Genomic DNA, 276,639 nt, shown 5'->3' with positions numbered 1-276,639 from the left:
TTAAGGCTGGCCCTTTAAGCTGGTCCTCTAAGGCTGGCCCTTTAAGCTGGCCCTTTAAGGCTGGGCCTCTAAGGCTGGACCTCAAAGGCTGGCCCTTTAAGCTGGTCCTCTAAGGCTGGCCCTTTAAGCTGGCCCTTTAAGGCTGGGCCTCTAAGGCTGGACCTCAAAGGCTGGCCCTTTAAGCTGGCCCTTTAAGGCTGGCCCGCTAAGGCTGGCCCTTTAAGGCTGGCCCTTTAAGGCTGGCCCTTTAAGCTGGCCCTTTAAGGCTGGCCCTTTAAGCTGGCCCTTTAAGGCTGGCCCTTTAAGGCTGGCCCTTTGAGGCTGGCCCTTTAAGCTGGCCCCTTAAGGCTGGCCCTTTAAGCTGGCCCTCTAAGGCTGGCCCTTTAAGCTGGCCCTCTAAGGCTGGCCCTCTAAGGCTGGCCCTTTAAGGCTTGCCCTTTAAGGCTGGCCCTTTAAGCTGGCCCCTTAAGGCTGGCCCTTTAAGCTGGCCCTCTAAGGCTGGCCCTTTAAGCTGGCCCTTTAAGGCTGGCCCTTTAAGCTGGCCCTGTAAAGCTGGCCCTCTAAGGCTGGCCCTTTAAGCTGGCCCTTTAAGGCTGGCCCTTTAAGGCTGGCCCTTTAAGCTGGCCCCTTAAGGCTGGCCATCTAAGGCTGGCCCTTTAAGCTGGCCCTTTAAGCTGGCCCCTTAAGGCTGGCCCTCTAAGGCTGGCCCTTTAAGCTGGCCCTTTAAGGCTGGCCCTTTAAGCTGGCCCTTTAAGCTGGCCCCTTAAGGCTGGCCCTCTAAGGCTGGCCCTTTAAGCTGGCCCTTTAAGGCTGGCCCTTTAAGCTGGCCCTCTAAGGCTGGCCCTTTAAGCTGGCCCTTTAAGGCTGGCCCTTTAAGCTGGCCCTCTAAGGCTGGCCCTTTAAGGCTGGCCCTCTAAGGCTGGCCCTTTAAGGCTGGCCCTTTAAGGCTGGCCCTTTAAGGCTGGCCCTCTAAGGCTGGCCTTTTAAGCTGGCCCTTAAAGCTGGCCCTTTAAGCTGGCCCTTTAAGGCTGGCCATCTAAGGTTGGCCCTTTAAGCTGGCCCTTTAAGGCTGGCCATCTAAGTCTGGCCCTTTAAACTGGCCCTTTAAGGCTGGGCCTCTAAGGCTGGACCTCAAAGGCTGGCCCTTTAAGCTGGCCCTTTAAGGCTGGCCCTCTAAGGCTGGCCCTTTAAGGCTGGCCCTTTAAGGCTGGCCCTTTAAGGCTGGCCCTTTAAGGCTGGCCCTTTAAGGCTGGCCCTTTAAGGCTGGCCCTTTAAGCTGGCCCCTTAAGGCTGGCCATCTAAGGCTGGCCCTTTAAGCTGGCCCTTTAAGGCTGGCCCGTTAAGCTGGCCCTTTAAGGCTGGCCCTTTAAGCTGGCCCCTTAAGGCTGGCCCTTTAAGCTGGCCCTTTAAGGCTGGCCCTTTAAGGCTGGCCCTTTAAGGCTGGCCCTTTAAGGCTGGCCCTTTAAGCTGTCCCCTTAAGGCTGGCCATCTAAGGCTGGCCCTTTAAGCTGGCCCTTTAAGGCTGGCCCTTTAAGCTGGCCCTTTAAGGCTGGCCCTTTAAGCTGGCCCTTTAAGGCTGGTCCTCTAAGGCTGGCCCTTTAAGACTGGCCCTTTAAGGCTGGCCCTTTAAGCTGGCCCTCTAAGGCTGGCCCTTTAAGGCTGGCCCTTTAAGGCTGGCCCTTTAAGCTGGCCCCTTAAGGCTGGCCCTCTAAGGCTGGCCCTTTAAGCTGGCCCTTTAAGGCTTGCCCTTTAAGCTGGCCCTTTAAGGCTGGCCCTTTAAGGCTGGCCATTCAAGCTGGCCCTTTAAGGCTGGCCCTTTAAGCTGGCCCTCTAAGGCTGGCCCTTTAAGCTGGCCCTCTAAGGCTGGCCCTTTAAGGCTGGCCCTTTAAGGCTTGCCATCTAAGGCTGGCCCTTTAAGCTGGCCTTTTAAGGCTGGCCCTTTAAGCTGGCCCTTTAAGGCTGGCCCTTTAAGGCTGGCCCTTTAAGGCCGGCCCTTTAAGCTGGCCCCTTTAGGCTGGCCCTTTAAGCTGGCCCTCTAAGGCTGGCCCTTTAAGCTGGCCCTCTAAGGCTGGCCCTTTAAGGCTGGCCCTTTAAGGCTTGCCCTTTAAGGCTGGCCCTTTAAGCTGGCCCCTTAAGGCTGGCCCTTTAAGCTGGTCCTCTAAGGCTGGCCCTTTAAGCTGGCCCTTTAAGGCTGGCCCTTTAAGGCTGGCCCTTTAAGCTGGCCCCTTAAGGCTGGCCCTTTATGCTGGTCCTCTAAGGCTGGCCCTTTAAGCTGGCCCTTTAAGCCTGGCCCTTTAAGATGGCCCTTTAAGTCTGGCCCTCTAAGTCTGGCCCTTTAAGGCTGGCCCTTTAAGCTGGCCCTTTAAGGCTGGCCCTTTAAGGCTGGCCCTTTAAGCTGGCCCTTTAAAGCTGGCCCTTTAAGCTGGCCCTTTAAGGCTGGCCCTCTGAGGCTGGCCCTTTAAGGCTGGCCCTTTAAGGCTGGCCCTTTAAGCTGGCCCCTTAAGGCTGGCCCTTTAAGCTGGCCCTCTAAGGCTGGCCCTTTAAGCTGTGCCTTTAAGGCTGGCCCTTTAAGATGGCCCTTTAAAGCTGGCCCTTTAAGACTGGCCCTTTAAGGCTGGGCCTTTAAGGCTGGCCCTTTAAGCTGGCCACTTAAGGCTGGCCCTTTAAGCTGGCCCTCTAAGGCTGGCCCTTTAAGCTGGCCCCTTAAGGCTGGCCCTTTAAGATGGCCCTTTAAGGCTGGCCCTTTAAGCTGGCCCCTTAAGGCTGGCCCTCTAAGGCTGGCCCTTTAAACTGGCCCTTTAAGGCTGGCCCTTTAAGCTGGCCCTCTAAGGCTGGCCCTTTAAGGCTGGCCCTTTAAGGCTGGCCCTTTAAGCTGGCCCCTTAAGGCTGGCCCTCTAAGGCTGGCCCTTTAAGCTGGCCCTTTAAGGCTGGCCATTCAAGCTGGCCCTTTAAGGCTGGCCCTTTAAGGCTGGCCCTTTAAGCTGGCCCCTTAAGGCTGGCCCTTTAAGCTGGCCCTCTAAGGCTGGCCCTTTAAGCTGGCCCTCTAAGGCTGGCCCTTAAAGGCTGGCCCTTTAAGGCTGGCCCTTTAAGGCTGGCCCTTTAAGCTGGCCCCTTAAGGCTGGCCCTTTAAGCTGGCCCTCTAAGGCTAGCCCTTTAAGCTGGCCCTCTAAGGCTGGCCCTTTAAGCTGGCCCTTTAAAGCTGGCCCTCTAAGGCTGGCCCTTTAAGACTGGCCCTTTAAGGCTGGCCCTTTAAGGCTGGCCCTTTAAGGCTGGCCCTTTAAGGCTGGCCCTTTAAGGCTGGCCCTTTAAGCTGGCCCCTTAAGGCTGGCCATCTAAGGCTGGCCCTTTAAGCTGGCCCTTTAAGCTGGCCCCTTAAGGCTGGCCCTCTAAGGCTGGCCCTTTAAGCTGGCCCTTTAAGGCTGGCCCTTTAAGCTGGCCCTCTAAGGCTGGCCCTTTAAGCTGGCCCTTTAAGGCTGGCCCTTTAAGCTGGCCCTCTAAGGCTGGCCCTTTAAGGCTGGCCCTCTAAGGCTGGCTCTTTAAGGCTGGCCCTTTAAGGCTGGCCCTTTAAGGCTGGCCCTCTAAGGCTGGCCTTTTCAGCTGGCCCTTAAAGCTGGCCCTTTAAGCTGGCCCTTTAAGGCTGGCCATCTAAGGTTGGCCCTTTAAGCTGGCCCTTTAAGGCTGGCCAGCTAAGTCTGGCCCTTTAAACTGGCCCTTTAAGGCTGGGCCTCTAAGGCTGGACCTCAAAGGCTGGCCCTTTAAGCTGGCCCTTTAAGGCTGGCCCTCTAAGGCTGGCCCTTTAAGGCTGGCCCTTTAAGGCTGGCCCTTTAAGGCTGGCCCTCTAAGGCTGGCCCTTTAAGGCTGGCCCTTTAAGGCTGGCCCTTTAAGCTGGCCCCTTAAGGCTGGCCATCTAAGGCTGGCCCTTTAAGCTGGCCCTTTAAGGCTGGCCCTTTAAGCTGTCTCTTTAAGGCTGGCCCTTTAAGCTGGCCCTCTAAGGCTGGCCCTTTAAGGCTGGCCCTTTAAGGCTGGCCCTTTAAGCTGGCCCCTTAAGGCTGGCCCTTTAAGCTGGTCCTCTAAGGCTGGCCCTTTAAGCTGGCCCTTTAAGGCTGGGCCTCTAAGGCTGGACCTCAAAGGCTGGCCCTTTAAGCTGGTCATCTAAGGCTGGCCCTTTAAGCTGGCCCTTTAAGGCTGGGCCTCTAAGGCTGGACCTCAAAGGCTGGCCCTTTAAGCTGGCCCTTTAAGGCTGGCCCGCTAAGGCTGGCCCTTTAAGGCTGGCCCTTTAAGGCTGGCCCTTTAAGCTGGCCCTTTAAGGCTGGCCCTTTAAGCTGGCCCTTTAAGGCTGGCCCTTTAAGGCTGGCCCTTTGAGGCTGGCCCTTTAAGCTGGCCCCTTAAGGCTGGCCCTTTAAGCTGGCCCTCTAAGGCTGGCCCTTTAAGCTGGCCCTCTAAGGCTGGCCCTCTAAGGCTGGCCCTTTAAGGCTTGCCCTTTAAGGCTGGCCCTTTAAGCTGGCCCCTTAAGGCTGGCCCTTTAAGCTGGCCCTCTAAGGCTGGCCCTTTAAGCTGGCCCTTTAAGGCTGGCCCTTTAAGCTGGCCCTGTAAAGCTGGCCCTCTAAGGCTGGCCCTTTAAGCTGGCCCTTTAAGGCTGGCCCTTTAAGCTGGCCCTCTAAGGCTGGCCCTTTAAGGCTGGCCCTTTAAGCTGGCCCCTTAAGGCTGGCCCTCTAAGGCTGGCCCTTTAAGCTGGCCCTTTAAGGCTGGCCCTTTAAGCTGGCCCTTTAAGGCCGGCCCTTTAAGCTGGCCCTTTAAGGCTGGCCCTTTTAGCTGGCCCTTTAAGGCTGGCCCTTTAAGCTGGCCCTTTAAGGCTGGCCCTTTAAGGCTGGCCCTTTAAGGCTGGCTCTTTAAGCTGGCCCCTTAAGGCTGGCCCTTTAAGCAGGCCCTCTAAGGCTGGCCCTTTAAGCTGGCCCTCTAAGGCTGGCCCTTTAAGCTGGCCCTTTAAGGCTGGCCAGCTAAGTCTGGCCCTTTAAACTGGCCCTTTAAGGCTGGGCCTCTAAGGCTGGACCTCAAAGGCTGGCCCTTTAAGCTGGCCCTTTAAGGCTGGCCCTCTAAGGCTGGCCCTTTAAGGCTGGCCCTTTAAGGCTGGCCCTCTAAGGCTGGCCCTTTAAGGCTGGCCCTTTAAGGCTGGCCCTTTAAGCTGGCCCCTTAAGGCTGGCCATCTAAGGCTGGCCCTTTAAGCTGGCCCTTTAAGGCTGGCCCTTTAAACTGGCCCTTTAAGGCTGGCCCTTTAAGCTGGCCCTCTAAGGCTGGCCCTTTAAGACTGGCCTTTTAAGGCTGGCCCTTTAAGGCTGGCCCTTTAAGCTGGCCCTTTAAGGCTGGCCCTTTAAGGCTGGCCCTTTAAGGCTGGCCCTTTAAGCTGGCCCCTTAAGGCTGGCCCTTTAAGCTGGTCCTCTAAGGCTGGCCCTTTAAGCTGGCCCTTTAAGTCTGGGCCTCTAAGGCTGGACCTCAAAGGCTGGCCCTTTAAGCTGGTCCTCTAAGGCTGGCCCTTTAAGCTGGCCCTTTAAGGCTGGGCCTCTAAGGCTGGACCTCAAAGGCTGGCCCTTTAAGCTGGCCCTTTAAGGCTGGCCCGCTAAGGCTGGCCCTTTAAGGCTGGCCCTTTAAGGCTGGCCCTTTAAGGCTTGCCCTTTAAGGCTGGCCCTTTAAGCTGGCCCCTTAAGGCTGGCCCTTTAAGCTGGCCCTCTAAGGCTGGCCCTTTAAGCTGGCCCTGTAAAGCTGGCCCTCTAAGGCTGGCCCTTTAAGCTGGCCCTTTAAGGCTGGCCCTTTAAGCTGGCCCTCTAAGGCTGGCCCTTAAAGGCTGGCCCTTTAAGGCTGGCCCTTTAAGGCTGGCCCTTTAAGCTGGCCCCTTAAGGCTGGCCCTTTAAGCTGGCCCTCTAAGGCTAGCCCTTTAAGCTGGCCCTCTAAGGCTGGCCCTTTAAGCTGGCCCTTTAAAGCTGGCCCTCTAAGGCTGGCCCTTTAAGACTGGCCCTTTAAGGCTGGCCCTTTAAGGCTGGCCCTTTAAGGCTGGCCCTTTAAGGCTGGCCCTTTAAGCTGGCCCCTTAAGGCTGGCCATCTAAGGCTGGCCCTTTAAGCTGGCCCTTTAAGCTGGCCCCTTAAGGCTGGCCCTCTAAGGCTGGCCCTTTAAGCTGGCCCTTTAAGGCTGGCCCTTTAAGCTGGCCCTTTAAGGCTGGCCCTTTAAGGCTGGCCCTTTAAGCTGGCCCCTTAAGGCTGGCCCTTTAAGCTGGTCCTCTAAGGCTGGCCCTTTAAGCTGGCCCTTTAAGGCTGGGCCTCTAAGGCTGGACCTCAAAGGCTGGCCCTTTAAGCTGGTCATCTAAGGCTGGCCCTTTAAGCTGGCCCTTTAAGGCTGGGCCTCTAAGGCTGGACCTCAAAGGCTGGCCCTTTAAGCTGGCCCTTTAAGGCTGGCCCGCTAAGGCTGGCCCTTTAAGGCTGGCCCTTTAAGGCTGGCCCTTTAAGCTGGCCCTTTAAGGCTGGCCCTTTAAGCTGGCCCTTTAAGGCTGGCCCTTTAAGGCTGGCCCTTTGAGGCTGGCCCTTTAAGCTGGCCCCTTAAGGCTGGCCCTTTAAGCTGGCCCTCTAAGGCTGGCCCTTTAAGCTGGCCCTCTAAGGCTGGCCCTCTAAGGCTGGCCCTTTAAGGCTTGCCCTTTAAGGCTGGCCCTTTAAGCTGGCCCCTTAAGGCTGGCCCTTTAAGCTGGCCCTCTAAGGCTGGCCCTTTAAGCTGGCCCTTTAAGGCTGGCCCTTTAAGCTGGCCCTGTAAAGCTGGCCCTCTAAGGCTGGCCCTTTAAGCTGGCCCTTTAAGGCTGGCCCTTTAAGCTGGCCCTCTAAGGCTGGCCCTTTAAGGCTGGCCCTTTAAGCTGGCCCCTTAAGGCTGGCCCTCTAAGGCTGGCCCTTTAAGCTGGCCCTTTAAGGCTGGCCCTTTAAGCTGGCCCTTTAAGGCTGGCCCTTTAAGGCCGGCCCTTTAAGCTGGCCCTTTAAGGCTGGCCCTTTTAGCTGGCCCTTTAAGGCTGGCCCTTTAAGCTGGCCCTTTAAGGCTGGCCCTTTAAGGCTGGCCCTTTAAGGCTGGCTCTTTAAGCTGGCCCCTTAAGGCTGGCCCTTTAAGCAGGCCCTCTAAGGCTGGCCCTTTAAGCTGGCCCTCTAAGGCTGGCCCTTTAAGCTGGCCCTTTAAGGCTGGCCAGCTAAGTCTGGCCCTTTAAACTGGCCCTTTAAGGCTGGGCCTCTAAGGCTGGACCTCAAAGGCTGGCCCTTTAAGCTGGCCCTTTAAGGCTGGCCCTCTAAGGCTGGCCCTTTAAGGCTGGCCCTTTAAGGCTGGCCCTTTAAGGCTGGCCCTCTAAGGCTGGCCCTTTAAGGCTGGCCCTTTAAGGCTGGCCCTTTAAGCTGGCCCCTTAAGGCTGGCCATCTAAGGCTGGCCCTTTAAGCTGGCCCTTTAAGGCTGGCCCTTTAAGCTGGCCCTTTAAGGCTGGCCCTTTAAGCTGGCCCTCTAAGGCTGGCCCTTTAAGACTGGCCTTTTAAGGCTGGCCCTTTAAGGCTGGCCCTTTAAGCTGGCCCTTTAAGGCTGGCCCTTTAAGGCTGGCCCTTTAAGGCTGGCCCTTTAAGCTGGCCCCTTAAGGCTGGCCCTTTAAGCTGGTCCTCTAAGGCTGGCCCTTTAAGCTGGCCCTTTAAGTCTGGGCCTCTAAGGCTGGACCTCAAAGGCTGGCCCTTTAAGCTGGTCCTCTAAGGCTGGCCCTTTAAGCTGGCCCTTTAAGGCTGGGCCTCTAAGGCTGGACCTCAAAGGCTGGCCCTTTAAGCTGGCCCTTTAAGGCTGGCCCGCTAAGGCTGGCCCTTTAAGGCTGGCCCTTTAAGGCTGGCCCTTTAAGGCTTGCCCTTTAAGGCTGGCCCTTTAAGCTGGCCCCTTAAGGCTGGCCCTTTAAGCTGGCCCTCTAAGGCTGGCCCTTTAAGCTGGCCCTGTAAAGCTGGCCCTCTAAGGCTGGCCCTTTAAGCTGGCCCTTTAAGGCTGGCCCTTTAAGCTGGCCCTCTAAGGCTGGCCCTTTAAGGCTGGCCCTTTAAGCTGGCCCCTTAAGGCTGGCCCTCTAAGGCTGGCCCTTTAAGCTGGCCCTTTAAGGCTGGCCCTTTAAGCTGGCCCTTTAAGGCTGGCCCTTTAAGGCCGGCCCTTTAAGCTGGCCCTTTAAGGCTGGCCCTTTTAGCTGGCCCTTTAAGGCTGGCCCTTTAAGCTGGCCCTTTAAGGCTGGCCCTTTAAGGCTGGCCCTTTAAGGCTGGCTCTTTAAGCTGGCCCCTTAAGGCTGGCCCTTTAAGCAGGCCCTCTAAGGCTGGCCCTTTAAGCTGGCCCTCTAAGGCTGGCCCTTTAAGCTGGCCCTTTAAGGCTGGCCAGCTAAGTCTGGCCCTTTAAACTGGCCCTTTAAGGCTGGGCCTCTAAGGCTGGACCTCAAAGGCTGGCCCTTTAAGCTGGCCCTTTAAGGCTGGCCCTCTAAGGCTGGCCCTTTAAGGCTGGCCCTTTAAGGCTGGCCCTTTAAGGCTGGCCCTCTAAGGCTGGCCCTTTAAGGCTGGCCCTTTAAGGCTGGCCCTTTAAGCTGGCCCCTTAAGGCTGGCCATCTAAGGCTGGCCCTTTAAGCTGGCCCTTTAAGGCTGGCCCTTTAAGCTGGCCCTTTAAGGCTGGCCCTTTAAGCTGGCCCTCTAAGGCTGGCCCTTTAAGACTGGCCTTTTAAGGCTGGCCCTTTAAGGCTGGCCCTTTAAGCTGGCCCTTTAAGGCTGGCCCTTTAAGGCTGGCCCTTTAAGGCTGGCCCTTTAAGCTGGCCCCTTAAGGCTGGCCCTTTAAGCTGGTCCTCTAAGGCTGGCCCTTTAAGCTGGCCCTTTAAGTCTGGGCCTCTAAGGCTGGACCTCAAAGGCTGGCCCTTTAAGCTGGTCCTCTAAGGCTGGCCCTTTAAGCTGGCCCTTTAAGGCTGGGCCTCTAAGGCTGGACCTCAAAGGCTGGCCCTTTAAGCTGGCCCTTTAAGGCTGGCCCGCTAAGGCTGGCCCTTTAAGGCTGGCCCTTTAAGGTTGGCCCTTTAAGCTGGCCCTTTAAGGCTGGCCCTTTAAGCTGGCCCTTTAAGGCTGGCCCTTTAAGGCTGGCCCTTTGAGGCTGGCCCTTTAAGCTGGCCCCTTAAGGCTGGCCCTTTAAGCTGGCCCTCTAAGGCTGGCCCTTTAAGCTGGCCCTCTAAGGCTGGCCCTCTAAGGCTGGCCCTTTAAGGCTTGCCCTTTAAGGCTGGCCTTTTAAGCTGGCCCCTTAAGGCTGGCCCTTTAAGCTGGCCCTTTAAGGCTGGCCCTTTAAGGCTGGCCCTTTAAGGCTGGCCCTTTAAAGCTGGCCCTTTAAGCTGGCCCTCTAAGGCTGGACCTCAAAGGCTGGCCCTTTAAGCTGGCCCTTTAAGGCTGGCCCTTTAAGGCTGGCCCTTTAAGGTTGGCCCTTTAAGCTGGCCCTTTAAGGCTGGCCCTTTAAGCTGGCCCTTTAAGGCTGGCCCTTTAAGGCTGGCCCTTTGAGGCTGGCCCTTTAAGCTGGCCCCTTAAGGCTGGCCCTTTAAGCTGGCCCTCTAAGGCTGGCCCTTTAAGCTGGCCCTCTAAGGCTGGCCCTCTAAGGCTGGCCCTTTAAGGCTTGCCCTTTAAGGCTGGCCTTTTAAGCTGGCCCCTTAAGGTTGGCCCTTTAAGCTGGCCCTTTAAGGCTGGCCCTTTAAGGCTGGCCCTTTAAGGCTGGCCCTTTAAGGCTGGCCCTTTAAGGCTGGCCCTTTAAGGCTGGCCCTTTAAGCTGGCCCTTTAAGGCTGGCCCTTTAAGGCTGGCCCTTTAAGGCTGGCCCTTTAAGGCTGGCCCTTTAAGGCTGGCCCTTTAAGCTGGCCCTTTAAGCTGGCCCTTTAAGGCTGGCCCTTTAAGGCTGGCCCTTTAAGGCTGGCCCTTTAAGGCTGGCCCTTTAAGGCTGGCCCTTTAAGCTGGCCCTTTAAGGCTGGCCCTTTGAGGCTGGCCCTTTAAGCTGGCCCCTTAAGGCTGGCCCTTTAAGCTGGCCCTCTAAGGCTGGCCCTTTAAGCTGGCCCTCTAAGGCTGGCCCTCTAAGGCTGGCCCTTTAAGGCTTGTCCTTTAAGGCTGGCCCTTTAAGCTGGCCCCTTAAGGCTGGCCCTTTAAGCTGGCCCTCTAAGGCTGGCCCTTTAAGCTGGCCCTTTACGCTGGCCCTGTAAAGCTGGCCCTCTAAGGCTGGCCCTTTAAGCTGGCCCTCTAAGGCTGGCCCTTTAAGCTGGCCCTCTAAGGCTGGCCCTCTAAGGCTGGCCCTTTAAGGCTTGCCCTTTAAGGCTGGCCCTTTAAGCTGGCCCCTTAAGGCTGGCCCTTTAAGCTGGCCCTCTAAGGCTGGCCCTTTAAGCTGGCCCTTTAAGGCTGGCCCTTTAAGGCTGGCCCTTTAAGGCTGGCTCTTTAAGCTGGCCCCTTAAGGCTGGCCCTTTAAGCAGGCCCTCTAAGGCTGGCCCTTTAAGCTGGCCCTCTAAGGCTGGCCCTTTAAGCTGGCCCTCTAAGGCTGGCCCTTTAAGGCTGGCCCTTTAAGCTGGCCCCTTAAGGCTGGCCCTCTAAGGCTGGCCCTTTAAGCTGGCCCCTTAAGGCTGGCCCTTTAAGCTGGCCCTTTAAGGCTGGCCCTTTAAGGCTGGCCCTTTAAGCTGGCCCTTTAAAGCTGGCCCTTTAAGGCTGGCCCTTTAAGCTGGCCCCTTAAGGCTGGCCCTTTAAGCTGGCCCTCTAAGGCTGGCCCTTTAAGCTGGCCCTCTAAGGCTGGCCCTTTAAGGCTTGCCCTTTAAGGCTGGCCCTTTAAGCTGGCCCCTTAAGGCTGGCCCTTTAAGCTGGCCCTTTAAGGCTGGCCCTTTAAGGCTGGCCCTTTAAGGCTGGCCCTTTATGGCTGGCCCTTTAAGCTGGCCCCTTAAGGCTGGCCATCTAAGGCTGGCCCTTTAAGCTGGCCCTTTAAGGCTGGCCCTTTAAGCTGGCCCTTTAAGGCTGGCCCTTTAAGCTGGCCCTTTAAGGCTGGTCCTCTAAGGCTGGCCCTTTAAGACTGGCCCTTTAAGGCTGGCCCTTTAAGGCTGGCCCTTTAAGCTGGCCCCTTAAGGCTGGCCCTTTAAGCTGGCCCTCTAAGGCTGGCCCTTTAAGCTGGCCCTCTAAGGCTGGCCCTTTAAGGCTGGCCCTTTAAGGCTTGCCCTTTAAGGCTGGCCCTTTAAGCTGGCCCTTTAAGGCTGGCCCTTTAAGCTGGCCCTTTAAGGCTGGCCCTTTAAGGCTGGCCCTTTAAGCTGGCCCTTTAAGGCTGGCCCTTTAAGCTGGCCCTTTAAGGCTGGCCCTTTGAGGCTGGCCCTTTAAGCTGGCCCCTTAAGGCTGGCCCTTTAAGCTGGCCCTCTAAGGCTGGCCCTTTAAGCTGGCCCTCTAAGGCTGGCCCTTTAAGGCTTGCCCTTTAAGGCTGGCCCTTTAAGCTGGCCCCTTAAGGCTGGCCCTTTAAGCTGGCCCTCTAAGGCTGGCCCTTTAAGCTGGCCCTTTAAGGCTGGCCCTTTAAGGCTGGCCCTTTAAGCTGGCCCTTTAAGGCTGGCCCTTTAAGCTGGCCCTTTAAGGCTGGCCCTTTAAGGCTGGCCCTTTAAGGCTTGCCCTTTAAGGCTGGCCCTTTAAGCTGGCCCCTTAAGGCTGGCCCTTTAAGCTGGCCCTTTAAGGCTGGCCCTTTAAGGCTGGCCCTTTAAGGCTGGCCCTTTAAGCTGGCCCCTTAAGGCTGGCCATCTAAGGCTGGCCCTTTAAGCTGGCCCTTTAAGGCTGGCCCTTTAAGCTGGCCCTTTAAGGCTGGCCCTTTAAGCTGGCCCTTTAAGGCTGGCCCTCTAAGGCTGGCCCTTTAAGACTGGCCCTTTAAGATTGGACCTTTAAGGCTGGCCCTTTAAGCTGGCCCCTTAAGGCTGGCCCTTTAAGCTGGCCCTTTAAGGCTGGCCCTTTAAGGCTGGCCCTTTAAGGCTGGCCCTTTAAGGCTGGCCCTTTAAGGCTGGCCCTTTAAGCTGGCCCCTTAAGGCTGGCCATCTAAGGCTGGCCCTTTAAGCTGGCCCTTTAAGGCTGGCCCTTTAAGCTGGCCCTATAAGGCTGGCTCTTTAAGCTGTCCCTTTAAGGCTGGCCCTCTAAGGCTGGCCCTTTAAGACTGGCCCTTTAAGGCTGGCCCTTTAAGGCTGGCCCTTTAAGCTGGCCCCTTAAGGCTGGCCCTTTAAGCTGGCCCTCTAAGGCTGGCCCTTTAAGCTGGCCCTCTAAGGCTGGCCCTTTAAGGCTGGCCCTTTAAGGCTTGCCCTTTAAGGCTGGCCCTTTAAGCTGGCCCTTTAAGGCTGGCCCTTTAAGCTGGCCCTTTAAGGCTGGCCCTTTAAGGCTGGCCCTTTAAGCTGGCCCTTTAAGGCTGGCCCTTTAAGCTGGCCCTTTAAGGCTGGCCCTTTAAGGCTGGCCCTTTGAGGCTGGCCCTTTAAGCTGGCCCCTTAAGGCTGGCCCTTTAAGCTGGCCCTCTAAGGCTGGCCCTTTAAGCTGGCCCTCTAAGGCTGGCCCTCTAAGGCTGGCCCTTTAAGGCTTGCCCTTTAAGGCTGGCCCTTTAAGCTGGCCCCTTAAGGCTGGCCCTTTAAGCTTGCCCTCTAAGGCTGGCCCTTTAAGCTGGCCCTTTAAGGCTGGCCCTTTAAGCTGGCCCTGTAAAGCTGGCCCTCTAAGGCTGGCCCTTTAAGCTGGCCCTTTAAGGCTGGCCCTTTAAGCTGGCCCTCTAAGGCTGGCCCTTTAAGGCTGGCCCTTTAAGCTGGCCCCTGAAGGCTGGCCCTCTAAGGCTGGCCCTTTAAGCTGGCCCTTTAAGGCTGGCCCTTTAAGCTGGCCCTTTAAGGCTGGCCCTTTAAGGCCGGCCCTTTAAGCTGGCCCTTTAAGGCTGGCCCTTTTAGCTGGCCCTTTAAGGCTGGCCCTTTAAGCTGGCCCTTTAAGGCTGGCCCTTTAAGGCTGGCCCTTTAAGGCTGGCTCTTTAAGCTGGCCCCTTAAGGCTGGCCCTTTAAGCAGGCCCTCTAAGGCTGGCCCTTTAAGCTGGCCCTCTAAGGCTGGCCCTTTAAGGCTTGCCCTTTAAGGCTGGCCCTTTAAGCTGGCCCCTTAAGGCTGGCCCTTTAAGCTGGCCCTTTAAGGCTGGCCCTTTAAGCTGGCCCTTTAAAGCTGGCCCTTTAAGGCTGGCCCTTTAAGCTGGCCCCTTAAGGCTGGCCCTTTAAGCTGGCCCTCTAAGGCTGGCCCTTTAAGCTGGCCCTCTAAGGCTGGCCCTTTAAGGCTTGCCCTTTAAGGCTGGCCCTTTAAGCTGGCCCCTTAAGGCTGGCCCTTTAAGCTGGCCCTTTAAGGCTGGCCCTTTAAGGCTGGCCCTTTAAGGCTGGCCCTTTAAGGCTGGCCCTTTAAGCTGGCCCCTTAAGGCTGGCCATCTAAGGCTGGCCCTTTAAGCTGGCCCTTTAAGGCTGGCCCTTTAAGCTGGCCCTTTAAGGCTGGCCCTTTAAGCTGGCCCTTTAAGGCTGGTCCTCTAAGGCTGGCCCTTTAAGACTGGCCCTTTAAGGCTGGCCCTTTAAGGCTGGCCCTTTAAGCTGGCCCCTTAAGGCTGGCCCTTTAAGCTGGCCCTCTAAGGCTGGCCCTTTAAGCTGGCCCTCTAAGGCTGGCCCTTTAAGGCTGGCCCTTTAAGGCTTGCCCTTTAAGGCTGGCCCTTTAAGCTGGCCTTTTAAGGCTGGCCCTTTAAGCTGGCCCTTTAAGGCTGGCCCTTTAAGGCTGGCCCTTTAAGCTGGCCCTTTAAGGCTGGCCCTTTAAGCTGGCCCTTTAAGGCTGGCCCTTTGAGGCTGGCCCTTTAAGCTGGCCCCTTAAGGCTGGCCCTTTAAGCTGGCCCTCTAAGGCTGGCCCTTTAAGCTGGCCCTCTAAGGCTGGCCCTTTAAGGCTTGCCCTTTAAGGCTGGCCCTTTAAGCTGGCCCCTTAAGGCTGGCCCTTTAAGCTGGCCCTCTAAGGCTGGCCCTTTAAGCTGGCCCTTTAAGGCTGGCCCTTTAAGGCTGGCCCTTTAAGCTGGCCCCTTAAGGCTGGCCATCTAAGGCTGGCCCTTTAAGCTGGCCCTTTAAGGCTGGCCCTTTAAGCTGGCCCTTTAAGGCTGGCCCTTTAAGCTGGCCCTTTAAGGCTGGCCCTTTAAGACTGGCCTTTTAAGGCTGGCCCTTTAAGCTGGCCCCTTAAGGCTGGCCCTTTAAGCTGGCCCTCTAAGGCTGGCCCTTTAAGCTGGCCCTCTAAGGCTGGCCCTTTAAGGCTGGCCCTTTAAGGCTTGCCCTTTAAGGCTGGCCCTTTAAGCTGGCCCTTTAAGGCTGGCCCTTTAAGCTGGCCCCTTAAGGCTGGCCATCTAAGGCTGGCCCTTTAAGCTGGCCCTTTAAGGCTGGCCCTTTAAGCTGGCCCTATAAGGCTGGCCCTTTAAGCTGGCCCTTTAAGGCTGGCCCTCTAAGGCTGGCCCTTTAAGACTGGCCCTTTAAGGCTGGCCCTTTAAGGCTGGCCCTTTAAGCTGGCCCCTTAAGGCTGGCCCTTTAAGCTGGCCCTCTAAGGCTGGCCCTTTAAGCTGGCCCTCTAAGGCTGGCCCTTTAAGGCTGGCCCTTTAAGGCTTGCCCTTTAAGGCTGGCCCTTTAAGCTGGCCCTTTAAGGCTGGCCCTTTAAGCTGGCCCTTTAAGGCTGGCCCTTTAAGGCTGGCCCTTTAAGCTGGCCCTTTAAGGCTGGCCCTTTAAGCTGGCCCTTTAAGGCTGGCCCTTTAAGGCTGGCCCTTTGAGGCTGGCCCTTTAAGCTGGCCCCTTGAGGCTGGCCCTTTAAGCTGGCCCCTTAAGGCTGGCCCTTTAAGCTGGCCCTCTAAGGCTGGCCCTTTAAGCTGGCCCTCTAAGACTGGCCCTCTAAGGCTGGCCCTTTAAGGCTTGCCCTTTAAGGCTGGCCCTTTAAGCTGGCCCCTTAAGGCTGGCCCTTTAAGCTGGCCCTCTAAGGCTGGCCCTTTAAGCTGGCCCTTTAAGGCTGGCCCTTTAAGCTGGCCCTGTAAAGCTGGCCCTCTAAGGCTGGCCCTTTAAGCTGGCCCTTTAAGGCTGGCCCTTTAAGCTGGCCCTCTAAGGCTGGCCCTTTAAGGCTGGCCCTTTAAGCTGGCCCCTTAAGGCTGGCCCTCTAAGGCTGGCCCTTTAAGCTGGCCCTTTAAGGCTGGCCCTTTAAGCTGGCCCTTTAAGGCTGGCCCTTTAAGGCCGGCCCTTTAAGCTGGCCCTTTAAGGCTGGCCCTTTAAGCTGGCCCTTTAAGGCTGGCCCTTTAAGCTGGCCCTTTAAGGCTGGCCCTTTAAGGCTGGCCCTTTAAGGCTGGCTCTTTAAGCTGGCCCCTTAAGGCTGGCCCTTTAAGCAGGCCCTCTAAGGCTGGCCCTTTAAGCTGGCCCTCTAAGGCTGGCCCTTTAAGGCTTGCCCTTTAAGGCTGGCCCTTTAAGCTGGCCCCTTAAGGCTGGCCCTTTAAGCTGGCCCTTTAAGGCTGGCCCTTTAAGGCTGGCCCTTTAAGGCTGGCCCTTTAAGCTGGCCCTTTAAAGCTGGCCCTTTAAGGCTGGCCCTTTAAGGCTGGCCCTTTAAGCTGGCCCCTTAAGGCTGGCCCTTTAAGCTGGCCCTCTAAGGCTGGCCCTTTAAGCTGGCCCTCTAAGGCTGGCCCTTTGAGGCTTGCCCTTTAAGGCTGGCCCTTTAAGCTGGCCCCTTAAGGCTGGCCCTTTAAGCTGGCCCTTTAAGGCTGGCCCTTTAAGGCTGGCCCTTTAAGGCTGGCCCTTTAAGGCTGGCCCTTTAAGGCTGGCCCTTTAAGGCTGGCCCTTTAAGCTGGCCCCTTAAGGCTGGCCATCTAAGGCTGGCCCTTTAAGCTGGCCCTTTAAGGCTGGCCCTTTAAGCTGGCCCTTTAAGGCTGGCCCTTTAAGCTGGCCCTTTAAGGCTGGTCCTCTAAGGCTGGCCCTTTAAGACTGGCCCTTTAAGGCTGGCCCTTTAAGGCTGGCCCTTTAAGCTGGCCCCTTAAGGCTGGCCCTTTAAGCTGGCCCTCTAAGGCTGGCCCTTTAAGCTGGCCCTCTAAGGCTGGCCCTTTAAGGCTGGCCCTTTAAGGCTTGCCCTTTAAGGCTGGCCCTTTAAGCTGGCCCTTTAAGGCTGGCCCTTTAAGGCTGGCCCTTTAAGCTGGCCCTTTAAGGCTGGCCCTTTAAGCTGGCCGTTTAAGGCTGGCCCTTTGAGGCTGGCCCTTTAAGCTGGCCCCTTAAGGCTGGCCCTTTAAGCTGGCCCTCTAAGGCTGGCCCTTTAAGCTGGCCCTCTAAGGCTGGCCCTTTAAGGCTTGCCCTTTAAGGCTGGCCCTTTAAGCTGGCCCCTTAAGGCTGGCCCTTTAAGCTGGCCCTCTAAGGCTGGCCCTTTAAGCTGGCCCTTTAAGGCTGGCCCTTTAAGGCTGGCCCTTTAAGCTGGCCCTTTAAGGCTGGCCCTTTAAGCTGGCCCTTTAAGGCTGGCCCTTTGAGGCTGGCCCTTTAAGCTGGCCCCTTAAGGCTGGCCCTTTAAGCTGGCCCTCTAAGGCTGGCCCTTTAAGCTGGCCCTCTAAGGCTGGCCCTTTAAGGCTTGCCCTTTAAGGCTGGCCCTTTAAGCTGGCCCCTTAAGGCTGGCCCTTTAAGCTGGCCCTCTAAGGCTGGCCCTTTAAGCTGGCCCTTTAAGGCTGGCCCTTTAAGGCTGGCCCTTTAAGCTGGCCCTTTAAGGCTGGCCCTTTAAGCTGGCCCTTTAAGGCTGGCCCTTTAAGGCTGGCCCTTTAAGGCTTGCCCTTTAAGGCTGGCCCTTTAAGCTGGCCCCTTAAGGCTGGCCCTTTAAGCTGGCCCTTTAAGGCTGGCCCTTTAAGGCTGGCCCTTTAAGGCTGGCCCTTTAAGGCTGGCCCTTTAAGCTGGCCCCTTAAGGCTGGCCATCTAAGGCTGGCCCTTTAAGCTGGCCCTTTAAGGCTGGCCCTTTAAGCTGGCCCTTTAAGGCTGGCCCTTTAAGCTGGCCCTTTAAGGCTGGCCCTCTAAGGCTGGCCCTTTAAGACTGGCCCTTTAAGATTGGCCCTTTAAGGCTGGCCCTTTAAGCTGGCCCCTTAAGGCTGGCCCTTTAAGCTGGCCCTCTAAGGCTGGCCCTTTAAGCTGGCCCTCTAAGGCTGGCCCTTTAAGCTGGCCCTTTAAGGCTGGCCCCCTAAGGCTGGCCCTTTAAGGCTGGCCCTTTAAGGCTGGCCCTTTAAGGCTGGCCCTCTAAGGCTGGCCCTTTAAGGCTAGCCCTTTAAGGCTGGCCCTTTAAGCTGGCCCCTTAAGGCTGGCCATCTAAGGCTGGCCCTTTAAGCTGGCCCTTTAAGGCTGGCCCTTTAAGCTGGCCCTTTAAGGCTGGCCCCTTAAGCTGGCCCTTTAAGGCTGGCCCTCTAAGGCTGGCCCTTTAAGACTGGCCTTTTAAGGCTGGCCCTTTAAGCTGGCCCCTTAAGGCTGGCCCTTTAAGCTGGCCCTCTAAGGCTGGCCCTTTAAGCTGGCCCTCTAAGGCTGGCCCTTTAAGGCTGGCCCTTTAAGGCTTGCCCTTTAAGGCTGGCCCTTTAAGCTGGCCCTTTAAGGCTGGCCATTTAAGCTGGCCCTTTAAGGCTGGCCCTTTAAGGCTGGCCCTTTAAGCTGGCCCTTTAAGGCTGGCCCTTTAAGCTGGCCCTTTAAGGCTGGCCCTTTAAGGCTGGCCCTTTAAGCTGGCCCCTTAAGGCTGGCCCTTTAAGCTGGTCCTCTAAGGCTGGCCCTTTAAGCTGGCCCTTTAAGGCTGGGCCTCTAAGGCTGGACCTCAAAGGCTGGCCCTTTAAGCTGGCCCTTTAAGGCTGGCCCTCTAAAGCTGGCCCTTTAAGGCTGGCCCTTTAAGGCTGGCCCTTTAAGGCTGGCCCTCTAAGGCTGGCCCTTTAAGCTGGCCCCTTAAGGCTGGCCATCTAAGGCTGAACCTTTAAGCTGGCCCTTTAAGGCTGGCCCTTTAAACTGGCCCTTTAAGGCTGGCCCTTTAAGCTGGCCCTTTAAGGCTGGCCCTCTAAGGCTGGCCCTTTAAGACTGGCCTTTTAAGGCTGGCCCTTTAAGGCTGGCCCTTTAAGCTGGCCCCTTAAGGCTGGCCCTTTAAGCTGGCCCTCTAAGGCTGGCCCTTTAAGCTGGCCCTCTAAGGCTGGCCCTTCAAGGCTGGCCCTTTAAGGCTTGCCCTTTAAGGCAGGCCCTCTAAGGCTGGCCCTTTAAGGCTTGCCCTTTAAGGCTGGCCCTTTAAGCTGGCCCCTTAAGGCTGGCCCTTTAAGCTGGCCCTCTAAGGCTGGCCCTTTAAGCTGGCCCTTTAAGGCTGGCCCTTTAAGCTGGCCCTCTAAGGCTGGCCTTTTAAGCTGGCCCTTTAAGGCTGGCCCTTTAAGCTGGCCCTCTAAGGCTGGCCCTTTAAGGCTGGCCCTTTAAGGCTGGCCCTTTAAGCTGGCCCCTTAGGGCTGGCCCTCTAAGGCTGGCCCTTTAAGCTGGCCCTTTAAGGCTGGCCCTGTAAGCTGGCCCTTTAAGGCTGGCCCTTTAAGGCTGGCCCTTTAAGCTGGCCCTTTAAGGCTGGCCCTTTAAGGCTGGCCCTTTAAGGCTGGCCCTTTAAGCTGGCCCTTTAAGGCTGGCCCTTTAAGCTGGCCCTGTAAAGCTGGCCCTCTAAGGCTGGCCTTTTAAGCTGGCCCTTTAAGGCTGGCCCTTTAAGCTGGCCCTCTAAGGCTGGCCCTTTAAGCTGGCCCCTTAAGGCTGGCCCTTTAAGCTGGCCCTCTAAGGCTGGCCCTTTAAGCTGGCCCTCTAAGGCTGGCCCTTTAAGGCTGGCCCTTTAAGGCTTGCCCTTTAAGGCTGGCCCTTTAAGCTGGCCCTTTAAGGCTGGCCATTTAAGCTGGCCCTTTAAGGCTGGCCCTTTAAGGCTGGCCCTTTAAGCTGGCCCTTTAAGGCTGGCCCTTTAAGCTGGCCCTTTAAGGCTGGCCCTTTAAGGCTGGCCCTTTAAGCTGGCCCTCTAAGGCTGGCCCTTTAAGCTGGCCCTTTAAGGCTGGGCCTCTAAGGCTGGACCTCAAAGGCTGGCCCTTTAAGCTGGCCCTTTAAGGCTGGCCCTCTAAAGCTGGCCCTTTAAGGCTGGCCCTTTAAGGCTGGCCCTTTAAGGCTGGCCCTCTAAGGCTGGCCCTTTAAGCTGGCCCCTTAAGGCTGGCCATCTAAGGCTGGCCCTTTAAGCTGGCCCTTTAAGGCTGGCCCTTTAAACTGGCCCTTTAAGGCTGGCCCTTTAAGCTGGCCCTTTAAGGCTGGCCCTCTAAGGCTGGCCCTTTAAGACTGGCCTTTTAAGGCTGGCCCTTTAAGGCTGGCCCTTTAAGCTGGCCCCTTAAAGCTGGCCCTTTAAGCTGGCCCTCTAAGGCTGGCCCTTTAAGCTGGCCCTCTAAGGCTGGCCCTTCAAGGCTGGCCCTTTAAGGCTTGCCCTTTAAGGCAGGCCCTCTAAGGCTGGCCCTTTAAGGCTTGCCCTTTAAGGCTGGCCCTTTAAGCTGGCCCCTTAAGGCTGGCCCTTTAAGCTGGCCCTCTAAGGCTGGCCCTTTAAGCTGGCCCTTTAAGGCTGGCCCTTTAAGCTGGCCCTGTAAAGCTGGCCCTCTAAGGCTGGCCTTTTAAGCTGGCCCTTTAAGGCTGGCCCTTTAAGCTGGCCCTCTAAGGCTGGCCCTTTAAGGCTGGCCCTTTAAGGCTGGCCCTTTAAGCTGGCCCCTTAGGGCTGGCCCTCTAAGGCTGGCCCTTTAAGCTGGCCCTTTAAGGCTGGCCCTGTAAGCTGGCCCTTTAAGGCTGGCCCTTTAAGGCTGGCCCTTTAAGCTGGCCCTTTAAGGCTGGCCCTTTAAGGCTGGCCCTTTAAGGCTGGCCCTTTAAGCTGGCCCTTTAAGGCTGGCCCTTTAAGCTGGCCCTGTAAAGCTGGCCCTCTAAGGCTGGCCTTTTAAGCTGGCCCTTTAAGGCTGGCCCTTTAAGCTGGCCCTCTAAGGCTGGCCCTTTAAGGCTGGCCCTTTAAGCTGGCCCCTTAGGGCTGGCCCTCTAAGGCTGGCCCTTTAAGCTGGCCCTTTAAGGCTGGCCCTTTAAGACTGGCCTTTTAAGGCTGGCCCTTTAAGCTGGCCCCTTAAGGCTGGCCCTTTAAGCTGGCCCTCTAAGGCTGGCCCTTTAAGCTGGCCCTCTAAGGCTGGCCCTTTAAGGCTGGCCCTTTAAGGCTTGCCCTTTAAGGCTGGCCCTTTAAGCTGGCCCTTTAAGGCTGGCCCTTTAAGCTGGCCCCTTAAGGCTGGCCATCTAAGGCTGGCCCTTTAAGCTGGCCCTTTAAGGCTGGCCCTTTAAGCTGGCCCTATAAGGCTGGCCCTTTAAGCTGGCCCTTTAAGGCTGACCCTCTAAGGCTGGCCCTTTAAGACTGGCCCTTTAAGGCTGGCCCTTTAAGGCTGGCCCTTTAAGCTGGCCCCTTAAGGCTGGCCCTTTAAGCTGGCCCTCTAAGGCTGGCCCTTTAAGCTGGCCCTCTAAGGCTGGCCCTTTAAGGCTGGCCCTTTAAGGCTTGCCCTTTAAGGCTGGCCCTTTAAGCTGGCCCTTTAAGGCTGGCCCTTTAAGCTGGCCCTTTAAGGCTGGCCCTTTAAGGCTGGCCCTTTAAGCTTGCCCTTTAAGGCTGGCCCTTTAAGCTGGCCCTTTAAGGCTGGCCCTTTAAGGCTGGCCCTTTGAGGCTGGCCCTTTAAGCTGGCCCCTTGAGGCTGGCCCTTTAAGCTGGCCCCTTAAGGCTGGCCCTTTAAGCTGGCCCTCTAAGGCTGGCCCTTTAAGCTGGCCCTCTAAGACTGGCCCTCTAAGGCTGGCCCTTTAAGGCTTGCCCTTTAAGGCTGGCCCTTTAAGCTGGCCCCTTAAGGCTGGCCCTTTAAGCTGGCCCTCTAAGGCTGGCCCTTTAAGCTGGCCCTTTAAGGCTGGCCCTTTAAGCTGGCCCTGTAAAGCTGGCCCTCTAAGGCTGGCCCTTTAAGCTGGCCCTTTAAGGCTGGCCCTTTAAGCTGGCCCTCTAAGGCTGGCCCTTTAAGGCTGGCCCTTTAAGCTGGCCCCTTAAGGCTGGCCCTCTAAGGCTGGCCCTTTAAGCTGGCCCTTTAAGGCTGGCCCTTTAAGCTGGCCCTTTAAGGCTGGCCCTTTAAGGCCGGCCCTTTAAGCTGGCCCTTTAAGGCTGGCCCTTTAAGCTGGCCCTTTAAGGCTGGCCCTTTAAGCTGGCCCTTTAAGGCTGGCCCTTTAAGGCTGGCCCTTTAAGGCTGGCTCTTTAAGCTGGCCCCTTAAGGCTGGCCCTTTAAGCAGGCCCTCTAAGGCTGGCCCTTTAAGCTGGCCCTCTAAGGCTGGCCCTTTAAGGCTTGCCCTTTAAGGCTGGCCCTTTAAGCTGGCCCCTTAAGGCTGGCCCTTTAAGCTGGCCCTTTAAGGCTGGCCCTTTAAGGCTGGCCCTTTAAGCTGGCCCTTTAAAGCTGGCCCTTTAAGGCTGGCCCTTTAAGGCTGGCCCTTTAAGCTGGCCCCTTAAGGCTGGCCCTTTAAGCTGGCCCTCTAAGGCTGGCCCTTTAAGCTGGCCCTCTAAGGCTGGCCCTTTGAGGCTTGCCCTTTAAGGCTGGCCCTTTAAGCTGGCCCCTTAAGGCTGGCCCTTTAAGCTGGCCCTTTAAGGCTGGCCCTTTAAGGCTGGCCCTTTAAGGCTGGCCCTTTAAGGCTGGCCCTTTAAGGCTGGCCCTTTAAGCTGGCCCCTTAAGGCTGGCCATCTAAGGCTGGCCCTTTAAGCTGGCCCTTTAAGGCTGGCCCTTTAAGCTGGCCCTTTAAGGCTGGCCCTTTAAGCTGGCCCTTTAAGGCTGGTCCTCTAAGGCTGGCCCTTTAAGACTGGCCCTTTAAGGCTGGCCCTTTAAGGCTGGCCCTTTAAGCTGGCCCCTTAAGGCTGGCCCTTTAAGCTGGCCCTCTAAGGCTGGCCCTTTAAGCTGGCCCTCTAAGGCTGGCCCTTTAAGGCTGGCCCTTTAAGGCTTGCCCTTTAAGGCTGGCCCTTTAAGCTGGCCCTTTAAGGCTGGCCCTTTAAGGCTGGCCCTTTAAGCTGGCCCTTTAAGGCTGGCCCTTTAAGCTGGCCCTTTAAGGCTGGCCCTTTGAGGCTGGCCCTTTAAGCTGGCCCCTTAAGGCTGGCCCTTTAAGCTGGCCCTCTAAGGCTGGCCCTTTAAGCTGGCCCTCTAAGGCTGGCCCTTTAAGGCTTGCCCTTTAAGGCTGGCCCTTTAAGCTGGCCCCTTAAGGCTGGCCCTTTAAGCTGGCCCTCTAAGGCTGGCCCTTTAAGCTGGCCCTTTAAGGCTGGCCCTTTAAGGCTGGCCCTCTAAGGCTGGCCCTTTAAGCTGGCCCTTTAAGGCTGGCCCTTTAAGGCTGGCCCTTTAAGCTGGCCCTTTAAGGCTGGCCCTTTAAGCTGGCCCTTTAAGGCTGGCCCTTTAAGGCTGGCCCTTTAAGGCTTGCCCTTTAAGGCTGGCCCTTTAAGCTGGCCCCTTAAGGCTGGCCCTTTAAGCTGGCCCTTTAAGGCTGGCCCTTTAAGGCTGGCCCTTTAAGGCTGGCCCTTTAAGGCTGGCCCTTTAAGCTGGCCCCTTAAGGCTGGCCATCTAAGGCTGGCCCTTTAAGCTGGCCCTTTAAGGCTGGCCCTTTAAGCTGGCCCTTTAAGGCTGGCCCTTTAAGCTGGCCCTTTAAGGCTGGCCCTCTAAGGCTGGCCCTTTAAGACTGGCCCTTTAAGATTGGCCCTTTAAGGCTGGCCCTTTAAGCTGGCCCCTTAAGGCTGGCCCTTTAAGCTGGCCCTCTAAGGCTGGCCCTTTAAGCTGGCCCTCTAAGGCTGGCCCTTTAAGCTGGCCCTTTAAGGCTGGCCCCCTAAGGCTGGCCCTTTAAGGCTGGCCCTTTAAGGCTGGCCCTTTAAGGCTGGCCCTCTAAGGCTGGCCCTTTAAGGCTAGCCCTTTAAGGCTGGCCCTTTAAGCTGGCCCCTTAAGGCTGGCCATCTAAGGCTGGCCCTTTAAGCTGGCCCTTTAAGGCTGGCCCTTTAAGCTGGCCCTTTAAGGCTGGCCCCTTAAGCTGGCCCTTTAAGGCTGGCCCTCTAAGGCTGGCCCTTTAAGACTGGCCTTTTAAGGCTGGCCCTTTAAGCTGGCCCCTTAAGGCTGGCCCTTTAAGCTGGCCCTCTAAGGCTGGCCCTTTAAGCTGGCCCTCTAAGGCTGGCCCTTTAAGGCTGGCCCTTTAAGGCTTGCCCTTTAAGGCTGGCCCTTTAAGCTGGCCCTTTAAGGCTGGCCATTTAAGCTGGCCCTTTAAGGCTGGCCCTTTAAGGCTGGCCCTTTAAGCTGGCCCTTTAAGGCTGGCCCTTTAAGCTGGCCCTTTAAGGCTGGCCCTTTAAGGCTGGCCCTTTAAGCTGGCCCCTTAAGGCTGGCCCTTTAAGCTGGTCCTCTAAGGCTGGCCCTTTAAGCTGGCCCTTTAAGGCTGGGCCTCTAAGGCTGGACCTCAAAGGCTGGCCCTTTAAGCTGGCCCTTTAAGGCTGGCCCTCTAAAGCTGGCCCTTTAAGGCTGGCCCTTTAAGGCTGGCCCTTTAAGGCTGGCCCTCTAAGGCTGGCCCTTTAAGCTGGCCCCTTAAGGCTGGCCATCTAAGGCTGGCCCTTTAAGCTGGCCCTTTAAGGCTGGCCCTTTAAGCTGGCCCTTTAAGGCTGGCCCTTTAAGCTGGCCCTTTAAGGCTGGCCCTCTAAGGCTGGCCCTTTAAGACTGGCCTTTTAAGGCTGGCCCTTTAAGGCTGGCCCTTTAAGCTGGCCCCTTAAGGCTGGCCCTTTAAGCTGGCCCTCTAAGGCTGGCCCTTTAAGCTGGCCCTCTAAGGCTGGCCCTTCAAGGCTGGCCCTTTAAGGCTTGCCCTTTAAGGCAGGCCCTCTAAGGCTGGCCCTTTAAGGCTTGCCCTTTAAGGCTGGCCCTTTAAGCTGGCCCCTTAAGGCTGGCCCTTTAAGCTGGCCCTCTAAGGCTGGCCCTTTAAGCTGGCCCTTTAAGGCTGGCCCTTTAAGCTGGCCCTGTAAAGCTGGCCCTCTAAGGCTGGCCTTTTAAGCTGGCCCTTTAAGGCTGGCCCTTTAAGCTGGCCCTCTAAGGCTGGCCCTTTAAGGCTGGCCCTTTAAGGCTGGCCCTTTAAGCTGGCCCCTTAGGGCTGGCCCTCTAAGGCTGGCCCTTTAAGCTGGCCCTTTAAGGCTGGCCCTGTAAGCTGGCCCTTTAAGGCTGGCCCTTTAAGGCTGGCCCTTTAAGCTGGCCCTTTAAGGCTGGCCCTTTAAGGCTGGCCCTTTAAGGCTGGCCCTTTAAGCTGGCCCTTTAAGGCTGGCCCTTTAAGCTGGCCCTGTAAAGCTGGCCCTCTAAGGCTGGCCTTTTAAGCTGGCCCTTTAAGGCTGGCCCTTTAAGCTGGCCCTCTAAGGCTGGCCCTTTAAGGCTGGCCCTTTAAGCTGGCCCCTTAGGGCTGGCCCTCTAAGGCTGGCCCTTTAAGCTGGCCCTTTAAGGCTGGCCCTGTAAGCTGGCCCTTTAAGGCTGGCCCTTTAAGGCTGGCCCTTTAAGCTGGCCCTTTAAGGCTGGCCCTTTAAGGCTGGCCCTTTAAGGCTGGCCCTTTAAGCTGGCCCTTTAAGGCTGGCCCTTTAAGCTGGCCCTTTAAAGCTGGCCCTTTAAGGCTGGCCCTTTAAGGCTGGCCCTTTAAGCTGGCCCCTTAAGGCTGGCCATCTAAGGCTGGCCCTTTAAGCTGGCCCTTTAAGGCTGGCCCTTTAAGGCTGGCCCTTTAAGACTGGCCTTTTAAGGCTGGCCCTTTAAGGCTGGCCCTTTAAGCTGGCACTCTAAGGCTGGCCCTTTAAGCTGGCCCTTTCAGGCTGGCCCTTTAAGCTGGCCCTGTAAAGCTGGCCCTCTAAGGCTGGCCTTTTAAGCTGGCCCTTTAAGGCTGGCCCTTTAAGCTGGCCCTCTAAGGCTGGCCCTTTAAGGCTGGCCCTTTAAGGCTGGCCCTTTAAGCTGGCCCCTTAGGGCTGGCCCTCTAAGGCTGGCCCTTTAAGCTGGCCCTTTAAGGCTGGCCCTTTAAGCTGGCCCTTTAAGGCTGGCCCTTTAAGCTGGCCCTTTAAGGCTGGTCCTCTAAGGCTGGCCCTTTAAGACTGGCCCTTTAAGGCTGGCCCTTTAAGGCTGGCCCTTTAAGCTGGCCCCTTAAGGCTGGCCCTTTAAGCTGGCCCTCTAAGGCTGGCCCTTTAAGCTGGCCCTCTAAGGCTGGCCCTTTAAGGCTGGCCCTTTAAGGCTTGCCCTTTAAGGCTGGCCCTTTAAGCTGGCCCTTTAAGGCTGGCCCTTTAAGCTGGCCCTTTAAGGCTGGCCCTTTAAGGCTGGCCCTTTAAGCTGGCCCTTTAAGGCTGGCCCTTTAAGCTGGCCCTTTAAGGCTGGCCCTTTGAGGCTGGCCCTTTAAGCTGGCCCCTTAAGGCTGGCCCTTTAAGCTGGCCCTCTAAGGCTGGCCCTTTAAGCTGGCCCTCTAAGGCTGGCCCTTTAAGGCTTGCCCTTTAAGGCTGGCCCTTTAAGCTGGCCCCTTAAGGCTGGCCCTTTAAGCTGGCCCCTTAAGGCTGGCCCTTTAAGCTGGCCCTCTAAGGCAGGCCCTTTAAGCTGGCCCTTTAAGGCTGGCCCTTTAAGGCTGGCCCTTTAAGCTGGCCCTTTAAGGCTGGCCCTTTAAGCTGGCCCTTTAAGGCTGGCCCTTTAAGGCTGGCCCTTTAAGGCTTGCCCTTTAAGGCTGGCCCTTTAAGCTGGCCCCTTAAGGCTGGCCCTCTAAGGCTGGCCCTTTAAGGCTGGCCCTTTAAGCTGGCCCCTTAAGGCTGGCCATCTAAGCCTGGCCCTTTAAGCTGGCCCTTTAAGGCTGGCCCTTTAAGCTGGCCCTTTAAGGCTGGCCCTTTAAGCTGGCCCTTTAAGGCTGGCCCTCTAAGGCTGGCCCTTTAAGACTGGCCTTTTAAGGCTGGCCCTTTAAGGCTGGCCCTTTAAGATGGCCCCTTAAGGCTGGCCCTTTAAGCTGGCCCTCTAAGGCTGGCCCTTTAAGCTGGCCCTCTAAGGCTGGCCCTTTAAGGCTGGCCCTTTAAGGCTTGCCCTTTAAGGCAGGCCCTCTAAGGCTGGCCCTTTAAGGCTTGCCCTTTAAGGCTGGCCCTTTAAGCTGGCCCCTTAAGGCTGGCCCTTTAAGCTGGCCCTCTAAGGCTGGCCCTTTAAGCTGGCCCTGTAAGGCTGGCCCTTTAAGCTGGCCCTTTAAAGCTGGCCCTCTAAGGCTGGCCTTTTAAGCTGGCCCTTTAAGGTTGGCCCTTTAAGCTGGCCCTCTAAGGCTGGCCCTTTAAGGCTGGCCCTTTAAGGCTGGCCCTTTAAGCTGGCCCCTTAGGGCTGGCCCTCTAAGGCTGGCCCTTTAAGCTGGCCCTTTAAGGCTGGCCCTGTAAGCTGGCCCTTTAAGGCTGGCCCTTTAAGGCTGGCCCTTTAAGCTGGCCCTTTAAGGCTGGCCCTTTAAGGCTGGCCCTTTAAGGCTGGCCCTTTAAGCTGGCCCTTTAAGGCTGGCCCTTTAAGCTGGCCCTTTAAAGCTGGCCCTTTAAGGCTGGCCCTTTAAGGCTGGCCCTTTAAGCTGGCCCCTTAAGGCTGGCCATCTAAGGCTGGCCCTTTAAGCTGGCCCTTTAAGGCTGGCCCTTTAAGCTGGCCCTTTAAGGCTGGCCCTCTAAGGCTGGCCCTTTAAGACTGGCCCTTTAAGGCTGGCCCTTTAAGCTGGCCCCTTAAGGCTGGCCCTTTAAGCTGGCCCTCTAAGGCTGGCCCTTTAAGCTGGCCCTCTAAGGCTGGCCCTTTAAGCTGGCCATCTAAGGCTGGCCCTTTAAGGCTGGCCCTTTAAGGCTGGCCCTTTAAGGCTGGCCCTTTAAGCTGGCCCCTTAAGGCTGGCCCTCTAAGGCTGGCCCTTTAAGGCTGGCCCTTTAAGGCTGGCCCTTTAAGCTGGCCCCTTAAGGCTGGCCCTTTAAGCTGGCCCTCTAAGGCTGGCCCTTTAAGCTGGCCCTCTAAGGCTGGCCCTTTAAGGCTTGCCCTTTAAGGCTGGCCCTTTAAGCTGGCCCCTTAAGGCTGGCCCTTTAAGCTGGCCCTTTAAGGCTGGCCCTTTAAGGCTGGCCCTTTAAGGCTGGCCCTTTAAGGCTGGCCCTTTAAGGCTGGCCCTTTAAGCTGGCCCCTTAAGGCTGGCCCTTTAAGCTGGCCCCTTAAGGCTGGCCATCTAAGGCTGGCCCTTTAAGCTGGCCCTTTAAGACTGGCCCTTTAAGCTGGCCCTTTAAGGCTGGCCCTTTAAGCTGGCCCTTTAAGGCTGGCCCTCTAAGGCTGGCCCTTTAAGCTGGCCCTTTAAGGCTGGCCCTTTAAGCTGGCCCTTTAAGGCTGGCCCTTTCAGGCTGGCCCTTTGAGGCTGGCCCTTTAAGCTGGCCCATTAAGGCTGGCCCTTTAAGCTGGCCCTCTAAGGCTGGCCCTTTAAGCTGGCCCTCTAAGGCTGGCCCTCTAAGGCTGGCCCTTTAAGGCTTGCCCTTTAAGGCTGGCCCTTTAAGCTGGCCCCTTAAGGCTGGCCCTTTAAGCTGGCCCTTTAAGCTGGCCCTTTAAGGCTGGCCCTTTAAGGCTGGCCCTTTAAGGCTGGCCCTATAAGCTGGCCCTTTAAGGCTGGCCCTTTAAGGCCGGCCCTTTAAGCTGGCCCTTTAAGGCTGGCCCTTTAAGCTGGCCCTTTAAGGCTGGCCCTTTAAGGCTGGCCCTTTAAGCTGGCCCCTTAAGGCTGGCCCTTTAAGCAGGCCCTCTAAGGCTGGCCCTTTAAGCTGGCCCTCTAAGGCTGGCCCTTTAAGGCTTGCCCTTTAAGGCTGGCCCTTTAAGCTGGCCCCTTAAGGCTGGCCCTTTAAGCTGGCCCTTTAAGGCTGGCCCTTTAAGGCTGGCCCTTTAAGCTGGCCCTTTAAAGCTGGCCCTTTAAGGCTGGCCCTTTAATGCTGGCCCTTTAAGCTGGCCCCTTAAGGCTGGCCCTTTAAGCTGGCCCTCTAAGGCTGGCCCTTTAAGCTGGCCCTCTAAGGCTGGCCCTTTAAGGCTTGCCCTTTAAGGCTGGCCCTTTAAGCTGGCCCCTTAAGGCTGGCCCTTTAAGCTGGCCCTTTAAGGCTGGCCCTTTAAGGCTGGCCCTTTAAGGCTGGCCCTTTAAGGCTGGCCCGTTAAGGCTGGCCCTTTAAGCTGGCCCCTTAAGGCTGGCCATCTAAGGCTGGCCCTTTAAGCTGGCCCCTTAAGGCTGGCCCTTTAAGCTGGCCCTCTAAGGCTGGCCCTTTAAGCTGGCCCTCTAAGGCTGGCCCTTTAAGGCTTGCCCTTTAAGGCTGGCCCTTTAAGCTGGCCCTTTAAGGCTGGCCCTTTAAGCTGGCCCTTTAAGGCTGGCCCTTTAAGGCTGGCCCTTTAAGCTGGCCCTTTAAGGCTGGCCCTTTAAGCTGGCCCTTTAAGGCTGGCCCTTTGAGGCTGGCCCTTTAAGCTGGCCCCTTAAGGCTGGCCCTTTAAGCTGGCCCTCTAAGGCTGGCCCTTTAAGCTGGCCCTCTAAGGCTGGCCCTTTAAGGCTTGCCCTTTAAGGCTGGCCCTTTAAGCTGGCCCCTTAAGGCTGGCCCTTTAAGCAGGTCCTCTACGGCTGGCCCTTTAAGCTGGCCCTCTAAGGCTGGCCCTTTAAGGCTTGCCCTTTAAGGCTGGCCCTTTAAGGCTGGCCCTTTAAGCTGGCCCTTTAAGGCTGGCCCTTTAAGCTGGCCCTTTAAGGCTGGCCCTCTAAGGCTGGCCCTTTAAGACTGGCCCTTTAAGGCTGGCCCTTTAAGGCTGGCCCTTTAAGCTGGCCCCTTAAGGCTGGCCCTTTAAGCTGGCCCTCTAAGGCTGGCCCTTTAAGCTGGCCCTCTAAGGCTGGCCCTTTAAGGCTGGCCCTTTAAGCTGGCCCTTTAAGGCTGGCCCTTTAAGCTGGCCCTTTAAGGCTGGCCCTTTAAGGCTGGCCCTTTAAGGCTTGCCCTTTAAGGCTGGCCCTTTAAGCTGGCCCTTTAAGGCTGGCCCTTTAAGCTGGCCCTTTAAGGCTGGCCCTTTAAGGCTGGCCCTTTAAGCTGGCCCTTTAAGGCTGGCCCTTTAAGCTGGCCCTTTAAGGCTGGCCCTTTAAGGCTGGCCCTTTGAGGCTGGCCCTTTAAGGCTGGCCCTTTAAGCTGGCCCCTTAAGGCTGGCCCTTTAAGCTGGCCCTCTAAGGCTGGCCCTTTAAGCTGGCCCTCTAAGGCTGGCCCTTTAAGCTGGCCCTTTAAGCTGGCCCTTTAAGGCTGGCCCTTTAAGGCTGGCCCTTTAAGGCTGGCCCTTTAAGGCTGGCCCTTTAAGCTGGCCCCTTAAGGCTGGCCATCTAAGGCTGGCCCTTTAAGCTGGCCCTTTAAGGCTGGCCTTTTAAGCTGGCCCTTTAAGGCTGGCCCTTTAAGCTGGCCCTTTAAGGCTGGCCCTTTAAGCTGGCCCTTTAAGGCTGGCCCTTTAAGGCTGGCCCTTTGAGGCTGGCCCTTTAAGCTGGCCCCTTAAGGCTGGCCCTTTAAGCTGGCCCTCTAAGGCTGGCCCTTTAAGCTGGCCCTCTAAGGCTGGCCCTCTAAGGCTGGCCCTTTAAGGCTTGCCCTTTAAGGCTGGACCTTTAAGCTGTCCCCTTAAGGCTGGCCCTTTAAGCTGGCCCTCTAAGGCTGGCCCTTTAAGCTGGCCCTTTAAGGCTGGCCCTTTAAGCTGGCCCTGTAAAGCTGGCCCTCTAAGGCTGGCCCTTTAAGCTGGCCCTTTAAGGCTGGCCCTTTAAGCTGGCCCTCTAAGGCTGGCCCTTTAAGGCTGGCCCTTTAAGCTGGCCCCTTAAGGCTTGCCCTCTAAGGCTGGCCCTTTAAGATGGCCCTTTAAGGCTGGCCCTTTAAGCTGGCCCTTTAAGGCTGGCCCTTTAAGGCCGGCCCTTTAAGCTGGCCCTTTAAGGCTGGCCCTTTAAGCTGGCCCTTTAAGGCTGGCCCTTTAAGCTGGCCCTTTAAGGCTGGCCCTTTAAGGCTGGCCCTTTAAGCTGGCCCCTTAAGGCTGGCCCTTTAAGCAGGTCCTCTACGGCTGGCCCTTTAAGCTGGCCCTCTAAGGCTGGCCCTTTAAGGCTTGCCCTTTAAGGCTGGCCCTTTAAGCTGGCCCCTTAAGGCTGGCCCTTTAAGCTGGCCCTCTAAGGCTGGCCCTTTAAGCTGGCCCTTTAAGGCTGGCCCTTTAAGCTGGCCCTTTAAAGCTGGCCCTCTAAGGCTGGCCCTTTAAGACTGGCCCTTTAAGGCTGGCCCTTTAAGGCTGGCCCTTTAAGCTGGCCCCTTAAGGCTTGCCCTTTAAGCTGGCCCTCTAAGGCTGGCCCTTTAAGCTGGCCATCTAAGGCTGGCCCTTTAAGGCTGGCCCTTTAAGCTGGCCCCTTAAGGCTGGCCCTCTAAGGCTGGCCCTTTAAGCTGGCCCTCTAAGGCTGGCCCTTTAAGGCTGGCCCTTTAAGCTGGCCCCTTAAGGCTGGCCCTCTAAGGCTGGCCCTTTAAGCTGGCCCTTTAAGGCTGGCCCTTTAAGCTGGCCCTTTAAGGCTGGCCCTTTAAGGCCGGCCCTTTAAGCTGGCCCTTTAAGGCTGGCCCTTTAAGCTGGCCCTTTAAGGCTGGCCCTCTAAGGCTGGCCCTTTAAAGCTGGCCCTTTAAGGCTGGCCCTCTAAGGCTGGCCCTTTAAGGCTGGCCCTTTAAGGCTGGCCCTTTAAGGCTGGCCCTCTAAGGCTGGCCCTTTAAGACTGGCCCTTTAAGGCTGGCCCTTTAAGGCTGGCCCTTTAAACTGGCCCCTTAAGGCTGGCCCTTTAAGCTGGCCCTCTAAGGCTGGCCCTTTAAGCTGGCCCTCTAATGCTGGCCCTTTAAGGCTGGCCCTTTAAGGCTTGCCCTTTAAGGCTGGCCCTTTAAGCTGGCCCTTTAAGGCTGGCCCTTTAAGCTGGCCCTTTAAGGCTGGCCCTTTAAGGCTGGCCCTTTAAGCTGGCCCTTTAAGGCTGGCCCTTTAAGGCTGGCCCTTTAAGCTGGCCCTTTAAGGCTGGCCCTTTAAGCTGGCCCTTTAAGGCTGGCCCTTTAAGGCTGGCCCTTTGAGGCTGGCCCTTTAAGCTGGCCCTCTAAGGCTGGCCCTTTAAGCTGGCCCTCTAAGGCTGGCCCTTTAAGCTGGCCCTCTAAGGCTGGCCCTCTAAGGCTGGCCCTTTAAGGCTTGCCCTTTAAGGCTGGCCCTTTAAGCTGGCCCTTTAAGGCTGGCCCTTTAAGCTGGCCCTCTAAGGCTGGCCCTTTAAGCTGGCCCTTTAAGCTGGCCCTTTAAGGCTGGCCCTTTAAGGCTGGCCCTTTAAGCTGGTCCCTTAAGGCTGGCCCTTTAAGCTGGCCCTCTAAGGCTGGCCCTTTAAGCTGGCCCTCTAAGGCTGGCCCTTTAAGGCTGGCCCTTTAAGCTGGCCCTTTAAGGCTGGCCCTTTAAGCTGGCCCTTTAAGGCTGGCCCTTTAAGGCTGGCCCTTTAAGCTGGCCCTTTAAGGCTGGCCCTTTAAGCTGGCCCTTTAAGGCTGGCCCTTTAAGGCTGGCCCTTTGAGGCTGGCCCTTTAAGCTGGCCCCTTAAGGCTGGCCCTTTAAGCTGGCCCTCTAAGGCTGGCCCTTTAAGCTGGCCCTCTAAGGCTGGCATTCTAAGGCTGGCCCTTTAAGGCTTGCCCTTTAAGGCTGGACCTTTAAGCTGGCCCCTTAAGGCTGGCCCTTTAAGCTGGCCCTTTAAGGCTGGCCCTTTAAGCTGGCCCTTTAAGGCTGGCCCTCTAAGGCTGGCCCTTTAAGACTGGCCCTTTAAGGCTGGCCCTTTAAGCTGGTCCCTTAAGGCTGGCCCTTTAAGCTGGCCCTCTAAGGCTGGCCCTTTAAGCTGGCCCTCTAAGGCTGGCCCTTTAAGGCTGGCCCTTTAAGCTGGCCCTTTAAGGCTGGCCCTTTAAGCTGGCCCTTTAAGGCTGGCCCTATAAGGCTGGCCCTTTAAGCTGGCCCCTTAAGGCTTGCCCTCTAAGGCTGGCCCTTTAACCTGGCCCTTTAAGGCTGGCCCTTTAAGGCTGGCCCTTTAAGCTGGCCCTTTAAAGCTGGCCCTCTAAGGCTGGCCCTTTAAGACTGGCCCTTTAAGGCTGGCCCTTTAAGCTGGCCCCTTAAGGCTGGCCCTCTAAGGCTGGCCCTTTAAGCTGGCCCTCTAAGGCTGGCCCTTTAAGGCTGGCCCTTTAAGCTGGCCCCTTAAGGCTGGCCCTCTAAGGCTGGCCCTTTAAGCTGGCCCTTTAAGGCTGGCCCTTTAAGCTGGCCCTTTAAGGCTGGCCCTTTAAGGCCGGCCCTTTAAGCTGGCCCTTTAAGGCTGGCCCTTTAAGCTGGCCCTTTAAGGCTGGCCCTTTAAGGCTGGCCCTTTAAGACTGGCCCTTTAAAGCTGGCCATCTAAGGCTGGCCCTTTAAGGCTGGCCCTTTAAGCTGGCCCCTTAAGGCTGGCCCTCTAAGGCTGGCCCTTTAAGCTGGCCCTCTAAGGCTGGCCCTTTAAGGCTGGCCCTTTAAGCTGGCCCCTTAAGGCTGGCCCTCTAAGGCTGGCCCTTTAAGCTGGCCCTTTAAGGCTGGCCCTTTAAGCTGGCCCTTTAAGGCTGGCCCTTTAAGGCCGGCCCTTTAAGCTGGCCCTTTAAGGCTGGCCCTTTAAGCTGGCCCTTTAAGGCTGGCCCTCTAAGGCTGGCCCTTTAAGACTGGCCCTTTAAAGCTGGCCCTTTAAGGCTGGCCCTCTAAGGCTGGCCCTTTAAGGCTGGCCCTTTAAGGCTGGCCCTTTAAGGCTGGCCCTCTAAGGCTGGCCCTTTAAGACTGGCCCTTTAAGGCTGGCCCTTTAAGGCTGGCCCTTTAAGCTGCCCCCTTAAGGCTGGCCCTTTAAGCTGGCCCTCTAAGGCTGGCCCTTTAAGCTGGCCCTCTAAGGCTGGCCCTTTAAGGCTGGCCCTTTAAGGCTTGCCCTTTAAGGCTGGCCCTTTAAGCTGGCCCTTTAAAGCTGGCCCTTTAAGCTGGCCCTTTAAGGCTGGCCCTTCAAGGCTGGCCCTTTAAGCTGGCCCTTTAAGGCTGGCCCTTTAAGCTGGCCCTTTAAGGCTGGCCCTTTGAGGCTGGCCCTTTAAGCTGGCCCCTTAAGGCTGGCCCTTTAAGCTGGCCCTCTAAGGCTGGCCCTTTAAGCTGGCCCTCTAAGGCTGGCCCTTTAAGGCTTGCCCTTTAAGGCTGGCCCTTTAAGCTGGCCCCTTAAGGCTGGCCCTTTAAGCTGGCCCTCTAAGGCTGGCCCTTTAAGCTGGCCCTTTAAGCTGGCCCCTTAAGGCTGGCCCTTTAAGGCCGGCCCTTTAAGCTGGCCCTTTAAGGCTGGCCCTTTAAGCTGGCCCTTTAAGGCTGGCCCTTTAAGCTGGCCCTTTAAGGCTGGCCCTTTAAGGCTGGCCCTTTAAGCTGGCCCCTTAAGGCTGGCCCTTTAAGCAGGCCCTCTAAGGCTGGCCCTTTAAGCTGGCCCTCTAAGGCTGGCCCTTTAAGGCTTGCCCTTTAAGGCTGGCCCTTTAAGCTGGCCCCTTAAGGCTGGCCCTTTAAGCTGGCCCTTTAAGGCTGGCCCTTTAAGGCTGGCCCTTTAAGCTGGCCCTTTAAAGCTGGCCCTTTAAGGCAGGCCCTTTAAGGCTGGCCCTTTAAGCCCTCCCCCTTAAGGCTGGCCCTTTAAGCTGGCCCTTTAAGCTGGCCCTTTAAGGCTGGTCCTCTAAGGCTGGCCCTTTAAGACTGGCCCTTTAAGGCTGGCCCTTTAAGGCTGGCCCTTTAAGCTGGCCCCTTAAGGCTGGCTGTTTAAGCTGGCCCTCTAAGGCTGGCCCTTTAAGCTGGCCCTCTAAGGCTGGCCCTTTAAGGCTGTCCCTTTAAGGCTTGCCATTTAAGGCTGGCCCTTTAAGCTGGCCCTTTAAGGCTGGCCCTTTAAGCTGGCCCTTTAAGGCTGGCCCTTTAAGGCTGGCCCTTTAAGCTGGCCCTTTAAGGCTGGCCCTTTAAGCTGGCCCCTTAAGGCTGGCCCTTTAAGCTGGCCCTCTAAGGCTGGCCCTTTAAGCTGGCCCTTTAAGGCTGGCCCTCTAAGGCTGGCCCTTTAAGACTGGCCCTTTAAGGCTGGCCCTTTAAGGCTGGCCCTTTAAGCTGGCCCCTTAAGGCTGGCCCTTTAAGCTGGCCCTCTAAGGCTGGCCCTTTAAGCTGGCCCTTTAAGGCTGGCCCTTTAAGCTGGCCCTTTAAGGCTGGCCCTTTAAGGCTGGCCCTTTAAGCTGGCCCTTTAAGGCTGGCCCTTTAAGGCTGGCCCTTTAAGGCTTGCCCTTTAAGGCTGGCCCTTTAAGATGGCCCTTTAAGGCTGGCCCTTTAAGGCTGGCCCTTTAAGCTGGCCCTTTAAGGCTGGCCCTTTAAGCTGGCCCTTTAAGGCTGGCCCTTTGAGGCTGGCCCTTTAAGCTGGCCCCTTAAGGCTGGCCCTTTAAGCTGGCCCTCTAAGGCTGGCCCTTTAAGCTGGCCCTCTAAGGCTGGCCCTCTAAGGCTGGCCCTTTAAGCTGGCCCCTTAAGGCTGGCCCTTTAATCTGGCCCTCTAAGGCTGGCCCTTTAAGCTGGCCCTTTAAGCTGGCCCTTTAAGGCTGGCCCTTTAAGGCTGGCCCTTTAAGGCTGGCCCTTTAAGGCTGGCCCTTTAAGGCTGGCCCTTTAAGCTGGCCCTTTAAGTTGGCCCCTTAAGGCTGGCCATCTAAGGCTGGCCCTTTAAGCTGGCCCTTTAAGGCTGGCCTTTTAAGCTGGCCCTTTAAGGCTGGCCCTTTAAGCTGGCCCTCTAAGGCTGGCCCTTTAAGGCTTGCCCTTTAAGGCTGGCCCTTTAAGCTGGCCCTTTAAGCTGGCCCTCTAAGGCTGGCCCTTTAAGCTGGCCCTTTAAGCTGGCCCCTTAAGGCTGGCCCTTTAAGCTGGCCCTCTAAGGCTGGCCCTTTAAGGCTGGCCCTTTAAGGCTGGCCCTTTAAGGCTGGCCCTTTAAGCTGGCCCTTTAAAGCTGGCCCTTTAAGCTGGCCCTTTAAGGCTGGCCCTTTAAGGCTGGCCCTTTAAGCTGGCCCTTTAAGGCTGGCCCTTTAAGCTGGCCCTTTAAGGCTGGCCCTTTGAGGCTGGCCCTTTAAGCTGGCCCTTTAAGGCTGGCCCTTTGAGGCTGGCCCTTTAAGCTGGCCCCTTAAGGCTGGCCCTTTAAGCTGGCCCTCTAAGGCTGGCCCTTTAAGCTGGCCCTCTAAGGCTGGCCCTTTAAGGCTTGCCCTTTAAGGCTGGCCCTTTAAGCTGGCCCCTTAAGGCTGGCCCTTTAAGCTGGCCCTCTAAGGCTGGCCCTTTAAGCTGGCCCTTTAAGCTGGCCCCTTAAGGCTGGCCCTTTAAGGCCGGCCCTTTAAGCTGGCCCTTTAAGGCTGGCCCTTTAAGCTGGCCCTTTAAGGCTGGCCCTTTAAGCTGGCCCTTTAAGGCTGGCCCTTTAAGGCTGGCCCTTTAAGCTGGCCCCTTAAGGCTGGCCCTTTAAGGCTGGCCCTTTAAGCTGGCCCCTTAAGGCTGGCCCTTTAAGCTGGCCCTCTAAGGCTGGCCCTTTAAGCTGGCCCTCTAAGGCTGGCCCTTTAAGGCTGGCCCTTTAAGCTGGCCCTTTAAGGCTGGCCCTCTAAGGCTGGCCCTTTAAGACTGGCCCTTTAAGGCTGGCCCTTTAAGGCTGGCCCTTTAAGCTGGCCCCTTAAGGCTGGCCCTTTAAGCTGGCCCTCTAAGGCTGGCCCTTTAAGCTGGCCCTTTAAGGCTGGCCCTTTAAGCTGGCCCTTTAAGGCTGGCCCTTTAAGCTGGCCCTTTAAGGCTGGCCCTTTAAGGCTGGCCCTTTAAGGCTTGCCCTTTAAGGCTGGCCCTTTAAGCTGGCCCTTTAAGGCTGGCCCTTTAAGCTGGCCCTTTAAGGCTGGCCCTTTAAGGCTGGCCCTTTAAGCTGGCCCTTTAAGGCTGGCCCTTTAAGCTGGCCCTTTAAGGCTGGCCCTTTAAGGCTGGCCCTTTGAGGCTGGCCCTTTAAGCTGGCCCTCTAAGGCTGGCCCTTTAAGCTGGCCCTCTAAGGCTGGCCCTTTAAGCTGGCCCTCTAAGGCTGGCCCTCTAAGGCTGGCCCTTTAAGGCTTGCCCTTTAAGGCTGGCCCTTTAAGCTGGCCCTTTAAGGCTGGCCCTTTAAGTTGGCCCTCTAAGGCTGGCCCTTTAAGCTGGCCCTTTAAGCTGGCCCTTTAAGGCTGGCCCTTTAAGGCTGGCCCTTTAAGCTGGTCCCTTAAGGCTGGCCCTTTAAGCTGGCCCTCTAAGGCTTGCCCTTTAAGCTGGCCCTCTAAGGCTGGCCCTTTAAGGCTGGCCCTTTAAGCTGGCCCTTTAAGGCTGGCCCTTTAAGCTGGCCCTTTAAGGCTGGCCCTTTAAGGCTGGCCCTTTAAGCTGGCCCTTTAAGCTGGCCCTTTAAGGCTGGCCCTTTAAGGCTGGCCCTTTGAGGCTGGCCCTTTAAGCTGGCCCCTTAAGGCTGGCCCTTTAAGCTGGCCCTCTAAGGCTGGCCCTTTAAGCTGGCCCTCTAAGGCTGGCATTCTAAGGCTGGCCCTTTAAGGCTTGCCCTTTAAGGCTGGACCTTTAAGCTGGCCCCTTAAGGCTGGCCCTTTAAGCTGGCCCTTTAAGGCTGGCCCTTTAAGCTGGCCCTTTAAGGCTGGCCCTCTAAGGCTGGCCCTTTAAGACTGGCCCTTTAAGGCTGGCCCTTTAAGCTGGTCCCTTAAGGCTGGCCCTTTAAGCTGGCCCTCTAAGGCTGGCCCTTTAAGCTGGCCCTCTAAGGCTGGCCCTTTAAGGCTGGCCCTTTAAGCTGGCCCTTTAAGGCTGGCCCTTTAAGCTGGCCCTTTAAGGCTGGCCCTATAAGGCTGGCCCTTTAAGCTGGCCCCTTAAGGCTTGCCCTCTAAGGCTGGCCCTTTAACCTGGCCCTTTAAGGCTGGCCCTTTAAGGCTGGCCCTTTAAGCTGGCCCTTTAAAGCTGGCCCTCTAAGGCTGGCCCTTTAAGACTGGCCCTTTAAGGCTGGCCCTTTAAGGCTGGCCCTTTAAGCTGGCCCCTTAAGGCTTGCTCTTTAAGCTGGCCCTCTAAGGCTGGCCCTTTAAGCTGGCCATCTAAGGCTGGCCCTTTAAGGCTGGCCCTTTAAGCTGGCCCCTTAAGGCTGGCCCTCTAAGGCTGGCCCTTTAAGCTGGCCCTCTAAGGCTGGCCCTTTAAGGCTGGCCCTTTAAGCTGGCCCCTTAAGGCTGGCCCTCTAAGGCTGGCCCTTTAAGCTGGCCCTTTAAGGCTGGCCCTTTAAGCTGGCCCTTTAAGGCTGGCCCTTTAAGGCCGGCCCTTTAAGCTGGCCCTTTAAGGCTGGCCCTTTAAGCTGGCCCTTTAAGGCTGGCCCTCTAAGGCTGGCCCTTTAAGACTGGCCCTTTAAAGCTGGCCCTTTAAGGCTGGCCCTCTAAGGCTGGCCCTTTAAGGCTGGCCCTTTAAGGCTGGCCCTTTAAGGCTGGCCCTCTAAGGCTGGCCCTTTAAGACTGGCCCTTTAAGGCTGGCCCTTTAAGGCTGGCCCTTTAAGCTGGCCCCTTAAGGCTGGCCCTTTAAGCTGGCCCTCTAAGGCTGGCCCTTTAAGCTGGCCCTCTAAGGCTGGCCCTTTAAGGCTGGCCCTTTAAGGCTTGCCCTTTAAGGCTGGCCCTTTAAGCTGGCCCTTTAAAGCTGGCCCTTTAAGCTGGCCCTTTAAGGCTGGCCCTTTAAGGCTGGCCCTTTAAGCTGGCCCTTTAAGGCTGGCCCTTTAAGCTGGCCCTTTAAGGCTGGCCCTTTGAGGCTGGCCCTTTAAGCTGGCCCCTTAAGGCTGGCCCTTTAAGCTGGCCCTCTAAGGCTGGCCCTTTAAGCTGGCCCTCTAAGGCTGGCCCTTTAAGGCTTGCCCTTTAAGGCTGGCCCTTTAAGCTGGCCCCTTAAGGCTGGCCCTTTAAGCTGGCCCTCTAAGGCTGGCCCTTTAAGCTGGCCCTTTAAGCTGGCCCCTTAAGGCTGGCCCTTTAAGGCCGGCCCTTTAAGCTGGCCCTTTAAGGCTGGCCCTTTAAGCTGGCCCTTTAAGGCTGGCCCTTTAAGCTGGCCCTTTAAGGCTGGCCCTTTAAGGCTGGTCCTTTAAGCTGGCCCCTTAAGGCTGGCCCTTTAAGCAGGCCCTCTAAGGCTGGCCCTTTAAGCTGGCCCTTTAAGCTGGCCCTCTAAGGCTGGCCCTTTAAGGCTTGCCCTTTAAGGCTGGCCCTTTAAGCTGGCCCCTTAAGGCTGGCCCTTTAAGCTGGCCCTTTAAGGCTGGCCCTTTAAGGCTGGCCCTTTAAGCTGGCCCTTTAAAGCTGGCCCTTTAAGGCAGGCCCTTTAAGGCTGGCCCTTTAAGCCCTCCCCCTTAAGGCTGGCCCTTTAAGCTGGCCCTTTAAGCTGGCCCTTTAAGGCTGGTCCTCTAAGGCTGGCCCTTTAAGACTGGCCCTTTAAGGCTGGCCCTTTAAGGCTTGCCCTTTAAGCTGGCCCCTTAAGGCTGGCTGTTTAAGCTGGCCCTCTAAGGCTGGCCCTTTAAGCTGGCCCTCTAAGGCTGGCCCTTTAAGGCTGGCCCTTTAAGGCTTGCCCTTTAAGGCTGGCCCTTTAAGCTGGCCCTTTAAGGCTGGCCCTTTAAGCTGGCCCTTTAAGGCTGGCCCTTTAAGGCTGGCCCTTTAAGCTGGCCCTTTAAGGCTGGCCCTTTAAGCTGGCCCCTTAAGGCTGGCCCTTTAAGCTGGCCCTCTAAGGCTGGCCCTTTAAGCTGGCCCTTTAAGGCTGGCCCTCTAAGGCTGGCCCTTTAAGACTGGCCCTTTAAGGCTGGCCCTTTAAGGCTGGCCCTTTAAGCTGGCCCCTTAAGGCTGGCCCTTTAAGCTGGCCCTCTAAGGCTGGCCCTTTAAGCTGGCCCTTTAAGGCTGGCCCTTTAAGCTGGCCCTTTAAGGCTGGCCCTTTAAGGCTGGCCCTTTAAGCTGGCCCTTTAAGGCTGGCCCTTTAAGGCTGGCCCTTTAAGGCTTGCCCTTTAAGGCTGGCCCTTTAAGCTGGCCCTTTAAGGCTGGCCCTTTAAGGCTGGCCCTTTAAGCTGGCCCTTTAAGGCTGGCCCTTTAAGCTGGCCCTTTAAGGCTGGCCCTTTGAGGCTGGCCCTTTAAGCTGGCCCCTTAAGGCTGGCCCTTTAAGCTGGCCCTCTAAGGCTGGCCCTTTAAGCTGGCCCTCTAAGGCTGGCCCTCTAAGGCTGGCCCTTTAAGGCTTGCCCTTTAAGGCTGGCCCTTTAAGCTGGCCCCTTAAGGCTGGCCCTTTAAGCTGGCCCTCTAAGGCTGGCCCTTTAAGCTGGCCCTTTAAGCTGGCCCTTTAAGGCTGGCCCTTTAAGGCTGGCCCTTTAAGGCTGGCCCTTTAAGGCTGGCCCTTTAAGGCTGGCCCTTTAAGGCTGGCCCTTTAAGCTGGCCCCTTAAGGCTGGCCATCTAAGGCTGGCCCTTTAAGCTGGCCCTTTAAGGCTGGCCTTTTAAGCTGGCCCTTTAAGGCTGGCCCTTTAAGCTGGCCCTTTAAGGCTGGCCCTCTAAGGCTGGCCCTTTAAGACTGGCCCTTTAAGGCTGGCCCTTTAAGCTGGTCCCTTAAGGCTGGCCCTTTAAGGCTGGCCCTTTAAGGCTGGCCCCTTAAGGCTGGCCCTTTAAGCTGGCCCTCTAAGGCTGGCCCTTTAAGGCTTGCCCTTTAAGGCTGGCCCTTTAAGCTGGCCCCTTTAGGCTGGCCCTTTAAGCTGGCCCTCTAAGGCTGGCCTTTTAAGCTGGCCCTTTAAGCTGGCCCCTTAAGGCTGGCCCTTTAAGCTGGCCCTCTAAGGCTGGCCCTTTAAGGCTGGCCCTTTAAGGCTGGCCCTTTAAGGCTGGCCCTTTAAGCTGGCCCTTTAAAGCTGGCCCTTTAAGCTGGCCCTTTAAGGCTGGCCCTTTAAGGCTGGCCCTTTAAGCTGGCCCTTTAAGGCTGGCCCTTTAAGCTGGCCCTTTAAGGCTGGCCCTTTGAGGCTGGCCCTTTAAGCTGGCCCCTTAAGGCTGGCCCTTTAAGCTGGCCCTCTAAGGCTGGCCCTTTAAGCTGGCCCTCTAAGGCTGGCCCTCTAAGGCTGGCCCTTTAAGGCTTGCCCTTTAAGGCTGGCCCTTTAAGCTGGCCCCTTAAGGCTGGCCCTTTAAGCTGGCCCTCTAAGGCTGGCCCTTTAAGCTGGCCCTTTAAGCTGGCCCTTTAAGGCTGGCCCTTTAAGGCTGGCCCTTTAAGGCTGGCCCTTTAAGGCTGGCCCTTTAAGGCTGGCCCTTTAAGGCTGGCCCTTTAAGCTGGCCCCTTAAGGCTGGCCATCTAAGGCTGGCCCTTTAAGCTGGCCCTTTAAGGCTGGCCTTTTAAGCTGGCCCTTTAAGGCTGGCCCTTTAAGCTGGCCCTTTAAGGCTGGCCCTCTAAGGCTGGCCCTTTAAGACTGGCCCTTTAAGGCTGGCCCTTTAAGCTGGTCCCTTAAGGCTGGCCCTTTAAGGCTGGCCCTTTAAGGCTGGCCCCTTAAGGCTGGCCCTTTAAGCTGGCCCTCTAAGGCTGGCCCTTTAAGGCTTGCCCTTTAAGGCTGGCCCTTTAAGCTGGCCCCTTTAGGCTGGCCCTTTAAGCTGGCCCTCTAAGGCTGGCCTTTTAAGCTGGCCCTTTAAGCTGGCCCCTTAAGGCTGGCCCTTTAAGCTGGCCCTCTAAGGCTGGCCCTTTAAGGCTGGCCCTTTAAGGCTGGCCCTTTAAGGCTGGCCCTTTAAGCTGGCCCTTTAAAGCTGGCCCTTTAAGCTGGCCCTTTAAGGCTGGCCCTTTAAGGCTGGCCCTTTAAGCTGGCCCTTTAAGGCTGGCCCTTTAAGCTGGCCCTTTAAGGCTGGCCCTTTGAGGCTGGCCCTTTAAGCTGGCCCTTTAAGGCTGGCCCTTTGAGGCTGGCCCTTTAAGCTGGCCCCTTAAGGCTGGCCCTTTAAGCTGGCCCTCTAAGGCTGGCCCTTTAAGCTGGCCCTCTAAGGCTGGCCCTTTAAGGCTTGCCCTTTAAGGCTGGCCCTTTAAGCTGGCCCCTTAAGGCTGGCCCTTTAAGCTGGCCCTCTAAGGCTGGCCCTTTAAGCTGGCCCTTTAAGCTGGCCCCTTAAGGCTGGCCCTTTAAGGCCGGCCCTTTAAGCTGGCCCTTTAAGGCTGGCCCTTTAAGCTGGCCCTTTAAGGCTGGCCCTTTAAGCTGGCCCTTTAAGGCTGGCCCTTTAAGGCTGGCCCTTTAAGCCTGCCCCTTAAGGCTGGCCCTTTAAGCAGGCCCTCTAAGGCTGGCCCTTTAAGCTGGCCCTCTAAGGCTGGCCCTTTAAGGCTTGCCCTTTAAGGCTGGCCCTTTAAGCTGGCCCCTTAAGGCTGGCCCTTTAAGCTGGCCCTTTAAGGCTGGCCCTTTAAGGCTGGCCCTTTAAGCTGGCCCTTTAAAGCTGGCCCTTTAAGGCAGGCCCTTTAAGGCTGGCCCTTTAAGCCCTCCCCCTTAAGGCTGGCCCTTTAAGCTGGCCCTTTAAGCTGGCCCTTTAAGGCTGGTCCTCTAAGGCTGGCCCTTTAAGACTGGCCCTTTAAGGCTGGCCCTTTAAGGCTGGCCCTTTAAGCTGGCCCCTTAAGGCTGGCTGTTTAAGCTGGCCCTCTAAGGCTGGCCCTTTAAGCTGGCCCTCTAAGGCTGGCCCTTTAAGGCTGGCCCTTTAAGGCTTGCCCTTTAAGGCTGGCCCTTTAAGCTGGCCCTTTAAGGCTGGCCCTTTAAGCTGGCCCTTTAAGGCTGGCCCTTTAAGCTGGCCCTTTAAGGCTGGCCCTTTAAGCTGGCCCCTTAAGGCTGGCCCTTTAAGCTGGCCCTCTAAGGCTGGCCCTTTAAGGCTGGCCCTCTAAGGCTGGCCCTTTAAGACTGGCCCTTTAAGGCTGGCCCTTTAAGGCTGGCCCTTTAAGCTGGCCCCTTAAGGCTGGCCCTTTAAGCTGGCCCTCTAAGGCTGGCCCTTTAGGCTGGCCCTTTAAGCTGGCCCTTTAAGGCTGGCCCTTTAAGGCTGGCCCTTTAAGCTGGCCCTTTAAGGCTGGCCCTTTAAGGCTGGCCCTTTAAGCTGGCCCTTTAAGGCTGGCCCTTTAAGCTGGCCCTTTAAGGCTGGCCCTTTAAGCTGGCCCCTTAAGGCTGGCCCTTTAAGCTGGCCCTCTAAGGCTGGCCCTTTAAGCTGGCCCCTTAAGGCTGGCCCTTTAAGCTGGCCCTCTAAGGCTGGCCCTTTAAGCTGGCCCTCTAAGGCTGGCCCTTTAAGGCTGGCCCTTTAAGGCTGGCCCTTTAAGGCTGGCCCTTTAAGCTGGCCCTTTATGGCTGGCCCTTTAAAGCTGGCCCTTTAAGGCTGGCCCTTTAAGGCTGGCCCTTTAAGCTGGCCCTCTAAGGCTGGCCCTCTAAGGCTGGCCCTTTAAGGCTGGCCCTTTAAGCTGGCGCTCTAAGGCTGGCCCTTTAAGGCTGGCCCTCTAAGGCTGGCCCTTTAAGGCTGGCCCTTTAAGGCTGGCCCTTTAAGGCTGGCCCTTTAAGCTGGCCCCTTAAGGCTGGCCCTTTAAGCTGGCCCTCTAAGGCTGGCCCTTTAAGCTGGCCATCTAAGGCTGGCCCTTTAAGCTGGCCCTTTAAGCTGGCCCCTTAAGGCTGGCCCTCTAAGGCTGGCCCTTTAAGCTGGCCCTTTAAGGCTGGCCCTTTAAGGCTGGCCCTTTAAGCTGGCCCCTTAAGGCTGGCCCTTTAAGCTGGCCCTCTAAGGCTGGCCCTTTAAGCTGGCCATCTAAGGCTGGCCCTTTAAGCTGGCCCTTTAAGCTGGCCCCTTAAGGCTGGCCCTCTAAGGCTGGCCCTTTAAGCTGGCCCTTTAAGGCTGGCCCTTTAAGCTGGCCCTCTAAGGCTGGCCCTTTAAGCTGGCCCTTTAAGGCTGGCCCTTTAAGCTGGCCCTCTAAGGCTGGCCCTTTAAGCTGGCCCTTTAAGGCTGGCCCTTTAAGCTGGCCCTCTAAGGCTGGCCCTTTAAGGCTGGCCCTTTAAGCTGGCCCTTTAAGGCTGGCCCTTTAAGCTGGCCCTTTAAGGCTGGCCCTTTAAGGCTGGCCCTTTAAGGCTGGCCCTTTAAGCTGGCCCTTTAAGACTGGCCCTCTAAGGCTGGCCCTTTAGGACTGGCCCTTTAAGGCTGGCCCTTTAAGGCTGGCCCTTTAAGCTGGCCCCTTAAGGCTGGCCCTTTAAGCTGGCCCTCTAAGGCTGGCCCTTTAAGCTGGCCCTCTAAGGCTGGCCCTTTAAGGCTGGCCCTTTAAGGCTTGCCCTTTAAGGCTGGCCCTTTAAGCTGGCCCTTTAAGGCTGGCCCTTTAAGCTGGCCCTTTAAGGCTGGCCCTTTAAGGCTTGCCCTTTAAGGCTGGCCCTTTAAGCTGGCCCTTTAAGGCTGGCCCTTTAAGCTGGCCCTTTAAGGCTGGCCCTTTAAGGCTGGCCCTTTAAGCTGGCCCTTTAAGGCTGGCCCTTTAAGCTGGCCCTTTAAGGCTGGCCCTTTAAGGCTGGCCCTTTAAGCTGGCCCCTTAAGGCTGGCCCTTTAAGCTGGCCCTCTAAGGCTGGCCCTTTAAGCTGGCCCTCTAAGGCTGGCCCTCTAAGGCTGGCCCTTTAAGGCTTGCCCTTTAAGGCTGGCCCTCTAAGGCTGGCCCTTTAAGCTGGCCCTATAAGGCTGGCCCTTTAAGCTGGCCCTTTAAAGCTGACCCTCTAAGGCTGGCCCTTTAAGCTGGGCCTTTAAGGCTGGCCCTTTAAGGCTGGCCCTTTAAGGCTGGCCCTCTAAGGCTGGCCCTTTCAGGCCAGAAACATGTAGCAACATGTCAGTCCACTTTACAAAATTTACCGGTAAATAATCCAACACTTATACATCCAATTCAAGATGGCCATCCTTCATAGTTGCAGTAAAAGTTCACTATTGGCATTCATCCCACTCTACTGTCTAGCAATGTGTTTAGCAGTTGAAATATGCATGTGCTGGAAATGGTGTGTTCCTAACGTCCGAGTGTACTCGGAAGATGAAAACTTGAGCTTCGTTGTCCTTCACATTGTCCCGGAACACATTGGGAGCGTTGTCTCCGTCAAAGGCAATATTAGCGACATCTGGTGGAAGAAGGAAGGCAAAGCAATCTCGCTACAACGAGTGAAAGACAGATCGCCATTACAAACAAAAATGCTTTAATTAGTTCATGTCATTAACAGTTCAATTGCTTGGTGGTCATTATATGCACAAGTTAGCGCCAAAATAACCAGTCCGTTTCAATGCGCGCTGTGACATAAGATGCTCATGACGTCAGCGGTCACGTGATGAAATGGTCACCATTTGGAAGCAGTGTGACTCAGGAAGACTTGACACACTTCGAGGCTTCGGGCTCATTTCACCATCTCTACTAAAAACAAATAGTTGATGGAAAAGCAGAAATCATGAAAATAATGCGTGTAACATCTATTCGCCTTCTTACAGTGTGCATGTTCATCGTTTCGTCGCATGCTTGAGCTTCATGGCCAATTTTTACACGGATTTACGCACCACATTTCCCAAAACGGTGGAAACTTTGGGTCTTGGGAGTTAACTCGGAGTTATGAGGGTGTTAGCGGAGCAATGCTGTCACCTAGTGGCGTTATGGCAGTACTGCAGTGATTTCAAATTGTCACTTTGTTCCAACGATTGAGGGAAGGTTGTCATGTAGCTATGATACCTATTAAGTATCCTCCCTGCTGCGTTAGGAACCTTGGGGGCTGGTCTACAATTGGGTGTGGAGGGGGTGAGGGGTTTCCTTGGGGCTACTCCTTTGCCCTCGGCATGGTTCTGGCTCGGTCACCCTTCTATTTTAACCGCACTAGATACAGGCACGGGACCCACCATAGCCCAGCTGTCCTCCACCTTGAACTACTTGACCAACCCATATATTCATACCGTATATAAACCACATAGAGGCCAGCCCTTTGGAGTGGGTCTCTTTAGTTGACTTATTTTTTATTGCATAATATACACAATGCCATTTCATCACACACATGGGTGAGGCGGGCTTGGCTGGGGTTCCAAGCAGCAATTGAAGACAAGGACAATCCTCCATGTCCAAAGCAGGGATGTCAGAGAGCGGGCGGCAGCAAAGATACGTCCAACAGTTGAGAGTCAGTGAAAGGGCTGCTGGAGTACACGACATCCTCGTCTGAGTTTGCAGCAGAGTCGTACAGCATGGGGTCCACGTCGAGATCCAAATGAGTCTCTAGGATGTCATCGCTCAGTCCTGAACCAACCACAAGAAAGACAGAGGAAGCAAAGTGCACAGTACGGGTCAAAGGTCACAACAACTAACCTTACATGAGACGTCAACACACGTTTGTCTCCATGAAGGTACAGTGCATCCGGAAAGTATTCACAGCGCTTCACTTTTTCTACATTTTGTCATGTTACATTCATGTTTTGAATATATTAAAAATAGAAAACCAAAAAAATCACATTTACATAAGTATTCACAGATCTTTCTACAGCTCAATTGGAGTCCACCTGCAGTAAATTCAGTTGATTGGACATGATTTGGAAATACAATAACTGTCTATATAAGGTCCCACAGTTGACTGTGCATGTCAGAGCACAAACGCCAAGCATGAAGTCAAAAGAACTGTCTGTAGACCTGCGAGACAGGATTGTCTTGAGGCACAAATCTGGGGAAGGATACAGAAACATTTCTGCTGCTTTGAAGGTCCCAATGAGCACAGTGGCCCCCATTATTCGACTAGTCAGGATAGAAGGAAAAATGAATGCAGCAATATATAGAGATATCCTGGATGAAAATATTGTGGGACCTTATATAGACAGTTATTATATTTTCCAAATCATGTCCAATCAACTGAATTTACTGCAGGTGGACTCCAATTACGCTGTAGAAAGATCTCAAGGATGATCAGTGGAAAAAAGATGCACCTGAGCTCAATTTTGAGCTTCATGGCAAAGGCTGTGACTACTTATGTAAATGTGATTTTTTGTTTTCTATTTTTAATAAATTCAAAAAAGTAAAAAAAATACTTTTTCACATTGTCATAATGGAGTATTTTGAGGTAAGAGATTAAATTAATACAATTGGGAATGAGGCTGTAACATGACAAAATGTGGAAAAAGTGAAGCGCTGTGAATACTTTCCGGATGTACTGTATGTGCCCTGGGATTGGCTGGCCACCGGTCCAGGGTGTACCCCGCCTCTCGCCCCAAATCAGGCTCCAGCATACCCCCACCCTAGTGAGGATAAGAGACATAGAAAATGAATGAATAACTAAACCATGTTGGTGTCATTCAACAGCTGTACTGTAATCTTACCTTGTCTAAGCTGTTGGGACCAAATTCTTGAGCGTCAACATCCTTCAGTATTCTGTTAAATGGATGGTCAAATTTATATCTGGCCCTAACGAGCCCTAGCCAGCCCTAAAGAGCCCTGGCCCCAACTCGCCCTAGCCAGCCCTGGCCCCAACTCGCCCTAGCCAGCCCTGGCCCCAACTCGCCCTAGCCCCAACTCGCCCTAGCCAGCCCTGGCCCCAACTCGCCCTAACTCGCCCTAGCCAGCCCTAAAGAGCCCTGGCCCCAACTCGCCCTAGCCAGCCCTGGCCCCAACTCGCCCTAGCCAGCCCTAACTCGGCCCTAAAACCCTCCTCCAACCATAGCCCTAAAACCCTAACCCAAACATTCAAACGAGATCTATGTTGACTACTTACCCAACGGCGCAGCGCAGACTACTCATGTTTCCTTCGGTTAGCTGGTCCGTTGATACCACCATTCTCTGCCAGTCTGTCTTCTTCCTCTTTTGTTTCAACGCTCCAAGGCGTATTACTGCCCTCCACAGGTTGGGCACAAGTGTAAGAAGGCTGGGGGGGCTGGGGCGAGGGAGTGGGGGGCTGGGGTGTGGGACGGGGGAGGCTGGGCCTAAATGTAGAAGGCTGGGGGGCTCGGGGACTGGGGTGTGGAAGGCTGGGCCCAAATGAGGAAGGCAGGGGGTGAGGGAGGGGGGAGGCTGCTATTTCTACTTGCTATGTACTGCCAACTAGGGGTCACTTTAAAGTAATGCTATTCTACTCGGTAAATACCACCATCTCGTGGTCACTTTAATGGACTGCTGCTTCCAACAATGCAATCTCAATGGGCGACGTTTTTCGCCAGTAACTCCCCAACGAAAGGTCGTATAAACATAGAACCGACTTCTGCCTACACAAATTCAGCTGCAAGCTTTCCGTTGAGACCCCCAAGCCAAACAAACTTGGGTGCCCTCATTCCATCCCAAGACCTGCAAAACATCCTTACCGCCAAAGGACAAAACCCCTGAGACTCCAGCGCTACCCCCTGGGTCAGCACCCAGCGCAAACGCACGAGGAAAGAGAAAAACCTTGACCAAGGTCAGCCACCGGGAGAGGAATCCGGCGATTACGGTGACCAGCTGTCCCTGCTCTTGGATCTGATGGCGCGAGGGGAATCGGTTCCCCCCACTCCCCCACCAACCCGGGCCACAGAGGCCCTTCGGCGTTGGGAGTCAGAATTCGCTTTCTGTTGAGAACCCTAAGAAATTGAAAAATAGAATCCAGGAATCTGAACCTGTAAAACCTGTAAAACCTCATCCCAAGACCTGCAAAACATGCTTACCGCCGAAGGACAAAACCCCTGAGACTCCAGCGCTACCGCACGAGTAAAGAGAAAAACCTCGACCAAGGTCAGCCACCGGGAGAGGAATCCGACCATTACGGTGACCAGCTGTCCCTGCTCTTGGATCTGATGGCGCGAGGGGAATTGGTTCCCCCCACTCCCCCACCAACCCGGGCCACAGAGGCCCTTCGGCGTTGGGAGTCAGAATTCGCTTTCCGTTGAGAACCCTAAGAAAGTGAAACCTGTGAAACCTGTGAAACCTGTGAAACCTGTGAAACCTGTGAAACCTGTGAAACCTGTGAAACCTGTAAAACCTGTAAAACCTGTAAAACCTGTAAAACCTGTAAAACCTGTAAAACCTGTAAAACCTGTAAAACCTGTAAAACCTGTAAAACCTGTAAAACCTGTAAAACCTGTAAAACCTGTAAAACCTGTAAAACCTGTAAAACCTGTAAAACCTGTAAAACCTGTAAAACCTGTAAAACCTGTAAAACCTGTAAAACCTGTAAAACCTGTAAAACCTGTAAAACCTGTAAAACCTGTAAAACCTGTAAAACCTGTAAAACCTGTAAAACCTGTAAAACCTGTAAAACCTGTAAAACCTGTAAAACCTGTAAAACCTGTAAAACCTGTAAAACCTGTAAAACCTGTAAAACCTGTAAAACCTGTAAAACCTGTAAAACCTGTAAAACCTGTAAAACCTGTAAAACCTGTAAAACCTGTAAAACCTGTAAAACCTGTAAAACCTGTAAAACCTGTAAAACCTGTAAAACCTGTAAAACCTGTAAAACCTGTAAAACCTGTAAAACCTGTAAAACCTGTAAAACCTGCAAAACCTGCAAAACCTGCAAAACCTTATCCCAAGACCTGCAAAACATCCTTACCACCGAAGGACAAAACCCCTGAGACTCCAGCGCTACCGCACGAGTAAAGAGAAAAACCTCGACCAAGGTCAGCCACCGGGAGAGGAATCCGACGATTACGGTGACCAGCTGTCCCTGCTCTTGGATCTGATGGCGCGAGGGGAATCGGTTCCCCCCACTCCCCCACCAACCCAGGCCACAGAGGCCCTTCGGCGTTGGGAGTCAGAATTCGCTTTCCGTTGAGAACCCTAAGAAATTGAAAAATAGAATCCAGGAATATGAACCCTGTGAACCCTGTAAAACCTGTAAAACCTGTAAATCCTCATCCCAAGACCTGCAAAACATCCTTACCGCCGAAGGACAAAACCCCTGAGACTCCAGCGCTACCGCACGAGGAAAGAGAAAAACCTCGACCAAGGTCAGCCACCGGGAGAGGAATCCGACAATTACAGTGACCAGCTGTCCCTGCTCTTGGATCTGATGGCGCGAGGGGAATCGGTTCCCCCCACTCCCCCACCAACCCAGGCCACAGAGGCCCTTCGGCATTGGGAGTCAGAATTCGCTTTCCGTTGAGAACCCTAGAGAAATTGAAAAATAGAATCCAGGAATATGAACCTGAATATGAACCGACATTGCTTCAAACAATATTATGTGTGTTAGCCTGTTAAACTATTCAATCTGCAACATTTTACACACACACTGAATGTTGAACCTGAATTTGCCAACAAATAGTTTAACGTCTGTCACCCCCTTGTGACAGCTCTTAGTTTTCCTCAGTTCCTCGTTCATGCCCTTGTTTTGTATTTCCTTCCTGTGTTGCTCTGCTGTGTTTTCAGTTGATGTCCATTATCTCCCGCACCTGTTTCTCATTATTTGTGATGCCTATTTGGTTCAGGTGCGCGCTCCTTTCTTTGTTGGGTCATTGATGTTGTTTTCTCTGTTGAACATGCTAGTGCGTTGGTCTGCTGCATAGTATCAACAATAAATGCCTTTTTACCTGCTATTGGGTCCTCATCTCTGCATCCTGGGGTCGTGCCGTAAAGCTCCCAAGCCGGAACGTGACAACCTCTCTGTGCTAACCACAAAAAAGAAAAATAATTATCTAACCAGATCATTTAACTTTGAGACAGACAACATGTGGTGCTAAAGTTAGCTTTCTGCTTGTTTAAAGCATCGGCAGCTTACCGGAGCAAAGGTAGCTTAACACACAGCCAGTGCAATCCTAGCCTCAAGAGGCTGACACTGCACTTCCTGCAAGCCCTCCAAAATGCACGCCAGGTCCTCAACAACCAACCCCGCTGCAAATTAAAACAACCATGGCTGCGGTCACATGATGCACCGTCACCGGTACACGCCCAGTAATTTTATGCCTACCTTTCACATACGCTGCTGATGGCACGACAGACCAGAGCCCGCCACCGGAGCGCGCCAACACAGCCTCGACAGGTGAACAGCAAGGAACAATGAGCGCCCCGGTGACGCCAAGACCCATCAATAACCCTGGCACCGCCTCGCAATCGAGCCCCAACAGCTGATGCCAATTCAGGTGGAAGCGCAACAACGCTCAACCTACCAAAAATGCTGCACATGTAATTCATGTGGCAGCAAGAATATCTGTATTCATTAGTGCAGTTCATTAGTGGAGTGGAGTATTTTGAGGTAAGAGATTAAATTAATACAATTTGGAATGAGGCTGTAACTTGACAAAATGTGGAAAAAGTGAAGCGCTGTGAATACTTTCCGGATGCACTGTATGTGCCCTGGGATTGGCTGGCCACCGGTCCAGGGTGTACCCCGCCTCTCGCCCCAAATCAGGCTCCAGCATACCCCAACCCTAGTGAGGATAAGACATAGAAAAGAGTTTCTACCGGAGTGTCCACCAAACTTGACCTAAGAACCCAATGTAGCATGAAAACCAAATAAGACCTGAGACTAGTGTGCTTGGATATACGCAGCGCTCACTTTTGAATCACATCTGCCTCCCGTTTCTGCTGCTCAGTCGAGCGGTCGGAGTCTTTGGAAGTGAATTTAGCCTCATGATCACCACGAGGACATTTGCTCGGAATCAGCATCTGCAACAATTGCATGTGAAGTCTGGTGCGAGTTAAGACTAGAATGAGAGATCGCCTACCTTGAGTTCAGCTCGAAGAAGAATCTGACTCTCTGGGGAGGCGCCATCCAGATGGAACCACTGATCCAGGACCAGTTCTGGTTCCGAGAGCAGCTCTCTGATTGGGACGACTAAGGAACCCATGGGCAACGTCCAGCTGTGAGAGAGCTGGAGAAACAAAGTGTAAAGGTAGTAATACAAGTCAAGTTTGTTGATATCACATGGTGGAAATACTAAAAATAATATTGTTAACTTACCTTGACAACAACATTCTCTTCTCTAGGGTCATAAACCAGGAAGCAGAACGCCTCATTCCACTGAGGTGATGTCGTGCGATCACACACCTACAGCAAAGATGGACGTGTTAGTCCCGGATGCCAATACCCTGGTTATTATTTGGCTAGTTGCCACGCTTAGTAGTCTCACAGTAGTTTTGTGGGATGTTTTTCCAAGAAGCATATCCGCTCCCACTTTTGGCTCTTTTCCACTCTTTTCCACCTGTTGACACGCCACATGGGTCATAATAAAACACAGATCATGCCTCCTCAGTACCTCCTCGACTCACTTACTGGTAAACCATCTGCTTGTTCGATGAAGACAAACAAAAGTCCCACAGATGGAACGGCTTTGTTCTGGTAGGACTGCCTGGAGTAGAACTTGAGAATCTGAAGAGAATGGTTCGATATTAGTATTTTTTATAGTTGAATGAAGCATTAGTACGCTTTTTCTTCTTCTGGAAGCACCCCCCTTATCCAGTTGGTCTGCCTCCGAGGCTGTTGGAAGCCATTCCAGGATCAGGTGAACGCGACCTGACTTGACATCACTGAGCGTGTACTGATACACTGATACATAAAACACACACAATCCTTTGAATGCTTGAACAATTCAATGACAATAATATAAGCCGTTTCCATACCTGATCCGTGTACTGAGAATCAATTATGTCCTTCAGTTTGACCTTCAGCCTGCATGTTGAGAAACATGACAATTATTTCAACCACTTGATAATGGAATGGATTTCTTTTCTCTAATTCATGTTTATTTTTATTTATTTACACTGCAATATTTGATATTTATACATATATATTTAATATCATTTGCGTTCTACATGAATGTTCTAAATGATTCCAACCATATCAAATTCTACAACCTGTCTTTAATATACTGTAAGTGTGTGACATAATTTTTCTTGTGAATCGGACAATAAAGTGTAGATAAAGGAGGATGGCGGTGCTCTTCTCAATACTGGCATCGCTGCGCTGGAGGTAGTAAGCAGTATTATCAAGCAGTTGCAGTATGTGACAGTATCGATAATAACAACACTACTAATGTGTACTGGAAGCAGTACCTTCCCATAAAGTCATCCTTCATGTCCATGTCTTTATCAAACACCTCCAGATGTAACCTGATGGAGCAACAAAACTCATCATTTATCATCTGGTACATGTATTCATAATGTGACGAGTTGCTACTTTACTGTGGCCAGCAAGCTTTCTACAAATGGATTAAGGATTAAATATTCTAAAACAAAAGATGCAGATTGGGCATTGATACTTTTATGTTGAAAGAACTCAATTGTACATCAATAACTCCTGTAACCACAAATCTCACTCTCTCAATTTCTGCGGCAGTTTTTCCTTGTGTATGGAAGGCATCAGCTGTCATTCAATATATAAGAACGTAGATCCTTGTCCGTTTCCAATTTCAAACCAATCTTCGACTTGAAAAAAGGTTTTGACACTGTAAAGCATAGAATAACCTAAACCATGTTGGTGTCATTCAACAGCTGTACTGTAATCTTACCTTGTCTAAGCTGTTGGGACCAAATTCTTGAGCGTCAACATCCTTCAGTATTCTGTTAAATGGATGGAGAATGCTGCACATGTAATTCATGTGGCAGCCAGAATATCTGTATTCATTAGTGCAGTCCAAAAAAGGAAAAGCAAGGCGATGGGGGCAGAAGGCATACCATGGAGCAGTCCAGAGACAAAAGAACTCCCAAAATCAGCTGGAGGAGGTCGCGGTCCACTGGGCAGTACACTGAAAAAAAATTTGGAGTGCCATTTACTTGAGAAAAGCTAGGTAACAATTTGCACGCACAATTCCCAAGCAACTTTTCCTTGGGAAATACTCTGGTCAAATTTACTTTTTTTGAATGAAAAAGGTACTCTTTGCTAGTAAATTTGACCCCAAACTACCTTTGAATCTACTTCAAAATCCATATAAATGTACTCGCTTTTCAGGATTGTTTAACTAGTTTTCCCTGACTTTATTTGGAGCAAATTATAAGTAATATTTACATGATTTAAGCTACCACCTACACCACTTTTCTAATATGATTGTGTAGTATTTTTTTTAAGATGGCCTTCTTTGAATGAAATGATCTTAACACATCTTCTACAAAACATTATTTCAAACCAGAACAGCTTCACTGCATTTGTACTAAAGCTGTATTTACTTCCAGATGGCGGTGCACAAAAACACAACACAGCCACAGGTTGAGGCACCTGTGAAATTAATTCAACATTTCATAACTAAACCAAAGACCTGGGATTTATTCCCTTAATTGGGAATCGTATTATTAGAATGATTATTTTTGACTTCCACTTTCCTCATGCAGGTATGGACTTCCCACACTAGTGTGCCAGTCGCCTCCTTCTGGACGTTTGGTGTCTACTATACACTCAGTTGGAGTCCACCTGCAGTAAATTCAGTTGATTGGACATGATTTGGAAATATAATAACTGTCTATATAAGGTCCCACAGTTGACTGTGCATGTCAGAGCACAAACGCCAAGCATGAAGTCAAAAGAACTGTCTGTAGACCAGCGAGACAGGATTGTCTTGAGGCACAAATCTGGGGAAGGATACAGAAACACTTCAGCTGCTTTGAAGGTCCCAATGAGCACAGTGGCCTCCATCCCTACAGTGAAGCATGGTGGTGGCAGCATCATGCAGCAGCAGCAGGAACTGGCAGACTAGTCAGGATAGAAGGAAAAATGAATGCAACAATATATAGAGATATCCTGGATGAAAATATTGCTGCATTCATTTTTCCTTCTATCCTGGCTAGTCGAATAATGGGGGCCACTGTGCTCATTGGGACCTTCAAAGCAGCAGAAATGTTTCTGTATCCTTCCCCAGATTTGTGCCTCAAGACAATCCTGTCTCGCAGGTCTACAGACAGTTCTTTTGACTTCATGCTTGGCGTTTGTGCTCTGACATGCACAGTCAACTGTGGGACCTTATATAGACAGTTATTATCTCAAGGATGATCAGTGGAAAAAAGATGCACCTGAGCTCAATTTTGAGCTTCATGGCAAAGGCTGTGAATACTTATGTAAATGTGATTTTTTTGTTTTCTATTTTTAATAAATTCAAAAAAGTAAAAAAAAAAACTTTTTCACATTGTCATAATGGAGTATTTTGTGTAGAATTTTGAGGTAAGAGATTAAATTAATACAATTGGGAATGAGGCTGTAACTTGACAAAATGTGGAAAAAGTGAAGCGCTGTGAATACTTTCCGGATGTACTGTATGTGCCCTGGGATTGGCTGGCCACCGGTCCAGGGTGTACCCCGCCTCTCGCCCCAAATCAGGCTCCAGCATACCCCCACCCTAGTGAGGATAAGAGACATAGAAAATGAATGAATAACTAAACCATGTTGGTGTCATTCAACAGCTGTACTGTAATCTTACCTTGTCTAAGCTGTTGGGACCAAATTCTTGAGCGTCAACATCCTTCAGTATTCTGTTAAATGGATGGAGAATGCTGCACATGTAATTCATGTGGCAGCCAGAATATCTGTATTCATTAGTGCAGTCCAAAAAAGGAAAAGCAAGGCGATAGGGGCAGAAGGCATACCATGGAGCAGTCCAGAGACAAAAGAACTCCCAAAAACAGCTGGAGGAGGTCGCGGTCCACTGGGCAGTACACTGAAAAAAAATTTGGAGTGCCATTTACTTGAGAAAAGCTAGGTAACAATTTGCACGCACAATTCCCAAGCAACTTTTCCTTGGGAAATACTCTGGTCAAATTTACTTTTTTTGAATGAAAGAGGTACTCTTTGCTAGTAAATTTGACCCCAAACTACCTTTGAATCTACTTCAAAATCCATATAAATGTACTCGCTTTTCAGGATTGTTTAACTAGTTTTCCCTGACTTTATTTGGAGCAAATTATAAGTAATATTTACATGATTTAAGCTACCACCTACACCACTTTTCTAATATGATTGTGTAGTATTTTTTTAAGATGGCCTTCTTTGAATGAAATGATCTTAACACATCTTCTACAAAACATTATTTCAAACCAGAACAGCTTCACTGCATTTGTAGTAAAGCTGTATTTACTTCCAGATGACTGTGCACAAAAACACAACACAGCCACAGGTTGAGGCACCTGTGAAATGAATTCAACATTTCATAACTAAACCAAAGACCTGGGATTTATTCCCTTAATTGGGAATCGTATTATTAGAATGATTATTTTTTGACTTCCACTTTCCTCATGCAGGTATGGACTTCCCACACTAGTGTGCCAGTCGCCTCCTTCTGGACGTTTGGTGTCTACTATACACTCAATTGGAGTCCACCTGCAGTAAATTCAGTTGACTGGACATGATTTGGAAATACAATAACTGTCTATATAAGGTCCCACAGTTGACTGTGCATGTCAGAGCACAAACGCCAAGCATGAAGTCAAAAGAACTGTCTGTAGACCTGCGAGACAGGATTGTCTTGAGGCACAAATCTGGGGAAGGATACAGAAACATTTCTGCTGCTTTGAAGGTCCCAATGAGCACAGTGGCCCCCATTATTCGACCAGCCAGGATAGAAGGAAAAATGAATGCAGCAATATTTTCATCCAGGATATCTCTATATATTGTTGCATTCATTTTTCCTTCTATCCTGACTAGTCTGCCAGTTCCTGCTGCTGAAAAACATCCCCACAGCATGATGCTGCCACCACCATGCTTCACTGTAGGGATGGAGGCCACTGTGCTCATTGGGACCTTCAAAGCAGCAGAAATGTTTCTGTATCCTTCCCCAGATTTGTGCCTCAAGACAATCCTGTCTCGCAGGTCTACAGACAGTTCTTTTGACTTCATGCTTGGCGTTTGTGCTCTGACATGCACAGTCAACTGTGGGACCTTATATAGACAGTTATTATCTCAAGGATGATCAGTGGAAAAAAGATGCACCTGAGCTCAATTTTGAGCTTCATGGCAAAGGCTGTGAATACTTATGTAAATGTGATTTTTTTGTTTTCTATTTTTAATAAATTCAAAAAAGTAAAAAAAAAACTTTTTCACATTGTCATAATGGAGTATTTTGTGTAGAATTTTGAGGTAAGAGATTAAATTAATACAATTGGGAATGAGGCTGTAACTTGACAAAATGTGGAAAAAGTGAAGCGCTGTGAATACTTTCCGGATGCACTGTATGTGCCCTGGGATTGGCTGGCCACCGGTCCAGGGTGTACCCCGCCTCTCGCCCCAAATCAGGCTCCAGCATACCCCAACCCTAGTGAGGATAAGACATAGAAAAGAGTTTCTACCGGAGTGTCCACCAAACTTGACCTAAGAACCCAATGTAGCATGAAAACCAAATAAGACCTGAGACTAGTGTGCTTGGATATACGCAGCGCTCACTTTTGCATCACATCTGCCTCCCGTTTCTGCTGCTCAGTCGAGCGGTCGGAGTCTTTGGAAGTGAATTTAGCCTCATGATCACCACGAGGACATTTGCTCGGAATCAGCATCTGCAACAATTGCATGTGAAGTCTGGTGCGAGTTAAGACTAGAATGAGAGATCGCCTACCTTGAGTTCAGCTCGAAGAAGAATCTGACTCTCTGGGGAGGCGCCATCCAGATGGAACCACTGATCCAGGACCAGTTCTGGTTCCGAGAGCAGCTCTCTGATTGGGACGACTAAGGAACCCATGGGCAACGTCCAGCTGTGAGAGAGCTGGAGAAACAAAGTGTAAAGGTAGTAATACAAGTCAAGTTTGTTGATATCACATGGTGGAAATACTAAAAATAATATTGTTAACTTACCTTGACAACAACATTCTCTTCTCTAGGGTCATAAACCAGGAAGCAGAACGCCTCATTCCACTGAGGTGATGTCGTGCGATCACACACCTACAGCAAAGATGGACGTGTTAGTCCCGGATGCCAATACCCTGGTTATTATTTGGCTAGTTGCCACGCTTAGTAGTCTCACAGTAGTTTTGTGGGATGTTTTTCCAAGAAGCATATCCGCTCCCACTTTTGGCTCTTTTCCACTCTTTTCCACCTGTTGACACGCCACATGGGTCATAATAAAACACAGATCATGCCTCCTCAGTACCTCCTCGACTCACTTACTGGTAAACCATCTGCTTGTTCGATGAAGACAAACAAAAGTCCCACAGATGGAACGGCTTTGTTCTGGTAGGACTGCCTGGAGTAGAACTTGAGAATCTGAAGAGAATGGTTCGATATTAGTATTTTTTATAGTTGAATGAAGCATTAGTACGCTTTTTCTTCTTCTGGAAGCACCCCCCTTATCCAGTTGGTCTGCCTCCGAGGCTGTTGGAAGCCATTCCAGGATCAGGTGAACGCGACCTGACTTGACATCACTGAGCGTGTACTGATACACTGATACATAAAACACACACAATCCTTTGAATGCTTGAACAATTCAATGACAATAATATAAGCCGTTTCCATACCTGATCCGTGTACTGAGAATCAATTATGTCCTTCAGTTTGACCTTCAGCCTGCATGTTGAGAAACATGACAATTATTTCAACCACTTGATAATGGAATGGATTTCTTTTCTCTAATTCATGTTTATTTTTATTTATTTACACTGCAATATTTGATATTTATACATATATATTTAATATCATTTGCGTTCTACATGAATGTTCTAAATGATTCCAACCATATCAAATTCTACAACCTGTCTTTAATATACTGTAAGTGTGTGACATAATTTTTCTTGTGAATCGGACAATAAAGTGTAGATAAAGGAGGATGGCGGTGCTCTTCTCAATACTGGCATCGCTGCGCTGGAGGTAGTAAGCAGTATTATCAAGCAGTTGCAGTATGTGACAGTATCGATAATAACAACACTACTAATGTGTACTGGAAGCAGTACCTTCCCATAAAGTCATCCTTCATGTCCATGTCTTTATCAAACACCTCCAGATGTAACCTGATGGAGCAACAAAACTCATCATTTATCATCTGGTACATGTATTCATAATGTGACGAGTTGCTACTTTACTGTGGCCAGCAAGCTTTCTACAAATGGATTAAGGATTAAATATTCTAAAACAAAAGATGCAGATTGGGCATTGATACTTTTATGTTGAAAGAACTCAATTGTACATCAATAACTCCTGTAACCACAAATCTCACTCTCTCAATTTCTGCGGCAGTTTTTCCTTGTGTATGGAAGGCATCAGCTGTCATTCAATATATAAGAACGTAGATCCTTGTCCGTTTCCAATTTCAAACCAATCTTCGACTTGAAAAAAGGTTTTGACACTGTAAAGCATAGAATAACCTAAACCATGTTGGTGTCATTCAACAGCTGTACTGTAATCTTACCTTGTCTAAGCTGTTGGGACCAAATTCTTGAGCGTCAACATCCTTCAGTATTCTGTTAAATGGATGGAGAATGCTGCACATGTAATTCATGTGGCAGCCAGAATATCTGTATTCATTAGTGCAGTCCAAAAAAGGAAAAGCAAGGCGATGGGGGCAGAAGGCATACCATGGAGCAGTCCAGAGACAAAAGAACTCCCAAAATCAGCTGGAGGAGGTCGCGGTCCACTGGGCAGTACACTGAAAAAAAATTTGGAGTGCCATTTACTTGAGAAAAGCTAGGTAACAATTTGCACGCACAATTCCCAAGCAACTTTTCCTTGGGAAATACTCTGGTCAAATTTACTTTTTTTGAATGAAAAAGGTACTCTTTGCTAGTAAATTTGACCCCAAACTACCTTTGAATCTACTTCAAAATCCATATAAATGTACTCGCTTTTCAGGATTGTTTAACTAGTTTTCCCTGACTTTATTTGGAGCAAATTATAAGTAATATTTACATGATTTAAGCTACCACCTACACCACTTTTCTAATATGATTGTGTAGTATTTTTTTTAAGATGGCCTTCTTTGAATGAAATGATCTTAACACATCTTCTACAAAACATTATTTCAAACCAGAACAGCTTCACTGCATTTGTACTAAAGCTGTATTTACTTCCAGATGGCGGTGCACAAAAACACAACACAGCCACAGGTTGAGGCACCTGTGAAATTAATTCAACATTTCATAACTAAACCAAAGACCTGGGATTTATTCCCTTAATTGGGAATCGTATTATTAGAATGATTATTTTTGACTTCCACTTTCCTCATGCAGGTATGGACTTCCCACACTAGTGTGCCAGTCGCCTCCTTCTGGACGTTTGGTGTCTACTATACACTCAGTTGGAGTCCACCTGCAGTAAATTCAGTTGATTGGACATGATTTGGAAATATAATAACTGTCTATATAAGGTCCCACAGTTGACTGTGCATGTCAGAGCACAAACGCCAAGCATGAAGTCAAAAGAACTGTCTGTAGACCAGCGAGACAGGATTGTCTTGAGGCACAAATCTGGGGAAGGATACAGAAACACTTCAGCTGCTTTGAAGGTCCCAATGAGCACAGTGGCCTCCATCCCTACAGTGAAGCATGGTGGTGGCAGCATCATGCAGCAGCAGCAGGAACTGGCAGACTAGTCAGGATAGAAGGAAAAATGAATGCAACAATATATAGAGATATCCTGGATGAAAATATTGCTGCATTCATTTTTCCTTCTATCCTGGCTAGTCGAATAATGGGGGCCACTGTGCTCATTGGGACCTTCAAAGCAGCAGAAATGTTTCTGTATCCTTCCCCAGATTTGTGCCTCAAGACAATCCTGTCTCGCAGGTCTACAGACAGTTCTTTTGACTTCATGCTTGGCGTTTGTGCTCTGACATGCACAGTCAACTGTGGGACCTTATATAGACAGTTATTATCTCAAGGATGATCAGTGGAAAAAAGATGCACCTGAGCTCAATTTTGAGCTTCATGGCAAAGGCTGTGAATACTTATGTAAATGTGATTTTTTTGTTTTCTATTTTTAATAAATTCAAAAAAGTAAAAAAAAAAACTTTTTCACATTGTCATAATGGAGTATTTTGTGTAGAATTTTGAGGTAAGAGATTAAATTAATACAATTGGGAATGAGGCTGTAACTTGACAAAATGTGGAAAAAGTGAAGCGCTGTGAATACTTTCCGGATGTACTGTATGTGCCCTGGGATTGGCTGGCCACCGGTCCAGGGTGTACCCCGCCTCTCGCCCCAAATCAGGCTCCAGCATACCCCCACCCTAGTGAGGATAAGAGACATAGAAAATGAATGAATAACTAAACCATGTTGGTGTCATTCAACAGCTGTACTGTAATCTTACCTTGTCTAAGCTGTTGGGACCAAATTCTTGAGCGTCAACATCCTTCAGTATTCTGTTAAATGGATGGAGAATGCTGCACATGTAATTCATGTGGCAGCCAGAATATCTGTATTCATTAGTGCAGTCCAAAAAAGGAAAAGCAAGGCGATAGGGGCAGAAGGCATACCATGGAGCAGTCCAGAGACAAAAGAACTCCCAAAAACAGCTGGAGGAGGTCGCGGTCCACTGGGCAGTACACTGAAAAAAAATTTGGAGTGCCATTTACTTGAGAAAAGCTAGGTAACAATTTGCACGCACAATTCCCAAGCAACTTTTCCTTGGGAAATACTCTGGTCAAATTTACTTTTTTTGAATGAAAGAGGTACTCTTTGCTAGTAAATTTGACCCCAAACTACCTTTGAATCTACTTCAAAATCCATATAAATGTACTCGCTTTTCAGGATTGTTTAACTAGTTTTCCCTGACTTTATTTGGAGCAAATTATAAGTAATATTTACATGATTTAAGCTACCACCTACACCACTTTTCTAATATGATTGTGTAGTATTTTTTTAAGATGGCCTTCTTTGAATGAAATGATCTTAACACATCTTCTACAAAACATTATTTCAAACCAGAACAGCTTCACTGCATTTGTAGTAAAGCTGTATTTACTTCCAGATGACTGTGCACAAAAACACAACACAGCCACAGGTTGAGGCACCTGTGAAATGAATTCAACATTTCATAACTAAACCAAAGACCTGGGATTTATTCCCTTAATTGGGAATCGTATTATTAGAATGATTATTTTTTGACTTCCACTTTCCTCATGCAGGTATGGACTTCCCACACTAGTGTGCCAGTCGCCTCCTTCTGGACGTTTGGTGTCTACTATACACTCAATTGGAGTCCACCTGCAGTAAATTCAGTTGACTGGACATGATTTGGAAATACAATAACTGTCTATATAAGGTCCCACAGTTGACTGTGCATGTCAGAGCACAAACGCCAAGCATGAAGTCAAAAGAACTGTCTGTAGACCTGCGAGACAGGATTGTCTTGAGGCACAAATCTGGGGAAGGATACAGAAACATTTCTGCTGCTTTGAAGGTCCCAATGAGCACAGTGGCCCCCATTATTCGACCAGCCAGGATAGAAGGAAAAATGAATGCAGCAATATTTTCATCCAGGATATCTCTATATATTGTTGCATTCATTTTTCCTTCTATCCTGACTAGTCTGCCAGTTCCTGCTGCTGAAAAACATCCCCACAGCATGATGCTGCCACCACCATGCTTCACTGTAGGGATGGAGGCCACTGTGCTCATTGGGACCTTCAAAGCAGCAGAAATGTTTCTGTATCCTTCCCCAGATTTGTGCCTCAAGACAATCCTGTCTCGCAGGTCTACAGACAGTTCTTTTGACTTCATGCTTGGCGTTTGTGCTCTGACATGCACAGTCAACTGTGGGACCTTATATAGACAGTTATTATCTCAAGGATGATCAGTGGAAAAAAGATGCACCTGAGCTCAATTTTGAGCTTCATGGCAAAGGCTGTGAATACTTATGTAAATGTGATTTTTTTGTTTTCTATTTTTAATAAATTCAAAAAAGTAAAAAAAAAATTTTCACATTGTCATAATGGAGTATTTTGTGTAGAATTTTGAGGTAAGAGATTAAATTAATACAATTGGGAATGAGGCTGTAACTTGACAAAATGTGGAAAAAGTGAAGCGCTGTGAATACTTTCCGGATGCACTGTATGTGCCCTGGGATTGGCTGGCCACCGGTCCAGGGTGTACCCCGCCTCTCGCCCCAAATCAGGCTCCAGCATACCCCAACCCTAGTGAGGATAAGACATAGAAAAGAGTTTCTACCGGAGTGTCCACCAAACTTGACCTAAGAACCCAATGTAGCATGAAAACCAAATAAGACCTGAGACTAGTGTGCTTGGATATACGCAGCGCTCACTTTTGCATCACATCTGCCTCCCGTTTCTGCTGCTCAGTCGAGCGGTCGGAGTCTTTGGAAGTGAATTTAGCCTCATGATCACCACGAGGACATTTGCTCGGAATCAGCATCTGCAACAATTGCATGTGAAGTCTGGTGCGAGTTAAGACTAGAATGAGAGATCGCCTACCTTGAGTTCAGCTCGAAGAAGAATCTGACTCTCTGGGGAGGCGCCATCCAGATGGAACCACTGATCCAGGACCAGTTCTGGTTCCGAGAGCAGCTCTCTGATTGGGACGACTAAGGAACCCATGGGCAACGTCCAGCTGTGAGAGAGCTGGAGAAACAAAGTGTAAAGGTAGTAATACAAGTCAAGTTTGTTGATATCACATGGTGGAAATACTAAAAATAATATTGTTAACTTACCTTGACAACAACATTCTCTTCTCTAGGGTCATAAACCAGGAAGCAGAACGCCTCATTCCACTGAGGTGATGTCGTGCGATCACACACCTACAGCAAAGATGGACGTGTTAGTCCCGGATGCCAATACCCTGGTTATTATTTGGCTAGTTGCCACGCTTAGTAGTCTCACAGTAGTTTTGTGGGATGTTTTTCCAAGAAGCATATCCGCTCCCACTTTTGGCTCTTTTCCACTCTTTTCCACCTGTTGACACGCCACATGGGTCATAATAAAACACAGATCATGCCTCCTCAGTACCTCCTCGACTCACTTACTGGTAAACCATCTGCTTGTTCGATGAAGACAAACAAAAGTCCCACAGATGGAACGGCTTTGTTCTGGTAGGACTGCCTGGAGTAGAACTTGAGAATCTGAAGAGAATGGTTCGATATTAGTATTTTTTATAGTTGAATGAAGCATTAGTACGCTTTTTCTTCTTCTGGAAGCACCCCCCTTATCCAGTTGGTCTGCCTCCGAGGCTGTTGGAAGCCATTCCAGGATCAGGTGAACGCGACCTGACTTGACATCACTGAGCGTGTACTGATACACTGATACATAAAACACACACAATCCTTTGAATGCTTGAACAATTCAATGACAATAATATAAGCCGTTTCCATACCTGATCCGTGTACTGAGAATCAATTATGTCCTTCAGTTTGACCTTCAGCCTGCATGTTGAGAAACATGACAATTATTTCAACCACTTGATAATGGAATGGATTTCTTTTCTCTAATTCATGTTTATTTTTATTTATTTACACTGCAATATTTGATATTTATACATATATATTTAATATCATTTGCGTTCTACATGAATGTTCTAAATGATTCCAACCATATCAAATTCTACAACCTGTCTTTAATATACTGTAAGTGTGTGACATAATTTTTCTTGTGAATCGGACAATAAAGTGTAGATAAAGGAGGATGGCGGTGCTCTTCTCAATACTGGCATCGCTGCGCTGGAGGTAGTAAGCAGTATTATCAAGCAGTTGCAGTATGTGACAGTATCGATAATAACAACACTACTAATGTGTACTGGAAGCAGTACCTTCCCATAAAGTCATCCTTCATGTCCATGTCTTTATCAAACACCTCCAGATGTAACCTGATGGAGCAACAAAACTCATCATTTATCATCTGGTACATGTATTCATAATGTGACGAGTTGCTACTTTACTGTGGCCAGCAAGCTTTCTACAAATGGATTAAGGATTAAATATTCTAAAACAAAAGATGCAGATTGGGCATTGATACTTTTATGTTGAAAGAACTCAATTGTACATCAATAACTCCTGTAACCACAAATCTCACTCTCTCAATTTCTGCGGCAGTTTTTCCTTGTGTATGGAAGGCATCAGCTGTCATTCAATATATAAGAACGTAGATCCTTGTCCGTTTCCAATTTCAAACCAATCTTCGACTTGAAAAAAGGTTTTGACACTGTAAAGCATAGAATAACCTAAACCATGTTGGTGTCATTCAACAGCTGTACTGTAATCTTACCTTGTCTAAGCTGTTGGGACCAAATTCTTGAGCGTCAACATCCTTCAGTATTCTGTTAAATGGATGGAGAATGCTGCACATGTAATTCATGTGGCAGCCAGAATATCTGTATTCATTAGTGCAGTCCAAAAAAGGAAAAGCAAGGCGATGGGGGCAGAAGGCATACCATGGAGCAGTCCAGAGACAAAAGAACTCCCAAAATCAGCTGGAGGAGGTCGCGGTCCACTGGGCAGTACACTGAAAAAAAATTTGGAGTGCCATTTACTTGAGCAAAGCTAGGTAACAATTTGCACGCACAATTCCCAAGCAACTTTTCCTTGGGAAATACTCTGGTCAAATTTACTTTTTTTGAATGAAAAAGGTACTCTTTGCTAGTAAATTTGACCCCAAACTACCTTTGAATCTACTTCAAAATCCATATAAATGTACTCGCTTTTCAGGATTGTTTAACTAGTTTTCCCTGACTTTATTTGGAGCAAATTATAAGTAATATTTACATGATTTAAGCTACCACCTACACCACTTTTCTAATATGATTGTGTAGTATTTTTTTTAAGATGGCCTTCTTTGAATGAAATGATCTTAACACATCTTCTACAAAACATTATTTCAAACCAGAACAGCTTCACTGCATTTGTACTAAAGCTGTATTTACTTCCAGATGGCGGTGCACAAAAACACAACACAGCCACAGGTTGAGGCACCTGTGAAATTAATTCAACATTTCATAACTAAACCAAAGACCTGGGATTTATTCCCTTAATTGGGAATCGTATTATTAGAATGATTATTTTTGACTTCCACTTTCCTCATGCAGGTATGGACTTCCCACACTAGTGTGCCAGTCGCCTCCTTCTGGACGTTTGGTGTCTACTATACACTCAGTTGGAGTCCACCTGCAGTAAATTCAGTTGATTGGACATGATTTGGAAATATAATAACTGTCTATATAAGGTCCCACAGTTGACTGTGCATGTCAGAGCACAAACGCCAAGCATGAAGTCAAAAGAACTGTCTGTAGACCAGCGAGACAGGATTGTCTTGAGGCACAAATCTGGGGAAGGATACAGAAACACTTCAGCTGCTTTGAAGGTCCCAATGAGCACAGTGGCCTCCATCCCTACAGTGAAGCATGGTGGTGGCAGCATCATGCAGCAGCAGCAGGAACTGGCAGACTAGTCAGGATAGAAGGAAAAATGAATGCAACAATATATAGAGATATCCTGGATGAAAATATTGCTGCATTCATTTTTCCTTCTATCCTGGCTAGTCGAATAATGGGGGCCACTGTGCTCATTGGGACCTTCAAAGCAGCAGAAATGTTTCTGTATCCTTCCCCAGATTTGTGCCTCAAGACAATCCTGTCTCGCAGGTCTACAGACAGTTCTTTTGACTTCATGCTTGGCGTTTGTGCTCTGACATGCACAGTCAACTGTGGGACCTTATATAGACAGTTATTATCTCAAGGATGATCAGTGGAAAAAAGATGCACCTGAGCTCAATTTTGAGCTTCATGGCAAAGGCTGTGAATACTTATGTAAATGTGATTTTTGTTTTCTATTTTTAATAAATTCAAAAAAGTAAAAAAAAAACTTTCACATTGTCATAATGGAGTATTTTGTGTAGAATTTTGAGGTAAGAGATTAAATTAATACAATTGGGAATGAGGCTGTAACTTGACAAAATGTGGAAAAAGTGAAGCGCTGTGAATACTTTCCGGATGTACTGTATGTGCCCTGGGATTGGCTGGCCACCGGTCCAGGGTGTACCCCGCCTCTCGCCCCAAATCAGGCTCCAGCATACCCCCACCCTAGTGAGGATAAGAGACATAGAAAATGAATGAATAACTAAACCATGTTGGTGTCATTCAACAGCTGTACTGTAATCTTACCTTGTCTAAGCTGTTGGGACCAAATTCTTGAGCGTCAACATCCTTCAGTATTCTGTTAAATGGATGGAGAATGCTGCACATGTAATTCATGTGGCAGCCAGAATATCTGTATTCATTAGTGCAGTCCAAAAAAGGAAAAGCAAGGCGATAGGGGCAGAAGGCATACCATGGAGCAGTCCAGAGACAAAAGAACTCCCAAAAACAGCTGGAGGAGGTCGCGGTCCACTGGGCAGTACACTGAAAAAAAATTTGGAGTGCCATTTACTTGAGAAAAGCTAGGTAACAATTTGCACGCACAATTCCCAAGCAACTTTTCCTTGGGAAATACTCTGGTCAAATTTACTTTTTTTGAATGAAAGAGGTACTCTTTGCTAGTAAATTTGACCCCAAACTACCTTTGAATCTACTTCAAAATCCATATAAATGTACTCGCTTTTCAGGATTGTTTAACTAGTTTTCCCTGACTTTATTTGGAGCAAATTATAAGTAATATTTACATGATTTAAGCTACCACCTACACCACTTTTCTAATATGATTGTGTAGTATTTTTTTAAGATGGCCTTCTTTGAATGAAATGATCTTAACACATCTTCTACAAAACATTATTTCAAACCAGAACAGCTTCACTGCATTTGTAGTAAAGCTGTATTTACTTCCAGATGACTGTGCACAAAAACACAACACAGCCACAGGTTGAGGCACCTGTGAAATGAATTCAACATTTCATAACTAAACCAAAGACCTGGGATTTATTCCCTTAATTGGGAATCGTATTATTAGAATGATTATTTTTTGACTTCCACTTTCCTCATGCAGGTATGGACTTCCCACACTAGTGTGCCAGTCGCCTCCTTCTGGACGTTTGGTGTCTACTATACACTCAATTGGAGTCCACCTGCAGTAAATTCAGTTGACTGGACATGATTTGGAAATACAATAACTGTCTATATAAGGTCCCACAGTTGACTGTGCATGTCAGAGCACAAACGCCAAGCATGAAGTCAAAAGAACTGTCTGTAGACCTGCGAGACAGGATTGTCTTGAGGCACAAATCTGGGGAAGGATACAGAAACATTTCTGCTGCTTTGAAGGTCCCAATGAGCACAGTGGCCCCCATTATTCGACCAGCCAGGATAGAAGGAAAAATGAATGCAGCAATATTTTCATCCAGGATATCTCTATATATTGTTGCATTCATTTTTCCTTCTATCCTGACTAGTCTGCCAGTTCCTGCTGCTGAAAAACATCCCCACAGCATGATGCTGCCACCACCATGCTTCACTGTAGGGATGGAGGCCACTGTGCTCATTGGGACCTTCAAAGCAGCAGAAATGTTTCTGTATCCTTCCCCAGATTTGTGCCTCAAGACAATCCTGTCTCGCAGGTCTACAGACAGTTCTTTTGACTTCATGCTTGGCGTTTGTGCTCTGACATGCACAGTCAACTGTGGGACCTTATATAGACAGTTATTATCTCAAGGATGATCAGTGGAAAAAAGATGCACCTGAGCTCAATTTTGAGCTTCATGGCAAAGGCTGTGAATACTTATGTAAATGTGATTTTTTTGTTTTCTATTTTTAATAAATTCAAAAAAGTAAAAAAAAAATTTTCACATTGTCATAATGGAGTATTTTGTGTAGAATTTTGAGGTAAGAGATTAAATTAATACAATTGGGAATGAGGCTGTAACTTGACAAAATGTGGAAAAAGTGAAGCGCTGTGAATACTTTCCGGATGTACTGTATGTGCCCTGGGATTGGCTGGCCACCGGTCCAGGGTGTACCCCGCCTCTCGCCCCAAATCAGGCTCCAGCATACCCCCACCCTAGTGAGGATAAGAGACATAGAAAATGAATGAATAACTAAACCATGTTGGTGTCATTCAACAGCTGTACTGTAATCTTACCTTGTCTAAGCTGTTGGGACCAAATTCTTGAGCGTCAACATCCTTCAGTATTCTGTTAAATGGATGGAGAATGCTGCACATGTAATTCATGTGGCAGCCAGAATATCTGTATTCATTAGTGCAGTCCAAAAAAGGAAAAGCAAGGCGATAGGGGCAGAAGGCATACCATGGAGCAGTCCAGAGACAAAAGAACTCCCAAAAACAGCTGGAGGAGGTCGCGGTCCACTGGGCAGTACACTGAAAAAAAATTTGGAGTGCCATTTACTTGAGAAAAGCTAGGTAACAATTTGCACGCACAATTCCCAAGCAACTTTTCCTTGGGAAATACTCTGGTCAAATTTACTTTTTTGAATGAAAGAGGTACTCTTTGCTAGTAAATTTGACCCCAAACTACCTTTGAATCTACTTCAAAATCCATATAAATGTACTCGCTTTTCAGGATTGTTTAACTAGTTTTCCCTGACTTTATTTGGAGCAAATTATAAGTAATATTTACATGATTTAAGCTACCACCTACACCACTTTTCTAATATGATTGTGTAGTATTTTTTTAAGATGGCCTTCTTTGAATGAAATGATCTTAACACATCTTCTACAAAACATTATTTCAAACCAGAACAGCTTCACTGCATTTGTAGTAAAGCTGTATTTACTTCCAGATGACTGTGCACAAAAACACAACACAGCCACAGGTTGAGGCACCTGTGAAATGAATTCAACATTTCATAACTAAACCAAAGACCTGGGATTTATTCCCTTAATTGGGAATCGTATTATTAGAATGATTATTTTTTGACTTCCACTTTCCTCATGCAGGTATGGACTTCCCACACTAGTGTGCCAGTCGCCTCCTTCTGGACTTTTGGTGTCTACTATACACTCAATTGGAGTCCACCTGCAGTAAATTCAGTTGATTGGACATGATTTGGAAATATAATAACCTTTTTCACATTGTCATAATGGAGTATTTTGAGGTAAGAGATTAAATTAATACAATTTGGAATGAGGCTGTAACTTGACAAAATGTGGAAAAAGTGAAGCGCTGTGAATACTTTCCGGATGCGCTGTATGTGCCCTGGGATTGGCTGGCCACCGGTCCAGGGTGTACCCCGCCTCTCGCCCCAAATCAGGCTCCAGCATACCCCCACCCTAGTGAGGATAAGAGACATAGAAAATGAATGAATAACTAAACCATGTTGGTGTCATTCAACAGCTGTACTGTAATCTTACCTTGTCTAAGCTGTTGGGACCAAATTCTTGAGCGTCAACATCCTTCAGTATTCTGTTAAATGGATGGTCAAATTTATATCTGGCCCTAACGAGCCCTAGCCAGCCCTAAAGAGCCCTGGCCCCAACTCTCCCTAGCCAGCCCTGGCCCCAACTCGCCCTAACTCGCCCTAGCCAGCCCTAAAGAGCCCTGGCCCCAACTCGCCCTAGCCAGCCCTAACTCGGCCCTAAAACCCTCCTCCAACCATAGCCCTAAAACCCTAACCCAAACATTCAAACGAGATCTATGTTGACTACTTACCCAACGGCGCAGCGCAGACTACTCATGTTTCCTTCGGTTAGCTGGTCCGTTGATACCACCATTCTCTGCCAGTCTGTCTTCTTCCTCTTTTGTTTCAACGCTCCAAGGCGTATTACTGCCCTCCACAGGTTGGGCACAAGTGTAAGAAGGCTGGGGGGGCTGGGGCGAGGGAGTGGGGGGCTGGGGTGTGGGACGGAGGAGGCTGGGCCTAAATGTAGAAGGCTGGGGGGCTCGGGGACTGGGGTGTGGAAGGCTGGGCCCAAATGAGGAAGGCAGGGGGTGAGGGAGGGGGGAGGCTGCTATTTCTACTTGCTATGTACTGCCAACTAGGGGTCACTTTAAAGTAATGCTATTCTACTCGGTAAATACCACCATCTCGTGGTCACTTTAATGGACTGCTGCTTCCAACAATGCAATCTCAATGGGCGACGTTTTTCGCCAGTAACTCCCCAACGAAAGGTCGTATAAACATAGAACCGACTTCTGCCTACACAAATTCAGCTGCAAGCTTTCCGTTGAGACCCCCAAGCCAAACAAACTTGGGTGCCCTCATTCCATCCCAAGACCTGCAAAACATCCTTACCGCCAAAGGACAAAACCCCTGAGACTCCAGCGCTACCCCCTGGGTCAGCACCCAGCGCAAACGCACGAGGAAAGAGAAAAACCTTGACCAAGGTCAGCCACCGGGAGAGGAATCCGGCGATTACGGTGACCAGCTGTCCCTGCTCTTGGATCTGATGGCGCGAGGGGAATCGGTTCCCCCCACTCCCCCACCAACCCGGGCCACAGAGGCCCTTCGGCGTTGGGAGTCAGAATTCGCTTTCTGTTGAGAACCCTAAGAAATTGAAAAATAGAATCCAGGAATATGAACCTGTAAAACCTGTAAAACCTCATCCCAAGACCTGCAAAACATGCTTACCGCCGAAGGACAAAACCCCTGAGACTCCAGCGCTACCGCACGAGTAAAGAGAAAAACCTCGACCAAGGTCAGCCACCGGGAGAGGAATCCGACCATTACGGTGACCAGCTGTCCCTGCTCTTGGATCTGATGGCGCGAGGGGAATTGGTTCCCCCCACTCCCCCACCAACCCGGGCCACAGAGGCCCTTCGGCGTTGGGAGTCAGAATTCGCTTTCCGTTGAGAACCCTAAGAAAGTGAAACCTGTGAAACCTGTAAAACCTGTAAAACCTGTAAAACCTGTAAAACCTGTAAAACCTGTAAAACCTGTAAAACCTGTAAAACCTGTAAAACCTGTAAAACCTGTAAAACCTGTAAAACCTTATCCCAAGACCTGCAAAACATCCTTACCGCCGAAGGACAAAACCCCTGAGACTCCAGCGCTACCGCACGAGTAAAGAGAAAAACCTCGACCAAGGTCAGCCACCGGGAGAGGAATCCGACGATTACGGTGACCAGCTGTCCCTGCTCTTGGATCTGATGGCGCGAGGGGAATCGGTTCCCCCCACTCCCCCACCAACCCAGGCCACAGAGGCCCTTCGGCGTTGGGAGTCAGAATTCGCTTTCCGTTGAGAACCCTAAGAAATTGAAAAATAGAATCCAGGAATATGAACCCTGTGAACCCTGTGAACCCTGTAAAACCTGTAAAACCTGTAAATCCTCATCCCAAGACCTGCAAAACATCCTTACCGCCGAAGGACAAAACCCCTGAGACTCCAGCGCTACCGCACGAGGAAAGAGAAAAACCTCGACCAAGGTCAGCCACCGGGAGAGGAATCCGACGATTACGGTGACCAGCTGTCCCTGCTCTTGGATCTGATGGCGCGAGGGGAATCGGTTCCCCCCACTCCCCCACCAACCCAGGCCACAGAGGCCCTTCGGCATTGGGAGTCAGAATTCGCTTTCCGTTGAGAACCCTAGAGAAATTGAAAAATAGAATCCAGGAATATGAACCTGAATATGAACCGACATTGCTTCAAACAATATTATGTGTGTTAGCCTGTTAAACTATTCAATCTGCAACATTTTACACACACACTGAATGTTGAACCTGAATTTGCCAACAAATAGTTTAACGTCTGTCACCCCCTTGTGACAGCTCTTAGTTTTCCTCAGTTCCTCGTTCATGCCCTTGTTTTGTATTTCCTTCCTGTGTTGCTCTGCTGTGTTTTCAGTTGATGTCCATTATCTCCCGCACCTGTTTCTCATTATTTGTGATGCCTATTTGGTTCAGGTGCGCGCTCCTTTCTTTGTTGGGTCATTGATGTTGTTTTCTCTGTTGAACATGCTAGTGCGTTGGTCTGCTGCATAGTATCAACAATAAATGCCTTTTTACCTGCTATTGGGTCCTCATCTCTGCATCCTGGGGTCGTGCCGTAAAGCTCCCAAGCCGGAACGTGACAACCTCTCTGTGCTAACCACAAAAAAGAAAAATAATTATCTAACCAGATCATTTAACTTTGAGACAGACAACATGTGGTGCTAAAGTTAGCTTTCTGCTTGTTTAAAGCATCGGCAGCTTACCGGAGCAAAGGTAGCTTAACACACAGCCAGTGCAATCCTAGCCTCAAGAGGCTGACACTGCACTTCCTGCAAGCCCTCCAAAATGCACGCCAGGTCCTCAACAACCAACCCCGCTGCAAATTAAAACAACCATGGCTGCGGTCACATGATGCACCGTCACCGGTACACGCCCAGTAATTTTATGCCTACCTTTCACATACGCTGCTGATGGCACGACAGACCAGAGCCCGCCACCGGAGCGCGCCAACACAGCCTCGACAGGTGAAAAGCAAGGAACAATGAGCGCCCCGGTGACGCCAAGACCCATCAATAACCCTGGCACCGCCTCGCAATCGAGCCCCAACAGCTGATGCCAATTCAGGTGGAAGCGCAACAACGCTCAACCTACCAAAAATGCTGCACATGTAATTCATGTGGCAGCAAGAATATCTGTATTCATTAGTGCAGTTCATTAGTGGAGTGGAGTATTTTGAGGTAAGAGATTAAATTAATACAATTTGGAATGAGGCTGTAACTTGACAAAATGTGGAAAAAGTGAAGCGCTGTGAATACTTTCCGGATGCACTGTATGTGCCCTGGGATTGGCTGGCCACCGGTCCAGGGTGTACCCCGCCTCTCGCCCCAAATCAGGCTCCAGCATACCCCAACCCTAGTGAGGATAAGACATAGAAAAGAGTTTCTACCGGAGTGTCCACCAAACTTGACCTAAGAACCCAATGTAGCATGAAAACCAAATAAGACCTGAGACTAGTGTGCTTGGATATACGCAGCGCTCACTTTTGCATCACATCTGCCTCCCGTTTCTGCTGCTCAGTCGAGCGGTCGGAGTCTTTGGAAGTGAATTTAGCCTCATGATCACCACGAGGACATTTGCTCGGAATCAGCATCTGCAACAATTGCATGTGAAGTCTGGTGCGAGTTAAGACTAGAATGAGAGATCGCCTACCTTGAGTTCAGCTCGAAGAAGAATCTGACTCTCTGGGGAGGCGCCATCCAGATGGAACCACTGATCCAGGACCAGTTCTGGTTCCGAGAGCAGCTCTCTGATTGGGACGACTAAGGAACCCATGGGCAACGTCCAGCTGTGAGAGAGCTGGAGAAACAAAGTGTAAAGGTAGTAATACAAGTCAAGTTTGTTGATATCACATGGTGGAAATACTAAAAATAATATTGTTAACTTACCTTGACAACAACATTCTCTTCTCTAGGGTCATGAACCAGGAAGCAGAACGCCTCATTCCACTGAGGTGATGTCGTGCGATCACACACCTACAGCAAAGATGGACGTGTTAGTCCCGGATGCCAATACCCTGGTTATTATTTGGCTAGTTGCCACGCTTAGTAGTCTCACAGTAGTTTTGTGGGATGTTTTTCCAAGAAGCATATCCGCTCCCACTTTTGGCTCTTTTCCACTCTTTTCCACCTGTTGACACGCCACATGGGTCATAATAAAACACAGATCATGCCTCCTCAGTACCTCCTCGACTCACTTACTGGTAAACCATCTGCTTGTTCGATGAAGACAAACAAAAGTCCCACAGATGGAACGGCTTTGTTCTGGTAGGACTGCCTGGAGTAGAACTTGAGAATCTGAAGAGAATGGTTCGATATTAGTATTTTTTATAGTTGAATGAAGCATTAGTACGCTTTTTCTTCTTCTGGAAGCACCCCCCTTATCCAGTTGGTCTGCCTCCGAGGCTGTTGGAAGCCATTCCAGGATCAGGTGAACGCGACCTGACTTGACATCACTGAGCGTGTACTGATACACTGATACATAAAACACACACAATCCTTTGAATGCTTGAACAATTCAATGACAATAATATAAGCCGTTTCCATACCTGATCCGTGTACTGAGAATCAATTATGTCCTTCAGTTTGACCTTCAGCCTGCATGTTGAGAAACATGACAATTATTTCAACCACTTGATAATGGAATGGATTTCTTTTCTCTAATTCATGTTTATTTTTATTTATTTACACTGCAATATTTGATATTTATACATATATATTTAATATCATTTGCGTTCTACATGAATGTTCTAAATGATTCCAACCATATCAAATTCTACAACCTGTCTTTAATATACTGTAAGTGTGTGACATAATTTTTCTTGTGAATCGGACAATAAAGTGTAGATAAAGGAGGATGGCGGTGCTCTTCTCAATACTGGCATCGCTGCGCTGGAGGTAGTAAGCAGTATTATCAAGCAGTTGCAGTATGTGACAGTATCGATAATAACAACACTACTAATGTGTACTGGAAGCAGTACCTTCCCATAAAGTCATCCTTCATGTCCATGTCTTTATCAAACACCTCCAGATGTAACCTGATGGAGCAACAAAACTCATCATTTATCATCTGGTACATGTATTCATAATGTGACGAGTTGCTACTTTACTGTGGCCAGCAAGCTTTCTACAAATGGATTAAGGATTAAATATTCTAAAACAAAAGATGCAGATTGGGCATTGATACTTTTATGTTGAAAGAACTCAATTGTACATCAATAACTCCTGTAACCACAAATCTCACTCTCTCAATTTCTGCGGCAGTTTTTCCTTGTGTATGGAAGGCATCAGCTGTCATTCAATATATAAGAACGTAGATCCTTGTCCGTTTCCAATTTCAAACCAATCTTCGACTTGAAAAAAGGTTTTGACACTGTAAAGCATAGAATAACCTAAACCATGTTGGTGTCATTCAACAGCTGTACTGTAATCTTACCTTGTCTAAGCTGTTGGGACCAAATTCTTGAGCGTCAACATCCTTCAGTATTCTGTTAAATGGATGGAGAATGCTGCACATGTAATTCATGTGGCAGCCAGAATATCTGTATTCATTAGTGCAGTCCAAAAAAGGAAAAGCAAGGCGATGGGGGCAGAAGGCATACCATGGAGCAGTCCAGAGACAAAAGAACTCCCAAAAACAGCTGGAGGAGGTCGCGGTCCACTGGGCAGTACACTGAAAAAAAATTTGGAGTGCCATTTACTTGAGAAAAGCTAGGTAACAATTTGCACGCACAATTCCCAAGCAACTTTTCCTTGGGAAATACTCTGGTCAAATTTACTTTTTTTGAATGAAAGAGGTACTCTTTGCTAGTAAATTTGACCCCAAACTACCTTTGAATCTACTTCAAAATCCATATAAATGTACTCGCTTTTCAGGATTGTTTAACTAGTTTTCCCTGACTTTATTTGGAGCAAATTATAAGTAATATTTACATGATTTAAGCTACCACCTACACCACTTTTCTAATATGATTGTGTAGTATTTTTTTTAAGATGGCCTTCTTTGAATGAAATGATCTTAACACATCTTCTACAAAACATTATTTCAAACCAGAACAGCTTCACTGCATTTGTACTAAAGCTGTATTTACTTCCAGATGGCGGTGCACAAAAACACAACACAGCCACAGGTTGAGGCACCTGTGAAATTAATTCAACATTTCATAACTAAACCAAAGACCTGGGATTTATTCCCTTAATTGGGAATCGTATTATTAGAATGATTATTTTTTGACTTCCACTTTCCTCATGCAGGTATGGACTTCCCACACTAGTGTGCCAGTCGCCTCCTTCTGGACGTTTGGTGTCTACTATACACTCAGTTGGAGTCCACCTGCAGTAAATTCAGTTGATTGGACATGATTTGGAAATATAATAACTGTCTATATAAGGTCCCACAGTTGACTGTGCATGTCAGAGCACAAACGCCAAGCATGAAGTCAAAAGAACTGTCTGTAGACCAGCGAGACAGGATTGTCTTGAGGCACAAATCTGGGGAAGGATACAGAAACACTTCAGCTGCTTTGAAGGTCCCAATGAGCACAGTGGCCTCCATCCCTACAGTGAAGCATGGTGGTGGCAGCATCATGCAGCAGCAGCAGGAACTGGCAGACTAGTCAGGATAGAAGGAAAAATGAATGCAACAATATATAGAGATATCCTGGATGAAAATATTGCTGCATTCATTTTTCCTTCTATCCTGGCTAGTCGAATAATGGGGGCCACTGTGCTCATTGGGACCTTCAAAGCAGCAGAAATGTTTCTGTATCCTTCCCCAGATTTGTGCCTCAAGACAATCCTGTCTCGCAGGTCTACAGACAGTTCTTTTGACTTCATGCTTGGCGTTTGTGCTCTGACATGCACAGTCAACTGTGGGACCTTATATAGACAGTTATTATCTCAAGGATGATCAGTGGAAAAAAGATGCACCTGAGCTGGATTTTGAGCTTCATGGCAAAGGCTGTGAATACTTATGTAAATGTGATTTTTTTTGTTTTCTATTTTTAATAAATTCAAAAAAGTAAAAAAAAAAACTTTCACATTGTCATAATGGAGTATTTTGTGTAGAATTTTGAGGTAAGAGATTAAATTAATACAATTGGGAATGAGGCTGTAACTTGACAAAATGTGGAAAAAGTGAAGCGCTGTGAATACTTTCCGGATGTACTGTATGTGCCCTGGGATTGGCTGGCCACCGGTCCAGGGTGTACCCCGCCTCTCGCCCCAAATCAGGCTCCAGCATACCCCCACCCTAGTGAGGATAAGAGACATAGAAAATGAATGAATAACTAAACCATGTTGGTGTCATTCAACAGCTGTACTGTAATCTTACCTTGTCTAAGCTGTTGGGACCAAATTCTTGAGCGTCAACATCCTTCAGTATTCTGTTAAATGGATGGAGAATGCTGCACATGTAATTCATGTGGCAGCCAGAATATCTGTATTCATTAGTGCAGTCCAAAAAAGGAAAAGCAAGGCGATAGGGGCAGAAGGCATACCATGGAGCAGTCCAGAGACAAAAGAACTCCCAAAAACAGCTGGAGGAGGTCGCGGTCCACTGGGCAGTACACTGAAAAAAAATTTGGAGTGCCATTTACTTGAGAAAAGCTAGGTAACAATTTGCACGCACAATTCCCAAGCAACTTTTCCTTGGGAAATACTCTGGTCAAATTTACTTTTTTTGAATGAAAGAGGTACTCTTTGCTAGTAAATTTGACCCCAAACTACCTTTGAATCTACTTCAAAATCCATATAAATGTACTCGCTTTTCAGGATTGTTTAACTAGTTTTCCCTGACTTTATTTGGAGCAAATTATAAGTAATATTTACATGATTTAAGCTACCACCTACACCACTTTTCCAATATGATTGTGTAGTATTTTTTTAAGATGGCCTTCTTTGAATGAAATGATCTTAACACATCTTCTACAAAACATTATTTCAAACCAGAACAGCTTCACTGCATTTGTAGTAAAGCTGTATTTACTTCCAGATGACTGTGCACAAAAACACAACACAGCCACAGGTTGAGGCACCTGTGAAATGAATTCAACATTTCATAACTAAACCAAAGACCTGGGATTTATTCCCTTAATTGGGAATCGTATTATTAGAATGATTATTTTTTGACTTCCACTTTCCTCATGCAGGTATGGACTTCCCACACTAGTGTGCCAGTCGCCTCCTTCTGGACGTTTGGTGTCTACTATACACTCAATTGGAGTCCACCTGCAGTAAATTCAGTTGACTGGACATGATTTGGAAATACAATAACTGTCTATATAAGGTCCCACAGTTGACTGTGCATGTCAGAGCACAAACGCCAAGCATGAAGTCAAAAGAACTGTCTGTAGACCTGCGAGACAGGATTGTCTTGAGGCACAAATCTGGGGAAGGATACAGAAACATTTCTGCTGCTTTGAAGGTCCCAATGAGCACAGTGGCCCCCATTATTCGACCAGCCAGGATAGAAGGAAAAATGAATGCAGCAATATTTTCATCCAGGATATCTCTATATATTGTTGCATTCATTTTTCCTTCTATCCTGACTAGTCTGCCAGTTCCTGCTGCTGAAAAACATCCCCACAGCATGATGCTGCCACCACCATGCTTCACTGTAGGGATGGAGGCCACTGTGCTCATTGGGACCTTCAAAGCAGCAGAAATGTTTCTGTATCCTTCCCCAGATTTGTGCCTCAAGACAATCCTGTCTCGCAGGTCTACAGACAGTTCTTTTGACTTCATGCTTGGCGTTTGTGCTCTGACATGCACAGTCAACTGTGGGACCTTATATAGACAGTTATTATCTCAAGGATGATCAGTGGAAAAAAGATGCACCTGAGCTCAATTTTGAGCTTCATGGCAAAGGCTGTGAATACTTATGTAAATGTGATTTTTTTGTTTTCTATTTTTAATAAATTCAAAAAAGTAAAAAAAAAACTTTTTCACATTGTCATAATGGAGTATTTTGAGGTAAGAGATTAAATTAATACAATTGGGAATGAGGCTGTAACTTGACAAAATGTGGAAAAAGTGAAGCGCTGTGAATACTTTCCGGATGTACTGTATGTGCCCTGGGATTGGCTGGCCACCGGTCCAGGGTGTACCCCGCCTCTCGCCCCAAATCAGGCTCCAGCATACCCCCACCCTAGTGAGGATAAGAGACATAGAAAATGAATGAATAACTAAACCATGTTGGTGTCATTCAACAGCTGTACTGTAATCTTACCTTGTCTAAGCTGTTGGGACCAAATTCTTGAGCGTCAACATCCTTCAGCATTCTGTTAAATGGATGGAGAAATCATTTCAATTATGGCAACTACAAAATCTAAAATCATCACAATGGTTAGTAGTCCAAACGACAAAGCTGCTTGACAATATTTGTTGGGTTTTTTTTTTGTTTTTTTTTTTTTTTAAACAAAACACTCAAAATCAACTTAGTTCTTAACCCTAAGATGCATGAGTGACTGGACCCTACACTCTTCCATAAGAGTCCATATTTCTTGAAATGTATAAAAGGTAAGTTAAAAATTTGAATGGTATTATATTAAAAACATGTTTTTTTTTCGGAATAACTGGAATATGAAATGATAAAAAAAAATCATTATGAAGATATTTCAAGAAAACAACCTGACTGGGTCATTTTTGACCCACTTATGCATCTATGGGTTAATACACATTTTTCATCTGTGTCTTGAAACCTAACCTAAACAAAACTCTTTTTTCCTCACAACGGGATATCGTTGAGGAACTCCATTATCCAACTCTTTAAATCAATAAAACTTAAAAGGCTAAACTGCCATTTCCAGATTCAAATAACCATATACATATTGTAATGTTACCTTCTGTAGGGGTTGGCCACCTTGACCCCGGCGGCGGCCTCTCTGTGGCGCGTCCTTCACCCCAGGTGTCTAGAGATCGTGTATGTGTATAGGTGAAATTAAAGTTCCAAAATTCACTTCCATGGAATACTTGTCACAAACAAAAACTCCCGCTCCCCGACGGTATCCACAAGACTCAGGTCGCTAGCATACTTCAACAAATGTTTGCGCTACACGCGGTTCCCATGGCTTAGAGGACACTGTTGCTGCCAAAATAATCACATAACATATATAAAAGGGACGAATCCTTACACATTTAATAAACATAAAAATCTCCTGTTCTGCAACCGAAAACAGCTCGCAGTTGATAGCGAGCTAGCTAGCTAGCTAGCTAGCTGGCTGGCAGGCTAAAGGTAAGCTAATGCTAACGTCGCGTATGTCACATTATGACACTGACGTAAACATTGAACAGGAACAGGAAAGGTGACAGAAAACAAGTCAGATAAGCATATGACCTACCCATATGGCTCCACATCGATGAATTTCCTTGTTAAACGACTGTCCACGTCGTCTTCCGTCGTCTTCCATCGTCTTCCCGTGAAAACATGGCGCCCTCGAACTTCGCCTTGGGAAGTCTGAGCTCAAACGATCCTCTGACGCATGCGCAGAATGGCATGGCACAAGGTGGCCATGTTCACTGTGAGTAGCTGCTGCAATCAATTACAGGTGTGACCGGTGGACCAGCCTCCTGCCATAGAAGGGAGTTCTGTAAAACAAAAAAAGGAGGGAAAGCGCAGTCAATATGCTTTCAAACTATATAGAATTCAGCCTGCTGTCTGCTTTAGTTTTTTGAATATGAGCCTCTGAAGTTGAAGGCCGTGTGCTACTTAAGCTAGCTCAATGTATGCCGTTTAAAGGTCACTTAAAGCCATTTAACAATTATAATGTTTTAATAGCGTGTACAAAGAGTACAGAGAGTTTGCGTACTTACTACTCACACTTGTTCAATTTTCTTCAAAGTGCGTAAGAAGCAGGTTGCCCTCAGGCCGTCCCTCTTTTATTTGAAACCGCTCTATAGCGTGCCGGGCGGGGCTTCCGGCCGTCCGTGCTTCATCTGAATGTTGCGACCATCGTTTCCGGAAAGTGCGTCATGGCCCTTTAAGAAAAATGGCATTGTGGGAAGTCTGTGTGCTGTAGTTCTGCGTTTTTGGCACTAGGTGTCTCTGTTCTGCTTGTACACAGTGTGAACGCACTTAAGTGCAAGTATGCAAGTGTATGTTAAAAGTTGGCTTCTGCATGCATGTGCTTCTACCATATAAGACCATTCACTCGGGAAAGAGACGCCCACAGGAGGACTGAGGCTTCCAAAAGAAGACTTTGACTTTGTACCGCCCATAAGCGAGATAGGTCAGAGTCATCCAAGCTCTCGCCCACCTGTTATTTTTGGAGAAAAGGTCTCTGATTTGCTGTGCTAACCCACTGACCTTTGGTCAAGCAACTTTTTCCTACGGAGCGACAAATTCTTGGAACTCCGCACCAAGTGCCTGATCTACCCACTATTGCTTCATTTTCCAAGCATCTTCAACTTTGGAAAATCAAACCCGTTGCCACTGATTGTGATCATTTTTAACTTGTCCACTGCTGCTGATTTGTTGTGTGTTATTATCTATTGTATGTTATAATGTTGCATTTTTACATAGTTGGGTAGCCACAAATTATAACTGCTAATTCATTATTGTAGTATGTCATAAGTCTGTAATTCTGTCATCATTTATCTTTTATTCTTAGGCAGGAGAGCAACGTGCAATTCAACAAGCACTTTATATTTCTGTTCTATACACTCTAAAAAAAAATATAGTGGCTCAGCTTAATTCAATGAAGGTAACAATTTGCGTCAATCTTTTTAAGAAATTCCAACTAAAACCTTTCAGTAAATCCAACAAGTCTTTTAATGTTATTAACTAAGTTATTTAAGGACAACCGACATGATTTACTTCATCCTGCAAACAGTTAATTAAGGTGAACCAACTTCATTTTAATAAAATGGTTCAAGTTCAATTCAGGTGAACCAACTCAATTTTAATAAAATGGTTAAAGTTCAATGAAGTTGTCAATATAATTAATTTAAGCTATTCCAGCTCATTTGTTTTTCATTCCTCATCACAAATATTTCAAATTGTTTTCTCAATTGTTTTTTTTATCAATAACGTTAATTTTATGAACATAAATACAGTTCAGTCAGTTTAATGGTCAAACTTGTTTATTACATATAATCAGTGGTGGAAAGTAACGGAGTAAATTTACTTGAGTACAGATTTTAAGGATTTGTACTTTGTAATTTGTACTCGAGTAGAAAATTGATTTCATACTCTTACTCGAGTAACATTTTGACAGAGCTACTTTTACTTGTAGTGGAGTAAATTTGACAAGGAGGATTTGTACTCTTACTCAAGTACTGAAGTCGTGTACTCACTCCACCACTGCATATAATGGCCAACTTGTCCAACTGTTTACCATCAAATAAACATGGAGGAGCTCCAAATGAAGACATGAAATCAAATATTACATATTATACATATTTCTTCCTGAAGAATATTGAAACATATTTTACATAGCAGTCATACTTCTTCCAAAAAAGAACACAGAATATATCAAATGTGTACGTATGTATGTAGGTCTAAATATTGACAGCTAACAGCTCAAAAGTAAAAAAAAAATAATGACAAACTAGTCTTCAAAATGATCCTTCAAAGAAATGACTTGTATTAAACTGCATTAAACATAACAGTGAAATTAGAATGCAGCCTAATTTTCAGTGCAGCAGTTTAGCTTTTAGAGACATTACCTTGGGACTTGCTCTCAGAGCATCCAGCTCAAGGAATATCTTTTGAAATACCTCAAAAGTGCTTTTCAGGTAACTCTTTTGGGTAACTCAGGTTGAGTGCATACATTAGTCCCATGAGCAAGGCACATGCTCTTGGGACAGTCAGGCCATCCAGGACTTCTGCTCCCTCAATCACCACTGTTGCGTTGGCTGGTTCAGATGCCCCTCTGCTCACAACAATCTTCATCACTTCATCACCATTCTGGCATAAGTAGATCAGAGTCAACATCAGTGTTTTTTGTCTTATGTAAAAACAAGAATAATGTACAGTGAATCTGCACTTGGGTTAACTTCAGGATTTAACGTGGGCTTTGGGGACGGCTGTTTAGTAGCAAAACAAACATTTTTAATGACATACTTTTGACAAACAAACGCTGCCCATAAAGTTCTGATAAAACGTAGAAAACTTTCACTTTTCACCAAACTTCCTGAATATATCACTGATGGTCCTGATTTTGGTTCCTATCATTCAGTTGCACCCAGTCATTCAGTCTGCCACCCCTAAATACTGCCCAGGTTAAATCCTTGAAGTTGAAGTGTTGGATTACTTAGCAGCTGTTCTTTAAAGAGATCCTCCTCCTGTTCTCTCAGGTACACGATTAGGCTACGGATTGCAGCTTCTCTCCTACTTTCTACCGACTGGTCCTGTAAATAAAATAATACAAGAAAATGAAACAATCTTTAAAAAGATGAATTTATGATTTATTGATTGAAATATTTATTTAACTAACCCATCAACACCTCCTAAAAATAAAGTGATTTTTCTTTCTATTTGAAATGAACCTTGTTACATTTATTTATACCTCTAGCAGCATGTTCTTTATGTGCTGAATCTCCTCCTCTTGAGGACACCAGTGCCATTATTTTTGGGGTATACTGGTCCAGTTTTGCCATGAATGTTCTCTCAAGGCAACCAGCGGTGATCCTTCTGAATTCTTCATTTATCTGTGTAAAATACAAATAAAAAGGTGCAATTTGTTCATGTAGTAAATTGACTGACATAGCACATACTGCAAACCATTTTATAAAACAAGATTAACCTGAGTTGCATCGAAAAGAGCCGGCCATCGGTCTCTTATGTCACAGATTTGTGGTGCTTGTGGTGCAACTTCCTGCCTGCGAATGGAGAAAGTCTTTGCCATTTTCTCACTGATGACCTGGCAGTTGTTCCTCTTCTTTACTTCATCAAGGAGCTCCAAAGTTCCTTCTGTTTCTCCTTGTGGGTGAGGAGGTAAATAGTTCACCTCTGCCTGCCCTTCTTGGCTTTTTTTTTGGATATTCTTTGCAGGGGCTTTCTCATGCTCTATGCTCGCTTCTTTCTGAGAGAGTTCACATCAAGCTCAGGGCATCCTAGCCCTCTCCATTTAGATCTATAGCTGGCCATTTTATGTTTTAGTCTTTGTTGCCATGCGTAGCATCCATTATATGACCCTGGTTCTTTAAGGCAAGGATGCTTCTGAATCAGTGCCTCAGCAACATGGTTAAACTGCGCACTAGTGGGGTAAGATGCTTTCAGCCAGCTTCTCAAGGATGTCTGGAGGCAAAGGATTGTGGCAAAGTTGAGCTGAATTCCATCCTTCTTGAAAACTTCATTTCCTGAGGCCAGCACAAGCTCTGTGTCGTAAGCAAAATTAGGTACAGGAAATGTAGTGGGCCAACACTGTGTACGGTGAGTAACCTGTTCAGGTGATGAAAGTGTGATCAGTGTGTCCTGCGATCCAGAGGAACAGCTGCTGCTAGCAGGATGGACAGAGGTCTCAGAATTAGGGAGCGAGGCTACTGATGCACTTTCAAAGGAACTGTCAGTACCCATCAGTAAAGGTCAGAGTAACTGTAGGAGGTTCAACAATGTGAACCACCTTAATGGTATCCTTGTCCTTGGTGTCACTTGTTGAGGTAAGAGAAAAATATTCCTCTCCAAAGTCAGCATCCTTATAATGCAAGGTAAAGTTCCCATCAAGCCCAAATTTCTCCCTCACAATAGACTCAAGTTCATCAGGGATTCCATCCGGTAAGTCCAGTTTGCCAATTTCACGGTCCTGAAGAATGATCCCAAGTTTGGCTTGAGGAGACATCAGGGTATCTATTAGAGAAAACATGACATCAGTTTGGGTTCTAGAATACATGCAGACACATCATATAATCATCATCATTCAGTATGGGAGAAGAATATGACCACTAAAAATGACTCTAGATAAATAAAAGCTTTGGACTTTGAATTTTCATCACATTTATCATATAGTAAACTAGTATGCTGACAAGTACTGGTTGATTCAGTCTCCAAGAAATTTGACATCACACATCCGTGACATTTCCTCATCATCAAACTTCACACCAAGTCTTAGATTTGTGTCCATAAGTATACTTCTACAAAAGCCAATGCAAAGAATCCTATATGCCTGCTTATACTATGATTAAATGTTGAAGACTTTTATTTCTGTGGCAAAGACAAGGATAGGAACAAAGCTTTGTTCACTTGAACATTTCCCCCTGAAGAATAATGTCATAAAAGTCAAACTACAAAGATCTTGTACCATCTTGTTGTCCATCTCGTGTCAGTATTATGGAGCTCATATTTACAACTACTACTAATCATAATTTCAGATCTCCATATTGGCATAGTCATCAAGAGCCTAACATCCTCTCCTCAGCGAGAATCAGTGTGGTCTGGGTTTAAAAGTCTTACCATGCTTCTGGCAAATTGACAAACTAATATTGTCTCATGTTTGATTATAGGTTGAACATTATCACACTTCATCACAAAAATATGATTGGAATACACACATTCAAGGAGTTGTATATTCTCACTACACCTGCAAGTGAAAATGATCATTTGTGCTCAAGTGTGGGGCAAGCACGTTCATTGAAAAAAAACAACAACTTTGTTTTTGTAATGAGACAGTAACCCCATATACAGAGAGGATGATGCCATTTTTGAGGTCTCTCCTATAAACTCAAACAAATGATGAGTTATACTGACCCCTTTGCAATCTATGGTACATTCATGTAGCACTTCTGGGTCACCATACGCTTCCCTGCAACACCGTATGCTGCCATGGGGAAGATGTCAAACAACTTCGGATTTTGGGGATTTTCCAACAGGCATTAATAGCAGTCGCAGTCTGGCTCCTCTCTGTACGTGATTGCAGGATAAAACCAGAAGCAGGAGCAGGAGCAGAGCAGCTTCTGAAAGCTGTTGAACATTTGGCTCTAGCTGTGGGAATATGTCATTTCATCAAGTTTTAACAACCTTTTAAGTGAGAATGTGACCCTGTAGCTTACCTTCATCCAGAAAATTCGGAGAAACGTTTGGTCCTGACATCTCGGAGACATCGTACAATAGAACGTATTCCCTGTTTTTTTCAAAATAAAAGCTCCCATTACTATGAACATGAAACATGAGCGGTGCTCTTGTTTTGAAACGGCATGTTTAATGTGGCCTTTGAATTACCCCTGGGGACAGATAAAGTTTTTGTATTTGAATTTGTTCAAAAGTTTGGTTCAAAATATACATACATATTTAAGTTAACATTTCTATTTTTCTATTTTCAGCTGGGCCAACTTCTTCAAATAAGTTAACTTGTTTTAATAAGTCAGTGACACAAGTTTATCGTTTTATGTTGAAAAAGCTCTTGATTTTAACTCAACTCAACTAACTAAGCCCATATTTTCAGCTGGACCAACGTCTTCAAATAAGTTACCAACTTGTTATAATAAGTCCATGTAACAACCTTATTCTTCTTGAACAAGTCTTCCTACCTGTGAAGAACACCGACGCCATGTTGTTGATGGTCTGCCAACATGATTACATGAGTCCTTCCCCGGGGGCCGACAGACTGCTGATGGACGCAAAAGGTTGAAGCTCCAGAAAATGCCGTCTTGTGCGTGCAATAGGTGAAACTGTCCACTGGAGAACCTATGGCATCAGATGACGCTCCCATTTGGAGCTCATGTTGAGATAGATGCAGAGGGATCCCACGGGCTGTTAAGCGACAAGCGGCTTTTCATCTGTAACAGAAGTTGTAAGATTAGCTGCTATTCCTTTGCTGTAATGAAATACTCAGTTTTATAAAATTCATTCCTGCATTGAATACTTATAATAATAATAATACATTTTATTTGTATAGCGCTTTTCAAAATACTCGACACTTTACAGAAGAATGGAGTTGAATAAAGTAAGTAAACAGAATAGAAGACACATCAAAATACAACATTCATTGGTTATTACACAGTTAAAACATGAGTAAAAGCGGGGCGGGGCACAGCAGTCAGATATAAAAAATTTAGACATTAAAAACAGATTTAAAGAGGTGGGTTTTGAGTTGTTTTTTGAAGGTGGGAAGGTCAGGGCAAGCACGGAGTGAATGGGGCAAAGAGTTCCAGAGGGTGGGGGCAGCGATGGAGAAGGCTCTGTCTCCCCAGGTTCGGAGCTTGGTTATTGTAATGATGCGGTGTACAGAAGTAAGTTTTTTAGGCGCCATTAAAATAGACCGAATAAGGGAGAAGGGTTATGAGTGTGCTTTCTCTTCCGTTGTCACAATGATGCTCAAATATGAAATCAGCGGCTTACACTCACCTAACAGATGACTCGCCTCTGACGGCAACAGGTTCCGACACAAACTTAACACGCCATGCACGCGACGTAACCAGGACATTAAGGGATTTTCACGTCAAACGAAATATTTCCAAATAAACCGCTTTTAGCTTCAGTTGTCATAGACTATGACGAGGGTAGCGAAACATACTTTTAAAATATCGTTGTCAATTTGGGCCAAAGTTGTTCACATTATGTTATGGGTTGCAAATGAACCGCTTGAAACAATTGCTTCTGTCATTTCGAGCATTCTGCGCGCCAATTATGTCCACAAAATGGCGACCTCGGCTTCAGCTCGTCAACTTCGACGTCGTTTATATACTGTATATTGTCCTATTGTCGGAGCGAAACGCCACTATTCGTGCTTCAACGTGACTTAAAACTTGATACTGACCTTGTAGCTTTGCTTGTGCGTCGTCTGAGTTACATGGCAACTCCAGTGTTCTCCGTCAGGGTGTTGGAACGCCGACTCGATACCGAATTAAATTGGCGCCAATGATGAAAACGATGCTGTTGCAAGACAAACCGTTTACTTCGGCACTTCTCCACGGTCGTGGCGGTGTTAACTGTCACTATTTTCAGCCCCAAACCGTGGTAAGGGGCGGCCTGACTTCGTCAGAGAAAGACAGACGGTTGCCTGCTGCTTCCGGTCAAGTTTCTTTTTCGACGAGCCAGCAACGACAGAACAGCGCGCGCGCACACGAGATCCCCGCACTTCCTGGTTCACGCTCAACCCGCCCCACATAGCTGGCCAAACACATGCCTGAAACAGCGTTGAAAACTTCAAAAAATTAAGCAATACACATGTAATATATTCTCAAGCATTTTCAATAAAGAGTTTCAACAATCACGCCTCTTAGTTTTACAAACAGTAGACGGCATTCCCTCTAGAATACTTCAGCTTGGCTGCCAACAGGTTGACACAGCGTAATTGGGATCGTCGGCGCCATGATACGGACCAAACCAGGAAGTGCAAACAGGAAGTTACAGCGCGGATGTGACGTCGTGTTTCACAATGATTTTACACACTATAACAAGAGAAATAATACTTTATACTCCTGAAGCACCTTGGGCACCGTTCGTAGGGTGCTGTAAAAAAGGAGGCATTATTTAATTTGTTGGATTTCACGTAATGTCACCACTTACTGGCGGATCAGTACGGTGGCCTGTGACGGACATACATAGATGATATCAGCCTCTATCGCCCTCCTGTGGCCACTTCGAAAACACCCAAACGTCTTTTTGAAGTGTACTGTATTTTGGACTAACAAGTATATGTTGAAAGCACACAAATGACACATGATACAGATAACATAGCCAAGAATTGCATAAAAGTAATTTTTAAGGAGAAGAAATTCAAGAATTGAGGCCCTTATTTGACATCCTCCCTCGCCTGCATCATAATCAGCAGTTCCTTGTCCTCTTAATAATGTAGCCGATAGGCGCACATCCCAGCGTGCTTTGCGGTACTGTCTATGAAAGAAATAGCTGTTAAATTACTTGTTTTAAGCCACGTAAATAGGTTATTCGTGCACACGACTGGCCAAGTCTGTTCTAAATCTATCTATTGTGTTGATGTTTGATGGGATTTTTTCATGACACCGTGACTGTAATTGTTATGCTGGGCAATCATATACTGTGTTTTCTCAACGGTAAAGTCGTGGCTACTGTAAGCTTTGTCTTACTCTGCTGAAGAGTGTGGGACAGCGGACTGACGCTGACGGCAATACGAAGCCGGCGGCAGGGCGCAGACTGCAGCGGCTGGCAGGCAATCCGTTGTCAGCTGCCGGCCTGCGGGCAAACTGGAAACGGTGGCCGGCCGGTGGGCAAACTGGAGGCGAGGGTTGGAACCTGAGGCCAAGCATCAAGCTAGGTCCACCAATTTTTCACCATATCATCAGACAATTATTCTGCACGAGTGTGCAACATTTCAGGGACGGGACTCAACAGGAACCATGTTTCCTTTCCAAATAGATTGACCATGAAGCCGGTCGAAGGCCCTAAAAAAAACAAAACTTTAATAAATTCATCAAGCATCGAGCTAGGTCCACCAATTTTTCACCATATCATCAGACAATTATTCTGCACGAGTGTGCAAAATTTCAGGCACGGGACTCAACACACTCAAAAAATAAATGTTTAGCCTCAACAAAAAAAATCAACGCAACATTTCCATTAGTCTTTCTTAGTTATGACAACTTCATTTGAAATTGCTTTGAACCAACAAACAATATTGCCTTGCACGAATTAGCTTTTCCTCTTCACTCAAAGCTTATTTTAAGTAATGCTTACTGAATAATTGTTGTCATAGGGACAAGTTTTTAAGTTCATAACTCCAAAAATATGTTAAGTCAACTGACTTAATCATTTTATTCAAAGTAGTTTAATTTTTTGTTGTCTATTTTTTTGTGTACTTAATTATAATAACAATGCACACAGCTTTAGCAGTAACTTAATATATATATATATATACATACTTCATTTTTTCTTTTTGGTATTTGTGCTTTCAAGAAAGACAGTTCAACCACTGCTTTTGTGCAATTAACTGCATATTTTTATTTTGAACGCGAGCTTTGCAAAAAGAAAGTAAGAAAACAATCTTACATTTCAACTGCTCCTCTGTGACAAAAGTTTGTAATTCTTATGTATGTTTGTGTGAGCAGTTCAAAATAACCACATACAAAGTCTTCATAGATATATAACAGCAAAAGACAACTCATCCAATGTTATGGCAAGAGACAAACTGCAAAAGACTGAAAGCTGCATAGTAACATGAGTATAATCATAACTAAGCCCGCATCTGCCATTTGAAAACAAACTAAAAACATTCTCTTTGGGCTAAAATATGTGAGTGTAATATATATATATGTAAATGTATATATACTTTTTTGTTGCATCTTCAGTTCAATAAACAAACTTTGGGCTAAAATATGAACATATTTTTTTTAACTAATACCTTTTTGTCCACTGTCACAACTGTCATGAAGGTTGAGCATACTTTACAGCATAACACTAACTAGCCTAACAGAAACTCATTTTCAGTTTTTTTCTTTGTTGCCTCTTCAAAAATCACGTCACCTGAAGAAAATGTGACAGTGTCAGTGTTCTGAAACAGATGGATCTGCCATTTTTAGAAAACAATGTTTTTCAGACCCATGACTTTAGCGCTGCCTCTCAGCCCATCCAGGTCAAGAAACAACGTTTGAAAAGCTTCAAAAGTATATTGAAGTTTCTTGCAGTAGCTGAGGCTGAGGGCATAAATGACACCCATCAACAAGGCACAGCACCTTGGAATGTCTCTCAACCAAACATTTGGTTCCTTCCACAACAATTGCTGTTCCCCAGCGTTCTGATACAGAGGTAGACCTGTCTCCACCAATGGCGATTTTCATCATGTGACTTTCAAGGCTGGTCTCTAACTCTTTGTTGTCCTTTAAAAGGAGAAGAAAATGAATTTATTGTCAATCAATCAATCAATAGAAATGTAAATTTGTACATAGGAATGAATGGATGGATATACTGGCATGGTGAATGGCTTAGGAAAGAATGAAAGGACATTGGTTTTTCTTTTAAGTTTATTTTTGGCAGCAGACCAAGCCTATATAACAGAGGACTGGAGGAGCAGATGTTCGTTAGCACACCTTGTTTGTACATTTATTGTTTGTCTTTTTGTTTGTTTATTAAAAAAAAATAAAAAATACCAAAAAAGTACAAAAATATATATAAAATACATATTTTCTGCCCACTAGTAAGCACCCCATGGACGGAGAGTGGACGGTGGTACGTTACGGGAGGGGGCGCTCTCGTGGCGACCGACCATGGGGAGATCGTCCCCAAACAAGATACAGGGCGGGGAGCCGCAGGGCCCCTGCTTCCATGTCAAGCTAGCGGTATTGGGATCATTTCGGTGTGTAACGTCGTAAGCATACCTGTCAACGCTCCTGTTTTCACCAACAAATTATCATATTTTCTCCTTCTTTTCCGGCATCCTCCCGTTTTAATTGGTGTTGTGTCCAGGAACATTGACGCATCGGCGCATGTTTCCAGCTCCAAGAGCAAAGACCCTTGTTGGTGTGCGTATCCCTTTAAGACCCGCGACCCATACATTTGCAGTTTGCCTGACAGTGAAGCCAGTCTGACGTCTGTCTCTGCAATATGAAGAAATCTTTTGAATCCAGTGTGACATTTAGACTGAAATAAAATCAAGTTTTCAACCGTGTGGGACCATTTTGATGTTAAATAAAGTATATTTTCTCAAAAGTAGCTGATGTTAAAATAATCTACAGTATTGATTTGCTTTTGGTCTCACTTGGTTTGGTGATGCACACATGTAACACCCAGCAGCTGTCAGTATTCAGCCAGCCAATCACAGGGCACATATAGACAAACAACCATTCACACTCACATTCATACCTATGGACAATTTGAAGTCGCCAATTAACCTAGCATGTTTTTGGAGTGTTGGGGGACAACCCAGAGAAAACCCACACATGCACGGGGAGACCATGCAAAATCCACACAGAAATGCCCAAGGGGGGAATCAAACCCAGGTCTCTCAGCTGTGTGGCCTGCACGCTAACCACAACCCACCATTTGTGGGTCATTTGCTGCGACGCGTCACAAGGCCTCATCAACTATTACTACTTTTCATAATTTCCTGTCGTTGTGGCATATTTGAACTTTTGTAGGGTGGGGGTGGGGGTGGGGGGCAGCTTCCGTCCCAGCTTTCGGTCATCTCGCCCAAAGTCAGCATACCCCTGCAACCCTAGTGAGGATAAGCAGTATAGAACATGGATATAGAGTCCAGCAAAATCTGCTATAATGGCAGGCCAACATGTAATAATGTATATGATTATGAAAATAGCGATGCATTAGTTAAATGCTGTCATTCAATCTCCAGCAGTCGAGTCATATTGGGAAAGTGGACAGGTCATGGAGCACGTTGACAGGATTGTGACCACATTTCAGGTCGGGACATAATGACATTTCATTCCAGTTTCGGAGCATGCTTGCTGGAGTTGTTTGCTTATCCTTCACAGGTGATTGTAAAATAGAAAGAAAGTCAACATTTGACTCAAACACACAAAAACAGAACCTGTTGCTAATAGCGTAGTGGTTCACCGGGTAGACTTGGGGCAGCGTTAATTAATTGAGTGTGTGATAGACATGCGTTGGGGCTCATGGGAACTCCTTTCCGTGAATTCATTCACTTATTCACCCCTGCTAGAGCTAAGAGGCTATGCACACTGACAATTTTCAGATTAAAATAGTAAAGTACTTTATGGAAACGGTGCCTGGGTGGCTTGAAATGTTATATTTTTAAAACACCAGTATGTCATTTTGGTGTAAACAGCCGAACAATGTCTCTAGTAAATCAAGTACCCGATTCACGTGAGTTCATACACATGAGTTCATGTGAGTTTATACAAATGTGGCTCTGTGGCGGGTGACCCAAGTGCCCCATTCACAAGTTCTTGCACGTTCTTGAGTGACTCGAGTGACACGTGCCCCATTCAGTGTCAGTAAAAAGAACGGAGTATCCTATTGCTAGTGTGAACTATTGTCTGTGAGTATCCTGTGATTGACAGGAGACCGATCTCGGCTTGTAACTCGCCTTTGATGAGAAGTCAGCTGGGATAGGCTCCAGCTTTCCTATAGTAAACGAATGGAGAAGAAACACATTAGATTGCCGAATGTCACAGCCAGGTTGAGATGACTTCTTTCATCTCTGCCATCTTTTATTTGTCTTTTCTGTGGTCAGGGCGAGATAACACCCCAGCCAGATTGATGCCTGGTTAATGATACACGTTTCTGGGCACAGGTCAGCGAAATGAGGCCTTTAAAAGGAAGAGTCTGACGGTGGTCAGTCACATCCATCGCCATGAGGGTGTTCATCCTTGCCTTGGCTGTTGCCCTAGCGGGTATGTCTTTTCATCATTTCATATCATAGGACAATGGCATTTAAAAGTAGTTTTTCTATGAATCTAAAATGACTCTTTGTTCTTATATTTGTGATTTATCCAGCTGGCTCCCAGGTGAAGTTTGGTAAGTTATTTCATGGTTTTCAAAACCAAAACATAACATAAAAATTCAAAATGCTTCACTGTCTTGTTCCCCCATGTAATGGCAGCCCCAGAGTTTCCTGTCGGGAAGACCTACACCTACAAGTATGAAGCTCATCTTATGGGCGGACTTCCCGAGGAGGGCCTGGCTCGGGCTGGGTTGAAGATAAGGAGCAAAGTTCTGATCAGTGCATTGGCTGCCGACACCTTGATGCTCAAGGTAGAAGCCGTGTTCCGTCACCGGAAACACATTCTCACATGGACTGAACAATGAATGATTGATTTTGATTTGCTTTTCAGCTGATAGAACCGGAACTCTTTGAGTACAGTGGAATCTGGCCCAAAGATGCTTTCACCCCGGCTACCAAGCTCACCTCGGCCCTGCAAGCTCAGCTCTTGACACCCATCAAGTTTGAGTACGCAAACGGCGTAGTCGGCCAAGTCTACGCCCCGGCTGGCGTCTCTGCTTCTGTGCTGAATATCATCAGGGGAATCCTCAACATCTTCCAGATGAATGTCAAGAAGACTGTGAACGTCTACGAGCTTCAGGAGGTACCATCCGAATAGCTGGATTGCAATTTCTCCCACACATTACTTGAGCGTACACATATTCTTGTTTGTTTGTTGTCAACTAGCCTGGCGTACAGGGTGTGTGCAAGACCCACTACGTGATCAGTGAGGACACAAAGGCCGACCGCATCCTTTTGACCAAGACTAAAGACCTGAACCACTGCCATGAGAAGATTATCAAGGATATCGGCTTGGCTTACACAGAGAGATGCCCTGAGTGTGAAGCGGTGAGTGCTCTTTAAGCTAGGCAGCACCCACTACAGGGGTTCCCAAACTTGACCAACTCAGGGCCCACATGAAAATCTAAAAAATGTCCGCGGCCAACTTCATCATTTTATAAGGCTAATAGATGAAAGAAAAGACATCTAAAAATCTACACTAAAACTAAAATCTCTTACCATGCTGTTAACTACTCCCTTCAGAGAGCAGCACATACTGGGTCTAACAAGGACAGAAAAACGCTGCACAACTGTGCAAGAAGACAAATATCTCAGAGTGTGTAGTTTAAGAGGGGGTTAGGGTTAACCCTAACCCTAAGGTCGTCAGACAAGACAGAATTATCGTATTTTCCGGACTATAAGTGGCACTTTTTTTTCATAGGTTGGCTGTTCCTGCCACTTATACTCCAGAGCGACTTATACACTAAAAAAGTGTTTATGTTCCATAAACACTGGACACCTTTTGTGTTCATGTTTATTTTTTGTGTAGCTGAATAAGCATTGTGTTAGCATATCTTATACCTATTCAGCCTGTTCTCTATCCTTTTATTAATATTACAACTGGCCTTCCAAGATGACGTAATGTCTGTTTTGGTCAAGTAGTTTGGAAAATAAATTACCCGAAAAAAATTCGACTTATACTACAATGCGACTTATGTATGTTTTTTTCTACCTACTGATGCATTTTTGGCCTTCTGCGACTTATAGTCCAGAAAATATGGTAATTCTCATAGATTTCATAATTGCATCCAAGACTAGCATGACGACCAGAGAGCTACGTTCCAATAATAAACTGTATAAGGTTCCTAAAATATTATGACAGGTCAATAACACTCAATAGGTTATTACTTAGGCCTATAAATGTTTTTTAAACTCGTGTAATAAATATTTTACAAAAAATAATATTTACAAAAATCAATCATAATTTTAATGACCTCTCATGGCCCACCTGCAGTACCACCACGGCCCAGACTTTGGGAACCACTGACCTACTCCTTAAAGTGCCAAAATCATGATTTTTTTCTCGTGTGTAGCGTGGCAAAAGTCTGAAGGGAACAGCTGCCTTCAACTACGTCATGAAACCAGCAGCCACCGGCGCTCTGATCTTGGAGGCATTCTCGACCGAGCTCATTCAGTTCTCTCCCATCAACATCCTGAACGGTGCCGCCCAGATGGAGGCTAAGTATGTTGCTCGAGATGAAGAGTATTTTGTCGTATGGAGAGTTGAGTCAACAATGCATGCCTGTTCACAGGCAATTCTTGACCTTCCTGGAGTTTGCAAAATCTCCAGTGGAGCCCATCAGAGCTGAATACCTCCAGCGTGGATCCCTGAAGTACGAGTTTGGCAGCGAGTTGCTGCAGACACCCATCCAGCTGCTCAGGATCAGCAATGCCGAGGCTCAGGTACTTCAAATATCATAATCGATTCATAACGCTTTGAATCTCCCCACCGTTGCCACTCACTTTCATTTTGTTTACAGATTGTTGAGATTCTGAACCACCTGGTGTCCAACAATGTGGCCAAAGTACACGAAGACGCACCTCTGAAGTTTATTGAGCTCATCCAGCTTTTGCGTGTTGCCAGATACGAGAGTATCGAGGCACTCTGGTCCCAGTTCAAAAGCCGTCCGGACCACAGGTAGTTTATTTACTTTCTACAAATACACCCAATCTTGACTGAAGTAATGATTTGCTGATGATGTTCTATCTTCCAGATACTGGATAGTGAACACCATCCCTGCCATTGGCACTCATGCTGCATTAAGGTTCCTCAAGGAACAATTCCTTGTTGGTGAGCTTACACTTCCTGAAGCAATTCGGACTGCGATGATGTCCATACACATGGTGACTGCAGACTTGGAGGCCATCAGGATCCTAAGGGCAAGTCAATATTACAAGCCATATTCATTTATTCGTTCATTTTCTACTGCTTATCCTCACGAGGGCGGCGGGGGTGCTGGAGCCTATCCCAGTTGTCTTCGGGCGAGAGGCAGGGTACACTGTGATTGGTCACCAGCCAATCCCAGGGCACATATAGACAAACAACCATTCACACTCACATTCATACCTATGGACAATTTGGAGTGGCTAATTAACCTAGCATGTTTTTGGAATGTGGGAGGAAACCGGAGTACCCGGAGAAAAGCCACGCATGCACGGGGAGAACATGCAAACTCCACACAGAGATGGCCGAGGGTGGGATTGAACTAGTTGTGAGGTCTGCGCGCTAACCACTAGACCGCCGTGCAGCCCCACACGCCATTTTGGATCAATGAAAAAAAAAAAATATCAGGAGTTGTGACGTGTATTATTTCACCAGGACCTGTCTGTGGAGCAAAAGATTCGTCAAAACCCAGTCCTGAAGGAGATCGTATTGCTTGGCTATGGCAGCTTGGTTGCTAAATACTGCACAGAGAACCCAACTTGCCCAGTGGACCTCATCAGGGTACGTTTGCTTGACTACTGAACCTACTGTAGATGTAATATTCGGGACATTGTCATGTTTTTCTTTGCCCCCACAGCCCATTCACGATCAGCTGGTCCAAGCAGTTACCAAGGGTGACCGTGAAGAAATTGTTCTGTCTCTCAAAGTTCTGGGTAACGCCGGACATCCAAGTAGCCTGAAGCCAATCTTGAAGATCTTGCCTGGCTTTGGCGGTACCGCTGTGAATCTGCCACTGCGAGTTCACATCGAGGGTGTTCTGGCCCTGAGGAACATTGCCAAGAGAGAACCCAAAATGGTGAAGCTTTATCTCGTGGGTCCTTCCAATGGCAAAAATGTTGAAGTCTATTCATACTGTCCATGTGTGAACCAGATCCAGGATATCGCCGTTCAACTGTTCATGGATAGATCTCTCCACCCGGAGCTTCGTATGGTTTCTGCCATTGTGCTGTTCGAGACCAAACTGCCCATGGGTCTGGTGACTACCCTTGCCGACGCACTCTTGAAAGAACCAAATCTTCAGGTTGCCAGTTTGGTCTACTCTTACATGAAGGCAATGACGAGGAACACCGCTCCTGATTTTGCGTCCGTGTGAGTACCGCGAATCAGCCAGTTTCTATTTGCGATGATCAGATGTCAGCGTTGAGAGTCCATTGATTGTTGGGTTTTCTTTTTACCGTCGTGCTTGTAGTGCTACAGCGTGCAATGTTGCTGTGAAGATCCTCAGTCCCAAATTTGACAGACTGAGCTACCGTTTCAGCAGAGCTCTCCTGACTGATGGCTATTACAGTACGGCTTAACAATAGCACACGCACACACACACACACACACACACACACACACAAACATTTCAACTATGTGGCTTGATGGCTCCCACTTTGTGCTTTGCAGGTCCCTGGATGGTGGGTGCCGCCGCTAGCGCCTTCTACGTGAATGATGCTGCAACCGTTTTGCCAAGAAGTGTCGTGGCCAAAGCTCGAACCTACATGGCGGGAGCTTATGCTGATGTCATTGAGGTACGGTTATGGAGGCGTAAGCAAATTCCCAATGTACACTACCGCTCAAAAGTTTAGGATCACTTGCAAATTTATTTTTGTTTTTTCTGAAGAAAAACACACTTTCACACTTTCAAGACATCTAAAAATCTACACTAAAACTAAAATCTCTTACCATGCTGTTAACTACTCCCTTCGGAGAGCAGCACAAACTGGGTCTAACAAGGACAAAAAAACCATGCACAACGGTGCAAGAGGAAACAAAGAAACAAAGAAGAATTATTCCATATGTTCGGTGTCAGAATCGGTCAATTTCACTCATGGATGATTGGTATCAAAATGGGCAACATAAATCCCTCGTATTTACAAAGTCATAAACAGATTTTCCGTGCTCCAACTACAAAAATATTCCATGTATTGACTTGGAATCCTATATCGTGGAAATTAATTCATCGCTGGCAGGTCTGTAACCAATTAATTAAACCAGGGGTGACTAATCAGAAAGACAAAAAAATCCTTAGCAATAGCACAAACTGGGTCTAAGAAGGACAGAAAAACACTGCACAACTGTGCAAGAAGACAAATATGTGAGAGTGTGTAGTTTAAGACAAAGACGCCTCACAGGTGGTCACCTGGCACCAGCGTCAGTATCAACAGTGAAGCGGCCACTTCAGGATGCTGGACTTCATAGCAGGACTGCCAAGGAAAAGCCAGATCTCAGACCGGACTAAAACATTTCCAAGTCATCCCAAACTTTTGAGCGGTAGTGTACATTTACAGTATTTTTTGGAAGATGAATTACCACAATAAAGTAAATGTAATTGCTTTTACACCCGTCAGATCGGAGTGAGAACTGAGGGAATCCAGGAAGCCCTTCTGAAAATCAAAGATGTTCCTGCTGACGCGGAAAGGATTACCAAGATGAAAAGGGTTCTCAAGGCTGTAAGTTCCTGCTACCTCTGTTTGTTGCTCTTATTCCTCACAGAAACCATAACGTTCTTTCTTCTTGCAGCTTTCTGAATGGAGGGCCCAACCTTCCAGCCAACCCCTCGCTTCAGCTCACTTGAAACTCTTTGGGCAGGAGATCGCATTTGCCAACATCGACAAAGCCCTGGTTGATTACATGATGGAGGTATGTGTCTTGTTTTGTTTTTACTATTGCAGGTCATGTGACGACCCTGTGATGTTATGTGATGCTGTGTCAGTTCGTCACTGGACCAGCAGCCCAGGCGTACGGAAAGCGGGCTTTGGATGGTGTGTTGTCCGGCATTAAGATGAACTACGCGGAGCCAATGCTTCTTGCTGAGGTTCGTCGCATCTTGCCCACGGCTGTCGGTCTGCCTATGGAGCTCAGTTTCTACACATCTTCTGTGATCACGACAGCCATTGAATGTAAGACGGACGTCTGCCTGAAAGGCACGGATGTGATGAATGGATGATTACTATAGACTAAGCAAGAACGTGCTCTCCCTCCATAGTCCAAGCCACCGTGACGCCACCTCTGCCTGACAAATTCCATGCTTCCCAGCTTCTTAAATCTGACATCAGCATGAAGGCTGCATTTATTCCGAGGTACACGACTGACCTGAAATAGCGTCTCTTAGAATGCGCACTAATGCACACCCGAGTTCATCATTTCTGCCTCTTGCAGCGTGTCCATGTATACCTACGCGGTGATGGGTGTGAATACCGCACTGATCCAGGCTGCCGTGGTTTCAAGAGCCAAAGTTCATACAATTGTCCCAACGAGAATCGAAGCGAGAATGGACATGATTAAGGGCAACTTCAAGCTGGAGTTGCTGCCCGTCCAGGGTGTCAATAAGATCGCGTCTGCACTGTACGTCCATTTCTCCGACATCCGTTGCGGTGTTTGCGTCTCCTGATGTTCGGTTATGCTTTACCCACCAGTGTTGAGACCTTTGCTATTGCGAGAAATGTGGAAGATCTTACCGCTGCAAAGATAACACCGATGATTCCGGCCCAGGTTACGTCCCTGCTTTCAAGGAAGAGCTCATCTTCCAGGATTTCCAGAATGACATCCGCTCTAACTGATAGCATGGTGAGTTAGAAGTCCTTGTCCACCGTGTTGATTTCCGTTCCGCAAAGTAAAATCTCTCCATTTTGTGGCGGTGGGTGTTCCAGCCTGTGTCATCCGAGATCCTGTCTGCGGACCAACCAAGCAAAATGAGCAAACTGATCAGGGCGTTTGAGAAAAAGCTGTGTGGAGAGTTTGAAACGTTTGGAATCAAGGCATGCACCGTCATTGAATCTCGCAATGCCGCCTTCATCCGAGATGTTCCCCTCTACGCCGTCATCGGAAAACATTCTCTTTTGGTTGAGGTTCAACCAGGTGAGTGGCGTGAACTACTCATGATCAACGGCTACCCGATCATCTTATCCGGTTCAATCATGTGTGTATTTCTTTCTTTGGCGATAGCTGCTGGACCTGCCATCGAGAAGGTAGAAATTGAGATTCAGGTTGGAGAGAAAGCAGCAGAAAAGATCATCAAAGTCATTAACGTGAGCCAAGAGGAGATTCTCGAGGACAAGAATGTCTTGATGAAACTGAAGAAAATCCTGGTTCCCGGTCTAAAGAACAGCACCTCCTCCAGTTCCAGCAGCTCTCGTTCTGTCAGCTCTCGCTCCAGTAGCTCGAGCTCAAAACGCCGCTCAAGCGTTTCTGCATCATCATCATCATCATCTTCTAGCTCTTCGCGCAGAAAGAGCAAGATGGTTGACACCGTCACCACTGTCGCTAAACCATCCAAGAGAAGTTCCTCCAGCAGCCGTGTGAGCAGCTCCTCCAGCAGGCGTGTATCATCCAGCTCCAGGTCCAGGTCCAGCTCCAGCTCCAGCGCCAGTTCTCTCAGGTCCAGCTCCAGTGCCAGCTCTGTCAGGTCCAGCTCCCGCTCGGTTAGATCCAGGTCTAGCTCCAGCTCCAGTTCCAGCTCCAGCTCTCGGTCCCGCTCAAAGGTGAGGCATCATCTACTGGCGTGTGCAGCATCAAGTACGTGAGGCAACTAACATGCTTCTTCTTCCAATGCAGCAAATACTGAATGACATGAAGTTCACCAAGAACCACATCCATAGGGTACTCCTTGTTGCACACAATAAATCTGAAGTACTTTGCCTGAAGCAGCTGAATATATGTATATGAATATATCTTTTTCCCAGCATGCATTGTCTTCAACTCGTCCCAACAGCCACAGCAGTGCCGCCAGCTTTGAGGCCATCTACAACAAGGTGACTAGACCAAAACAAGAAAAGTAGCCTTGATGAACGTGTCTTCATAAAATCCATATGTTTTAGGCTAAGTACCTTGCTAATACAATCACTCCGGCCGTGACCATCCTCATCCGTGCTGTGAGGGCAGACCACAAAGTCCAAGGATACCAGATTGCAGCTTATTATGACAAGGCCAATTCCAGACTGCAGGTCATTTTTGCCAACCTGGCCGAGAAGAACAACTGGAGAATCTGCGCGGATGGCGTGGTGCTGAGCAACCACAAGCTGATGGTGGGAACACTGCAACGTATAATTTATTCTTTCTCACTTTGGGGAATATAATGTGATTCAAATGTTCTTAGGCCAAGTTTGCCTGGGGCATTGACTGCAAACAATACAAGACCGAGGTCACGGCTGAAACTGGTGTTGTGGGACAAGAGCCGGCGTTCCGCTTGAAGCTGACCTGGGACAAACTTCCGAGCTCTATGAAGTCCTACGCAAAGCGGTAATGTCACAGTCGGATTTGCATTTCATGTTATCCTCAGTCTGCATGCTGGGCAGTCCAATGACATTTCCTTTATGTGACACCCAGGTTGTCTGAGTACATTTCAAGAATCGCTTGGGAGACTGGAATCAGCCAGGCGAGGGCCAATAATGGTCGCAATCAGATCAAGTTGACGGTGGCTGTTGTTTCAGAGCAACGCTTGAATATTACCCTGAAGACACCAAGGGTAAGAGCGATGGATGCTTAGGAAACGTCCGTCACTAACCCTAACCCGACGTCCCATTTGCAGAGAACCATCTACAAAGAAGCCATGTATCTTCCGATTTCTCTGCCATTTGGAGACACGGCGTCTGAGCTGAAAGCATACGAGGAAAGCTGGGTGGACACCATCTCCTACATGGTCACCAAGGCTCATGCAGGTAAAAAAAAACCTAGTTCAAGCATGCTATTGATTCCAGTCAATAGAATCGAAGTGATAAATGCACGTAGTCTAGCTTGGTGATTTGAAGTCCAGGTCCGGTATCACATACACTACCACTCAAAAGTTTGGGATCACTTGCAAATTTATTTGTTTTACAAAGAAAAACTATTTTTTTTGCATTTCCCAAACAATGAAAATGAATGATATGATTTTGAAAGAAGGATGTATATTCTTGCATAGAGGCCTACTATCAACAACTGTCAGTCCTCTGCATCAATCTCCTGCTATGGCTGCTAATCCAACTTCATCATTTTATAAGGCTAATAGATGATTAGAAAAGACATCTAAAAATCTACCATGCTGTTAACTACTCCCTTCAGAGAGCAGCACAAACTGGGTCTAACAAGGACAGAAAAACGCTGCAGACAAATATGTGAGAGTGTGTAGTTTAAGACAACCCTGGCAGCTGCACTAAATAGTAGGCGTCAAACACCAGCGTCAGTATCAACAGTGAAGCGGCCACTTCAGGATGCTGGACTTCATAGCAGGACTGCCAAGAAAAAGCCAGATCTCAGACTGGCTGAAAAAAAAAAATTCCAGGTGATCCCAAACTTTTGAGTGGTAGCGTACTAATGAGGACTTTCTTCCCGACTCTTTCCAGCTGAGTGCAAGTTGGTCAAAGACACAGTGATCACATTCAACAACAGGAAGTTCAAGACGGAGATGCCTCACTCTTGCGAGCAGGTTTTGGCTCAGGATTGTTCGCAAGAACATAAGTTCATTGTTCTGCTGAAGAGAGACCAAACGCAGGAACACAACCTCATCAGCGTGAAGATTGCCGATATGTAAGAACGTACTCAAAGTCAATCACAGAAAAAGTCGACATTATTCATAGATCTGGTTTGTTTTTCAACAGCGACGTCGACATGTATCAGAAGGACCGTGTTGCCATGGTGAAGGTCAATGGCGTCGAAATCCCTCTCAGTAATCTGCCATACCAGCATCCGACGGGTATGTTCTTGGTGTTGGGGTCATTCCGACTGCTGTATGTGGACGCTTTATGGATATTCTTCTTTGGGGCTTTTAGCCAAGATTCAGATCCGACGAAGGAACGAGGGCATCACTCTCCATGCTCCCAGCCACGGTCTTCAGGAAGTCTACTTTGACATCAACATCGTAAAGGTGATCGGGTCTAAGGTCTAAGCGCAGTGAAACCGAAACAGTAACACAGCTAACACGGCGCTCTGCCTTCCTTTAGGTTAAAGTTGTGGACTGGATGAGGGGACAGACCTGTGGACTCTGCGGAAAGGCCGATGGAGAGATCAGGCAAGAATACCGCACACCCACTGGACGGGTGACCAAGAACGCAGTCAGCTACGCTCATTCCTGGGTTCTGCCTGCCAAGAGTTGCCGGGACAGCACAGGTAAACCAATTGTCTTCAACTTCATGAAGCATTTTTTACACTTTGCTACCATTCTTCCTTTCCAGAGTGTTTTATGAAGCTGGAGTCTGTGAAGCTGGAGAAGCAGCTGACAGTCCATGGCCAGGAGTCCAAATGCTTCTCTGTTGAGCCCGTGCTGCGCTGCCTGCCCGGCTGCATGCCTCTGAGAACCACCACCGTCTCTGTTGGCTTCCACTGCCTGCCTGCCGGTGAGTCCGCCAGCACGTTCATTGAACACTGCGCTCCCCTCACCATCACAGCTGACCACCTATGACCACCTTACAGATTCTGGACTGAATCGCGCCGAGGGTCTGAGCAGCATCTTCGAGAAGAGCGTGGATCTGAGGGACACAGCCGAGGCTCACCTGGCCTGCCGCTGCACTGCTCAGTGTGCTTAAACTTGTAGCCTTCAGTCCAGTCATGTTTATTTCCATTCATGCAACTATTTACCATCACAATAAAGTATAAACCTAAATCGCGGTCATGTGTGCTTTGTGGAGTTTATTGCAAACATGTTTTGCGGGTTGTCAAGAATTCTATGATGTTCCATGAACATGTCAGGGACAAAAATACAGATTTTTGATATAGGGGAAAAGTGTACTTACGATTCCCAAGCGGTAGTCTATATCGAATGGAACATGTTCTACATCACCTCGTTATTAGGCTGAAGCATGAAAGAGCTGCATGGGCGCCTATGGATGACACAAGAAAATACCATATTGGCATAAAAATGACATATAAATATCATTTTTCTGGCACTAATGAATCTACTCTAATCTATTTTTTAATGAATTTACTTGACTATTGCTAAGGATTTTTTGTCTTTCATGATTACAGTCACCCCTGGTTTAATTAATTGGTTACAGACCTGCCAGCGATTAATTAATTTCCACGATATAGGATTCCAAGTCAATAAATGGAATATTTTTGTAGTTGGAGCACGGAAAATCTGTTTATGACTTTGTAAATACGAGGGATTTATGTTGCCCATTTTGATACCAATCATCCATGAGTGAAATTGACCGATTCCAACACCGATCATATGGAATAATTCTTCCTTGTTTCTTCTTGCACAGTTGTGCAGCGTTTTTCTGTCCTTGTTAGACCCAGTTTGTGCTGCTCTCTGAAGGGAGTAGTTAAAAGCATGGTAAGAGATTTTAGTTTTAGTTACGATTTTTAGATGTCTTTTCTAATCATCTATAATCTATAATCTTCTAATCAGCCTTATAAAATGATGAAGTTGGATTAGCAGCCATACCAGGAGATTGATGCAGAGGACTGACAGTTGTTGATAGTAGGGCTCTATGCAAAAATATACATCCTTCTTTCAAAATCATCTCATTCATTTTCATTGTTTGTGAAATGGAAAAAAATGTTTGTGAAATGCAGGAAAATGTGTTTTTCTTTGGAAAACAAAGAAATTTGCAAGTGATCCCAAACTTTTGAGCGGTAGTGTATATTTACTCTATTGTTCCGTGTTTTTGCATTTTCAGTTACATAATATTCATCTTTCAAGTCAATGTTCTTCCCATAACTATGACTTAATTCCAATAATATTTTGACCTAATTGCATTAAAATTGCAACTCTGTTTTGTTTGTTTCTCATAATTCCTATTCGTAATCTCATAATTACAACTTTTAAAGAATTACATTTTTACTTTAATATTCCAACTGCATACTATTAGAATGGCATTAACTTTCTCGTTAGAATAACTTTTTTTCTCTCTTATTATTTGAATGTATTCCCGTAAAATTAGGGCACCATCCATCCAGCCCTCCGAGTCTCCAGCCACCTCTTCTAGTTCCACCAGGAGGACACCAAGGTGTTCCCAGGCCAGCTGTGAGACATAATCCCTCTAGCATGTGCTATTTCTCAACTGGGAGGCGTCCGGGAGGCATCTGAGCCCAAGCCACCTCAACTGGCCTCCTCTCCGTGCCGCACTTTGGACAGCCCTGGTTTACACATTTCACAGGGAGGCAGGGAGTGTTAACAAATGAGTGTGTGTCCATGCTGTGTTTTTGGAGCGCTATCACAAAACAACCCCTGCTATAAGCAAAGGCCGGATACACGCTTCCACATTGGCGCGCACATGCCGGGTTATGAAGGTGCGCTCCAGCAGCAAGCCTCTTATGATAATTACACAGTAAATGCATGACAAAAAAACACTTCTTTGTTTGTTGTTTTCATGCGCGCCGCGCAGGAATTTGAGGCGGGTTTACAATGCATACAAATTTGTATGCATTGTATCATTTGTCACTTACGTCACAGAGAGCAATCATCTTCCCTGCAACGCTCCAGTATCCATCTGATAATGCTAAGAGTCAACTGGGCCAACGCCCATTGGTGCCATTCATGCCAATGCAATTTACTGTGGCGCCTAGTGTCACCAATAGTGGCGTGCAGTGGCTCAAACTGCCTCCCAACTGGCTCGTGGTGGCCCGTAACGGCGGCAAAAATTGAGTTTGCCGGTAATAAAATTTCAAAATGGCACCAACTGGCGCCGGCCCAGTGGACTCCTAGCATAACATTAGCTAGTTAGCTACAAGTGCATCTGAGACATCATCGTGTGAACCAAGAAAAGTTGCAGTTTGATTCACTTTGTATGGACTTACTTCAGGAGCAAAATGCGAATGAAAGATTGAAAAGCGTAAGCGCACGAGTGCTCCCTTATGTACAGCTCCACTGTACAGCCCTGACATGCAGACACAATACAGACCAGCGAGCCTGTCTATGGAGGGGCGGGCACTGTGTGTGACTGGCCTATCACAGAGCGTGAAGAGTGAATATTGAGGATTTTATGCCATCACAAATACGCATAATCGGGATATCGGTATAGGATGTGATATCGCTCGATATCGGTATCGGATTTTTTCCTGATCATCAAAACTGATACTAAAAAAATGCACATATGTGTTTATTCCAACACAGGAGATATACACATATCGGTATTATATATATATATATATATATATATATATATATATATATATATATATATATATATATATATATATATATATATATATATATCTCGGTATCAGAAATTGGAGAGTTGGACAATATTGGCATATCGGTTTTCAGCAAAAAAAAAGCCAATATCAGACATCCCTACTTGCATGCATGCAATTTAGTACACTGGTTTAAATTAGCGGTCAACAGACTGTTGAATAAATTATTGAAATACAACAACAGGTAGTATGAAACACATAATGTACTTTTTTGTTATTTCATGTCATTTTTTGCATGTTTTTGCTCATACCTTTGGTTGTGTTACTCCATATGCTGGGATTTTCTGGGACAATCATACAATTGTAATTACAAATTTGTCAAATTTCCCACCCTTTTGGTCCATAGAGGACAAAAACTGCTGTCATAGTTACTCTCAATTTTTACATTTTTTTGTGACTGGGGTGACTCCTGGTGGGGGGGCGGTACTCATTGACATATTATTGACGTCCATGCCGACTATGAAAAGCAGAACAAATACATTTAGAAGTACAAAAAAGGTGAAAATTGTCAAATGTCATTCCAGATATCAGAAATCAGACTCATTTGAAAGAAAATGAAACCCTAAAATAAGCAAAGCATGCCTCTACTGTCTAATTACAATGGGGTGTACATTGGTTGTTTATAATGGAAGTCAATGGGGGATTTTCCAGTATGAAATACTACCACCTACAATGTGGTAATTATCCAATCTATAAACACTGAATATAAGACAAATTAGAGTATTTCCCAACAAAATTCATTCATTCATTTTCTGCCGCTTATCCTCACGAGGGTCGCGGGGGAGCTGGAGCCAATCCCAGGGCGCATATAGACAAACAACCATTCACATTAATACCTATGCACGGGGCGAACATGCAAGCCATGGATGGATCCAAAATAATAATAGTAATAATCAAAAGTTAAGTCCGATCTATTTTCCAGAGTCCTTGTCCCCTAATATTTATTATAAGAAAAATAAGTCATTATGTTTGTATTTTTTCTAAACAAAAACAGTGACCTCTAGGGACCCCATATGTTAATCAGCTGGGATAGGCTCCAGCCCCTCAGTGGCCCTCGTGGGGACAAGGACTATTTATTCAAGATGGTATTCCATGCCAGGTTGAAACACCTGATCATATTATGATCATATTTACTGATCTATTAGGGTCAGCGCATACGAATGAAGAATCTCATACGTGTGTTCAGCCTGTACATGAGCCAGATTAGAACATGGTTGCCAGGAGGACAAGATGACAACATCAGGCAAAAACACACACACAGAGACACATTCAGAAAAAGCATATGAGAAGAAGAACGCAATGTCAAGCACACCTGCTGTAATGTCATGTCATGGATGGTCACCCTGACAACAAATAAAAGTCAGCAAACACTCCTAGTCATAGTGCCCCATGGTGTGACCTTTAAAACACAATTTCAGCTCCGAGCTGCGTCAAACAGGCCCTCGCACCCCCACGCAACTTGACAGGATGGAGGACTCCACAGTAGAATCCTGAGTCTGAGGGAAATTTGGGGCGTCTTGAGAATTCCACACGCATATTACAGTATTCAGCCGCAAGGTGGCCAAGTGGTTAGCATGTAGGGCAGGAAGACCTGGGTTCAAATCTTGCTAGGTTAATTAGCCACTCCAAATTGTCCATAGGTATGAATGTGAGTGTGAATGGTTGTTTGTCTATATGTGCCCTGGGATTGGCTGGCTCGTGTGGATAAGCTGTAGAGGATGGATGAATGGATAGATGGATGGATGGATGGATGGGGAAACCGGAGTACCCGGAGAAAACCCACACATGCACGGGGAGAACATGCAAACTCCACAGAGATGGCCAAGGGTGGAATTGAACTCGGGTCTGCGCGCTAACCACTCGACCTTTACGAGAATAATGTTGCAAAATGATGAGAAAAAGTCATCTTATTTCAGTATCATTTATTAAAGTAAACTTTTTTTACTCATCTTACGATCCAAACCAACAAATAAATTTGTGATTTTTGGAAAATGACTTTGCAGAAAAAGTTGATGATCTATTTCTATAGATTTCACGTTATGTCAAATTGACACCAAATATTGAATTGAAAAAATGTCATTCCTATAATTTGATGCTTCATCAATAGTAGGCATCAACTTAAAAAGGCATAACTCAAAAGTTATTAAATACAAAACAAAAGTCCCAAACACCGAATGGGGTCAAAGTGCCCCCAAGGATGGTGGACCCAACTTACTTGGGTCTTGCTGTGTTATTTCTCGCCAAAATCCAAATAAAAAGTGCTTTAAGCACAAGCCGTGTATGGTGTGAATAATTGTGATTTTTAACCTGCGCCCTTTCTTGTAACGCCTCCAGTGTTTTGGGGCAACAGCAAATATTTACATACGACGCTTGACTTTGACTTGGTGTGTTTGCAGAGTTGGGCTTTGTCAGCGCAAATGTTCCCTTTAAAAGGCGGCGTGCTTCGGCAGGCAGGTACAACCCATCAGCCATGAGGGTGGTCCTGCTTGCCCTGACTCTAGCCCTTGCGGGTAGGTCTCATTTCTATTCAGCACTTAAAAAAAATCTTTATCTAGTTATTAGCAGTTTACTTTACTTTGTGTACTGTTACATCGTTTCTTCATCGTGTGTTTCTGTTTTCCTTTCAGCTGCTCAACATAACTTCGGTAAGTTTTTTTTACAAACAACGTATTGTTGCGGTACAAGAGTTGAAGTGGGTGTTTCTTGAAACAAGCATTTAAGGAAAAACGCACTTTTTTTTCTTATGTGAGACGTGAATTTGATCTTTTCTGTACATTCTAAAGATATAAAAACAGGTAAAAAGAGGCAGCTAAGAATGCACGTTACTGACACCTCACCACACCACATAGGCTAGCTTCACCACACATTCGCTCGAAATGTCTCAGGCCACTAGCGAAAGGTGACGCTACATATTGGAGCTGCCGCTGCCGCTGCCGCTGATGTGGTTTTCTTTTTGAGTTTGGAAACGTTAACGCTAGATAAAGCGTTCCTTTCTATGTTGCTATGTGAAATCATTGTATTCAGTAAAGAAGTTCCGCTAATGCATAAAATAAGCTAAGTACTGTAAGTATTACAATCTGTCATGACTGCTACTAAGACTCTGTATGGAAAAATCACACTTTGACTTTTCTAGCCCCTGATTTTGCTCCGGGTAAGACATACGTGTACAAATATGAGACACTGCTCCTGGGCGGTCTACCGGAGGAGGGACTGGCAAGAGCTGGACTCAAAGTCAGGAGCAAAGTTTACATCAGCGCCGTAGAACAGAACCTGTTCATGGTCAAGGTGAACATCAGTGTGGTATTCCGACAACACCTACACTACCGCTTAAAAGTTTGGGATCACTTGGAAAAAAATTTTGGGTCAGTGTTTGTGAGGCCTCTTTGTCTCAAACTACACACTCTCAGATATTTGTCTTCTTGCACAGTTGTGCATCGTTTTTCTGTCCTCGTTAGACCCAGTTTGTGCTGCTCTCTGAAGGGAGTAGTTAACAGCATGGTAGATTTTTAGATGTCTTTTCTAATCATCTATTAGCCTTATAAAATGATGAAGTTGGATTAGCAGCCATAGCAGGAGATTGATGCAGAGGACTGACAGTTGTTGATAGTAGGCCTCTATGCAAGAATATACATCCTTCTTTCAAAATCATATCATTCATTTTAGTTGTTTGTGAAGTGGAATTTATTTTTTGTGAAATGGACTAGCGCGCAGCCTATTCCAAAAACATGCTAGGTTAATTGGCCACTCCAAATTGTCCACAGGTATGAATGTGAGTGTGAATGGTTGTTTGTCTGTATGTGCCCTGTTGGCTGGTGACCAGTCCAGGGTGTATCTCGCCCGAAGACAGCATCCCAGCATCCCCCGCAACCCTCGTGAGGATAAGCGGTGGAATATGAATGAATGAATGAATGAATGTTTGTGAAATGCAGGAAAATGTGTTTTTCTTTGGAAAACAAAGACATTTGAAAGTAATGCCAAACTTTTGAGCGGTAGTGTACAAGGAAAGAATGGATGGATGGATGGACGGACAACTTACAGTGCTATCCGAAACCCCCAGCTTGTGGAACCGGAGCTCTTTGAGTACAGTGGTGTTTGGCCCAAGGATTCTTTCACCCCGGCCCCCAAGCTGACATCAGCCCTAGCACCTCAGCTCATGATCCCCATCAAGTTTGAGTACACCAACGGCGTCGTCGGGAAAATGTTTGCGCCCGAGGGAGTCTCCGTGATGGTGCTGAACATCTACAGAGGTGTCCTGAACGTGCTGCAGCTCAACATTAAGAAGACGCAGAATGTCTACGAGATGCAAGAGGTGAGTCAGAAAAACACGCCAACGTGTCTCCGTAAAAGGACTTTCTAAAAGCGACTCTTTGTCACAAGGACGGAGCTCAGGGTGTGTGCAAGACTCTCTACGCCATCACCGAAGATGAGAAGGCTGAACGTATCCTTCTGACAAAGACCAGAGAATTGAACCACTGTCAGGAAAGGATCATCAAGGACATCGGGTTGGCCTACACTGAGACATGTGCCAAGTGCCAGCGGGTAAACGCAGATGCATCTTTGTCATGGATGAGTCTATGAAAGTCATGAACTCAACTCCGGTGTCGGTCCTGTCAGGATTCCAAGAACCTGAAAGGAGCGACGGCGTACAACTACATTCTGAAGTCGGTTCCCAGCGGTGTCATGATCTTGGAGGCGTCTGTCACTGAGATCATTCAGTTCTCACCTTTCAACCAGAGGAATGGAGCTGCTCAGATGGAGACCAGGTACGTGAAGAGGAACTAACGCCTGAAAGAATAAGAGAATAATATTTGATCTCATTATTCCCCAGGCAAAAACTGGTCTTCCTGGAGGTCCAGAAAGTCCCCATGACACCAGTCAAAGCCAGCTATCTGCACCGTGGATCACTCAAGTACCAGTTCTCCACCGAGCTGCTGCAAACACCCATTCAGCTTGTGAAGGTCACAAACATCCAGTCTCAGGTATCCGAGAATCACCAAATCTAGACCGGGATGCGTGAATTCACACCACATGACACTTTCTTCATTTGGGGGAAGATTTCAGAGATTCTAAATCATTTGGTCATCCACAACGTGGAGCGAGTCCATGATGACGCCCCACTCAAGTTTCTGGAGCTCATTCAAATCTTCCGCATGGCCAAATATGAAGACCTGCAAATGGTTTGGAGGCAGTTTAGATCCAAACCTTCCCATAGGTGACTTCCCGCCCACTTTCCCATTACAGCAGCATTTAGTACTTCAAGTAGAAAGAACATATCTACGCTGGTTTTTTTCCCAGACAATGGATCTTGGATGCCATTCCTCCCATTGGAAGCCATGTTGCTCTGAAATTCATCATGGAGAAGTTTGAGGCTAACGAGGTGACGATGGCCGAAGTAGCCAAGGCTGTGATTTCATCCGTTCATCTGGTGACAGCAGACGCCGAGGCCATTAAGATGATTGATGTGAGTCCAAGCCATGCATGCTCGTGTCCTTTGGTTTGGCTCATCGTTGTGCATTGTTTGATTCCCTTACTCAATCCATTCCATAGTTTGATTCCACATACTGAAATGCTATGGCTAGCATAACGTAGTCCTAGCATAGAAGTGTTTCAAATGTACTTCTTCCCTGAGATCATATTTCTCCTCTCTTGTAGAGAAGTATTGGATGACATTTTTAGCTCATTGCTTATTTTTAGCCTTATGCATTATTTTAGCTGTTTGAAGATTAAGTTGAAGTATTTGTCATTTTACAAAGAAGGAGTTAGTATGTTCTCTGTAGGCGGCATTATGAATTATCCTTACTGGCCTTTTTTGCAGTCCATTTAGCCAGTGAAGATTGCTTTTATAGTCATTAGCCCATATTTCCACACAATAAGTAAGATATGGTAGAACCAGAGAGCAAAGTATGTGTCAAAGAGTTCACGGTTTGTCTTTTTGCAGCTCTTGTATGAAAAGAAAAAAGTGCAGCACAGCCTCGTCCTGTCCGAGGTGGTCTCCCTGGCCTACGGTACCATGGTTTACAAATATTGTGCCGACAAGCCTGTCTGTCCCGTTGAGCTGGTCAAGGTGAAATTATCTCAAAACTTTCAATTTCAATTTAATTTCTGGATCAAAAAATGACTGATCTTATCCCTCTGATCAAACAGCCCATCCACGACATGCTTGCGGAGGAATTGGCTAAGGGCAACGCGCAGGACATTATTTACATTTTGAAGGTGCTGAGCAACGCTGGCCATCCGATGAGCCTGAAACCGATCACAAAGATCCTTCCCATACATGGCACGTCAGCAACAAGCCTGCCCACCAGCGTTCACGTGGAGGCAATCATGGCATTGAGAAACATCGCCAAGAAGGAACCAAGACTGGTGAATTTGCAATCATACTCAAAATGGAATCAAATTTGACAATCAAAGATGTCTTGTATAAGATGTTCACATCGACTGGAGTCAGTTGAGGTGGCTCGGGCATCTAGTCCGGATGCCAGCTGGACGCCTCCCTGGTGAGGTGTTCCGGGCATGCCCAGCCGGGAAAAGGCCCCGGGGCAGACCTCGGACACGCTGGAGGGATTATGTCTCACAGCTGGCCTGGGAACACCTTGGTGTCCTCCCGGTGGAGCTGGAGGATGTGGCCGGGGACCGGGAAGTCTGGGCTTCGACCCGGACCCGGATAAGCAGAGGAAAATGGATGGAAGGAAGGAAGGAAGGATGGATGATGTCTTCTACTTTTCAGCAAATTCTTAATCCTAAAATTCCCCAAAATGTTGATTGGCACTCAAATTGTACAAACGCTGTCTCACCGGTATTAGGTCCAGGACCTGGTACTTCAACTGTACATGGACAAGGCTCTTCACCCGGAGGTCCGCATGCTGGCCTGCATCGTTCTCTTCGAGACACGTCCGCCGGTCGGTCTGGTGACAAATCTTGCCAACATCGTGAAGACGGAGGAGAACATGCAAGTGGCCAGCTTCACCTACTCTCACATGAAGTCCCTGACCAGAAGCACCGCCCCTAACCACGTTCCCATGTAAGATTCTTCTCAGATTGCACCCGGAGTAGTTTTTCTTGCAGACTCACATCGGCAGAACTTTGGTTTCAGTGCCGCCGCTTGCAACGTCGCAGTGAAGCTCTTGAGCAGAAGGCTGGAAAGACTGAGCCTACGTTTCAGCAGAGCCATCCAGATGGACATCTACAGCAGTAGGCCATACGTTTTACATACCACGCCCCTCTTTTGTAGCACTAACTACAGCGACTGCATTTGCTTAGGTCCCTTGATGCTCGGTCTTGCCGCTACTACTTTCTACATCAATGACGCCGCCACCATTTTGCCAAGAAACATCATCGCGAGGACCAATGGCTACATCGCCGGAGCTGCTGCCGATCTCCTGGAGGTGCCGGGAAATTCTCTTTCAATCAGTACTGCGTGAAATCATTTGAACATACGTACTTGATGTCTCTCTAGGTTGGAGTGAGAACCGAGGGGCTCCAAGAGGCGCTGCTGAAAAGCCACGCTTTGACCGACAACGTGGACAGGCTCACCAAGATGAAGCGCGTCATTAAGGCCGTAAGCCATTTTGCACTGGCCGGTAAATAAGAGGTGAAGCTGCGGGTTTTCACATTTTGTTTTCACAGCTGTCTGACTGGAGGTCCATGCCCAACACCAAGCCTCTGGTCTCCGTCTATCTCAGGTTGTTCGGCCAGGAAGTGGCTTTTATCGACTTTGACCAGAGCTGGATGAAAGAGGTCATTAAAAGCTTTTAATTCCATGCAAAATTAATTTCTAAGCATATTTCTGTTTGTGCCTTGGCTTCGGACTTGATTGTTTTTATTTTCTGCCAAACAGCTTGCTAGCGAGCCCTCCTTTAAGGACCTTGGTAGAAATGCCCTGAGCTCTCTGCTGTCTGGAGCTTCCTTCCACTTTGTTAAACCACTCTTGCTCACCGAAGTGCGTCGCATCATGCCAACGGCCGCTGGATTCCCGATGGAGCTTGGCCTCTACACTTCCGCTGTGGCCGCCGCTGCCGCTAAAGGTGTGTGCCGCCTCCCAAATGTTCGAGACTTCAGCATCTCACATAGTTAAAAATGGACCACTTTGATGTGGTTGGATACATTTCTTATGACGGGTTTATTCCCATAAAACTGAACTTTTTCCTCAACCTAATTTTCTCAAAATTACAATTTTATTTAGATTTTTATTGGTTTTTTTCTTGAATATTTCAACTAAAATTTCCTTGTAATATTACAAGTATGTTCTTGTTAAATTGTGACTTTAATTTCTATTTAAAATAGCACTTTTTATTCTCATAAAATTCCATGTTCTTTCCATTTATGCTGTCATTTATTCCCCTCCAAATATTTGAATTTTCTTCTTGTAGTTATGACATCATTGCTATGATAATTTGACTTTATTGTTGTAACATTGCAAGCCAATTTTCTCCACTTACAACTTTATTTTGTTTTTAATTAGGATTTTTTCTTGAATATTTCAATTCCACGCTCTAAAATTTCCTTGTAATATTGCAAGTTTGACGTCATTGCTGATAATTTGACTTTATTTTTGTAACATAGGGTTAGCCAATTTTTCGAACATTTACAACTTTATTTTGTTTTGTTTGTTTTTCATGTTTTAAAAATAACACCTTTTTATAAATATTTTTATTATTTTTTATTTTATATATATTATGCTTACATTGACTCCCTTTATTGTCATAATATATATATATATTTTATATTATCTCTAATATTCCAACTTGATGCTACTAAAATGGCATTATTTTTTCCTCATTACAAATGTAATCCTATTAAAATGCAACTTTTTTCTAATTTCTCTAAATTCAGCTGTTTCAACTTTTTTCTTGTGAATTTTCTTGTTCATTTTATACTCTTGTAATATTGGATTTTTTAATGTAACCTCATTTTCCAAAAATGCCAACTTTATTCAGTGTTAGTCCAAATATTAAATGTTATTTTTCCATATTTTTACATACGTTTTATATTTTTATACATTTTATATTACGTTATTCTTGTTTTTTCCTTCTTAGATTACACCATTTAGCTCTTCCTGTAAAATTACGGTTTAATTATTATTTTTTTAATGATATTTTTAGAATGCCAATACAAAACTTGCCATGGGCTGCCAATGCCCCCCCCCCCCCCCCAGGACACCCCTGCCCTAAAAAGTCTATCTTCCATTAGTCTCGGTCACCGCAACCCCAGCTCTCCCAGAACCCATCCAGTTCAGCCATCTCGTGAAGACCGATATGCAGCTGGACACTGAGATCAGACCAAGGTGCGTACAAAGTCCGACATCCAAATCAAACATTAGCCACTGAATCCTAAAATTGGAAATGCCGTTTGCCCCTGCAGCATCGCCGTGGAAAGCTTTGCCGTGATCGGAGTGAACACCGCCTTCATCCAGGCTGCCCTGGTCTCCAGAGCCAAGCTCAACTCAATCGTGCCTGCCAAGATTTCTGCAAGGCTCAACCTCGCAGAGGGACACTTTAAGATTGCGGCTCTACCCGTTTCTGTTCCCGAATATGTTGGTGTTGCTGAGTAAGTCTGCACTTGGCAGAGAATCGGCTTTTCCCACAGAGCCAACATAACCAAGCCCCACTTTTTAGCATTCAGAGTTTTGCTGTGGTGAGAAACATCGAGGAACTGAGCGCTGAAAGGATCACCCCCCTCATCCCCGCCAACATCTTCAAGCCCGTTTCAAAGGAGATCCTGACTTCCAGGATCGTTTCCTCTCAGGCTTCTAGCATGGTGATTTTTGTTGCGGGTGTAGCAAAATACCTATGAGCCACTTATGAGTCTTTTTCCCCCTCGCAGTCCCGATCTTCAGAGCTCCTTCAGGGGGACATCGGTCGAGAAACCAAGCCAATCCAACGCAAAGCGCTGGATAAGAAGTACTGTGTGAAAGCAAACGGCATGGGCCTGAGAGGCTGTTTCAAGGTGGTGTCAGAGAACGCTGCTTTCATCACGGACAATGTGTTGTACCGACTGGCTGGAAGGCATTTCGTTGCCGTGTCCGTCAAGCAGAGTAAGCGTCGGTGTGGATCCCGGGGCTCCAGGCTGACCGCACCAACCCACCAATTTCTCTCATGTTGCTTTCAGTTGAAGGGGAAGTGGTTGAAAGACTGGAGATGATGCTTCAGGTTGGATCCAAGGCTGCGGAGAAGCTCATCAAGAGGATCAATCTGAGCGAAGAAGACATCCAGGGAAGGCCGGTCTTGATGAAGCTCAAGAAACTTCTCAACAGCACCTCGTCCTCCTCGTCCTCGTCCTCTTCTTCATCGTCGAGCAGTTCCAGCTCAAGACAAGTGTCGTCATCATCGTTAGACAGCAGCAGCAGCAAACGCAGCAGAGTCAGCAGACGCAGCTCCTCCTCCAGATCCGTCAGCAGGAAGAACAAAAGCAGCTCTGCATCTAGTCTGTCTTCTCTCTTCAGCGCCAGCTCTAGCTCCGCTAGCTCCAGTGCTAAAACGTCAAAGGTAAGCATCCCCCAAAGGGCCTTTTTCAAGGATCTGAGGTGCCCAATCCCACAAGGAGGTAGAGGAGGCTCTCATGGTTTCTATAACCAGTCGCTGTTGTTGCGTCCACCATGCCCACACTGTTGTATGACCGTAGACTGTCAATGACTCATGAGTTCACTTGACTGTGAAACGTCTTGTGAAAAAGGCACTCTGTACAGTAGAATCAATCCAAAACTTTTGTCTTGACAGCGAGTGATTTACAGCCGCACCTTCCAGAAGAACCACAAGAAGGTAAGAACATGGAGCTTAGACACATTAGCCACGTATACATGGACCCAAATATTCCAATTCTATTCGGTTTATTTGCTCAACCGGAAGGAATCTAACCTTTGTATACACCTCATTCCCAAAGAAAACTGCCAATCCAAATGAACATATAATGGGATTCCCAAGGGTGGAATATTCCTTTCCCCAATCCGATTGAGGTATCTTGTACCTGCTCAAACGGAAAGTTGTCAGACTGCGTTCTTCTTCTTCTTCTGTTGTTTATTGGCGGTTGGCAAGCAGCTTTGGTGTGCATTAGCGCCATCTGTGGAACACAATCTAAACCCTTCTATACGCCATTCATAAAAAGAAAATACATATCTATATAATACATGTGCCGACTTTATAAAATATTCTGGTTGATTATAGCGGCGCATGGAGACAAGAGATTGGAATATTCCTTTCCATGGATACCATTGCTTTCGGAAAGATTCCATTTGGAAAGAGAAAAACTCCTCATGTACACGTGGCAATGACAATGACAAGTGGGTTTTTTTTTAACCCAAACTTTCGTGTTATATTGTTGCAGTCTCGTGCTACCTCAAGATCAAACTCCAAAAGCAGGAGCAGCGGCTCAAGCTTTGAGGCCGTCTACAACCAGGTAGACTGTTGATATGACTATTAAACTGTTGAATCCTTTGGAAGAAACACTAATGGTTGACCACTAACCACTTCCATGTCCTCCCTTAGAACAAGTTCCTTGGCAACCAAGCGTTTCCTGTCTTTGCCATCATCTTGCAAGCTGTGAGATCCGATAACAAACTCCAGGGATACCAAATCGCTGGCTACGCAGACTTGCCTACTTCCAGACTTCAGATCGTCCTGGCCGCCTTGGCTGCTGACAACAACTGGAGGTTCAGCGCTGATGGCGTCGTGCTCAGCAAACACAAAGTCACAGTGAGAGAACTTCCTGTCTGGCAATAAGTTATTTGGTGAATTGGTTAAGGTTTGCTACATTGGTTCTCCAAAGACTAAAATCGCTTGGGGAGAGAACGGCAGGCAGTATGACATGATGATCACCGCTGAAACCGGTCTTCTTGGTCCAAGCCCGGCCGCTCGCGTAAGAATGGCCTGGAATGAACTGCCATCTTACTTCAGACGCTACGCAAGGAGGTACGTACGCCAGCACCGAGTGTGGAAAAATGACTAAAATGTCTGGCACCGGAATTGTCCATTGCAGAGCTTATGACTACATTCCTGCTTCCGTGCTGGACAGCGTCGTTCAAGGGAAGGACAACAACAGCGCCAAGCAGCTGTCATTCACAGTGGCCGCAACATCCGAGAGGACTTTGGATTTGATTATGAAGACACCAACAGTATGAAACCGCACACAATCTTTGATCTCAATGCACCATTCCTAAACATTTTCAATATTCTCTTGACAGCGCAGCATCTATAAAGTGGCTTTGCGTCTCCCCATCGCTCTGCCGCTGGATGAATTCACAGGTCTGACGCCCTTCGATGATCTGGTCGATAAAGTCCATTATTTGATCTCCAAGGCTGGCGCAGGTAGCGTGCCACTCCATCAGAAAAACACAGATGGTGTGCGGTCCTTTTTCATGTCTCTTGTCCCGTTCAGCTGAATGTAGCTTCAGCAGAGACACCCTGACCACCTTCAACAACAGGAGGTACACCAACCAGATGCCGCTGGCTTGCTACCAGGTTCTGGCCCAAGACTGCACGCACGAGAGGAAGTTCATGGTCTTGCTGAAGAAGGACAGCGCCGAGCGCCACCATATCAACATCAAAATCGCCGACCTGTGAGTTGAATGCCAACTCTGGCGCACCCATTGATTCAAAATGAAAGTGCTAACTGTGCTCGAACTTTGCCCTTTTAGCGACATCGACCTGTACCTGAGGAACACCGATGTCATGGTGAAGGTTAATGGAATGGAGGTGCCCATCACCAACCTGCCATACCAGCACCCAACGGGTGACTCAGCATTATCACACTTAGGACGTGCACTTCCAATGCTTTTGCTAACCAGATGCATATATTGTGAAATTGTTCTCCAGCTAAAATCCAGATCAGACAAAACGGAGAAGGCATCTCGGTCTTTGCCCCGAGTCTGGGACTCCACGAAGTCTACTTTGACAGCAAATCCTGGAAGGTAAATGCAACATTTGGCGTTAACTTTTAGCCATAAAAGATGCGGCTGATTGGTGGAATGGACGTTTGTGTGCAGATTAAAGTTGTGGACTGGATGAGGGGACAGACGTGTGGACTCTGTGGAAAGGCCAACGGGGAGATCAGGCAGGAATTCAGCACATCCACCGGACGGTTGACCAAGAACGCAGTCAGCTATGCTCATTCCTGGGTTCTTCCCGCTGAAAGCTGCCAGGACAGCACAGGTCAGATGTGATGCGTGTATTAGTTTCAGAATCCTCAACTTGATCTTTCTACTAAGATAGACATTAAGTGCACTTTTTGGGCAATTTTGCCCATAATCCACAATCTGATGAACACGTCTCGTTTATGTGCGTTCTAAATACATTCATTCATTTTCTACCGCTTATCCTCACGAGAGTCGCAGAGGGTGCTGGAGCCTAACCCAGCTGTCTTGGGGCAAGATGCGGGGTACACCCTGGACTGGTGGCCAGCCAATCCCAGGGCACATATAGACAAACAACCATTCACACTCACATTCATACCTATGGACAATTTGGAGTGGCTAATTAACCTAGCATGTTTTTGGAATGTGGGAGGAAACCGGAGTACCCGGAGAAAACCCACGCATGCATCGGGAGAACATGCAAACTCCACAAAGAGATGGCAGAGGGTGGGATTGAACTCGGGTCTCCTAGCTAACCACTCGACCGCCGTGCAGCCCTTCTAAATATATAAAAACAGCTAAAAAAAAGGATGCCTATTCCGCCAAAAGCCTTGAAATTCCAAAAAACAAAGCACTTTCACTTTAAGGTTGTTAAGGCCTGTTTCCAAAACAAGTCCTCCACATGCTTACCACCTGATTCAAATAGCCTTGACTTCCCTCACAAATTTGCGATATTAACAAAAATTTCAGCATTATGAAATTGTAGCTCTAATTACTCGTCTCGTCTATTTTGAAGCGATCAGTAGAATTTCCTTTGACTCACCTCCATGTTTCCCCCTCCCAGAATGCCGCATGAAGCTGGAGTCCGTGCAGCTGGAGAAGGTGAACGTACACGGACAGGAGTCCAACTGTTTCTCTGTTGAGCCTGTGCTGCGCTGCCTGCCGGGCTGCTTCCCCGTCAAGACCACCGACGTCACCGTTGGCTTCCACTGCGTGCCCACTGGTGAGTACGCGACAAAACTAGACAAGCGTTTGGGAACAAAAAGCGCTCCTCAACGTTGCTCTGCTCTCTTCACAGACTCCACCATGATCCGCCAAGACTTCTACAACTACAGCGCGGACATCAGGGAATCAACACAAGCCCACCTGGCCTGCAGCTGCACTTCTCAGTGTGCATAAAAACATCACTTCTGTCTACGTTTGGAATGTCAATTTAAATAAAGTGCATCTCATCAAAACTTGTTGCTGCTGTGGATTCTTACAGGAGAGAACTATCCACCTCCAACTATCAAGCTAAAAGTAAGCTAAAAGTAATTAGTATGTGGAAGAATACACCAGAGATTTGAGGACCAGACAACGCCACCCTGGGAATTTCACCCAAAGAGTCAATTTCCTTTCCCTCCTAAAGCATACACAGGTTCATTATACTCATGAGGCTGGAGACATGGTTCACATTATAAAAACAATTTATAGATTTTATTAACAAGTTTTAACATCTTTTTAAAATACCACACACACAAGAAGGGGAAGAGGGAAACCTAATCAGGTGCTGAGGCTTACCAGGTGGACAATGGCCTAGTGAAGGGGGGGGGGGTGGATCCACCCCAAAACAACCCAAAAAGCACCCAGTCACACGTGACACAGGGTTGTGCAAAGAAAACCAAATCCCAGAAGAGCACCGCACACAGAAGGAGGGGATACCGCCACCCAGACCACCAGCACCACCACCGATCCTCAGCAACTGAAAACAATTAGTGGGGTCAAAAACCAAATAATAAAGCAATTAAACAAAAATAACAAAATTATACTAACTACATTGAAGGTTGAGCCAATAAACACACAAATTAAACAAGCAAAACAACATATGATAAACAAAAGAAGGAACAACAAGGAAAACCCACCCAATTCCCAAAATCAAATAAAGCAAGTGCGTTTGCCTGGCTAGCCTGGCTAACCTTGCTAACCAGGCTAACCTGGCTAACCAGGCTAACCAGGCTAACCAGGCTAACCAGGCTAGCCTGGCTAACCTGGCTATCAGCAGCTACTGTCCGGACTATGCATCCCTGGCTGATTCAATTCAGTGCAAGTCATCAAAGTAAACTCAGGTAATTAGAAAAAATGTTAATAGTTAATTATGTGTGTTTTGCAATATTGGCTCATTTGGTTATGTAAGGTACATCAACATACATTGTACGTACAAATAATCCTCAATACATTTGAAAATAAATAGATGTTTTGCATTTTTGTAGTGGGTAGATCATCATTTTAAAAGTAAGTGTGAGCACCCCTGGTCTAAGCAGACACACGGGCACATGGGAGGAGCGAGGGAGCGAGGGAGGGAGGGAGCGAGGGAGGGAGTAAACCCAGGCGGCTACGGGCGTCTCACCGATGACCACACTAGCATTAGCAAGCTACGAGCATGCACAGCAACGGAGAGAGAGGGAGAGATAACACTCACCACAATGAGACGCCGAAAGACGCGTATACCCCAGCAGCACACCGATCACTATGTCTCAGTCAACACTTGACCCGGAAGTACACAGACGGAAGTGCGAGGAGCGCTGCTTAAATACTCTCCTACACAATGATTGGCCAGCAGTGAGCTGTTTAACGGAACACGCTGCATAGGGAGATATGGATGTACTCCATGCTGCTACAAGTAGTTACTGAAGAACTAATGAGGAACCAGTAGGTCCATTTGGTAGACATCAAACTAAACCTTTAGGTCACAAAAAGTATCGCTCTGCCGTGTAAGCAAACATGGGTTTCAAAATAAAAGCTGGCTTTGGGTTAGTTTCATCACCTGGATAGTTGTCATGGAGCCCAAATGGCCAAAGGTCATGTCATCAGTGTCTGGGCGGATGGACGGTTGCTGCGAACTTGCCAAATGGACACCTTGGCCTTGTGTGAGCCGTTTGACAACACTCAAAAAAAGCAACATGGGTGTCTGCTTTATCGACAATCGGTGGAGAAGCGCCATAGCAGAAAGTTGGGGAGCTAGCCTATACTGCCTCACCACAATCTTTTTGCATCCATCAAAAGTTAAACCATCCCTGGTGGAGAAAGATCTTATTGGTAAGTTCACTTTGCCTTTTCATTCTGTGCTTTCTTTCCTTCGTATTTTAGATGCTTATACTGCTTGTTTTTGTGTTACCTTTTAGCTAAAACTAAATTGCTGCTAAATTGTGAAACACCACGTAGACAACACATACTAGACCACTTAAAGTCAATTTATTGGTAGGTGGAGAAAGGAACTGTTGTAAGACAATGTGCTAGGTGGAGAAAGGAACTGTTGTAAGACAATGTGCTAGGTGGAGAAAGGAACTGTTGTAAGACAATGTGCTAGGTGGAGAAAGGAACTGTTGTAAGACAATGTGCTAGGTGGAGAAAGGAACTGTTGTAAGACAATGTGCTGTTCACATGCCTGCAAAAATTAACTGGTGAATTACAGATCAGGTTAAAAAGGGTTGAAGGTAAAGTGGTCATGCTAGGCTAAATTGGTCATGCTAGGCTGAAATGGTCATGCTAGGCTAAAGTGGTCATGCTAGGCTAAATTGGTCATGCTAGGCTGAAATGGTCATGCTAGGCTAAAGTGGTCATGCAACCCATGCAAGCACGGGGAGAACATGCAATTGGTGGAATTGAACTCTGGTCTCCTAGCTGTGAGGCCTGCGTGCTAAACACTCCCCCACCGTGCAGCCTCATATCAGTATTATTCATTCATTTCCTACCATATCCATATCCTCACGAGGGTCGCAGGGGGTGCTGGAGCCTATCCCAGCTGTCTTGGGGCGAGAGGCGGGGTCCACCCTGGACTGGTGGCCAGCCAATCCCAGGGCACATATAGACAAACAACCATTCACACTCACATTCATACCTATGGACAATTTGGAGTGGCCAATTAACCTAGCATGTTTTGTACCCAGAGAAAACCCACGCGTGCACGGGGAGAACATGCAAACTCCACACAGAGATGGTTGAGGGTGGGATTGAACACGGGTCACCGAGCTGTGAGGTCTGCACGCTAACCACTCGACAGCCGTGCAGCCTGAAAAACTACAAATGAATCAATTAGATTTTTTAAGAAAAGTCTGAGAGCCAGACGCAGTCATCAAAAGAGCTGCTTCTGGCTCCCGAGCCATAAGTTCCCTACCCACCGTGCTTGCTTTGTTATGTTGTTAAGTGGCAGCGCGTCAAAGAAAAGGAAAGAAATGAGCATGGAAGTGAAAATGAAACACCCACTATTAATGGCTGCTGTGTATGCATCCACTTTATGTTTCTAAACACTCTGATGCTTGTTTGCTGTGAGGAGTTCAACCAACAAGTAAAAGGAGTATCTGATTCTTGGGGTGACATCCTGGATAGCTCCGCTAATAATAAATAAATACATTCAATCTCCCATAGAAAACATTGTGTTGACAAGACGACACGATGGCCTCAGTAGACCGCTTCATATAAAAGAATAGAAAGATAAGTCTCAGTAGTTTGGCATGAACTGAGAATTTTGGAAATTTGGTTCCATTCATGGTCCTGATTGCTCAAACTGAGCCCTTTTCTTCCCGCGTGAACATTAGGCCGCTTTGGTCGTCGCCGCTGATCCAACATCTGTGCTGGCCCGATGACGAGCTCGCGTCTCCTGCGTCTTCGGTCCTTCTCTTCGGTTTGGTGGAGCTGCGAGTCACGCTTGCATGTGTCACACAGGTGGAGGAATTGAGTAAAGAGATGGTGATGGACCTTACGTACCTGTTTTCACACATGAGGCTGAGCGTGTGAAGCAGGTTGCATGTGGAAGATGATGTGCTGGGGGCACATCCGGGGGCGGGTGCGGGTGCGGGGGAGGTGGCGCGCCATTCTGGAGGCGATGTTCCACTGAGCTCCATTTCGGCTGCAGGCAGAGATCAGGAAACAACATTGGTTGTCATGAGAAAATTGGATTATTGATCACATTTGAGGACAAATGTGTATATAACTCGGGCAAAGATGATTGAAAATAAACAAGGTTGTTCATTGGTTCCTGATTCCTTAACAATAAAGGAATATTTATGTTTATGACCTTCTAAAGCTTGTTTTTAATGGTATTGGAGTCCTCCAGATATGAAATAACACCCCTATGGTCACCCTTACACTCTTATTACTCACTATAGCCAAAGTGTGGGCCGCGGCCCCCTGGTGGGGCGTGGTGGTACTGCAGGGGGGCAATGAGAGGTCATTAAAAATATTCATTCATTCATTCATTTTCTACCGCTTTTTCCTCACGAGGGTCGCGGGGGGTGCTGGAGCCTATCCCAGCTGTCTTGATTTTTGCAAATATTATTTTAAAAAATATTTTTTTTAATATTTATTGCATGATTTAAAAAATATATTTATAGGCCTAAGTAATAACCTTTTGAGTGTTATTGACCCGTCACAATATTTTAGGAACACTTTTAGGAATACAGTTTATGATTGGAACGTAGCTCTCTGGTCGTCATGCCAGTCTTGGATGCAGTTATGAAAAGTATGAGAATTAATTAAGATGAAAAGTTTGGGCCTCCTTTATCTCCCTGCTTTCATTACAATCCTCAATCTTAATAATAATGATGATAATAAAATAAAATAAAATGAATAATAAGTGCTCTGAGCATTTCGTCTATGTACTGCTCATAGATTTTCAAGTGGGCCCTGAGTTGGTAAAGTTTTGGAATCCCAGCACTCTAGTAAACATAATAGCAGAAAATAAGACTTGTGTGAGTTGCTGTATTTAAACAAATTTGACGTAATTTTTAACAAAATCAAGCACTTTGAGGCATATAACTGGCTAAATGGAGTAAAATACAAATATAAGGCATTCAGAAGACGCCTTGAGAGCCACCACAGGAAGTAGTGTACATAAACCACAATAAAAAAGGAACAAGGGCCTCTCCCAGTGTTAACGTGTGAGTCTCCAGTATAATGTCGTATGTCCCCTTATTATGTCGACTATTTTGGGTAATAAGAGTGGAAAGGTGACTATAGGGGAGTTAGTTCATGTCTAGAGGTGTCTAATAAAGCAAAGAGGCTTTCTGTGCAGTTATTCCATTCATTAAAAAGGAATCAGACTTCAATCATCATGGTCGGGTCTGGAACCAACGAACCACAATAAAGGATGGATGAGTGTATGCATCACGGGTATCAAGATAAATGCTTAAAAACTAATCAAAATGCAAAAAAAAAGACTATTTTCTTCTCGTGTACAACCCACAAGGCATGCTGGGTGTACTCAGCATATACATACATTTGTATTTGTATACAGTTAAATCGGCCCAAGTAAAATGGAGGAGGAAGACACTCACATATCTGAAAGGCACACTGTGACCTGGACCTGGTGGGTTTCTTTGAGTCACCTATAGGGTGCAAGTTTAAAAACTGGTGCTTGAACCACACAGCACGCTCCTCCTCAAAGGTCTTTCTCTGTGACCAAGCAGAAGCACGCGTTAGGACCAAATACTTTCAGCTAAATTCAACACAATCACCTCTTGGCTCAGTCTAATCGCCGCCTCTGTGAAGTTCCTCCTCTCCCGCTCAAACATGTTTCTCTGCTCCTCGAGGATCTTCCACTCATCGAGGAGGCCATCTTTCCCTTGCGGTATGTAGCAGTCGCACGGCACTGTGGTCGTCCCCGTTGTGGTCTCATCGCACTGAGAACAAAAAACCCACTAACAACTATGGCCGTCGTCATCCAAATTGAAATGTGTGCTCTGTCACCGTCAGGATGTAGTCTTTGCACTGCTGCACCTCCAGCTTGAGTTTGTCCAGTTGCTTTGGCGAGTCCTGGGAAACCGTGTCGGGGCTTTCGCTCTCACCTGTCGATGATGCCAATGATTCTGGAAGACAAGAGTCATGGAGGAAAGTGGTATTGTCCACATATGCCCTGAGCAACATTAATAGTACAAGTCCTCATTACATGAAGCATTCTTTCTCAAAAAAAGACTTTTTCGACTTTATTCGTGTGGAATTACAGCGGGGTTTTTTTTTTTTCCGATTCCTGCTGCTGTTTTTTCTTCCAACAATTTCAACTTTTCTTCTTGAAAAAGAAAATGATGACCTTATTCCCATATTATTTTGGTTTTATTCACCTCGTACTTCGGTACATGATAAAAAACGTGATAACAAAACAAACAAAAAAAACTCTATATTAGGAAAGCAGGAAGTGAACAAATGTAACAGTTAGTGATTGTAAAAGTACCAGATGGAGGGGTAGGATTTAATAAGCTTTGCTTCTTCCTACTCTTTTTGGACATGTGGAACTGGGAACTGATTATGGGATGCACTCAATTGGAATCTGATGCATGTTCAAATGAAATTAAACCATTCCCATTATTCCCATAATATTACCACTTCTTCCCTAACCTAATTTTCCATTTATTTCATTTTTGTTCATTTATATTAAGACTTCCTGCGACCCTCGTGAGGATAATCGGTACAAAATGAATGAATGAATGAATGAATATTAAGACTTTGAAAAAAAAATTCTTTAATATTTCAACTTTATGCGACTAAAAGTTTACTCATAATTTATTGTATTTCTTATTTTGGTGGGAAAATTGAAACTGTTTTGGCTAAATATTTTTGCTATTGTATATTTTTGTAAAATTACTGGTTTGGCAAAAAAGCCAACTTTTACACTATTGCTCCCAGTATAAGGGGGGCAAATAGACAAATAGATGTGTTCCCACCTCGGCTGTCCAGTCTGTCCACATGGTTCTGTAGTTGTCTCCACTGGCGTCGAACACTGTTGGTTAACTTCTCCCGTGTGTGAACACTGAACAGCTCCACTGTCTCCTTACCGGAGTCAACCTCTTCATCTCCCTCATCCGAGTCCACCTGCCCAACCCCCCAACAAATATCATCCGTTAGTAAATCCTCATTGGATGAGGACGAAACGTCTTCTGTTTGTTTTTCCACCTACTTCTACAGCACCGTCGTCATTTTTGTCTTCGTTCACAGATGACTTCCTGGAAGCCAGAACGACCGCCATGTCTTTTTTCATCTGCTTCAACACATTTCTCAGTTCTGCATTTTCCAGCAGCAGTTCCCCCTGCCGGTTCTCGTAGTCCCGGAGCAGAGTTTTGTACATGTCGCCCTCATGCCTGCAGAGACGGACAATTCATCCAAGATCAGGTTAAACACTATCGCCCTACTATCTAGAACAGTCCATGTACAGAAGTCAAATGTTCAGCCTACTTTGCTTCAGTCTTTTCAGTCTTCCAGAGGCTCCTCCTGCCGTCAACTCTTCCCAGTTTGTTTGAAACGTCGATGGCTGGAAGCAATGTAGCGCAGGAGGGAAAAACAAGTCAATTTCTTGGGCAAAAGTGGTTTGGTTTGCTTTTACGTGACTTTGCTGGAGATTTCACCTAGTTTCTTCTCCTTCTTGTCAACCAGGAGCTGATTCAGTCGCTCTTTTAGTTTGTTCAGTTCTCGCTCCTTCCTCTTCATCTCGTGATTGTACTGGCTGGCCCGGCTGGAGATGACGTTCTGCAGCCTGTGGATCTGGAACAAAAGAAAATGGGCAGTTTCGTGGGTTAAGATCTCCTATGTGGATCCTATCATATCATAATACAGCAGGCTTTACTAAACGTGCAGTGCCTTGTCGTGCACCAGTTAGCTCTTATTTTTCACATTTTTAATCATTTACAGCTAAACTTTGCAAAAAACTCAAGCACACGTGCGTTGTTATTGCAAGCGGCAACGAGTCAGTTTGCCGTATTTACATATAGCCACTACCGCTCAAAAGTTTGGGATCACTTGGACATTTTTGTGGCTTTTTCCTGGCAGTCCTGCTATGAAGTCCAGCATCCTGAAGTGGCCGCTTCACTGTTGATACCGACACTGGTGATTGACGCCTACTATTTAGTGCAGCTGCCAGGTGACCACCTGTCTTAAACTACACACTCTCACATATTTGTCTGCAGCGTTTTTCTGTCCTTGTTAGACCTAGTTCGTTTTAAGCCGAAAAAAACGGTGCATTTTATCAGAGCTCGGCCTGCATCTTTCCCATTGAAATCCATGCGCCGCAGCAGCCAGGAAGTGAAAAGGCATCTCACCGTGTTATGCACTGAAGGGACATTTTTGGGCATGCACACATGTAAATGCACACACAAAAATGTGCACACACAGTTGAGTTGCAAATTCATTCATTTTCTACCACCTATCCTCACAAGGGTCGCAAGAGGTGCTGGAGCCTATCCCAGCTGTCTTGGGGCGAGAGGCAGGGTCCACCCTGGACTGGTGGCCAGCCAATCCCAGGGCACATATAGACAAACAACCATTCACACTCACATTCATACCTATGGACAATTTGGAGTGGCCAATTAACCTAGCATGTTTTTGGAATGTGGGAGGAAACCGGGAGGAAACCGGAGTACCCGGAGAAAAGCCACGCATGCACGGGGAGAACATGCAAACTCCCCACAGAGATGGCCGAGGGTGGAGTTGAACTTGGGTCTCCTAGCTGTGAGGTCTACGCGCTAACCACTCGACCGCCGTGCAGCCCGACTAACTAGTTCATGGTTATATTAAATTTATGGATAGGCTCCAGCACACTCGTGAGGAAAAGCGGTAGAAAATGAATGAATGAATGGTTCTATTTCTAATAAAATGTTTATGGTTCGAATGAGTTAAAAGAGCACCTCTTCTTTTTCGTTTTTCAGGCAATTCTGCAAGCTCTTCACTTTCAGCTGTAGTTGTCGTTCTCGTTCAAGAAGTCCCGTGTTCTCTCTTTTGGAAAGTTCAAGCTGTTCCTGTAAGAACATGAAATTGGGATCAGTCAGATACTATGGAGGGAAGTGATGTCGTGTATCCCTTTTGTCACCTTCAGCCGTGTGCTGGTGAGCTGCAGCGAGTCCACGTTGTTGCTGGACTTCAGGTGCTCCATCTCCAAGTTCTCCAGGGTTCGGAGGCCCCTGCGGTGCAGCTGAACCAGCTCGTACATGCAGTTGAGCACCGTCACCACGTTCATGTCACAGCCGTCGCCTGACTGCACCCAAACCGGCGCAAGACCGAGCGATAACACCTCCTGAGGGAGGAGGGAAAGCAACATGGCGTAAATCACTGCTTCTCACAGCTTTTAAAGGGGATCTATTGTGTTCATTTTTCAACCATTTGTATTGAGTTGTGGACTCCTATAGAGCAGCTACACACAATAACCTGCAGAGAAAACTTTATATCTTCCAGAATCTGCACCTATTCCAGTTGTATTTCCTTGGATTTGTGCTTCCCTCCAAAACGGTCTGTTTTAACTTCCAGTGTGTCCGACATTAATGCACCTTTATTTCTCGTTCAAGTCCCGTGTGAAATGCCATTGACAGATGAAAATATTTTTATTTGCTCCGATTAATTCTGCCTGAGCTGGCCTCGTAAACGCAGAAGCAGAGCTTGGGAGAAGGGCAGAGAGTATCGTGCCTACAGCCACGCCCACAAGGAAGCCCGCTCCTATGTGACATCACAAAGGAACACTTTTTGCAACGCCCTCTGAAAGCGAGTGTTTTGAGCCATCCCAACTTCATTCAGCACTCACTTCCAAATGTTGCAAACGTCGTTATTTAAAACTTTGGCATTATTTAACATGAGAATAGAACATTCTAACTACTTTTATAGGACAGAAAAGAGGTAAAAGCATAATAGGTCCCTCTACACAGAAACAATACAAGCACTTGATGTTTGCTAAATCCAAGGATGAAGAGTCTTGAACCAGTCATGATGTGCTATATATATCACTATATTGACACGCACTATGGTACCCATTATGGCATTGGATGCTCATATCACCCAGTACTTCGCTACGGGACAAAAAAACAAACCTAAACTATATTAGGAAAGCAGGAAGTGAACAAATGTAACAGTTAGTGATTGTAAAAGTACCAGATGGAGGGGTAGGATTTAATAAGCTTTGCTTCTTCCTACTCCTTTTGGACATGTGGAACTGGGAACTGATTATGGGATGCACTCAATTGGAATCTGATGCATGTTCAAATGAAATGAAACCATTACCATTACACATTACCATTACACATTACGCTTCAATGTACACTACATTACATGATGTTCATATAGTTGATTACGTCAGCACATGTGAGCTCACATGTGAGTGTGAATGGTTGTTTGTCTATATGTGCCCTGTGATTGGCTGGCCACCAGTCCAGGGTGTACCCCGCCTCTTGCCCAAAGACAGCTGGGATAGGCTCCAGCACCCCTGCGAGGTGAGGATAAGCGGTAGAAAATGAATGAATGTGAGGTCACCAACCTGATTGATGTGTGACGCGCATTCCTGCACGTTGTGCTCGGTGCAGAAGTTGGCGAGGACGGAGGACTTCCGGTGCAGGGGCGGCAGCGATTGGTCCGAGTGGCCCATCATGGGGAGCGTTCCGCATTCGACAGTGATGCACTGAACGTCCTTAACGTCTGAGAGAGCAAAGTCGATTAAATGCATGAAAGAGCATGCAGACGGCATGTGGATGGATTGCATCTTTATCATGTTGAACAAACAAACAAAAGTCATGCAATTCAGAAATTGGCCAAAACGTGAGAAATATGCAACCAGCGGATGTTCCATCTATTGGAATGGATGGATGTTCCATCTATTGGAATGGATGGATGTTCCATCTATTGGAATGGATGGATGTTCCATCTATTGGAATGGATGGATGTTCCATCTATTGGAATGGATGGATGTTCCATCTATTGGAATGGATGGATGTTCCATCTATTGGAATGGATGGATGTTCCATCTATTGGAATGGATGGATGTTCCATCTATTGGAATGGATGGATGTTCCATCTATTGGGGTTACTACAGACACATACACTAAAAATAGATGATCTGTGTCTCCTAACAAATGGCTGGTAGCCACTTTGATTCATTATGTCAAGCAATGAAATAACTAACTCACCCAAGGAGAACTCTGGCATTGTCGCAGTGCAGCTTCCAGTGTCTCCAACATCCACTACATGCACACAAGTTCAGTCGTGTGTCCCAGTATCCTCCTACGCAGACCGATCCTGGAATGGAGGGTCAGATTAGCGACACGTAGCCAAGTGCAGCATGGATTACTAGGCTGGTGTGTGTTTCCATGAAGCAACATACTCTGAATGCAAAAAAACAACAACAAAAAAACACCAGACTGAGTGTATGAAGAGGGCAAGAGGGCAGAATCAAGACATTTTATTTCTGCTACGCGTGCAGGATTGCACCAGAATACAATTAAATGCAATTAAAAATACAAAGCAATCAAAAATAACATACACTTGTTGGTTGTTCTGTCAATGGGTCATCATCATCAATTCATTAGAATGATTTCACATTATTTACGGCATTTCAAAATAAAATTCATTCATTCATTTTCCACCGCTTATCCTCGCGGGGGTGCTGGAGCCTATCCCAGCTGTCTTCAGGCAAGAGGCGGCGTCCACCCTGGACTGGTGGCCAGCCAGCCAATCCCAGGGCACATATAGACAAACAACCATTCACACTCACATTCATACCTATGGACAATTTGGAGTGGCTAATTAACCTAGCATGTTTTTGGAATGTGGGAGGAAACCGAAGTACCCGGAGAAAACCCACGCATGCACGGGGAGAACAGGCAAACTCCACAAACAGGGTGGGATTGAACTCGGGTCTCCTAGCTGTGAGGTCGTGCTAACCACTCGACCGCACTAAAAATCCATTTTTGGTTTTGGTTGTGTGGAAGAGATGCACTGGATTTCCTATGGGAATAATTCATTAGCAACGTCGTTACTACGCAGGCTGACTACTTAACAGGTCGGGACTACAGCATCTTACCTGAGTGCTCTAATCCTTGTCTAATCAGGGTGGATTACCCTGATTAGACATATGTTATGCAATATGTTGCTTAACAACAATATGTGCACAGCAACACAATAAATAGAAATATTTTGCACACCTCAAGTTTTGGTAATAATATTTATGCGTTTACTGTTTATAGCTTTCATTCTGTTCCAGTTGGCGAATGAAGTCACCTCAACTTTGCCGAAATGACAAAGTGCAGCGGAACCTCGGTTAGCGTGTTTGATAGTTATTGTTGAAGATTTACGGCCTCGGTTTGAGTATATTTTCCGCTCATCTTCCAATATGGTTATTCATGTTATGAATACACCGCATGGGTCCGACTGTTCTTAATGGATTTTTATCACTAAATAAAATCTTGTTAGCAGCCTATTAGCTTGCTGACACATGGAAAGAGGAACACCCGTCGTTGTAGAATTGCACTTTTATGTTCCTGTAATTCTGCTTATACTGTTTTCTACAATTGAAGTTTGTAATAAAATATATATTTAAATTTAAAAAAAAAGAAACACTCTAGTTCTTTGCTAACTCACGCTGTTATGTGGCTGCAAGCTGAAACAATTTTTCTTTTTCTGCAAATCCCGGTTGCATCTGTGTTATGCCGTTTGTGTTTTTTTGCTTTTGGGCCTGTCACCGTAGCGGTAAACGCAACTGATAACAATCCAAAAAGCAATTTAAACGTACCTTTTAGTGGGAATTGTACAAACAAGGTGAGGAAACGCTTAAACTACAATGAAGCCGACAACTGCTTTTAAGCTAGCTAACTAACTTTCCAACAAGGCAAGAATGCGACATAATACGTATTTGTTTGGGACAAGTGTGTCATTAAACGTGACGTGGTTGATGTCATGAGGTAATAAGCGTGAGGTAAGGACTCATCTTGTCACAATCATCACATTTTACAACTTTAACCAGAGCTGGAAAAAAGGCTAATTTGAGTTCAGGTTCAGGTTGGCTTCGACCCCTCCATGACTGGAATCTTTCTATTATTGTTCGCATAATTAGGTGTGTACTCAAATACACATTTTAAAGATGGAAAAAAGCAAGTAAAAGAGGTGTTTGTATACTTACAAAATATCATTTTTCGTTGCCTCGCCTCTACCGGCTTCGTGAGCAGGTCTCATCCTTCCCAACGACATGACGTTCAGCCTGGAGTCCATTCAGCCTGGAGCGAGGCAAGCGGCGCGCGGATTGGCTGTCACGACGCCTAGCAACGAACAACAAACCATTTGATTGGTTCGTGGATTTAGCGCCCTTGCAGTATCAGTGCCTTCTTCAAATAACCTTTTCACTTGGCCTGAGAGTGCTTAACAAACTACACATTACAACCGTTGATTGTTGAAGGTGGTATCATTTTAATATTTATATTTATTACGGTTTACTGTGTGTACAGAAATGATGTACTCATATTTCAGACAAGACACCATATGTCAATATTGGCTATTTGAATATGATCTCTGTAAATTGAATTGATACACTGTTCAGACAGAAATACATTTGTTAAAATGAATATACATTGCAGATAAATACCAAAGTTAAATTATGTCTCAAAAGTTATTTCATATGTATTTTTGTTTACATAAAAAGTCAGTGTGGAAATAAAAATACAATTAAAATAATTGCTAAATAAATAAACGATCATTTTAACTAAATTACAAAAATGGTTTGTGCACACAAAATAATATGAGAAATAAATAAGAAAAAACAAAAATAAATGAAATAATAATAAATTGATAATAATTAGGAAATAATTAACACAATTATGAAAGAAAAAGCTTAGTGCGCATAAAATAATTTCAATTTATTGTGACATGTTAATAAAGATGTGTTCTTCATGTTATCATTTCATCGTGTATGTTTTTAAATGCATGAACTTAATGTACAAGAACAAAGCAAAGCACCCACCACCGAAAACTACAACCACAATAATAAACAGCCGGTTACATGAAAGTTAAATGGCAGGTGTCGCTAATGTTGCGGTAATTCAGAGAGGAAAAGTACACACAGAGGAATAAAACTAGAAGTGGCCGGGCTTTGGGTTACATCAAATCAGCAGAAGAAGGAGACAACGGGACGACGGGACAACGGGTCAACAGGACAACGGGACAACAGGACAACGGGTCAACAGGACAATAGGACAACGGGACAACAGGACAACAGGACAACGGGACAACAGGTCAACGGGACAACGGGACAACGGGACAACAGGACAACAGGACATGGCGTTATTGCACATGATGAAACAGTACATCATCTCCACATGGCGCTACACTGGCTTTCAGTCACTAACTGGCACGGGACCATCTCTGGGCGTGCTAAGCAGCGGATCTGTGCGCTGGTCCCTCTTGGCCTCCAGCCACCATGTTGTCATGTCACCTTTGCCCTGTCGGAGGTCGATAACAACAATGAGAGCAAGGCCGGGGTCGTGTTGGTGCTTAGAATTTTCAATAAATCAATAGGCTCTTAATGGAAGGGCGGGGCAGGTCACGCCCGACCCTTCCCCCTCCTCCACAAATCACACGTGCAACACCCCAAACGGAGCTCTTCTAAGCTTACAAAGACAAGACCTGCTTGAGCATTCACACGAAGGAGTACCTTGACATTTAGTGTTCCTCTGCAGGTGAGAATGTATCCTCTCAAGGTGTGGAGCAGGTCAGCAGTGGCCCCGCTCACCTGGATCTTTAAAGCTTGGCACGACCCCCCAAAAAACAAACATCCATTTGGGTAGGTTAGCTCATTGCTGCTGTGTGTGTAGTGCAGAGTGTTGAGTGTTGGTGAGCTTTGAAGACCAAATGCCGACCACAAAGTGATGGAAGTGGAAAAAAAAGACGACTTATATTTTTACATTCTTTTTTAAATTATATAGACATAATATATAACATCCTTGTATTTTTGTATTATACATGTAGTTTTTATATCTTTATTTTATTTATATTATATGTATTTATATGTACATATTAGATATATTATAAATATTTTTTTTAATACTATACATAGTAAAATATTGAATATATATACATACATACATATATATATCACATCCTTTTCCCTAACATCATTTTTTAATATATATGTAGTTATTCTATTTATATTTTATTATATTTATTTATTGTTATACACATATTAGATATGATTATGAATATATTTCTTATTTATATTTTTAAAGTATACATTATTAGTATAATATTGTATATATATATAATGTGTATATGTACACATTTATGCATGCAATTGATGGCAAAAAAACTTTTTAAATTATATATACATAATATATAACATCCTTGTATTTTTTTAATATATATGTAGTTTTCCTATTTTTATTTTATTTGTATTATATTTATGTGTTTATTGTTATACACATATTCAATATATGATGAATATTATTTGTTATTTATATTTTTATTATATATTTATTTTTTATTAGTATATATAAATATGTACATGTACGTATACATTTATGCATTATAATTGATGGCAAAAAAACCCTCAAATCATAATAGCCAGAATTTTTTTGTAAAAGACGGGAAAAAAGGAATGTCAATTGTATATTCTAAAACTTTAACGTCATCATCCACTATCATCCACCAAGTAAACTAAAATTGAAGAACTGAAGGTGACTAATGTGAAGGTCTACATATTTATGATATTGTTTATATTTCCTCTTGATAAAAGTTGACTTCTTCATTACCTTCGCTGGTTGATTCCATCCGTGACGCCGTGTTGACGGTGTCCCCAAACAGGCAGTAGCGTGGCATTTTAGTCCCAACCACACCAGCCACAACAGGTCCTGATGGAACAAAGATAGAATCTGCATATGAAGAGGAAGAGGAAGAGGAAGAGGAAGAGTAGGTGGAGTGGAGACGCAGGTGTGAAGGTACCTGAGTGGATGCCTGCACGGATCTTCAGCTGGGTGTCGGGCTTGTGTGGGATCTTGAAGGTGTGGCAAACGTTGACGAGATCCAAGGCCATGCTGGCTATCTCCCCCGCGTGATTGATGCCATTCTCTTGGGGGACGCCCGAGACCACCATGTCTGCGTCGGCCAGCGATGATGATTATCCCACATCCGTTCCAACATTTATAACGGCTAACTCGTGGTTTTTCCAGGACGAAAAAGGAACGTGTAATTAGGCAAACATCCACTTACAAGCGTCGCCGATCGTCTCCACTTTGTAGACGTCGTAATTATCGATGATGTCGTCGAAAGTGGTGTAGAGCTGGTTGAGGAAGTCCACGACCTGATGGGGTGTGCTGGCCCCCGACAGCTGAGTGAAGCCCACAATATCGCTGGCAGAGGAGACCAATGGTGAGGAGGTCTGTTTACCACCTTATGAATACACTAGTAACATTATTAGAGCCCCCTGGACATGAAATAACAGCCCTACAGTCACATAACATAACATAGACATTAAAAAAGGTAACCTGTGTTCTACCGCTGATTACTAAAGACTGGAAAAAGGCAGAAACTTTTTTTAGTCTAATGCTTCTTTTGGTATGTGCCATATCTAGCCATATCATACCTAGAACACAATATTACGTGTGCCTTGAAAAATAGGTCAAAATCATCACTAATGGCCGACGCGTGATATTCAGAGCTGCTCCCAAACCTGAAGTAGACAGTCGCATTGGAGAAGCTTTGCGCTTCTGCAGTTTGGCCTTGGCGGAGGTCATCAGCCACCGGCTTTGGTAACATGCCTGCAGGGGAGAGTTGCAATGGGGAAGTTGATTCACCACTGGGGGGCAGCAAAGTCAAGTCTGTCCTGAGACATTGTCTTTACTGGCTTTAGATACGGTGGATTTATATATGATGGATTATATACGTTGGATTTATACACGATGGATTTATATACAGTGGATTTATATATGCTGCATTATATACAGTGGCTTTATATGCAGTGGATGTTTTATGGTGGATTTATATACAGTGGATTTATATATGCTGGATGTTTTATGGTGGATTTATATACAGTGGATTTATATATGCTGGATTATATACATTGGATTTATACACGATGGATTTATATACAGTGGATTTATATACATTGGATTTATATATGCTGGATTATATACAGTGGATTTATATACGGTGGCTATATATACAGTGGATTTCTATATGGTGAATTTATATACAGTAGATTTATATACATTGGATTTATACATGGTGGATTTATATACAGTGGATTTATATACGGTAGATTTATATATGGTGGATTAATATACAGTGGCTTTATATACAGTGGATTACGGTGGCTTTATACACAGTGGATTTACGTATATACAGTGGCTTTATATACAGTGGCTTTATATACGGTGGCTTTATATACGGTGGATTAATATACAGTGGCTTTATATACAGTGGCTTTATATACAGTGGATTACGGTGGCTTTATACACAGTGGATTTACGTATATACAGTGGCTTTATATACAGTGGCTTTATATACGGTGGCTTTATATACAGTGGCTTTATATACGGTGGCTTTATATACGGTGGATTAATATACAGTGGCTTTATATACAGTGGATTTATATACAGTGGCTTTATACACAGTGGATTTATATACGGTGGCTTTATATACAGTGGATTTATATACATTGGATTTATATACGGTGGCTTTATATACAGTGGATTTATATATAGTATATTTATATCAGGTGGCTTTATATACATTGGATTTATATACGGTGGCTTTATATACAGTGGATTTATATACATTGAATTTATACACAGTGGCTTTATAAACGGTGGATTTATATACGGTGGCTTTATATACAGTGAATTTATATACAGTGGCTTTATATACGGTGGATTTATATACAAAAATATACAATGTACAATAATGGGCAGTTTTTCAAATATAATATTATACAGTATGCAATACATTACTACCATAATTGGTATGCTATTTTTGGTCTTTGCAGCCAACCCTCCCTATCCTTTCTCCACTGTTTGGGGGCAGCAGTTTCCAAAGTCTACAGGGTCAAGTGCAACAAATTCTGCCTATCAACAAAATGGTGACAGGCGGATGACTGCTTTTCTTAAGGATTGGTGCAAAGCTTGGTCGGAAGCGTGCGGTTCTTACTGTACAACAAGCGGTCCGTCTTCTGTTTCTCTTGAAGAAGGTCTTGCGTTCTCTCAGCAACGATGGCCTCCAGATGTTTGCTGTACTTCTCCATCTGCAGTGGGCCAAAGCCTTGCTGTTGCGTAGCACGGAACAAGTAGGCAACGTGTACGAGAAGGACTTTTACCAGGTTCATCATCATGTCCACGGGGCTGACTTTATGGGGGTTCATCTTGTCCAGCATCTTCTTCACCTGCTCGAACGTGGGCCTCGTGGCGATGTTGTGAGACCAACACCGCTTGATAAGCTGGGGGGGGGGGGGGGGGGGGGGACTTCAAGATACTTTTATGCTACTACGTGATATTATTTTGTGTATTCTATAAATAAAACTTTCTGGTCATATTTTTGACGTATCCTCATAGAATTACAGGTGCTAAACCTCAGGTGCTTATATTTATATTCAAAAACACGCATGTCGTTAAAAGAAGAGGCTTCGCTACACATCTTAAAATGAGTTCTGCCAACTACCATTTTGGTCTTCAGCAAATAGACTAACCTAGCATGATGCTAAACTGTGACTGTAATGTTGGTAGTACCGCAGCTACGCACTGCTGTACCTAATATAATGGACTGTGACGCACCTCACAGTAGTCTTCCTGGCTGGGACAGTCCAAGTCGCTTTTCCCTGCTTTGAGTTCCGGCAGAGGGGGGCGCCACGAGATATCCATCCTCACTCCCTCCACCTGGTCCTGTTGCAGGCAAGGCCGTGAAAGAATGGGTCCCGATGCCAAGGGGAGGCCGCCACACTCACCGAGATGAGGTCGGAACGCGTGGCTATCTCAATCAGGATCATGGCGTAGCTGAGAGAAAAAAGGCCAAAAGGTTGACGCGTCTCACGCCTCTTTCAACATTCTTCCACCGCAGGAAGTATTGTGCACAACAGGGCTAATTTGTGACATATTATGTCTCATATGTCTTATTTTCTCTTATTTTGTCCACTATGTTGTGCAATAGGAGGGTAAAGGTGACTATAGGGGTATTATGTCATGTCTACAAGACTCTAATCATTTTAAAAAGCAGATTTAGAAGGTGGCTAACAGGTTTTCCATGTCTTCTCTTCTCTTATTATGCTTACTTTATTGGGTAATAGAAGAGTAAAGGTGACTATAGGGGTGTTATTTCATGTCTATAGGGCTCTAATGTTAAAAAGTGGATTTAGACCATTATAAACAGCTTTTGTATGCTCTAACCACAAAGACAATGTGATATGTAGTATTCTACACTGGTCACTAGGTGTCAGTAATGTTACATTGATGAGATAATAGCCACCAGAACAGGAAGGACCTCTCCCGGTGCTAATATGTGTGAGATGTTATGTCTCATATTTTCTCTTATTGTAGCTACTATATTGTGCAATAGGAGTGTAAAGGTGACTATAGGGGTATTATTTCATGTTTATAGGGCTCTAATAATGTTAAAAAGCAGATTTAGGGAGTCATGCTCTAAACACAAAAAAAGTATGATATAGGGCAGGGGTGCTCATTAAGTCGATCGCGATCTACCTATGGACAATTTGGAGTGGCTAATTAACCTAGCATGTTTTTGGAATGTGGGAGGAAACCGGAGTACCCGGAGAAAACCCACGCATGCACGGGGAGAACATGCAAACTCCACACAGAGATGCCCAAGGGTGGAATTGAACTTGGGTCTCCTAGCTGTGAGGCCTGCGGGCTAACCACTCAACAATTTCCGAGTTATTTTCTCTTATTATGCCTACTGTACTGTGATTGGTTGGCGACCAGTCCAGGGTGGAGCCCGCCTGGGATAGGCTCCAGCACCCACCCTCGTGAGGATGAATGAATGTCTACTGTATTGAATAATAGGAGTGTGAATGTGACTATAGGGGTGTTATTTCATGCCTGGAGGGCTCTAATCATGTTAGAAACTGTGTAGTACAACATGTATAGTACACGTAGTACAGGCGTATTTTTACTCTAAACTTGGGTGAAATGGAGCAAGCACTTTGCCGTGAGAGGTCTGCCGGATAACGTAGCATTCCAAACCAACCTGTAGACGTCTGCCGCTGCCGTCCCGGTCACGCTGCTTCCCAGGAAGACCTCTGGAGCGTAGTAGATGTGGTTGACGTCCCTGCAGGTGAAGCCATTACCGACGGCATCAAAGTCCTCCTTCCTGTACAGCGTGAGGCCGTAATCTGAGGAGTCCAAGCAACCACCACGTCGCCAGCATGCGGTCAGCGTGTTATCGGTCAGGTAAGTAATAGCGTAGGCAACACAGTGGAGTGCTAAAGTTTCTTTGACATACCCGAGATCTTGCACACCCAGCGGTCATCAATAACACAGTTCCTGGAGTGGAGCCTCCCATGAAACATCTTGTGTTGGTGCAGGTAGGACATCCCACGGGCAACATCAGTAGCGAAGGAAAGTCTGCGTAGCACCACCATCTTTTTAAACGTGCATTTGTAAGGGCTGCATTAAAAAAAGAAAAAGCCCCCCCCCCCTCACCTGAAACCCCAGTTGATAGGAATGTCATCGTTGAGGAGAACATCAGACAGGCTTCCTTTGGGGCAGTGCTCCGTGATGATGCTCACATAGGGAACCTCAATGGAACCCCCGATGAACTTACAGATGTTAGGATGGTCCAGCTGCCTGAAAGGGGGACCAGCATCGAACCGCTGTAGAATCCTCCAATGTGTCACATGGTATCTTCCCTCACCTGACCTCTTTCACTTCCTTCCTGATGCTTTTGGAAAGAGTGAAGTGTTTCTTTTGGACGTGTTTGACTGCGACGGTTCTCCCATCGCTAGAAGAACATTGAAATGGAAGATCAAGTAGAACGTCAAGCAAATTGCATTCAAAGTAGAAATAAATGAAAAGGCTGAAATGGAAAATCCATGACTCCACTGGATGGCTTCATTCCAAACTACAAGACAAGGTCAAAGATCCTGCTGCCTTTTCAGGACTGGCTGCAAAGCCACTAGTCAAAGATCCTCTACATCACAGGAGTGCTCTGGTCATTTTAGGACTTCCTGCAAAACTGGCCGCCAAAGATCCTCTATGTCAGTCATTCCCAAAATGTGGCCGTGGTGGTACTGCAGTTGGGTCATGAGAGGTCATAAAAATACGATTTATTTATTTATATTAGTCATTTATTTATTCATTTAGTTTTCATTTGATTCATTTATTAATTTGATAATTTAATGATTTATTCATTCATTCATTTTCTACCGCTTTTTCCTCACGAGCGTCGCGGGGGTGCTGGAGCCTATCCCAGCTGTCTTGGGTGAGAGGCGGGGTACACCCTGGACTGGTGGCCAGCCAATCCCAGGGCACATATAGACAAACAACCATTCACACTCACATTCATACCTATGGACAATTTGGAGTGGCTAATTAACCTAGCATGTTTTTGGAATGTGGGAGGAAACCGGAGTACCTGGAGAAAACCCACGCATGCACGGGGAGAACATGCAAACTCCACACAGAGATGCCAGAAGGTGGAATTGAACCCTTGTCTGCGCGCTAACCACTAGACCGCCGTGCCGCCCGTTTGGGAAGCCCCGTTCTAGATGATGACAGTCCTCTATTGTTTTTCAGAAGTGACTTCCAAAGATCATCCAAAGATCATCTGTATAACAGGGGTGCTATTCTGGTTTTAAGGACCTAGTCAAAGATCTTCTATCGCGCTCTGCCTTGTTTTAGTACCGACTGCAAAAATGTGAGTCAGAGATCCTCTATGATGACAGACTATTTTCAAGAATCTATTGCAAAGATCCTCCTCCTTTAATGACTTAGTGCAGAGTGGTGTGACGTCATTGACGGGCCTCCACATGAACAGGCCTGCTGTCTTAGCAGCGAATACTAAACCTCGGTCCCGGGTCTGGGTCTTACTAGATGCCAGGTTGGATGAAGCCTTGCTTGAAGAAGGCGTTGACGCCGGTGCAGAGGGTAATGTCCGTCAGCTGACTGACATTGGAGGTACTCTTCCCGTTGTGGGGAGTGTTTGCACTGCCAAAGTCTGTACCACACAGTCTACCTGCAGCATCAACACAAGTACTGCACTAAGTACCCACAATGCATTTCATAAACTTCTTCTTCCTCACCGAATATTAAACTCTTGTAGTTAATGATCCAGCTTTCGTCCCAAAACATCTTCTGCTTCTGGTACTGGAGCCACTGCAGGGAAGGAAGGACGTTAGGATAAACATTTACACATCTGTGTGTGTGTGTGGGAGGGGGGGGGGGGGGGGGGGGGGACTTAACACGCTCACCACCATGGTTAGGATGAAGCCGGCGCTGAAAAGAGCGACAGGAAGGCCGATGGACACCTTGATGGCAACGGACATGGGACAGATGCCGCAGTCCGCAGGACAGTTGAGACAGGTCTCCTCCACCTCGCAGACGTCATCGCCGCACACTGACCGTACAGTGGAAAAGTGGTGACAACAATATGGCGTCACGATGACCGGACTGGTCAAATACGCGTCATTCTACTTCATCACCATGCTGGTAGTGCTAGCATAGCACAACATGATTATGATTATGATTATGATTATGATTGTGATTACGATTGTGGTTATGATGATGATTATTATTATTATTATTATTATTATTATAATATTATTATAAGAAACAAACAACACAATGAATATGGTTGTCATTTTTGGAAAATTATAACTGCAGAAAAAAGTTCAAATGTTACAAAAATAAAGTAAAAATATTATGAGGAAAAATTTATTCATTTTTGTAGAATAGCATTGAAAAATGTAAGACAAAATATGTTATTATTACTATTATTATTATTGTAAAATTTTGTAAAAGTTGGTAAATTATGAGAAACAAAACTAAATACATTTGTAATTCTTAAAAAAAAATCCAAAAAAAAGGTTGAATATTACGGGAATTAAGTCATATTTATGAGACAAAAATTTAGAAGAAAAACGTGGAAATAGTTGTAAAAAAATGTAAAAATCAGAAATGGGGGAGGGGGGAAGACTAGTAAAGTGACCCCTTTGCCACTTTGTTGGTCAATGACGTTACCACGGTTACATAAACGTACCCCCAATCAAGCACGAGGAATAATACAATGGGTTGGCCTGCAGGCCCATAATTCCACCCAGTGAGTCGGACTAAGAATCAGCAAGGTCACACTGACCTTGAGCGCTAACAACCAGCACTTTGGATTCCAAAGCTGCGTGCATCTTTCCAATTTTGATGTGAGCGATGACCGACGTGACTCCCACATGGATCAGCACCACCTGGACGGAGACCCCCCCCCCCCCCCGCCCCACACACAGTCATGTGACAACCCACATGGTGAAAATGTGTGAAATGCTAAAAGTATGGCTATGTACACACAATATGAAAAAATGCTGTTCACCTTTGACGTCCAATATTTCTGACTCATCCTGCCGGCTTTGGAAACGGTATGCGTGACTATTTTGCCGTCGTCAGGAATCCAGGGGCCACAGATGCCGCCTTGTTTCTGTAAAAAGTTGCTCAGAAATGTGTGCCTCACTCCCGGGACAGGTGAATTGTTCCGATAAAAGAGTCAACATTTGTCTGAAAGGTATTCAAGGAAGAAAAGTGTCTCCAAAGGGAGGTTGCGCAACACTGACCATGAGGCCCAGAGGACAGGAGTGAATGTTGGCGTGATAGACGCAGCAGTTGATTTCGTTGGCGTTGTTCCAGTTTGACGGACACTCGTGCTCGTCGCAAAACCTCTTGGCCTCCGCAGCGTCACTGGGGCGCAAAGAATGCTACCAAGATTAGCCATTTGGTAGCAATCACCAGGTCAGCTACAGTACATACCCATGTCATGTATCATCATATTTGCACCACTCCACATCACCATTACATGCCATGTATCATCACATTTGCACCACTCCATATCATGCTTATATAAAATATATCATCATGTGTGTCGTGTATCATCTATTTGTACCACTTCATGTCATGTATCATCATATTTGCACCTCTCCACATCATGATTACATGTCATGTATCATCATATTTGCACCACTCCACATCACCATTACATGCCATGTATCATCACATTTGCACCACTCCATATCATGCTTATATAAAATATATCATCATGTGTGTCGTGTATCATCTATTTGTACCACTTCATGTCATGTATCATCATATTTGCACCTCTCCACATCATGATTACATGTCATGTATCATCATATTTGCACCACTCCATATCATGTTTACATGTCATGTACCATCGTATTTGATCCACTCCATATCATGAGATGTTATATATCATGTATGATTATATTTGTACCACTCCATATCATGTTTACATGTCATGTACCATCATATTTGCACCACTCCATATCATGAGATGTTATATATCATGTATGATTATATTTGTACCACTCCATATCATGTTTACATGTCATGTACCATCATATTTGATCCACTCCATATCATGAGATGTTATATATCATGTATGATTATATTTGTACCACTCCATATCATGTTTACATGTCATGTATATCACATTTACAACGCAGAACATATTTACACATTTGGGAACCCACCAAGCAGTGTGCCGTGTGTGGTTGTGTGTGTGGTTGTGTGTGTGTGTGTATGTGAACAATGTGGGCGTGGTCGTTTAAGATTGCAGGTGATTACATAACACGCTCACCTGAACTGGAAAATCTTGTTGCTGACGGCGTAGTCGTAGAAAGAATCTGAAGCTGTGACGGTGTACGAGACGTTGAACTCCTCGCCATTGGTGACTTTCTCCGGAGGACGTTGCACCCAAGCCATCTCCAGCCCTGACGCAACAACAGCAACATTAATAAAACATTTATACATACACACAGAAAAATATGTATAAGATGTATAAGCTTAAGAGTAACAATTGTTTTCTATGATCACATTACTCGGGAAGTTGTTCCAAGTGACAAAAAACATTTCTGGTAGCTGCTCAAATAATAATAATCATCATCATATGAACACATACCACCGCAGCTTATCATGTTGTAATCATTGGGGTTGTTGATTGGCCAGCAGTCGTACTCGGTGTTGTCCAAGTCATGCCAGCAATGAACGCCCTGCGGACGGAAAGACGAGGAAACAAAGATAAACAAAGATATGAACCCCCCATATCTTCCTGTTAGCTTCTCTTAGGAATGGAATATTTTCAAGCGTTTACTCAAAACGGTGTGGAAAATATAATAAGTCTAATAAGTCTAATAAGTCTAATTACTATTTACATAGTAATTAGACTTTTACACATATAAAATATAGCAGAGAACTGAAAAATATCAATGTTACCATGTTAGTATGGTTTCATTACTGATTACTACCCTCGGTATTGATACACCCACTCCAAATTCCTACTAGCCAACCAGCAAAGAAAGGTGACATATAGATGTCCAATAAATATTGGCTGATTTGAAGTCAGATACACACCACATATGCACATAAAATAGTACTTAGCATTGTATCTATGTTGCAAAAAAGATGACCAGACATGGAATGAGACAATAAAAGGGTGACAACTCACCAGAAGGAAGAGCAAGTACAAGGATGCTGTTCTCCACATAGCCATCATCAGTCTGGAAGCCTTGGTGGAACACCTCAGACGTGACTGAGACGCTGACCTAATGTGTGTGTGTGTGTGTGTGTGTGTGTGTGACCTTTTCCACCTGCACCAATCTCTTCTGTGCCCCCCAATTGTCCAATCAGATGAAGTGGCCCTCCAATCAACGTTCATCAAGTTACGAAAGGAGTGTTTGTGTTTGTGTTTGTGCGTACACGACTTTGGCTGAAATGCTCACAAATGATTGGCTTTCATCCAAATCAACAACTCCATTGGTGGCATTTATCCCTGCTGAACATGATTAGAATCCCTCCTCCATTTTGCTCACAGCGCATGATGATGATGATGAAGATGGTGAGGCTCAAGTTAAGCATCCTTTCCATCTGTAGTCCTTAATGTGAGCCAATGGCGCTTAAAGGGATTCCTTATTGTGTCCATTTTTATTTTTACCTTATTAGTAAATATATACATTTAAAATGTATTTAATACACTTTCAATAAAATAAATGGAAAACTGAAAAGCAACATTTACTGTATTTGTGACTCGCCCCTGAGCAATCACAACAAGGCAGGCGTGGTCGGTGAACGAGGCTGCGGAATCAGAGCGTGTTAGCCAACAGGAGAAGAATGCAGATTTGTTCTAGAAACTTACTATAGTACCCCACTGGGATTTGAACAGAAAATGGGTGGAATTCCAGCCAATGTTCTAATTAGTAGCGTCCACATGCAGTAAAAAGTCCACCACCGCAGTTTGAAGTTGATGTCTGGAAGGCTTTGCTCCTCTGGTGCAGCATCTTCTGCATGGAAAGCACTTGAATGGCGCACCAACTCCACACGCTGACCTTTTACGAGTCAACTGCGGCATGGAAAAGCCTCGACTTAAAAGGATTACAACCAAAGTGCCTTTTTTGTTTGAAACGATAACTCTTCAAAGCACTTTAGCCAGAAAAAAATTCCGTGGTTGCTTGTTTGATGTGAAGTTCAACTGAAGCACTTTGTGTCGCTTCCACTTCAACGGAACGAGCGGAAAACGAAAGGTCAGTCAATAAATAGCCCGAGCAGACGCAAACTACACCCGAATGTCGACTCTTGAGTGGAAGATATCTCGAGGAGTCTGGTGTGATTGACAGCTGATAATTGGGAATGGCTGTTGTTTTTCTGCAAGATGCATCACAACAAATTCACACATTCGCAAAGACTTTATCGTGTTCGTCAAGGACTTGAGTCAACAAAACTCGAGTCTTTGTCGAGCCCCGGTGAGTCAGTACCCGTCAAGTAACTAAAGTACCCGTCGAGCACTCGTCAGTCAGGGAAACTCGAGTACTCATCAAGCACTCGTGAATCAGGGAAGCTCAAGTACCCATCGAGCACTCGTGAGTCAGGGAAAGTCGGGTCTTCGTGGAGGACCCGAGCAAGTGGAAACAAGTATCTTCAAGTACCAGACCCGTGACCCAGTGAAACGTGAGTCTTTAATCTTTAGTGAAACGTACAACTCTGGGTCATAACACTAGCATTTGTGAAGAAATTGAAATTGAAGTCTTTGCTGAGCACCTGTGAGTTTATGAAATTTGAGTCTTCTTCTAGCAGCCATGAGTTCATGAAACTCGAATATTTACACAGTCTTTGTCAAACACCCGTGAGTCAGTGAGTGGAGTCTTGGAAGACTCGTGAGTCGGTGAGTGGAGTCTTGGAAGACCCGTGAGTCAGTGAGTGGAGTCTTGGAAGACCCGTGAGTCAGTGAGTGGAGTCTTGGAAGACCCGTGAGTCCGTGAGTGGAGTCTTGGAAGACCCGCGAGTCCGTGAGTGGAGTCTTGGAAGACCCGTGAGTCGGTGAGTGGAGTCTTGGAAGACCCGTGAGTCCGTGAGTGGAGTCTTGGAAGACCCGTGAGTCAGTGAGTGGAGTCTTGGAAGACCCGTGAGTCCGTGAGTGGAGTCTTGGAAGACCCGTGAGTCCGTGAGTGGAGTCTTGGAAGACCCGTGAGTCAGTGAGTGGAGTCTTGGAAGACCCGTGAGTCGGTGGACTCATGGGCTAAGCGGGTGAAATGTTTGTTTTGTGGCGTCTATGGGCAGGAAGGGAAAGGAGAACTGATTGGAATCAAGGAGCAGTTTGTCCATAGAAGGAGCGAGTAAGTGAACAAGTTAACAGAGACCAGGAGAAAAAAAAGTGGATTATTAAAATAAAAAAAGCTGATGATTTTTGTGTTTTTTAATGAGGCCATCCTGCGTGAAAAAGGCGGAACTAAAGTGTAAGCAGTTATTTATAGCTGTGTCATCTGAGAGACATGCAGTCATATCCTCATTGGTTCCCGCAGGTCGGCTATTGTATGACAAACCTCCGACAGGAATCCAGTGTGTTGCCACATCTTTGTTTTTTTTTTTTTTTACAACCCGGCCTTTGTTTGGTCCCAGCAAAGCAGCCAGGGACTTATGGCGGATATCAGGAAATACAGACACACAGGGAGAACAAGTTCTGCTCCATCAGGTGATGAGTGCAGGACAGGTGGAGAGTTTGAATAATAATAATAATAATAATAATAATAATAATAACGTGGGTTAGATTTATACAGCGCCTTTCTCCACACCTAAAGAGCTTTCCATCCACCATTCCACAGTCACAATGGTGGTGGAAACCATATTTCGGGGTGCTCATGTCTGGGGCGAAGCGCCCCGCCAAGGATGGGGTGGAAGATTCCTGGGCAACGTGCTCCAGCCGCTGAGGCACCGTGGGGAGCGCACGTACACTTGAGGTAGTTTCACTTCATCTGGGAAACATCTCTGAAGTCCCACGGGAGAAAACCCACGGAATACGACAGGATGCCAGCTGTTGGGGAACCTCCAAGTTGGCAGCGCTCCCTGGATGACAAGCTGACAGCTGGGGATTTGAACTCCGGTTTGAGATAACTCAAGAGTTATGTTTCCAAAACGATGGGATTCTGACGCAAGTGGGACGATAGCGGGTGGCGTCAAGTTTCTTTGGCCTGACATGGCGGCTCCCTGCTGGCGCCCCCCCCCCCAACAATATCCCAGGTGAAGATCAAGACACCAACCAGTCTGTACAGTGTCTTCATGTGGCGGAGATGTTGTTCAAAGATCATAAAGTCCAGGTCTCAGGTCTGGTAGACATCCTTGTCGCTGCTCTTGGCCTCCTCGGACGGAGGCTGGCTGGTGCCTGTGTCCTGGTTGGAGCTCAGGGGCCGGGTGTTGGCTCGCGTGGACCGCTGCCGGCGCGTGCCGTTGCCTATGCATCGCAGGAGGTTCTTGAAGGTGGTCCACATTTCCTCGTCCTTGTAGGAGTAGATGCAGGGGTTCATGACGGAGTTGAGCACGGCCAGGAGCAGCAGCCAGCGCTTGAGTTTCATGACGTTGCAGCTGGTGCAGTTGAGTCCGTCCAGCAGCAGAACCACCAAGCCGGGAGTCCAGCAGATCACAAAGGCTCCTTTACGGAAAAGGTGGTGACATTTAAAAGACATTATTATCCTCCATTTGCATGTGATGGGGGGGGCATGAATGCAGGACCACAAGGAGAACGGGTGATGAAGGACGGCATTTGATTGACATGCCTTTCATAGATTTGACTTAGATTCTTGTGGTTCTTTTTTCTAATAAACAGAAAATAAAGGACGTTACGGAAGTTGTTTGCACGCATTTGCTAATTTATATTAGCCAGACGGTAGCAGGTTGAACCCGTACTCATTCAACTCTCATAGAAAATATCTTTAGTCCACTTTCAACTGGGCAGGTGGAAAATACATCAATCATTGCTTATCATCAGTGTCGTTCAATATCGCCTACTATCGCCTCAAATTGGTCCAATTTTTTCCTAAAATTTCAAGTGAATTGTGGAGATTTGGAATGTGGGAGGAAACCGGAATTGAACCCTGGTCTCCAGGCTGTGAGGTCTTGACGGATAAAAAACAGGCTTGTCAACTGAAACCTAGCCTAGCATGAAGTGCTATAAACGGCAGACGCCCCCGAAGCAAACAATTATCCATCTACGGCATCTCCAACATGTCTGGGCAACACCAAGGCGGCAAAGGAGATTTCAGGAACTGAAAGCCAACCACAAGCTACAACTTGTCTACACCGGCAACATCTCCTCACCTTCTCCAACAAAACAAAGTCTTTATTGTTCAAGCTGGAGTTGAGAAGACTCTTAAAAGGTCCTTATCGATGTGTGGTATTTGGTCGAGGTGAAGGGGTGAGGAAGTGGTTTATGGTCCCAACACTCACATCCACTCCCAAACTGCGGCAGCGGGACATGAAAGCGATAGTTGGGACTTTTTGCCATGACATCATCGATGGCGGTGTAGTGCATTAGCAGTGACTTGCCCGACACTTCATCCCGAGTCCGGTTCTGGTCAGATTTCAGTGATGAGGAAAGTAGTTCCGGTTAGTTGGTGGGGCCACTTAGGCAAAGTGTTTGGCATCTCCAAACAAAAAAAATAAATCAGACCTGTCAATCACTCTGCACTCTGTTGGTATCACTGATGGAGATCTGAAAGTTCTCTTTTAACGATGTGGAAACCAGTACCCTGGTTAGTGGAAGTCAGAAACCCCAACAAGACGTGAGGCTTGTCCACGCAGGAACATTATTTGGCAGATTGAAAAAAATGTGCATCCACAATTGTGCCGGATTAGTAAATACTGTATTTTCTGGACTAGAAGTTGCTCCGGAGTAGAAGTAGCACAGGGCCAAAAATGCATCATTAGGTAGAAATATAACACACCGTATTTTATAAGTCACACTTTTTTTCCTAGGTTGGCTGTTCCTGCCACTTATACTCCAGAGCGACTTATACATGAAAAAAGTGTTTATGTTCCTTTTGTGTTCATGTTTATTTTTTGTGTAGCTGAATAAGCATTGTGTTAGCATATCTTATACCTATTCAGCCTGTTCTCTAGTCTTTTATTAATATTACCCAATAAAACCCATGCAAGCAAACTCCACACAGAGATGGCCGAGAGTGGGATTGAACCGCCGTGCAGCCTTTATGAAACATTTTAGGGAATAAGTACAAGAAAATATTGTGAGAATGTGGACTGCGGTGAGTAACATTATGTTGGCTGACTTCTGGTCATGTGACGACGACGGCTCAGTGATGTCTTCATTTCCCAACATTCATCGATTTGTTCGTCTATATGGAAACGGCAAGCCAGCATTTTCAGATTTTCCCACTCCGGAAGCCATTTTCAAAAGATATCATTTCTGTTTTGACCTGAAAATGTTCCCGTGTGTACCCCCCCCCCCCCCCCCCCAAATCCCAACTTGCGGTCCCGTTGCACTGATTGGTCTGTTTTATTCTTTCCGTCATCGAACACGCGTACTGCACCGACCCGCCTTACTACACATCCAAAACTCTTGCAGTCGTTCCTTCTGACTGGACCCAAGAAGCATGCCGAGGTCCCAGAACCAGTTGGTCCAGTTTCCACTTCCAGCCAGCCAACAAGAGGAAGGGTTAACAGTTTCACTGCCAAAGCTAGCAACCCTCCCGGCAGACACCATGCTAACTTCAATGCTAGCATGAAGCTAGGATGTTTGTGCGCCATCCAAAGGATGCATATCGTATCATAGCCAGGGGCAACGCACACCAGTGGATGTTTAACTTTGCTTTTCCTGTTTGCTTGGGCGGAGGACGGACACTCGTTGAAAGGAAGGTCACAGAATGTTTGGAGGACTGGCGGAGGAGCAGAGTCCTTGCAGGAGAACATAATTACACGGCAGTTTGGAATAGTGTGTACACACACGGCAAGGCAGCCATCTGGATGCTGGATCAGCAAACACGGAACGCATGGAGACCAGGAACAATGAGAGTCCAGATCTTACAAGACTCCCGGATGTTTCCCCTTTTTTCCTGGGAATGAAAGTCCTGGTATCACACGAATCCCAGGTTTGACCGTCAATAGGGTTACAGTACAACAGTTGGGGGGACGTCCCCGTCTACTCTTTCAAATTCTGTCCTTGGACAAAAGCATCTCCATCATGAACTTTAAAGTCCACGGCAACCTGAGCAGGAGGACCAACCTGCATGCATCCGGCCACCCACCCATCCATGTTCCTCCACTGTGTGGGTTCAAACATACAGTTTTTTGGCAAACTCTTCCCCTCATAACATCTCACCATGGTGGCATCAAGACACGGCAACTGGAGCCTCTCCATGTAAACAAGGGAGCAGTGGCCCTACTGTGAGCCCCTCACCCTCTCTTCCAGGATGAGTCCAGTCACCCTACAGAGGAAACTCCTTTCAGCCACTTGAGTCCAAGATCTTACTCTTCCGTTCAAGACCCAAAGCCCCTGACCAGAGCTGAGGGCAAGAGTAGAATGTAGAATGAATCTTTCTGTGAACTCCAATTGCAGTCAAGAAGAGGTCCTGACTCTAAGATGTATCACAGTTCTTTCTTAGCATGTTATGCTAAATGTCTTTGGAGGATTTCCAAATAAGGAGTAAATCCTTTGCATCCTTAAGGACTCCAAGATGACTTATTTGATTTCATCTTTGACTGGTGATATTAACTTCTCCTTGCTTGAATCAGCCAGTCCAGACCGGCTTGTTCCGCTTTCATCCCTGTGCTACCATTCCGTAGAAATAAGTCCCAATTCCGCTCTTTTGGTCTTCATAGTACTTCCTCTTTTAAATCATAGTACCTTTCTTCTGTGGTGCCACACAAACCCCAGAATACCACGTCTGTGGAGTTAAGCCTAAATGCTAATAATGCCCTTAAGTCAATGCGCTACCAAAATAGCCAATGGGAACTTTAGGGCCTTTAGCCCAATTTCCACTACATTTGGTCCACACCTTTAGTGGGAAAGGTTGGAAGGTAAAGGTTGGAGAAGCTTAGCAGCATTGCTTGAAGAACATGGCTGCCATCAAGCATTGGTCTAACAATGTCAACTACATTGATCATTGACTGTCCCGCATAGCAACCTGTATCGTTTGGTAAGCCAGGAATCTTTGGTCCGATTCCACATTGTACAAGTTCAGAAGTTCCACTCTATGAAATAATAATGACTTCATGATCTTCATCTTGCCTCCGTCAGGTAATGTTGCGGTCTCCCGTCCAATAAAGAAAAGACCGGGCGGGGACGGGTTTGGGTACTGTGACTCCATTAAGATATTGAGTTGCAAAGCACCCACTCAGACAAACAGCATGATCAACTTATCCCACTAAGCTCATCTTGGAAGGAAGTCATCAGGAGAAGAGAAGATTCCTAACGGACATTCGACCCCAAGTGCTAGCGGCAATCGTGTCTGAGTCCAAACCCTCCCTGATGTTGATGCTCTCTTCACATTTGCAATAAACATAAGTTGTAACTGTTGTAATGATTAGATTTGTCTCTTCACTTGCCGTTGTTCATGGTTGCTTTCCTATCACAGTCCAAACTATGCACCACCCACTTCTGAAGTATCAAATGTAGTAAGTATAGCTACTTGCGACCCATGTATGCGCTGAATGGAATCGGCGTCACGATGTAGCCTTTAGCATGGCGGTCATCATGTTGTCATTCCAGTTAGGACTTACCATCACATATGAACTTGTGTTTTCAGGACAGATGGACCGACGTTGCCAACGAGCTTGAGGGATAAATATGACCAGTGAAGTGTAAAAACATAAACATGTAAGCTCCAATGAGGTGACATTAACTTTACTCTGTTGGTGAGCAAATCAAGTGCTCCTAATTTCTCCTGCCTGTGACGTTAACGACATGTCCTAATTTCCCCTAAGATCACCTGTCAACAAACATTAACTGCTCGGAGCGTGTGCCCGAGTACAGTGCACCTCTCTGGGCCACAGCAGGCATCTCCCTGCCCTCCATACTCTGGTTCTCCCGATGGTAGTGATTTTTTAAAAACATTTTCTTTATTTAACAGTAGTGATAATGTGAGTGTGAATGGTTGTTTGTCTATATGTGCCCTGGGATTGCCTGGCCACCAGTCCAGGGTGGACCCCACCTCTCGCCCCAAGACAGCTGGGATAGGCTCCTGCACCCCACGACCCTTGTGAGGATAAGCGGTAGAAAATGAATGAATGAATGAATAGTAGTGATATCGTGGTATTTTGGAAAAATATACAGGTATATTTTTGCGTCAGTCTTACCTCAAAATGTAAAAAATAATAGACATAAAAAGTTATTAGTTATCGGTATCGGTCTTGAAAACATTTATAGTATATACGTCATGCATCCCTTAAAAAACACCTCAAATTATTAGAAATGATATCCAACTTGGGGTGAATGAAGCATTTTATGTGGAAAAAAGGGCCTATTTTTGAAAAAAACAAACACATTTTCTTACCAAAAACTGGCAAATTTGCGGGGCCTTGAATGCCGAATATGCAGGAATCTGCTGTGCTTCCGTCTATTTACTTGGTTTTTTCCATCATCGACATACAGTACGGTTGTGCTATCATTCACAAAAAAAGTTTGCGGTGTTCCTGATTCATATGAGGAAGTCATACAGGAGGTTTTTCTTGCTCTTGCTCTGTGGAGCCATTTCCTGGACGATACTGGATAATTATAATGTACATATTGTGCTACTCACCAAGGTTTATGGATAATTATAATGTACATATTGTGCTACTCACCAAGGTTTATGGATAATTATAATGTACATATTGTGCTACTCACCAAGGTTTATGGATAATTATAATGTACATATTGTGCTACTCACCAAGGTTTATGGATAATTATAATGTACATATTGTGCTACTCACCAAGGTTTATGGATAATTATAATGTACATATTGTGCTACTCACCAAGGTTTATGGATAATTCTAATGTACATATTGTGCTACTCACCAAGGTTTATGGATAATTATAATGTACATATTGTGCTACTCACCAAGGTTTATGGATAATTATAATGCACATATTGTGCTACTCACCAAGGTTTATGGATAATTATAATGTACATATTGTGCTACTCACCAAGGTTTATGGATAATTATAATGTACATATTGTGCCACTCACCAAGGTTTATGGATAATTATAATGTACATATTGTGCTACTCACCAAGGTTTATGGATAATTCTAATGTACATATTGTGCCACTCACCAAGGTTTATGGATAATTATAATGTACATATTGTGCCACTCACCAAGGTTTATGGATAATTATAATGTACATATTGTGCTACTCACCAAGGTTTATGAATAATTCTAATGTACATATTGTGCTACTCACCAAGGTTTATGGATAATTATAATGTACATATTGTGCTACTCACCAAGGTTTATGGATAATTATAATGTACATATTGTGCTACTCACCAAGGTTTATGGATAATTATAATGTACATATTGTGCTACTCACCAAGGTTTATGGATAATTCTAATGTACATATTGTGCTACTCACCAAGGTTTATGGATAATTATAATGTACATATTGTGCTACTCACCAAGGTTTATGGATAATTATAATGTACATATTGTGCTACTCACCAAGGTTTATGGATAATTATAATGTACATATTGTGCTACTCACCAAGGTTTATGGATAATTATAATGTACATATTGTGCTACTCACCAAGGTTTATGGATAATTATAATGTACATATTGTGCTACTCACCAAGGTTTATGGATAATTCTAATGTACATATTGTGCTACTCACCAAGGTTTATGGATAATTATAATGTACATATTGTGCTACTCACCAAGGTTTATGGATAATTATAATGTACATATTGTGCTACTCACCAAGGTTTATGGATAATTATAATGTACATATTGTGCTACTCACCAAGGTTTATGGATAATTATAATGTACATATTGTGCTACTCACCAAGGTTTATGGATAATTATAATGTACATATTGTGCTACTCACCAAGGTTTACCAGTAAAGTGACTAAATGCTGAATCATGACATTTTTTGGCTAAGAATGAACACAGTAGGGTTAGGGTTAGGGTTAGGGTTATGGCCGAAGAGAAAGAACCAGAACCAGGACCAGACGCTTACCCAGGACCACCATGACCGTTTTGATGAGCTTGATGGGCGTCCTCTTGCGGTTGATGGAGCCGCTGGTGTGCGGCGTGAGCAAGGACGTCTTCTTCTTGACGTAGGCGTAGATCCTCATGTAGATGGCCACCATCACCAGAAAGACAACCAGGTTGGACGCCGACCAGAAGACCAGGTAGCTTCTGCTGAAAATGGGTGCCAGCTGGGAGCAGTCGCTCAGGTTGCAGATGCAGTTCCAGCCCAGGCTGGGCACGGCCCCCATGAGGATGGAGATGGCCCACACCAGAACGATGAGCAAGGTCACCCGTCTCTTGGTCAGGTTGCTGTGGACTTTAAAGTTCATGATGGAGATGTAACGCTCCAAAGCGATGACCAGCAGGTTAGCCAGCGAGGCGGAGAGGCTGATGTCCAGAAGACCTTGCCGGATGAAGTACCCTTTCACCGTCAGCTTCCGGGATATCTCCCCGGTGTTGAACATGAGGTACACGTACGCGATGCCCGCCAGGAAGTCGGAGGCGGCGAGGTTGGACAGGAGATAGTAGAAAGGGTAGTGGAACCTCTTGTTGGTGATGACGGCGGCGATGACCATGGCGTTGGAGACCAGGATGAAACAGCAGAAGAGCGAGCCCACCACTTGGACCAAGATGAGCTGGGTCTTGTCCCATTTGTCGTCGGCGCCGCTGTTGTTGTAGAAAAAGCTCATGGGCTCGTCGTAATGGCAGCTGAGGTTCTGCGGGGCCATTGTTCTACACAAACCAGACATATCCATTACTAATACTGTACTTACTAATAAGTGTCAAAAATCCCATGTACCTTGGAAATATTTCAATACTGCAAAGCGAGGGTGTCCTTTTCCATCAACGTTTTCCATCGAGCGCCCTTTTTACGATTTTTCATTTACTAACAATGTTTTTTAAATATTTGCATATAATACATACTTATATATTTCTTTGCGATCATTTATTATTTACATTTTTTGATTTAGTAACAATGTTTTTTTATATTTGCATATAATAAATACTTATATATTTCTTTGCAATCATTTATTATTTTTTTATTTAGTAACAATGTTTTTTTATATTTGCATATAATAAATACTTATATGTTTCTTTGCAATCATTTATTATTTTTTATTTAGTAACAATGTTTTTTTATATTTGCATATAATAAATACTTATATATTTCTTTGCAATCATTTATTATTTTTTTATTTAGTAACAATGTTTTTTTATATTTGCATATAATAAATACTTATATATTTCTTTGCAATAATAATGTATATGGCATTATAATTTAACAACAAAAATAAGCAAAAAAAAACTGCAGTAAAAATTGAAAAATCAGCAGTATTTTCCCCAGAATAAAGTCAAAATATGAAGAGGAAAAAAGTATAAAGCATATAACAATGAGGAAAAATAATGTCATAAAAATGGAATTAACATTACTGTGTCGTATTCCGATGAGTACTATGAAGGAAAAATGTCATTTTAGTAGCACAAAGCTGAAATATTAAAAGAAAAAAACACATTTTTTAAGCCCTAAGGTTGGGGAAAATATTTGAATATTATGGGGAAAAATAAAGTCATGGAAATGTACAAACATTATTCCATATTCATTAACATTGAATATAGAATGAAGTCAAAATATGATGGGAGATGAAGTCAAAATATGACGGGAATAAAGTCATAATTACAAGAATAAAACGTCTGAAATGGAAAAAGCATGTGGAGATTTTTTTTTAATAAAACCAAAATAAAGACAAAATAGTCATATTCTGACAATAACTTTTCAAAGAAATTGTAATATGAGAAACAAAAAAATATATAATTTGGATTTTTGGGGAAAGCTTAAAATGTTTTGGAAAAAAATACAAAAATGATCAAGAAGAAAGTTGAAATATTTGGAACATTTATAAAAAAAACCAAAGAGCAAAGTTGATAAAAGCCTTTTTTCACTGAAATAACACAAAGCTGTGTGGATGTTTTTCCTCCCAGAATGTATGTATACCTCGTTAGCATTACGACATATCAAAGCGCCTCTTGCATCCTTTCATTTCCCCATGATACAGACCTGATCAAAGATGTTGCTCACGACTGAGGGCCCTGGTCTACGTTAACAGTTGGGTCATTCAACAGGATGTTGGCAATCGTACCTCCACTTAAAACCTCATTAATTGTAGCCATTTTTCAACCTGTCTCTTTTTAAAATGCCAATAAAATAAAAACAAGCTGCGTACCGCAAACGGCCCCTGGGCTGCACTTTGGACACCGATACAGTAAAGCGTTTCCTTTGATTAGCATGGTGTGGCAATGTCAACCATTTACAGACACATTCGTGTCATAAATGTAAAAACCAGCATTAAAAACACTAAAATAAGATTGCCAACAGCGTCCCTGATGAAATCACACCGAGGGTAAAGTACACGTTTGTCAAACAGTTTACAGGCTGTTAGCTTATGATTAGCATACAGCATACAGCGTGAACACAATGCTAGTGGTGATAAAAGGAAAGAAGGAAGGTGCGCTCACCTCAGGTAAGCGGCCGCGTCACGGCACCGAGAGAGCGGGAATGTTCCTCGGCGAGGAAGGGAGCATTTCCCCCCCTCCTCCAGCAGACGACCCACGCAGCTGTGGACTGAGGAGGGACCGCAGAGGACGAGCGTGTGGAGCACAGTCGCGCAGGAGTCGAGTCCTGACGAGATGGAGTCCTGGCGAGTTGGGAGTCCTGGCGAGTTGGAGTCCTGGCGAGTTGGAGTCCTGGCGAGTTGGAGTCCCGAGCGCCGCGACACAGAGGGCGGGTGTCGACACCAAGTCGGTTAGGTTAGTTAAGTTGGTTAAGTCGGTTAAGTCGGTTAAGTCAGTTAAGTTAGTCCGTCGGCATCATCGCTTGAATTCCTCCGCGCTCCTTTCGCTCACGAGCCGTCACCTAACGCGCGTGCGCAACGAGAACGGTTGTCACTTGAAACATCCTGCCAGGAGTCGGAACATTTAAATCAGAAAACCCTGCAATACATTCTAATGAACACTAGGAGGCACTAAGAACAGCGGCGTCTTTCTAATCCAGCAGATGGGGCTGTTTCTTTCCGCTGTGACGTTTTTTTACAATAAAAGGTGTACGCAGTCAACTCTTAAGTTTGACCCGATTTTATTGATTCTTAAGTTTCAGCTCATCTTCATCTCCCATCTTAATGTCTCCAGTGCCTCCCCCTCCCTGGCTTTGGGGTTTCTCTCGGATGGTGTAAGTCCATGTCTAAGTTGTGAGTGCTAGTGGTTTGATAAAAAACGTTGAGAATTCAAGCAAAGCACAGTAGCCATCTGACAAGAATGATATCCGCATGTTGAATTATCATCGATTTAATTCGTTAGTTATTGTTTTCTGCATGTAAAACAATAATAATGCTCCAAAAAATATATATTTCGAGGTGTCTAGAATAGATTACTTGGATTTCCATTATTTGTCATGGGAAAAATTGCTTTGGTTTTTGAATAAATTCATAGGAAAAACTGAGTTTTGACTGTATTTGATCACACAGCAACGTGCCATGGCACTAGCAGGAAATGAGGGTAGAAAGCCAGCTCACTAATTCACTTTTTTGCATCAAAATGTAATTGACAAAAGGCCAAAGGTCGGCCAGTGACTTCCGATGATGCAACTTGACCGCACGAACGACAAAAAGCCTCTCTATTGGATGGTCATGTGATGTGTGTTTTCCTTGCTGAAGTGATGCTAGACGCCATTGCTTTTAATGGAGGATACAGCACATGTAAACATTGATGGGCTGCAGCAAGAGGCATGTAGCCTCTAATCAGTCATCACTGGGTGTGACCGCTGTTCTCCCACAAAGGCCTTTCAGTGCTCTCAGAGCAGAGGAGCCCACGCCAAACCTCAGAGGCTGCTCCCTGATGATAGGATGGGCTCGTAGAAAAGGAGAAAAAAATGCTGCAAAAATGCTAACTCTAAAATAGCAACCCCAAAAAAGGAAAAATGTGAATTTCCGGTAAAAGGGTCTGGAAAAACGCTTCAAGAATGAAAGGAATGGCTGAAAAATTCTGAAAAAATGCACAATTTTATTTCAATACGCTGACACTATTATTTTATGCAAACGTGCAACCCTTTCACCACCATGTCCCCACGCCGTGATCGCCGGCAAACGCTGTAAAACCTTTCCATCTTGGCTTGAAGACGTACAAGCCCCGCCTCGTGTTCCTTTGCGACTAACAACTTTGTTCCTGCGGGAATGAGCGAGCTGTCACACGCGTGTAGTCCTGTTCCCATCGTCCTTCTTCCCGACACCCTCGATCGGGACGTGCCACATTTGTCAGCTGATGAGGGTGACTTCATCGTTTTCATGGGCTCTGTCAGGAGGGAAAAGGATAGAAAAAGTTAGTCAAGTTTTTTATGCAGGGCTGCACTGTGATCGAGTGGTTGGCGCTCAGGCCTCACGGCTAGGAGACCCGAGTTCAATTCCACCCTCGGCCATCTCTGTGTGGAGTTTGCATGTTCTTTTCTCCGGGTACTCCAGTTTCCTCCCACATTCCAAAAACATGCTAGGTTAGTTGGCCACAGGTATGAATGTGAGTGTGAATGGTTGTTTGTCTCTATGTGCCCTGTGATTGGCTGGCCACCAGTCCAGGGTGTACCCCGCCTCTCGCCCCAAGACAGCTGGGATAGGCTCCAGCACCCCCGCAACCCTGGTGAGGATAAGCGGTAGAAAATGAATGAAAGTTCATGAAAGTTTGGAAGTGAGCACATAAATCCTAACCTGGACTCCAGGGGGTTAAGGATCCGACAGCTAGCCTTCAGACATGGTTTGAGTTTTGTTTGTTTTTTTAAGCATTAATAAATATTTGAGGCCTTAATACGTATTTGAATATGGGAAAAATACATAACATTTTCTTCATTTTACACTTTTTTGTCTAATAATATGCATATTGAAGCAATTGTTATGCATTTTCAATCATAATAATAGCTAAATAAAGCCAACTACAAATACAGTATAAGGCATAAAGAAGAATGATATGTAGTATTCTTCACTAGGCCACTAGATGTCAGTAATGTTACTGTAATGTTCGGACTCGATTGCCACAAGAGGCTTTTCTTTGATTCTATTGTCGCTGTCCTAGCCCATGCCCAGCTGAAACTCTACGCCAAACCCCAAAACGTCACTTCCTGTCCGGCCTCCACTCAGCTCCTCCGAGGGAAGACATTTCTAGCAACACTAGTCTTATTTATGCCTTAAATGTCTACTAAGTGAGATAATAAGAGCATAAGGATAACAAAGGGTTTTCATGGTGTCTAGAAGGCTCTAATAATGTTTACAATTGTATTACCTTAATACCCCCCCCCCTCACAATTGGAGCCCAGTATGCTACCTTTCACAGCAGCAGAAGACGGGGTATCGGATGTGGACGTCCGTTTGTCTGCTCTCCTCTGGAGCTAGCGTATCTTTCTGCTCGCGAAGGAACTTGTGCAGGTCTGTCAGCGGGAAGCCGTCCCTCTGGTAATTCTGCAAGTACGTAGGTGAAAACGTGAAAAACGGTGAAAAACCATGCAGAGACGTGGAGAGGAGGTACCTTGATGGTCTCGTAGGCGTCGGTGATGAGGGCGATGAAGAGCGACAGCACCATGTAGATGAAGAGCGAGATGAAGGAGTAGAGGTAGGCCCGACTGAAGAGCCAAACCAACGTGTTCTTGTCCTTCAGCTGGGCGAAGGTGGTGAACATGTCGTCGCCGTTCAACAAGGAGAAGAGACACTCCGCCACCAGGCTCAGGCCCTCAAACTGGGAGAGATGGGAGAAGCCCTGGCATTATTTGACACTAGGTTTCAGTTAATCAGGTCTACGCGTCAGAAAGTGAGCCCTGAAAGAAGTTTGGGATGCCTCAAAACGTTCGGTTCCAAAGGGCGTTGCAAAACTCTTCCTTTGTGATGTCACAGAGGAGCGGGCTTCCTTATATGGGCGATAAGCTCTCTGCCCTCCCCCAAGCTCTGCTTCTGTGTTTATGTTGCTAGCAACGGCTCCTAAAAAGTGTTTCTATGGACTGTAAACATTTGTTGACAATTCCTAAAGATTCCACCATCAGGCACAAATGGTTGCACTTCCTGATTCCCTACCAGCAAAACAAATGCTGGACGAGCCCACAGACTTGCTGAAGCCCAACGACGTTACTTGGTCGCTTGGACGAGTGAGAAGAGTAAGCAGGAAGTAACAATTTATCAGTGTGCAGGGTTGCTAATTGCTGTTTCCCACCACAATTTGTGGGCACATTACACGTTACCAATGCTGCAGAAAACCTGACGCTAAAATGCTAAAGCTACTTAAGCTACTTAAGCTTTGAGAGAAGTCCTGAAGTAACCGCTTTTGAGAAACTTCCGATTGTCCAGTCTCTACTTGAGGGACCAAAACCCATACTGTATGCTAAAGGCGGACATTTTGAAAAGATGAATCGCCGTTTAGCTAGCAGAACAAGTCCAAAGCACTCGGGAGTGTGACCGTACATATTTCACTCCTTTCCATTGTTGGGCATGTTACTTTAAAAAAGTAATTTGTTATAGTTAATAGTTACTTCTCAAAAAAGTAACTGAGTTACTTCACTCCAAAAGTAACTAGTTACCAGTAAAGGTAACTATTGCCCCTCCATTACAGAGGTTAGCGTGTGGGTTTGAGTTGCTCACACAAGACGTGGACAACGTTTTTTTTTCCCCAGGGACATAATGTACATTTTACCTTTGACATCAACGAGGTTAAAGTAGTGTCTGTACTTCCATTTGGTAAACGCTGTCTTCGCACTAGAGTCCTCCTAACTCGCCATCTCTCGCTAAGGTGTATCGCACTTTAGACGTGCTCCAAAGACCCGCCCACCCAAGTTCTCTGATTGGCTGAAGACGCAATCTTACTAAACCTTAGCCAATCGTCATTGCTTATGTGCTTTAAACACCCGCCCACCCAAGTTCTCTGATTGGCCGAAGACGCGATCCTACTAAACCTTAGCCAATCGTCATTGCTTATGTGGTTAGCTCACCCCTTCCCTTGTCACTCTGCAACACTCTCACTGCGATGCAGATTAGTTATGAAGTCGGTGATTTTTAGGCGGCTTCTGTAACGTGCAGTAACGGGGTGTCGAAAATGGTAACGGAGTTATGCTGACAGTAAAAGTAATTAGTTAGATTACCCATTAATCAAAAAAGTAACTTTTTAAACGGCGTTATTCCCATCACTGCTCCTTTTAACTGTTACAAAATTAAAAAAAGTCAAATACTGTACATAAAAATGAGCATGAACTCTAAATGGTTACAATTTAAAAGGTGTAATAAAGACAAAAAAGTATGAGAGGGAGCTAAGCACAAGCTGTCCCTGCAGAGTGTGACAGCATCTAAGCAACAACATCCTACTGCAGTACACGAGCATGCAGTGCATGCAGTACACGAGCATGCAGTGCATGCAGTACACGAGCATGCAGTGCATGCAGTACACGAGCATGCAGTGCATGCAGTACACGAGCATGCAGTGCATGCAGTACACGAGCATGCAGTGCATGCAGTACACGAGCATGCAGTGCATGCAGTACACGAGCATGCAGTGCATGCAGTACACGAGTATGCAGTGCATGCAGTACACTGGGCCCCAGGAGGACATGAGGGAAGCCAAGTACTGCAACATCCTCTGTTTATTCCTTGAGCAAATACACTTGGCGTTGTCACGAGTAGACACATCACAGTGGGGCACATCCGCTGTGAAATGAAAAATATGAAGTGCGGACTGCATGAAGGGGAACAGAAATCACGATGATGATACTTCCATTTCAGGATGAATAAAAACTGTGCTTTGCGAGATAAACGTGCGTCCTGCACGCCAAAGATTGCACAAGCGTGTAAGTAAACACGGACATCTCGTGTCAACACCGCATGACTCCGCTACAAGCGGGGTTTCCTACGCTCCTGCTGTGTCATTGAAGGCGTTGTGGCGACAAACGACTTACCTTCTCATGGTACGGCCCCAGCACGATCCACCCACAGAAGGTGTAGCCCAGGTAGATCATGCCAGCACAGCAGCAGAAACGCAGCACCTTAGGAAAGGCCGCCTTCATGGTCAGAATCAGGACCTGTGATGAGGCTGGGATCCATGAGAATCACACGGAAACACACCAAAAACTAAGACGGGACCAGGACCGGTAACTGAAGACTTACATTATATTTCTGGAAGTAGCCCAGGTACCTGATCACACCCACCCACACTAACAGTGTTGACGTTCCCAGAAATATGCTGCACACGTCGTAGCTGGTCAGACTCTGGAGAAATACAACGCGGATTATGGATTATATTTACGTATGAGAGATGGAGACCCAGGGGCGTCACTGGGTTCTGAGGACCGGGGAGGGGTGGGGGGGCAATCAGATTCCAATTGAGTGCATCCCATAGTCAGTTCCCAGTTCCACATGTCCAAAAGGAGTAGGAAGAAGCAAAGCTTATTAAATCCTACCCCTCCATCTGCTACTTTTACAATCACTAACTGTTACATTTGTTCACTTCCTGCTTTCCTAACATAGTTTACGTTTTTTTTATTTTATTTTTGACACATACCGAAGTACGAGCTGATATGACCATACAATGACATAATCATAATTATATTATTAATTAGTTATTATTACAGGTATGAATGTGAGTGTGAATGGTTGTTTGTCTATATGTGCCCTGGGATTGGCTGGCCACCAGTCCAGGGTGTACCCCGCCTCTCGCCCCAAGACAGCTGGGATAGGCTCCAGCAGCCCCCTGCGACCCTGGTGAGGATAAGCGGTAGAAAATGAATGAATGAATTATTATTAGTATCATTATCGTTATTCTTCTTCTGATTATTACTACTAGTAGTAGCACTAGGCTACTATTAGCCTGCTTATTGGCTTGCTTATTAGCCTGCTTTTGCCCTATTATATGAAATTTGTCAGATTTTTTTGTAAAAAAAAGAGAATTTAAAAAAAATGTAATTTTAAAAAAAATCAATACAAAATTTTTTTAAATCAATAAATATCAAATGATTTAGGGGGGCTTAAGAACATTTTAGGGTTTGAAGTCCCCCTAAAATGGGCCTAATAAGGCCACTGTGGGAGCCATGCCACACTAACAACAATGAAGATGTATGGGTACGCCATATAGTACGTGTATATGTGTATATGTATACGTATATGCATATATGAGAGGTACCTACCTTCACAGGCAGCAACAGATGGATAGGTAGACGGTCCTATATCTTCAGTTGCTTACCTTTGCCTGTATTTCCATCTTCAGTATGGATCCAATTATGGTCAGGAGGTCGCTGACGATGACCAGCACGTACCAGCCGTTGAGGAACTCCCCCTGGTCGTCCTCGCACACGTTTCTGTTGTGGTTTTCATGGAGAAACCTGGAAAACCTCTGACATGGAGCACGAGAAGATGAATAGAACGTGTGTGTGTGTGTGTGTTCATCACGTATTGTGCCAGCTCAACCTGCAGCAGCCTGACGGCGAGCACGATGGAGCGCGTGCACAAGACGGCGGAGGTGAGGCAGACCAGGATGACAAAGCCGTCGAACACCAGGAGATAGTGCGTGTTTTTCTCAGCTGAGGGCAAGATAGCGCAAGACCTTACAAACTGGAAGCTCCTGATAAAGAAGGAGGAGGAACGCCCTCGCTGGAACCAGGAGGCCTTCTCTACCTGTTCCGGATATCTTCCAGTCCCGGCAGGCGCTGCTCTGTGCGTCGATGTCCAGAAAGAGTTTGACCTTGCCGCTGTGACACTGGTTGTCAAAGGTTATCTGGGGACGGCGCACCACAGCTTGTCCCTACTGTACTTACAGTATGTGCTCATCATGGAGAGGAAGAAGCTGAGGCGTACCGTAACGGAGAAAGAGTAACAGTCCGGTAGCTCTCGTGAGCGGACGGTCTGCAGGTTGATCCCTTTTAGCTTGAAGGTGACTTTCACGTCCACCAACCTGAAACGGATGATGACTTATACAGTATGTACGCTATAATGCATAAACACACACACACACATCATGTACACTGAAAACTTGGTCCAGCAAGGTAGTGAAAAATGAAAGGATGCAACTTTGCCACTGATATTTTGTCAAAGAAACACATGCTGGGATGCCAAGAATAAGAAAAAAATGCACTTATTGTATCAAATTCACTCTCAAATTCTTTTGGTGCAATTTTTATTTCATTTTCCAAATATTTATTTATTTATATATATATATATATAGTGTGTGGGTGGAGCACCTGTAAAAGTCAAGGTCAAAGAAGGACGCGTTGTGGGTCCTCCAATGACGCGCCGTCTTTGGATGGAGTGACAAGCAAACTGACGGAGAAGAAAGCATGAAAATGAGACAAGAAGCACGGATCCGCATCTTTTCCCGCTTCCCATCTGATCCCGGTACCTCAACTTCTTGATGCCCGACTTTGTCAGACAACACAGAACTCGTCAATAACGCCATCTTTGGTTGTTAAATAAGGTTTAAAAACCTGACACGATGGCATGCATATTTTTTTATTATTATAATTATGATTATAATTGAATCAATTCAGTTTAATTCACCAAGCGTTTGATTGTTCACCCACTAAAGGGAACGTGAGCTGGGATTAGACGTCGTGAGTCAGGTTAGTTTTACTGATGATGTGTCGTTGCAACAGTAATGATAATAATAATCATTAATAATATTAGTATTAATAATAATTAATATTATTCATGTTATTAATAACAACAATAATAATAATAATTATTATTATTATTCAAGCCAAAAAGCTCAGTTTCTGTGACAAACCACCACGAATAGATGACAGTCCTGCGGGAAACGGTACGCTAAAGACGGGATGGATGTTTACCGGTCTCCAGCTGGGCATCGATGTCGTAGGCCTCGTCCGAAGGCTGGAGGCTGCCTTTCCTGTAGAGGTTTTTACAGACGACCAGAGCCTGCAGGCCGCCATCTTCGTCCTCGGCGTAAGCGATGGGCCCCACGGCGAGCCGACCCAGCTGACCGTACTGTAAGCACATGAACTTTTCCCAATCACGTTTCACTTCGTTTAGTCACACCAATGATTACAAAGGCGACGCCTTGCCTGATCCAGCACGTGGAAGAGGCTGTCGTACACGTCTTGCTGCGTGTACACGGCGACGCAGTAGTCGTCCTCGTCCGTGCCGCCGTAGTCCTTGAGGAACAGGTTTTTCAGGGCCATGGCGTTCTCCTCCTTGTAGGACACCACCAGCTGGTTGTTGAGGCCGAAGAGGACCAGCTGAAGGGGGCGGGAATACTTTTATTTGGATTTTCACATTTTCACAGGAGCTTGCACTCATGTTGGTCTAACAACTTTAGAGCCTGACTTCCTGTTTGGCGGAAGCAGCTTCCTGGGACTTTTTTTCTGCTCATATAGAAAAAAAAAACGGATCTTCTGTGGTCATTGCCACATCGGGAGGAAATCAGTTGAACGCTGTCAGCAGCAAACGCTATCAAAGTTCATGTTTGCGGGGGTGGGACGGGGCGGGGCGGGGCGGGCTTATGTCACCCAGCCATAAAGTATACACGCCAGGGGACCTGAGATGGGGGTCTGAAGAGTCCATGACTGAAGCTCTCGGGTACGTACTTGGGTGGTGATCATGACTATCTTGAGGATCTGCACCGCCAGCTTCCAGGGGATGTGCCTTCGGGCCCGGTACTTCTCACACGGGCTCATGAAGTAGTACTTCAGGTCATCCCGCAGCTTCTCCTCCTTGATTACGTCAAGCGTCGTGGTGGAGCTACGGAAAAGGCAGCCATGTTATTTACACTTGCACAACGGTGGTTGCTTCACTTCCTGTTTACCATCTTGCTGGGGATTCATACAGTAAATACAGTAAATACATCGGAGCTCCGGAGTTTCTATTGTATTCATTTGTACTTTGAATTCTTATTAGGTATTTTTTACTAGTATGTGCAGCACTTTGGAAAATGCATGTATAAAATAAAATTAAGTGAATTGGTTTTTTTTGTTTTGTTTGTCGTCTCCATTAAATCCGGTAATTAGTGAAGCCCTAAATGAAGGGTGTCTAAAGTGCGGCTCAGGGGGCATTTGCAACCCGCGGCACATTCTAAAACCACACAAAAAAAGGGCAAAAATAACAAAAAAAATCAATAGTAAATTCACAAGAATAAAGTCAAAATATTAAGAAAAATAGAAAAATGTAATATTATGAGGGAAAATAATTTTAGTAGCATAAACAAATGTGTTTTTTTAACAAGAATATTATTAAAAACAAACAGAACAACTAATAAAGTGGGCATTTTTGGAGAAATACATTGCAAAAAAAAACTAGGAGAATAAAGTCAGGACATTACAGCAGGGGTGGGCAAACTACAGCCCGGGGGCCACATGCGGCCCAGCAATCATTTCAATCCGGTCCTCCATTTGCTTTCAAGTATTAAACTTTTAACATACAAGACTTTCAAGTCTTATTCAGTAAAAAAAAAACGCAACAAAACTGTAAAAGTCAAATTGGTAGTTATTGTCTGATGTCCAAAGTGCTCCGGAAAAAAGGGACATGAGAACATAGAGCTGATAGTATGACACTTTTATGAGGGATTAAGTAAGAAACTTCAGCAACGTACTAAGATGAGCCAATTCAAGAAACAATATAGGCAGCTGATGTTTACATAACGCAAGGACAGTCGTGAACTTATGTCATGTTTATCTCCATTTATTATTACTTATCACAAGACTGATTATGGTGGTCCAAAATCTTAATGACATCACCATCACATTATCACATTACACCGTCACACTTATCAAGTCATCTTATCACTTCTTATGTGTTACAAAATGGCAAAACCTTTTGGACCTGGCGAATGTGAGCTAAATGATGGGATGTATTTCTTTGGAACTCCAAGAAAATTAAACCAGCAGCAATTTTACCAAGTATTTCCGCCTTGGACCTCCATTTTGTCTCTGTAGAATACATGTACATGTTATATGTAGTACTGTGGTCGCTGTAGATGGAGGGGTAGGATTTAATAAGCTTTGCTTCTTCCTACTCCTTTTGGACATGTGGAACTGGGAACTGATTATGGGATGCACTCAATTGGAATCTGATGCATGTTCAAATGAAATTAAACCATTACCATTGCAAGGCTAACTAGTTAGCTTGCTATACTGTTGTTATTTCACGCCTACAGGGCTGTAATAATGTTTAAACCCACATTTACAGAGTCAAACGGCTTTTCTATGCTCCAAGTATGGAAATATTCCATTTATTTATTGACTAAATCGCAGAAATTCATTAAAAACATTAACATGAAAAACATATCAACGTTTTGGCCAATTATGCAAATGAAACACGGACGCCACAGGTAGATGAAAGTCCTGTGGGAGTTCCAAGGACATAGACGGGTCGGTGTTATCCTCGTTGGAAGTAAAACCTGACAATTAAGATGCTATTTACACAAGTCATGCAAATAAAGAAGTCCGTTTTTCAAAAGGGAAACCTTCATCAAGTGAAGCCAAGACAGCCGATGCGAGAGTCCAAAGTTTCTTCAGGAAGTTCAATATTTACCGCCAGTGTTGACTTTTAACGTCACGACATATTTATCGGTTATTTCCGACTATCTGTCGTCGTCGCCATTAGCTTGATAACTGACATGTAGCAGCGATATTACGTCATTCCATCAACTTTGAAACTTCCACTTTTCTAGCAGCGGCGGGGGAGAAAGACGCCTCAAAGCCAAGCTTACCTGACTGAATTGCTCCGGTCAAGATATCGGCTCAACAGCTCCATGACGGACGATCATCCACGCAGTCAATCACCCGGCGTGTCCATCACAGTCTTGACAGGTAGCAGCTGTGTTCTCCGCCAGACCGCGCACCTGCCAGCCAATCAGCGAGCGACTTTCCAGGCACGTGACTGGCAGCCAAACTACGGGCGGAAGTATGCCCCCCGCCCCCATTTTGAAAAATCCAGCTGTTTTGAAAACATTTTTGCAAAAGATCTTCTCACGGGATCTTTGATGTGTTGATGATTTGTGTTGTTGCTTTTTTTGCAGGTCAGCAGATCCCAAACTATTTGGATTTCTACCCTTGGCTTTAAATCGTAAATGTATTGATTTTTTATGATAAAAAGTGTTGCAGCTCAGAATCCAGCAGATGGCGCTGTCTCACATTCAATACGTTTTACCAGCAGGAAGCACGCCTGTAATTATTTCATAGTACAATATATTTAATAACTATGAAAGCCACATTATAAGCTTTACAGAAGTCTGCAGCAAAATTAGGGAGAAAAAGGCAACAAAAATAGAAAAATCTGCAGTAATTTTACAAGAAAGAAGTAAAAACATAATCTCATAATAATAACCTCATAATATTATGACAGAAATTATGCAATTCTTGTAGCATAACACTGAAATATAATAAAAAACATGAGAAACAAAAACAAAATTTAAAAAAGTGAAAATTATGTTAGAATATTGTAAGAATAAAGTCATATAAGTCATATATTATAAGAACAAAATTCACAACTAACTGAAAAATAAAACACCTGTTATGTTTCCCTGAATAAAGTCAAAATATTAAGAGAAAAAGTCATACTCCAACAAGAAAAAAGTTGCAATTTTACAAGAAGAATATATAAAAAAGGACGTTGACACTAATAGTTCTTGAAATAAATTAGCTCTGAATGACTATGGATATCGTATTTTAATGCATCTTTTACTCTGTTTTTACTCAACTCTATTTTTATTTCTTTTTCTCTACTGTAAAGCGTCTTTGAGTACTTTGGAAAGCGCTATACAAAAAATGTATTATTGTATTAAAATGTATTATTATTATTATTATTGTTGTATGTAGCGACCTAGCATATCTACATGTGTTGCTTTACTAAATATTTGAGCTACCATTGACATAATTGTACTTTTCCCAGGAGAAGCAGTGCGCTCCTGTCATATAGACGATCTTTGACTAGCATAAAACAGCTTGTTTGAATGATTTTATTTCTCAATATATTAGCCAAAAAGTCATTACATTCCAAATAAGATCAGAAGAACGAGACTGAATATATATCCCTTGTAGTGCAATATTATTATTTATTGATTGAACTCGCTCGTTTAGATTATGGGCAAGAAAAAAAAATGTGGCTAAATATTTTGAAAAGCGTTGAATAAAAACAAAGCTGCCAGACGCCAAATACTAAAAAGTATTGAATGAGGGAATGGTCATAAAGTGTAGCGTTGTGTCAATGTCCACTTCCAAAAAACAATTAGTGTCCATTTTCTGTGTGCAAAGTTCATATCACACGGCAATCTTTTGCATCAAGCGTCGTTTGACGGCATGTCGGCTGCTGTTGACTCTTGTGCAGGTGAGCCAAGCGTTTCTACGTCTGTCGAGGATGCCGAGTCGCCAGCTGAGGAGGTCTCCCGGTCCTGGGAGGGCAGACATGAGGTGTATCAGCGATTGGAAAATCTACACGTGCATCCGCCTCATCAGCGGATTCATCATTTGAAAAGCATTGATCATGGAATATTTAGGAGACGTAAGACAAAGCTTTACACTCCTATTCCCAATATAGTGGACATAGTAAGAGTAAGAGCTGTTTAAGAACTTCTAAATACGCTTTTTTAACATTATTAGAGCCCTCTAGACATGGTATAACACCCCCACAGTCAGTGAAAAGTGAGTGTGACCTTACCTCCACCCCGTCTTCATCTGGTGAGCGTTTGCACGTAACTGAAACTCTCTTCCTGCTGCCGTCGTCTTTTGGAGGTTGCGGAGGAGAAGATTGGAGTTCACCAGGTAGGCGTTTTGTTTTGGCGGGTCTTTCCACTTCCTGCGACTCTGCTTGAGGGTCACTCCCGTCCCCCTGACCTTCCTCGGCACGCTGACCCTGCCGGCCCCCGTCCAGGTGGTGGTGCTCCCTGCAGGTAGACGCGTTGGCGTAGTGTAAGGTCTCCACTAACATCCCGGCACGTTCTTCTCGGCAAACACGATTCCTCGCCGGTCTGGCCTCATTCCGTGTCCGTGCGTTCCTTCCTTCCGTGCCGTCGCGGCCCTCCGCTGGTTGGAGACGAGGCTGATCCGGTTCTGGGAGAGGTGGAGGATTTCGATGGCGTAGGGGTGCGGTGATCCCGTACTGGAAGGTGGCCTGCACGCTTCCATACACGCACACCTGGAAAGATCATTCCTCCTCAATGGATGACATCGGCACCTCACACTGACAGCATTCCAGGAGTGCTTACCACAACGCCAAGCACGATGGTGAGGAGAACCGGGATCTGCAGGGTAATGGGGAGGTCTTTCAGGAGCGCTCGGAGGAACTCGCTGATTCCCTGGCCGACGTGCTTCAGCGGCTCCGTGACAAAGGTCGTGAACGTCACTGAAATGGCCTCAACGCAAAAGGAAGGAAAAAGTGGAAAACTCAAAAAAATGCTGGGCACATTTATTGGACAAACACAATGTGGGAATTGTGGCTCACGGACAACATATTACGGAGTGATAGTGGGAATTTTTTGGAATACGACAGTAGATAGCCGATATTTCATGAAGGAAATGAACATTTTCACTTTGGAATCAGTACAATTATGAATAACTTATTTTTCCTCCAATATGGTGACAATATTCTCCTAAGATGATTATATTACCTTATGAGATTATAACTCCTTTCCCTTCATATTTTGACTTGATTTAAACTTGACCTTTTCCTGTGGAATGATTTTTTTGAAATGTGCCAGGCCAAAAGCAAAAAGCCACGTGCTTTCCGAAAGTGGGAATTTTCGGAATCCCAAAAGGTCTTGAATGAGTTGACCATTTTGAGGCTGGAATGTGTAAGGAAATGCAAATTACGTATATGAATTTTGGGAATTTTGGACATGGAAAATGTTGAAAAACAAGGGGGAAAAAATGGGAATTTTTATGAATGTGGACGTGAGTTTGACCTTTTGAGGTTGGAATCAGTCGACAAATGTGGTTGCCGGAAGATTTGGGGAAATTTTGGTCACGGGAAAATGTGGAAATCCTGGGGAAAAAGTGGCAGTTTTTGGAATGTGGAAGTGAATATCCAATGGGTCTTGAATGAGGTTGGAATGCATATTTGGGAAATGTTGGTACCGTAGTATTGAACACGAGGAGCACGACTAAAACGCTAACTGGGAGCTGCTGGTGTGTACCTTGGTGGGAGGCACCAGCAGGATGGGGTTGACCATCAGGACTTCATAGTATTTCTTGCATGGGTCGTCCTGCAAAGTCCAGGTGCTTCTGAACCACTCTGTAGGATGCAGGACGTAGGACGTAGGACGTAGGATGCAGGATGCAGGATGCAAACAACACCAAAGTCATTATTTTTATGTAGGCTGTATAATACAACTCATAGAAAGTCAACATTGACACAAAGGAGGAGGAAGAGATGCGGAGAAATGCTGCCACCTTGTGGGGGTAGCTGGAATGGACACATGGGTGCAACCACACTTGTAGTCCGGTACCGTCAGTCATTCATTCATTCATTCATTCATTCATTCATTCATTCATTCATTCATTCATTCATTCATTCATTCATTCATTCATTCATTCATTTTCCAATCCCAGGGCACATATAGACAAACAACCATTCACACTCACATTCATACCTATGGACAATTTGGAGTGGCTAATTAACCTAGCATGTTTTTGGAATGTGGGAGGAAACCGGAGTACCAGGAGAAAAGCCACGCATGCACGGGGAGAACATGCAAACTCCACACAGAGATGGCCGAGGGTGGAATTGAACTCGGGTCTCCTAGCTGCGAGGTCTGCGCGCTAACCACTCGGTACGGTCATTAAAAAAGTTACTTTGAAGTAGTACTTTTGTGTGGTTTGGTTAGCGTTGATGGTTGTATTTGTGTCAGCGGCTCAAATAAAGCTGATCAGTTCATAACGTTAGCTCCCATTCAACTTTTTCCTGATTTTTACTCAGCTTCCTGTTGGATTTTGCTAGCGTAGCCTGCTTTTGGTGGCGTTTGGAGACATCAATACCTGACTGTGACTGTGATCTATCTGTGGCAGAGGTTCATATTAGTGACAGATACAAATTAACTTCTTTCTGTGGATTTTTTAATGTCACAAAGAAGACGGATAATAATCTTTTAAGGAAGAGTACGGACCTTTCAAACTGTCGCTCCAGTCAATGGTCTTGACTCCGGTGCATTTGTTGTTGACGCTGTCCATCTTGGCCATGTTGCTTTGGTGTTCAGCAAAGGCAATCTGATGACAAAAGAAATGCGGTTAAAACATTTTTTTTAAGTTGCTGGATGAGCAGAAAGTGACTTGTTCCTCACCTTGTAGAGATACAACCAGTTCCAGACGATACTGACGAAGAAGCAGATGACGAAGAAACGTCTGAACTGCAGCAACCAGGAGATGCTGGACCACAGCGGCGTGCACACCATCACCACCAGGCACGCCACGGCCAGCAACAACTGCAAGTTAGAGACGCTATGAGGTACGCCGGCTTTGTCACATTAGCCCAAATGTTTATTATTAACATCAAGCTCACTCTTTGCCACCATGTTTGATGCTTTTTGTTATCATTTTCACATTTTTTCTTAAATGATCTTAAGATTATGACTTGAGTATTACTCCTTTATTTTGTTTTGTTTGTTTCTCATAATATTATGGCTTTTTGTCCTCATAATATTACAAGTTTGTCATAAAATGGCAACTTTTTCCCTTACTTTTTAACGTTATCCCCTAACTAAAGTCATATTATGATTTCAAAAAATAATTGTCTTTTCTTTAATATTTCAACTTCATCCTACTACAGAGATATTATTTTTCCCCCATAATATTCTGATATTATTCTCATAAAATCACAGCTTTTTCTTGTTTTTTTTCCTCTCCATATTTTGGCATTTTCACAATATTGGGACTTTTTTTCCCCAACCTAATTTTCAAAAAAAAAGACATTTGTTTGAGTTTCTGCTTTGATAGGACTTTCTTCATTTTTGTTTAATATTCCACGTGTATGATAATAAAAAATACCTCATAATATGGTGACAATATTCTCCGAAAATTCTGACTTTTCCTCATTAGATTATAACTCTTTTCTCGTAATATTTGGACTTGATTTATACTTGAACTTTTCCTGTCAAATGATTTTTGGGAACGTGCCAGGCCACTAACAAAAAGCCCCAGGCTGCACTTTGGACACCCCTTCTTTACCTTTAAAATGATGTCCAGCTCCACGCCGAAGGTGTCTTCAAAGCGCCACCTCCAGGCCTCGTGGTCATGGGGTCGGAGGTCCACCAGGATCTGACTGACGGCGTTGTCCAGAGCTCCCGTCCTCCAGCTGTCTTCCCCGCCGTCCAGGAGCGTTTGAATCTCTGACACGGCTTGTCTGGACAGTCGGATCTGGGCGTCATAGAGGACGTCTGTGGAGTCTGGGGGCTGGGGCGAGGAGATGCATTCTAACATCAGACCTACATTTCATTCCTTATGGTGTGAAATAGCAACGTACCAATCCGAGTCTGTGAATGTCCTTCAGTAGTCTGCTCAGGAACCTTTTGAAGACTGGGTTGCATGTGGGCTGCTGTAAAATGTGCTTCATTCTCTTCTCTTGGACTTCAACCTGATTTTTAAAAAGTCGCTACTGAATTGCTGCGTCTCAATTAATAAAAGTGAAATGTTTCAAGCTGATTTCCTAACCTGACTTTGTAAGAGAGCCAGTTGTTTGTCGCAGCCTGTCGCCTTAGCTTGGCCGGAGTCCTCAACGTCATCTCGACTTGAAATTTGGACATCTGAAACGCTCATTAGCTGGAAGAAACATGGTTACATTGAGGGTTTCAATTCTGTGGTGATTATTCAGCACATATTTTGAAAAAAATGCCAACATCCGCTCCTAGCTAGTGGAGTCTTTGAGTACTGCCACTCAACAGCAAATACAACAACGAGCCATACATCGGATGCTTTCACTTGTGTGCACTGCTTGTCTAATAAGTAATAACAGTCATATCAGAAACTCAACCACTGTACAGCTCTTAATGTGAAGTTTCAACGCAAACATCCGCTCTGAACACGGAAGTAGCAGAAGAACAACAACGCTGTTAGTGACGTCATAGCGCTGAATGTAAAATACATTTGACATTTTTCCACAAGGTGGAAATAATTATGATTTTCATGTTACTACTGGTATGTAAATACATAATTTCATGTTAAGAACACAAATGGAACAAGGTGAGGTCATTTGTGTACATCACGTACATGTTTTTGACACATTCTGCGTGTACTTCCAAGCTATTGTTGAACGTACTTCTAAGCTATTGTTGACGTATTGTTAGCTAGCTCATAACAGATCTCGCAAAAACACAGCATTTTCCCCCATGTACCCCCTGGTGCTCCGTATATCAGTATATGTATATGTTTAGTTGGAAATAATAACAAAAAAACTCAACCTCGATTAGCTTCCTCATGGTTTTGCTGGTCGCGTCGTAGTTGAGCATGTCATACGGATCGATCCAGTCGTCGTCCGCTTCCTGGCTAGAAGTCAGGGCCAGGAAGGCGAACAGGACGACGAGGAGCATCCTGATATCAGAGTGAAAGCAAGATTATTCCCCCGCGTACCGCCTTTCTTTTCGGATTATTCAGGCTTGGAGAACTTGAAGGCAGTCCGAGCAGCTAACAAAAAATGTTACAAAAGTAGTTTAGGTCGGTTTGAGTGTCAAATTTAAACTGAAGTACTTATCATAATGTGAGGACTGCTCATCATACTTTCATTTTTGTCGAAACATAACATGACCCGGAAGCGCTCTTTCTTCGTCGTCAGACGAGTCGACACGTTCGGTGTTGCAACCAGCGCCACCCTCTGGTTGGAAGTGAAACTTGCCTCCTTTAACTGGTGTTCAATGTCAATTTGTGACGGCCGCACGTTCTATTCGACTCTCGTGAGGATAAGCGGTAGAAAATAAATGTGTATATATTTTTTTTTACCTGAGATGCAGTAGGAAATATATACATATATATATTTTTTTCCCACCTGACATTTGCTTATCCTTTCATTTTTCAGTATGTAGCCCTCAGTGGAAAAAGTGTGGAGACCCCTGCTTTAAAACATTTATTGCAAAAATGTGTATAGAATATTTACAAAAAAACTGTGGGTTCAAGATGGCAACTTTCTTTGATACCATAAACAGCTTAATTTGATCATGTCTATTTTTAAGATTGCGCCGGTAAGGTCAAGCAGTTCATCAAGCTCAAAGTTTGAAAGCGCTCAAAGTTTATTTTGCTTTTCGCCCTTTACCAGTTTTCGCTCCTTTATTGCCGCCTTTTGCTGGTCTTCCTTTCCCTTTGCCGCCCTTTGCTTTCTGTTCTTTCCTCTGCATCCCCCGCATGTCTTTCTTCATGCGACCATCCACCACTTTGAAGACGCCTTTGACGCCGGCAGGCCGCCTCACTTTCTTGCCGGCTCCCTTTTTGGCGACGACGTACGTCACCTCTCTCTTTTCTTTTCCCACGCCGGCTTTCTTGTAGATGCTGACGCGACGAAGAGCAACAAAATACTGTTATTGATGCTGTGCTCGAACAGGAGTGCGGTCGGTGAGGACAAACCTTTTGAGTTGAGCCATCTTCTCCCTCTCAGAAATGTCCACGGTGTTCACGACTGCCTCTGCTTTCTTCTTGGCCTGCTCCATTTTCTTCAGCATCTAGTGAGGAACCAACAAATGTCCTTATCTGGAGCTGCCACATCCAAATATTAAATCAACTGATCCACATTTCAGCTAAAGATGCACAATATCAGATACCTTTCAAAACTGATATAATGCTGATATATAATAACCTTTTACATCTACTTAGTAAAAATGTTTGTGCACACCTGGGAGTATGAAGGACCGGAACAAATCATAATATCATGGCATCACTACTATCAGGAGAACCAGAGTATAGAGCAGGGGGGAGCCACATGCTGTGGCCCAGCAAGGTGCACTGTATTCAGGCACACACTCCGAGCAGCCAGTGCGCCACCACGGAGGTGTCTAACAAAGCATCTGCACTTTTACATCTGGCTGATCGTCTTACCCTCCTCTTCTTCCTGGCCTTGGCTTCAGCGACTCTCTTAATGGGCCGGGCATTGATCTCCTTCCACTTCTGTTTGTACTCCTCCACCATCTCTTTGGTGACGGGCAACGGCTTCCTCCTGTGTTTGATCTCGTCTTTCATGAACCACTCGGGCACCTCCCACGGCTTGTCGGACGACGCAAACCTGCAAAAGCATGAAGGGGATGCTGGCTGTCAAAGCGTAGGAGGTCGGCATCATTAGGACTCCAGCACCACACACCTGTGGAAGGAGTTGTCCAGCAGGTCTCTGGCTTTCTTCTTAGATGTGGCGATCTCGCAGCCAAGGGCGAGGCCTTCTGCGTCCAGGATGCGGGCTTTCTTGCCTTGGCAAAGCAACAGCGTGTGTTGTAATAGGATGTTGCCTTAAGAAATATATATATAAGAAATATAAAATGACATATACTCACTGGTGCTTTCAACGGGAACGACCTGGAAGTCGGTGTTGTTGTCGTCGTCATCATCGGCTTGGCCCGTCCCGCTCCCACCTTTGGCTTTCTTCATCTTGGTTATGCATCTGGAAGAAGCGGCAGACTGTCGGAGATCGTCCACAGACAAAGCAACGAACGACGATCAACTAAATCCACTTACTCCTCATCATCGCTGCTGTCAGAGTCGCTGTCGCTGTCTTTTATGACTTCCTGTGAAGGCCCCGCTTCTTCTTCCGCTTCTTGCACTGGAGCGGCCTCCTCCTTTTCCGCTTCCACTTCAGCTTTCCTCTTTTTGCCTTTTCCTTCAAAAATAAAAATCCCTTCAAGCACATGGAAGATGAACGTAGCCTCTCTTTTGGTAGGTTCCATGCCATAGAGCTAAATATTCCGTACTGATGGGGTTGTCTTTTGTGCTCATTTTCCTCCCTTTGTATCGAGCTGTGGACTCCTTTAAAGCAGCTACACATGATAACTCACACAGAAAGCTTTCTAGATCTTCCAGATTCTGCTGTGATTGCCTGCGTTTACTGAGAGCAGGCAAGCTGCAGCCCATATAAGGAAGTCAGGGGTGCATTGACGTTGGCAGAACTCTGCTAGAAGAGCCAGAGCCATGAAAATGTCTTTCAGAGCTCATTATCTTACTACATGGCATCATTTAACACCACGATACAACATTCTAACGACATTTATAGGTCAGAAAAGTGGAAAAAACATTTACATTTTAGCAGGAATAATTACGTCTTCTCTAGCGCAGGGGTCCCCAAACCAACTCAGGACCCAAAATCCCAAAAATGTCCACAGCCCACCTTTGTCCTATAAACAGTACATAGACAAAATGCTGCCTTCTCAGAGCACTTCACTTATAATAATTAATATAATAATTATTATTTCTATTAATTATTAAAGTATTAATAATAAATAATAAAATAAAAAATAAAACATAATTATTGTATAATTAATAATTACTAATTATATAGTGACTATTATATTAATTATTATAATAAATCATATTATTATTACTAGTTTTTATTAACGTATTAATAATAATAATAATAGATTATTATTATTATAAAGATTCAGGACTGAAATGAAAACTGGGGGATGAAGGAAGTCCAAACTTTTAATCTGTGGTGTACACACAAGACAGAATTAACTGTCATACTTTTCATAACTGCATCCAAGACTAGCATGATGACCAGAGAGCTACGTTCCAATCACAAACTGTATAAGGTTCCTAAAATATTGTGACAGGTCAATAACACTCAATAGGTTATTGCTTAGGCCTATAAATATATATTTAACTTGCGCAATAAATATTTGACAATAAAAATAATTTGCCAAAATGATTCATTTTTAATGAGCTCTCATGCCCCCCCTGCAGTACGAGCCAAGCCCACACTGGTCTGTTCCTCATTCTTAAATAACTTGTCTCATCTCTTATTCTCTGGTCTATTGTGGAGCTAGCAGCAAATAGCAAATAGCTAGCAGCTCCTCCCAAAGATTGTCTCATTCCACAATAAGCGAGAGCTGTTATGTCACCAGGCGGCCAGCCTACTATCAAGCAATTCAATTGGACGCTGACCTGCTCGTTTGCTTTGGAGCCACTGAGTCTGCCTGAGCTCGTTCTCGGCGTCGCCTTCCAGCTCGAGCTCAGAGAAGATGTCCTGCAAAAGAATAGAATGTCGCTGGGAACCGGCTCAGCCACAGCAGCGCCCGCCCCCCGACCTTTCTGACGGACAGCAAAGCGTTAGCCGTTCCCGTAAGGGAATAACTAGATCTTCTGGCCACAGGTACACTGTCATGTACAAAGAACAGATTGAGTATAGAAAACCTGTTGAGATCCTTTTTAAAATGTTTCAAATGAATGACTGTTTGTCTGGGGACCCTGCTCTACACAACAAGTGGATGTGTTGGATTATGAACGGAGAAACCTTGCTGAACCACAAGTTGGTCTCATTCTCTCTCTTCTCATCCTTCCCTTCCAGCTCCACCAGCAAGCCACCGTCTTCCCCTTCGTCCACCTCCTCTTCCTTGGTCAACGGCACCCTGAAGACAGGCGGACCACGCATTACTAAAAGGGCGGCTGTGGTTTTTCCCACAGCTTTTTACCAAAATGGCATGAAAGTGTGGTTGCGGTTCTCACTCACTTCTTCTGCTGCTGCTGCTGCTGCTTTGCCATTTTCTTCTCCACCTCCTTCTGACGGTGCTCCACCTCTTCCATGTCTTCGTCATCCAAGTCAGAGGCCAGGGACATGTTATCTGCTTCGTCCTTCTCGTCCTCAGACAGGTAGAGGTCATCCTCGCCGTCCCCGAGTTCATCTGCAGCCTGCATGTCTCCCTTGGATATGTTGGCTAACTCCTAATAGAAAATACAATAGACGTCAAGTGTGTGTGTGCGTGTGTGTGTGTGCGTGCGTGTGTGCACATCCCTCACCTGCTTCTTCTTCATGGTGTGTAGGGAGAAAAGGCAGACGTCCATGTTGTCAGCAATAGAGACACCCGGAAGATCCATCTTCAGCTCCACCCGTTCTCTCTGTTTCCTGCGCTCTTTTAGCAGCTTCCTCTTCTTCCTGACTCCAAACAACCCAAATGCTCCATTTAAATGCTTGGAAAGATGACATTCTGTAGCGTCAATCTGCTTGGTGACGACCAGCTTGATCACATTTCAACGCTTACTTTGTATAGAAAAGCCAAGCCAAATGTGCTTTTTCTGATTGCGTGTCAATTAAGATAGCATCGGTTTAAAAGAACTACGACAACTACGACGTTCCTCGCTATATCACGGTTGGGATATTGTTATTGATATATATATATGGTCACATGTTGTTGATGTAAACAAAGAACAATGGGAGTGTAAAAGTTTCATGTTTACAGGGCACTAACAGATGTTAAAAACCATACTGATGAAGTCATGAACAGGTTTTCTATGGCATAACTATGAAAATACTCAATTTATTAATATTTCTTTGTGAAAATTCACTTGTGGTCAGGTCTGGAACCAATTAACTGTGATAACCGAGGGATGCCTGAATTGCACAGGAAAGGTATCACTACTTCGGGTTCTATGGTTCTAGTCACATTTTCCCCTCATTGTAATAATTGACACATTTTGTGCTGACATCACAAAAAAAGAAAAGTCGTGCGTTACCGCTTGAGATCAGCCACCTCCTCCGCTTTCAGCTCAGCCAGTTTCTTCTCCATTTCCTCGTCCTCGTCCTCGTTTTTATTGCCGGGTTCGTCGTCTGAACTGCCCCCCTCTTCTTCGGAACTTAAGCTGATGATGAACCAGAAACATGATTAGCTTTGTTCATCTACTACATCACTGGTATTACCCCCCCCCCCCACTAGAGGGGGTGATGATTTCTTATTCAGAAAAAAAAACATCTCGTGGGCACACAGCCTGGAACAATATCAGATAGTGAAATGGATACAAATGTTTGTGAAATGCATGAAAATGTGTTTTTCTTTGGAGAACAAAGACATTTGCAAGTGACCCCAAACTTTTGAGCGGTCGTGTAAGTTACAACAACAACTAAACTCATGGGTACCAACCAATCATTTTCCCCGTTGCATATACATTTTCTTAATCTCATGCACCCCCTGGAGTGCCTTCCGGTACCCCCGAATGCGAAGCAGCTTACGAGAGCACACACTGAGATGGAGCATCATTCCGGCGGCCTGTACCTGATCCCGTGGTCCAGCTGCTTGGCCTCCTCCTTCAGTTTCTTGGCCAGGTATCTCCTCATCTTGGTCCTCCAGTTCAGCAGCAACCTGCGTTAAAGAGTTGGAAGGAACATCCTGGTTATTTAATCCACTTCCACTGGTGTGAATGAAATATCAGTCGTAGATGTGGAGATGGGGTAGAGTGAAATGAGCTGTGCTTCTTTCTACTCCTGAATTGTGCTGAACGTGCTGAATTGTGTAATGGCAGCCTAGTGATGTCCTTCTGGTAGGTTATGAACAAATAAAACCATACCATGCCAATCCTGACATGGTGGCTCTTGCTAGTCGATTTGGCCAGAACGTTTGTTTTACCGGAGTTCTTTGCGGCCCAAAACTTTGATGTCGCGACAGCACTCCTTGATCTCATCGGTGGTGGTGGCGTGAGCTTCCAGGTGGGGGTTGTCAAAGGTAATCTAGAAAGAACAACAGGGTTGAATAGGAGCAAGACTTCCTTCTGCGAGGGATGCAAAACCATTATAAAACCAGGAAGTGTCACTCTTACAGTATATTACAGTACATAAACGTGTGAATCATATCCCTAAGCATACTGGAAGGCAGTGGTCCTAAACGCTCGGCCGGAAAAAAAACACTTAAAAAATTAATTTGTAAATAAAGACATGCAATTTTACATAAAGGGATGTCCATTTTTTAAATATGGGCTCAAGAAATAATATAGAGTTAGAAATCCCACAGTTTTTGCATGTTTAATGCAAGCAGCGACCTGTCCCATTTTGCTGGACAGTCCTTGAACGCACCATGATAGCTTGTCCCAAGCTATACAGACTACTCCACCGGATTTTTAGCCTTTTTCTTTCACCTCATATTTACTCCCAAAATGCTGACACCATATGGGACTGCATAAAGGTCATTTTATGGCTGATTCTTAACCACCCGGGAGGCTGATATCAATGCAGCCACATGTCTCGCTTGTCAATCCTTTTTAAATATCAGCGATTTATCATTTATTGCATCACAAACGCTGCCATTTGACTCAATAGACCCATGATGTCATGATTCGCATTCTTTGCAGAATCATGCAGCCCTGCTGTGAAAAAATGCTCACCTCACTGGCTTTTCCCAGAAAGTCCACAGGGTTCTCAGCTTTGAGAAAGGCGGTCGCAGTGAAACTGTGGAAGAGTGTCAGGTCACCATCTGTGTAGCCTTCCGCCTGAGGTACAAAAAGAGCATCCGGGTCAGGGATACAGACGCCTAGAAGCACTGGACTGCTCATGTTGTCCAAAGACTCCAGAAGTGACTTACGAACATATTATGACATCGAGACTACGAGGGGAGCTTGGCCGTACAACAGATAGCATACCTCAACTTGCTTCAAATTTGCTTCAATGTGCTAACTGGAGGTATTGGTCAACCACAAAAAAGGAATATTTTAAGACTAAATATATTAACAAAAGACTGTGACAGAGTGGGGCTGCACGGCGGACGAGTGGTTAGCGTGCAAACCTCACAGCTAGCCAAGTGAATTGGTATGCCAGCATCCTGTCACTCATCAAGAGTTTCAAGTGCAATCCAAGATGATTCTTGTTTAACTGACACGATCCACACCTACCTTTGGCTTCTTGTCGGGAATCAGCTCCTTCACAGTTTTGGCCTGCACCTCCACCTCCTTAAAGGCATACTTCGGATCAAAGAACTTTGTATCAATCTTGTCAGGAGCTAGGAAACCTGTCCATAGACGAGTGATCAGATCATATGTTGTAATGAGTCCATTAATGAGGGGCGGAAAGGGGGTGTATCCAAAACAAGCGTCGCACTGACCCTGGCAAATGACGAATATCTCAGCCGACTCATTCCGAGAGGCTTGGGGCTTGGTGGCCTGCACCTTCTTGAAGAACTGCTGGAAGATCCACATCAGTGGCTGGTAGTCTTTGGAGCGGAAGACCTTTGTGACGAACGTGCCACCTTTATTCAAGAAGTCGCAGGCCAGCTTCAAGGCCATCAGGGTCAGGTGTGCTGGGAGAGAAAGGAAGTCCTACAATTTCACACGCGGCTAATTTATATTACATACTGCAAACGTTAACATTGTGGTTTAACATGTTTCACATTAACCGCAAATAGAATTTCATATAGTCATTTTTCCTAGTGACCATGTAATAAACCTGTGAAATACCGAACACCGCGTCAACGGTCTATGCGGTACCTTGGGAGAAAGCGTCGTGCAGCCAGTTGGCTCCCACGTTTGGAGCGCCATCATTCAACACGACGTCAACCTTCCACGTCTGCAGCTCCTTTCTGAGGGCCTGTGGGGTGGGGGGGAATCATAAACAATGTCGTTTCAATTAGATCTGTGTGTGAAAATTGACAAAAAAAGAATAATAAACATTCACGGTAACGTCCGTGTTAAACCATGCCAAAGTTTCACATAATGAGGTTTGTGCATTTGGAAGCGAGTCCTGAAAGACGTTTTGGGGTGGCTCTGAATGTTGGGTTTCAACAGGGAGCCAAACTTCCTAATAAGGGCATGCCCGGGTACAAGCTGAATGGGAGCAATCAGAGCGGGGTGGGCGTGCCCAGAGGCGGAAATACATTCAAACACACCATTATGGAAATCCAATGAAATACAGCTGGAATAGGTGCAGATTCTGGAAGATCTAGAAAGCTTTCCGGGCGGGTTATTGTGTGTAGCTGCTCTAAAGGAGTCCAAAACTCAATATAAAATAATAGGTTCCCTTTAATAATATGCATTTTTACCTATATGACAACGCTGAGATGCATTTTGAAAATGTTTATTATTTCCACTGCGCGGCCCTCGCTGGACAGCCCCGTCTATACAGTAAAACCCAGCCCAGACTTACCTGTCTGCATTTCTCCGTTGTGATGTCTTCCTGGAGGGTGACCACATTAGGGATAGGCTTGATGGGCACCAGGTCAACACCTAAAACCAGTTTACACTTGAGAATAGAATTCTGAGTGAGAAGAGTACGGCTGGATTCGTAGTGGAAGGACTCACCAATGACAAGGCTTGAAACGGGCATAAATTTGGACGCCACTTGCAGCCTGTAAAGAGATAATCCAATAGGTCAGATTGCACGTTATCAGTTATCGAATATCAAGCTTTGAATGTCAGCTGACTAACCATCCGCCAGGCGCGGCGCACAGATCCACCAGAGCCCTGGCTTTCTGTAGAAACTGATATTTTCTGTTGAGTTGGATGAGTTTGAATGAGGAACGGGATCTGTAGCCTGTAAAGAGACGCAGACATTAAGTGCGAAGGGGGAATGGCTAGCTGGCTAGCATGTTGCTAACGTTCATAAACTAGTGTCGTGTTGCGGTTTTCAAACCTGTTTCTTTGGCTAAGTGGTAGAATTTATCCTTCCGGGTCTTTCCGACTTTGAGCTTCTTCCCCATGTTTGTAATAGCGGAGACCTTACGGTTGAATTTGGCACAAATGTGCAACAATTTCACACGGAAAAACAACACGTGTGGCTCGCTCGTGCGCAGATATTCTACGTCACGCGTTTGGTCTTCTTCGCCTGTGGTTGGCCGCCGGCCGCACTGGTGCTCAACAGCGCCACTCTCTGGCGGCACATGAAATACTTTCAATACAAATGATACAGCTGTATTGTTACTTGTACTTATTTGCTAATACTTGAAAAATACCCCATTTATGTAAAACTATACTCAACTATTAGGTCTTAAGAAGTAAATTAACAGAACACATCCGTTATTTTTAATTAGTTTTAAATTATTGCAGTTTTTCTGTGGATTTTGTTACATTGTTTGAGTATATGGATACTGATATGTTGTTCACAATTGGTTTGGTTTCTGATTATAATCATGGTTACAAAATTCAAGGCAAAAATCTGACATTTCCCATATCTGTATTGGCCTTGTCTTTACTTGGTATCACTTTGATACCAGCATTGGCAGTATCACCCACACCAAGAGATCTGATAAGCAAAAGTGTGATTTTTTCATATTTATTTTATTAATGATGCATTTTGACTGCCGACTTTCCAGGATTTCCTGAAGCCCGGTTGGAAAACATCTCCAGGATCCCTTGGATGTTAGAAGGGCCTGTTCCTGGATCGAGTGTTTATCAGTCCCAGCACAGAGAAGGCACTCGCTGCTGCCGTCACCAAACTGATGGCCCCGATGGCCCTTGTAGCCTGGCGGTGATAAGAGGGGCATGAGCATGTCAATGATATTTGATTATTTATTACACTATCTGGACTAAAGTATAGATATCAATAATTAAATATATAATAATAAATAATATAATTATATATATATAAGTATACCAATAAATTTGATATATCCATCATCACCTGCTCAGACACTCCCTCGCCGTAGCGCAGCAAGGTGACAAAATGCTCGCAGTTACTCCCCAGCAGGTCGTACGACACCTCCTGGCCAATCAGGACTTGCGCTCGTTGGATGATCTCGCAGACCGGCAGCGGCGTGTGGTTGTGGTCGTACTTGTTGTTGACGCGGTACGAGTCCCCGCCCACCACTTCCTTCAAAAGCTGCATGCGCACCACCGCCTTCCGGCTGAACACGGACTTCACGCTGGACATGGCGGCGGCCTGGCTCTCGTCTGGAGAAGAGATTGTGTTCACGTTAGCGGTCTACATTTCATCTGAGTGTTCCGCGGGTCCGCCGGAACCTTGGTTAGCATCGTGTATCCCTTGGTTAGCATCGTGAATCCCTTCGTGAAGGCCCCGCTCCAAACCAAACAAACCATTTCTACCCCCACAGCAAATCATGTACATATTATCACATTCATACATTTTACATGGCAAAAATAGCAGAATAAAGTCAAAATATAATTTTTTTAAAAATAGATTATTATATAATGAGGAAAAATAATGTCATTTTTCGAGCATAGAGTTGGAATATTAAAGAAAAAAACAGTTTTATGATAAGAGTTATTTTTTGAAAACTGGGTTGCGACAAAAAAGTTTTAACACTGTAAAAATAAATTCAAAATATTATGGAAATAAAGTCATAGTTGCAGGAAAAAAATGTATAAGATTAAAGCTGGACAAAAACAAATGAGCAAAACAGCCATAATTTTACCAGAATAAAGTCAAAATATTCAAAGGAAAAATATCGGATTTTAAGGATACAAATTTTGTAATTTTACAAGAACAAAAAAAGAAAAGTTGGTAATATTATGCATAACCAAAAAAAAACGGAATAAAGTTGTGATTTTTGCGAAATAAAAGTTATAATATTGAAAATGGAAAAAGCAGCTGTAATTTTACAACATAAAGTGAAAATATTAAAAAAAATAGTTAAATAACGACAAAAAAGTTGCAATTTTTACGAGAATAAACCTTGTGGAAGGGATGGGTGACGCGAAGCGAGGCTACGGTCGCCACGGTCGCCACGGTCGCCACGGTCGCCACGGTTACGCATGTAAAGCCGTGTGAGACGCTGGTTGCGGTGTGCACTGACCAACGGGTGTCAGGTTGATGATGTAACCGTCGCCCAAATAGAGCGCCCAATGCTGATAGGCCGGTCGGAATATCTCAATGAGGTCACCGGGTTGGGGGTCGGCGGGGGAGTCGGCGAGGTCGGGGTCACTGGAGGCCATCTGCACACACAAAAGACAACAAGAGACACAAACGTCACGTGTCACGAGATGCTTCCATTTTTAATCAGCGGCGACTCACGCTCGATCTTTGCTGTTGATGATCCATCCCGTAACATGCTTCCACAACTTCTAAGGAGGGAAAGAAAGCACACTGGTGTCAGGCTGCAAAACAAACGGCACATTACTTACAGGCAGTATACTCCATTTTCGTGTTTACATCTTAAACTTAATCATTCTTGTAAATGTTCCTTTCTTCATATTATGACTTCATTGACATCATGTTATAGCTTCTTCCTCAACCCCCATTTTTGTTGTCTTTTTCTGATGAACCTTTGTGTTTCAAATGTCCCCCAGACCAGACTTTGCCGTAAGAACAGCGCCGTGTTGCGAGTCCTTGGGAATAAGTGGCAGAGAATGCTGGATGGGCTTCCATGCGATGCAAAGCTCCCTCTTACATACGTCCACACAATAGCACACAATACCCAGAGCTGCACCTTTGCTGCCACAATAGCGTGGACACAATGAGGAAGCCCGCGGAAAAACAGCTTGATGTTATGTTACATGGAAAAGACAAATAAATGACACCTTCTTTTCACCTCCAGGAGAGCGGCGTGGTTAATATGCCACACGTACGCGACATGTGTTACAATACACTCAAAAGTTTAGAGACGCCTTGTCATCCAATAGCATGATAAAGTGGCTCTAAACTTTTGCTCTCTAACGTTACATGAGGAAAGCAACAGGAGCCATACTTACTCAAACACCAGCACTTTTTTCTTCCTCGCCATTTTAATTCTCCATCATAAGTCCACGTCTAACCATAAAAAAACAGTACTCGTCCAAAAGCGCCAGCAGGGACAGAAAAGAGATGGATTCCACGTCTCTGTGATGACAAGCTGGAGTTCAAGCCAAAGTAGAAGTTGGAGGTCGCTCGCCCTCTCTCTCTCTCTCTCTCTCTCTCACACACACACACACACACACACAGAAAGAGGCGTTTCCTCTGGTATTGTCCCCTTTGGACGATGGCGGAAATGCAAACTAAGTATAGAATTTGGACCAACCAAATGTTGCAATTTTTGTTTCCAACTATTTTCATTTCTTGTTCATTTTCTTCTCATAATTCTGGCTTTATTCCTGTAATATTATATAGCCTTTTCCTCAAACTGATTTTTTTCTCCACAAAATATTACAAACTTGAATAACTTAAAATCATTTTTCCTCATAATACTAGCGGTTTATTCCCGTAAAATTTCAACTTTGTTCTCACAATATTATGACTAAAAAAAGAGCATATTCTGGTAAAATTGTGCATTTTTTTGACTTCTCTTTTCAAAAATGAAAGCTTCATTGTTTTGTTTGTTTCTAATGTTACAACATAAAAAAATATTTACTTAATTTTATGCTACTAAAATTGTTATTCTTTCTCAGAATAGTATAAATATAAGGTATTTTTCTGAAATATCTAAACTCTGTGCTACTAAAATTATTAGTTTTTTTACTTTATTCTCCTAAAATTCCAGCTGTTTTTTTTCCATATTACATTTTTTCCCCACAGTATTATACCTCCCCAACCTCATTTTCCAAAATAGACAACTTTATTTTGTTGTTTTCCCTCAAAATATGACAAAGTTTTTAAAAAATATGCAACAAAAACAACATTATTTTTCCTCATAATATTATGAGTTTATTCCTGTAAAATTGCATTTTCTTTCTTGTTGGTATACCATCTTTTCCTTGTAATTTTAAGACTTTTTACCCATAATATTACTACCCCCCCAACCTAATCCCCCCAAAATGATAACTGTGTTTTGTTTTGGTCACAAAATTATGACTACATACCTCATATTGTTTCTTTAATAATGAAACTTTGTGCTACTGAGACATTATTAGTCCACATATTATGCTATTCTCGTAAAATGACTTTTTCCTCAATAAAGTACACTCTTTTTCTCTTAATATTTGGACTTTATTCTTGTGAAATAACTAGATAATTATTGGTACCGATAATTATCGGTATTTGATTTTTTTCCCAATCATGAAAACCGATGCTGCGTCATGTTACACATATCGCCCTCAGCTGATATCGGAAATGGAAATCGGTTTTCAGGGGAAAAAAGACATTCCAAATGTAGCCATTGATTTTTCTTATGAAATTATATTTTTAGAATGTGCCACAGGCTAATAAAAAAACAGCAAAGAGCCGCAGTTTGGACACCAATATAGAATATAGAACTATACTGGGCACTAAAAGACTAGCAAGTTATTATGTATATTTACATATATAAACATGATTGTTTCATTCGGTTTTTGGCCAGGGGGAAACGTATTGGCATAAAAACATTACAAAAATTTTTCCTGAAACATTTGCATGAAGTCTAGAAATTTCCGACGACCCGCGTCGCTCTTGGTTTTGTCCGTATTTTCCTCAAAGGCCTCTTGCGTGAATTGTGTATCCAAGGTTTTCTTTCTGAGCGCTATTAACTGGACGGCCATCGCTTTCAGTCCATTTTCCATCCTTTCGATTTCAGCCATGGTCAGATCCGTCTGGCAACCTGCGGCGGCATTTTCTGCGCCTGGAATCACAATATTTGCGTCAGTGTTCATATAAGACAATTGATTGACAGTTGATAAATAGTCACTTCAGCCAAACAAACTATGTGTTGAATATACCTTGGCCTTCTGGATCTGGATCTGGATCTAGGATGTGCTCCACCACATCTGCAGCTTCCGGTTCGGGCTGATTGTGAAGCACGAGCAAAGCCTCTGCGCCTTCAGTGCGTCTGCGTTTCTCCTCACGGAGCTCAGTGTGATCCCTCCTCGGGTTGGGCAGCGTTGCGTTTACTTTCACTTTCTTGCGTCCGAGGTTTTGTGTTGGAGCCCAGTCTTGGTTTTCCACGTCGTACAACGCGCTCGGTTTCCCTGCAAGGAAAACATCGGCAGATTCATAAATCTCTCGTAGGCAGGTTAACAAACAAACCCATTCCATTCCGTGTTGGAGGCTGGTGAAGAACACGGATCTTATGGATGTTTTATAGCGTCACTCTACTACAGTTTAGCAAAACAAAGAAATGATCAGTTTTGTGGTTGACCACGGCCTATTAGTCATAAAAAAAATGCATATTGAATCAAATGTTACATATGGTTGGGCTACATTAAGCATTTTCAGGCAAAAAATGGCTAAATGAGGCATTCAGGACATAATATAGTATTCCACACTGGCCACTAGGTGTCAGTAATGGGGAATTAACATGTGAGGATGCTATATTATGTCAAATTTATGTCTAATATGTCTTATTTTATGCTTTTATGTCTATAATATCGGGTAATAGAAGTGGGACTATGGCTATAGGGGTGTTATTTCACATCTGAAGGGCTCTAATAATGTTAAAAATTGTATTTAGAAGGCTGTAAACGGGTTTTCTGTGCTCTAGCTACAAAGATGTTCCATTTATAAAGAAATAAATCTGACTTAATTCACCAATTAACCACGATAAACGAGGGACTACATTATATAGACAATTAAAGTATGAACCTTACTCCAAATGACATGTTTTGAAACCAAAACTATAACACCACCAACACAAAAGTTCCAAACAGTGATTTAAAAGACAATGTATGCTATGCTAGCTAGCATTGCTAACTGCACAGGAGCTGACGACGCGCAGCCCTCGTGCGTGCCTTACGTCGGCGGCGTCGACCAGCGAGAACCGGAAGTCGCCGCCCTCGAGGCAGCTGGGGGAACCCGCTGCAAACGGCTCCTTTTCTAAACAGGGAGTTTATTTTCAAGTCCATACGAACCTTGAACAAAGTGGTCGCTGCAAACTCGAGCGTGTACGGACTCGGCTCCGCTCGACGAGAGCGACAGGTTCAGTAGCCACCTTTCTCGGCGTTTTTGGGTTGTTTCTTCCACTTTTTTCCCTTTGTGGTAGATTATCTTAGGAACCCTGTAGTAACCTTTGCCGTAATTCCTATTTGAACGATTCCCACACGCGAGAACAGCGCATGTATGCGGCATTTTCGCTCTGATTTCACTTGACGTCTCGCTACGACGGCGCTTGTTTGCCCCCCATCTTCTCCAACCCGTGACTGACGACGGCAAACGGACGTGACGCCACGAATTTCCCGCCGTCTGATTGGCTGCTGTGTGGTGTCGCAAATAGTGTCAAGCTAGCATAACTAACGCCGAAAATGATCATCTTTGGTATGTAACGCTATCCATCTAATTGGTCGTAGTATGACAGCAATGACTCAGACGTGGTTTTCAATGTTTATTTGTTGTATATTGCTAAATTCTTACTTTAAAAGTAGTTAATGCAATGAAGTGGTAGACGTTTATTTTGAAACGTCGCGTAGTAGGTTTCCTGTAAGTCTATCTGGCCTGACAACACGGGACCGCACAACAGAAGGTTAGCGAGATTGACAAGAGTCATCGTGCAAACACGAACAGGGATTAACGACATTGTCGTAGGGAAGCAGTTTATGTTTTTGTTATGACAAGAGGCCGCTGGCTGTCCTAGGACTGTGGTAATAACTCCGTTGCGCTGTATTTCCATGAATAATAACTATATAATCACAAATATTTGCTCGTAGCATGTAGCTAGCTTAATCAGCTAGCTTTACTTGGGCAGGTGTCATGGTTTACATTGTTATTATTGGTTAGATGATAACGGTTTGGAAGTGAAGGCCATCATAGTCTTCTTCGGAGCTCCTCTTGTTTACGTCCACGTTGTCTCATCTTACAGTTAATTTTGTCAATAAATAACTTGGAGCTCATTCATGCAAGGAATGCTATCAAACCAAAAAAGAGCACTGATGGTTCCACCGGCTAGGCTCTCAGCACAACGGCTTTCAGGTCTATGTGTTGTATAATTAGTATGCCCTTTAGTGACCCCTGTGTGTGTTGACAGGCCACAGAGCATGGCGGCGGTTCCTCCACTGCTCCGGACCGACTCGGCCCGCGGGGAGTTCTCCCCCCTGAAGCATTTCGTGGTGGCCAAGAAGACTATAAGCGGCGTGTTTGAGCAGCTACTCGATTACGTGACCGAGACCTCCAAGTTTGTGGAAGGTGAGATGCTTTGTCCAACTAGGAACGTCTTCCGTCCTCCACAAACCCGGAGTATGCGTATGGGTATGTGGGATCATGCAGGAAATGTGTCCATGTGCAACATGGTGGCGTTTTCACTCTGTGGATTATTATTATTATTATTTTGAAGTCTTTATATTATGAAAGGTGGCGGTTCGGGCTGCACAATTCTGCAAAAAAGAGCAATGGCGATTTTCCTGCCGTAGAATTGTGATTGCAAATGTTTTGGTGCCGCCGAGCTGTGACCGTTGAGGAGCAATTGCGCTACAGTTGGCATGTGTGCTGGAGTTAATACGGAAATTAATATAGTCATATTTATTTGGAATGCTAAAGGACGATGATGTTGTTTTGGTCCAACAGAAACATGCGAGAACAAAGCTCTGGAGCACATTGCAAGTCCGGACCAAAAGTCTGAGATCCAGGCGTATGCAGACAAGCTTGCCGTCATCAAGGAGGTGCTGGCTCGCAGGCACATGAAAGTGGCCTTTTTTGGCAGGTAAATACACTCGGAACCCGCAGTGGAAACCTTGGGGTGTCCACTAAAGCTGTGGTTCTCGAATGGCAGGTCAGTAGCCAAAAGTGGGTCGCAGACAGCAAGTCAAAAGTGACATTAAAGTATGGAACATACAGCTGATATGACATATTTTCCTCCTTGGCATATGTACATTGCACAGTTGGAAGTTAAATACCTGATTTTGTGGTCCTTTTGATATTTCATTTTATTTAATGCATTGTTTGTATCCATGCAGTTCGTCCTCATTTCCTTGACAAAATGCATATTTGTAAAATAAAAATCACATTAATAAAAGTGTACCATAATAATAAATGAAATAAAAGTGAAATAAATTAAGATAAAAAATAACTGAAGTAGTGTAAAAAATCAAAAAAAAAATAAATACAAATAAAAATTACTGAAATAAAATGTTTTAAAATGTAATAATAATAATAATAAATAAAAATAAAATAGACTTAAGTAAAAGTGTAAAAAATTAAGATAAATAAAAAATAACTGAAATAGTGTAAAAAAATAAATAAAAATGACTTAAGAGTGTAAAAAAATAATGTGTAAACAATAAAATGTAAATAATAATAAATACAAATGAAAAATTACTGAAATAAAAATGTTTCAAAAATCCAAATAAAAATCACTTAAATCAAAAGTGTAAACATAATTTTAAAAAATATGTAAAAAAAACCATCTACTAAAAATGTGGGTTCAAGGTTGCGGTCATTTGAGAACCCCGCACTAGAGCAGTCTGATGTGTACCCTCAGGACGAGTAACGGTAAAAGCACCGTGGTCAACGCCATGCTGAGGGACCGCGTGCTGCCCAGCGGCATTGGCCACACCACCAACTGCTTCCTGAGCGTGGAGGGTACAGATGAGGACAAGGCCTACCTCAAGACGGAGGGCTCAGAGGAGGAGAAGAGCATCAAGGTATTATTCCCAAATGTGTAAACGTAGACCTCAAACAAATAGGAGTTGTAAGTATACATACCGTATGTCTCCATACAATATGTATAATTGTGATTCCAGTTTATACTGTGGGAAGTTCTACTTCCTGGAAGCATGATAACCAGTTTGACTTGATGAAATTATGGCTGCGTTTTCGCAACGCTGCTGCCAAAAAATAATATTCCATCTTGAGATTTGGTTTGTTAAATGAACACAAATTAGCAGCTCATCCATCCACTCATTCCTTTGCTAGCACAAGCTGCACCCCGCATTGGGTGCCAGCAATTCGCAACAACAACCATTCACACACTCTTACGCACAAAGCTCGGTTTATGCTTCTCGCTTCATCACTGAGCAGGACTAGATCCAAAGACGCTTGCACAAAAGTCAGTGACCTGGGCAAATAACTATGCTGTGAAAATGTATATTTGCATATTAAATGTACGCTTACCAACCCTGCAGACCGTCAACCAGCTGGCTCACGCGCTGCACATGGACGAGAGTCTGGACGCCGGCTGCCTCGTTCGTGTTTTCTGGCCAAAGACCAAGTGTGCCCTGCTTCGGGACGACCTGGTGCTGGTGGACAGGTATGCACATCGTGCAGGGCTGCAGCAGGAAAATGTCAATGGCTGTTATTCCTGATCACAATTGCCCACTGACAATTTTCCCATTGAAAATGAATTTATGTGGCGCCCCCTGTTGGTAGAAATTCATTTTCTATTTAACATGGCATGGCATTGTGCTTCCTCTGCATGGAGCAGGGATGTCAACATTCATTCTACAGTTCAGTTCAGCAATCACAAGCAATTTGTTGCTCGCTCCACAGTGTATTCATACACAAAGTCAATGAATCCATGCGATTGCTCCTCCCGTGAGCTGATGAGTACGAGTCATGGGTAGAAGCACCATTCACGTCTTTGTTTGTAAAGTGTATGTTTTGGCTGGTAACATAAGTGCCCCGTCATTTCCCAGCCCAGGAACAGACGTCACGTCAGAGTTGGACAGCTGGATAGACAAGTTTTGCCTGGACGCTGACGTCTTTGTGCTGGTGGCCAACTCGGAATCCACGCTCATGAACACGGTAACGACTCTGGTTGACTTCCGTGATCTCTGGTAGCTGCCTCACTACGCTTGTGCGTGGCCCCCGTGTTCCTATGTAGCTTGTCATCCAGTAGATGGCTGGTATGCCCTTGGTCTGCCAGGTAGTACGATGCCGTAGCGGTGTACTGAAGCCAAAGTAACCGGTGTGCTTATTTGGGACCGGTTGCAGATGGTGGAATGGGACTGCTCAGGCATTCGTGCTATGCGGAGCCAGCCGGGCCATCCATCACAGAGCTGTTCGAGCAGGCAGACGCTGTTAACTTGGAGATGACGCACACACATTCTTTTGCAGGCTCTTCCATGGAAATAAGCATCCATACTCAGAATCAGTCTTAAACTACACACTCTCACATATTTGTCTTCTTGCACAGTTGTGCAGCGTTTTTCTGTCCTTGTTGGACCCAGTTTGTGCTGCTCTCTGAAGGGAGTAGTTAACAGCATGGTAAGAGATTTTAGTTTTAGTGTAGATTTTTAGATGGGTTTTCTAATCATCTATTAGCCTTATAAAATGATGAAGTTGGATTAGCAGCCATACCAGGAGATTGATGCAGAGGACTGACAGTTGTTGATAGTAGGCCTCTATGCAAGAATATACATCCTTCTTTCAAAATCATATCATTCATTTTCATTGTTTGGGAAATGGATACAAATGTTTGTGAAATGCAGGAAAATGTGTTTTTCTTTGGAGAAGTGACCCCAAACGTTTGAGCGGTAGTGTACATCCACCAGTCCTGTTATTTGTTTATGAGCAAGGGCCAACAGGTAATTGGGGCGGGGCAAATCTATTGGTGGTGGGCCTCCACATATACATTTTTTTTAGAAGAAGCTAAAAGTTTTTTTTTGTTTGTTTTTTTGAAGTGCCTTCCTATGTCCCGTCTTGTAGGAAAAGCACTTTTTCCACAAAGTGAATGAACGCTTATCAAAGCCCAACATCTTCATCCTAAACAATCGCTGGGACGCCTCAGCAAACGAGCCGGAATACATGGAGGATGTGAGTGACGCACACGTTCACCGTGTCCTCATATTTTTGATGCTGCGGTTTTATTCTCAATCATTAAAAAAAATGTCATTCTCCAGGTGAGAAAGCAGCACACGGATCGTTGCGTGAACTTTCTGGTGGAGGAGCTGAAGGTGGTGGACCGCGAGCAGGCGCCCAATCGCATCTTCTTTGTGTCCGCCAAGGAGGTGCTCAACTCCCGCATGCAGCGGGCACAGGGCATGCCCGAGACGGGTGAGGCGGCGAGCGTGCTTGTGCGGCGAGCGAGCACGCCGTGCGCTCTGACATGGAGTTTCTGACTTTCATCAGGTGGCGCCCTGGCGGAAGGCTTCCAGGAGAGATTAAAGGAGTTCCACAGCTTTGAGAGGAGATTTGAGGTCTGTACGCGTACGCGTGTTGACATCGTCGCACTTCACTAAGATCAATAGTCTGGCTGGCGTGAACAACCGTTTTCCGTTAGCAGACACGGACATACAGCATACTTGCACTCGGAATCATTCCATTTAGGTAAAAGTGTCATGAACACTCCAGGTTCAATCAACATCATATTTGTGCTAATTTGTGAACCGTAGAACACACCCGTATTTAAGCCGCCCCCGCTAAATTTAGCGAAGCTGCACCAGGCTACAAGCTCATGTTTCCACACGACATCCCATATTTAGTACACACAAACAGGAACGTCTCCGTCTTCATCCACACACGGAGTTTAGGGCTGCCAGGGTGGAGAGCGGATGGAGCCACCTGGCGTGGCCCCACGAGGAGAACCGTGGTCGGACACACTCTCCGAGCAGCCCTGGTGCGCTGCCATGTTGTCATCCCATAACCGCTCTTCTTCAGACATTAGAGCATATAAATACTTCTACTGGTCACGTTCCACCCCACACTTTGCTCACTCCTTAGCTCCTCCCATCAAGCACCTCCTCAAACAGGGCCGGCTCCATCTTGGAGAAGAACCACTGTGCTTTTCCGTCAGGCTGCGTCTTCATTGTTGAAGTCTAGATTCACTGAGGCGAGGGCATCGCTTGTCTTGCTTTCTGTCTTGATTTCATTGTGTTCTTATGCGGCCAAGCCGTGTTTTACCCAGCCTTCATTCCACTACAGTAGATCCACGCTATTCACGCCCCGTCCACACGTGGGCAGCATCTCATCAATAAGAATCATTTTTACACCATTTGGCAAATCATCCACCCAAGGCAGCAGATATTACTAAGTACTAAAAATACAACTGTTCAAAACCTTTGGAGAAAAATCAGATGATGTTTGGGTCTTTTCCCCGTCGTCACTACCTGCGTCGTCACTACCTGCGTCGTCACTACCTGCGTCGTCACTACCTGCGTCGTCACTACCTGCGTCGTCACTACCTGCGTCGTCACTACCTGCGTCGTCACTACCTGCGTCGTCACTACCTGCGTCGTCACTACCTGCGTCGTCACTACCTGCGTCGTCACTACCTGCGTCGTCACTACCTGCGACATGTTTCCATCAGAAACAACATGGATGCCCTAAAAACCGTCTTGCTTGTGGCCATTTGCCGAGTGCTTTTCGCTTGCTTGAATTTGGAAGCCCAAATATTGCATGACTTTAAAAGGAGCAAAGGGGAAGAATCCCTTTAAGGTCGGCCATCTTCACTCAGATAACAATTTCCCATCCGACGCATCCTCCGCCGACTTGCTTTGGCAAGATTCCCATCACCATTTTCTTGCGTCTTGTTGACTTTGTATTCTAAAACAACGTTTGCTTGCCTATGACTGTGATTGGCAATGCATTTATACGGTTACGTGTGAGCGCATTTTTTAATACGGTTACGTGTGGACGCCATTTTGTTCATAAACGTAGAGGTGAAATAATGCGCTTTTAAAAATACCCTGCTACGTGTGGACAAGGCCTCAGGGATATAATGGACTCACCAGCTCCATTTTTTCTCTTCAATGGCTTTAGATGCCCTGGGCCAATAAAAATAGCTCCCGGGCCACAGTTTGGGCACCTCTGGTTTGTGTCAACCACACACAAACGCTAATTGTTGAATAAAGGAGGATCTACTGTATTAGAATCTTTATCTTCTTTTCCTTTCAGTGATTGTTAGTTCATGTTGATTGACATGTTATCATTCTATCATTTTGCTTCGCCATCACGCTACTGTGACCTTTGAAGATCGGGGGTGGGGCGGCGGGATGTGCGAGACGCACACACACACCTTTCCTTTGTTTCAAAGCAGCAGGTGTGTGAGGGCGTCTCGCCCGGTTTGGCTGTCCCATCAGCAGCCCCGGGCGCTTTAAACGTCACAGTAACGTGTGTGTGTGCGTGTGTGCGCGTGTGTGGTGGCCTCGCAGGAGTGTATCTCGCAGTCAGCAGTGAAAACAAAGTTTGAGCAGCACACAATCAGGGCCGAGCAGATCACAGAAAAAGTCAAGTGCATCATGGACGCCATCAACATCGAGGCGGCGGAGAAGAGGTGGGTTGCTTACGTTGTGCTCGTCTTTTGGCGGCCGTTCAGATGTGAAATGCAGGAGGAGGTACAGTAGGGGGGGCTGTCAGCTGCGTGGGTGGTCCTTTAGATGTTCAAAGGCTTTTCTGTCGGGCGGCGCCTCAGGGTTGCGGCACTGGAGGAGCGAGAATATCAGCTGGATCGGCTGGATTTTGTACAAAATCAGCTTCGGCTGCTGATTGACGACATCAACAAGAAGATCAAGGCCATCAGTGAAGACGTGGAGTCCAAGGTATCTTCCAGTGTGACCCCCCCCCAGCAACAAATAATGCAGTGTCATTTTCAACCTTTTCAGGTGTCCAACGCCATGGGTGAGGAGATCTGCCGTCTGAATGTCATTGTGGACGAGTTCCACGCCGACTTCCACCCGTCACCGCATGTTCTCAAGCTCTACAAGTCTGTAAGTGGACGCCTGTGGACATCACATGTCTCTTTAATGCAATGACCAATCCAAGCCCCCGACAGCAATAACCAACCAAGCCCCCAACAGCTATGTCCAATCCAAGCCCCCAACAGCAATAACCAATCCAAGCCCCCAACAGCTATGTCCAATCCAAGCCCCCAACAGCAATAACCAATCCAAGCCCCCAACAGCAATAACCAATCCAAGCCCCCAACAGCAATGTCCAAGTGAGGCCATGGTCCATCTTTGGGACCCACTCTCTGAAGGAAAAGCTACGATATTGTGGCAATAAAGTCAAAATATCGTGATGAATTTCACAACAGTAGCGCTGAAAAAAGCGTCAAAATAGCATCATTTTACCAGAATAACATCAAATATTAAGAGAAAAAAATATTCAGACTAGAAAATAAGTTGGAGAGGAAACTGTACAAAGATTATTGATGAAATGTTTGGAAAATTAAAAAAAGCAAAAATGGGGGGAACCCCAAAGTGCCGCAAGGCATGCTGGGAAGTAGCTATGAGATTTTTTTTAATAAGTCATTAATAGTGTAATGTATGTAATGTTATATATATATATATATATATATATTTAATGGTAATACTACAAGAGCATGTTTTTACCGAGAATAAAATTGTCACTATACAAGAAATGAGTATAAAAAGGTAGTCACCATAAAAAAATAGTACAAGAATAACATAATAATAAAAATATATATTTTACCCCCAAAAAAGTGGTCATATTTTTATAAGAAAAAAATCTAGTCATATGAATACTACAAGAAAGTGTTTTTACTATTACCAAAAAAAAAAAACCCAAAGTGCCGCAAGGCCTGCTGGGAAGTAGCCATGCTGTGGACTAGGAAGCGCAGCACATGTTGTCAACTGCTAATAACAAATTGGATCAGTTGTTGTCGTTATGGAATACTTGAGGCCGCTCTAGATCCCCCCCCCCCCCACTCGTGGCACCATAGCGGCGCCATAAACTAGACGAGGACCAACATCTGGATTGTTGATACCGTCCTGCAGGAGCTGCTGGCTCACGTGGAACAGGGAATGGGCAAGAACCTGGCCTTTCGCTGCTCCGATGCCGTCAACGCCTCGGTCCAGTCCACTCAGAGATACATGACAGGTGGGTTCTATTCCCTGGAGCGCACCATCTGGATGATGACGGGCCGAATGTGGCGTCATTCCCTCCGCAGACAGCATGGTACCTTTGCTGCCCTCCGCCAGCCAGAGCCAACTCCACCTGCTGGTGCCCAACAGGAAGCTGGACCTGAGTTACGACCTCAACTGCGCCTCGCTGTGCAATGACTTCCAGGAGAACATCCAGTTCCGGTTTTCCTTGGGATGGACCGCGTTGGTGCACCGCTTCCTGGGGTCCGTCCATGCCGAGAGAGCCCTCAAGATGGTGGACCAGAAGTTCCAGGTGGGTCAACTGGAGCGTATGATCAGAAATAACTTCTTTTCTTACCACACATGACGCTCCTTCCAGGCCTCCCTACCAGCCCCGCCCCCGGCCGCCACACCCTCCTTGGGACCCCCTTCCGTAGCGCAGCCCAACCAGGACACGGCACTAATGACGCAGGAAGACTTGATGGTAGCCATGGCGACCAACGTGGCCTCCATCACCTCCCGCACGTCCATGAGTGCTCTCGTCGTGGGAGGCGTGGTACGCCGTACGCTCGCCCGCTTGAACACGTCCGCAGCGTGACCAACCCGTGGCTCCTTCACGTGTGTTCAGGTGTGGAGGACGCTGGGCTGGAGGCTCATCTGCACGGCGGCCTCCCTCTACGGTCTGCTGTACCTGTACGAGCGCCTCACCTGGACCACCAAGGCCAAGGAGCGCACCTTGAAGCGCCAGTTTGTGGACTTCGCCACCGACAAGCTGCAGCTCATCGTCAGCTTCACCAGCGCCAGCTGCAGCCACCAAGTGCAGCAGTTCGTACCTCCTTCCATCGCTACCTCCACCAATACCTCATATTTTATATTAATAATCTTCATTCATTCATTTGGTGCTCATATGCTCCAACGTTCATCCACCAATATGTCATATTTTACATTAATAATCTTCATTCATTCATTGGTGCTCATACGCTCCAACGTTCATCCACCAATATGTCATATTTTATATTAATAATCTTCATTCATTCATTTGGTGCTCATACGCTCCAACGTTCATCCACCAATATGTCATATTTTACATTAATAATCTTCATTCATTCATTTGGTGCTCATACGCTCCAACGTTCATCCACCAATACCTCATATTTTATATTAATAATCTTCATTCATTCATTTGGTGCTCATACGCTCCAACGTTCATCCACCAATATGTCATATTTTATATTAATAATCTTCATTCATTCATTTGGTGCTCATATGCTCCAACGTTCATCCACCAATATGTCATATTTTATATTAATAATCTTCATTCATTCATTTGGTGCTCATACGCTCCAACGTTCATCCACCAATACATCATATTTTACATTAATAATCTTCATTCATTCATTTGGTGCTCATACGCTCCAACGTTCATCCACCAATACCTCATATTTTATATTAATGTTCATTCATTCATTTGGTGCTCATACGCTCCAACGTTCATCCACCAATACATCATATTTTACATTAATAATCTTCATTCATTCATTTGGTGCTCATACGCTCCAACGTTCATCCACCAATACCTCATATTTTATATTAATGTTCATTCATTCATTTGGTGCTCATACGCTCCAACGTTCATCCACCAATACATCATATTTTACATTAATAATCTTCATTCATTCATTTGGTGCTCATACGCTCCAACGTTCATCCACCAATATGTCATATTTTATATTAATAATCTTCATTCATTCATTTGGTGCTCATACGCTCCAACGTTCATCCACCAATACCTCATACTGTGTGACGCTGTTGCCCCCCCCCATGTGTGCGTTGGCAGGGAGATGGCAACCACCTTCGCCCGCCTGTGCCAACACGTGGAAGTGACGCAGCAGGAACTGGAAACCCAAATCCAGCAACTCTCAGCCAAGATCGATCAGCTGGAGGCCGTCCAGAACCACTCCAAGACGCTACGGTTCGACGCTCTTCTATTCTACCGTTTAGTTATTGGATTGGTACTATTGTAGTAGTACTAGTGTACTGGTAGTAGCGTCAATATATCTTTATTTACACGGTGTCGTTGTATTTGAATTTTAGAGAATAAGAATAAAGTCATCTTATTATGACAAATAAGTCCGATACTACAAGAAGTAGATCCTACCTGTTCATTAATAGCAAATAAGTTGCAATATGACAAGAATAAAGTTGTCATTTTGTTAGTATTATGAGTATATCGCTGACTTCCTACATTTTATCTAGCAACTATACATCACCAGAATAACATCATTTTTACTAGAAAAAAGGTTGCATTACAAGGAATTTTTTAATAAGGCATTAATAGTGTCATGTATGTAATGTATATATATTTTAATGGTAATACTACAAGAGCATGTTTTTACCATTATGAGAAAGTTGTCTCTATACAAGACAATATTAGTATAAAAAGGTAGTCATTTCCATAAAAAATAATTATAGTACCAGAACAGTTGTGTCCTATTTGGAGAATGAAATGATGTCACAAGAATATATTGTATATTTTTACAAGAAAAAAAGTAGCTTCATGAAAAATCTAGTCATGTGAATACTAAGTGTTTTTACTATTACCACAATAAAGTCATTTTACAAGCCTAAAACACATTACAAGAAAAACAAAAAATGTGTACAGAAAAAATGGAATATGAGAATAAATGTGCATTATGTAAAAAATGTTTCACTGTTATAATTTTTCTTTTTATTTTTTTTTACAAAAATAACGATGATAATCATTTTGACCCGATGTTTGTGTGTGTTGCGTTTAGGCACAAGGCCAGCCAGCTGGAGGCGCAGTTGGAGACTTTTTCCAAGCAGTACCTGCAGCATCACCACTGAAGATGAACTATGGATTCATTTCTAGCATATTTCTACCTTCAAGTCCAGCCCTCCTTGAATACCATCAAGGCTGCTAACCAAGCAACTAACCGACTAACCGACTAACTAACCAACCGTCTGGGTGCTACCTTTGGACACTAACTGTGAATACTGTATGCCTTTTTTTCTCATGTCAGTTTTCATCTTTTATGTGACGCAGGAATAAGAACACAAAAGATCCGTGTCATTGTATAAATCACTTGAATAAAAGGATCATATTTTCTCATATTCTGTCTGGGCCCCCATTTAGTGACTATTAGTCTAGTATTTCAATCCAATTTTCATGGCATAAATATCTGCACTTTTCCTACAAAAAAATACACAGTCTAAGTTGGAATTTTACCCGTATTTAATAGTTTTACTGGAAAAGTCAGAAATCGTGGCACTTTTTTTCCTAGGTCGGCTGTTCCTGCCACTTATACTCCAGAGCGACTTATACACTAAAAAAGTGTTTATGTTCCATAAACACTGGACACCTTTTGTGTTCATGTTTATTTTTTGTGTAGCTGAATAAGCATTGTGTTAGCATATCTTACACCTATTCAGCCTGTTCTCTTTCTTTTATTAATATTACAACTTGCCTTCTAAGAGGACGGAATGTCTGTTTTGGTCAAGTCGTTTGGAAAATAAATTACCTGCAAAAAATGCGTCTCATACTCCAGTGCGACTTATGTATGTTTTTTTCCACCTAATGATGCATTTTTGGCCTTGTGCGACTTATACTCCAGAGCCACGTATAGTCCAGAAAATACGGTATTTATTTTAGTGATGCCTGATATCAGCATAAAATGTGATATCAGTTGATAGCGTTATCTGATTTTTTTTTCCTGATGATAAATATATAAAAATATTTTTATAATGCTGTTTACAACACGTGTTCATTCCATCACAGCAGATATGTCATGTTACACATATCGGTAACTGCATCGGCTGATATCGTTTTTTGGGCAAAAAAGCCGATATTGGACATGTATAAATATGGATACAAATGCATCATTTATCATTTATTTTATGAATAAATTTGTACTTTCACAACAGTCGTAATTTGGCAAGCATATAAAATCTGAATTTGAAGAGACTAAAGTTGTATTACTGGGGGGAAAATGTGAAAGAAACTCAGCATTTTTTAATGTAATTTTTTTTTAATTGTAATGCAATAAAGTTGCACTTTGACAGCAACTGTAATTTGACAGGAAAAGGGTATAAAGTAGGAATTTGACTCAAAAAAGTTGTAGTCCCTGAAAAAATAGAATTAGTATTAATAGAATAAAATAGTCTGAAATATACACGAGTAATGTCATATTAGAAAGAATTTTAAAATTCTGACTTTTCCGAAAACTACAATTTGACAGTTGTGATTTTACAAGAAAATTGTTGACAAACATGGCAGTAGGTTGTCAACATAAACGGGTTGTCCACCAACTGATTCGGAGAATAACATGTAGAAAGGTTGCCGACGTAAACGGGTTGCTGACGACCTAACCGATGACAAACATGTCAATAGGTTGACAACATAAATGTGTTGCCAATTGACTGGTCGGCGACATAAACGGGTTGTCCATATAAACAGGTTAACATGTCGACATAAACGTGTTCCAGTGTGAAAAGCATCCAAACCACAACATGAGCTTGTTGTTTTTATTGGTTAAAAGAAGTGATCACCAAGCCACTCTACATTGACAAAAAAGGAAGCATCCATTATGAGGGCAAAGGGCTATGACGTCATTGGAATGTGACGTGTCGGCGTGAGAGAATCGTGACGTCACCCAAAAAGTCCATTTGTGACGAGACCTTGCTTTTGTTTCCACTTCACTGTTGGCACTGAGGCTGACACGCGTGCACGTGCGTGATAAGATCGATATTTCACCATTTGTACAAATGTTGTCATTTCCATCAATAGTTTTAAATTGTACTTTTTGTTCAAAAAACTGTACAATGTTTTATTGTGATGACAAACATGATGGATCATTTTGTGATTTTTACCGAAAATTTTATGACGGGAACATTTTCAAATATAACGTATCGGCGATACTGTCCCTGTGTTTGTTTGGTATCTAATCGACACCAAAGTGTGCAGTATCGCGCCTTTCACACAGATCAACCGGTGGAAGTGATTTTTGGACAAACAAAAACATTCATTTGTTATATGAATATGGTGGGATTAAAGGCTGCGCGTGCTAAGCTAGGCTGCTAAGCTACATGCTAAAGCTAACGGACGCTTGGGTGCTCTTCACCCCAGAATCCTCAACGACGATGCTTCAAAGTGTCAAACAGCTCCCGAATAAGATTTGTCACCAGTGACGACGCTTAAAAGCGATAGCAGGACTTTTTTGACGTGAAGTTGTACGACTTTGCCATCCGCAGTGATTTACCTGTCGGTCCCGTGAGTCCGGTTCTGGTCGGATTCGGGTGATGAGGAACGTAGTTCCGGTTAGTTGCTGGGGCCACTTAAAGGGTGTGGCTTCTCAAAACAACTGCGTTCAAGAATAATACGTTTGCATCACAAAAATGCTTCTTCGAAAAAAAAAAACTTACCTTACTAAGCGCTCGGCGTTACCGGCTTTCCTCTTTAGTCGGAAGAAGATGGCGGCCATCTTGTATTCAACAGCGGATGAAGATGCTAGCGTCGCAGCTACCTTCACCACACACGAAAGGGCAGCACGCAGCGCGCAGTGATACGAAAGAGCGATTTATGAGGTTTGATTTTTTTTCGAGGCAAACTCTTAAATAACCGGAACTACGTTCCACCTCACCAAACCAGGACCAAGTTGGGGTTAAGAGACTGCCATGCCAGAACCCAAGACCTAAGCCAACTAAGCACCTGCTCAGGGCCCTGTGATCACCGGGGCGCCCCCCAAGAGCAACGAACTTCAAAAAGACAAAGTCATTGTTTTTTCTGTGTGTTAGTAAGGGTGTGTAAATCTAATTTAGCTTAGGGCCCCATGGAGACTTAGGCCGGTTTAAGTCGCCTGGTCCATGCGCTACACTGCTGATGGAGATGTCAAAAGTGCCTTGGAAATTTCATCCCGATTGTGTTGGCGCATCCCCCCCCCCAAAAAAAAAAAGCCAGAAGAAAGGTTAAATGGATACAAAGCTGGAATATAGCCTGATGGATTTCCTTCCATCATGAAGTGTGAGTGCCTTTTACACAAACAGTGGGCATCTGATATTACCCCCCCCCCCCACAAGATAGAAAAATGCCTGGTCACAATTCCCTCCTTTTATTGTGTTGGTGACTTTTATACAGAACAGCTACACAGAAAAACATTTTATCCCCTTATTCCGCGTCAGTGCTGTTCACACAGAACAGCAACAAGGACAAAAAGGTGGCAAAATGGCAGCTGGCAGTGTAGGGGGGGGGTGGGGGGGGGTCTGATACAACGGCTCATGGTGGAAAATGCCTGGAACACAGACCCCCGACATGGAAAAAAGGCAGTAGAATGCCACCTCTGCAAGAGTAAAACTGCCTAGTGGTTTTCGTGCCCTTATTTGGTGTTGTCGTCGTATGAAAAGGGTTTCTGGTTCTACGTCCTCAGGCGGGAAAACTGTCCAAACAGATACAACCACCCAAGTTGGAAAACTACCTGCTTCATTTCCTCCCTAATGTGTGCCTTTCATACAGAACAGCAACTCAGACCAACAGGCTGCGTAAAAGGAACTTATGCCAGAATATCAACATTCAACTAGAAAAAGCAGAATTTAGTGATAAAAATGATACAATCCCTCGTTCATCATCCGCTCCCAGGAATTTCCTTAAAGTAGGAATCCTTATTGGAATATTTACATAGACAGGGATGCTCCCATCCATTGGCCAGTTTCCATGAAATGACCTACTTTTGGGCACCTTAGCAGTTAAGCTTCCTTAGACTTGTCCTAACGCCCCCCCCCCCACCAGGGCCCCCCAGCCAATGGCACTCATCATAAATAATTAGATACATAATCTTTGTGGTTGGTACTGGAATCAGCGGCAAAAACCCCTCGTCAGAGCATCCCTACTACTTAGCACATAAAAAAACCTGGAACATTATCAGAGCCCTCTAGACATGAAGTAACACCCCTATAGTCACCTTTCCACTGCTATTAGCCGATATAGTAGACAATAAGACATAATGATTTACACCTTGTTGTTTTTTATCATTACTGACACGTATCATGACTTTGAGTGCATCTTCCGAATGCCTGATATTTGTAGTTTTTCTGTATATTTGTATTTGACTTCATTAGCCATGTTTGTGCTTGAAAAGCTTTCATTTAGACCAAAACACATAGAATTAGCTTAAATACGCAGATTTTGCCACCATATTCCATCTACCAAACAGCTGATTCATTAACATATTTTGGAAAACCCGTGCTAGAGTGAAGTACTTGGTAGTATTTGTAGCGAATACTGCTTTCTGTAAGGCAGAATGGAGAAGTAGCGGTACAGACGTTTGTTGTTTTTTGTGTTTTTGGTGGTCCAGGCACCTGAGATGACACGAGAGGTCCAAGCATCCAACAAGGGACGCTTCAGGGGGCAAAAAGGAAAGTGAAAGTAAGTCACATGTACTCAATTGTGGAGTCAAAGTACAGCTTACTAGCTTTCAGCCCAAAGGAGAAGTACTTAAAGTTAGGTACTTCTCCATTGATGGCACAGGAGTTCACGTCCTTGTAGTTCACGCCTTCTTGAAAACCAGGACTTGTTGGTACGTCTGTTTGGATTTGGAAAGAGTCCTCCATGTCATTCCGTGTCCCTTCCCACGTTTGGGGCGTAGGGGCTCCTTATTTGCTATGGAGCGTTGGTCTGGAACTTTATGCTGACGAATGCCAGAGGTCCTCTTCTTCTAACCGGCCTTTTATAGGCGCGCACACGCACACACGCACACGCACACACACACATACACACACACACACACACACACACATACACACACACCATTACGCTGTTTAAGCCACTAGCTTGTGTCAAAATGTGAATAAGTAGAAAGCAAACATGAACCCTAAATGTGATTATGGAAAAACAAATCCATATGATATATGATGCATACACACATTATGCTATACATATAAACTGTCTTTTATATATAAATATACATGACTTGGTTAGCACGCAGGCCTCACAGCTAGGAGACCCGAGTTCAATTCCACCCTCGGCCATCTCTGTGTGGAGTTTGCATGCGTGGCTTTTCTCCGGGTACTCCGGTTTCCTCCCACATTCCAAAAACATGCTAGGTGAATTGGCCACTCCAAATTGTCCATAGGTATGAATGTGGGTGTGAATGGATAAGCGGTAGAAAATGAATGAATAAATGACTTAATAGAGGAATGAGTGAATGAATGACTTAATAGAGGAATGAATGAATGACTAAATGACTAAAATGAATAGCCATCACCCTACGGGAATAGGATGAGGATTTGGGTAAATTGGGCCCTCCTACAGTTTAATGTTGTTACAAAGTATTTCCCCTCATCTATTTTTCGACATGGTGGCCAAAGGTAGATAAAAAGCGGGTAGAGAGATGGTAGAGGTGTTAGCATCTCACGGCGCTGACACAGTGAAGGGGGGGTTGTGGTGAAGGAGGCCGGCCGGGACGAGGGTTGGTTTAGTTCCAGATCCGTAGGAAACTGTCCCAGGAGCCGGTGGCCACGGCCATGCCGTCCTCGGTCACGCCCAAGCAGCTCACTCGGTTGTCGTGGCCCGCTAGCACACCTACGTGACGGGAACAAGAGTCAAAACCCGCTAGCACACCTACGTGACGGGAACAAGAGTCAAAACCCGCTAGCACACCTACGTGACGGGAACAAGAGTCAAAAGGTAAAGTGTTGTAGCCCGCTAGCACACCTACGTGACGGGAACAAGAGTCAAAAGGTAAAGTGTCGTAGCCCGCTAGCACACCTACGTGATGGGAACAAGAGTCAAAAGGTAAAGTGTCCTTCAAAAATAAACTTGACTTGAAGTATAATGTATAAAAGTACAATGAAAAGGCCACTGATGTCCTACAGGCTGATGTCCATCCAACCTTCTTATGTTTATTATTACATACTAAATAGATTGCAGATGTTATCCAATGAAATTAACTACTAATAAACCCCAACAAAATATGATAAAGAAGCAAATGAATAACTAAGAAGAAAAGATTATCAAGTAATCCAAAGAAAACAACAACAACAACAAATAAATACTATGGTAGCCATTATTGGACGTCATTGGACGGTCATATCACCTCCTACTTCAGTACAGGACAAAATAAAATAAAATAATAATAATAAAAAAACTTAAACTATATTAGGAAAGCAGGAAGTGAACAAATGTAAGAGTTAGTGATTGTAAAAGTAGCAGATGGAGGGGTAGGATTTAATAAGCTTTGCTTCTTCCTACTCCTTTTGTAGGTATTGTATTGTAAGTATTGACGGCATTCCCAACATTTTGTTTAGTTGCAGCCTAATTCCCAAATGATCCTCCAAATTCTCCTGCTAGCACCTAATGGCAACATGAAAAAGCCTTCCCAATAATCCCAATCATTAGTATTCCCATCCATGGGCGTGAAGCTGGAAAGTGAAAGTGAAAGTGAAAGTGAAAGAGTGGCGTGGGGGCGTACCTGCCCGTTCGCCTTTCAGAGTGTCCCAGACGTTGCAGTTGAAGTCGTCGTATCCCGCCAGCAGCAGACGGCCGCTCTTGGAGAAGGACACGGATGTGATGCCGCAGATGATGTGGTCGTGGCTGTACATCATCAGCTCCTGGTCGGCACGCAGGTCGAACAGCCTGCAGGTGGCGTCGTCCGAGCCCGTGCCGAAGGCGTTCCCGTTGGGGAAGAACTGCAGCAAAACATGAAAATCATATTTTCTTAGGAGGCTGCTTGTGTTCAGTTGTATGATTGACAGGCTTTGATGCATCACAGCAATAGATGGAAATATATCTGCTTCATACTTTACACCAGTGAGTACGTTTGTATGATTGACAGGCTGTCATACATGACAGCAATAGATGGAAATATATCTGCTTCATACTTTACACCAGTGGGTACGTTTGTATGATTGACAGGCTGTCATACATGACAGCAATAGATGGAAATATATCTGCTTCATCTGCTTTACATCTGTATACTTTACACCACGAGAAAAAGCAAGCTGTGAAAATGTCGTGTTTACCATTAAGAACCACGTGCGTGTGCGTGCGTGTGCGTGCGCGTGCGAGACTCACGCTGACGGCGTTGATGTCGGACACATGTCCGGTGAAAGACTGCCTACACATGCCATCACGAATGTCCCACAGCTTGGAGGTGGCGTCGCAGGCGCCGGACACGAAGGTCTTGTAGTCCGGGCTCAGGGATAAACTCATCACGTCTCCCGTGTGGCCGCTGAACGTCGTGGCCTGCTGGCCCGTCTCGATGTCCCACAATGCACTGCAACAATGGGAACGATGTCACAATGCAACTACAACTACAACTACAAGAAGAAGAAGAAGTAGAAGTATTAGGAGAAGTACAAGAAGAAGTATTAGTATTAGGAGAAGTACAAGAAGAAGAAGTAGAAGTAGTAGAAGAAGAAGAAGTATTAGTATTAGGAGAAGTACAAGAAGAAGAAGTAGAAGTAGTAGAAGAAGAAGAAGTATTAGTATTAGGAGAAGTACAAGAAGTAGAACAGGTAGAAGTACAAGTAGAAGTAGAAGTACAAGTACAAGTAGAAAAAGTAGAAGAAGAAGTAGATGTAGAAGTAGAAGAAGAACAGGTAGAAGTACAAGTACAAGTAGAAGAAGTAGAAGAAGAGGTTCAACAAGATATCTAGAAGATATATACATAATATTGCAATATACATATATTGTGATGGAAAGGAAATATTGTACATTTGCATGACGCTAATGACCGGCCGACTTCAGGGTGATGATGATGATGATGAAATCACCAAAGGCTTCGCTACACATCTTAAAACAAAAGCCCATCAATTCCAGCTCTTGTATTGTTGTCATTGTGTCATAGGCTAGCCTAGCATGTTAAGATGTAAGTGTCATGTTAGCACGTTAGCCGTTGCTGCATGCGCCATGCGTCATGGCCGCCACGGGGGCGTGACGGCGTCCATTTAAAGGTGGCTAAGATGGACCCTCACCAGGTGGTATCTCCAGAGCTGCTGAGGATCTGGTTGTCATCCAGGAAGCGACAGCAGGACAAATAACCTGCAGGAGGAGACGCATCCGTGAGTCGTGTTGACGTGGCTTGGCTGCACCGACACCATCCCATCCAGGAAGTAGCGCACGCAGGCGAGGGCTGCGCGTGTGCTGCGCGTGTGCTGCGCGTGTGCTGCACGTGTGCTAGATTTCAACTTGCCTGTCTTTGAAGGCAAATGATTATTTGAATAACTACATTTATTTTTCTTGTTTGCTAAATGTATAGGAGCTTTCCCAATGCTATGTTTGATATTTGCATATGAAGTTATGACAAATAGCGTTCATTAGACATGTTTACACTATGGTCGCAATAACGCAGGGGTGAGCAAACTACAGCCCGGGGGCCACATGAGGCCCACCAAGCGTTTGAATCCGGCCCGCCAGTTGCTTTGTAAGTATTTCAACTCGGATGTCTTATTTAGTAAAAAAAAAAAAAACTGTAAAATGAAATGACATAGTTTGATGTGGTGTGATGTTTAAAGCACTCCTGAAAAAAGGGACACGAGAGCTAATAGTATAACACTTATAATATAGTACTGCACTTATATAGTATATATAATATATATATATATATATATAGTATAACACAGATGAAATGAGACTAATCATTCAAGGAAAATTATGTGTTAGATATATGTTCTGGCCCCTCCTGGACAATTTTTGTTAACTCAATATTTGCCCCCCCCTGCAATAATGTAACATTACTGACACCTAGTGGTCAGGGTATTGTTTGTTTCTTTAGGCTTTTTCCTGATTTGGGAGTCGCCACAGCGGATCTTTTGATCCGCATCCTGATGCCTGGCTTGAGCACTTTGTATTTTGGATGGAGATTCAAACCCTGGGGCATTTGCTCCAAAGTTCAGAATGATAATTATCGGCACCAATACCGATATTAACCGATATTGCATTGTTCTGCTCATATTGGGCCGCTAATTGTGAGTACCAATGATTATGGGACGTCCCTAATTAGTATAAACGGTGAAGTATAAACTGCAACAGCATGCACTCCAAGGTCTTGGCCATTCCTTGGTTTGGCCCACCTGTGTGTCCGGGTAGCTCGCGGGTGACGCGCACGTTGCCCTCGCGGGTTTTCAGGCTGTATATGGAGCAGATGTTGTCCAGGCCCCCGCAGGCCACGTAGTTCCCAGAGGGGGCGTAGGCACAGGTCATCACCCAGGAAGAGCGCAGCGGGATGGCATGCATCTGTGGGGACAATGGTCACTTGGAGGCCAGTGAATAGAAAATAAAGCTACGCCAACGACGGGCCAATCTCCGACCTTATTTGTGGTGTAGCTGTCCCAGATGATCAGCTTTCCATCTTGCGAGGCACTGACCAGCAGCCTGAGGGAAATGACAGCAAACGTCAATGAGGAGGATGTATTTTGGAATAACACAGTGCCCTATGGAGCATGCATGCCGTGCTTCCGAAGCAAAGCCAGTCAGCTGCTGTTGTTCCAGTCATCGTTTGCGGTCGGCCGGCGTCTTACCGCTTTTGGTGGTTAGCTAACTTTCTACCATGAAGCCCGTCTCTCCATCTTTTGCAACACCCCCAGTGATGAAAGCAATAGTTTGTATATCCTTCATGTCTCCTGTGTAGAGTGTGAGTGATGGGGTGTAATTGACGTCGTGGTTCCCGCTACGGAACGCTCATGTGGTTTTCCTTATGGACATTTGGTTTACAAAGTAAACATTGTCAGTACAACTAAAGAAACGGCACATGTGAGAGATCAGACGAAGAGGAGGAGGACATAGAAGGAGAGACGACAGAGTGTGGAAACGCCCAGATCACGTTTCCTGATTTCTAAGGAAAGGAAGTGCCCCCCCTCCCTCCCTCCCTCGGGCTTGGGGCTGTGCTCCAATCCAGCGGAGAGGGACCAAGCGCTAATGTCAGTAGCTGTGTACTAAATAACCCCCTGCTGGATCACACACACACACACACACACACACACACACACTGAAAAGATAAAATAGTCCAAAGTGGTTGCACCATATATATATATATATATATATATATATATATATATATAAACATTTGAGATTGTGGAATTCCCCAGAATCATAAAGTCGAGGGCAAGAGTGTCCAAAGTGTGGCCCGGGGTCCATTTTTAGTCCGCAGCTAATTTTTATATACAGTAATCCCTCGCCACTTCACTCAATTCCTGTTTTTTTGACCAAAATATATTCATTTGTAAATCAGCGCTGTCTCACAGTTGAATGAGGCAAAATATGACTTATGTGTCAAAAAGCATTTTTAGTCTAAATGAAGCAAAATCAAGCCTAAAAATGTCTAAATGAAGCATGATACAAATATAAAGCATTCAGAAGAAACAAGGACATTGTGGTATGTAGTACTGGACACTGGTCACTAGGTGTCAGTAATGCTGCAGCTTATTACGCCTACTATATTCGGTAATACCAGTGAAAAGGAACCGATGAATCACAATAAACGAGGGATTACTGTACTGTAAAAATAAAATGTAGTCATTATTAATGGGACATAATATTATATATAATACTTTATTAGCATATACTGATATACGCGAGATCGGTGTCCTTCATTGTTCTGCATGCGGAAGGAGTGGAAGCGGCAGTGGAAGGAGTTCGGACAGCCCTGGTCTCGGGGAACTTCATGCATCATGTGTGTTGTTCATTCTTGGTGCAACGGTTAAAAACGCAGTTTGCACATTTTTAGGATGCGCCAAATCCTTGTGGTGTTTGGTCTGACTCATCATCACTCAATAGTTCAACAAACTGCATCTTTAAGGTCACACGGAAATATTAATCCATGTGGTCGCAATGAGGAGGTACGGCAAGTAGGAGGTGCCAGTCAGTGATGGCGGTATTAGTCATATTAGTGGAGGAGGTGGTGGTGGTGGTACTAGCAGTAGTAGCCGTATGGCCCCACACCTGGGACTCCCTTCACTGGCCCGGCCCAGTGCATGGCATTGGGAGACAGATGGACAGAGAGAAAGATTTAGAAGCCACAGGTATGCAGATTACAAACATATACGTAGATAGCAAGTCATACAAAGGTGGAACAAATATGACAACTATGATACTTTTCATCTGTTAGGAAATGAAAAAAATGCATTTTGGAGGCCATCCAAAGTCCCCTCCCAGTCAAAAGCCAAATGCATAGGAAGGTTGATAGAAGAGCTAACGTTTGCATAGATTGAGGAATAACTACGCTACCTGGAGTCACTCCCCCAGTGCATTGCATAGATCTTGGCCAGGTGGCCCCTGAGAGTGCGCCGCGTCCGCATCTGTATCCGGCCCACCGAGTCCAGACCAGCTGTGATCTGCCACAAAACGGGAAGTACTGTCAGCGGCCACGCAAACGCACACAGCGCCCCCCCCAGTACAAACTAGGAATGCTCCGATCAGGGTTTTATGCTGCCGGTTCCAATCTGTTACACCACAAATTAGCACAAAGAAAAAGACACAGCAGGTCCAAGGTGGGCAGGTTGGGAGGAGCCAGAGATGGGAGGTGCTCCTTCTGCCTCCAAGTGTGCAAGACTCTTTTTTTATTTATCTAGGATGGATGTCAGAACAATTCCAAGGCCCCCTTAGAATGTTTCATTTTATTGACCTGTGGTACATCGTAGAAATAAAATAAATCCAGAAAAAATAGGTGCAATACTTTGATTTTCCGTATGCAGCCCTAATATCAGAAAATGTATTTTTTTTTCATTAAAAAACCCCAATTAATCCAATACCAAGAAAGAGGTCAATTAATCATCAATTCATTTGTTGCAGCTCTATTCCACACAATTTGGGTTTTCTTACCTGGGACAAAGTGGAGTCACTGCAGGCTTTCCGGGCATCCTGCAAACAAATGTACCACATGTAACAGCGTATTGGCTGGATGAAGTACACGTGTAACAGCGTATTGGCTGGATGAAGTACACGTGTAACAGCGTATTGGATGGATGAGGTACACGTGTAACAGCGTATTGGATGAATGAGGTACACGTGTAACAGCGTATTGGATGAATGAGGTACACGTGTAACAGCGTATTGGATGGATGAATGAGGTACACGTGTAACAGCGTATTGGATGAATGAGGTACACGTGTAACAGCGTATTGGATGGATGAATGAGGTACATGTGTAACAGCGTATTGGATGAATGAGGTACACGTGTAACAGCGTATTGGATGGATGAATGAGGTACACGTGTAACAGCGTATTGGATGGATGAATGAGGTACACGTGTAACAGCGTATTGGATGAATGAGGTACACGTGTAACAGCGTATTGGATGAATGAGGTACACGTGTAACAGCGTATTGGATGAATGAGGTACACGTGTAACAGCGTATTGGATGAATGAGGTCAATCAGAGTCTTTGTGCCATTCATCATAAAAACAGCAAACAGGATGCGGCGTGCGTCACCGTCTCATCTCTAAGAGTCTGCGTCACAATCGGCGAGCACGTGTGATGATGGTGATGATGGTGATGATGGTGATGATGGTGATGGTGACGCTCGCGTGCAAGCAGTCTAACATCATACACGTTAAGGCACGGCGTGGTCCTACCCGGATTTGGTTGCGAAGCTGGTCCGCCTCCTGCCGCAACTGTTCCAGCTCACTCATTGTTCCTCGGATGTGTTCAGGTCACACCACGATCCCAACGCTGACCGAGCGACCCTCACGCACACGCACACCCACGCACGCACACATGCACACACCCACGCACACACACACACTCACACACACACACCCACGGCCTCGCTCACTCACCAGCTGACACCTGCAAGAAAGTGAGAGAGAAACAGGATAAATGTAGCAGGTAGTACTACTACGGTACACGCATCAAACAAATACTGGATCCTGTTTAGGAAGCAACAAAGGGTGGAGCAGGTTGGGGGGCCGCTGGGGGGTCTGGCTCTTCAAACAACCCCAGCAGGGCTCAAAAAGGCCACCTGAGCCAGCTCTGACCTTTTCCTGAGATGCTTGAAATATGTCCCACTTAGGACACCAACAAACACTAAATACTTACTTACTCATGAAATATGTCCCACTTAGGACACCAACAAACACTAAATACTTACTTACTCATGAAATATGTCCCACTTAGGACACCAACAAACACTAAATACTTACTTACTCATGAAATATGTCCCACTTAGGACACCAACAAACACTAAATACTTACTTACTCATGAAATATGTCCCACTTAGGACACCAACAAACACTAAATACTTACTTACTCATGAAATATGTCCCACTTAGGACACCAACAAACACTAAATACTTACTTACTCATGAAATATGTCCCACTTAGGACACCAACAAACACTAAATACTTACTTAGTCATGAAATATGTCCCATTTAGGACACCAACAAACACTAAATACTTACTTACTCATGAAATATGTCCCACTTAGGACATGAACAAACACTAATTACTTACTTACTCATGAAATATGTCCCACTTAGGACACGAACAAACACTAAATACTTACTTACTCATGAAATATGTCCCACTTAGGACATGAACAAACACTAATTACTTACTTACTCATGAAATATGTCCCACTTAGGACATGAACAAACACTAATTACTTACTTACTCATGAAATATGTCCCACTTAGGACATGAACAAACACTAAATACTTACTTACTCATGAAATATGTCCCACTTAGGACACCAACAAACACTAAATACTTACTTACTCATGAAATATGTCCCACTTAGGACATGAACAAACACTAATTACTTACTTACTCATGAAATATGTCCCACTTAGGACATGAACAAACACTAAATACTTACTTACTCATGAAATATGTCCCACTTAGGACACCAACAAACACTAAATACTTACTTACTCATGAAATATGTCCCACTTAGGACATGAACAAACACTAATTACTTACTTACTCATGAAATATGTCCCACTTAGGACATGAACAAACACTAAATACTTACTCAATTATAATACTCAATCATGCACAGTGCTTGGATGCATTCATTCATTTTCTACCGCTTATCCTCACCAGGGTCGCAGGCATGCTGGAGCCTATCCCAGGGTACACCCTAGACTGGTGGCCAGCCAATGGCAGGGCACATATAGACAAACAACCACATTCATACCTATGGACAATTTGGAGTGGTCAATTAACCTAGCATGTTTTTGGAACGAGGGGGGGGGGCATGCAAACTCCACACAGAGATGGCTGAGGGTGGAATTGAACATGGGTCTCCCAGCTGTGCGGCCTGTGCGCTAACCACTCACCACTCGCCAGAGACTTGTCCTATATGTTTCTTAGCTAGCTTTTGAGTGTTAAGTTGCCGTGTGATGATTTTAGCCTTCTATCCAAGATGACTGTTATATTGAGTTCTGATGGGTGGGTTGACAACTTCGTCGCGAGTTCCCTTATAGCTTGTGATTGGCTCCTGCCAAAGAAAGCGCTATCGTTTCCTCACTGATTCTACACTGGAAATTGGGGTACGTTTTTGCCAGGGACCTTTGAAATTGTCCAACTGTGCCCCTGACCAACAGCATGTAACCTAACATTAACCTAGCATGTTTTTGGAATGTGGGAGGAAACTGGAGTACCCGGAAAAAACCTACGCAGTGCACTTTCTATGTCATGGCCGTGTCACTCATGCACACGCACACACACACGCACACACACAAGAGGATTTGTGTGTGTAACAAATGAGGATGTGTGTTATTCCAGTTAAACATTCCACTTGTGCACGTCCATCCCTGTGCACGTAGCCTCTTGCTATAGCTTGGGGAGCCCAAAAGTGGGTCACGCAGCACTTAGCAAGCCCCCCCCCGCCCCCCCCCATTTCCATCCAACCCTCTGAGATGACATTTTCACATCCATTTTCTATAATTCAACAATTAGTCCATCCCTTCCTCTGCGCTGTGAAACCCTGCAAAAGTCGGGACTTTGATTGTGTGCAGACGCTTTTAAATTGTCCCACAACCAGTTGGATTTCAAGTTGGACACGTTGTTACGCAACGCATACGCCGGAGAGGAGTTTGATGCTAACGATCATCAGTGCGGCCAGGCCGTCACATTGGTTCAGCTGCCCAGCAGACACGTCACACTCCCCCTGGCTGACGCAACCCCACCAGAGGCTCTTGGCATCGGATCAGCTGGGACGCCAGGAAGGTTATGGCCGACCCTGGAAGCACAGAGTCAGTCGCCCAGAGCAGCTTTTACACATATGGGCGGCCATGACACCAAGGTAGCGTCTTTTATAGCTTTATCATTTACTTTTAGTTCGTGGGACATAAGCCACCTGGGGACAGAGCAGGACCAGGGTCTACAAAGTGGTCTTTAGCAGGACCAGATCCATTCTAGTACTGTTTGTTCATTGACCTGACATGAATGTAAATATATGTCACCAGCCTGATTTGAATAAATTGTTGAGTGTTTCTTGAGCCAGGCAGTAGAAAAGCAAACGAGACAGATGATTTTATCAGGGTATAAAAAAGGTTATTGGTAATAAAAGTTCCTGGAAAAGCGGCTATAAAGGATTCACTGACAGGATGCAATATGGCCGCTTGTTTGTGGTCAGTTGCCAAGACGTGAAAAGTAGGAAGGGGTGGGCAGATTACATCCAAATATTGATACCGATGGTAGTATCAGTATTGGAGCTGATCAATATGTTTCACTTCTCTTCTACTCTGTTTCTTTTCACAAGATGTGTTTTTGTTGTTGTGCTGTTGTTCATTTTGTTCCACTGTTGACTGTTGATGATTTATACATTCCTAGAATATTTTCCATGATGGTGTTTGATTCCCAGCTCGGGCCACAACACCCAGCCTCTGGAGATGTCCGATCCCAAACCCTGATGAATGAAAGGCTTGTGTCGGGCATCTGGTGTAAAAACTAAGCCAAGTCAATTCATGCCTTTGACTCACTGTTGACCACTCGAAGGAAAAGCAGAAAAAATATTAAAACATATTTTGATGTATGATTACACTGCATGAAGGCAGTCATGGCATGCCCCACGTGATAGAGTGGGAAAAAAGTTCTCCTCTCATCTTGTGTGGAAGTGGTGTTTTTTTCATTTAAGAAATATATTTGAGACAAACTGGTTAGCTCATTAGCTAGCAGCTGTCTTGAGTCCCTGCAGCGTAAAAGTTGCCTAATGTGATGTAAACCGTGATTAATAGGAGTGTAAAAGCAACTATGGGGTTGTTATTTCATGTCTACGGGGCTCTAATGTTATAAACTATATCTACAAATTCAAACAGGTGTCCTGTGCTCTAACTATGAAAATATTCCATTTATTCATATCAAATGCTATATTGTGCTCAAACAAGGGCCGGCTTTATATATATTTGTGATATTGTTTACAAAGTGTTACCTCAAGGAAGACAAAATAACTCAACTTTGATTTTGTTTTGTGACATAGAACATTGAACTTTATATTTGCCCTGATACTTGTATGTAATTATGGTATTATTTTGTTGATATTGTGATGTCTCCTATTGTTGTATTGTTAAATCTGTGTTTTCTTTTGATGAATAAAAGTGAAAAGCCTAGCAAACACAAGGAGGCAGTTCTAACATACGTAGAGAAGTTTATAGAACATATAGGGTTAGCAAAATGACATTTTGTTGTTGTCGATATCTTCCATGCTGTTGAACTCAACAAGATGACATTTTGTGAAGTGCCATGACAGGAGTGCCAAAGCAGGAAACTGCCATCAGCACAAATGACACAAGACTGCACGTCCTCACCTGAAACAGGCTTTTTCTCCTCCTCAGTCCTTTTTACACCTCTCCGTCATCACACGACAACCATACCAAAACCTGTGAGCGGATGGAAAGGTTCTTATCGGGGGATTCGGGAGGCTCTCCGGGCTCCGGAGCTCACGTCACTTTGGCCAGATTTGTCAAAAATGTCCCCAAGCAAGCTAATCACCACACCCATGAAAGCGGGAACATGGCAACAGCCGACGCAGAGCGGGGGTCCAATGTCGGGAAATGTGTGCACTTTTCTTTGTCCCAGCACAAAGTAACACATTGTAGCCATCGGTAATCGGGGTTATTACTATCATATTCAGGTTTCTACATTATCGTTTCAATAATACCATTTGATGCAGCTAATGGAAAAAGCTAAAAATACGCAAGTGCCCCCCATTTGCAAATGGTACAGTCGGTCAGCCCCCCTTCTGAAAAGGAAACCGACTAGGATACAGGAAGCAAATCATAAACACATGGGAGATATCGACTTTAAACACTGATTCATTTGTTCAAATACCAAGGAGCTGCTTAAATGAGAACGATTTGTAAAATATAACTATGTCAATCAATAGATCAAATATGTTTTTACTTCCGTACTTACTGTACAGTACTCACACTGCGTACTTACTTCCTAAGCGCCCATTTGTCGATGGTTGGTTTCCAAAAGAAATGTTTCACTAAACAAAAGTAAGCACACAGAATATAATAACTAATATGGTGACATTTTGAGCAAGGTTGCTGCAGTGAGTCTTATGTGACACATTTCTGATCATTTTAGATAAGGTTGCTGTTATTAATTACTAACAAGGGGTGATCACATGAATTATATGACACCTTCTGTTGTATTACTGCAATTTCTATGACTATATGGATTATTTCCAGTCTTATTTGGTGTCTTTATGATTAGTTAGCATTCATTACTTGAAAGAAGAGCATTCATTCATCAAATGAAACATTTTATTCTGCAGTATCACTGCGATTTCTTTGACTATGTGGGTTATTGCCATTCTTTTGTGGTGTCTTTATGATTATTTTGCAATATTTTGAATTCTATTTTTGAATTAGTGGGAAGTGAGGCAATGATGAATGAAATGAAACGTTCCATTGTGGTGTATCACTGCAATTTCTATGATTTTGTGGATTACTTGGCAAACCAAGGCAAAAGTTGAGCAAAAAGTTTGAATGCTAACCAGGGCAGACATTAACCGAGGTAAAAATACAATAATGTTGCTCATAATTGATAAGCAATAGTGTTGTTTTCTCTTTGGTGCTGGGCTGACACAACATGTCACCATTGAGATTGATCTCCAAACTGCCAAATTTCCTCTAAGCGTCCATTCTGCAAAATGGCAGCATGGGAACAGATCTCTTTCCGTTAGGCCAAGATGAAATTTTAATGGGGCCAATGAAAGCGAGCAGCGGGGTAGGATTTTCCCCATCTCCGCACGAGCCATAATCAATGGGGGGAAGATGAAAGTGTTTCCTTTGGCAAGGGGCATGGGGGTCAGATGAAGTCCTAATTGAATTGACACACAGCAGTGGTTTAGGTGTGTCAAACTGGTTTCCCTCCAAACACGTCATTAGTACGGTACAGTCCTTTTGTTCTGATCGATCCGTTAGAACCGCTGGTTCACCATGATCGCTAGCCTCGGGTATGCACCATAATAAAGCTCTCGTATGGAATATCATGTTTTAAATTCAATCTGAAATTGCTCAAGGATGAAAAATGATGCATTTCCTTTGTGAAGTCAGTGAAAAAAAGGACGAAGCCGAGATTCCGAATCAGTGTCCAAAGGCACATCCTCGGCCAATCAGGTCCCTCAGTCCATTGCTTGGCAACCAAAAGGGGAGGGGGCAAATTGACACTATAAAAATAGAACATCAATAGCTCAGGTTTGAAAAAAAGAGAGAGACAGACACATGTGGGCTGGGCTTTAAATAGCACGGCGGGTCATACTGTACGGTCGCACAACCCTATTGTCGCCTACACGCCACATGACAGCATTTGCATCGATGCAAAGCCAAGCATGCTAACTGTCAAGATCATATTGACTATGCACAAACAAAGCTAACAAGGCTTAGCCTTGTACCCTGGATGCTGTTTTGGATGAATGCAAATCACGCCGGCATCCGCTCCGATCATTCATCATTCAATGCAACTGGAAGAACGGAGTCCAAGAACTACTATGCTGGAACGGCTAAAAATAATACCAATGTGTGGGTGATTAAAAGGAGATGCTGAAGGATGATGGTTTTTCTTCTCATCTGCACCCGTGAACCCCGCCATCCCCGACAAACACCACCACCCCGCCACCGTGCGATATTTCCATTGTATGAAAGGCAATTAGAAGGTGGAGCAACAGCAGGGCCTTAAAAGGCTTTATCGGGCCCGTCTTATCCAACAGACATCGCCTGGGGAGGCTGGCCGTTGCCAGGGTAACCCTCACAAATGGCTTCTGACGTCAAGAAGGTAGGAGAAATACCAGGGAGAGCCACGGCTTCCGTGCCACATGGATTATTGACCGAGGGGGAAAAAAAAGTCCCCAAGAGGGTGGAGCGCTCCGCCAACCACTTCTTTCTCTCATTCATTCATTCATTCATTCGTTCATTCATTCATGACACCTTCTCTTCTGCTGGACCACTGGCATTTCTATGACTACGTGGATTATTTCCTGTCTTACTGACTAGTTTGCACAAGGTGGCCGCTATCATGAATTACCTTCAAGACGGGGCAATCATATTAATTCAATGAACAATTCTGTTCTGCTGTATTACTGACATTTCTATGACTTTGTGGGTTATTTCCAGTCTTTCTGATTATTATGTACAAGGTTGTCGCTGTCATTAATGAGCTACCAGTATGAAGGGCGATCGCATGAACTACACGACACCTTCCATACTGCTGTGTTAATGCCATTTCTATGACTTTGTGGGTTATTTCCAGTCTTTCTGATTATTATGTACAAGGTTGTCGCTGTCATTAATTACTAGTAAGAAGAACAATCGCATGAAGTACGTGACACCTTCCATACTGCTGTGTCAATGCCATTTCTATGACTTGGTGGATTATTTCCTATCTTTTGTGGAATCTTTCAGGTCCTTCTTTTATACCAGGAACGATCTTAAGTGTACCAGTGCAATTTCTACGACTTTGTGGATTATTTGCAGCCTTTTGTGGAGTTTTTCTGATTCTTTTCTCCAAAGTTGTCTTAATTTTCCCATTAATCACATGATACCTTCTTTTCTGCCGTTACTGTCATTTTGATGACTATCTGGATTATTTCCACACTTGTTGGGGGTCATTCTTGCACAAATTTGCTGGTGTCATCAAGACGGACAATCGTATTAATTAGATGCTTATTTTGCTTTGTGGATTATTTCGTCGTTCTGATGATTTGTACGCCCCAAGTGGGTCAGACCTTGTTGTATAATTTTCCATGCTTTTTATTTTACAGTTAAACCTTGAGCGAGGCCACAATGCCACCAATGCCACCAATGCCACCAATGCCACCGGGTTTCTCCTCCTCAAAGGCAGCATTTGGAGTTCCCAAAGAAGTTTTCTGTATGTTTCCCCGTGAACTTAGTTGTGTTGTTGGTGCCGTGCGAGGGGAGATCTGGTGAAGAGCCCTCAACATTTCTGTGACTTACGGGATACGATCTGATCATTTTCCTAGTGATATACTACATGCTTACTAACACAATCCGGAAAAATCCGCTTCATGTCAAAGACGCTGCACTAAGACGTAAAACACGGATGGCTTCCGTTGTGCTCGGTGAGGGGAATTCCTGGGACTTCTGCAATCGGAGTTGCTGCAAACAACATAAAACATGAACTGACGTGCTCTTCCATTTCCAGAAAATGAATCAAACAGGAAGTACGGGAACAGCTCTTGCTACACAGGAACAACTCATTTAGTGGCAGGTTCCAACATTGACCCATTGTGGGCAAGGCATTCCTGCTATGGAATATTCTTGCATCCTGCCTAAATTGCCTCACTTTCACTCTTCAGATACAGTAATTATTATTATTATTATGGGATACAGTAATTATTATTATTATAGTGTTGTGTAGTCCTTGCAGTCTTTACCAAAAATACAGTAATACATTTATAGGAAAAAAAAAATTCCAAGCTTTCATACCGTGTTGCAGCGCAGGAAGTGTGTGTTTTCCGTCTGTGTCCGTCCAAACGGAATGGGTTCTGGCTTGAGGAGTGCAATGGTTGGAGTTCTTCCTTTGGGGCTTGAAGGAGGAGTAAATGGAGAGAAAGCAAGGCAGAGCAGGACTATGAAGCTGCTGGGGGGGGGCATATGAGAGATGGAGCAGCGGCTCTATTAAAGGGACAGTGTTCCATAACAACACTGACTACGTCATCTTCAGGTACCAGTTGGAGTATTATTATGGGGGCAGCGGGTTTTCAGGATATCAACAAAACAAGGGCAGTCCCCAGTTTTGGACCTTTATTAAAGTCAAGTTACATTCTGGCCTGAGAGTTATGTTTATTTATCATTTATTTATTGGAGTGGATGGATTATTTTCGTGTCATCTCCCCAACACTGCGCACAAAGTCCAACCCGTGCGCCTCTAACAAAGCTAAAAATCCAGTTACCAATACATGTATGGTTACACCTACTGAAAATCCAGTACTGCGCTACCCCAATAATCGCTCATTTCTTCCAAAAGTACAAAAAGACAAGGAGAATTTTTCCCCACAGGAATCAATTCCACTCAAAAACATGAGCAAAAAATATATTTATAGAAAATAATTAGTTGTACATGCAGAAAATGCCATTTTTGGAGTTGGTAATTACCGTATTTTCCGTATTTTGGAGCATGGAAAATCTGGTTATGACTTTGTAAATACGAGGGATTTATGTTGCCGATTTTCATACCAATCATCCATGAGTGAAATTGACCGATTCCGACACCGATCATATGGAATAATTCTTCCTTGTTTCTTCTTGCACAGTTGTGCAGCGTTTTTCTGTCCTTGTTAGACCCAGTTTGTGCTGCTCTCTGAAGGGAGTAGTTAACAGCATGGTAAGAGATTTTAGTTTTTTTTCTTCTAATGATGCATTTTTGGCCTTGTGCGACTTATACTCTGGAGCGACTTCTAGTCCAGAAAATACGGTAGTCCTTTCTTGAAAGAGGTTCTCAACAAATCTTTGGCCCCATGGCAGCTTATTTAGCAGTCGCACTCATTCAATTGTGCGGAACAATACGGTACAGAGCAAACAACCTAGCTCGTTACATGCAATATTATACGAGTGTAAGAAAAGCGAATGGTACAAAAAAACGTGACGTCCAAACAACGATTGCCCCCAACACACGGCAGGTTACGCCAAGGTTACGCCGGGTTAAAGGTCAACCAAATGGATTTGCTGGATAGAATAATACGTCTGTAATTTTGGCCTCTTCACTGATTATTTCCATGTGAAGTAAAAACAAACATGGTCCGTTCTATTGTTTGGGTTGCAACAACAAGTTAGATTTATTTCTGACAATCTGGTACATGAGGTCATTTATTATACAAAGTCCATTTCTAAGTGCTTGCAGAAAACCTTTTCAAGTTGAAAAAGTCCACATCTAATCTCCAAATCATATCTACTCCATAGTAACCTTGGATGACCTTCTCTACGTCAGGTATCGGTGGAGTGACGCAAGGCAGCCATGAATATTCACGGCAGGAGGTGTCACTCGAACTTAATTCCCTGCGCAAGAGGAAGATCCTTGCTGTAGTTGATGGTGCACGTGGAGCGCCGCATGTACTGCTTCCACGAGTCACTGCCGGACTCCCTCCCTCCCCCGGTGTGCTTCTCCCCGCCGAACGCGCCTCCGATCTCGGCGCCGCTGGTGGGAATGTTGACGTTGACGATGCCGCAGTCGGAGCCCTTGGGTCCCAGCCAGCGGAAGACCCGCCCCATATCTTTGGTGAAGATGCTGCTGGACAGGCCCTGCTTCACCTCATTGTTCCAGGAGAAGGCCTCCTCTTCGCTCGTGAACTTGAGGACGTAGAGGATGGGGACGAAGGTTTCCGTGTGGACGACGGCAGAGTCGTGAGGCAGCCCGGCGATGATGGTGGGCTCCACGTAATTTCCGGGACGGTCCATCACGTTCCCTCCGCAGACGACCGTGCCGCCTTGCTGCTTGGCCTCCTCGATGGCGGCCAGGTACTGCTGCACGGCTTGCTTGGTGTGCAGAGGCCCGTACAGGGTACTGGGGTCCCAGGGGTCTCCGATGCGGACTTGTTTGTAGGCTTTGGCGATTCTGTCGATCACGGCGTCATGGAGACTTTCGTGCAGCATCAGCCTCCTTGTGGTGGTGCAACGCTGCCCGGCGGTTCCGACCGACGCAAACACGGCCGACGGCACCACCAGATCCAGGTCGGCGTCCTCAAACACGATGATGGCGTTGTTTCCACCCAGCTCCAGCAGACTGCGGCCGAAGCGCTCCTGAACCATCATGGCCACCGTCTTCCCGACTTGGGTGCTGCCGGTGAACGACAGCAAGTCCACCCGCTCATCCTTGGACATGGCGGTGCCGATATCAGCGCCCCCACAGGCCATGGAGCAGATCGCCCCCGGGAGGTTGTTCCGCTCCAGCACCTCGGCCACAATCTTGGTGACGGCCACGCTGGTGAGGGGCGTGGTTGGGGCTCCTTTCCAGAGGCAGACGTTGCCGCAAATCAGCGCGATGGCGTTGTTCCAGCCGTAGACGGCCACCGGGAAGTTGAAGGCAGTGATGACGCCAACCAGACCGACGGGGTTCCACTGTTCGATGAGGGCGTGGCCCGGTCTCTCCGAGGGCAGGATGGGCCCGCCGATCATTCTCGACAGGCCGACGGCGTAATCGCACACGTCCACGTACTCCTGAACCTCCCCCACCCCCTCCACGTAGATCTTCCCCATCTCCAGAGACACCAAGCTGCCCAGAACTTTGATTTTCTTCCTGAGCGCATCCCCAATCTGCCTGACGATCTCCCCTCGTTTGGGGGCAGGGATGTCGGCCCACATCTCCCAGGCTTCCCTCGACTTCGCAACGCTTTCTTGGTACTCGGCCAACGTGGCTTGGGTCACTCTGGCGATGGGCTCGTTGTTGGCAGGGCAGTACGAGGTGACCACCTCCCCGCTGCCTCCCCAGCTGCCGTTATAAACGCCGGGGTTGTCCTCAGCCAGACCCAGCTCCTTCAGCCAAGCGTATTTAGGCTGGTTAATGAGGAGACCAGACATTCCGGCGGACTGGTGGTGCTGGACGGGTGGGGATTTGGTCCTCAAAAGAAGCCTGCTGTGCCGGGCAATGGTCAGGGTGAAGCAACGATGCATGAGTGCTGCCGGTAAACATACAAAAACAAGTATTTACTTGCAACTTGTGGAGTTTTTTTGAGCTGTAATCATCTAATAGTTAAGATATTCATTTGAAACCCAGAGGAAATACTACACATTTTAAAACAAAAGCTGTCAACCGTCCATCCTTTTTCCTCAGCAAACAGCCCGACCTAGCATGATGATGCTAAAATGTAATGTTAGCACAATAGCATCAAATCGCTATGCTGGAGTTGCTCCTGTCCCACTCCTTCACGTTAGCACATTGTTAGCATGTGACATCTATTATGTTGGACAAGAGCAGAGTTACGGCGAACTGGAATCACTGCTTTCATTTCATTGCTTCTAGTCTCCACCCTGACTTCCGTCAAGTAGGAGTCCTGCTTCATAAATGGAATAGTTTCACAGTTGGAACGCAGAGAACCTGTTTAGCACCTTGTAAATACAATAAAACATTACAGCCTTCTCGACATGAAATATCACCCCGTAGTCACCCTTACTGTACTTTTACTCAATATAGTACGCATAATATCACAAAATAGGACATATGAGACACAATGTAGACTTGCACACATTAGCCTTGGGAGAGTTCCTTTGTTTTTTTTTTTTTAATTCTGGCCTCCATACAATACTTATTTATACTTACTTAAGCTTGAAAATGCTTAATTTAGGCAATAAATAAATCAAGTACGTATACTTTTCATATTAATAATAAGCCGGAGTCAACCACAAACATCCATGATTTCATAATTAATGAAAGCTTCAAAATGCAAAGTACATGTAAAAAGAGACAAAAAAAGCTGTTCCCAGCAGGACTTCCTAAACGCACTTTTAAAGTGTCTTTTTTACAATCTGAGACAATTCAAATGGTAGAAAACAATTCAACAATATTGACCTTTAACAATAACTTGAATGCTGTGGCTGTTGGGTGCAAAGGTGTGGAACTACACAATGTTTGGAATAGCAACAGCTATTTTTCATGACATGTCATGTCATTATTCCTTGCAGGCGGCCATAATGTTGTTAAATAAGAAATAGTTTTCAATGCGAATATTATCATTTCATCCAGGCACCATGTTTTGTGTGTATGTGATCCCTAATGCTAACTCCAAAGTGGAAATCGTGCAGTTTAATCACTCCCAAAACGCTCCATTTAGCGTCATAGCCAGCAGGTTTTCTGGCAGCAACAAGTGTCATATCATGTGGCCTGAGGCTCGTTTGGCGTTCTGGTAACATGCCCGCGACTCAAGGTCTTGCGTGTTCTACTAACTGTCTCCGTTTCATCATTTCATGATAACGGTGTCGTATTAATTCACAAATAAATTTGAAACACAAATAAGAACGTTGAGGAACCATCGGGTCAGCTTTGACTTACTTTTCCGCAATGTCCGAAGGTCCACGTCCACTGGAGAGCACGCAGCTTATTATCTGGCGTCTCTTGAATTATACGTCATCAATCACGCCCTGTTGTAATGCTCGCTGATTGGACGGGAGGATATGACGCTAAGTGGCGCCCTGCTTCGCTGTACACTCCTGCTCCATGCTAGTGCTGCTCCTTTGTTGTGATTAGCCGTCCAGCGGTTTGGATTTTTCAACAATATTCCACATTATTGCACAAAAGCGCTGTTGTGAATATTACAAAGATGAGCGGCGGAGTGTACGGCGGTGGTGAGTGGCTTTTGATCACCTCCGAAATGAATCAGCTACCTCTATTCCTTAATGTTAGCATTGTTCGTAGCTAGCGAGCTACGCTAGCCATGCTACCGGTTAGCTTTATAGTTCGCAGCGTGCGAGTTTATTTATTGTAGCTTTATCCATCGTAGCTTATAATGTGTCTGTATTTACGATTATGCCATATGCAACAGGCCGTTTAGGGGGTTCAGTTAACTTCCGTTCATGTAGTCAGCAAGTTGACGCAATGAATGAATGAAAGTGAGATGGGCGAAACTTCGCCGAGTTGTTTTGTTGAGTAAATTGTTGTTTACATTTGTAAATCGATGACTGTACTTACTGTTAAGAGTAAGACTTTGAACAAACGCCTTTATCAAACATTAATGACAGTATTTACTGATAACCTTGCAGCGAACACATATCATGTTCATATAGCAATAACATTTGACGACGTTCATGCTAATATTATATAACATTTTCATAACCTGTACTAGGAGATAATCCAATAAATGGTCAAACACTTCAAGTCTTACCTGTTGTTTCCCAAGGATCGAAACTAATTACACACATAAAACTCATGCAAGAGGGGAAAAGCTGCAATCACATTATCACTGGTCAATCAAAAACAAATGCCAAAAAAATGCTGCAAATTGCGAAAACGCACACAAAGCAACTGCATGAGATAAATACTGCAAGGTCCAACAAGACTACCATCTATCTGTGACAAGGGGAAATGATGATGTCAAAATCTAATTTGCAGAAGAACTTTCTCTTTTGAAGTCACAAGCAAGACAGCCCACTGCTCATTGAGAAGAGAGATACATGCTTTAGTCTCCAAAAGTGCCCAGTAAAACCAGAAAACCAGTACCAGTAGACCAGTACCTAGAGGGCTCTGAATACTTGCTAAATATGGCGACTGAGGAGGGAACACTGATCCCTCCGGCTACATGTTCTTATTCTCTGACAAAACAGGTGTGATAAGAGGCAGAGTTATGAGGTCATCTGTTGTACAGAGTTGGAACGACAACCAATGTATGGGAAACCCAAATTCATAAATGATGTTTTGTTTTTCCAGATGAGGTGGGGGCACTGGTATTCGACATCGGCTCGTACACTGTGAGAGCTGGCTACGCAGGAGAGGACTGTCCCAAAGTAAGCAGTTGTTCTGTCAAATAACCTAATTCCACTTGTCCCTTTTTTTTACTTTCTGTGTGCGTCTTCATCTCTTGTCGCGAAGGGGGTCAGCCGCTGATGCCAAGAAATGAGGTCTGTCACCCAGGAGACGGGCAGTAGAAATGGAGTACACTTTATTCTAGATCTTTTGTATGAACATGTGTGTGTGTTCGTTTGATGCAATTAGTTATAAGTTGTTGCAGCGGAACCTCTAAACTTGAACACTGTTCATTCTCGGATGCTTCATTTTGTTCTGATAGGGAAGTACAGTTTCCCAATCTGAACACTCCATCACTCGATGTGGAGTCCGGCGTCCGTCTCTTGTGTCACTTCAGGGATGCCGTAGCCTGCACACAGGCAGTACGCAATGTGATGTACGCAAAGCGAGCAGTACAGTCAGAATGTACGTCTATGCATAGCAGACGTGTGTCAGACTGGCCTGATTATATCAGTCAAACGACAAGTGTTGTAGTGTAGTTTTTTAATGAGGTGTGCGATCAACACAGATTTCTTTTGAGATACTACAACAGGAAGGAACTTTCTCAATGCTAACGGCCAGTTCTGTCTTTCAATTGCAAGTCATGTTTACTATATACGAGTATGAAGATGACTGTTGGGGTGTTATTTCATGTCTGCGTGGTTCTAATAATGTTAGAAACGGTGTTTAGAAGTCCATAAACAGGGTCTGGATGCTCTAACTAGGTGTGGTTTCCACCACAAACCCGCTGGTTCCATCAAGCATGAGTGTTACTTTTTGTGTGAGGTTGAAAACTAAAGGCCTGTGTTTTGCTTTGGCGAAGGCCGACTTCCCCACGGTGATAGGCGTGACCCTCGACCGAGAGGACGGCACCACTCCCATGGAGACGGATGGCGACAAAGGAAAGAGCGGGACCACCTATTTCATTGACACCAACCAGCTGAGGGTCCCCAGGGAGAACATGGAGGTCATGTCACCCCTCAAGAATGGCATGAGTGAGTATTCCTGTTGATGCATATAAAAATGATACCCATAAAGTTGCACAAATCTTTGGAATTCGAATGAGTGACCTCAGCAAAACCTAATTTCAGCCTCAGATCGAGTCTGAGCACGACTTGTAGGACTTTTAGTTTCACTCATTCTGTCATCAAGCATTGCTTTTTCTTTGGCTTTTTGTGACTCTCTTACCACACAACAAGGGCTTTTATGTCGAGAACAGGCAGTAAGAAAAAGAAAAGGGGTGGTTGTCAGCTGGAGATGGTAAGGATGGTAAGTGTAGCTGATGATGCTAATCAAAATGAGGGTCCGCAGAGAAGAGGCTATTTGGAGGCGATTGTGACACCAATCTAAATTGCAGCAGAGCGGCAGAGTGGGACGGCAGCCCCCCTTAGAGGACTGACCTGGAACATTGGTGGATGCTGCTCAAATTGCCATCTAAAAAAAGATCCTCGTTGGTCCATTTTTTGTTAGCAATATGACCCAGTGCTGATGATTTTTACATACAAACACAGCAAAGACCTTGGATATTCTTTGGCAAGGAATGCTGTGGTTGTGCCCTCTGTAGTGCCGCAATCATGTATTTGCCGTCAGCACTGGCACAGTCACATGATAGGGCGTGGACGTACGAGTCATGAACGAGTCGTTCAAAACTTGCGGGTTTTATAATAAATCAGGACTCTGCTAAAAAGGAAACCAGGTCACATGTCAAGTTGGGGTGTCTGTGTTATGGGTTTGGAACATGTTGAAGATGCGCATGTGCCGAGTACCCGGGTATACCCGAGTACCCGATTGACACAAGTCTCTGTGACGGCTGACGCAAGTGTATCGAGTACCTGATTCACAACTTGTTGAGCATGTGCGACTTTGTGGATTTGGATGTGTGTGGCGACTCAAGTACCCGACTCAAGTGCATAGAGTAGCCGACACTTCAGTGAGTGGTAGGGATTCACGTTTCCCATCACTAGTGTTCACAGGCATGACAGCAGAGGTTAAATAAATTGTTGTGTGTCTCCGATGTGATACATTGCAATGTCATGTTTTTTTATTTATATGTATATATATTTTTTTTTTTTACTTTGTTTTTTTAATAGTTTTTTTAAACAAAACGTCAACATTAATACAAACAAACTCAAAACAAAAATGGGGCACTGGACATACACGGTTATTTCCCATTCCTTGTCATGGTGCAATTTGAGTCATTTCCTAGGTTTCTGTCCGTGAACAGCGTCCATTTCCGCCATTTTTCTCCACACATGTCTTGGATTTATAAGTAGGCGTTGTCATTTGAATCAGCCCATGTCTTCTTCTATTCATCAAGCATTTTATTTTCCTGTCATAGTCATTTCTCAATTGTATGTATCGAAAAGAATGGTTTTGGCCCAGGTCGTACATTGGTTGTAGTTCTTGGAAGCTCATGAATTTCCCCTTGTTTACTATTCTACACCATGCGGTTATACCTCTTGGGATCCATTGTTGAAAGGTCTTATCATGACTCGTTTTGCTGTTTTTTCTCCTGTACAGTTGAAGACTGGGACAGTTTCCAAGCCATTCTGGATCACACCTACAAGATGCACTTCAAGTCCGAACCCAGCCTGCATCCGGTGCTCATGTCGGAAGCATCAGTGAGTTCTTGTTTTCCCAGCAGCGGACACTCTGGGGTTAGTGATTTCATCTGATGTTTGAGGACCTGTGTTTTTGTGTCCGCAGTGGAACACGCGAGCCAAGCGAGAAAAACTCACCGAGCTGATGTTTGAGCATTACAACATTCCCGCCTTCTTTCTCTGCAAATCGGCCGTGCTTTCCGCGTATCCTTTTCCGCTTTTCCATGACGGTCATGCGTTGAGCGTGTCATACGTGGGCGATTGTTGTTCCCTTTACTCTGATAATGTCAGCTTTGCCAACGGGCGGTCTACGGGCTTGGTCCTGGACAGCGGCGCCACACACACCACAGCCATACCGGTGCATGATGGCTATGTGCTGCAGCAAGGTAAGACCTTATCTTCTCTCAAGCACACAGATTTTTTGGAGCTTCAGTCGACCCCTGACCAATGGCAACATGGTTTCTGGAAACGTAAGGTTTTCAAATAAAGTTATTTGAACATAAGTTATGATTTTCTCTTGACAGGCATTGTCAAGTCTCCCCTTGCCGGAGACTTCATGAGCATGCAGTGCAGAGAACTTTTCCAAGAGTTAAATGTTGAAATAATCCCTCCTTACATGATCGCATCAAAGGTGAGCTCGATTTTACGCGTGTCATTGAAGTGACGTACCTGGCATACCGTAGTTTGGGAATGGTTTTATTTCCTTTGAACACGCATCAGATTCCAATTGAGTGCATCCCATAATCACTTCCCAGTTCCACATGTCCAAAAGGAGGAGGAAGAAGCAAAGCTTATTAAATCCTACCCCTCCATCTGGTATTTTTACAATCGCTAACTCTTACATTTGTTCACTTCCTGCTTTCATAATATGGTTTAAGTATTTTTTTTTTTATTTTATTTTATTTATTTTTTGATTTCACATACTGAAATGCTATGCTATGTTTCAAATGTACTTCTTCCCTGAGATCATATTTCTCCTGTCTTGTAGAGAAGTATTGGATGACATTTTTAGCTAATTGCTTATTTTTAGCCTTATGCATTATTTTAGCTGTTTGAAGATGAACTATATCAGCAAGTTGAAGTATTTGTCATTTTAGAAATAAGGAGTTAGTATGTTGTCTGTAGGCGGCATTATGAATTATCCTTACTGACCTTTTTTGCAGTACATTTAGCCAGTGAAGATTGCTTTTATAGTTATTAGCCCATATTTCCACATATTTGTGTTGCTTAGTCATCAACTAACATCTTTGGCGGCATTGAAGTGAAAGACTAGCGTTCAAGTGTTGTGCTTTTGTTGTTTTTTTTTTTGAGTAAAAACCTTTGCAACTTCACCGTTTACCATTCCAGGATGGCGTGCGAGAGGGATCGCCCGCCTGCTGGAAGAAGAAAGAGAAACTACCACAAGTCACTCGCTCGTGGCATAACTACATGTGTAATGTCAGTAGCAGCACCAGGACAACACAATGTTCATTGTTCATTCAAAATGTCTTTACCAGCGTCTTTGTGGTCACAGTGTGTCATCCAAGACTTCCAGGCATCGGTGCTGCAGGTGTCTGACTCGCCATACGATGAACAGTAAGAAAATACACGTTTTTGAAATGAAAGCCAGCTTGGGTTATGACCTTTGGCTTACAAAATGGCGCTTATTGGCATTTGACCTGCCCATTGTGTAGCGGATGTACTGTCCTTAAGCTATTTTCGACCATTTATTTACTTCACTTGTTAAAAATGTCACCATGCTTACGAAATGCTAAAAAAAAGTATTTGTCTTCTTTTAGGGTTGCCGCCCAGATGCCCACAGTTCACTACGAGCTGCCCAACGGCTACAACTGCGACTTTGGTGCTGAGAGGCTCAAAATCCCAGAGGGGCTGTTTGACCCCTCCAACGCAAAGGTGCACTTTGCCTCATTTGTAGAGCTTATCGACAGAAAAGTCATCCTAGTTACTCACAGCTGAAACACGTCACGTGACTAGCCCACGCACGGGCTAGTAACAACATGGGACGTGATTACTGCCATTATGTAATCCACAGTAACAGAACAGACTGAACACGCTAATAATATACCTGCATTCATACCCTGCAAGGCGTGGGCTTCCCAGCATGCCTTGCGGGTTCTATACTAGTGGTATTTGTGTTAGTGCAATGGTGTGTTTGGATCGCCACCGTCAGGGCTTGTCGGGAAACACCATGTTAGGAGTCGGACACGTGGTGACGACCAGCGTGGGAATGTGCGACATCGACATCCGGCCGGTGATTATGGACCCTTGGATTCTTTTTATTTTGACGTGCAAGGTGAGATTAATTTAGAAACCAATCTGATGTCGGACTTGTGTATCAGGGTCTGTACGGCAGTGTAGTGGTGACCGGGGGAAACACGCTCATTCAGGGCTTCACCGACCGCCTCAACAGAGAACTCTCCCAGAAAACGCCCCCGGTGAGTGAATGGGTGACGTGTACAAAAACTATGTTGAATCCGCAGGTTCATGGTTGTTGTTTTTTTTTGCATTTCTAGAGCATGCGACTGAAGCTGATCGCCAACAACACCACAGTGGAGCGTCGCTTCAGTGCGTGGATAGGAGGCTCCATCCTGGCATCACTCGTAAGGACACACAAACACGCGTGCTCACAATATGATATGATAGATATGACTCTGGCCTTGACTCCAACTTTAGTCTGACTTGAAAATGTGTCCCCACGCAAACTATCCATCCAAGCCACATCGTATTTACTCGGGTTTTAACACCTTCTCTGATGTTTCATGGTAATGGTTTCATTTCATTTCAACATGCATCAGATTCCAATTGAGTGCATCCCATAATCAGTTCCCACTTCCACAGGTCCAAAAGGAGTAGGAAGAAGCAAAGCTTATTAAATCCTACCCCTCCATCTGCTACTTTTACAATCAGTAACTGTTACATTTGTTCACTTCCTGCTTTCTTATATATATATATATATATATATATATATATAATTTTATTTTATTTGTATTTATTTTTAGCCCCGTGTCGAAGTACTGGGTGATATGAGCATCCAATGCCATAATGGGTACCATAGTGCGTGTCAATATAGTGATATATATAGCACATCATGACTGGTTCAAGACTCTTCATCCTTGGATTTAGCAAACATCAACTGCTTGTATTGTTTGTCACAATCGGTGTTCCTCATCTTCCAGGGAACCTTCCAGCAAATGTGGATCTCCAAACAAGAGTACGAGGAGGGAGGAAAGCAATGTGTGGACAGGAAGTGCCCTTGATGTAACAGCTCACCTTGGCTCTCGTGTTGATGAATCTCTCCTTTTTTGTATGATTTTTTTTTTAAGTTGGACACGTACACATCTACAGACATGACATTTCTTTTGACAGTACCATCATGGTCAGGTGGTTTGTGGAAACATCCATCAACAAAATATCATTGTAGTACGCTCATGCTCATGCGGCGGCAGCCCAAACTAAATATTTTCTACAGCACACCGACCAAGAACTTTTGAAGTTGGATTTCAGGATTTTGTGTTTTGTAAGAACTTTGAGTTGGGTTAAAGTCGTAATAAAACTGTATTTAATTCTTAACGTTCAGCGGCTGGATTTTATTGTGATTGTTGAATTAACAAGCGAGGGACAAAAGGCAAAAATAATTTGTTATGTCATTGTTTATCTTCCGTGATCACATACATAAAAAGCTGTATCCACTTTCACTCATTCAACAAAGTAACCGGAGGAAATTGCTTGGACGTTTCAGGATGCTGGAACCTTCATCTGAGGAAACCGTTCTTGAAGTTTGGCCAGCTTTTTCTTCTCCATGTTGGATTTCCTGTACTGTGCTCGAATGTACTTCTCGATACGTAACCTGCAGACAAACAGGAAAAGGTACAAATATATCAACCTCTTCATGTCCATGTGAGAAACCCAAACCACTTTCCTACATTTCTGCTTATTTTTATTCTGTATTTTCTTTAATCCAACACGCTGCTGTGCTGGTTTGCTTGTATGTCTCGACTACAATAAAGCTTCAGTGCACACGCGAATCACTCTCAAATAATGAGTGCATTGTGTCAGGTTACTACTGTCGTGCTTTTATTTAGAAGCTTACTTTGCACTGAACAGGAAGTCACCATGCACCAATTTTAATGCTGGGAAACTAAACCGTATTTATGCTGTTGTGTAGCAATACTACAAGACATGTCAACAAAAACTGACCCGGTTTTCGTAGAAACGACCCCTTTGGCGCTTAAATTTGACGTCAACATAAGCGGTCAACCATGTATGTCAAGGCCAACTTAACCAGGGATTTTTTTTTTTTAATCAGAACATGGTGGACCACGACCTGACGAGTTTGTTGACATATGATACAACACATGACAAACGGATGATTTTATGTTGACAAAAAGTGTTTTGACCATGTCATGGTTATGTCGACGTCAACTTAAGCAACCGCTTTTTAGCAAGAGAACATGGTGAACCAGGACGTCATGCGTTTGTTGACATATGATGACAAATGGATGATTTTACATCCATACATCAACATAAGCGGCCACTTTTTTGAATAAGAACAATGGTGAACCAGGACTTGATGTGTTTGTTGACATATGCTACTACAACAAATGTTGACATAAACCGATGATTTTACGTAGACAAAAAAGGTTGACCATGTATGTTGACGTCAACATAAGCGGCCACTTTTTTGAATAAGAGCAATGGTGAACCAGGACTTGATGTGTTTGTTGACATATGCTACTACAACAAATACTGTATGATACTATAACACATGCTGACCTAAACAGATGATTTTATATTGACAAAAACAGTCAAACACCAAAACAAATGAACACAATTCCTGTTTAGTGCAAAGTAGGCTTCAAAATAAAAGAATGGCAGTATTAAACAGGATTCTACCATAATCCTGTGTACTTGTCCTACCTGATGTGCGGCTCAACAAAGTGGGGCGTGTAAAACTTCTTTCGCTTGTATCTTCTATTCATGTACCAGGGAATGGCGTACTCTTTGAATCGATACCTGGAGGGAGGAGCGTTTTGATGAGGACACGATGATAATTTGAATTCTTTCCGTTAATATTTGCCTACAAGCTCTCACCAGTACGCAAAGCCAAATACGTTCCTCCTCCAGGCGCCTGGTCTTCCTCTCTCCTGACCCGTCTGGAGCAGACGCAGTGAAGTCTCTCGCTCCTTCACCACCGTCTCCAACCGGATCATGGAGCGCTCCACCTGGGAAGAGAATACATTTTTCATCAGTTTTTTTTTTTTTTTACCATGGTAACAATAACTCAGCCCCAAAATCCACCAACCTTCCTGATCCTCTCTGGACTGGGCATTTGAAGCCTTTGCCTTCTTGATTCCTGCTGCAGTGTGAGCAGCATGTTCTTTTCCTTCAGCAACACATACCACAGTTTGTGTAAATCCTCATTGCTCTTTGCCCTCAGTTGTTTGGCCGTCCACGGTGCTCCTGCAGCAGGATCGCACAAACACAAATGAGACGCCGACACAAGCACACCGTTTGGTCCATTTCGTTTCACCTGATTTGACTGTGTTCTCTCCCCAGTTCTCTGGCAGGTCGAAGAACTCATCCAGCCCCCTTCTGTTGACAGTTGTGTGCAAGGACCGACATTGAAGCACAGGCCGGCTGAGATTGTACCAACATTGGCCGACCAGCGGAGACTTTTCCCTGCTCGGGGCAAAATAAAGTGAATTAATTGTTTAGTTATGCTTTAGAAAGAGCTGCCGCCAATATCGGTAAGACACACAATAAATAACCCCGAACGTAAAGCTATTTATGAATTACATTTGCTCTTACCTGCAAAGATAAGAGCTGAAACTGGTCCAACCGGTATATTTTTTAACATTTATCTGTGAGGCTATCCGGCAAACATTCTGAAATTGCTTGCAAAGATTCAAAACGCGTCCTGTTGAGGACGCCGCCATCTTTGCCAGGTCGTTCTCAAATTACCCAGCATGCATTTTTCTACCATAACTCTTTTTTTCCTTTTACTAATTTTGTATATTTTACCCAAAATTGGTTTTGTTGCAATTCTTTAGAAGATGCAAAATAAGCGTTAAATATATAAAAAAAATAAAGATAAAAAGTCATCGATATAGCCTTGCCCTCTTAGATGATGGCGGTTTCCGCGTCAAGTCGTTCAACAGCGAATCACGTAGCGTGTTGTTAGGAGGCCTGCCCACCGCAGGTGGTGGAGTTTGGGGGTTATTTTAGACAGCCGTTTCTTTTGGATCGACTCACTAAAATGAGCCGTCTCTTTTGGCTCTTCAGATTTTTGCTGTTGTTGTTGTCTGAAGTGTATTACCAAATTATGTTTATTGTGTACAATGACTTACTAATGTAAGAAAAATGTGTAAAATGTTCATTATTTAAACTTATTTATTAAAGCCACACTCACATTCATACCTATGGACAATTTGGAGTGGCCAATTAACCTAGCATGTTTTTGGAATGTGGGAGGAAACCGGAGTACCAGGAGAAAACCCACGCATGCACGGGGAGAACATGCAAACTCCACACAGAGATGGCCAAGGGTGGAATCGAACTCGGGTCTCCTAGCTATGTGGCCTGCGCGCTAACCACTCGGTCGCTGTGCAGCCTGTTATATTATAAATAAAATACAACAACAAAGCTCCATCTCAATAGACCAATTAAGTGAAAATAGTTCACATCTCTTGCTAATTTCTCACTCACGGACACAAAGGTGCCGCCACGCATCTTGACCAAAAAGAAAAGGAAACAAACTAACTCGGCTCCTGTCGTTCATTAAAACGAGCCGTCTTTTGAAGCCGATTCGTTTGCGAGCGACACAAAATTACTCGCCCACAGTAGACATGGTGGGTATGAGTCTACTCAGGTCTGCCGCTGCTATTGCAGCCAGACTGAGTCCTCTGAAATCTAGCAATGCTGCGACAAATGTACTCACTCGAACAATCCCGCAAACGGAAAAAGGTAGGCGACACCACGGCTGGGTGAAGTGTTTCTTTGTTTGAGTGAGGAAGTTGTCCCCTTCGCTTGTGACCTTGCGATGGGGTATGCTAGCATGCTAACATGAGCTAGCTTGCCTGTGTGGCAGTCAGCGAGGAGCTACACGGAGAGGCTAATGTGTCAACTTCACTCCTGTTACGATATTAAAAATGAATACAGCACTTAGTAAGTCATGAGTGGGGATAATAACATTGTATGTTCTCGATCTCTAAGCACCACAATATCATTTTAATGATAGATAGAATATCATTTGAAACCTAATAAGCACTACTCTCAAGATCAAACAAAGCAGTAACATTGCTTAATTCCGAAATAAATATGAAAGCGTATGTATTTTATTAATGCTATTGAATGAAATATTAATATAACAACATACGTATAGTTGAATAACATAATTATTATAATATTTTCAATGTATTATTTTATAGGTTTACTTTATTGAATATACTTTCTGCTGTAACTGTATGTATTGTATCATCATTCATGTTTGTTGTTTGTGTTGTTTTTCGTTCCTCAGTGGCCGTCCGTTGGGGTCATGGGAAGAATATGTTTGTGGTCAAACCATCCGAGTTCTATGACAAGAGATTTCTGCGTCTGTTGGTACGTTTGGAAGAACCGCATAGTTTGCAGTACCCCCCCACCCCCCACCCCTGGAATAGCCCAAAAAATGCAAATAATGGATGCACCCATTTTTGACACTCTTATCCCTGTCAGTGTTTATCCCTCACACACTTACTAAACACATTTGAACATAAAAAGTAAAGTTACCCACTACTAGTGAACGATAATAGAATATGGAATTATAGTCTGTGGGGAGTCATTACACACAATCGGTTCATTTTGAAGGTGCGGAAAATGGAAAGACTCCGTGGAACGCTACAAGAATGACTCTCTGTCTTTGCACTGTAGCAATTCTACATCCTGTTGACGGGGATCCCCGTGGCTATCATTGTGTCATGTGTGAACGTCTTCATTGGTAAGTAACTGGACGTGTTGTGTTGTTTTCTAACGCCTTTGTCTTTGTCCACAGTAATCATGTGTTCATTGCGTTTTTAAGGTGAAGCAGAGCTGGTTGAAACTCCTGAAGGTTACGAACCGGAGCACTGGGAGTACTATAAGGTATCAACTTTGCTTTACAAAACTATTGATCAAACGAGCTTGTGTCCATTCACGTCTTTTGCTTTTTTTTTTTGCGGGAGCTACAGATCTTATTCATCTTGTGTGTGAATTTCAGACTTGTGGGCAATGAAGAGTCTTGAACCAGTCATGATGTGCTATATATATCTCATATATATATATATATATATATATAGTATGTATTGACACTTACTATGGTACCCATTATGTCATTGGATGCTCATATCACCTCCTACTTTGGTACGGGACCAAAAAAAAAACCTTAAACTATATTAGGAAAGCAGGAAGTGAACAAAATGCACGCTGACAGAGGGAAATATATATATATATATATCCTTACTTTAGCCACGTATACATGGACCCAAATATTCCAATTCTATTCGGTTTATTTGCTCAAACGGAAGGAATCTAACCTTTGTATACACCTCATTCCCAAAGAAAAGTGCCAATCCCAATGAATATATAATGGGATTCCCAAGGGTGGAATATTCCTTTCCCAATCCGATTGAGGTATCTTGTACCCGCTCAAACGGAAAGTTGTCAGACTGCCTTCTTCTTCTTCTTCTGTTGTTTATTGGCGGTTGGCAAGCAGCTTTGGTGTGCATTAGCGCCATCTGTGGAACACAATCTAAACCCTTCTATACGCCATTCATAAAAAGAAAATACATATCTATATAATACATGTGCCGACTTTAATTATAAAATATTAGCGAGATTGAATTTTATTTTTTAATGTTTAAATTGATCCCGGGTGCGTTCTTTCAGCGAATGCTGAGATATGACGTAACACGCAGATCCAGACGTTCTTCACTTTTAAAAATGGAGGCCAGCAATCGGCACTGGACTGCTAAGGAAAGTTTGTTTTTCATCCAAACTCAATTTCAAGACTGGACGAAGGAAAAACTGGCAATACGGAGTTATTCCGACAAGGGAAAGAAAAACTGGAGGAAGTCGGTATCACGTGATGTTGGTGTTTACGTTTTACTGGGCATGCCCCATTGACTAATCTGGTTGATTATAGCGGCGCATGGAGACAAGAGATTGGAATATTCCTTTCCATGGATACCATTGCTTTTGGAAAGGTCATTTGGAAAGAGAAAAAGTCCTCATGTAACCGTGGCGATTGACCCAGAATTTGTCTGGTTGTGAATCTGTCGCCAGTTCAGCAAAAATACCCCAAAATGCTCTTCTCTGAAAATGGCTGCCAGTGAATGAGTTAAAAGCAGAACATGTTTACACTACCGACTCTCACCCCCACCCCCCCAATGTGTTTGATTACAGCACCCCATCACTCGCTGGATCACTCGCACCTTTTATGATTCACCAGTGAAGGATTATGAAAAGATGATGGCTGCAATCCACATGGAAAAAGAGAAGGCAGACATGAGGTGGGTGAAACTGTTACCCATTGGCCAAACGTTTGAGTGACACTTAAAATGACCACCATTGTCCCGTCCACACTTTTTTTGTACTTGGTTCGGTTTTGCAGACTGGCAGAGCTGGAGGTGCGCAGGCACATGAGGCAGCGAGGAGACGGGCCCTGGTACCACAGACAGACCCTGGACAAGGAACTCATCGACCGCAGCCACAAGTCTTCACCCGACACCTGAACCTGGCCGGTGTCGGCTCACTACATTGTGCTGATCTACTCCTAGCCTCATTGTACATTTTTTCCTTCACACTTCAATAAAATAGCAAATATTATCTCTGGTATTTTGTGTTGTTCTCTGTAGGCGACCATAACAATGGATGCAACTTAAAAATACATTATGGTTGCAATAACGTGGGCCACCGCTTGGGGGCAGAGTTGAGCTCAACCAAACTACAGCACTATATTATTATTATTATTATTATTGGAGGCAAGCGATACTGCAAATGTTAGTATCGATACAATACAGAGTAACAGGTCGCATCATTGCCGCTGACGATACCGTTAGAACTTCCTATTTTTAAGATGAAATTGTTTAGATTGATAATTAACTAAAACCACAAATGTTTTTTTTTTAATCTTATTTGAGACCCATTTAATAGTATATAAATATTATTGTATGCCCCAGCTATAAAATTAATACAAAATACATTTGGAGAAAATATGAGTGGATTCTTTCATCAAGTAAATGCCCCCCCCCCTTGTGTCACCTTTGGATGACCAAATTGAAGGTAAAAATTAAATAATACAATACAAAATTGGTATAGTAAAGCCACATATAGCAAATAAAATTAATATTTTATATATTATAAAAAACTATATGACTATAAAAAACAATATAAGACAATGTAAAATAATGTTGAGCAAAATAAAGATAACAAATCATTCAAATCCTGTTGGCTTATTGCCTCATATTTTTATACAATAACATTTAAATAACAGCAAAAACGCCACAGATATTGATCTAAATAAACATAAATATCGACCTCATCACCCGGTATCGACACGGGTATCGATCCCCACCCTCTTAATTATTATTGGCTAACAGGAGCCTGAGGGTTTTGCTATCCGCGTCGCTACCGAAGCCATAACAATAATAATATTGGACACGTGCTTTTCATCACATTTGCCAGCATTAAATATTTCCCGCGGCGTCCGCGTGAGGTGGGTGTGGCCCCGTGCAGCAACATTCAGATGGGATTTCGGGCCGGAGGAGGAAGGAAGACACAAAAGAAGGTAGCGAACGTCAGCCTGTCCGCCATCCATGCTTGAATTGTGTTGTTTTTGTCACGTCAGCCTCCTCCTCCCGCCCCCCCCAGGAATGTTTTTAAAAATAGCCCCCTCGTCTCTCTCAGCTCGGGTGGCTCGGCGTCGCACTGTGCCGCGAGGAGCGGGGACGCCAACATGGCTGCAGACCTGGGAGAGCTGCTGGTCCCCTACATGCCCACGGTTAGAGTCCCGAAGACCGGAGACAGGGTTTTCAAAAGCGAGTGCGCCTTTTCCTTCGACTCTCCGGTAGGCGCGTGCGTGTGCGTGTGTGTGTGTGTGTGTTTGTGTGTAGCCACCTGTGGTAAATGTGTTAGTGTGTATGCGCCGTGAAATGTCTTAATGAGGCTTTCATGTGATGAGAAGATGCCAAGCACACCTGCTTGACGGTTGCTACTCCCCAGTAAGCAACGTAGCTATTGGCTGTCAGAAAAGTCCCCAAATGACGTCACTATTATTAGCATAATTTCCTGTACGTGTACTGCTGTTAGACACGCCCTTTTTCTCTTTAGCTACCATTGCTGGCTGGCTAGAAATGAAGCTAACAAGCTAATAAGTGATGGTCTTGTGTTTGCTCTCCAAGTTGACTCTCTGGGAAACAGCGCCCCTAACGTTTCAACTGAGAATTGCATGCCAAGGAGTCGAGGAGTATAATAATATAAATATATATAATATAAAATAAATAGAAATATTATATTTATATATAAATTATAATATTTATGAATAATTTAAATTAAATTCTATAAATAATATAAATAAAAATTCAGTTTAATTCAGGGACTGCATGAGTCGTTTTTGGTTAAATAATATAAATAATAATTCGGTTTAATTCGGGGACCGCATGAGTCTTTAGCGCATAGGCCACACAGCTAGGAGACGTGGGTTTGATTCCCCGCTCGGGCATCACCGTGTGGCGTTTACATGTTCTCCCCATGCGTGCTCTGTGGTATTGGAACTCTGCGTCTTCGGCCTGCGCCGCGTTCACATTTGAGCTCCAGCTGGGTCACGGTCCGCCGGTTTGGTGCCAACCAGGGTAGGGATGATGGCGTTGACTCCATAGGAACGTCCATCTCCAGGAAGCGTCCACACGGGTCTGTTTTTAAAGGTGACTCAGCTGTCTGGAGTTCATCATGTTAGCATGAGCGCTGCTTTATTTTTAGCCGTGCTCTGTTCAAGATCAGATGTCACTTTGGGCCACTTGAAGGTTTCTGGCAGCCTCGTCCCAGTTTGGTACATCAAACAAGGAAGGCGGGATCACAATGACCCATTTTTAGTACGTATATCTTCTCAAGAGACAAATCAATAAATACAGCAGCCGCAGCTCCCCTTTGTTGGCAGCACTCATGCAGCCTACCTCCACCATGCTTGACACGGTTATCTTGCGGCTCACTTGATGTAACGCAGTAATAATTAGTAATAATAATTGTGGCTTCTATCATTTTCAGTTCAGAGGAAATGTTGTCTTTTTGTGTGTGACCACCAGAGGACGCTGTTTTCCCCTTTCAAAGCACAAACTCATTTTATCCCCATTTCATCTTTTCTTACAAAAATGATATGGTTGGATCATTTTATTATTTTTTATTAAAGCGTATTTTATTGTCATTCTTTTCATTTTTTCTTGTTTTTTCAAATCGGTTTTCATGATCAGGAAAAAATGTCATATTGCTATCGACCAATATCGCATTTTTATAGTGATATGGGGCCGATAATTATTGGTACCGATAATGATCAAATAAAAATAAAAATAAAAATAAAAATAAAAATAAAAATAAAAATAAAAATAAAAATAAAAATAAAAATAAAAATAAAAATAAAAATAAAAATAAAAAATAAAATAAATAAAAATAAAAAAGATTTCTTATTAAATATATTTTTGTGCGTGCAGGAATCGGAGGGAGGGCTGTATGTGTGCATGAACACATTCCTGGGCTTCGGGCGAGAACACGTGGAGAGACACTACCGCAAAACAGGCCAGAGTGTTTACATGCACCTCAAGCGACACGTCAAAGAAGTGAGTATGCTTCCATCGAATCCTCCATAATCTTTTCACCCTTAGTCTCCATGCATGCACCACTCATGAATGCCATTATATATTGTATACATAGTACAATATATACATGACATATATTGTATATATAATATATGTATATATATCATATACATGATATATATTGTATAGATTACACAGTCAGTATGATCCAAAAGTAAAAGAAGCGTGTAGAACGTGATGATCCTCTTATACCTTCTTTTGCTTTAGTAATAATGACAACAACGTGTACATTTGAAATACACGCAAGACAATATTAGCATTTATAACCCGCAAGGCATGCTGGGAAGACTGTGACGTGAGACCGTTCAGGGGTTTCCCTGAGCTGAGTCCAGTTGGAGCCGCCAGCATCTTTTTCCAAGCACCCTTTCAAAATAAAACAACCCCCATTTCTTGTGCCCCCCCCAGAAAGCCACAGGAGCTGCAGGGGGCGCCGTCCCCAGGCGACGCAATGGAAAAGTCTTTTTGGGTAAGTTGCGTTTGGAGGGGGCGGAGTCTGTAAGGTTTTTTTATTTCCCAACATGCTCCTGAATGTTCAGCTCATTTAATTTAGGACGCCATCTTGGACAGGTTTCCCATTGAAAATGAATGGGCAATTTATTTGCCCCCCTCCCCCACTGGTGATAAATCATTTTCCATTTGAGATGACAGCAACGTTCTGCTTATGGCTCAGGAGGTAGAGAGGTTGCTGGTTCGCTTCTCAGTCCCACTATAATCTTTCAGATCACACTTTGGTTTTCCAACATTTCACATTGTGGCGTTTTTAGTCTGCTAAAAATGAATGTATGGATGAAGTATGGATGAAATGGTGCCCCCCACTGCTGGGAAATGGTTTGACCTTTTCCACCACCTTCATGGTCTACCGTATGCTGGAAAATAATATTCATGTCTGATTGTGTTTTTGTGTACATTAGTCGTAATATCTGTAGCCAGGACCCCCCCACCCCACACCCCCCGTGTCTGAACCCGAGGCGGGAGATATTTCCCATGAATCAGACTCCTCCTCTTCCTCCTCTTCCTCCTGGCTGCTAAGTATAGCTGGTTTATTTGCATGTGTGGTTAGTAACTGGTCTAAATCAAAAGTGCCACACACACAGCCTGGGGGGGGCGGGGGGGGGGGGTTGGTTTACAGTGCCCCTCAGCTGCCACCACCTGTCAACCCCCCCCCCCCCCCCCCACACACACACACACTTGGAGTCTGACACACTTCTATCGTTACACGATGACGCTGCTTGGCAAGAACAGGGTGTTGCCCCCCCCCCCCCCCCCCAACCACCCAACACCGGTCTGGCAGAGGATGAATTCCTTCCACTGCACGCTGTCCCCTCCCCTATCTAAAAATTAGGATTCCAGTTCGTGATGTGAGGCTCCAGACTGAAATATTGAATAATTGATCACGTCGATCATGTTGATCACGTCGATCATGTTGAAGATGTTGATCATGTTGAAAGAACCCTCGGACCATCTCTAGCAGGTGACTCAACGTTTGCTTCCTCCTTTGTGAAGATTTAGAGCTAAACCGCGATTTTAACGGCGAGGACTATGAATACGAGGACGAGGCCAAGCTGGTCATTTTTCCAGACCACTTTGAGATCCCGCTACCAAATATCGAGGAGTTACCGGCTCTGGTTAGTGACTTTGGCGTGTGACTTTCCCTGCATGGAAACAGGAAGCCGCACTCAGTGGATGCCACTTCATGGGCTAATACACACTCATATTGCGTATGATTCATAATGGAGGCGTCACACATGGGGGGAACCACTGAGTGGGCATACGCTCATCAGCCACAACATTAGGTACACCTGCTCTATCTCATGACTTCCATACATGAAGAAACCTGACTTTGAGTGGTGTACATGTGCACGCTATTTGGTCCTCAATAGGCAGCCTGCAGGCCATGTTTGGCCCGCCAAAGCTTTTCATTTGGTCAACCATCAGTCAGGGGTGTCCAAACTTTTTACATCTCAAAATGAAAACATGCAAGAGCCGCTGGATTTTTTTTTTTATTTCTGTTGCTTTTTTTCCCAAATATTTCAGGATTTTATTTCATAATATTATGACTTTAGAAAAGAACACATGTTTAATATAATATTAATAATAATAACAAATTATTATTATTATAAATAATATTTATTAGTAGTAGTAATAACTAATAATAATAAAAAAATACTACTAATAATAAATTATTATTATAAGTAATATTTATTATTAGTACTAATAATTATTAATAATAAAAATATAACAACAACAATACTACTAATAATAAATCATTATTATAATAAATAATGTGTATTATTAGTAGTAATACTTAAAATAAATAATAATAATAATATTCACATATTATTTTTCCTCAGAATAAAAGCCATATTGTGACTTTATTCTCCTCATATCAGAACTTTTTCCCAACAAATTTTCAAAAATGTGCAACTTATTTTTTTGTGTTGTTTCTAATAATATGATTGTTTTGCTTGAATATTTCACCGTTACACTTTTATAAATATCATTTTATATATATTCCCTCAGAATGTTCCAACTTTTTTCCCCGCCAGATGACAAAAGTTTTCTTGTCATATTGAGATTTAATTCTCGTCAGATCAAAACGTTTTCCCAATTGAATTTTCAAAAAATTGTAGCTTCGCTTTTTGGTTTAATAATACTTTTGAAATGTCTTTAATATTTAAACTTTACACTTCTAAAACTTATGTTTTTTCCTAATAATATTGTGCTTTTGTCCGTAAGATGATTTTAAAATCGCAATATTATGATTTTTTTGTTGTTTTTCCCCAATTTTTGCTGTTGTTTTCTTATTTAATCGTATTTTTAGAATGTGAGGAGGGCCAATAATAAAAAATCTATAAATTGCCCCCGGTTGCTCTTTGGACACCCGTGACCAAATGCAGATGCAGTACCTCTTTTCATGGGCAGGGGGCAACAGCGAGGCATACGCCTCACAATTCATTCAAAATAGACTTTTTAATTTGATTTGTTTTTGTTATTTTTGCTTGTTTTTAAAAATGAATTGTCTTATTTGGAATTATTATAATTTATTTGAATGCCACATGTAATTGAGGCCCCCTGTTCTGGAGCACATACTGTACGTACTGTACATCCAAGACACACATCATGCATCAGGACAGGAACACACGTTCCTGTCAAACCACATCTGATGACGTTGTGCAGGTTTGCCCCATGAAGTGGTTGTGAGTTGAATGACCTGTTGTGTTTCGTTGCATGGAAGGAGCAATGTTTGACTCCTGGTGGCTTCATCTCGCATGTTTATTCTTTCTTATTGCCGAGCTGCCTTGAGCACGAAGGCGCCGCTCTGTCCTCGCAAGACTGACTTGTTTTGTTTGTCTGCAAGTCTTAATTGTGTGTGTTTTGTTTTTCATGTCGGGCGTAAATCTTGCATGCCAACAACGTCACCAAAGTGAGTAGACCCCTCACATTCATGACCGGATGTCTTCTCAAGGAAATGCTCCTCACTGGTAGAGCATCTACACATGAAATAACACCCCTATAGTCATATTAACACTCCTATTACTCAACATTGTTGTAGACATATAAGACATAAAAACCCTGTTTACAATCTTCTAAATACATTTTTACAATTATTAGAGCCCTCTAGACATGAAGTAACACCCCTATAGTCACATTTACACTCCTATAACTCAATATAGTAGACATAATAAGACAAAATAAGACATATGGGAAATGGAAAACCTGTTCATGATCTTCTTAATTTATTTTGTAACATTATTAGAGCATCTAGACATGAAATAACACCCCTATAGTCACCTTTATACTCTTTTTACCCAATAAAATAGGCATAATAAGACAAAATAAGACATATAGGAAATGGAAAACCTGTTCATGATCTTCTTAATTTATTTTGTAACATTATTAGAGCATCTAGACATGAAGTAACACCCCTATAGTCACATTTACACTCCTATAACTCAATATAGTAGACATAATAAGACAAAATAAGACATATAGGAAATGGAAAACCTGTTCATGATCTTCTTAATTTATTTTGTAACATTATTAGAGCATCTAGACATGAAATAACACCCCTATAGTCACCTTTATACTCTTTTTACCCAATAAAATAGGCATAATAAGACAAAATAAGACATATAGGAAATGGAAAACCTGTTCATGATCTTCTTAATTTATTTTGTAACATTATTAGAGCATCTAGACATGAAATAACACCCCTATAGTCACCTTTATACTCTTTTTACCCAATAAAATAGGCATAATAAGACAAAATAAGACATATAGGAAATGGAAAACCTGTTGATGATCTTCTTAATTTATTTTGTAACATTATTAGAGCATCTAGACATAAAATAACACCCCTATAGTCACATTTATACTCTTTTTACCCAAAATAGTAGACATAATAAGACAAAATAAGACATATAGGAAATGGAAAACCTGTTGATGATCTTCTTAATTAATTTTTAACATTATTAGAGCATCTAGACATAAAATAACACCCCTATAGTCACATTTATACTCTTTTTACCCAAAATAGTAGACATAATAAGACAAAATAAGACATATGGGAAATGGAAAACCTGTTCATGATCTTCTTAATTTATTTTGTAACATTATTAGAGCATCTAGACATAAAATAACACCCCTATAGTCACCTTTATACTCTTTTTACCCAAAATAGTAGACATAATAAGACAAAATAAGACATATAGGAAATGGAAAACCTGTTGATGATCTTTTTAATTAATTTTTAACATTATTAGAGCATTTAGACATGAAATAACACCCCTATAGTCACCTTTATACTCTTTTTACCCAATAAAATAGGCATAATAAGACAAAATAAGACATATAGGAAATGGAAAACCTGTTGATGATCTTCTTAATTTATTTTGTAACATTATTAGAGCATCTAGACATAAAATAACACCCCTATAGTCACATTTATACTCTTTTTACCCAAAATAGTAGACATAATAAGACAAAATAAGACATATAGGAAATGGAAAACCTGTTGATGATCTTCTTAATTAATTTTTAACATTATTAGAGCATCTAGACATGAAATAACACCCCTATAGTCACCTTTATACTCTTTTTACCCTTTTACTCTTTTTATTACTGTACACCCTTTGAGTGTACAGTAATAGTATAGCTAGCGCTCCACTTGAGAAGATATGCTGCAGTGAACATCGGAGGGGTGTCCTCCGTCCTGCTGAACGTGGTCTCACCTGCCCTGCGTCTCATCCAGGTGACCATCGCCTGCGATGCGGTGCTGAACGCTCCGTCTCCCTACAAGAAGCAGGAGCCTGAATCCTGGGAGGAGGAGATCCAGGTGTCCCGACACGCCAGGAGCCTCAGGCAGCAGGACAATGGGGTCCGGATCCCCCCCAGGTAGGAGGACTAACCCTCATGGAGTATCTTCATCATCCACTTGGGATCATCCTGTTCTTGCTCCTTTGTACACCATTTCCACGTTCTTTTTGGAAAATTGTTAGGAATTCACTTGAATTGACATTCCAACATTCCAACTTTGGGATGTCCGTCCGGCACGCCAACGATAGCAGAACTTTGTCTCTAACTTTGTCTCCTGCTGCCAGCGGCTGGAAGTGTGAGAAGTGCGAGCTGAGGGAGAACCTGTGGTTGAACCTGACGGACGGCGCGGTGCTCTGCGGGAAGTGGTTCTTCGATGGGAGCGGCGGGAACGGCCACGCCCTGGACCACTACAAAGAGACCAACCACCCCCTGGCCGCCAAGCTGGACACCATCACCCCAGACGGGGCAGGTCTGGCGCCCATCAGGGCTTCCTCTGATCTCGTCCCCTATTCCATCTTCTCCATCTTGTCCGTCTTCTCCGTCTTCTCCATCTTCTCCATCTTCTCCATCTTCTGTTCCGTCAGAAGCTCGATGCTAAATGTTCAAGTATTTGGTTGTGTCCAGACTTACACAGGCAAACCAACATGTGGTGCCAAACAAAGAGCTTTTCTTCCCGTCGCTCACACACACACACACGAGGAACCTGGCCGTTGCAACCTGAAAAGATGCTTATGATGCTAATGCTAATGCTCATGATGGTCAGTTTTTCTATTCAAAGCCTACTTTGTGTTGTGATTTCATCTAAAACCAACCTTGAAGAAGACGCATGCCTGTCAAAGTGTGTATTCATTATAAAAGAAGAAAGCATTTCCTTAAAAAGACGGGAAAATCATGCTCATTTTTTACTTCAAATACAGCAAACAATCCAAACAGGAGTATATATGTAGTATTATATTGTTATTTTACTACTATATTGAGTGTAAAAGTGACTATAGGGGTGTTATTTTATGTATGGAGGGCTCTAATCATGTTAAAAAAGCACATTTAGTCCGTATGTGTCTCTGTATCGCCGTGTATACCTTTTTTTAATTCAAAATGAATAATGATTGGTCGAGTGGTTCGCGTGCAGACCTCACAGCTAGGAGACCTGAGTTCGATTCCACCCTCGCCCATCTCCGTGTGGAGTTTGCATGTTCTCCCCGTGCATGCGTGGCTTTTCTCCGGGTACTCCGGTTTCCTCCCACATTCCAAAAACATGCTAGGTTAATTAGCCACTCCAAATTGTCCATAGGTATGAATGTGAGTGTGAATGGTTGTTTGTCTATATGTGCCCTGGGATTGGCTGGCCACCAGTCCAGGGTGGACCCCGCCTCTCTCTCTCGCCCCAAGACAGCTGGGATAGGCTCCAGCACCCCCGCAACCTTTGTGAGGATAAGCGGTAGTAAATGAATGAATGAATGAATGAATGAACACCCACAAAAAAAGCCAAAGAAAAAGCCAAACACTGTTGCATGTTGACATCTTGCAAGGAACATCCAAGTCTGATGTGACTGTTTTTGTACTGTACATGTACAGTATGTACATGTATGATACTACGTGTCCCACTCCTAACGGAGTTTGTGGTTTCAGACGTTTATTCGTTTGAGGAAGAGGAAGCCGTCTTGGACCCCCACATATCAGAACACTTGTCCCACTTTGGAATCGACATGCTCCAGATGCACAAAAGAGTAAGTGCTGGAGTTTTGCTGAACATGTTGGAAACTACTTGGAAATACTTGGTTTGATTGCGAGTGAGCATCGCCCTCTAGTGTACGGGAGGCCAAGAGCATGTCAGAGTACTGAAGTGTATTTGGGCTCCCACCAAGACAGAGAACGGCCACCACACAGACAACCAGACCCGCCCACGGGTCAGCGAGTGGGAGGTGATCCAGGAGTCGGGCATGAAACTGAAAGCGGTCTACGGTTCCGGTTACACGGGCATCAAAAACCTCGGCAACAGCTGCTACCTCAGCACGGTCATGCAGGTCCTCTTCAGCATCCCCGACTTCCAGAGGATGTGAGTACGCCGACCCCGCCCTCCGTGATAATCAACTCCACCTTGACACCCACGTCCGATATTGAGGATCCAACATTCCAACCACATTCATCGTAGGTCCAGAAAGTGCACCATAGGTCCCCTTTCAAAATGAATATTACATTTGTTCCATAAAGCCACTGTGGTGTTGCGTTGTACTACCTTGTACTACCTTGTACTACCATCATACTACCATCATACTACCATCATGTACGTTGTGACATTCCTTTGGATCTTTAGGTATGTTGGGAACCTTCAGAGGATCTTTGACTATTCCCCACTCGACCCCTCCCAGGACTTTGCCACACAAATGTAAGTGACTCAGGCGTTACATAACGTACATTAAAATCAATACATCAACATGGGCGTGGCCATAGCTTCTTATTTCTTCCTACAGATCAACAATGTAGAGAAGAAATGTGGTAGAATCATACACATAAAATAATTATTATATCATAAATAATTCTAATAAATATAATAAAATAAAATAGTGTCAGAAAAATAATGATGTTATGAATTTAAAATTCATTCTATATCATTAAATCAAGTACATTTTCATAAAGTCACATTAAAATGACCCTGCACTCAAATTTGAATTATATTCTCATTATATATGAGATTGATATAGTAGATAGTGTGTGTATATATATATATATATATATATATATAGTATCGTGATTTATTTATTATTTCTTGGTGTTTTGTTTTGAATAATTGAATCATTTTTTAGTTTTATAAAAAATATATATGTACATACATAAATGTGTGTGTGTGTGTGTGTGTATGTGTATATATATATATAGTATTTTATGTATTATTTCTCTGTTTTGTTTTGAATAATTGAATCGATTTACTACTTTTTAGCATATTCATTTTTTAGTTTTATTAAAAAAAAATATATATGTATATGTATGTTTATATATGATTTTATTTCTTGTTTTGTTTTTAGTGTATTATTTTTTTAGTAAAAAAAACAAGAAGTTGCAAAAAGCAGGCAATCAAGCTCTAAATAAAATATAAATAATTGAAAGAAAAGAGGAAAAGTTGAGCAAAAATAGAAAGGTATGAATATGAAATTTTCCAAAAGGACTTGAAATAAAAATGGCAGAAATGTTGAATGTACGCCCATTTCATTCCAAAGAAGTCAGTGACCCGTGGGTCCTTTCCAGGTCCCCAGAAAGAACCATTTGGCTTTTGTTGAGGATTTGAGCAGTGAATCCATGGTGTGGAAATAGAACGGGTATTTTCAACTTTGTTTGGTCCATCAGGGCTAAGCTGGGCCAGGGGCTCCTCTCAGGCCAGTACTCCAAACCGCCCATGAAATCCGAGCTGATTGAACAGGTGATGAAAGAAGAATACAAGCTATTCAACTGGGTATGTTCAACTCCCAGCACACTCAGCAGATCGCTCCATGTTTCACCGCACCTCACGATACACAAATGTAGTATGGCAGTATGACGGTACGGTAGTATGGCAGTATGACAGTATGATAGTATGGCAGTATGGCAGTATGGCAGTAATGACAGTATGACAGTACGACAGTATGATAGTATGACAGTACGACAGTATGATAGTATGACAGTACGATAGTATGACAGTACGACAGTATGATAGCATGACAGTACGGCGTGTCTGGGAAGCCCCTCCCTTTCTCAGCCTGCGTGGTTTTTGTTTTGTATGACGGAGAAACTAACGCTTGTTTTTTTTTACAAAGTGCTGGGTCCATCTTTCTTTCCCAGGCTCTGAAAATAGCCTGTTGGCTGCGTTACTGCAGGCAGCTGTCATATTTCCACGTTCTGCCTCTGCTTTTTTTCTCACCTTTGCTTTCAGTTTATCCTCATTTGAGGCGTGACTCCTTGTCTCTTTCTCATCAGCCCTACGTGCCCTTGTTTCATCCCTCCTTGACGCCTCATTGGTTCCAGACCTGACTGGGGTATTCAATACAATAGTTTGGAAAATGGAAAACCTCATTACCGCCTTCTAAATACTTTTTTAACATCATTAGAGCCATCGAGACAGGACATAAAACCCTTATAATCACATTTAAAGTCCTTTCGCCCAATATAGTTGACATAGTAAGACACACAAAACCTGTTTACCACCTTTCTAAATATACTTTTAAAATCATTAGAGCCCTCTAGACATGAAATAACACCCCTATAGTCACATTTACACTCCTTTTGCCCAATATAGTAGACATAATAATACACATAAGACATAGAAAACCTGTGTACCACCTTTCTAAATATACTTTTAACATCATTAGAGCCCTCTAGACATGAAATAACACCCCTATAGTCACATTTACACTCCTTTTGCCCAATATAGTAGACATCATAATACACATAAGACATAGAAAACCTGTTTAGCACCTTCTAAATATACTTTTAACATCATTAGAGCCCTCTAGACATGAAATAACACCCCTATAGTCACATTTACACTCCTTTTGCCCAATATAGTAGACATCGTAATACACATAAGACATAGAAAACCTGTTTAGCACCTTCTAAATATACTTTTAACATCATTAGAGCCCTCTAGACATGAAATAACACCCCTATAGTCACATTTACACTCCTTTTGCCCAATATAGTAGACATCGTAATACACATAAGACATAGAAAACCTGTGTACCAGCTTTCTAAATATACTTTTAACATCATTAGAGCCCTCTAGACATGAAATAACACCCCTATAGTCACATTTACACTCCTTTTGCCCAATATAGTAGACATCGTAATACACATAAGACATAGAAAACCTGTTTAGCACCTTCTAAATATACTTTTAACATCATTAGAGCCCTCTGGACATGAAATAACAGCCCTACAGTGACATGTATACTCCTTTTGCCCAATATAGTAGACGTAATAAGACATAGAAACCCTGTTTACCACCTTCTAAATATACTTTTAACATCATTAGAGCCCTGTAGACATGAAATAACAGCCCTATAGTGACATGTATACTCCTTTTGCCCAATATAGTAGACGTAATAAGACATAGAAAACCTGTTTGCCACCTTCTAAATACACTTTTAACATCATTAGAGCCCTCTAGACATGAAATAACAGCCCTATAGTGACATGTATACTCCTTTTGCCCAATATAGTAGACGTAATAAGACATAGAAACCCTGTTTACCACCTTCTAAATATACTTTTAACATCATTAGAGCCCTCTAGACATGAAATAACAGCCCTATAGTGACATGTACACTCCTATTGCCCAATATAGTCGACGTAATGTGAGGAAAAAAACTCAATGTACCCCTTCTAAAGAGGCTTTTTAATTATTATAGCCATCTAGACAATAAAAAGTAGTGGATCTAGTGGATAGTATTTGTGAATAAGATGTCAGTTGGTTGCGTCCAACGTATGTGGCGTCCATTGTTCTCTAGTCGTATCATGTAGCGTGCCTTGCCATAACGTCTGTTCTATAAATACAATGGAAGTGAACCCCCCCCCCCCCCCCCCCGTGTGTTTATCTTGGCACCTTTTAGTAAAATCCTTATCTTCCCAAGCATATTGTAGTCGGCTGTCAGGATGAGAAGCCAATAACGCGTTAAGGCGGCCATTGAGCCAGGAGGTCAATTTGTTTTAAGCCTCATCAGCTTCAGTAATTGATGGCTCACAGCGATAATGACAGCTGGGGGGGGGGGGCAGTGGGGGGGCATGCACTCTGTAACTCCTTCAAATTCCAAAATGATTTTATAGAAAACCTGCAAATGATTTCTCTTCAATCCCAATCATAACAATGTTGACTTTGCTGGTTGAATGTTTTTAAATCCTTTTTGGCGAACAAAGAATCCATGTTGTCTTTCCTTTTTGGGATCAGATCATTCTCATTCTTGGCAGCACAATCCCATGATCCTAAATGATACCGTGTGGAGATACTAACCATGAGTGGTATCAGATCATTGTCATTCTTGGCAGCACAATCCCATGATCCTAAATGATACCGTGTGGAGATACTAACCATGAGTGGTATCAGATCATTCTCATTCCATTTTACTGCCATGACTTCAACTTGGCAGCACAATCCCATGATCCTAAATGATACCGTGTGGAGATACTAACCATGAGTGTTATTCCACAGCGATATGACTCTAGTGTGTGTGTGTGTGTGTGTGTGTGTGTGTGTGTGTGCGTGTGTGTGTAATGCTGTAATGTTTTAATTCCAGCAGCAACAGAAAGGAATTTCCCCCCGGATGCTGAAGGCACTGGTCAGCCGGGGACACCCGGAGTTCTCCTCCAGCAGACAGCAAGATGCCCACGACTTCTTCTTACACATGATCAACTTGGTGGAGGTCAGTTGGACGTGACGGCCGCACGGGTACATCCCAAAAGTACATGTACACAATACACAATCACAGTACACCATCCATCCTGTGGTACCGGTCCAGTACTGGTCCAGTACTGGTCCACCTGTGCTTTGCATACACTGGTACTTCTTGTGTTATGATGCGTCCAATGGTCATTTCAGGTTACAGCGTTTCGGGTTATGACCTTCTGGGTTACAATGTTTTGGGTTACAGTTTTTCAGGTTATGATATTTCAGGTGGCAATATTTTGGCTTGTGGCATTCTGGGTTACAATGTTTTGGCTTACACCGTTTCAGTTTATGACATTTTAGGTTCTGATGATTCCAGGCTACCACGTTTTTGGTTGCAGTGTTTTAGGTTCTGGTGTTTTGGGTAGCAATGTTTTGTGTTATGATGTTTCAGGTTACGATGTTTCAGTTTATGGCGTTTCAAGTTACAACGTTTGATGTTTTGGGTTACAGCGCTAGGGGCTACAATGTTTCGGGTTATGACATTTCATGTTACAGTGTTTTAGGTTGTGGCATTTCAGGTTACAATGTTTTGCGTTATGACATTTCAGGTTACAATGTTTCAGGTTGCAGCATTTTAGGTTGTAGTGTTTCCGGTAGCAATGTTTTGCCTGATGATGTGGCAGGTTACAATGTTTCAAGTTACGGCGTTTCAGGTTATGGTATTTCAAGTTACAACGTTTGATGTTTTGGGTTACAGCGCTAGGGGTTACAATGTTTCGGGTTATGACATTTCATGTTACAGTGTTTTAGGTTGTGGCATTTCAGGTTACAATGTTTTGCGTTATGACATTTCAGGTTACAATGTTTCAGGTTGCAGCATTTTAGGTTGTAGTGTTTCCGGTAGCAATGTTTTGCGTTATGATGTGGCAGGTTACAATGTTTCAAGTTACGGCATTTCAGGTTATTGTATTTCAAGTTACAACGTTTGATGTTTTGGGTTACAGCGCTAGGGGTTACAATGTTTCGGGTTATGACATTTCATGTTACAGTGTTTTAGGTTGTGGCATTTCAGGTTACAATGTTTTGTGTTATGACATTTCAGGTTACAATGTTTCAGGTTGCAGCATTTTAGGTTGTAGTGTTTCCGGTAGCAATGTTTTGCGTTATGATGTGGCAGGTTACAATGTTTCAAGTTACGGCGTTTCAGGTTATGGTATTTCAAGTTACAACGTTTGATGTTTTGGGTTACAGCGCTAGGGGTTACAATGTTTCGGGTTATGACATTTCATGTTACAGTGTTTTAGGTTGTGGCATTTCAGGTTACAATGTTTTGCGTTATGACATTTCAGGTTACAATGTTTCAGGTTGCAGCATTTTAGGTTGTAGTGTTTCCGGTAGCAATGTTTTGCGTTATGATGTGGCAGGTTACAATGTTTCAAGTTACGGCGTTTCAGGTTATGGTATTTCAAGTTACAACGTTTGATGTTTTGGGTTACAGCGCTAGGGGCTACAATGTTTCGGGTTATGACATTTCATGTTACAGTGTTTTAGGTTGTGGCATTTCAGGTTACAATTTTTTGCGTTATGACATTTCAGGTTACAATGTTTCAGGTTGCAGCATTTTAGGTTGTAGTGTTTCCGGTAGCAATGTTTTGCCTGATGATGTGGCAGGTTACAATGTTTCAAGTTACGGCGTTTCAGGTTATGGTATTTCAAGTTACAACGTTTGACGTTTTGGGTTACAGCGCTAGGGGTTACAATGTTTCAGGTTATGACATTTCATGTTACAGTGTTTTACGTTGTGGCATTTCAGGTTACAATGTTTCAGTTTGCAGCATTTTAGGCTCTGGTGTTTCGGGAAGCAATGTTTTGTGTTATGATATGGCAGGTTACAATGTTTCAGGTTACGGCGTTTCAGGTTATGGCGTTTCAAGTTACAGCGTTTTGTGTTTTGGGTTACGGTGTTAGGGGCTACAATGTTTCGGGTTATGACATTTCATGTTAGTGTTTTAGGTTGTGGCCTGTCAGGTTGCAGCATTTTTGGTTCTGGTGTTTGGGGTAGCAATGTTTCGTGTTATGATGTGGCAGATTGGTGTTTCAGTTTATGGTGTTTCAAGTTCTAGCGCTAGGGGCTACAACGACATAAGAAAGCATACAAACTGGTGGTCTTATATCTTGGGTGGTTCTAAATGCATTGAGCCAACATCAGAAGCTAATCTAATCTAATCTAAGGAAGTGGGTGGACTTCATCCATGGACATACATAACACCAGAGTCTACTCTGCAGAGGAACAGTACCAGCTCCGAGAATCCAAGCGATGCCTTCCGCTTCCTGGTGGAGGAGCGAGTCCAGTGCTGCCAGACACGGCGGGTCCGTTACTCTCAACGGGTGGACTACTGCATCCAGTTGCCCGCCCCCATCGAGGCCGCCACCAATCGAGGTTCTTGGTTGACTCATCACTGCTCTGAGTAGATGATATTTAGATTTCATTTCAAGTCGTTCATGTTCAACCTTTCATGCAACCAGAGGAGCTTTTAGCTTACGAGGCCAAGCGGAGGGAAGCAGAAGAGAATACAAGAAGTCCTCCGGAGCCGGTCAGAGCTCGCATCCCATTCACCGCCTGCCTGCAGGCCTTCACCGAACCCGAGAATGTACCCGACTTCTGGAGCTCGGCTCTGCAGGCCAAGTCGGCGGGAGTCAAGTGAGTATAAGTACATATAACATAACAACATACAACATATAACATAACTACATACGTATAACATAACTACATATAACATAACTACATATAACATAACTACATATAACATAACTACATATAACATAACTACATATAACATAACTACATACGTATAACATAACAACATATAACATAACTACATATAACATAACTACATATAACATAACTACATATAACATAACTACATATAACATAACTACGTATAACATAACTACGTATAACATAACTACGTATAACATAACTACGTATAACATAACTACGTATAACATAACTACGTATAACATAACTACATACGTATAACATAACTACATACGTATAACATAACTACATACGTATAACATAACTACATACGTATAACATAACTACGTATAACATACGTATAACATAACAACATATAACATAACTACATATAACATAACTACATATAACATAACTACATACGTATAACATAACTACATATAACATAACTACATATAACATAACTACATACGTATAACATAACTACATATAACATAACTACATATAACATAACTACATACGTAAAACATAACAACATATAACATAACTACATATAACATAACAACATATAACGGCTATGGCGTTTGTGTCCATTCATCCAATGTCTCGGTGTCTCAGGACGTCCCGCTTCGCCTCCTTCCCGGAGTATCTGGTGGTCCAAATAAAGAAATTCACCTTTGGAGTTGACTGGGTGCCCAAGAAACTCGGTAAGGACCTTTCTCTCTGTGACGACCACAACCTCCATGCTTCATCTGGCAAAAGATATGAAATATGTTGATCAGTGATTTCCATGACGGCAGCTAAGAGGTACAAACCAGGACGTGTTGACTCATTTAGGTTCCTGTGTGAAACATCCAACAGGGGGCAGCAGTGAGCTTTGCTGCTGGAGGCCCAGCTCAGGTTTAAATGCAGGCTTCAGTGGTTCAGTGGAAATGAGCAGCATGTGTTGTGTGTGCTCGGTTTAAGGACAGGACACATAGGTGCCTTGGTTAAGGTCATGAATCCCTTCCAGAAAGTCCGACTCTAACCGAAGCTAATTTTCTCATAGAAAATCATTTTAATAGACAATAATTAGAGTTTTACATCAGATGAAGCAAAAATGTGATTTTAGTTTTGTTGAAGAACCAAAGTGGGCGGTGCTGACATGTGCTATATTTAACATGCTACGCTAACATTGAATGCTTGGAAGCAGAAATGAGTGTTCCGGATGTAAAATGAGACCACAGAGCGTCACCTTCCATGTGCCGCCTGGTCGATAGACCGTTTACTCGTGAACCGGAGGAGATGTGGATGCACGGAGGCGTGTCTACTGCCGCCGCTGACGGAGACATTCCCGTCATATTTCCCGTCATATTTCCCGTCATATTTCCAGTCTTCTCTTTAGGGCGTAAAATTGGGAGGTCTTGCAGCCTTGTCTTGGTCATGTTTTTCACTACAGCTCTGATATAAACAAACGCTGTTGTCCTAAAATGGCGCCCACGGCCCATAATGCATTGTACAAGTAGCGAGATTTCATTTTGTGCGCGTGATCCAAGATGGCAGGCGTAAACAACCCATATGCTAAATAACACAAGTCAAGGAAAAGCCTTATCCAAAACTTTCAACTTCGGTTGTTAACCGAGGCGGATGTTAACCGAGGTCACACTGTATATCTACAAATGTTTTGCAATTTGTCCGTAGATTTGGCCATAGATGTTCCAGACTTCCTTGATCTGAGTCGGCTGCGGGCCACGGGACTACAGGCGGGAGAAGAGGAACTCCCTGACCTCATGCCGCCCATCGTGCTGCCTGAGGACACCAGAGGTACTCACACACACACACACACACACACACACACACAGCTGTCCTATCTCGTCTTTGAGCACGAGGTGACAGACAAAACGTCTGGTAAGAGTACCTGAGCGATAGATTCAATGTCTTTAAACTATGTCTTAAACTACACACTCTCACATATTTGTCTGCAGCGTTTTTCTGTCCTTGTTAGACCCAGTTTGTGCTGCTCTCTGAAGGGAGTAGTTAACAGCATGGTAGATTTTTAGATGTCTTTTCTAATCATCTATTAGCCTTATAAAATGATGAAGTTGGATTAGCAGCCATAGCAGGAGATTGATGCAGAGGACTGACAGTTGTTGATAGTAGGCCTCTATGCAAAAATATACATCCTTCTTTCAAAATCATATCATTCATTTTAGTTGTTTGGGAAATGCAGGAAAAATAGTTTTTCTTTGGAAAACAAAGAAATTTGCAAGCGATCCCAAACTTTTGAGCAGGAGTGTATATTTGAAGAACCCCCCCCCCCCCCCCCAACAGTTTTTGTTTTTGTTTTGGTTTTAGTAATTGTATTTTTAGAATGCAGCCCACTTTGGCCGCCCCTCGGTGGGATAAACATAGAGTTTGTTTGAAATACCTACTGCGTGTGGCAGGATCCAATTATTTGTGAGATTCCCCAATGATGGTATTTTCCTCAAAGCCACTTGCAGGATGCTTGCCTGCAATCTCCAGGGAAAATATGGCCAAGTTGTACTTCAAACCGGTGGGAATGATTTGGCAAGGGAGGGAATTATGTTGCACGCGGCTGACTGATGTCATCCTCTACTCCTCTTCTATGATTTCAATGATGTCTTCCCCATCAGCTGCTTATTAACACCAACATAAATATTTTCCGCAGCTCAAAGCCTGAACATTCCAAAAGTGGTGTTTTGTGTATGGAATCATGTGACGGGCTTGCTGCAAAAGCAAAAGCAAAAGCAAACATGAAAGCCAGACGTTTGTCTAGTATTTGTTTAGCTGCGGGTGCAACTTGAAGGTACAACTTCTCCATCTCTGACAGCAGATCAGCAGGGTGGATTTCTAAATGCTGCAAATGCCATCTTGCAGGGTTGAAAACCGTGTTTTGGGTTACAGCTTTTCAGGTTATGACATTTCAGGTTACGGCATTTTGTAGAAGCTGGTGTTGGGATTATTGTGTGTGTTGTGGGATCGTTCAATCCTGCGATAAAAAAGCCAGCTCGCTCCTAGCATGAATCATACATCATACATAATTAGGTACATTAGTACATGCAACGGTACTAATACATTGGAATGTTTATGGTTTTCATGTTCCAGGATACAGCGTTTTGGATAATAATATTTCAGGGGACAACGTTTTGTGTTAGACAAGTTACGATGTTTTGGGTTACGGCATTTCAGGTTATGGTGTTTCAGGTTATGACATTCTGTGTTACAGTGTTTCGGGTTGCGGCATTTCAGGTTATGACGTTTGGGATTACAGTGTTTTGGGTTATGGCATTCCAGGGCACAACATTTTGTGTTATACAAGTTACAATGTTTTGGGTTTTGGCATTTCAGGTTATGACATTCCGGGTTACAGTCTTTTGGATTGTGACGTTTCAGGGAACAACATTTTGTGTTAGACAAGTTAGGATGTTTTGGCATTTCAGGTTATAACATTCCGGGTTACAGTGTTTTGGGTTGTGGTATTTCAGGCTATGGTGTTTCAGGTTATGACATTCCTGGTTACAGTGTTTTGGGTTGTGGTATTTCAGGCTATGGTGTTTCAGGTTATGACATTCCTGGTTACAGTGTTTCGGGTTGCGGCATTTCAGAGGACAACGTTTTGTGTTAGACAAGTTACGATGTTTTGGGTTACGGCATTTCAGGTTATGGTGTTTCAGGTTATGACATTCTGTGTTACAGTGTTTCGGGTTGCGGCATTTCAGGTTATGACATTCGGGATTACAGTGTTTCGGGTTATGGCATTCCAGGGCACAACATTTTGTGTTATACAAGTTACAATGTTTTGGGTTTTGGCATTTCAGGTTATGACATTCCGGGTTACAGTCTTTTGGATTGTGACGTTTCAGGGGACAACATTTTGTGTTAGACAAGTTAGGATGTTTTGGCATTTCAGGTTATAACATTCCGGGTTACAGTGTTTTGGGTTGTGGTATTTCAGGCTATGGTGTTTCAGGTTATGACATTCCTGGTTACAGTGTTTCGGGTTGCGGCATTTCAGAGGACAGCGTTTTGTGTTAGACAAGTTACGATGTTTTGGGTTACGGCATTTCAGGTTATGGTGTTTCAGTTTATGACATTCCGGGTTACAGTGTTACGGGTTGCGGCATTTCAGAGGACAGCGTTTTGTGTTAGACAAGTTATGATGTTTTGGGTTACGGTATTTCAGGTTATGACATTCCGGGTTGGGGCATTTCAGGCTATGGTGCTTCGGGTTATGGCATTTCAGGCTATGGTGGTTTGGGTTATGGCATTCCAGGATATAATGTTTTGGGTTACGGTATTTCAGGTTATGACATTCCGGGTTGGGGCATTTCAGGCTATGGTGCTTCGGGTTATGGCATTTCAGGCTATGGTGCTTCGGGTTATGGCATTTCAGGCTATGGTGCTTCGGGTTATGGCATTTCAGGCTATGGTGCTTCGGGTTATGGCATTTCAGGCTATGGTGCTTCGGGTTATGGCATTTCAGGCTATGGTGCTTCGGGTTATGGCATTCCAGGATATAATGTTTTGGGTTGAGGCATTTCAGGTTATGACGTTCGGGTTACAGTGTTTCAGGTTATGTTTGTTTGGGTTTACGGTGTTTCAGGTTACATGGTTACATGGTTACATTGTGGTTGAATGACGGTATTTACGGTGGCGGCTAATATGAGCCAAGCTGGTTCATGGACCGGAGGCTTTGCATGTGCATTTATGCCAAGCATGCATGAGCGCATGGAATATATAGAATATATAGAATATATAGAATAAAGATATTTTAATGAAAGCCGTGTGTGATTCATCCCATTGTCCTTTTTTCCCAGATAACTCCATGAGCTCCTTAGATTGTGAGTATTTCCTCATCAACACCATAATGACACATACAAGTAGCTAAAGCTAATGCACGCATGCACGGATGCAGGGATGCATGGATGCACGGATGCATGGATGCATGGATGCAGGTGCCGCACGCTTTCTTGTTTGCACTCGGTAATGGTGCTGCCATGAAGACCCGTCCCCCAGGGCGGCCTGTCTTCCGGTCTCTTTGCTTAATGAGGCCCAAAGAGAGAGAGGATGAGTGGGGATGAGTACTCGTACTACTCGTACTTCTTCATGCTCCTTCTCTTTTGGGTCCCCAGCTCCAGAAATAGACGAGGCGGCAGTGATGCAGCTGGCAGAGATGGGCTTCCCGCTGGAGGCCTGCAGGAAGGCGGTCTACTACACCGGCAACATGGGCCCGGAGATGGCCTTCAACTGGATCATAGCCCACATGGAGGAGCCCGGTAAGGAACGGCACAGCGCCAAAACTTGGGAATGAATGGAAACTTGATAAAAGAAATATGAACTAGGGCGGGGGGGGGCAAACTTGTGAGTGACTTTCTTCTTCTTCTTGTTTTTATTGGAATATCATTTCCCTAATATTATACATTCTTCCTAACCTGATTTTCTTTGTTTCTCATATTACAAATACCATTTTTTAACTTTCACATTTCAACTCTGTTACTAAAATGACATTTTATATCCCTAATATTATGACTTTATTTTAGAAAAATTGCAACTTCTTTTCTAGTTAGAATGCCCTTTTTTGTCATAATATTTTGGCTTTATTCTTGTAAAATGTCAGCGTTTTTTTTCTTCTTTATGCTGTTTTTTTTTTAAATTTTCCATCAATTTCAACTTTCTTGTAAATGTTCTTTTTTTAATTATGCCTGATGATATTTTAACTTCATTCTCCTAACATTTCATTTCATTGACTTTTCCAGAAATTCCACTCTTCAATTGTGGCGTTGCGTCATCACCTCTCGCGCCCAAAAGCGTAAAAGACGTTCATTAAACAAATAATTAAAAAAAGAAGTTAAAAAATGACAACTTTATTTTGTTTCTAATAATGTTATGACTGGCAACTCTATGCTGCTAAAATTAATTTTCCCTCATATTATTCCCACTTTATTCGAGTAAAATTGCAACTTTTTATCTCTTAATATTTTGACTTTATTTGAGTAAAATGACAGCATTCGCCCCCCCCACTTCTGCCATTTGTTTCGTGCATATTTACATTTTCTTCTTGTAGTTATGATTTTATTTCCATGATATTTTGACTTTATTCTCATGACATTATAATTCATGTGTTATAATATGTCAAATGTTGGCTTTTTTACCGAAAACCGATATGCCGATATTGTGCGATACCGATATCAGACGATACCTATAACGACATTTGTAACATGACATATGAATACATATGCATTTTTTCAATATCGGTTTTCATGATGGGGGAAAAAAATCTGATACCGATATCTATTATTATTTTTATTATCATTTTATGCCGATATTGTCCAACTCTGAATTCCAGTAACATTTTCTTGTACTTGTTAGATCTCAGCTGTTTCTGTAAATATTTAGACATTATTCCTGTAAATGTACCTCACATTTTCACATTTTTGGTGATGTTTTTTTTATTTTCTTGTTGTATTATACTTGTAGAAAAACGGAAAATGGCCCCGGGGCCGCACTGTTGGTTCAATGATGCTAGGAACCTTCAGCCAATCCGTGTTTCCTTCTGTGTTGGGCTGATTATGAAGCGACTCCAGAGGTTGATGTCTAAATGTCAGCCTCGCTCTTTTATCTGCAAAATACCGTCACCACAAATCTGCGGCCGGTGTGTCGCCTCCTCGTCCTCCTCGTCCTCCTCGTCCTCCTCGTCCTCCTCGTCCTCCTGCAGACACGAAGAGGCACCCACATATTGGAAATTCATTCATTCATTCATTTTCTAACGCTTATCCTCACCAGGGTCGAAGTCGGGGCTCCATCAGAAGTTGAGTGTAAAGAATGAGAAGCATTTAAGTCCACTGGTGTATTTGCACCTCTCATATGATGCTGCTCAACAGCACGTCGGCTGCCAATGAAAAGGAGGAAGACAAGGAGGAGATAAAGTAGTGAAGTAGTTTGCCTTTTCCTTTACGCCAGGAGGATGAATGAAGGCGTTTATGGGTAATTCCAAACATGGAGTCTTTGCTTCTTAAGCCTCACAAGCAGGAAAAAAAACATCAATAATTCAATAATTCACGTTTCTTCTTCTAGTCATCTCTCTTCTTATTTATTTCACCTTCTACCAGACTTTGCCGAACCTCTCCATCTTCCCTCCATGCTGGACCCGGGCCCCTCCACCAGCCACGGCCCCCCAGGGGCCTCCCCCTCGGACAACTCGCCCCCTGAGGAGAGCATCGCCATCCTCACCTCCATGGGTTTCCCACGCGCTCACAGCATCCAGGCCCTCAACGCCACGGTCGGTCCCACAAATATAAGACACATCTGGGGGAAATCTTTTTCTTTTATTTTTAAATAATTATTAAATAATCATACAATACAAATATTAATAATCATTTGAATATAATTTATATCTTTTTTCAATATTTATTCAATAGTGAAAATAATATTTAAATAATAAAGTATATTTATATACAATTTAAATCATTACAAATAAATCGAATACAAAATATAATAAATATTTTTAAATATTATTTAGAAAATATCAAATAATATTAAAAATAACTATTATACAATAAAGTATAATAAATAAAATATACAATTAAATATTTAAAAATAATATAAGTTTCATAACATAGTAAAGTATAATTCAAAAAAAGGTCAATATTGAGGTCATATTCAAATTAGCATCATAACTCTTCTGTTGTTTTGCTAACTTGCTAACATCCTTTGAGACTCTACCCCCCCCCCCCCCCCCCCCCCAAGTCGGTGTCTGTGTCACAGGTGGTGTGTGTGTGTGACAAGAAGAAAAGCTCTGATTACACAGCGGAGCCCGCTTATGTCGACATCCCGTTTATGTGGACCAACTCATCAAGTCCTCGTTTGCCGTGTTCTTCTTCTTATGAAACGGTGCCGCGTACAAGGTTGAAAATAAAATGCCCCCCCGGGTATAAGATGGCCTTACTTTAAGGGAAAAATACTGCCTAATATTGTATGTAGTATATAGTATATATACAGTATAGTATTCTTCCACGTGTTGTTTCCAGATTTAGACGGGAATCCAAAGCTTCTGTTGTTTTGAAGGCCAAAAACCACATCCTGTTTCTAATGAACGTGAAGCTGAAGTTCTTATTTTTAGCTACTTTTTACAACCTCGGTGACCCGACCGCGAGAGCCGGAATGAGCCCCCCGCAATACCCCCCCCCCCGTCCCCCGTCCCATCCCCCGTGGGTTCCTGTTGTGGATGCACATTCCCCAGGAATCACACCTCTATTCTGGACGGACGGACGGCTTCCGCTGCTGATGGAATGAAAACATTTCTTGTGCTGGCTAATCCTTCCTTCTGTTAGCTGCTGCGCTAACATCAGGTTAATACTGCCCTGCTCTTATTTTGCACTGAACAGGAAGTAGGAAGTTGGGATGTCCGATAATTATCGGTCCCATATCAGCATCGGATATCTGTATCTGATTTTTTTTCCTGAACATATCAATGATCTCTGATATCTGTATGGGAAATTGTGAGACAATATGGAAATATGGCTTTATGGCAAAAAAGCCAACAAGAATAAAGTCATAATATTAACATGAAACCATTTTTCTCATAATCTTATGACAAAAAACAACAGCATAAATGGACTTTATTTAATGATAATAAAGTCCAAATATTAGAAGAATAAAGTCATAATATTAAGATGAAACCATTTTTTATATATTTTATATTTTGATATTAATATTAAGATTAAATAAAGTCATAATATTATAAGTAAAATGGTTTAATCATAAAATGAACTGTTTTGGAATGTGCCAAGGGCCAATAAAACATCAGTCATGGGCCACGGATGGCCCTTGGGCAGCACTTTGGAGACCCCTGACTATACATGGACCATTTTTAGCATTAAGAAAAAACTTGATGAGTTTGTCCTCATACACGGCGTATGGATGGATGGATGGATGGATGGATGGATGGATAGATAGATAGATGGATGGTTGGATAGTTGGGTGGATGGATGGATGGATGGATGGATGGATGGTTGGATAGTTGGATGGATGGATGGATGGATGGATGGATGGATGGATAGATAGTTGGGTGGATGGATGGATAGATGGATGGATGGATGGTTGGATAGTTGGATGGATGGATGGATGGATGGATGGATGGATAGATGGATGGATGGATAGATAGTTGGGTGGATGGATGGATAGATGGATGGATGGATGGATGGATAGAGAGATAGAGAAATATCAGCGTAATCCCGATTGAAGTAATCCCAAGGTTTTGTCTGACAGAACAACAATCTGGAGCGAGCGCTAGACTGGATCTTCTCCCACCCGGAGGAGGAAGAAAGCGATGTCGTTTCCAACATGGCTGACACGGAGCCCAATGACAACGCTTTCTCCAACGGCGACTCGTACACCGACTCCATGCTGTCCCCGGACCGGGACACGTCGGGACCACGGGTCAAAGACGGACCAGGACGTGAGTCATCATTATTATTATTATTATTATTATTAGGGCTGAGCCATAAATATCGGACTGACATGAGGGAATTATGACATCATCCCAATAAATCCCATAATATCAAAAGTAGCTCTGATAACTGATAACTCTGCTTTAGTCGGAACTCCCCTACAGCTCACAACGCCACGGTCATGTAGTTATTATTCCTGCATATGTAGTTATTATTCCTGCATATGTAGTTATTATTCCTGCATATGTAGTTATTATCCCTGCATATGTAGTTATTATTCCCGCATATGTAGTTATTATTCCTGCATATGTAGTTATTATTCCCGCACATGTAGTTCTTATTCCCGCATATGTAGTTATTATTAGGGGACTCGACTTGCGGTCTGGCGAATGGGATCGCTCCAACACTACGGGAGTTTGGTGGACCGGCAGGGAAGCAACACTCGCCCTCGCTTCCAAACACCCTCAGCAGGCGTTTGCAGGCTCTGATATGAAATTTCATAGCTGGCACGCTGTCCACACGACTAATGAGGAAATAGCGTGTGGGTCACCGATGCTTACGTCCACATTAGTTGTGCTTTTTACAAACTATTTGAGCAACTAAAAGGAGCATAAAAACACAAGCAGATGATATTGAAATGATTTGCAATATTCATTTATTGAATGCCAAGAGGTTATTTATATTTATCTCCGCTTTGCCATGTACAGTAGGTGAAAAAACATACTAATCTATCTTTTTTAATATTTCTTTTTATTAGCTCTTTTTTTTTTAGAATTTTTGCTGTTTTTTTCATTTTCCAAATATTTTAACTTTCTTGTAAAATAATTTTTTTAAATATATTTTGATTGTAACATAACTTTTTCCAAAAATTACAACTTTATTTTGTTTTGTTTGTTTCTCATAATATTATTATTGTATATATTATATATTATTATAATAATGCTAATGATATATTAATATATATAATATTATATATATATATATATATACCATTTTGATGTTAGATCTCAACTTTTTCCTGTTAATATTTTGATGTTATTTCTCTAAAATTACATTTTTTTTCATTCATACTAGTTTTTCAATTTTTTAAATTTTTTTACTTTCTTCTTGTTAATGTTCTTCTCATAATTCTGACTAACCTAATTTTCCAAACATTCCAACTTTATTTTGTTTTGTTTGTTTCTCTTAATATTATTATTGTATACATTATATATTATTATAATAATGATAAGGCTAATTTTATATTATATTATTTCTTTTTACAATTTTGACGTTAGATCTCAACTTTTTCCTGTTAATATTTTCATGTTATCTCTGTAAAATTAATTTTTTTTCATTCATGTTGTTTTTTTGACTTTCTTCTCATAATTGTGACTAGCCTAATTTTCCACAAACGAAACCAACTTTATTCACTACTTTAATAAAAAGTCATGAATAAAAGGACTTAATAAAAATAACATCTTTTAGCAGCACTATGCTATTAAAGTAAAAAAAAAATCACATTATTTTTCCACATAAAAAGCTGACGTTTTTGACTAGATGACCACTTTTTCCTGTTAATATTTTCATGGCTTAAAATTGCTCGGAAGCGGAATCAAACACTTTGCCGGGATTGGGCGTTGGGGGTTCTAAAAACGTCTCGCTCCGTCTGAGGTGTCGAAGGAGTTACGAAACAAAAACGTCCAAAGATGATTGGATGACGGGAACACCCATCCAGACTGGGGGATGTTTTGGGGGGGGGTCGGTTTTCCAGCTCTGATTGTAAAAGATGGTGTTGGCTGTTGGCCCCCCCAGGGTACGAGCTGTTTGCTGTCATCAGCCACATGGGGGCGTCCACCATGTCCGGACATTACGTCTGCCACATCAAGAAGGAAGGAAGGTAAGACGCCAAACGTTGTTGGTCGGTTGGCTCTTTGTCTCCCGCCATCTTTCGTCTTTTCATTGCTGCTTTTATCTTCCTTTTATCTTCTTGTTGGTTTATTCGTTGGAATATGGAATATTATTCTCTCTGTCTCTCTGCTGAAGGAACAAACGGGGACTTGGCGGTCTTTCAAAGAATCCATGAAAAACCTGCAGTCATAAAAAGTCAACATAATATCCATTTATTTCTTTGTGCAGACATTCTTTATTTCTAAAAGTATCAAATATATCATCAGTGGGTGATGCTACTCACTCTACTGATTGAGAAGAAAAAAAACAAAATAAAGCAATATTTGGAAAAATTATTATTTTGGGAATATAGTCATAATTACGAGGAAAAAATTAACAAGCTGAAGTTAAAGTTGGAAAATAACAAAATGGCAAAATCAGCTGCAATTTTGTGACAATAAACTAAACATATTGAGAGAAAAAAAGTCCTATTATTATAACGTGAGAAAAAGTGGGATAATATAGTCATAATTAAGAGAAAGAAAATGACAAGAAAACAGTTGAAATTGTTGGAAAATGAAAAAAAACATCAGATGTCGTTTCGTGAGAACAACATCAAAATATGAAGAAAAAATTTTAGTAATCTAACAGGAAAAAGTTGTAACTTTGTGAGAATCATGTTGTACTATTATAATGAAAAAATAATAATTATATATAATTATAATCATAATAAATAGAATTATTTTTATTATAATATAATTTATTATGAATTATGTATAATAATTATAAATAGTAATAATAATAATAATTTTAATAATTATTATAATTATTTTTTCATTAAAAAGGGAAAATCCAGGAATAGTGAAGACAAAATAAAAAATGTCTATTTTTTCCACACCAAATATTCCATAAATGTTCCTGAATAACATGCTGGAATTGCCCCCCCCTGCAGGTGGGTGATCTACAACGACCACAAGGTGTGTTTATCAGAAAGACCCCCAAAGGACTTGGGCTACATCTACTTTTACCATCGACTGTCCAGCAGTTAAACCCATAGGTACCCCCCCCCCCCCCCCCCCCCCATGAACCACTGTCTTTTCACCTGGGAGACTTGCTCCCCAAAAGATGCCCCCCCCCCGAGTCCACCATCTGCCTGCCTTACCCAGGAGGTCAGTGAGGAGCAACTTTGGTCACGAAGGAAAGCCATGTGCTTTATTTCGCTCTTTGTGTGTGCGTGTGTGTGTGTGCGTGTGCGAGAGGGACGTGTGCAATTTCTGGCGTGTTGTGCCCGCAAAGCGATTGAACATATCTCATACCTCTGGTGATGCCTTCAGGTACATTTTTGTAAGTGTAAGTAGGGAATCCGTCAGCGAGCACATAATACAACTGCTTTTTGACATTTTATTTCCCATAACAAGGATTTTTTCTCCTCTTTTTGGGAAATAAAAAAATAAATAGAAGTCAAAATGAAATGGAAATAATAGTACTAAATATTTTGACTTGAAAAAAAGTCATGAATGTAGTACATTTCCGCAGCTTTTATTTTGGGGGCTCGGCCCTGACCCACTTCCTGACCATTGAAGTATTTTCCTTTACTGGAAGCACTTTTGTGTTTTTTGCAAGCCGTGCTAACCGCAGCCGGGAGGAAAGTACTGCAAATGCATCACAACAAACTACATCATTTCATTCATCAATATCCTCACTCATTTTTCATACGCCTCAATGCATCAGCTTTCATCTCCACGAGGAGCAGGGCTGCTATCAAACTCTTCTTCCGCTCCACCGCTCGACACAGAAGGCCGGGAATCGGTGGAAACGTCCACCGCTACCATGCCGCCTGTGCTATTACTTTTCTGACAAATACACCACACGGTGGCGCTGTTGTTAACATCATATGTCAAGCTGACTACAAAAACCCTCTTTGACAGTATGTGAAAAACCAAGTACTACCAAGTACGCTCTTGTACTTGTACTACTATAAAACAACATGTATCCCATGCCGGCAGTGAAAATGAATGCATCCCGCTTTATGGTAAACACCAGCATATGAAGTCTGAATGTACTGTATACTATAAAGTACTGCACTGCAAACTCTGCAATACTCATACTACAAAAGTACACAGAAGATACTGCATTCCCTCCTATCAACTAGACGCCACGGCCCAGTTGAGGGTTGTAGTCATCAACTGTACAGTAAAGCCCCCCCCCCATAAACTGGGTAATACGGTACTTCTAGGGGGGTTCCGCAGGGCTCCTATTCAAGTTCCTTGCAGGGGGTCTCAAACTCATGGCCCATACACCTTGGGGGGGTCCTTTAATAATGATCTATGGTACGTGTTCGAACCCTACGTTAAAAGATACGCACATTTAAGATAATTCAAGGCCTAAATGAAGCATTTTCAAGCAATAAAAAAAATGACAAAATGAAGTACAACTAAAGTAATGTAGTATTCTAGTAGTATTCAGCCATGTTACACCAATAAGACAAAGTGTGTCTTATTTTCTCTTACTACGTCCACTCAAAACACTTTCCACATCAACCAAGTGCCGCAAAGCATGCTGGGAAGCACAGGAAGCACTCCCAGCATGCTTTTAAGTGAATTCCCGCCAAGTAGGATGGAATATTTTGGTAGTTAGCGCATGGAAAACCGGTTTACCGCCTTTGAAATATGTTGTTTAACGCTACTCGATTCCTCTTATAACAACTGCTTTTCTGTCTTATATGTCTTATTTTCTACTATTATGTCTACTACATTGGCTAACAGGAGTGCAAAGATGGCTATAGGGGTGTTATTTCATGTCTAGAGGGCTCTAATAATGTTAAATGCATCTAGATGGTTGTACACAGGTTTTATATGTCTTATTTTCTGTTAGTATGTCTACTACATTGGCTAATAAGATTGTAAAAGTGACTATAGGGTTGTTATTTCATTTCTATAGGGCTCTAATAATGTTAAACATATTTAGAAGGTTGTACACAGGTTTTCTGTGTCTTATTTTCTGTTATTTTTGTCTACGATATTGGCTAATAAGATTGTAAAAGTGACTATAGGGGTGCTATTTTACGTTTAGAGGGCTCTAATAGTGTTAAACATAGTCAGAAGGCTTTAAACAGGTTTTCTATGTCTCATTTTCTGTTAGTATGTCTACTATAATGGCTAATACGATTGTAAAAGTGACTATAGGGGTGTTATTTAATGTCTAGAGGGCTCTAATAATGTTAAATATATTTAGAAGGTTGTACACAGGTTTTCTATGTCTTATATTCTGTTATTATGTCTACGATATTGGCTAATAAGATTGTAAAAGTGACTATAGGGGTGTTATTTTATGTCTAGAGGGCTCTAATAATGTAAAATGTTTCACTTCAAAGTGTGCAGAGAGTGCTTCCATGCTTCCCAGCATGCTTTGCGGCACTGGTTTTGTACCAAGTGGCAAAGGGGACGTAATTCATGATGTAGTAGTGGTTGCCCTTTTCCTTGCGTGTCATTTGCTGAGTTTGAGACCCCCTCAACCCCCCCCCCCAAAGCCCAGGTGTGAATGAGCGTATTTGTGAAAGCCCCTTTGGTGCCTGAGCAGGTCTGAATGCAGGACGTCTCAGCGATGCAAGACCTCTATGCAAGTGAAAGCCGGATGCTTCCACTCCGTTCGTGTGTTCTTGTTCTGTTTGGGCGTTTGGGCTTTCCTCCTCCAGCAGTTGGTCCTGGTCACCGTTGGCACCAAACGTTGACGTGCGGTCATCGGTACCACGGTACCACGGTACCACGGTACTTTTCCTTTTCTTTTCAGCCAATGAAACCTTCAAGCGCTTCTTTTGTGCCAATTCTTAGTTTTTTCTGGAGAGATAGTTTTTCTTTTGAGATGTGGCGTCGCCGTACGTGAATGGAGTCACGCCGCGACGCTCCATGGCAGTTTGCTTACTGTTTGGATCATTTAATAAACATTTTGTCCAGACTTGCTTTACTTTGTGCTTTAATCTTTTGGTTTATATTTTATTAGAATTATGACATTATTTTTTTCACCTACAAATCAGTGCAATGTTCACTGCTTTTTTTTATTAAGTAACGTCATAAAAATGACAAACCATAGAAAACTTAAACAGAGAAAAAAAGTACAAATATTAGAAACAAAGACAACAAAAGGAAATAAAAAATGAATGGAAGAAACAGATGAAACTGTACGAGTATGAATATATCAGAGAATATATATTATGTATACATTAAAATATATATTAAAAATTAAAAATATATTTTTATATATATATTATATATTGTTATATTATATATTGTATTATATATAATATTTAGATATATTTTTTCAAGCACTCAATTTTATGAGAATAAACTTGGGATATTATGAGAAAAAAAATTTAGTAACAGGTTTTTAAAAAATGTAACATGAGAAAATAAAAGTTATATTATGGGAATAATTTCATAGTATCAGGAGAATATTTACAAAAATAAAAAGAACAGAAAGTCTTTTTGATGTGATTTTCTTTATATAAACGCTAACTTGGTTACAAGGCAACATTTCATTTTTTTCACTATGTGCTCCTTGCTGGAAAAAAGTTTGGACAACCCCCCCCCCACACACACACCTGTCTTTGATTTGTAATGAGGGTTCCTTTTGGTTCCACTGGGAACGTCTGCTCCCCAGCAAGAGAAGGTGTGTCTGCCCCCCCCCCCCCAAGACAAAAGACAGGACATGAAGGAGTGAGTAAGTATAACAAGTGTTTATTCTGAAAAGGTTACTTTCATATTGTTGATTTTTAAAGGTTCTAATGCGTTGATGCTTGGTGATAATACAGGGAGAGTAAATACGCCCGTCATCATCTCATCATCTCATCATCTCATCATCTCATTTCAACTTCATACACGGATGATGCAATGATGCTTGGGCCAACTAAACATAGCAGAACGATATTTGGACTCAAAATACTGATAAGCTTCATCAACCCAACTAGAAAGCATGTTGAAATATCCATACAGTATTTTATGAATTTATTCCCTAAGCTCATTTTACAAGTATATTTTGATCAAAACATTCAAAGTATCATATACTTGGCATTGATTTTTGTTTGTAAATGATCACTTTTGTAAATGATCACTTTAATCTTGTTCCTGTAATATTTACATTTTTAAAATATTTAAAAATAATAAAAATAAAATAGATTTTTGATATATATTTTTTATAATATATTTAGCTGCTAAATGCTGCCCCCATAAAGCCTCCATGCGACCAACGGATGGCGAGCCGTGATCTTTTCAAAGTACTGAATGATGAAACCAAGACGAAGAAGTTTATAGTCGGGGTTGTTTAAGCGTTATCAGTACTTTTTAGTCAAAGTCCTAATTCCTACTAATATTAATAATATTCCTTCTGTGCTGTTGAAGCGTCGGTGTTATTAATATGTCCCGGCTAGCCAAGCACTGTAGCATTGTAGCATTGTAGCATTGTAGCCTACGTAGCTGTTGTATACGCTTGTTGTCTAGGATGCTGCTGTTAGATACGTTGCAAAAATATTACCAGGAAATATGTCATATGTTATTAGAAAAGCAAAAAGGGGGAAAAGCAGATGGATATTTGTCATGCGTTCAAAGATCTAGCATGCGATCGAGCCCGTTTGCGTTCCTCAGGCGCATGCACGCTATGATGGGTCACCTGAGAGGGTTCATCAAGTCTGGTCTACCAACAAAAAAAAGCATCACTCAATGGTGGCTTCTTTTTAAAAAAATATTTTCATTCAAGCAAAAAAAAGCCAAGACCTCCAACCTCTGCAAAAAAAAAACTAGGTTGGATTTTGTACATTTTTAAAGCGGACATCATCGTGTGAGGTTTATGTTGGAAATGATGGTTGGAATGAGAAGAAGGATGGTCTAACTGGTAGAACACCAGGCTAGAATGAGAAGAAGGATGGTCTAACTGGTAGAACACCAGGCTAGAATGAGAAGAAGGATGGTCTAACTGGTAGAACACCAGGCTAGAATGAGGAATGAGAAGAAGGATGGTCTAACTGGTAGAACACCAGGCTAGAATGAGGAATGAGAAGAAGGATGGTCTAACTGGTAGAACACCAGGCTAGAATGAGGAATGAGAAAAAGGATGGTCTAACCGGTTTATTTGTGTTTACTCTGTCAATGTAGGAAGTACAAATGTATTGATTATATTTTGTTGGTATTACACTAAAAATGATGTTGTTGACATGAATGAATCTTTTATGTTAGGCTTTAGA

General features: G+C 44.8%; 18 protein-coding genes and 7 long non-coding RNA genes across 36 annotated transcripts; 6 read left to right on the top strand and 19 right to left on the bottom strand.

Moving 5' to 3' along the window:
- Window positions 1-44,255: 44,255 nt before the first annotated feature.
- Window positions 44,256-46,228, bottom strand: LOC144898328 (uncharacterized). The gene is made up of 2 exons (XR_013627232.1): window positions 45,415-46,228; window positions 44,256-45,345 (listed from the first exon to the last, which is right to left on the bottom strand). It is a non-coding gene; the product is annotated as an uncharacterized LOC144898328 (long non-coding RNA).
- A 2,878-nt stretch (window positions 46,229-49,106) lies between these two features.
- On the bottom strand, window positions 49,107-50,161 carry LOC144898327 (uncharacterized). The gene is made up of 3 exons (XR_013627231.1): window positions 49,961-50,161; window positions 49,772-49,884; window positions 49,107-49,661 (listed from the first exon to the last, which is right to left on the bottom strand). It is a non-coding gene; the product is annotated as an uncharacterized LOC144898327 (long non-coding RNA).
- A 13,484-nt stretch (window positions 50,162-63,645) lies between these two features.
- On the bottom strand, window positions 63,646-64,338 carry LOC144898326 (uncharacterized). Its single transcript, XR_013627230.1, has 3 exons — window positions 64,268-64,338; window positions 64,102-64,153; window positions 63,646-63,703 (listed from the first exon to the last, which is right to left on the bottom strand). It is a non-coding gene; the product is annotated as an uncharacterized LOC144898326 (long non-coding RNA).
- Window positions 64,339-67,897: 3,559 nt separating this feature from the next.
- LOC144898325 (uncharacterized) lies at window positions 67,898-69,610 on the bottom strand. The gene is made up of 3 exons (XR_013627229.1): window positions 69,427-69,610; window positions 68,065-68,135; window positions 67,898-67,971 (listed from the first exon to the last, which is right to left on the bottom strand). It is a non-coding gene; the product is annotated as an uncharacterized LOC144898325 (long non-coding RNA).
- Window positions 69,611-71,096: 1,486 nt separating this feature from the next.
- On the bottom strand, window positions 71,097-73,523 carry LOC144898324 (extended synaptotagmin-2-B-like). Its single transcript, XM_078789908.1, has 9 exons — window positions 73,402-73,523; window positions 73,259-73,330; window positions 73,090-73,176; window positions 72,854-73,000; window positions 72,685-72,794; window positions 72,402-72,556; window positions 72,097-72,303; window positions 71,908-72,020; window positions 71,097-71,797 (listed from the first exon to the last, which is right to left on the bottom strand). The coding sequence occupies exons 2-7, from the start codon at window positions 73,289-73,291 to the stop codon at window positions 72,287-72,289; spliced, it is 549 nt and encodes a 182-aa protein (XP_078646034.1). The 5' UTR covers window positions 73,292-73,330; window positions 73,402-73,523; the 3' UTR covers window positions 71,097-71,797; window positions 71,908-72,020; window positions 72,097-72,286.
- Window positions 73,524-78,838: 5,315 nt separating this feature from the next.
- Window positions 78,839-80,149, bottom strand: LOC144898323 (uncharacterized). The gene is made up of 3 exons (XR_013627227.1): window positions 80,011-80,149; window positions 79,539-79,785; window positions 78,839-79,109 (listed from the first exon to the last, which is right to left on the bottom strand). It is a non-coding gene; the product is annotated as an uncharacterized LOC144898323 (long non-coding RNA).
- A 1,117-nt stretch (window positions 80,150-81,266) lies between these two features.
- LOC131106588 (uncharacterized) lies at window positions 81,267-87,477 on the bottom strand. 2 transcript variants are annotated; one of them, XR_013627324.1, is made up of 8 exons: window positions 86,892-87,477; window positions 85,663-85,911; window positions 85,186-85,256; window positions 84,884-85,117; window positions 82,944-83,986; window positions 82,707-82,848; window positions 82,452-82,548; window positions 81,267-82,105 (listed from the first exon to the last, which is right to left on the bottom strand). It is a non-coding gene; the product is annotated as an uncharacterized LOC131106588 (long non-coding RNA). The 2 variants fall into 2 exon arrangements; XR_013627325.1 differs by lacking the exons at window positions 84,884-85,117; window positions 85,186-85,256 and having other exon boundaries at window positions 86,892-87,475.
- A 1,571-nt stretch (window positions 87,478-89,048) lies between these two features.
- Window positions 89,049-120,972, bottom strand: LOC144898381 (uncharacterized). Its single transcript, XR_013627323.1, has 3 exons — window positions 120,909-120,972; window positions 102,984-103,070; window positions 89,049-89,928 (listed from the first exon to the last, which is right to left on the bottom strand). It is a non-coding gene; the product is annotated as an uncharacterized LOC144898381 (long non-coding RNA).
- LOC131129361 (vitellogenin-2-like) lies at window positions 92,332-102,827 on the top strand. The gene is made up of 34 exons (XM_078790433.1): window positions 92,332-92,418; window positions 92,522-92,542; window positions 92,628-92,779; window positions 92,860-93,111; window positions 93,195-93,356; window positions 94,382-94,530; window positions 94,601-94,751; window positions 94,829-94,986; window positions 95,063-95,228; window positions 95,668-95,793; window positions 95,870-96,088; window positions 96,164-96,381; window positions 96,482-96,579; window positions 96,682-96,806; window positions 97,626-97,727; window positions 97,798-97,917; window positions 97,991-98,177; window positions 98,264-98,357; window positions 98,437-98,622; window positions 98,694-98,844; window positions 98,928-99,135; window positions 99,223-99,758; window positions 99,832-99,876; window positions 99,960-100,028; window positions 100,095-100,301; window positions 100,373-100,515; window positions 100,603-100,741; window positions 100,805-100,934; window positions 101,598-101,781; window positions 101,853-101,947; window positions 102,024-102,118; window positions 102,195-102,360; window positions 102,426-102,587; window positions 102,664-102,827. Exons 1-34 carry the CDS (start codon window positions 92,379-92,381, stop codon window positions 102,774-102,776), a joined length of 5,169 nt encoding a protein of 1,722 aa, XP_078646559.1. The 5' UTR covers window positions 92,332-92,378; the 3' UTR covers window positions 102,777-102,827.
- Window positions 107,858-119,678, top strand: LOC131129216 (vitellogenin-1-like). The gene is made up of 33 exons (XM_078790434.1): window positions 107,858-107,897; window positions 108,015-108,032; window positions 108,521-108,672; window positions 109,445-109,696; window positions 109,765-109,926; window positions 110,002-110,150; window positions 110,216-110,366; window positions 110,442-110,599; window positions 110,683-110,848; window positions 111,326-111,451; window positions 111,532-111,750; window positions 112,191-112,408; window positions 112,481-112,772; window positions 112,844-112,945; window positions 113,014-113,124; window positions 113,225-113,411; window positions 114,577-114,670; window positions 114,748-114,933; window positions 115,002-115,143; window positions 115,210-115,420; window positions 115,495-115,871; window positions 116,103-116,144; window positions 116,707-116,778; window positions 116,868-117,074; window positions 117,148-117,290; window positions 117,358-117,493; window positions 117,563-117,686; window positions 117,757-117,937; window positions 118,016-118,110; window positions 118,194-118,288; window positions 118,364-118,529; window positions 119,295-119,453; window positions 119,529-119,678. The coding sequence occupies exons 1-33, from the start codon at window positions 107,858-107,860 to the stop codon at window positions 119,627-119,629; spliced, it is 5,034 nt and encodes a 1,677-aa protein (XP_078646560.1). The 3' UTR covers window positions 119,630-119,678.
- A 1,991-nt stretch (window positions 120,973-122,963) lies between the features above and the next one.
- On the bottom strand, window positions 122,964-132,444 carry LOC131129222 (afadin- and alpha-actinin-binding protein-like). 2 transcript variants are annotated; one of them, XM_058072518.2, is made up of 14 exons: window positions 132,345-132,444; window positions 130,357-130,465; window positions 129,711-129,868; window positions 128,280-128,483; window positions 128,098-128,208; window positions 126,823-126,958; window positions 126,653-126,728; window positions 126,378-126,558; window positions 126,145-126,292; window positions 125,174-125,292; window positions 124,942-125,106; window positions 124,762-124,879; window positions 123,194-123,335; window positions 122,964-123,133 (listed from the first exon to the last, which is right to left on the bottom strand). In XM_058072518.2, exons 2-14 carry the CDS (start codon window positions 130,373-130,375, stop codon window positions 122,989-122,991), a joined length of 1,722 nt encoding a protein of 573 aa, XP_057928501.2. In that variant the 5' UTR covers window positions 130,376-130,465; window positions 132,345-132,444; the 3' UTR covers window positions 122,964-122,988. The 2 variants fall into 2 exon arrangements, with proteins under 2 accessions (XP_057928501.2, XP_057928503.2); XM_058072520.2 differs by having other exon boundaries at window positions 122,964-123,121.
- Window positions 132,365-145,244, bottom strand: LOC131129219 (atrial natriuretic peptide receptor 2-like). 2 transcript variants are annotated; one of them, XM_078790432.1, is made up of 24 exons: window positions 144,875-145,244; window positions 144,329-144,419; window positions 144,008-144,140; window positions 142,968-143,091; window positions 142,730-142,834; window positions 142,505-142,607; window positions 141,621-141,766; window positions 141,453-141,525; window positions 141,241-141,385; window positions 140,066-140,152; window positions 139,855-139,998; window positions 139,655-139,776; window positions 139,400-139,544; window positions 138,144-138,192; window positions 137,974-138,081; window positions 137,520-137,639; window positions 137,354-137,447; window positions 135,879-135,966; window positions 135,419-135,558; window positions 135,152-135,304; window positions 134,962-135,060; window positions 133,869-133,960; window positions 133,523-133,656; window positions 132,365-132,480 (listed from the first exon to the last, which is right to left on the bottom strand). In XM_078790432.1, exons 1-23 carry the CDS (start codon window positions 145,082-145,084, stop codon window positions 133,552-133,554), a joined length of 2,676 nt encoding a protein of 891 aa, XP_078646558.1. In that variant the 5' UTR covers window positions 145,085-145,244; the 3' UTR covers window positions 132,365-132,480; window positions 133,523-133,551. The 2 variants fall into 2 exon arrangements, with proteins under 2 accessions (XP_078646558.1, XP_078646557.1); XM_078790431.1 differs by lacking the exon at window positions 132,365-132,480 and having other exon boundaries at window positions 132,623-133,656.
- Window positions 145,245-147,427: 2,183 nt separating this feature from the next.
- Window positions 147,428-157,595, bottom strand: lpar3 (lysophosphatidic acid receptor 3). Of its 2 annotated transcripts, none has more exons than XM_058072526.2 (3): window positions 157,397-157,595; window positions 154,869-155,614; window positions 147,428-148,345 (listed from the first exon to the last, which is right to left on the bottom strand). In XM_058072526.2, the coding sequence occupies exons 2-3, from the start codon at window positions 155,608-155,610 to the stop codon at window positions 148,017-148,019; spliced, it is 1,071 nt and encodes a 356-aa protein (XP_057928509.1). In that variant the 5' UTR covers window positions 155,611-155,614; window positions 157,397-157,595; the 3' UTR covers window positions 147,428-148,016. The 2 variants fall into 2 exon arrangements, with proteins under 2 accessions (XP_057928509.1, XP_057928511.1); XM_058072528.2 differs by lacking the exon at window positions 157,397-157,595 and adding an exon at window positions 156,939-157,186.
- Window positions 157,596-158,927: 1,332 nt separating this feature from the next.
- Window positions 158,928-168,747, bottom strand: mcoln2 (mucolipin TRP cation channel 2). Its single transcript, XM_058072521.2, has 14 exons — window positions 168,599-168,747; window positions 166,479-166,632; window positions 165,957-166,130; window positions 165,723-165,879; window positions 165,120-165,198; window positions 164,737-164,833; window positions 164,557-164,656; window positions 164,350-164,462; window positions 164,126-164,275; window positions 163,054-163,155; window positions 162,846-162,968; window positions 160,442-160,648; window positions 160,241-160,374; window positions 158,928-159,223 (listed from the first exon to the last, which is right to left on the bottom strand). The coding sequence occupies exons 1-14, from the start codon at window positions 168,640-168,642 to the stop codon at window positions 159,187-159,189; spliced, it is 1,671 nt and encodes a 556-aa protein (XP_057928504.2). The 5' UTR covers window positions 168,643-168,747; the 3' UTR covers window positions 158,928-159,186.
- A 1,175-nt stretch (window positions 168,748-169,922) lies between these two features.
- Window positions 169,923-175,618, bottom strand: clcc1 (chloride channel CLIC-like 1). The gene is made up of 10 exons (XM_078790430.1): window positions 175,274-175,618; window positions 174,528-174,635; window positions 174,340-174,450; window positions 174,045-174,269; window positions 173,162-173,302; window positions 172,988-173,087; window positions 172,019-172,116; window positions 171,092-171,238; window positions 170,545-171,021; window positions 169,923-170,278 (listed from the first exon to the last, which is right to left on the bottom strand). Exons 1-10 carry the CDS (start codon window positions 175,400-175,402, stop codon window positions 170,168-170,170), a joined length of 1,647 nt encoding a protein of 548 aa, XP_078646556.1. The 5' UTR covers window positions 175,403-175,618; the 3' UTR covers window positions 169,923-170,167.
- A 312-nt stretch (window positions 175,619-175,930) lies between these two features.
- ftsj3 (FtsJ RNA 2'-O-methyltransferase 3) lies at window positions 175,931-184,578 on the bottom strand. Its single transcript, XM_058072511.2, has 21 exons — window positions 184,384-184,578; window positions 184,179-184,284; window positions 184,053-184,099; window positions 183,898-183,977; window positions 183,243-183,342; window positions 182,861-183,055; window positions 182,652-182,767; window positions 182,148-182,252; window positions 181,397-181,497; window positions 181,046-181,132; window positions 180,510-180,635; window positions 179,796-179,931; window positions 179,509-179,720; window positions 179,293-179,407; window positions 178,944-179,025; window positions 177,522-177,663; window positions 177,341-177,447; window positions 177,154-177,256; window positions 176,895-177,078; window positions 176,427-176,521; window positions 175,931-176,351 (listed from the first exon to the last, which is right to left on the bottom strand). Exons 1-21 carry the CDS (start codon window positions 184,448-184,450, stop codon window positions 176,096-176,098), a joined length of 2,562 nt encoding a protein of 853 aa, XP_057928494.2. The 5' UTR covers window positions 184,451-184,578; the 3' UTR covers window positions 175,931-176,095.
- Window positions 184,579-185,005: 427 nt separating this feature from the next.
- On the bottom strand, window positions 185,006-187,618 carry plaat1 (phospholipase A and acyltransferase 1). Of its 2 annotated transcripts, none has more exons than XM_058072535.2 (5): window positions 187,398-187,618; window positions 186,721-186,767; window positions 186,503-186,641; window positions 185,371-185,639; window positions 185,006-185,211 (listed from the first exon to the last, which is right to left on the bottom strand). In XM_058072535.2, the coding sequence occupies exons 2-5, from the start codon at window positions 186,745-186,747 to the stop codon at window positions 185,110-185,112; spliced, it is 537 nt and encodes a 178-aa protein (XP_057928518.1). In that variant the 5' UTR covers window positions 186,748-186,767; window positions 187,398-187,618; the 3' UTR covers window positions 185,006-185,109. The 2 variants fall into 2 exon arrangements, with proteins under 2 accessions (XP_057928518.1, XP_057928517.1); XM_058072534.2 differs by having other exon boundaries at window positions 185,010-185,211; window positions 186,721-186,770; window positions 187,398-187,617.
- A 950-nt stretch (window positions 187,619-188,568) lies between these two features.
- Window positions 188,569-190,763, bottom strand: LOC131129230 (uncharacterized). Its single transcript, XM_058072532.2, has 3 exons — window positions 190,440-190,763; window positions 189,312-189,560; window positions 188,569-189,214 (listed from the first exon to the last, which is right to left on the bottom strand). The coding sequence occupies exons 1-3, from the start codon at window positions 190,654-190,656 to the stop codon at window positions 188,982-188,984; spliced, it is 699 nt and encodes a 232-aa protein (XP_057928515.2). The 5' UTR covers window positions 190,657-190,763; the 3' UTR covers window positions 188,569-188,981.
- Window positions 190,764-191,006: 243 nt separating this feature from the next.
- mfn1b (mitofusin 1b) lies at window positions 191,007-202,757 on the top strand. Its single transcript, XM_058072516.2, has 18 exons — window positions 191,007-191,165; window positions 191,549-191,706; window positions 192,085-192,220; window positions 192,998-193,160; window positions 193,641-193,765; window positions 194,151-194,259; window positions 195,163-195,270; window positions 195,357-195,510; window positions 195,586-195,653; window positions 197,607-197,728; window positions 197,867-197,993; window positions 198,057-198,161; window positions 199,191-199,293; window positions 199,364-199,590; window positions 199,657-199,833; window positions 199,906-200,102; window positions 201,115-201,249; window positions 202,073-202,757. Exons 2-18 carry the CDS (start codon window positions 191,559-191,561, stop codon window positions 202,140-202,142), a joined length of 2,274 nt encoding a protein of 757 aa, XP_057928499.2. The 5' UTR covers window positions 191,007-191,165; window positions 191,549-191,558; the 3' UTR covers window positions 202,143-202,757.
- Window positions 202,758-206,372: 3,615 nt separating this feature from the next.
- Window positions 206,373-223,308, bottom strand: LOC131129228 (guanine nucleotide-binding protein subunit beta-4). 4 transcript variants are annotated; one of them, XM_078790427.1, is made up of 12 exons: window positions 223,182-223,260; window positions 219,036-219,107; window positions 214,858-215,071; window positions 214,105-214,143; window positions 213,511-213,617; window positions 213,226-213,240; window positions 211,596-211,659; window positions 211,359-211,521; window positions 210,261-210,327; window positions 209,359-209,560; window positions 208,757-208,973; window positions 206,373-207,867 (listed from the first exon to the last, which is right to left on the bottom strand). In XM_078790427.1, exons 3-12 carry the CDS (start codon window positions 214,912-214,914, stop codon window positions 207,761-207,763), a joined length of 1,038 nt encoding a protein of 345 aa, XP_078646553.1. In that variant the 5' UTR covers window positions 214,915-215,071; window positions 219,036-219,107; window positions 223,182-223,260; the 3' UTR covers window positions 206,373-207,760. The 4 variants fall into 4 exon arrangements, with proteins under 4 accessions (XP_078646553.1, XP_078646551.1, XP_057928512.2 ...); XM_078790425.1 differs by lacking the exon at window positions 219,036-219,107 and having other exon boundaries at window positions 223,182-223,308; XM_058072529.2 differs by lacking the exons at window positions 213,226-213,240; window positions 223,182-223,260 and having other exon boundaries at window positions 219,036-219,211.
- A 1,079-nt stretch (window positions 223,309-224,387) lies between these two features.
- Window positions 224,388-227,818, bottom strand: aldh7a1 (aldehyde dehydrogenase 7 family, member A1). The gene is made up of 2 exons (XM_058072524.2): window positions 227,737-227,818; window positions 224,388-226,366 (listed from the first exon to the last, which is right to left on the bottom strand). Exon 2 carries the CDS (start codon window positions 226,359-226,361, stop codon window positions 224,733-224,735), a length of 1,629 nt encoding a protein of 542 aa, XP_057928507.2. The 5' UTR covers window positions 226,362-226,366; window positions 227,737-227,818; the 3' UTR covers window positions 224,388-224,732.
- A 45-nt stretch (window positions 227,819-227,863) lies between these two features.
- Window positions 227,864-235,807, top strand: actl6a (actin-like 6A). Its single transcript, XM_058072525.2, has 14 exons — window positions 227,864-228,029; window positions 229,108-229,184; window positions 230,006-230,177; window positions 231,703-231,803; window positions 231,889-231,986; window positions 232,074-232,168; window positions 232,307-232,413; window positions 233,130-233,219; window positions 233,296-233,357; window positions 233,561-233,675; window positions 233,953-234,033; window positions 234,122-234,217; window positions 234,296-234,382; window positions 234,959-235,807. Exons 1-14 carry the CDS (start codon window positions 228,005-228,007, stop codon window positions 235,037-235,039), a joined length of 1,287 nt encoding a protein of 428 aa, XP_057928508.1. The 5' UTR covers window positions 227,864-228,004; the 3' UTR covers window positions 235,040-235,807.
- On the bottom strand, window positions 235,418-237,731 carry mrpl47 (mitochondrial ribosomal protein L47). The gene is made up of 6 exons (XM_058072531.2): window positions 237,591-237,731; window positions 237,313-237,461; window positions 237,085-237,242; window positions 236,874-237,004; window positions 236,700-236,795; window positions 235,418-235,629 (listed from the first exon to the last, which is right to left on the bottom strand). The coding sequence occupies exons 1-6, from the start codon at window positions 237,716-237,718 to the stop codon at window positions 235,518-235,520; spliced, it is 774 nt and encodes a 257-aa protein (XP_057928514.2). The 5' UTR covers window positions 237,719-237,731; the 3' UTR covers window positions 235,418-235,517.
- Window positions 237,732-238,579: 848 nt separating this feature from the next.
- On the top strand, window positions 238,580-241,631 carry ndufb5 (NADH:ubiquinone oxidoreductase subunit B5). Its single transcript, XM_058072533.2, has 6 exons — window positions 238,580-238,745; window positions 239,299-239,381; window positions 239,691-239,757; window positions 239,839-239,900; window positions 241,200-241,306; window positions 241,408-241,631. The coding sequence occupies exons 1-6, from the start codon at window positions 238,628-238,630 to the stop codon at window positions 241,526-241,528; spliced, it is 558 nt and encodes a 185-aa protein (XP_057928516.2). The 5' UTR covers window positions 238,580-238,627; the 3' UTR covers window positions 241,529-241,631.
- A 754-nt stretch (window positions 241,632-242,385) lies between these two features.
- Window positions 242,386-271,500, top strand: usp13 (ubiquitin specific peptidase 13). 4 transcript variants are annotated; one of them, XM_078790422.1, is made up of 22 exons: window positions 242,386-242,583; window positions 242,703-242,862; window positions 244,499-244,624; window positions 245,069-245,129; window positions 246,167-246,288; window positions 249,915-250,057; window positions 250,264-250,448; window positions 251,609-251,706; window positions 251,845-252,035; window positions 252,294-252,365; window positions 253,322-253,427; window positions 256,240-256,365; window positions 258,618-258,771; window positions 258,858-259,032; window positions 259,708-259,796; window positions 260,770-260,892; window positions 263,907-263,930; window positions 264,222-264,365; window positions 266,199-266,368; window positions 268,357-268,546; window positions 270,333-270,417; window positions 271,360-271,500. In XM_078790422.1, the coding sequence occupies exons 2-22, from the start codon at window positions 242,752-242,754 to the stop codon at window positions 271,454-271,456; spliced, it is 2,592 nt and encodes an 863-aa protein (XP_078646548.1). In that variant the 5' UTR covers window positions 242,386-242,583; window positions 242,703-242,751; the 3' UTR covers window positions 271,457-271,500. The 4 variants fall into 4 exon arrangements, with proteins under 4 accessions (XP_078646548.1, XP_078646549.1, XP_078646547.1 ...); XM_078790423.1 differs by lacking the exon at window positions 242,386-242,583 and having other exon boundaries at window positions 242,596-242,862; window positions 256,243-256,365; XM_078790421.1 differs by lacking the exon at window positions 242,386-242,583 and having other exon boundaries at window positions 242,596-242,862.
- The last annotated feature ends 5,139 nt before the right edge of the window (window positions 271,501-276,639 follow it).

Source organism: Doryrhamphus excisus, linkage group LG4 (assembly GCF_037039965.1).
Source record: "Doryrhamphus excisus strain RoL-2023G ecotype Guam linkage group LG4, RoL_Dexc_Guam_v1.1, whole genome shotgun sequence".
In the NCBI taxonomy this organism is placed as follows: domain Eukaryota; kingdom Metazoa; phylum Chordata; class Actinopteri; order Syngnathiformes; family Syngnathidae; genus Doryrhamphus; species Doryrhamphus excisus.
Note: the sequence above shows the minus strand (reverse complement) of the source record. Positions and strands in the feature narration are given on the sequence as shown.

Coding starts and splice junctions, on each gene's coding strand:
- LOC131129230 (XM_058072532.2), bottom strand. CDS start 190,656: ATGCCGCATACATGCGCTGTTCTCGCGTGTGGGAATCGTTCAAATAGG. Junction 189,561..190,439: donor CAGCGACCACTTTGTTCAAG/GTTCGTATGGAC, acceptor TTTTCCTTGCAG/GGAAACCGAGCGCGTTGTAC. Junction 189,215..189,311: donor TCCAGATCCAGAAGGCCAAG/GTATATTCAACA, acceptor TTGTGATTCCAG/GCGCAGAAAATGCCGCCGCA.
- LOC131129219 (XM_078790432.1), bottom strand. CDS start 145,084: ATGAACGTTGATTGGAGGGCCACTTCATCTGATTGGACAATTGGGGGG. Junction 135,967..137,353: donor GACGGACCGCTTGTTGTACA/GTAAGAACCGCA, acceptor TCTCCCCTGCAG/GCATGTTACCAAAGCCGGTG. Junction 133,657..133,868: donor GAGGAACACTAAATGTCAAG/GTACTCCTTCGT, acceptor GACCTCCGACAG/GGCAAAGGTGACATGACAAC.
- LOC144898324 (XM_078789908.1), bottom strand. CDS start 73,291: ATGCTTCTTGGAAAAACATCCCACAAAACTACT. Junction 73,001..73,089: donor AAGAGAATGTTGTTGTCAAG/GTAAGTTAACAA, acceptor TTGTTTCTCCAG/CTCTCTCACAGCTGGACGTT. Junction 72,557..72,684: donor GAGGCAGATGTGATGCAAAA/GTGAGCGCTGCG, acceptor TATCCTCACTAG/GGTTGGGGTATGCTGGAGCC.
- mcoln2 (XM_058072521.2), bottom strand. CDS start 168,642: ATGGAGCTGTTGAGCCGATATCTTGACCGGAGCAATTCAGTCAG. Junction 164,276..164,349: donor TCGCCGTCAGGCTGCTGCAG/GTTGAGCTGGCA, acceptor GCTCCATGTCAG/AGGTTTTCCAGGTTTCTCCA. Junction 159,224..160,240: donor GTCTTCTGCTGCTGTGAAAG/GTAGCATACTGG, acceptor CCCTCCTGACAG/AGCCCATGAAAACGATGAAG.
- plaat1 (XM_058072535.2), bottom strand. CDS start 186,747: ATGGATCATCAACAGCAAAGATCGAGC. Junction 185,640..186,502: donor CATCAACCTGACACCCGTTG/GTCAGTGCACAC, acceptor TCTCTTCTCCAG/ACGAGAGCCAGGCCGCCGCC. Junction 185,212..185,370: donor GCGAGGGAGTGTCTGAGCAG/GTGATGATGGAT, acceptor TATCACCGCCAG/GCTACAAGGGCCATCGGGGC.
- LOC131129228 (XM_078790425.1), bottom strand. CDS start 214,914: ATGAGTGAGCTGGAACAGTTGCGGCAGGAGGCGGACCAGCTTCGCAAC. Junction 214,144..214,857: donor AGCTTCGCAACCAAATCCGG/GTAGGACCACGC, acceptor ATTTGTTTGCAG/GATGCCCGGAAAGCCTGCAG. Junction 207,868..208,756: donor TCTGAAAGGCGAACGGGCAG/GTACGCCCCCAC, acceptor CCCGTCACGTAG/GTGTGCTAGCGGGCCACGAC.
- actl6a (XM_058072525.2), top strand. CDS start 228,005: ATGAGCGGCGGAGTGTACGGCGGTG. Junction 228,030..229,107: donor CGGCGGAGTGTACGGCGGTG/GTGAGTGGCTTT, acceptor TTGTTTTTCCAG/ATGAGGTGGGGGCACTGGTA. Junction 232,414..233,129: donor CTTACATGATCGCATCAAAG/GTGAGCTCGATT, acceptor TTACCATTCCAG/GATGGCGTGCGAGAGGGATC.
- usp13 (XM_078790422.1), top strand. CDS start 242,752: ATGGCTGCAGACCTGGGAGAGCTGCTGGTCCCCTACATGCCCACGGTT. Junction 250,449..251,608: donor CATCACCCCAGACGGGGCAG/GTCTGGCGCCCA, acceptor TTGTGGTTTCAG/ACGTTTATTCGTTTGAGGAA. Junction 256,366..258,617: donor ACATGATCAACTTGGTGGAG/GTCAGTTGGACG, acceptor TCTACTCTGCAG/AGGAACAGTACCAGCTCCGA.
- clcc1 (XM_078790430.1), bottom strand. CDS start 175,402: ATGCTCCTCGTCGTCCTGTTCGCCTTCCTGGCCCTGACTTCTAGCCAG. Junction 174,636..175,273: donor CCATGAGGAAGCTAATCGAG/GTTGAGTTTTTT, acceptor TGTTTCTTCCAG/CTAATGAGCGTTTCAGATGT. Junction 173,303..174,044: donor AGCTGGACATCATTTTAAAG/GTAAAGAAGGGG, acceptor TCTAACTTGCAG/TTGTTGCTGGCCGTGGCGTG.
- LOC131129361 (XM_078790433.1), top strand. CDS start 92,379: ATGAGGGTGTTCATCCTTGCCTTGGCTGTTGCCCTAGCGG. Junction 93,357..94,381: donor GATGCCCTGAGTGTGAAGCG/GTGAGTGCTCTT, acceptor TCTCGTGTGTAG/CGTGGCAAAAGTCTGAAGGG. Junction 99,136..99,222: donor TTTGGTTGAGGTTCAACCAG/GTGAGTGGCGTG, acceptor CTTTGGCGATAG/CTGCTGGACCTGCCATCGAG.
- mrpl47 (XM_058072531.2), bottom strand. CDS start 237,718: ATGGCGGCGTCCTCAACAGGACGCGTTTTGAATCTTTGCAAGCAATTT. Junction 237,005..237,084: donor GTCCAGAGAGGATCAGGAAG/GTTGGTGGATTT, acceptor TTCTCTTCCCAG/GTGGAGCGCTCCATGATCCG. Junction 235,630..236,699: donor TTTGTTGAGCCGCACATCAG/GTAGGACAAGTA, acceptor GTTTGTCTGCAG/GTTACGTATCGAGAAGTACA.
- aldh7a1 (XM_058072524.2), bottom strand. CDS start 226,361: ATGCATCGTTGCTTCACCCTGACCATTGCCCGGCACAGCAGGCTTCTT.
- ftsj3 (XM_058072511.2), bottom strand. CDS start 184,450: ATGGGGAAGAAGCTCAAAGTCGGAAAGACCCGGAAGGATAAATTCTAC. Junction 179,026..179,292: donor CCAACTTGTGGTTCAGCAAG/GTTTCTCCGTTC, acceptor ATTCTTTTGCAG/GACATCTTCTCTGAGCTCGA. Junction 176,522..176,894: donor AGGCCAGGAAGAAGAGGAGG/GTAAGACGATCA, acceptor GTTCCTCACTAG/ATGCTGAAGAAAATGGAGCA.
- LOC131129216 (XM_078790434.1), top strand. CDS start 107,858: ATGAGGGTGGTCCTGCTTGCCCTGACTCTAGCCCTTGCGG. Junction 111,751..112,190: donor CCAAGAAGGAACCAAGACTG/GTGAATTTGCAA, acceptor CACCGGTATTAG/GTCCAGGACCTGGTACTTCA. Junction 112,409..112,480: donor GCCCCTAACCACGTTCCCAT/GTAAGATTCTTC, acceptor CTTTGGTTTCAG/TGCCGCCGCTTGCAACGTCG.
- lpar3 (XM_058072526.2), bottom strand. CDS start 155,610: ATGGCCCCGCAGAACCTCAGCTGCCATTACGACGAGCCCATGAGCTTT. Junction 148,346..154,868: donor AACGGTCATGGTGGTCCTGG/GTAAGCGTCTGG, acceptor TTTTCCGTAAAG/GAGCCTTTGTGATCTGCTGG.
- LOC131129222 (XM_058072518.2), bottom strand. Junction 126,293..126,377: donor ATGACGACGGTGCTGTAGAA/GTAGGTGGAAAA, acceptor GGGGTTGGGCAG/GTGGACTCGGATGAGGGAGA. Junction 123,134..123,193: donor AGCCTCATGTGTGAAAACAG/GTACGTAAGGTC, acceptor GACACATGCAAG/CGTGACTCGCAGCTCCACCA.
- ndufb5 (XM_058072533.2), top strand. CDS start 238,628: ATGGTGGGTATGAGTCTACTCAGGTCTGCCGCTGCTATTGCAGCCAGA. Junction 238,746..239,298: donor AATCCCGCAAACGGAAAAAG/GTAGGCGACACC, acceptor TTCGTTCCTCAG/TGGCCGTCCGTTGGGGTCAT. Junction 239,901..241,199: donor AGCACTGGGAGTACTATAAG/GTATCAACTTTG, acceptor GTTTGATTACAG/CACCCCATCACTCGCTGGAT.
- mfn1b (XM_058072516.2), top strand. CDS start 191,559: ATGGCGGCGGTTCCTCCACTGCTCCGGACCGACTCGGCCCGCGGGGAG. Junction 197,729..197,866: donor ATCGAGGCGGCGGAGAAGAG/GTGGGTTGCTTA, acceptor GCGGCGCCTCAG/GGTTGCGGCACTGGAGGAGC. Junction 199,834..199,905: donor CTCTCGTCGTGGGAGGCGTG/GTACGCCGTACG, acceptor ACGTGTGTTCAG/GTGTGGAGGACGCTGGGCTG.